Source organism: Lagenorhynchus albirostris, chromosome 2, assembly GCF_949774975.1.
Source record: "Lagenorhynchus albirostris chromosome 2, mLagAlb1.1, whole genome shotgun sequence".
Classification (NCBI taxonomy): Eukaryota; Metazoa; Chordata; class Mammalia; order Artiodactyla; family Delphinidae; genus Lagenorhynchus; species Lagenorhynchus albirostris.
Genome location: NC_083096.1, coordinates 118336213 through 118595969, shown reverse-complemented (window position 1 = coordinate 118595969; position 259757 = coordinate 118336213). Strand labels below are relative to the sequence as shown.

The window sequence follows — 259757 nt, the reverse complement described above, 5'->3', positions numbered from 1 at the left end:
GAAAGTCATTGCGTTTCTTCTTCCACATCTACAAAGTAGAAATTCAGCTCTCCCATTTTCCCTTAAGCCAAAATCAAGATCATATCAAATATTTATTGAAACTTTAGTATCTGCTTAGTGACTAGAGCATTTGAAGAGATCTGTCTTGTAATTTATGGATCTGTTAAAATCCGTTCAATTGATTGATATGCAAATAATAAAAATAGTTAAATTAATATTAATTAATTGTTCAAATTGCCAGTTTCAACATGTCTCTTTACCTCTATCTTTTTGGCCTCCCAAATGGGAGCTTGTACTCAAGCATTATGTAAGAGGCTCAATCTCCATCAGAAACAAATAGAGAATATGAGAGCTTTCAATTCTATTCGTATGGTAAAAATAGAAGAAATGAAGTTTTGCCAGCATCCTATATAGGGATTGACACCAAGGCCTCAGTTTGCACCACAACCTATCCTGGGTTCACTGATGGTCAGCATATTTCAAAATATTGCAGTTTACATGCTTCAGTATGTCAGCAATGTGGTTAATTTTTATTTTTAAAAAATCAAATATCTAAATGTTTTTAAATGTTTATATTCCTCTGTAAAGACATAAGAGAACGATCATGAAAATCATTTGTTCCCTGATGTCTTGTAGCGAAGTACTATCTGACTTAAAGGAGAGTTTTATAGGTTTATTTGAAAAAAGACAAGTGTTTTAAATTTTCTGACCTTTGCTGTGATGACAAGTAGCTGTCAACGATATGCTAATAAAAAAATTTTTTTAATATATACATTTATCCTATGGCCCCAAAGTAAAAGTTGTGTTTCAAAAATGAGTGAGAACTGCTTTTGGAAAGAAACTTGTACAATGAAGAGAGCATTTTGAAAAGGGAGGTTTGAAACTGTTTCCCTTATTTAGTAATATTCCTGCCAAAAATTGTGTCACCTATAAAAAACTCATCTCTGCATCAAAAGACACCATTAAGAGATGAAAAATCAAGCCAGCAAATAGAAGATATTTTAAATATGTATTGGGTTGACCAAAAAGTTCCTTCAGTTTTTATGTAAAAATAAAAAACACATTTTTCATTTTCACCGTGAACTTTATTGAACAACATATTCACCGTTTTATTCCACTACCTTCTGCCATTTTTCAGGCAACTTCATGATTCCAACTTCCCAAAACTTTTTATCTTTTTGAGCAAAGAACTGTTCCAGGTGTCTTTTACAGTCTTCCAGGGAACTGAAATTTTTTCCATTAAGAGAATTTTGTAAAGACCAAAATAAATGGAAATCCGAAGGTGCAATGTCTGGTGAATACGGTGGATGAATCAGAACTTGCCAGCCAAGCTGTAACAGCTTTTGCCTGGTCATCAAAGAAACATGCAGTCTTGTGTTATCCTGATGGAAGATTATGCGTTTTCTGTTGACTCTCTCCGGACGCTTTTCGTTGAGTGCTGCTTTCAATTGGTCTAATTGGGAGCAGTACTTGTCGGAATTAATCGTCTGGTTTTCAGGAAGGAGCTCATAATAAACTCCCTTCCAATCCCACCATATACACAGCATCACCTTCTTTGGATGAAGACCGGTCTTTGGTGTGGTTGGTGGTGTTTTACTTCTCTTGCCCCACGATCTCTTCCATTCCACGTTATCGTACAGTGTCCACTTTTCATCGCCCGTCACAATTTGTTTCAAAAATGGAACGTTTTCATTACGTTTAAGTAGAGAATCTCATGCGGAAATATGGTCAAGAAGGGTTTTTTTGCTTAACTTATGTGAAACCCAAACATCAAAGCAATTCACATAACCAAGCTGGTGCAAATGATTTTCAACGCTTGATCTGGATATTTTGAGTATGTCGGCTCTCTCCTGTGTGGTATAACATTTACTGTTCTCAATTAATGTCTCAATGTGATCGCTATCAACTTCAACTTGTCTACCCGACCGTGGAGCATCATCCAGCGAGAAATCTCCATCACAAAACTTCGCAAACCACTTCTGACACGTTCGATCAGCACCTTCTTCATACACTGCACAAATCTTTTTTTGCGTTTCAGTTGCGATTTTACCTTTCTTGAAATAATAAAGCATAATATGCCAAAAATGTTGCTTTTTTTCTTCCATCTTCCGTATTAAAATGGCTACACAAAAATTCACCAGTTTTGATAAGTTTGTTTTTTTTTTTTGCGGTACGCGGGCCTCTCACTGTTGTGGCCTCTCCCGTTGTGGAGCACAGGCTCCGGACGCGCAGGCTCAGCGGCCATAGCTCACGGGCCCAGCCGCTCCGCGGCACGTGGGATCTTCCCGGACCGGGGCACGAACCCATGTCCCCCCGCATCGGCAGGCGGACTCTCAACCACTGCGCCCAGGGAAGCCCAATTTTTTTTTTTTTTAATGCATGCTGATATGGCAGCTGTCACATACAATCTAACAAAATTGTCTCGAATGGAGTTAGACACCTAAGCACTACTAGAGCCATCTTACGGAGGAAAACCAAACAAACGTTTTGGCCAATCCAATATAACTAATAAAGAGCTCATATATAAATGTGTGTATATATGTGTGCATATGTGTGTGTGTGTGTGTGTGTGTGTGTTTCCATGAATCAATAAGACAATTAAATAGACAAAAGGCAAAAGTCATTGCTCCAGAAATTCCTGCATGGAAAATGTATCAGGCATGTTATGTTACCGCAGAGTGTGAGCAAATTTAGCTCAACCCCAAAGTCTCCCCACCAACCTGCTGGATAACCAACATCCTCTTTGGCTTACCTGTCCTTCAGGGGTCCTAAGGCAAAGGGAAGACAAATGATGTGACTGTTCAAGGCAGGTGTGGCTCATTGCCTAGATGACAGCAGGCAAGTGCCTCTCATGTGGACACCAGGTCAAATCCTTGCTGTGGATCTGTCCTTATAAACGAAGCAAATGCACTCTGACAATGCAATCTCTCTCCCACTTTTAGCGTTCATGGATTCCTACCCTCCCTGCGAACTCACGGTTTACATTTATCCTTTTATCCCTTTATCTAGAATCCTTAATCCCTTACTTTTCTTCAAATAATACCTCAACAGTAGGCTGTAAGGAAGGATGCTATCATTGGGAAATCTATCAACTCCCCTCTCAGAGAGGAGAGATTATAGATTCCACAGTGTGAACACCCAGCTGAATCACACTAATTCTGGTATAGAACTCTGGAGGTGCCATTCGTGTCCAATATGATGTGAACTCTATGCCCTGGAGCTGTGCATCAGGCCAGGTAGTGAAAGCTCTCCAAATGGGGCTGATGACCGGGATGGGGCAGGGCAGGAAAAGAATATCAAAGCAAATACTTTCTCCTTTTTTGCAACTAAGGGCAAGTAAAATAGCAAAGCACAAAACATACATTTCAATGCTCATGTAATTGAGACTGAATAAGCCTTCGCAAATGCTGTTCCCTCAGACACACTTTTGTCAGATATACTTTGACCTGATACCAAACTCCTATCCCTCATTTACCTAATTCCTACCTAGATATTCCCTGCTTAAAGTAGCACTCTTGGACTTCCCTGGCGGTGCAGTGGTTAAGAATCTGACTGCCGATGCATGGGACATGGGTTCGAGCCCTGGTCCGGGAAGACCCCACATGCCACAGAGCAACTAAGCCCATGTGCCACAACTACTGAGCCCGCGTGCCATGACTCCTAAAGCCCACATGCCTAGAGCCATGCTCCGCAACAAGAGAAGCCACTGCAATGAGAAGCCCGCTCACTGCAACGAAGAGTAGCCCCTGCTCACCACAACTAGAGAAATCCCATGCACAGCAACGAAGACCCAATGCAGCCAAAAATAAATAAATTTATTTTAAAAATAATAAAGTAGCACTCTTAAACAAATTAATTAATTAAAGTAGCACTCTTCACCCCATTATTTCTCATTTCAGTACCCTGTTTGTTTGTTTCAGAGAATTTATTATGAATTTGAATTATTTTAAGATTTTTGTGTGCACCTAATTTTTTGCCTATCTTCTCTGAACTGTAAGTATTTCTGTCTTGTTCACAATATTCTCAGAGATCAGCATTGCAGGCCTCAAATATTTGCTGTCTCTCAACTGGGGACAGTGGATATTAGCCCCCTGGTAGATATTTGGCAATATCCTTGAAGAGGACTGGAGGAAAAAAGAGTCACATTCCTTGGCATTAACATGACAGGAGAGTCCAAAACGTTGTTAGTGCCACTGTTGAGAAACCCTGATTTAAACTGAGGCTTTATGTTTTTGCTTTTAAGTGACAGAAACCTAATGAAACTGTGGTTCCTAATTTGATGAACAAACTGAATTTGGTAGGGGGTAAGCAGAAACCAATTTTATTCTCTCTTATTACTGTCCCTGAATATTTCTGAGGATCCCTCTCTATTCCTCAGACAAAATCTTAGGCAAAGGCTTTAGCTTTTTTCCCTGGTATTATGATCTCTTTTTCATTCATTTCTTAAATTTTCCATCTTACAACTCTAAGAGCAGAGTTCCTAGTTTAAAAAATCCCAAATAATGGGCATATTGTCTTCACCTGGGTTAAGTGCATGCCTAGGGGCATTCAACCAGAGGGTCAGGGGCATTCAACCAGAGGGTCAGGGGCATAAAAGAACAGAGCAGCTCCAAAGACAATTATGTGGATGAATGGAATGAAAGTTTCCAAGAGAGAAAAATAGGGGGTCAAGTCAACCCAATATCACACACACACAGACACACACACACACACACACACACACACACACACATGATATTGGTTTAAAGGCTGAGAAAGAAGATTTCTGATGAGCCAGACGGGGAAGGATTTTTTTAGGCAGAGAGAACAGCATAGGTGAAAGCACATGAGCAAGAGGCCATGTGCTAATTTGGGAACTTGTAAGGGGTCGATATTACTAGAGCAGAGACTGAGGGCAGGGAAACGGAACAGTCTAGACGCAGAAGGCAGATCATGAGTGATCATGTCTGCTAAGTAGACTTTTCCCTCTAAAGATCCATGAAGAACTTTGAGAAAGGGAGCGACATAATGAGATGTATATATTAGATTACTTGGATAGTAATGATTAGCATAGTTTGGAGACTATTGCAGAATCCAGACAAAGGAAGGTAAGGGCCTAGCAGTGGAGATGGCTGTGAGAACTACTTAGGAGATAAAAATCAATAGACTTTGAATCGACTACATGGGAGGTAGAACTTAGGAAGTTTCCTCTATGGATTCTCTTTATTTCTATTTTGAGAGTTCACTAACAAGTTTTTCTGACTCTAGTCTCAGTCTACTCTAGTACAGTGCCATACTTCTGAACACAACTCTTCCTAAAACACAAATCCAATCATGTAGCTCTTTAATGACTCCTTGTTGCCCCAGAGAATTTTTTCTCGCCAAGGGTCTAGGGTGAAAGGAGAAAATTTCCTAGGGGTTAATATCTAAGGATCTTGCACTGGTCTGAACCAGAGAATACCTTTCCAAATTGTGTGCCCTAGGCACCTGCTCCCCTAACCCTAGTCCCCTTTGGCTTTAGTATTAGCCAAATTTACTCCTCCTATCTCATTTTTTGTTATACCCAACAAAACACACTTTCCTCAAACTATTCTAATCTACATCCCATTCTCCTAAAAGGCAAAACACTTGCTTGTGCCTCTCCTATTTAGTGCTGCTTTCCCTAACCCTATCCCTTAGAATGACCTTTTGTCCTTTGCCCTTTATCTTAAAAGTGAACTCTACTCATCTCTCAAGAGTCACCTCCTAGGAGAAGCTTTCATCAACTTTCCCAGGTCATGTGGGTCCTTCCTTGTATTCTATGTCATGCTCTCTAGTGATATTATACTGCTGATTATAAATTATACAGTGTAATGTCATTATTATATATTGCAATAATTTTTTCACTTTTCAGTCTCCTGAACCAAACTATGCACAGGGATTTTTCTTACTCACCCTAGTATTTTCAGCATTGAGCACACTACAGGGCACAATGTAGGAAATGGACAAATTAATAAATTTGCTGCTTAAAGAGATGAATAAATGTGAAAATATTAAAGAAATATGATATAGTGTCTAACTTGAAGAGATAGTAATTTTCTTTTTCTTTTTCTTTTTTTTTTTTTTGCTCTGTTGTGTCTTCATTGCTGCACTCGGGCTTTCTTTAGTTGCAGCGAGCGAGGGCTACTCTTTGTTGTGGTGCGCAGGCTTCTCACTGCGGTGCCTTCTCTTGTGGAGCATGGGCTCTAGGCTCACGGGCTTCAGTAATTGTGGCTCACAGGCTCTAGAACGCAGGCTCAGTAGTTGTGGCGCACAGGCTTAGTTGCTCCATGGCATGTGGGATCTTTCTGGACCAGGGCTCGAACCCATGCCCCTGAGTTGGCAGGCGGATTCTTAACCACTGCGCAACCAGGGAAGTCCCAGTAATTTTCTTATACGTTTAAAAATGTTTATCATTTAAATGTATAGACAGCAGATACAGTTCTTTCCATTTTATTACTTTTAGAAATAGCACATGGTTTTCTAGACCTTTGTAATGTTATGAATTCTAAATGTACAAAATAAGAATTCTTGTTTCCTTGAGGTTTAATTTTACTATGATTGCTCTTTATTTTTTTTAATATTTATTTGTTTATTTGGCTGTGCCAGGTCTTAGTTGAGGCACGCAGGATATTCCCTGCCGCGTGTGGGATCTTTGCTGTGGCATGCAGTATCTAGCTCCTGCCTTGGGAGACCAGAGTCTTAGCCACTGGACCACCAGGGAAGTCCCTCTGGCTCTTTTTTTTTTTTACATTTTTTAATTTAATTTTATGTATTTGTTTATACAGTGGGTTTTTATTAGTTATCTATTTTATACATATTAGTGTATACATGTCAATCCTAATCTCCCAATTCATCACACCACCACCCCCTGAGCCACTTTCCCCCCTTGGTAGCCATACATTTATTCTCTACATCTGTGTCTCTATTTCTGCCTTGCAGACCAGTTCATCTGTACCATTTTTCTAGATTCCACATATATGCGTTAATATACGATATTTATTTTTCTCTTTCTGACTTACTTCACTCTGTATGACAGTCTCTAGATCTATCCACATCTCGACAAATAACCCAATTTCGTTCCTTTTTATGGCTGAGTAATATTCCATTGTATATATGTACCACAACTTCTTTATCCATTCGTCTGTCAATGGGCATTTAGGTTGCTTCCATGTCCTGGCTATTGTAAATAGTGCTGCAATGAACATTGAGGTGCATGTGTCTTTTTGAATTATGGCTTTCTCTGGGTATATGCCCAGTAGTGGGATTGCTGGGTCATATGGTAATTCTATTTTTAGTTTTTTAAGGAACCTCCATACTGTTCTCCATAGTGGCTTATCGATTTACATTCCCACCAGCAGGGCAGGAGGGTTCCCTTTTCTCCACACCCTCTCCAGCATTTGTTGTTTGTAGATTTTCTGATGATGTCCATTCTGACTGGTGTGAGATGATACCTCATTGTAGTTTTGATTTGCATTTCTCTAATAATTAGTGATATTGAGCAAATTTTCATGTGCTACTTGGCCATCTGTGTGTCTTTTTTGGAGAAATGTCTATGGAGGGTTTCTGCCCATTTTTGGATTGGGTTGTTTGTTTTTTTACTATTGAGCTGCATGAGCTGTTTATATATTTTGGAGATTAATCCTTTGTCCTTTGATTCATTTGCAAATATTTTCTCCCATTCTGAGGGTTGTCTTTTCATCCTGTTTGTAGTTTCCTTTGCTTTTCAAAACGTTTTAAGTTTCATTAGGTCCCATTTGTTTATTTTTGTTTATATTTCCATTACTCTAGGAGGTGGATCAAAACAGATCTTGCTGTGATTTATGTCAAAGAGTGTCCTTCCTATGTTTTCCTCTAAGAGATTTATAGTGTCCAGTCTTACATTTAGGTCTGTAATCCATTTTGAGTTTATTTTTGTGTATGGTGTTAGGGAGTGTTCTAATTACATTCTTGTACATGTAGCTGTCCAGTTTTCCCAGCACCACTTATTGAAGAGACGGTCTTTTCTCCATTGTATATCCTTGCCTCCTTTGTCATAGATTAGTTAACCATAGGTGTGTGGCTTTATCTCTGGGCTTTCTATCCTGTTCCATTGATCTATATTTCTGTTTTTGTGCCAGTACCATGTTGTCTTGATTATTGTAGCTTTGTAGTATAGTCTGAGGTCAGGGAGTCTGATTCCTCCAGCTCCATTTTTTTCCCTCAAGACTGCTTTAGCTATTCGGGGTCTTTTGTGTCTCCATACAAATCTTACGATTTTTTGTTTTAGTTCTGTAAAAAAAAAAAAAGCCACTGGTAATTTGAAAGGGATTACAATGAACTGCAGATTGCTTTGGGTAGTATAGTCATTTTCACAATATTGATTCTTCCAATCAAGAACATGGTATATCTCTCCATCTGTTTGTGTCATCTTTGATTTCTTTCATCAGTGTCTTATAGTTTTCTGAGTGCAGCTTTTTTACCTCCTTAGGTAGGTTTAGTCCTAGGTATTTTATACTTTTTGTTGCAATGGTGATTGGGATTGTGTCCTTAATTTCTCTTTCTGATCTTTCGTTGTTAGTGTAGAGGAATGCAAGAGATATCTGTGAATTAATTTTCTATTCTGCAACTTTACCAACTTAATTGATTAACTCTAGTAGCTTTCTGGTGGCATCTTTAGGATTCTCTATGTATGATGTCATGTCATCTGCAAACAGTGACAGTTTTACTTCTTCTTTTCCAATTTGTTTTCCTCTTATTTCTTTTACTTCTCTGATTGCCACGGCTAGGACTTCCAAAACAATGTTGAATAACAGTAGTGAGACAGGACATCCTTGTCTTGTTCCTGATCTTAGAGGAAATGCTTTCAGTTTGAGAATGATATTTGCTGTGGGTTTGTTATATATGGACTTTATTATGTTGAGGTAGGTTCCCTCTATGCCCACTTTCTGGAGAGTTTTTTTAATCATAAATGGGTGTTAAATTCTGTTAAAAGTTTTTTCTGCATCTATTGAGATGATCATATGGCTTTTATTCTTTAATTTGTTACTATGGTGTATCACATTGATTAATTTGCATATATTGAAGAATCCTTACATCCCTGAGATAAATCCCACTTGATCACAGTGTATGATACTTTTAATGTGTTGTTGGATTCTGTTTGCTAGTGTTTTGTTGAGGATTTTTGCATCTATATTCATCATTGGTATTGGTCTGTAATTTTCTTTCTTTGTAGTATCTTCGTCTGGTTTTGGTATCAGGGTGATGGTGGCCTCATAAAATGAGTTTGGGTGTGTTCCTTCCGCTGCAATTTTTTGGAAGAGTTTGAGAAGGATGGGTGTTAGCTCTTCCCTAAATGTTTGATAGAATTCACCTGTGAAGGCATCTGGTCCTGGACTTTTGTTTGTTGGAAGATTTTTAATCACAGTTTCATTTTCATTACTTGCGATTGATTTGTTCATATTTTCCATTTCTTCCTGGTTCAGTCTTGGAAGCTTATACCTTTCTAAGAAATTTGTCCATTTCTTCTAGGTTGTCCATTTTATTGGCATATAGTTGCTTGTTGTATTCTCTTCTGAAGCTTTGTATTTCTGCGGTGTCATAACTTCTCTGTTTTCGTTTCTAATTCTATTGATTTGAGTCCTCTCCCTCTTTTTCTTTTTTTTTTTTTGCGGTATGCGGGCCTCTCACTGGTGTGGTCTCTCCCGTTGCAGAGCACAAGCTCCGGACGCGCAGGCTCAGCGGCCATGGCTCACGGGCCCAGCCACTCCACAGCATGTGGGATCTTCCCGGACCGTGGCACGAACCCATGTCCCCTGCATCGGCAGGCGGACTCTCAACCACTGCTCCACCAGGGAAGTCCTCCCTCTTTTTCTTGATGAGCCTGGCTAAAGGTTTATCAATTTTGTTTATCTTCTCAAAGAACAAGCTTTTAGTTTTATTGATCTTTGCTACTCTTTTCTTTGTTTCTATTTCATTTTTTTCTGATCTGATCTTTATGATTTCTTTCCTTCTACTAACTTTGGGTTTCGTTTGTTCTTCTTTCTGTAGTTACTTTAGGTATAAGGTGATTGTTTACTTGAGATTTTTCTTGTTCCTTGAGGTAGGCTTGTATTGCTATAAACTTCTGTCTTAGAACTGCTTTTGCTGCATCCTATAGGTTTTGGATCATCCTGTTTTCGTTGTCATTTGTCTCTAGGTATTTTTTGATTTCCTCTTTGATTTCTTTAGTGATCTCTTGGCTATTTAGTTACATATTGTTTAGCCTCCATGTGTTTGTGTTTTTTACATTTTTTTCCCTGTAACTGATTTCTAATTTCATAGCGTTGTGGTTGGAAAAGATGCTTGGTATTATTTCTATTTTCTTAAATTTACCGAGGCTTGATTTGTGACCCAAGATGTGATCTATCCTGGAGAATGTTCCCTGTGCAATTGCAAAGAAAGTGTAATCTGCTGTTTTTGGATGGAATGTCCTATAAATATCAATTAAATCTATCAGGTCTATTGTGTCATTTAAAGTTTTTGTTTCCTTATTAATTTTCTGTCTGGATGATTTATCCATTGGTGTAAGTGAGGTGCTAAATTTCCCCAGTATTACTGTGTTACTGTCGATTTCCTCTTTTATAGTTGTTAACAGTTCCGTTATGCATTGAGGTGCTCCTATGTTGGGCGCATATATGTTTATAATTGCCATATCTTCTACTTAGATTTGTCCCTTGATCATTATGTAGTGTCCCTCCTTTTAACATTCTGTATTTTAAAGTCTATTTTATCTGAGTATTGCTACTCCAGCTTTCTTTTGATTTGCATTTGCATGGAATATCTTTTTTCATCCCTTCACCTTCAGTCTGTATATGTCCCTAGGTCTGAAGTGGGTCTCTTGTAGACAGCATATATATAGGTCTTATTTTTGTATCCATTTAGTGAGCCTGTGTCTTTTGGTTGGAGCATTTAATCCATTCAAGTTTAAGGTAATTTTTGATATGTATGTTCCTATTACAATTTTCTTAATGTAATGGGTTTGTCTTTGTCGGTCCTTTTCTGCTCTTGTGTTTCCCACTTAGAGAAGTTCCTTTAGCCTTTGTTGTAGAGCTGATTTGGTGGTGCTGAATTCTCTTAGCTTTTCCTGTTGTAAAACTTTTGATTTCAACATCGCATCTGAATGAGATCCTTGTCAGGTAGAGTAATCTTGGTTGCAGGTTCTTAACTTTCATCACTTTAAATATATTGTGCCACTCTCTTCTGGTTTGTAGAGTTTCTGCTGAGAAATCAGCTGTTAACCTTATGGGAGTTCCCTTGTATATTATTTGTCGTTTTTCCCTTGTTGCTTTCAATAATTTGTCTTTAATTTTTGTCAATTTGATTACTGTTTGTCTTGGCGTGTTTCTCCTTGGGTTTATCCTTCCTGGGGCTCTGCGCTTCCTGGACTTCGGTGGCTATTTCCTTTCCCATGTTAGGAAAGTTTTCGACTATAATCTCTTCAAATATTTTCTTTGATAGGTTCCTTTCCTTCTCTTCTCTCCTTCTGGGACCCCTATAATTCGAATGTTGGTGTGTTTAATGTTGTCCCATAGGTCTCTTAGGCTGTCTTCATTTCTTTTCATTCTTTTTTTCTTTATTCTGTTCTGTGGCAGTGAATTCCACCATTCTGTCTTCCAGGTCACTTATCCGTTCTTCTGCCTCAGTTATTCTGCTATTGATTCTTTCTAGTGTATTTTTCCTGTCAGTTATTGTATTGTTTATCTCTGTTTGTTTGTTCTTTAATTCTTCTAGGTGTTTGTCCTTTAATTCTTCTCGGTCTTTGTTAAACATTTCTTGCATCTTCTCGATCTTTGCCTCCATTCTTTTTCTGAGGTCCTGGATCATCTTCACTATCATTATTCCGAATTCTTTTTCTGGAAGTTTACCTATCTCTACTTCATTTAGTTGTTTTTTGGGGGTTTTATATTGTTCCTTCATTTGGTACAAAGTCCTCTGCCTTTTCACTTTGTCTGTCTTTCTGTGAATGGAGTTTTCCTTCCACAGGCTGCAGAATTTTAGTTCTTCTGCTTCTGCTGTCTGTACTCTGGTGAATGAGGCTATCTAAGAGGCTTGTGCACACTACCTGATGGGAGGGACTGGTGGTGGGTTGAGCTGACTGTTGCTCTGGTGGGCAGAGCTCAGTAAAACTTTAATCTGCTTGTCTGCTGATGGGTGGGGCTGGATTCCCTCCTTGTTGGGTGTTTGGCCTGAGGCGACCCAGCACTGGAGCCTACAGGCCCTTTGGTAGGGCTAATGGCCATCTCTGGGAGGGCTCACAGCAAGGAGTACTTCCCAGAACTTCTGCTGCCAGTGTCTTTGTCCCCACAGTGAGCCATCGCCACCCTGTCTCTGCAGGAGACCCTCCAACACTAGCAGGTAGGTCTGGTTCAGTCTCCTATGGGGTCACTGCTCCTTCCCCTGGGTCCTGATGCACACACTACTTTGTGTGTGCCCTCCAAGACTGGAGTCTCTGTTTCCCCCAGACCTGTCAATGTCCTGCATCAAATCCCACTAGCCTTCAAAGTCTGATCCTCTAGGAATTCCTCCTCCTGTTGCCGGACACCCAGGTTGGAAAGGCTGACGTGGGGCTCAGAACCATCACTCTACTGGGTGGACTTCTGTGGTATAAGTGTTCTCCAGTTTGTGAGTCGCCCAGCCAACAGTTGTGGGATTTGATTTTATTGTGATTGCACCTCTCCTACCATCTCATTGCAGGTTCTCCTCTGTCTTTGGATGTGGCGTATCTTTTTTGGTGAGTTCCAGTGTCTTCCTTTCGATGACTGTTCAGCAATTAGTTGTGATTCTGGTGCTCTCGCAATAGGGAGTGAGTGCATGTCCTTCTACTCCACCATCTTCATTTCTTTTCCCTATTGCTCTTTACTTTAAAGTAACTTTAGAATAAACTGGCTTACCTAAACTCTTAATAGAAAAACATCTGTGTTGTTTACACTTTATTTTACATTTTGATGTAAATACTTCCCAATGGAACGCATGCCTCTTATTGGAGCAGCTTAGCATTTTGATAACTACTGAGGCAATGCAGGGAGAGCATGCGCTACATCAGTCTCTGGCCTCAGATCTCTAGGTTTTATCATTTTCATAATCGCTTTAAGCCTCGATTTTTTGACCTAAGAAATGGCAATAATAATTCTGGGGGGTAACAGCTTTATTGAGATACAATTCACATGCTATATAATTCATGTATTTAAAGTACACAATTGAATAAGTTTTAGCATATTCACAGATTTGCACAACTAGTACCACAATCTAAGTTTAGAACAGCTCACTACCCCATACCCATTAGAAGTCCCATACCCTTTAAGGAGTCCCTTCCATTTCCTCTCAGCCCTTTGTGCCCTGGGCAGTCACTAACTTACTTTCTCAATAGATTTTCCTATTCTGGAAGATCATGTAAACAGAATCATACAGGAACATAATCTTTTATGACTGGCTTCTTAACATGTTTTCAAGGTTTACCCATGTTGTAGCATGTATCAGTACTTCATTCCTTTTTATGGCCAAATAATATTCCATTATATGAATATACTACATTTTATTCATCCATTCATCAGTTGATAGACATTTGGGTTGCTTTCATTTTTTAGCTATTATGCATAATGCTACTATGCACATTCATGTACAAATTTTTACTTCAATGTATGTTCTCATTTCCCTTGGTTATTGTCTAAGTGTAGAATTGCTGGGCCATGTGGTACTCTATGTTTAACATACTGAGGAACTGAATCTGCAATATTTGGATGTGTATGGAATAGATGTTCTAAATTAGCATCTAGAACAATACTCTGAGTTCTAGAAGCCTTGGTTGGCTTAGTTCTGAATTGTAGAGGAGTCTTGTCAAACACTCTTGGGTGGGTGATAAGAACAAAGATACAAGGGCCAGTATATGTCCTATGGCATTGTGTAGATTTAAAGGAGGTCTTGAGTTATTGCTGGGGACTCTGCAGATTTTAGCAGTTAATGGAAACGGTAATTGGGTATATGAATTACCTAAAAGAATTCATTTACTTAGGTAATGTCATTGGTTTTAATTGTCAAAGTGCTAGACTTTGGTCAGGTTTAATGTTGTCACTTGATAAGCACTGTTTCCATCAATAATTAGTGAAGTACACTGGTCATATATTGTCTCAGATGGACTGAGCAGTAATCCTAAATGTCTGAAATAAAATATCAGATATACCCAATCAGTGTAGTTAAATACGACTTCGGTGCTTTCTGCCTGTGCCCCACTCCTAAGAGCTGGCTCTTTTCTTATAGGTCCCTTTTATGTGTTCCTCAATGACTTCCCCTCCCCCTGCCTTGCTGGGCACTTTTCACTGTTTCATTTCCTAATACTTTTGTCAATAGATGGTCCGCTTAGCTCCTGATTTCAACATACGACCTTTTAAGATATCTGAAGCCTGCTACATTCTATGGTGTTCACATGGTCCACAGGAAAACTTTTCTTGCAAGATTGCTAGTATAGGGCATTTCTGCTGCAGCCCTCTCTCTCTGCTCAGTCATCAAAAGCCTCTTTGGGTAGTCTGTTGCCTTTAGATTTTTCAGGTGACATAAACTACAGGGCACAGAGGTCAAATTGTCTGAATTTCTTAAAATTCTTTCACTTGGCTCAAGGTGGTGATAGGACGGAATAAGCAAGTATCCTTCTGTCTCCACTCTTGGGGAAGAAGAATGAAAAAGGCACAGCACTCCAGAAAATTGTCTCCTGAGTATTTCCATTCTCCAATCTTTTTTGATCAATTCTGCCACATCATTCCCTGGAGGTACATGAGGGCTAAAAGTTGCTAAATGGGCTGCCCTTTCTCCTAGCATGCCCTGTGTGGATGATTTAGCATTCTTTTTTAGAATGTTCAGGGCACTTGGCATCTATTTTGCTCAGCTTTGGAGCTTCTGCTGAAAGACATGGAAAAGTCCCACTTGATATGCCATATATCTTAGAAATATGTGCCAGGGAATGTTCTAAGTTCTTAACCATTTTTTGATGTCATTGGATTTTGATGTCAATGGATTCCATTGACATTCTGGTAAATCCTATGGACCCCTTTCTCAAAGTAATGTTTCTATGCATATAAAATAAAATATGTAGGATTACCAAGGAAACCAATTATATGGAAATAAGAGTTTTATCCTTGGATTCCACAGAAGTACAAGTAACCCAAGTTAAAAACTTATATAAGAATCTTAGGTGGGGAGGGATAAATGGGAGATTGGGATCGACATACACACCACCATATAAAATAGATAACTATGGGACTTCCCTGGTGGCACCGTTGTTAAGAATCTGCCTGCCAATGCATGGGACATGGGTTCGAGCCCTGGTCCAGGAAGATCCCACATGCCATGGAGCAACTAAGCCTGTGCGCCACAACTACTGAGCCTGTGTGACACAACTACTGAAGCCTGCATGCCTAGAGCCCATGCTCCACAACAAGAGAAGTCACCGCAATAAGCCCGCACACCGCAACAAAGGGTAGCCCCCGCTCGCCGCAACTAGAGAAAGCCCACGCACAGCAAGGAAGACCCAACACAGCCATAAATAAACAAATTTATTTTAAAAAAGAGGATATATGTATATGTATAACTGACTCACTTTGCTGTACAGCAGAAAGTAACACAACATTGTACATCAACTATAATCTAATAAAAAAATTTTTAATCCTAAAAAAATACCTATATAAGATTCTTAGTGCTTTACAAGTATTATTACATTTCTCTTCTCAACATCCCAATGAGGAAACTGAGGCATAATGAGGGTTAGTACCTTGCCTAAGACCATGCACCTAGTAAGTGGCAGAGAAAGAATTCAAACCGTGGCAATCTGACTCCACAGTATTGTTCAATACTACGCAGACAGGATACCCAAATTCACTAATGGTTGATGTAGCAAGTACCTCAGTATTTGAACAATAGCAACAACTAATATTATTTCATGAATTCCACTTTCTGGTTTGGTGAGCACTACATGATGACTTTGGTTATCTGGGGGAGGATCAGACCTTTAGAATTAATCCAAGTGCCATTTTTTTTTTCCTGGGCCAGGATAGCAGAAGATATCAAAGATATCAATGTTCAAATATAAGACTGTGTTCATCTGTTGTTGGACCTGTGGATTGGTTTTGGGCATCTAACCTCATATATATATATACACACACACACACACACACACACACACACACACACACACACACACACACACATATACACACACACACACACACACACTATTTTTTCTTTTAATAGTATGTGAGTGTATTTTTTTAACACTGTATTTAAATGACATATGGGGAAAAGGCCCCATAGTTTTCACCAGATTCATAGTATGGTCCTAGAGCCCTCAAATGGTTACGAACTAGGATGCTAGCTCTTGACAGCACTGTAAGAGGATGCAATTCTTCCATTCTGTATTTTACATCTATCTGGCAGGGCGAGAGCCTCTACCCTAAACAAAAATGGCGGGAGCTGCTTCACACGTAGCCCCTCACGCAGAAAGGCTAGGAGGCCCCCGCGACTTTCTCTCCACCTTCCCACTCCTGACCCCGGAAGGACTCCGCCCCCGGGGTCGGCCTGCGGCTCGCTGCTGCGGGGAAGTAGGCGTGGGCAGGCTACACTTACCCTGGAGCGCCAGGTACGCGGATGGAGCAGGCGGGCGGAGGGTCGGGTGGGGTCGCAGCGGACACGGGGTAGAGGCTGCTGGGCGGGCAAGAGCGCCAGCCTGCGACCTCTGGACTCCCGAGTGCGGGTGGAAGAACAGAAAGCCGGAGGGAGGCCCGCCCGGGACCGCTGAATCAGGGTGGGCTGGCGACCGCTTGGAGCCGAAGCGAGGGTCGGTCGGGGCGGCTGAACCGAGAGGGAGCCCCTTTCCTGGTCCTCATGGTAAAGAAAAAGGAAGCCCTCAGAGGAGAGCGCGGTGGGGGTGAGGGAGGCCTGAGGGAGGGGCAGCTAGTGTGGTACAAGTTCCTGCAAGAATGTCAGTGGTTTGAGCAGGGAGTGGTTTTTGGATGTGGAAGATTACGCTTTCCTTGAAGATGCTTTCCGAGAATAATTTAGCATCGGGAGGTTTGTGGCGTTAGAGGCCTAATGTAAATAAAGTTTTTCAACTTTTATTTTCTGGAGGGAGGACTCCAAAAGGTCTTGCTCGTGCACAGACCTTTATTTTTTATCATTATTGCAAGTAAGCATTTTTTGCTGTATTTCAAGGATCTTCTCAGATTTCGGTTGTATAGATTATCAAAATTTTGTGGATATTTTAGACTTTCATTCTTGCTTGGATTATAAAGTTCAATTTTAGGGTGTTTAAGAAACAAATTCTATTTATGACACTTATTTTTAACTCTCTCGTGGTTAGAATGGAGAGAAGCGAGTAATATTACAGAGTATAATATTTTTAGTGATGTTTTAGACCCCCCTCTCGAAATTCGAATAATCATGAAACTGCTTTCATGTTTTTTAAAATTAATATTTATGAAAGCAACTGAAATGACCAGTTTTTAAAAGCTATTCAGTTATTAGTGATTAAGTTTGGAATCACTTCCTCAGTGATTTTAAATGAAAGGGAATGAGGTGGTTAGAATGCAAAAATAGAAATTTGTCAGAATTCTTTTAAGAAAACCCCTGCAGCAAATTGAAGTGATTGCTTTATTTTCTTTCTCCTCTGCTTAAAAATCTGGAACTTTGTTATGGAGAAAATCACTTTGGGTGAATTACTCTCGGTATCTTTTTTTTTTTTTAATTCAATAGCACAGATAGCTTTAATGATCCAGAATCTATTTCGTTACCAAAAATGTTTCTCTAAAAGAAATTGTCAGGTTTTGGGGGGGTTTTTTTGAGGGGGGGGATAAATGTGCTTCCCCTCCTTTTTTTTGTGTAGCATTTCAAAAAAGAAGTACATGTAGGCACTTAAACAATCAAATATTACAGAAGCACTTATAATGAAAAATAGTGGTTCCCTGCCCAGCCTCCCAACATCCCTAGTCTCATTCCTCAGAAGTCTATTTTTCACTTGTTTAACTGTTTCTTCATGATTTCCTTTGTATTTCTGAATAATATGTCTCTATCACAGTTTGGTTAGAATAAATGTACTTCAATTAGAACTAATTACACTGAGCTGAAATATTCTAATTAGAATATGAGTGAGGGGGAATTAAGTTTATACTCCTTTAGTGTCCCTAATAGGGAAAAGGTAAACGGTCAGTAGCAGTAACCCACCTTAAGAAGTATTACTGTGCTTGATGTGAAAGGAAACTACTACTTAATCAGTAGTTTTTGTTTGTTTGTTTGTTTGTTTGTTTGTCGGTACGCGGGTCTCTCACTGCTGTGGCCTCTCCCGTTGCGGAGCACAGGCTCTGGACGCGCAGGCCCAGCGGCCATGGCTCACGGGCCCAGCCGCTCCGCAGCACGTGGGATCTTCCCGGACCGGGGCACGAACCCGCGTCCCCTGCATCGGCAGGCGGACTCTCAACCACTGCGCCACCAGGGAAGCTCTTAATCAGTAGTTTTGATAGTTGTCCGAAAAAAAAAAAAAAACAAAAAACGGGGGTTATTAACGGAAGGGATTGGTCTACTAGAGTTTAGAAAAAGAGAGCAGAGATATATGCAGAAATAAAGGACTTAAAGTATAGCAAATAAGTTTTTATAGAGGGATTGTTGGTAGTTTCTGTTTTCTCTTTGGTAGTTTGTACAGCACTCTACAAGGGAAAGAAGTATTGAATTCGGTAGGCCTAAACATTCTGGCTAGTGGGGAAGCCTACTCTTGTACATCAGGCTCTTTCCCAGCTTGTATGAAATATTCCTTAGGGTCCATTAATTTTGTGCTCACCACACAGCCTTTTATACTTAATTCAACTCCCTGCAATGTCTTATTTCAGAAAGGGTATGTTTCGATAGCATATAAAGGTATTCTTTCACTAGATAGTGTATTTCCTTATTATAAATGAGCAAATTTGTAAACTAATTTATATTAATACTCTGTGAATTTGTTTAGTGTGTATCCAGCTGGGTACACTGATAAAATTGAGTTTCTGGCTCTACAAAGCATAGACCCAGACCCTGAACCATCATGTTTCTGTCAGCGTTGTGCTACTTTTAAGGGCCTCTCTCAGTGATGACTGCCTTCTCTGTGGACAACTGATGTTTCCTTCTTTGGTTTCAATAGAAATAGGCATTCAAACAATATTAAAATTTCATAGCATGTATGTCATTTCTTTCAAGAGCTTTAAAATGGGATAGTAGGATCAACTATATTCCAGTATAAAATAAAAATTTTTCTAAAACGGGACAGTAGGAGAATAAATGCATGAGTTGTGAAGTTCAGTGAGCCCTGAGGTTCATTTTTAGCCCCTAGAGTCAAGATTCCAATCAGATTTCTTTCAGTACCTGCCCTCACCCAGTGCTGTTATTGGAAGGAAATAAGTGGGAAGAAAAATATTTTAAATTACTATTTAACAGCTGAAACATTCATTTAACCAGAAAAGAGAGAATCTAGAACCTGCAGTTTTCTAAGGAAAATTTACTACTTGAACTCAAAATTGAAATCTAACTCATTTTCTTTTTGGTTACTTTGGTGATTAATAAACTTTTAGCTCAAGTAAATTTGGCTCAGAATGTTATTTTCTTCAGATTAGTGTGAAAAAAAGACAGCTGTTTAATTAAGTGCAAAAAAGAAAGCTGTTTAAAAAGAGTTAAATTTTCAATTTGTATCTTTCATTTATAGAATAACCAGAAATCTTTGTGGCTAATATATTTTTTGTTTCATTTATTGAAGATTAGAAGAGGAGTCATGTCAGAAGAAACAGTAAGTGAATCACAGTTTTCCCTGAGGACAGCAGCACTAAGAGTGTTTGATCTTCCTCTGTCTTGGTACTATTCTCTCTGCCAGGTAAAAAAAAAAAAAAAAAAATGAAATACGAAGTTGAATAATAAGTCTGTTGCTCAGAGCATATTGTGTTTACAGTATTTAAATTTCATTTGGGGTTTTAAATGCTTCAAAGTGTTTATTAAAGTAGTTTAAAACTTACTTGGTTTTTATTTATTTCACGTTTTTTTGTTGTTATCATATTCATAACTCTTAAAAGGAGAGTGTATTACTTTAAAAAAATCTTCCTACCTTAAGTGAATTTACAGTCTATTACAGTTATTTTCAGAGAATTATGTTATTCAGATAGGCTTGTTCTCACTATTACAGTCCTTTAATTTTAACTTTATTTTATTGTGGTAAAATATATGTAACATAAAATTTACCATTTTAGGGCTTCCCTGGTGGTGCAGTGGTTGAGAGTCTGCCTGCCGATGCAGGGGACACAGGTTCGTGCCCCGGTCCGGGAAGATCCCACATGCCGCAGAGCGGCTGGGCCCATGAGCCATGGCCGCTGAGCCTGCGCGTCCGGAGCCTGTGCTCCGCAACGAGAGAGACCACAACAGTGAGAGGCCCACGTACCGCAAAAAAAAAAAAAAAAATTTACCATTTTAACCATTTTTAAATGTGCAGTTCAGTAGCATTAGGTACATTGACACTATTGTGCAACCAATCTTGAGAACTCTTTTCATCTTGCAAAACTGGAACTCTGGAGCAATTCTTTATTCCCGCTCCCACCAGCTACTGGCAACCACCATTCTCTATTCTGTCTCTATGGATTTGATTTGACTACTCTAGGTACCTCATAAGTGGAGTTACATAGTATTTGCCTTTTTGTGACTGGCTTACTTCACTTAGCAAAATGTTTTCAAGGTTCATCCATGTTGTAGCATGTGTCAGAATTCCCTCTTTTTCCCTAAGTTGGATAACATTTGATTTTATGAATATACCACATTTTGTTTATTCATTCATTCATTGCTGGAACTTGGGTTGCTTCTACCTTTTGGCTTTTGTGACTAATGCTGCTGTGAACATGACTGTACAAGTATCTATTCAGATTCCTGCTTTCAGTTATTTTGGGTATATACCCAGAAGTGAAATTTCTGCATCATATGGTAATTCTATTTTTAATTTTTTGAGGAATTGCCATACTGTTTATAATAGTGGTTGTACCATTTTTTATTTCTACCAGCACTGCACAAGGGTTCCAGTTTCTTTACATCCTTGCCAACACTTGTTTTCTGTTTTTTTAATAGTAGCCACTCATGGTAGTGAGTTGGTATCTCACCATGGCTTTGATTTGCATTTCCCTAATTAGTCATGTTGAGCATCTTTTCACGTGCTTACTATCCATTCGTGTATCTTATATAGAAACATAGAGGCTGCACGGCCTGCAGGATCCTAGTTCCCCGACCAGGGATGGAATTCAGGCCCTAGCAGTGAAAGCACTGAGTCCTAAGCACTGGACCACCAGGGAATTCCCAATCCTTATATGTATGTGTGTATATATATATATATATATATCTGTATATATGTATATATACACGTATATATATGTGTGTGTGTGTGTGTGTGTGTGTGTGTTTTTTATTGCCGTACGCGGGCCTCTCACTACTGTGGCCTCTCCCGCCGCGGAGCACAGGCTCCAGATGCACAGGCTCAGCGGCCATGGCTTACGGGCCCAGCTGCTCCGCGGCATGTGGGATCTTCCCGGACTGGGGCACGAACCCATGTCCCCTGCATCGGCAGGCAGACTCTCAACCACTGTGCCACCCGGGAAGCCCATTTTTTAATATTTTTTTTAAAATAAAATTTATTTATTTATTTTTTTGGCTGCATTGGGTCTTTGTTGCTGCACACAGCCTTTCTCTGGTTGCTGCGAGCAGGGGTTACTCTTTGTTGTGGTGCGTGGGCTTCTCATTGCAGTGGCTTCTCTTGTTGCGGAGCACGGGCTGTAGGTGCACGGGATTTAGTAGTTGTGGCTCGCAGGCTCCGGAGTGCAGGCTCAGTAGTTGTGGCACATGGGCTTAGTTGCTCCGTGGCATGTGGGATCTTCCCGGATCAGGGCTCAAACTCGTGTCCTCTGCATTGGCAGGTGGATTCTTAACCACTGTGCCACCAGGGAAGTCCCTCCTGTTATCTTTAATATATGCTTCTAATGCAGTTTACACTCCATTGTAGTAAATAAAAAGATACATATGGAAAGTAGCATTTATTTCACTAAACTTAAACACTGAATTTCACCAAATCTAAGATGATCATTTTTCACATTTCAACATTTCTAAAACTTCCTTGCATCTTAAAAGGAATAGTACCTTAGATTGATAAAATATAGTATAATTTTATTTTATTTTTCTCTCTTTTTCTTTTTTTCACCATGCCACACAGCATGTGGGATCTTAGTTTCCCAACCAGTTCCCCCACCTTAGTTCCCCCATCTTAGATCCCTGCGGATTGGATCCACGCCTTGTTCTGTGGAAGTGTGGAGTCTTAACCACTGGACTGCTGGGGAAGTCCCCTAGTATAATTTTATATAGGCGAGGATGTTACACAGATAAGATGTATGAGAATAATACTGGTTAGTATTCACTATGTTTAAGACATTAGTTAGGTCATTTTTACATATAATGTCTCTAATCCTTAAAATAACCCTGGAATTTCTGTATCATCTCCATTTTACAAATCTGGCAACTTCTTAACAGCTTAATTAACTTGTCTAAAATTGCATATATGATATGGGATTTGAACTTGCATTTCTTTGATCCCGAAATCCATTTTCTCTCTCTTTCTTTCTTTTCCTTTTTAGGATTACATGATTAAAAGAAAATTTGAAAAATACAGAAAAGAATTAAAGAGAAAATAAAAATTGCCAACAACCCCTCTATAAAAGTTTACTGGCTGTACTTTACTTAGGTCTTTTATTTCTGCATATATCTCTCTGCTTCCCAATCCCTCACTCCCCACCCTCACCACTCTGTCCCCCTCATTTGAGATTATAAAGTTGTATATTTTGAGCATTTTCTCTGTCATTAAAAATGCTTTATAAGTATAGGTGTACTACAGTTTATTGAATATTTCTCTATTTTTGAGTTTTTGGGTTGTTTCAGCAGTTCATTATTTATATTTAAATCTTTGTCCAATTTTTAGATTTTTATTAAGGTAGATTCCTAGAGATGAAAGTATTGAGTCTAAGTGTTTGGTATTTATTCTTTTATTCGTTTATGTTATCACACCATTTGGATGACATTTAAAAAGACCAGCAACAGGACATAGCAGCACCCACTGTGTGTAAAACACTGTGTTAGAGATTTTATATTGTTTACATTTACAAACTCTTTAAACCTTACAATGATTCTAAAGTAATATTATTCTTTAAAATTTATTATTTGAATAGCTAATACATTTACATGGTACAAAAAACAAAACTACACACACACACACACACACACACACACACACGTGTACATACATGGAGATGTTTTCTCTCAATTCCTATCCACTTCTATAGGTAACCGTTTAGATTACTTGAATATCTTTCAAGGTTTCTTTATTCAGATATCAGCAAAAGCAATTATATTTTCCTTCCTTCCTTCCTTCCTCCCTCCCTTCCTTCCTTCCTTCCTTCCTCCCTCCCTTCCTTCCTTCCTCCCTCCCTTCCTTCTTTCCTTCTTTTCTTCGGCTGTGTTGGGTCTTAGTTGTGGTGTGTGGGCTTCTCTTTAGTTGTGGCGTGTGGGCTTCTCTCTAGTTGTGGTGTGTGGGCTCCAGAGCATGCGGGCTCAGCAGTTGTGGCACGCAGGCTTAGTTGCCCCACGGCACGTGGGATCTTAGGTCCCCAACCAGGGATCAAACCCGGGTCCCCTGCATTGGAAGGCGGATTCTTAACCACTGGACCACCAGGGAAGTCCTATATTCTGTTTTTTTAAAAATATTTATTTATTTATGGCTGTGTTGGGTCTTCATTGCTGTGCGCGGGCATTCTCCAGTTGCAGCAAGCAGGGGCTACTCTTCGTTGTGTATGGGCTTCTCATTGTGGTGGCTTCTCTTGTTGCAGAGCACAGGCCCTAGGAGTGCGGGCTCAGTAGTTGTGGCTCATGGGCTCTAGAGTGCAGGCTCTGTAGTTGTGGCACATGGGCTTAGTTGTTCCGCAGCATGTGGGATCTTCCCAGACCAGGGCTCGAACCCGTGTCCCCTGCATTGGCAGGTGGATTCTTAACCACTGCACCACCAGGGAAGTCCCAATTATATATTCTTATTTTCTCTTTCTTATAGAAGGTATCATACTACTTATGTTCTTGCTTTTTTTATACTTAAAACATTTCCTGGAGATTTTTCCATATTAATATATGTAGTTTTTTGTTCTTGTTTTTATTCCTACAGCTACATGATGTTTCTGTATATGGACATTTGGGTTGTTTCTGATCTTGTTCATTACAAACAATGCTATAATGAATAAGCTTGATATACTTCAATTCACGTAGGTACAGGTATAAGATAAACTTTTAGACTTTGGATTTCTGGGTCAAAGAGTAAATGTATTTAAATTTTGATGGATGTTGTTAAATTTCCTTCCATAAGGATAGTATTGTTTTGCACTCCCCAAAGCTTTGGGATTTTTGCCAATTATTTTTGTGTGTTTTGTCCACACTGATTCTACTATACAACCTGCTTTTCAATCCTAAGAATAATTTTCTGAGGCCAGGACTATCGTCCACATTGTTCCATGGAATATTTTTTTAAAAAATAATATAAGGAATCATTGCAAGTAAACTTAAGGATACATCCTCTACTCTCAGTCATGGTATTGCGTATCCAAAACTCATTCCATGTTATGAAATGCACTAAGGTGGGTCAGCAACCTACAGGCTATGGGCCAAATCCTGGCCGCTGCCTGTTTTTACAAGTAAAGTTTTATTGGAACACAGCCATGCTTATTTGTTAATGTATTATCTGTGACTGATTTAGTGCTACAACAGCAGTGTTCAGTGGTTGCAATAGAGACCGTATGTTCCACAAGCCTAAAATAATTTACCTGGCCTTTACCAAAAAAGTTTGTTGGCCCTGTACTAAGAGAGTAGGCTATAGTTGGAATAGCATCAAAGGACCAAGAAAAGACCAAGGAAAAGCTCAGAGTTCTTGTTCAGACAGTTCTGTAGCTTTAAATAGTTTTGTTGATTCTCCAAATTAAGAGTGTTATGTGGAAAAGGCTAAGAATTAACTAAGCACTTAAAAAGTAAAAATCTGTCTAAATGTAGTGTGGTATCCTGAGTTGGCCTTAGAATAGAAAAAGAACATTAGTGGGAAAACTGGTAAAATTAGAATATATAGTTTAGTTAATATTGTACTAATGTTAATTTCTCAGTTTTGACAAGAGTACTATGGTTATGTAGGATGTTACTATCAGAGAAAAACTGAGTGATATGGGAACTTTCTCTACTATCTTTGCAACTTTTATGTAAATTTAAAGTTATTTCAGAGACCCGTGAGATGCGAGTAGGAGCAGTGTACAGGGTAGTTATCTCTGAGGGGTGGCAAGGAAAAAGGATTAACCATGTCGTCTTTGATCAGAAAGGTGATCAGCACCGTGAAAGCCCCAGCGGCCATTGGTCCCTACAGTCAGGCTGTGTTAGTCGACAGGACCATTTACATTTCAGGACAGCTAGGCATGGATCCTGCAAGTGGACAGCTTGTGCCAGGAGGGGTGGCAGAAGAGGCTAAACAAGCTCTTCCAAACATGGGTGAAATTCTGAAAGCAGCAGGCTATGACTTCACGAATGTGGTAAAAGCAACTGTTTTGCTTGCTGACATAAATGACTTCAATACTGTCAGTGACATCTACAAACAATATTTCCAGAGTAGTTTTCCTGCAGGAGCTGCTTACCAGGTTGCTGCTTTGCCCAAAGGAGGCCATGTTGAGATTGAAGCAGTAGCTGTCCAAGGACCTTGTGACAGCATCACTCTAAGTGGGCCCAGCGTTACTTAGTCTGGAATTTTAATAATGTTTTTAAATTAATGTCTTAATTTTTACAGTCTTTGTTGGAAAGTGTAAGGTTGACTGAAATATCTGAAGTTATTATGGAAATACCATATAATAAGGGGAATTGAACATGAGTTGAAGATTAATGATGAATCTAGTTACTGAAGTTATAAATTACACTTCTATAACACTCATGTTACTGGATGTGGGAAAAGAGACACACATTACATAGTTACTCAGAAAAATAAAAGTAAAGGGAAATAACATGTAGGAAAGATGAGTTACTATTCCTGAGAAATAATAAAGAGCACACCTAATTCAGTTAAACTATTAATTTAATGATGTGAAATATTTAGTTTTCATGTCAGATACATGATTCTGCTTTTACTTGAGTAAAATTATTTAAGTTTGAATGTTAGAGGTAAAGGAGAAGAAACTGGACCAAATTTTATATAGATAATATTTTTCTAATGGAAATAAAATAGCATGCAGATTTTAAAAACTAAATAAAATAAAATAATATCAAAATAAGGTGTTTGTTTAAAAAGTTTTTTTTAATTAAAATAATAAGAGCACATATTTTTGGAATGTGTACTACGTGTCAGATATAACTTTACGTATGTTATCTCCTTTCACAACAACCCTGTGAGGAAGGTGGTATTATTCTCATTTGTCCAAAGGTCACAGTTAGCATATGACATGTGGTGTGTTCAAGTTACCAGAGAGATTCATTCAAACTATGTTTATTGAGTATCTACTCTGTTTCAGTTGATATAAAGTGGTGAACAAGATCTAGATATAATCCCTGGCATTATTGAGCTTAGAACTTCAGTAACACTCTTAAGAGTCCCCCTGCCAAAAAAAAAAAAAGGAGTGTTAAGTACTGTGTTAGAGGAATAGATCAACTTAGTTCTAGTTAGAACTTCATGCTGAATAAAGGGAAATAGGTTATTGGAGCAGGAGACTTGTGTGTGACTAAATAGCTATTCTGTCTCCAGAGAACATTAGATGACGGGGGAAACTTGACAAGAACATTAAACAATGGCATCGGGTTATGGAGTGGGGAGGATTGTGAAATCTGAGCACCAGGAACAGTGTCTTATTCCTTTCTTTGTATTCTCAGTGTTTGGCCCATAAGTTGGTACTCAGTTCATGTTGAATGAATAGGACACATGTCTGGTTTCCATTTTGTCTGGGGGTAAGGAACTGTATCACCTCGAAAAGCCCCTCAGAATTTGGGATTCAGAGATGCAGTATTTTCAGTGTTCCAGGCAATGATAATAGGAAGTAATTGACTTTCCTCTGGGGAAGAAAGAAGTAACAAAATGAGAAGTGATAGGCAGGAGTAATAGAGACTTTCAAACCTTGTGTCATCTAGATTACTTGTGATAAAAATCTTTTCCTGGGAAATTTACCTTATTTTTGTCATGGAAAGGTTTCTTTTTTCATGAGATTAGGACTGTAAATTGTAATGGGTCTTTTATGTAAAAATAATATTTAACGTATACACAGAACTTGGATCTTAATAAAAGTGAATTGATTTATATTGTATTTGAATTCATATTAATAAAGGCATGTTATATTTCTGACAGTAGTTTTAATTTTGTATTTATGTCTCCTAATAGTTCTCTAACTTCAGTGCACTAAGATATAGCAGAACTGACAATTTAAGAACATGTGATCACTTACTTATGGCTGGGCCTGTGTTAATAGATTATTTTCTTTCTTTCCTTTATTTTTTCTTTTTTTTGGCTGCACCACATGGCTTATGGGATCTCAGTTCCCTGAGGAGGGATTGAAACCAGGCCACAGCAGTGAAAGTGCCGCATCCTAACCACTAGTCCACCAGGGAACTCCCAATAGATTATTTTCTTTAGTTGAGGTCTTAATTTTGTTATCTTACATTTGCTTATTCAGTAAATACTAATTTTTATATTTGATCTAAGAAACATTTTTTGGGGGTAATGAAGTTAAGGCAGTTCATAAAATATAATGAAAAGTAAGGTGTTCTTAATAATAGTGCTATTTTTTAGAATTTATTTTATTATTGGTTGTTTAGCATCCAAATTCCAGGAACTGTTTTGTTTTGTTTTTTTTCCCTGAATCTCATTTGGTTGCAGTGAACACTGGAGCTATGGTTCCAGAGGGAAAAACATAGAAATGGAAAGAAACAAAGATTTGGCACTTCCTGTATGGATACATTACTGAAGAGAATAATTCTTACAGTTTGCAAAAGGAAAAAATCTGAGGCAACATTGGAATGTTCCAATTTTCCATGATAGTTTTGGAAGAAATTAAATGGATTTTAAAGAAAAGTAGAGTAAGAATAGTTTTAACTTTTTGTTAGATTACCGTCGCTGAGGCCAAATAATAATGGCAAGTGGAAGTAAATAATTTCTGGTATACCAAAAATGAGCAATTATTTTGGATTTATGTGTAGAACCAAGATGTTATTTTTTTTTATTTAGTTAGTTTAAAAATTTTATTTATTATTTATTTTTGGCTGCATTGGGTCTTTGTTGCTGTGCGTGGGCTTTCTCTAGTTGCGGTGAGCGAGGGCTACTCCTTGTTGCGACGCACGAGCTTCTCATTGCAGTGGCTCTTCTTGTTGCGGAGCACAGGCTCTAGGTGCATGGGCTTCAGTAGTTGTGGCACGCGGGCTTCAGTAGTTGTGGCTTGCGGGTTTTAGAGCGCAGGCTCAGTAGTTGTGGTGAACGGGCTTAGTTGCTCCATGGCATGTGGGATCTTCCCGGACCAGGGCTTGAACCCATGTCCCTTGCATTGGCAGGTGGGTTCTTAACCACTGCACCACCAGGGAAGTCCCGAAGATGTTATTTTTCAAAAACAGCTTTATTGAGGTAAATTTGACACACATTAAACTATACGTGTTTAAAGAATACAATTTAAGTTTTAACATATATGTGTATATGCCTGTGAAATCCTTGGCACAGTCAGGGTAATAAACATACCTATGATCTCTAAAAGTCTATCATTCCCTTTTGTAATCTCTGCCTTTGCATCTTCCTGTCCAACTCCCCTCCCCCACTTTTCCCCAGGCAAGCACTGATCTGCTTTTTGTCACTATAGATTAGTTTGCATTTTCTAGAATTTTGTATAAATGGAATCATACAGTATGTACTTCCTTTTGTCTGGCTTTTTTTGACTCAACCTAATTTTTTTTTTTTTTTTTTTTTTTTGTGGTACGCGGGCCTCTCACTGCTGTGGCCTCTCCCGTTGCGGGGCACAGGCTCTGGACGCGCAGGCTCAGCGACCATGGCTCACAGGCCCAGCCGCTCCGCGGCATGTGGGATCTTCCCGGACTGGGGCACAAACCCGTGTCCCCTGCATCGGCAGGCAGACTCTCAACCACTGCACCACCAGGGAAGCCCAACCTAATTATTTTGAAATATATGCATGTTGCATGTATCAGTAGTCAGTTCTTTTTTTATTACTGAACAATATTCCATTGTATGGATATACCACAGTTTGTTCAGCTATTCACCTGCGATGGACTTTTGGGTGTCCTGTTTTTTCTTTTTTTTAAAAAAACTTATACATAAAGCTGCTAAGAACATTTCTGTACTAGTCTTTGTATGAACATATGGTTTCACTTCCTTGGGTAAATACTTAGGAGAGGAATGACTGACTCATAAGTAGGTATATGTTTAATTTTTTAAGAAAATGCCAGACTTCTTCCAAAGTGGTTATACCATTGGTATGGACAGTCTTTTTAATTTTTGCCATTCTAAAATAGGTGTGTAGTGGAATCTCATTGTGGTTTTAATTTGCATTTCCCTAATGACCAGTAGTGTTGAATGTGCTTTCATGTGCTTATTTGCTATCTGTTTATTTTCTTTGTTGATGTGTCTGTTCAAAGCTTTTGCCCATTTTTTAAAATTTATTTATTTATTTTTAACATCTTTATTGGAGTATAATTGCTTTACAATGGTGTGTTCGTTTCTGCTTTATAACAAATTGAATCAGCTATACATATACATATGTCTCCATACTTTGCCCATTTTTAAATTGGGATTTTTGTTTTCTTACTATGTTTGGAGAATTCTTTATATACCCTAGATACAATTCCTTTGTTAGATAGATGATTGGCAGCAGTTTTCTCCTAATTCGTGGATTGTCTTTTCATTCTCTTAACAGTGCCTTTTATTTATTTTTTTGTTTTGTTTTGTTTTTTTCTGTTTTTTTTAACATCTTTATTGGAGTATAATTGCTTTACTATGGTGTGTTAGTTTCTGCTTTATAACAGAGTGAGTCAGTTATACATATACATATGTTCCCATATCTCTTCCCTCTTGCGTCTCCCTCCCTCCCACCCTTCCTATCCCACCTCTCTAGGTGGTCACAAAGGACCGAGCTGATCTCCCTGTGCCATGCAGCTGCTTCCCACTAGCTATCTATTTTATGTTTGTTAGTGTATATATGTCCATGCCAGTCTCACTTTATCACAGCTTACCCTTCCCCCTCCCCATATCCTCAAGTCCATTCTCTAGTAGGTCTGTGTCTTTATTCCCGTCTTACCCCTAGGTTCTTCATGACCTTTTTTTTTTTCCCTTAGATTCCATATATATGTGTTAGCATATGGTATTTGTTTTTCTCTTTCTGACTTACTTCACTCTGTATGACATCCACCTAGACTCTAGGTCCATCCACCTCACTACAAATAACTCAGTTTCATTTCTTTTTATGGCTGAATAATATTCCATTGTATATATGTGCCACATCTTCTTTATCCATTCATCCAATGATGGACATGTAGGTTGCTTCCATCTCATGGCTATAGTAAATAGAGCTGCAATGAACATTTTGGTACATGACTCTTTTTGAATTATTGTTTTCTCAGGATATATGCCCAGTAGTGGGATTGCTGGGTCGTATGGTAGTTCTATTTGTAGTTTTTTAAGGAACCTCCATACTGTTTTCCATAGTGGCTGTATCAATTTACATTCCCACCAACAGTGCAAGAGGGTTCCCTTTTCTCCACACCCTTTCCAGCATTTATTGTTTCTAGATTTTTTGATGATGGCCATTCGGACCGGTGTGAGATGATACCTCATTGTAGTTTTGATTTGCATTTCTCTAATGATTAATGATGTTGAGCATTCTTTCATGTGTTTGTTGGCAATCTGTATATCTTCTTTGGAGAAATGTCTATTTAGGTCTTCTGTCCATTTTTGGATTGGGTTGTTTGTTTTTTTGTTATTAAGCTGCATGAGCTGCTTGTAAATTTTGGAGATTAATCCTTTGTCAGTTGCTTCATTTGCAGATATTCTCTCCCATTCTGAAAGTTGTCTTATCGTGTTGTTTATGGTTTTCTTTGCTGTGGAAAAGCTTTTAAGTTTAATTAGGTCCCATTTGTTTATTTTTGTTTTTATTTCCATTTCTCTAGGAGGTGGGTCAAAAAGGATCTTGCTGTGATTTATGTCAGAGTGTTCTGCCTGTGTTTTCCTCTAAGAGTTTGATAGTTTCTGGCTTTACGTTTAGATCTTTAATCCATTTTGAGCTTATTTTTGTGTATGGTGTTAGGGAGTGGTCTAATCTCATACTTTTACATGTACCTGTCCAGTTTTCCCAGCACCACTTATTGAAGAGGCTGCCTTTTCTCCACTGTATATTCTTGCCTCCTTTATCAAAGATAAGGTGACCATATGTGCGTGGGTTTATCTCTGGGCTTTCTATCCTGTTCCATTGATCTATATTTGTTTTTGTGCCAGTACCATACTGTCTTGATTACTGTACCTTTGTAGTATAGTCTGAAGTCAGGGAGCCTGATTCCTCCAGCTTCATTTTTCATTCTCAGGATTGCTTTGGCTATTTGGGGTATTTTGTGTTTCCATACAGTTTGTGAAATTTTTGTTCTAGTTCTGTGAAAAATGCCAGTGGTAGTTTGATAGGGATTGCATTGAATCTGTAGATTGCTTTGGGTAGTAGAGTCGTTTTCACAATGTTGATTCTTCCAATGCAAGAACATGGTATATCTCTCCATCTGTTTCTACCATCTTTAATTTCTTTCAGCAATGTCTTTTAGTTTTCTGCATACAGGTCTTTTTTCTCCCTAGGTAGGTTTATTCCTAGGTATTATGTTCTTTTTCTTGCAATGGTAAATGGGAGTGTTTTCTTAATTTCATTTTCATATTTTTAATAATTAGTGTATAGGAATGCTAGAGATTTCTGTGCATTAATTTTGTATCCTGCTACTTTACCAAATTCATTGATTAGCTCTAGTAGTTTTCTGGTAGCATCTTTGGGATTCTCTATGTATAGTATCATGTCATCTGCAAACAGTGACAGCTTTACTTCTTCTTTTCTGATTTGGATTCCTTTTATTTCTTTTTCTTCTCTGATTGCTGTGGCTAAAACTTCCAAAACTATGTGGAACAAGAGTGGTGAGCGTGGGCAACCTTGGCTTGTTCCTGATCTTAGTGGAAATGGTTTCAGTTTTTCACCATTGAGGATGATGTTGACTGTGGGGTTGTCATATATGACCTTTATTATGTTGAGGAAAGTTCCCCCTATGCCTACTTTCTGCAGGGTTTTTATCATAAATGGGTATTGAATTTTGTCGAAAGCTTTCTCTGCATCTATTGAGATGACCATATGGTTTTTCTCCTTCAATTTGTTAATGTGGTATATCACGTTGATTGATTTGTGTATATTGAAGAATCCTTGCATTCCTGGAATAAGCCCCACTTGATCATGGTATATGATCCTTTTAATGTGCTGTTGGATTCTGTTTGCTAGTATTTTGTTGAGGATTTTTGCATCTGTGTTCATCAGTGATATTGGCCTGTAGTTTTCTTTCTTTGTGACATCTTTGTCTGGTTTTGGTATCAGGGTGATGGTGGCCTCATAGAATGAGTTTGGGAGTGTTTCTCCCTCTGCTATATTTTGGAAGAGTTTGAGAAGGATAGGTGTTAGCTCTTCTCTAAATGTTTGATAGAATTCACCTGTGAAGCCAAGCCTCGGTAAATTTTAGGAAATTGAAATTGTATCAAGTATCTTTTCCGACCACAATGCTATGAGACTAGATATCAATTACAGGAAAAGATCTGTAAAAAAATACAAACAGATGGAGGCTAAACAATACACTACCTAATAACGAAGTTATCACTGAAGAAATCAAAGAGGGAATCAAAAAATACCTAGAAACAAATGGCAGTGGAGACACGACGACCCAAAACCTATGGGATGCAGGAAAAGCAGTTCTACGAGGGAAGTTTATAGCAATACAATCCTACCTTAAGAAACAGGAAACATCTCAAATAAACAACCTAACCTTGCACCTAAAACAATTAGAGAAAGAAGAATAAAAACACCCCAAAGTTAGCAGAAGGAAAGAAATCATAAAGATCAGATCAGAAGTAAATGAAAAAGAAATGAAGGAAATGATAGCAAAGATCAATAAAACTAAAAGCTGGTTCTTTGAGAAGATAAACAAAATTGATAAACCATTAGCCAGACTCATCAAGAAAAAAAGGGAGAAGACTCAAATCAATAGAATTAGAAATGAAAAAGGAGAAGTAACCACTGACACTGCAGAAATACAAAAGATCATGAGAGATTACTACAAGGAACTCTATGTCAATAAAATGGACAACCTGGAAGAAATGGACAAATTCTTAGAAATGCACAACCTCCCAAGACTGAACCAGGAAGAAATAGAAAATATGAACAGACCAATCACAAGCACTGAAAGTGAGACTGTGATTAAAAATCTTCCAACAAATAACAGTGCCTTTTAAAGAGCAGAAGTTTTAAATTCTGAAGTCCAATTTGTCAACTTTTTTAAAAAAGTGAGTCAGGTTTTTGGTGTCATCTCAAAGAAATATTTGTCTAATCAGAGATCACAAAGATTTTCTCCTATGCTTTTTCTGGAACCTTTATAGTTTTAGGTTTTGTGTTTAAGTCTGTGATCCATTAGTTATTTGTTGTGTATGGTGTGAAACAGATTGAAATTCCATTTTATTGCATATGGATACTCAGTTTTTTCCAGCACTAGTTTTTATTTTTTTTAATATCTTTATTTGAGTATAATTGCTTTACATTGTTGTGTTAGTTTCTGCTGTATAACAAAGTGAATCATCTATACGTATACATACATCCCCACATCCCTTCCCTCTTGAGCCTCCCTCCCACCCTGGCACTAGTTGTTGAAAAGACTACTCTTTTTCCACTGGACTGCGTTTTTGTACCTTTGCCAAAAATCAATCTTCTGTATATGTATGGGTCTATTTCTGTACTCTCTCTCTTGTTGCATTGATCTGTTTGTCTCTTTGTGTCAACACGACTGTTTTGTTTATTGTAGCTTTATAGTAAGCCTCAAAATCAAGTAAGGTTAGTCTTCCAACTTTGTTTTTCTTTTACAAAATTGTTTGGACTATTCTTGATCCTTTTCATTTCCATATGAATTTTATTTTTTTGGCTGCACTGTGCGTCTTGTAGGATCTTAGTTCCCTGACCAGGGATTGTACCTGCGCCCTCAGCAGTGAAAGCACAGAATCCTAACCATTGGACAACCAGGGAATTCCCTCTATATGAAATTTAAAAATCAAGTATCAGTTTTTACCAAAAAAAAAAAAATCTTGCTAGGATTGTCACTGGGATTGTATTGAATCTATAGATCAATTTGGGGACAGTTGACATCTTTGAGTCTTTCAACCTGTAAATGTGTTACGTCTTTCCATATATTTAGGTTTTCTTTCTTGAACCTCAGCAGTGTTTGCTAGTTTTCAGGATAGATACATGCCTTTCACATCTTTTCTCGGATTTATCCTTAAGTATTTCATATTTTATGATGCTACTGTAAATGGTATTTTTAAAATTTCAATTTCCAGTTATTTATTACTAGTATATGGAAATAGGCTTTTGTATATTGATATTATATTTTATAGCTTTATTAAACTCAGTTATTAGTTCTGGTAGCTTTTTGTAAGTTTCATAGGGTTTTTCTACACAGATGATCATGTGGTTTTAAATGGTAATGAATAATTGTTTTTATTCTACTGTTACATTGTAGTTTAAAGTTTATGTTAATTCAATTTTTATTTTTACAAATAGTTTTATTATAGAAAATTTTAAGCATATACAAAATTGAATAGTTTAATGAACCCCCATATACCTGACACTCAGCCTCAACAGATAGCAATGCATGGGCAATCTTATTTTTCTTTTTTTCTTTTTTTTAATTTTTATTGGAGTATAGTTGAGTTACAATGTTGCATTAGTTTCAGGTATACAGCCAAGTGAATCAGTTATACCTATACATATATCCACTCTTCTTTAGATTCTTTTCTATACAAGTCATTACAGAGTATTGGGTAGAGTTTGCATGGGCTGTCTTGTTTCCTCTGTTTTCGTATCCGTTTCCTCCTCCATCCCTCACTGGATTCTTTTGAGGCAAATCGATACATCATATTATTTCATCTGTAACTGTTTCATTTTATATCTCACCTCTTAAAAGTAGAGCCACCACAATAACATTACATCCTTCCATACAATAGTAATTCCTTAATATTACTAGTATCCAGTCAGTGTTTAATTTCTCCTGTTGTCCTATGAGTATTTTTTGTTTGTTTTTGTTTTGTGTGATGGAATTGAGGTATCTGTCAACTCTTAGATCTCTTTTAATCTGTAGTTTCCCCCATACCGTTTTTTTTTGTTTGTTTTTTGCTTTGCTTTTATTTTCTCTGTGGAAGAAACCATGTTCTTTATTGTGACAGGATAATCCTGATTATATTCTCTCCACTGTATTTTTCTATGAATTGAGTTAGATTGGAGTATCAATTAGATTCAGTTTGTTGCTAAAGCTAAGTTATAGGAAGTACATAATATCTGGTTGAGTCTTTTTGTGATGTTGGCAGTCTTTAATAATTATTATTGGATCTGCTAATTAAAGAGGTTGTAAAATGGTGACATCATTCTATATTTCCTTCTTAATTTATTAGCTAAAATATATCAATGAAGAGAAACTTTCTGTCACTACTTGGGTACCTTGGTGCAGTTTGCATAGAAATGGCAGAATAATTGCTTCTTTCCTTTTTATTGACCAGATTGTAAAATAATGAGATGGTTCTTTAGTATTCGTCAGAGCTGATCAAGGAGGGTTTAAAAAAAGATCATTTTGATCTCACAGATTTAATTATATATGATATATTAAACCATTACTTTATTTATCCTTATTTATGCTCAAATGAACTCATTTTGGCCAGTGAGAGCCTATTCAAGTTGGCCTGTTTGCGCTTTAGATGCAACTCTGTTGACAGCCTCCTTGCTATCTGGTATGAGAAGATGTTACAGGCTCCTCTCATACTTTTCATGCCCCATATCTGGAATCAGCCACTTCTCCAAGAAACCCTTTAGTGTAAAATGATATTTAAAGACAACAAACTGTGCACCATAGGTCAATTCAGTTCTTTAAAGATTTTTATTTATTTATTATTTTTTGGCTGCACCGCACGGCCTGTGGGATCTTAGTTCCCCAACCAGGGATCGAACCCAGGCCCTCGGCAGTGAAATCACAGAGTCTTAACCACTGGACTGCCAGGGAATTCCCAGTTCAGTTTAATTGAATAGTTGTGCAAAGGAAAACAACCCAATCATAAAATTCTTCCAAAATTTCATTGATTTGAATTAACTGGGATTAGCAGCTGTGTTGATACAGCTTTATTTTCTAAAAACTTTAAGTACTTATAGATTCACAGGAGGTTGCAAAAATAGTACAGAGAGGTTCAATAATTTGTTCCTTTTTATTGTGGTATTCCGTAGTCTGTATATGGATGTACCAGTTTGTTAACATTCATTTATTGAGGGACATTTTGGCTGTTTCCAGTTTTGATTATTATAAATAAAGCTGCTGTGAACATTTGAATACAGGTTTGGTGTGGGCATAAGTTTTTATTTTTCTGGGATATATGCTCAGGAATGTGATTACTGGGTCATATGGTAAGTGGATGTTTAGTTTTTAAAGAAATTGCCAAATTATTTTCCAGAATGGTTGTCCCATTTTAAATTTCCAACAACTATATATGAGAAGTAGTCTTCATATCCTCACCAGCATTTGATATTGTCACTAAAATAATTTTTTTTAGCTGTTCTAATAGGTGTGTCATATGTCACAGTAGATTTAATTAACATTTCTCTATTGATTATGTTGAACATCGTTTTGTGTATGTGTGTGTGTGTGTGTGTGTGTGTCTATGCCATCCGTGTATCATCTTCTGTGAAATGAAATGTCTCTTCATGTCCTTCGCCTGTTTTCTAATTGGATTGTTTTCTTACTGTGGAATTTCAAGAGTTCTTTATGAATTCTGTAAACAAGTCCTTTGTCAGATAGGTGGTTTACAAATATCAATATTTTCTCCCAGTCTGTAGCATGTTTTTTCATCCTCTTGACAAGGTCTGTCAGAGCTTTATCTCTTTTATTTTAGAAAGAATTTTACTTATCAAAGTTGTAAAGATTGTACAGAGAATTTCCATATACTTTTCACCCAATTTTCCTTAATGTATACATCTATCATACCTCTAGTATAATTACTAAAACTAAGAAATTAACATTGGCATAATATTCTTAACTAAAAACTGTAGACTTTATTTATTGGGTTGGCCAAAAAGTTCCTTTGGTTTTTAAGTGAAAATAAAAGACACATTTTTCATTTTCACCACGAACTTTATTGAACAACATATTCACTGTTTTGTTCCACTACCTTCTGCCATTTTTCAGGCAACTTCATGATTCCATCTTGCCAAAAGTTTTTATCTTATTGAGCAAAGAACTGTTCCAGGTGCCTTTTACAGTCTTCCAGGGAAGTGAAATTTTTTCATTAGAGAATTTTGTAAAGACCAAAATAAATGGAAATCTGAAGGTGCAATGTCTGGTGATACAGTGGATGAATCAGAACTTCCCGCCAAGCTGTAACACCTTTTGCATGGTCATGAAAGAAACATGTGGTCTTGCGTTATCCTGATGGAAGATTTTGTGTTTTCTGTTGACTAATTCTGGATGCTTTTCGTTGAGTGCTGCTTTCAGTTGGTCTAACTGGGAGCAGTACTTGTTGGAATTAATCGTTTGGTTTTCCGGAAGGAGCTCATAATAGAGAACCCCCTTCCAATCCCACCATATACACAGCATCACTTTCTTGGATGAAGACCGGCCTTTGGTGTGGTTGGTGGTGTTTTACTTCTCTTGCCCCACGATCTCTTCCATTCCACGTTATTGTACAGTGTCCACTTTTCATCACCCATCACAATTTGTTTTAAAAACGGAACGTTTTTGTTATGTTTAAGTAGAGATTCGCATGCGGAAATATGGTCAAGAAGGTTTTTTTCCGCTTAACTTATGTGGAACCCAAACATCAAAGTGATTAACATAACCAAGCTGGTGCAAATGATTTTCAGCATTTGATTTGGATATTTTGAGTATGTCGGCTATTTCCTGTGTGGTATAACGTTGATTGGCAGCTGTCACAATTCAGTCTAACAAAATTGTTTCACATGAAGTTAAAGGGATAGGTGCTACTAGAGCAATCTTATGGGGAAACCGAACGAACTTTTTGGCCAACCCAATTTTTTTTCTTTTATGTAATTACTTAAATTTCATTGCTTTTTCCACATTGCTTTTAGTTGTTAAGTCTCCTTAGTCTTCTTCAACCTGTGACAGGTCCTTCAATCTTTCCTTGCCTTTTATGCTTGACACTTTTGAAGAGTACAAATTAGGCATTTTATAGACTGTCCCTCAATTGAATTTGTCTGATGTTTTCTCAGGATTGCATTGAGATTATTCATTTTTGACACAAAACCACAGTGCATTATATCAGGGGATACATGATGATGTGTATATGTCTTTTACAGGTGATGTTAACCTTGATCACTTGATTAAAGTTTTTCTGCTGTTTTTTCTCTTTGTAAATAAATTTGGAGGTGGGTGCTTTGAGACTATACAAATATATTGTTTCTCCTTAAACTTTTGTCCCCTAATTTTATTTATTTATAATAAATTTTATTTATTTATTTATTTATTTATTTATTTTTGGCTGCGTTGGGTCTTCGTTGGCTGTGTGTGGGCTTTCTCTAGTTGCGGCGAGCAGGGGCTACTCTTCACTGCGGTGCACAGACTTCTCATTGCGGTGGCTTCTCTTGTTTCAGAGCTCGGGCTCTAGGCCTGTGGGCTTCAGTAGTTGTGGCACGTGCACCTCAGTACTTGTTGCATGCAGGCTCAGTAGTTGTGGTGCACGGGCTTAGTCGCTCCGTGGCATGTCCAGGGATCTTTCTGGACTGGGGATTGAACCCTTGTCCCCTGCATTGGCAGACAGATTCTTAAATACTGCGCTACCAGGGAAGTCCCTGTCCCCTAATTTTAGCACTTAGTAGTGAATCTTGCCGTAAGCAGTTATTACCATAGCGTTTATTGGTGATTTTCTATTTCCTTCATTCCTTCTACACTCATTATTTAAAATTATTCTATAAGGGAGAGTTGTCCCTTCTTCCCCTTTTATTAATTTATTCAATTATTGATTTATATCAGTTTGGGTATTTATTTTGTTCTTTGGTTTGTAATCTAATACTATTATTTATTTTGTTGCTCAAATTGTTCCATATTTGGCTTTGGAAGCTCTTTCAGGTTGGCTCCTGTGTCTTTTTTTTTTTTTTTTTGCGGTACGTGGGCCTCTCACCATTGTGGCCTCTCCCATTGCGGAGCACAGGCTCTGGACGTGCAGGCTCGGCGGCCATGGCTCACTGGCGCAGCCGCTCTGCGGCATGTGGGGTCTTCCCGGACCGGGGCACGAACCCGTGTCCCCTGCATCAGCAGGCGGACTCTCAACCACTGCGCCACCAGAGAAGCCCTCCTGTGTCTTTTGACATGCCTGACATGCCCTCTTCTTTTTTTTTTTTTCCCCTCTCCAGGTTCATTTTGTATTTTCTCTGCCTCGGTCCTGGAATTACCCACTTTTCCGGGGAGCTTTGGTTCTCTTTAGTCTCCATATTTAGTTCTCTTTAGTCTCTGGCAATTAGAAACTAAGATTTGGATGCAAGGTGTGTGCGTTGCTACTGGGATGTTGCTATTTCTAGTCCCTCTTAGGAGACAGAACTAGGATGTGTGTGAATGCATACTGATCAGTGTATTTATACACAACTGTATTTCTGAATTTGTCTATCTGTATATATTAAAAAGAAAAAGCAAAACATGAGTTCATATTGATACTTCTTTTTTAATATATTGAGATTATATTATGGCTTTTCTTCCTTAGTTTGTTATTATGTTGAAGTATATTAATTAGTTTTTGAATGTTGAACCAGATTTGAATTCCTAGGATAGACACCATTTTGTCATATATATTATTCTTTTTATATATTGCTGGATTTGATTTGTTAATATTTTATGAAGGATTTCTGCATCTATCAATGTTGGTCTGTAGGTTTGTTTTTGTAATGTCTTTGGTTTTGATGTTAATAGTAATGCTGGGTTTGTAAAAAGATTGGGAAGTGTTCCCTCTGTAGGATTTGATATTTCTTCCTTGAATATTTCGTAGAATTTGGCTTATAATTTGCTTTGTTAGAAGATTTTAACTACATATTCAGCTTCTTTAGTAGGTATGTAAATATTCATGCTATCTATTTCTTCTTGAGTAAATTTTTTTTCCCAAATTTATTTATTTTTGGCTGCGTTGGGTCTTCGTTGCTGCGTGCAGGCTTTCTCTAGTTGTGGCGAGTGGGGGCTACTCTTCGTTGCGGTGCACGGGCTTCTCATTGCAGTGGCTTCCCTTGTTGCAGAGCACAGGCTCTAGGCGCATGGGCTTCAGTAGTTGTGGCACACGGGCTCAGTAGTTGTGGCTCGCGGGCTCTAGAGCACAGGCTCAGTAGTTGTGGCATGGGCTTAGTTGCTCCGCAGCATATGGGATCTTCCCGGAGCAGGGATTGAACCCTTGTCCCCTGCATTGGCAGGCAGATTCCTACCACTGTGCCACCAGGGAAGCGCCTTCCTGAGTAAATTTGATGGGTTCTCTCTTTTAAGGAATTAGTCCATTTTATCTAAGTTGTTGAATTTATGGGCATAGAGATGTTCATAGTAATCATTTTTTTTATGCTTTTCATATCTGTGAGGTCTGTAGTGGTGGCCCTTCTTTCATTTCTGATTTTGGTAATATGTATCTTTTCTTTCTCCCTTTCTTTTTGATCAGACTGAGTAGAGGTTTATCAGTTTTATTTATTTAAAAAAAAACCTAGGGGCTTTCCCTGTTGGCACAGTGGTTGAAAATCCGCCTGCCAATGCAGGGGACATGGGTTCAAGCCCTGGTCTGGGAAGGTCCCACATGCCACAGAGCAACTAAGCCCTTGCACCACAACTACTGAGCCTGCGCTCTAGAGCCCGTGAGCCACAACTATTGAGCCCACGTGCCACAACTGCTGAAGCCCGTGTGCCTAGAGCCCGTGCTCCACAACAAGAGAAGCCACTGCAATGAGAAGCTCGCGCACCGCAAGGCAGAGTAGCCCCTGCTCGCCACAACTAGAGAAAGCCCGTGCACAGCAACGAAGACCCAACACAGCCAAGAATAAACAAATAAAATAAATTAAACAAAACAAAACAAAACCAGGAATTCCCTGGTGGTCCCGTGGTTGGGACTCTGAACTTCCACTGTCCAGGGCCTGGGTTTGATCCCTGGTCAGGGAACTAAGATTCTGCAAGCTGCGCGGCGCAGCCAAAACAATAAAAAATTAAAAATTAAAAAACCCAAACAACTCTTGATTTTATTGAGTTGGTTTTCCATTTCATTGATTTCTGTGTCGTCTTCATTACTTCCTAATTTTCTGCTTGCTTTAGATTGGATTTGGTTTTCTTTTTCTAAGGTCAAAGCTCAGATTATGGATTCAACACCTTTCATTTTTTCTTAATATAAACATTTAATGGTATAAATTTCCCTTTAAAGTTAAAACTGCATCCCACAGTTTAAGGCTTTTGTTCCTTTTGGGGGACAAAAGAGAAGGGTACTGATGCAGTTCATGTCCCTCAACAAAAATTCCTGTTTCCCTTCCACAGTTCACCATTAGGAAAACTTTCTTAGGATTCTTGCCGTCTTTTCTGTGTGTGCTTGGTGGGATTCATGAAGATAAAAATGTCCAAAAAGTGTGAATTACCCTTATATTTGCACCACACCTACCCCCCTGGGAAGGGTGATTCACCGTCTTTCACCAGTACACTCTCAGTCTCCACCAATTTACCAACCATGCTAGCTGAACTCTTCTTACTGATATCCTGATATGCCTTCTTCCTGCATGTCAGTGTTCATGTCTTATCTCTCTGGGTGAAAACCTGTGTCTTCTTAGTTTTGGGGCCAGTTGATTACCCTCCAACTTCTGCATTCTGATGGGTTCAAAAAAATTGAGAATTTGTCATTTGACTTTTTTGTTTTTGGAAGGTTGGAAGTGACACTCTTTCTAGCTTTCTACATCCCCAAGCCTATAGCTTTATTTTAAAGTTCTTTTGCATTTTAGGTGATTAATAGTGTTTGTCCCTCAAGACAAAGTTAATTACCTCTTGCTCTTATGTTAGTACTTAGTACATACTTACATTACTGTATTTATCACACTATACTGTAATTATTTGTAATACATTATTTGTATATTTGTCTTTACTATTAGTACACTCTTTAGGGAAGCAAGATCTGTATCCTCTGTATACCTGGTGCTTCTTGATAAATGAAAGACATATGCTTATTGAATAGAATTATACTAAGATTTTAATTTTCATTTTCATAGCACAGTCCTGGTATATTGTAAGATGCTGAGTAAATATTTGTTGATTAATTCATGAATAAAAGGGCTTATTTAAATGATATTTATAAATTGAGTTAATTTATGTTTGCCCACATTTCCAGATAGTTTTAAAAAATTGGTTCATTTTAAAAGTCTGATTTAATCATTCCTGCAATTAAAAATCTTGCTGTGATTCAGATAGAAGATTGAGTTGCATGAATTAATCATTAGTTGTTCAACAGATATTAATGGGATTGAATTATTTTGTGCTCCTGGTAACTTTTTGGGCATTATCATTTATCTGAGAACTGCAGAGCAGTGGATAATAAATTACTACATTTTTTGGGTTTGTCTTTAAAATTCAAATTGGGCTAGTTGTCATTGAAAGAGTAAAATAATATTATCTTGGTAGTATTTAGAACTAGATTAGCTTAATAATAATTTTAGTCCTTATGTCGATTTTAAACAAACAAATAAGACTTTTTTTCAATCTAATTGCATCTTTTCCAGATCAGATTTTCGCCAGTAGCTAAAAAGTTATTTGTGGTAACTGCAGTGAGTGTTGTATCTGTAATTTTTCTGGCCCGTCACTTTAAAAGAAGACGTGGAAAGAAGAAAGGAAAAATATTACCATGGGAACCAGAGCATCTCATACTTGAATACACTAAAAGAGCAGCATCAGACAAAGGTCTGTAGAAATAGCTGAATTAAGTCTGCAAAGGAAATTTTATATGTAAATCATTACTGGAGTGCAGTGATTTCAGTGTTTTAATTTCCAGAATTTCCTTGCTTAATATTTAACTCACAAGTAATACGGATTAATTTTAGAAAGATTAGAAAATACAGACAAGCAAACAGAAAAAATTAAAATCACTTGAAATTCTGCTACCCAGAAATAAATACTGCTAATACTTTGGTATATATCTATCCATTTATGTTTGCACTTAAATGTCATATTGAGACATAAAATTTTATATTATATACAAGTAAATAATTTATGCATTTTAAGTAAAATTCATACCTTTTGTAACCTGCCTTTAAAATATTTAACATTATATAAGAATGTCTTTAAATGTCAATAAATATATCTCTGTGCTATCATTTTTAATATGTATTTAGTGTACAAATGTACTCTAATTATTTAACCAGTTCCCTGTTGTTCTCTTTAGGTTGTTTTTCTTGCTTTGCATATACTTGTCTGGTTTATTTCCTAAGTTTATAAAGTTCTAGAAGTAGAATTGCTGGCCTTTAAAGCATCTATAGTTTTTGTTAGCGATTTGATACATATTATCAAATTGTATCAATAGAAATAATTTCTTCAGCATGCTGGATTTATTTTTGAATTTTAAATTATTTTAAATTTATTATTTGATTTATCATATGATTTTGTGATTTGTTGGCCCAACAAATAATTAATGAATGACTATTTTGTGCCAAGTGTAGTGAACATTACAATAATGATGCCTCTCACTTACTGATGTTTTATTAGACCTCGGGTGCAGTGCTACATTCTATATATTCACTGTGTTAATTTAACCTTTATAACAATCCTATGAATTAGGACTATAATCCTATTTGTTGTTCCCATTTTATACCTAAAGAAAATTGAGATATGGAAAAGTTGAGTGACTTGCTCAAGTTCATATAACTAATAAGTGCAAGGATTTGAATTGAGGAGTGTCTTAACTGCTGCATTAAGATAAACTAAGGCACAGTGTCTGCCCTAGATGAATGGGTAGATGGTTAGGGGACACAGACGTATAAAAAGACTGATTACAATATAATGTGATAAAGATAAAGTTTAGAGGTAATTCAGGAAAGAAGTGCTTATATTTTGTTAAATTTATAATTTGAAGGTTCATAGTTGCCAGTATTTTTATGCTGATTACAGTAGACCATTCAAATACCACCTTGAGTAATTGATGAATGTTTTAATCTTCATTTCAGAAGCAGATTTTAGCAGTATTAAAAATATTATATAGAGATGTAGATTTTAAGAATGGTATACATTTAATAACTTACACAATTGAGGGAAATGTGTTTTAAAATGAGCCCTCTGAATGAATATATAAACTTTGAAATTTTACCTGAAATTTATCATTGGAGTTATTGATACTTTTAATATTAATATGTTTGTTTGGTAGGTTCAAGTTGTTCCAGTAGCAGACAGAATTTGACACTATCTTTAAGTTCTGCCAAAGACAAAGGATCTCAGTCTTATAATTATGCTAATGGAGGACTCTTCAGTAAATACTCAGGTTCTGCACAGAGTTTGGCCTCTGTAAGTAAAGAAAAAATTTTTATTAGTTTTTTCTTTTAACTATTTATATGTCTATTGTTATCTATTGGTTTAAATGTCATACAGTTATAGATAGCTCTTAGTATGGAAAGAAGCTTAAGAAATCTGGTTGATCCTGTTTTCTTCAGGCAAGTAAAGTTATCCTTTTGCTAAATATTCAGCCAGCTTGGTTCCAGGTTTTTTTGAGTTAAGTGATGTGGTCCCATGGGGTCCTCTGAGGATGATGTTGGTACGGAAGTGTTGCTTCAAAGCTAGATGGTCTGCAGAAAGCTAGAAAATGCAGCAAACATGGTACTAGGTCACAAAAATCACTTGATGAACCTGCCAAGTGTGGAGTTCTTCACCTCTTTCTTGACAGCATTAATATAGTATTGATTGACAGGTGAAAAATGAAGTTAATATTTGTTTAAATCTAATGTAGTTTTAAAAATTAGGTAGGATACGCACTTCCTACTAAGTAAAGAAGAGGCAAAAAGCAAACAGTGAAAATGTGCTCCTGATCCTCTCAATTCCCCTCCTTAGAGACGGACACTGACAATTTCTTATGTGTATACTTCCAGGGAGAATATGCCTCCTACCATCATGTATATTCATTAAAAAAATAGTTTAAAAAATAAAAAAATACTTTATAGAATACCATAATCTGTTCCATACCTTGCTTCTGTATTTCGTTGGAATATACAGCTGCCCGATTCTTAAATGCCTAAAAATATACCAAATTTTTAAAGGCTATTCTGTGGTAGGAACATCTAGATCAAAGGCATGCAGACTCTCAATTCGTTTGTGAAGCTGAGCTGGATGATGAAGTATATGCCCATTCTATAATCTGGGGTACCTCTGTGTTGAATTTTCTCAACTGAAAGTTGAAGCTGTTCTTGACTAGAGAAAAGGAGTTTTATGGTAATAGTATAAGTAAGAAGTCTTTAGAATCACTTTACTAGATGTGCCTTAGCTGACCTAGTCATTCCACTGCCAGGGCTGTGAACCCAGATTTCTGCCTCTTAATGAGTGCCTCAGTGAGGGTCATGACAACAGGAGTGGAAGAGGAGGGAACAGGGTCCACAAACTTGGTAACTGGATATGAGGGGTGTGGGAAGAGAAGTTGTTTGAGGAATTATGGAGATAAAAGTACTGTGAGTGAACTTGGGAGGAGGAAGAGTTTTTGTTGTGGGAAGATGCAGAGCTCTTTTTTGATATAGTCATTTTGAGATGCCAACAGAAGAGCCAAGTGGAGTCACCAAATAGGCAGGTGGAAGTGTGGGCTTAGATTTCTCAAAAGAGGACAGAATTGAAGTTCAAGATTTGGGAGTCATTTGCATAGAGGTGACTGAAATGATTGGCTCAGCGGACCTTGCTAGAGAAGGGAAGATGACAGAGGCTTTTCGATTTTCATTATTACATAGTAGAGAATCAGCATTGTAATAAGTTCTAAAAGGAAAATAAGCTAGCTACCTGAAATCAAAGTAGGTGTGGATAAAATTTATAAGTAAATACTTAATGACAGTAAACTATAAAAATAACTGCTTGATTTTTGATGGAAATATCTGATTTATGTTCAAAATATTGTTCTAGTTGTATATTTTTGAGCAAACAAGGGTTCAGAATACTTAGGGCCTTATGACTCTTAAGTTTGACTGAATATAATCAGATTTATTTCTTCAGGTAGAAATTCCATGGGTTGTTATACCAGGATCAAGATTTACATAAATAATTTATAAATATAAAAGATCGCAAAATACTATTACAAAAGAGATTTTGAAGTAACTTCTGTCCATTTTAATTTTAGGTCCAGAGTGTCAATTCTTGTCATAGCTGTGCTTGTGGCAATTCTAATTCCTGGGACAAAGCAGATGAAGATGATATTAAACTTGTTAATATTCCTGTGACCACTCCTGAGAACCTATACTTGATGGGTAGGAATAACATAATGAAGTTTTAAGATACTGTACTCACATTTAATGTGAAACAGAAGAATGATGAATTGTTCTAAGGGAAGCAACTATAATTCTAAAATGTTCTCATCTGTTGACTCTAGTCTATATAACATAACATGTTGTGTTAGCTTCCTGAGGCTACTGTTACAATTACCACAAACTTGGTGGTTTAAAACAATAGAAATATATTCTTTCAGAGTTCTGGAGGCCTGAAGTCTGAAATCATTAATTATCACTGGGCTGAAATCAAGGTGGCATTTGGGCCATGCTCCCTCTGGAGGCTTGGAAGAGAATTCATTCCGTGCCTCTTCCAGCTTCTGGTGGCTTCAGGCTTGTGGCCACATGACTCTAATATCTGCCTTCCTCTTCACTGTGTGTATCAAATCTCCCTCTGCCTCTCTTTTATAAGGATGGTTGTGATTGGATCTAGAGCCCACCAGATAATTTAGGATAATCTCCCCATGTTAAGATTCTTAATTTAATCACATCTGCAAAGACACTTTTTTCTTATATGGTAACGTTTACAAGTTCCAGAGACTAGGGCCTGATATCTTTGGGTGGTTATTATTCAATCTATTACACTTACCTAACCTAATCTGTTGACTTTTATCTAATGAATCTATCAAAATCCACTTTATGTAGTCTTTTATCTAGATATCATTTGTATTCTTCCTATATCTAGAAAGGATTTTAGATAGAAAGAGGCATGTGTTTACAGCTCAAACATGAGCATGTCTAGAACGTCTCACTGGAGCCCAGGAAGAGAACCAGAGACCTTAACACCAAATCAGATTCAAGTGCATTTTCAAATCCATTCCCCTGTTCTTCTGTACTCTATTTCAGGCTATATTCCTTTTAAGGGAAATGGATACTAACTAAAAAACAAAACCAAAAAAATCTTGATGTGGCCTTGGCCAGTGAGTAGTAAGGGGATGGTGAGTTGGCAGAAGGACTTTGTGCCTGCGTGCATTCCCACACTCTAGAATAGTTAAAGACTATATCATCTGTAAAGCAATTATACTCCAATAAAGATGTTAAAAAAAGCAAAAAGACTATATCATCCGCCGTGATGTCACAGTAGGTAATACTGCATGGGGGGAGAGATATAGGAGTAGTTCTTCTGCCACCTTTTCCAGGTCTTCTGAGAATTAAGCTCACTATGTTTCTAGATTAACTATGCCTAGTAAACCTACACTCAACACTTCTGTAGGAATATTGAGAGTTAGAATTGAAGAGAAATAGAGTAAAACTAGGGAAGCTGCAGGGAGTCTCAGTGTCATAGAATTAGGATCGGTAGGAGATATTGTTTCAATTCCCACCTATTGTTTCAGTTCCCTTCACAGTGTTGATGACATAAAAAATATATTGGTAACATGTTTGAGTTCCTGTTACAAAACTGCTGATGTGTGACAGTTTGGGCCACGTTCTGCAGTCAAGTGAGACATAGTACTTCCTGAGAGGTAACTTATATCTTTGGACAACTCTGCTGTTAGATAATTCTTCCTTATATTTAGCCAAAATAATCGGAAGGATAGAGAGTGGATGGAGTGAGAGGAGGATGAAGGAATTAGAATTGTATAGCTTGGAAAAAGGAAGTCTTTTAAGTGAGTAAATTTTTTAGAAGGAAGATCCAGACAATGAGTCTTTGCTACAGAAAATTAAACAATTTAAGGCCTACATTTCATTTAAAGAACATCTTATTTGTTTAGAGTTGTAGGTTCTCCAGATAACTGAAGAAATGATTTTCGAGGACAGGTATTCTCTAGCTACCATATCTTAAAAAACATCTTCAGAATGACTTGGTCAGATTCTTAAGCAGCTTTTAAAGATCTTTTACTTTTATATGTCTAGAAAAATTGAGGTTTTGAAATATTTTGGTTTTGTTTGAAGTGCATAATTATTATTATTATTTTTTTTTGCGGTACGCGGGCCTCTCACTGTTGTGGCCTGAAGTGCATGATTATTTTGGTAAGCCTTTTTTTTTTTAATTTGGAGAAAAAGAGGCACATATTCACCTATTTTCCTACGAAAGCTTTCTATAAGGAGGGATATGAAATTCCTACTCAGATTGTAACCCTTTATTGGTTCTTCTTGTATATTTTTAACTCTGGCCCAGCACTTTATCCATCCAAATCAGCAAGTTGGTGTCAAGGTGGTCTAAGACACCTTTTGGTGGAAAAAAGATAGAAAAGACTTTATTCTGGACCTCTGTTATCTTTATTCTGGACCTCTGTTATCTTTCTTCTTAGCTTTACTCTCTCCTTCTGAGAACCTCTTGTAAACCTGATAGTTTCTTATCAACTAGTTTCTTCTATTCGCCCATCAGTTTTCTGTTTCATTTAGGGGGATATTTTGAAAGATAGTTATGTGACTATAAAAATTAGCCATCATTGTTAGGACTTTTGATGAATTCATGATATTTTTTTAGAAAATTTCCAAACACCGTATACCTTTGAGTTACATATTTTAAAAAAGGAAAACATACTAGTCATTTCTCTCTTATTGTTGGTTGACTACATCTGTAGACCTGGAATGTATTGGGATATTAAGATTCTGCTAAGAAATGATGTGAGCATAAATTTTATTCTTTAGTGCCAAAATTACAGTCACACTGTGCCATTGGTGCTAACTGTGTGAAAAACACTTTAGACTGAAAATGATTTTGGTATTGATTTCACTTATTTAAAATTGTTCTGTTCTTGGGACTTCCCTGGTGGCGCAGTGGTTAAGAATCTGCCTGCCAATACAGGGGTCGTGGGTTCGATCCCTGGTCTGGGAAGATCCCACATGCTGCGGAGCAACTAAGCCCATGTACCACAACTACTGAGCCTGCGCTCGAGAGCCCACAAGCCACAACTACTGAAGCCAGCGTGCCTAAAGCCCGAGCTCTGCAGCAAGAGAAACCACCGCAGTGAGAAGCCTGTGCACCGCAACAAAGAGTAGTCCCCGCTTGATGCAACTAGAGAAAGCCTGCGTGCAGCAACAAAGACCCAATGCAACCAAATAAATTTAAAAACTTTTAAAAATTAATAAAATTGCTCTGTTCTTGGGAAATCGCAGGCAGTCCAGTGGTTAGGACTCAGCACTTTCACTGCGGGGGCCTGGGTTCAGTCCCTGGTTGGGGAACTAGGATCCTGCAAGCCATGTGGCACAGCCAGAAAAAAAATAAAATAAAATTGTTCTGTTCTCAATTTTTAGGTATGGAATTGTTTGAAGAGGCATTGCGTCGATGGGAACAAGCTCTAACCTTTCGAAATAGACAGGCTGAAGACGAAGCCTGTAGTTCCATTAAATTGGGTGCGGGAGATGCCATTGCAGAAGAAAATATAGATGTAAGGATGATTTATTTGGGAGTGGTCTTCATAATATTGGAACAGTTGAACTATTTTTAACATTGATTCAGTGTATTTGATTTCTGTGGCATTTAATAGAACTTTTTTTTTTTCTTCCTTGGGATTGTGTGGGGATATTTCTTACTGGGCTTTTCCTGTTCGGTTAGTTGTTAAACCCCAAATTTGCAATTTATCATTGTTTCCTGATTTTTCAAGAAAGTAAAGAATTAAGCAAATATGAGTTTTAAAAGTCTGTTTTGTGCTTTGGGTTTAATTAAGTGCCATTATATACACTATCTATCTATCTATATATATATATAATATATAATATATATATATTATATATATATATATATATATATATATAACTCACACAGAGTTAGAGCTAGACTCATCTAGGTTAGTGATTCTCAAATTTGAGCATGCATCAGAAGCCTCTGAAAGGCTTGCTGAAAAATAGATTTGGGGGTCCCACCTTCAGGGTTTCTAATTCATTTCTAATTTGCAATTCTAACAAGTTCCCAGGTAATACTGATGCTGCTGGTTCAGGGACCTTACTTTGAGAACCTTACTTTGAGATCTAGTCCAACTCCTTAATTTTACAGATTATGAAATGGAGATGATTTTATCTGAGGCACAGCTAGAACCCAAGCCTCCTGACTTCTGTCACAGTATTCTCACCACCCAACAGTATTTTTTTATATCCCTCACTTTTCTGCCTTTCATTTAAAAGTGGAAAGTGTTTAGAATTTTAGCATTAGAATCTAATATTTGCTGTGTGTACTTTTTCTCTCCTTATAGGATATTATTAGTACTGAATTTATCCATAAACTTGAAGCTCTGCTGCAAAGAGCATATCGTCTCCAAGAGGAGTTTGAAGCTACTCTAGGGGCATCTGATCCTAATTCCCTTGCTAATGATATGGGTAAGGTGGTTATTTTATATGGTTTTTATGAAATGTGTGATTTTATTCTTTTCTATTCTTGGAATCATTGGCATAAGTACATTAATATGGTTACATACTTTTTAGAAAATAGCCAAGAGAAAAAGAGTACCATCATATTTATTGGATATTTTTCTTTCAGTTTAACTTTTCAATTGAACTTATTGACATAAATTCAAGTACTTACCATAGATAGGATTGTAACATTATTTTAAAATTACATTCTAAGTGAAAGAATCCCAGTTAAAGTGTTAGAGGGAGGAAAAAAATAATAATATAAAAATGGGACAGAGACACATTACCTCAGAAACAGGCATGTAGCTCATGACTTACATTTAAAGTATTTTAAGTCACTCTATTTCTTGACGCAATTTCAGTTGCAGGCTACAGTTTGATGTAAGTAGTCAATACATACGTCAGTATATACCATTACCTTTGTTTCCTACTTTAAAGAAAAAAGAACTTTGAAAAGACTTCTTAAGTGAAGTCTTCCAAGGAAAGAATGATTAAAATTGCTTCCGGGAGTTCCCTGGTGGCTTAGTGGTTAGGATCCTGGGCTTTCACTGTGATGGCCTGGGCTGGTTGGTGAACTGAGATCCTGGAAGCTGCCCAGCGCGGCCAAAAAAAAGCTTCCTTGACTTCAGTACATCATCCAAAGAATGAAATAAAATAAAATTACATTATATATTTTTTTTGTTAAAAGTAATTTAAATTTTTTTATTTGAGGATTTTTGTTTTCTAATAAAGAAAAATTGTTAAGGCTTGTTAAGTTTTTCCACATTTATTTCTGAACATGAAGTACTGAAAGTGGCTGCATTTTGAGATGTTTACATATTTATATATTTTGAATTTAGGTAAAAGATTTCACTTGTATTAGAATTATGAATTTCTGTCTATATGTTACAGTGAGGGTTATGTGAAACCTCTGCATTAATTTTGGTCTTTGCTTTTTCATCCTGTTACTGTCACCAAAAATTATTCATTAGACTTGAATGAATAGTTTTTTAAAAGTTTCTCTGCTTTTGGCATAGGGGAGATTCAGGCCAGAAGAAAAGTAGACAGTATTCATGTCAACAAATAGAATTTGCCAAAGGTTTCTATTTATATATTTTTTTACACAATTTCTTTTATAACTTATTAGAATGGCATTTATGATAGTAAGTAGGAAAAACAACAGAGAGAAGCATTTTTGTAAATGAATTTTTACTGGAGTATAGTTGCTTTACAATGTTGTATTAGTTTCTACTGTACAGCAAAAATGAATCGGCTATACATATATCCCCTCTGTTTTGGATTTCCTTCCTCTTTATGTCACCCCAGTGCATTAAGTAGAGTTCCCTGTGCTATACAGTATGTTCTCATTACTTATCTATTTTATACATAGTATCAATAGTGTATATGTGTCAATCCCAATCTCCTAACTCCTCCCCACCACTGAAGCATTTTTAAAAGAAGTCAAATGTAAAAATGGGAATGGAACAACTAGAAGAGATAGCAAAGTGGTTAAGTAGCAAGGAAAGCCACAGAGAAAAAGAAGTAGGAAAAAATTATAAATATAAGGAAGGAAGAGGAAGAGGGCCTGAGACTTTTATTCTTTTATTCTAGGAATGGAGGCTTTGCCCTCACTGTTCTAATCTTCTGCTTGCAGTTTCTGTCTAGCCTCATGATAAGGATCATGTAGATGTGTAGTTCTTGTACTTGTTAGTCTTCTAATATGCATCTCAGATTTCGTTCTGTTTGGCATGCCCAAAGTTTCTTTTTTCTACTGTCCATAGAAGTTGGTGGAATCCATCTCTGATTTCTTCAGTTTATTAGGTAATAAAGGTTTTTTGGGTATTGCCCAGAGGGTCTGCTTTGGGTTTATATTGCATCTGGACAAGAAGACCCCTGGGAAAATGGCTTAATTTCTGGGGCCTTCAAGTTGTTTCTGAGGAAATTGTTGTTAATTTGGAACTCTAAATGGGTAGGATTTCTAGAGTGGGACTCATAATCAGTCTATCCATTTGGTTAGCTTAGGTTTGTAATAAGTTCCTGACCCCACCCATGTCTTAACCTGAGCTGTCAGTGGCTACTAGGCTGGCTGGCTTTTCCCTGCAGCCTAGCAGTACCTTGGCCTGTTATTGCCCTGGAGATTCCAGTTGACATGAAGCTGTTATATTTTGTTCCTTCTTGGGAATTATTTGGATGTTCTTCTATATCGCAAGTTTCCATTTTGGAACTTCTGGATTCAAAGAGCTGAATCTAAGGCCAGGACTCTAGTAGGGAAGTAGTTCTGTTATATCTGTTATTTGATATTAATCAAAATTGCTTAGAAGTCAGTTAACTCTCCTCATTCTCTAAATCCAAATTCATTTTACACATTTAATGTATATTAATGAGAGGCAACTTACAATTAGTAGTCATAAATAAAGAGAGGTTAACAAATGCCTTCAGAGGCTCAGGGGTGAATTTAAACCACCCCTTATTGATCTGACTTCAGTGAATACTTTATTGTTTTGAAATTTGCTTTGTCTTATTTGATAAAATCAAATTTTTTTTCTCCTAAGGATTTGATAGGTTTTCAAGGCTGGAAGATTTTTTAGCAGTCATCTAATTTATCACCTTTCCCCCTGGACTTAATATTTGACAGCTACCATTGTTTGCATGTCACCATGTTCCAGGGCCTTTGCTAAGTAAGGCCCATAGTTTCTTCTCTGAGTCAGGCACAATTCTAAGTAAAAATTATGTCACTTAATCCTTACAACTTTTATGAGGTAAGTATAGTTATCCTCATTTTTCAGACGGGGAGAGAGGTACAGAGATATTAAATCACTTCCCCAGAGTTACATAGCTATTAAGTGACAGAACTTAGATTTGGGCCCAGGTGGCTGGCTTTGGAGTCCATAAACCACCATGCTGTATTGCCTCACCACTTAGAAGCCAGACATGTTCTTTGAATGGGAGGATTGACTGTGAACTCTTTGTGGCAAAGTTCCCTGTAAGAAATGTCTTGGAGCAGGTAGTCTGGAATCCCCACAGCTGCTGAAGTAAGGAACCTTATTTCTGGTGGTGGTATCATTTATTTAGTGTGGATCTTCCTTTCCTTTAAATTTTTTCTTCCTCTGCATCTATCTGGGGATCTGCAATGAACTCATGAATCTTTCCTCCTCTCTCAGGCCCTCTATGCAGTCTAGACAGACTTCGCGCATTTTATTTTTTAAAAATATTTATTTATTTGGCTGCGTCGGGTCTTAGTTGCAGCATGCGGGATCTTCGTTGCAGCATGTGGGATCTTTCGTTGCGGCGCGTGGCCTTCAGAGCGCAGGATCAGTATCTGCGGCACATGGGCTCTCTAGTTGTGGCGTGCGGGCTCTAGAATGCACAGGCTTAGTTGCCCCATGGCATGTGTGATCTTAGTTCCCCAACCAGGGATCAAACCTGCGTCCCCTGCATTGGAAGGCAGATTCTTAACCACTGGACCACGAGGGAAGTCCCTCACGCGTTTTATAGAAGGGAGTTATCAAGGTTTAATCCAGGAACTGAAGACATGAACTGCTGTATTTACCTGAGGGAATGGGGGAGAGGGCCCAGCTGTGCCAGCTGACTTTAATGTAGCACTTTAATGAGTTATTCTAGTGGATTACCTTTTGGCCTATATCTGCATAATAGCTAAAACTACAAACTCAAGATTCAGACTAACTGGGTTCAAATTCTGTCTTCACCATTTATTAGCTGTATGATTATGTAACTTGTCTAAGCCTCAGCTTCTTCATCTGAAAAATGGGCATGTAGTACCTATTTAACAAAGTAATTATGAGAATTAAATTATATTAACAAATAAAAAGTCTAGGGAACAGGGTAACAATATTTATGAGGTTGGAGTTTGGAACTCTCTGAGGAAGACAATCATTTTTACCTCTAGGATGTTAGGCTGTGGTTTGATAGGACCTACCTGATCCTACCTTGGCCAATTTCAAGGTATTCTTTAAAATTTCTGGTCTGGAGCTTCCCTGGTGGCGCAGTGGTTGAGAGTCCGCCTGCCAATGCAGGGGACGTGGGTTCGTGTCCCGGTCCGAGAAGATCCCACATGCCGCGGAGCGGCTGGGCCCGTGAGCCATGGCCGCTGAGCCTGCGTGTCCGGAGCCTGTGCTCCGCAACAGGAGAGGCCACAACAGTGAGAGGCCCGCGTACCACACAAAAAAAAAAAAAGATAAAATTTCTGGTCTGGTGATACCTTTTCCATGTGTTCCAGTGAGGCAGTTATTTTCTTCCTGTCATTTTTTTTTTTTTGGGGGGGGCCACTCCACGTGGCTTGATTGAACCCATGCCCTCGGCAGTGAAAGTGCAGAGTCCTAACCACTGGACCGCCAGGGAATTCCCTCTTCCTGTCATTTTTAATGGGCCTTTAGGAAGGAGAAGTAGATGCTTTTTTTTTCTAATTTAATTAATTAATTTATTTATTTTGCCTGTGCTGGGTCTTCATTGCGGCACACAGGCTTCTCTAATTGCAGTGCGAGGATTTCTCTAGTTGCAGCGTGCGGGCTCAATAGTTGTGGTGCACGGGCTTAGTTGCGGTATGTGGGATCTTAGTTCCCCAAGCAGGGGTCGAACCTGGGCCCCCTGCATTGAGTTAAGAACGTGGAGTCTTAACCACTGGACCACCAGGGAAGTCTGGAGAAGTAGATGCTTGTGCTCTGTCATCTTGAACTAGAAATTTTGGACATTATAATTACAGAGCCTAAGGACTACATTAACTTGTAACATTGCTAATGTAGAGCTAATGGTTAACTAAAACTTTTAAGTTCTTTGTTGTTACTGTTAGATGTTATTATTAAGCCACATCTTCCTTCATTTGTTCCTGTGCAGTTGTGTTTTTGGACCCGAGGTTTAGATGTTATGTTTATTATTCCTACTAAATTGTCATTTCTCAGTCATCACTCTGAATTAAGATAGTTTTAGATTTTGATTTGACATCCCTTTTAGCTTTCTATCACTTTCTAGTTTGTTCAGTTTGGTCTATTTGTTCATCAATGCTCTCGTTGAAACCATTAACAAAAAATGCTTAAAGGAAAACTTATTTCCCTCTACTTACAATTTCTGACAACAAATGAGTGGATTTTCCACACCAAGCAATTCTCCGGTTCTCTTTGGATACCAACTGGGTATCCTGCAATTTAATTCAATTTGAGCACTAATTACCCAGAGTTAGCACAGATTCCACAGGTAAAGGGCTCATCTCACAAGGCTGCCCCCCTTCATATGCCAATCGCAAATCCAGGCCTCCCATGCTTCTGACCAACTGTCTGTAAATCAGAGGTTCCCACCACTCCCTCCTTGGGCTTCATAATTTACTAGAATGGCTCACAGAATTCCGGGAAACACTTTTCTTACTATTACTGGTTTATTATGAAAAATATAACTTAGCAACAGTCAAATGGAAGAGGTGCATAGGGCATGGTATGGGGAATGGGTGTAGAACTTTCATACCCCGTCCAGACACAACATTCTCCCGGCACCGGGATGTGTTCACCAACCTGGAGCTCTCTAAACCCTACAGTTTGGTGTTCTTATGGAGATTCCATTATGTAGGCATGATTGATTAAATCTTTGGCTATTGGTGATTAACTTAATCCCCAGCCTCTCTCCCTTCAGGGGTCAGGGTTGGAGTTGAAAGTTCCAACCTTCTAATCAGAGGGTTTGTTCCCTTGGCAACCATCCCCCATCCTCCAAGAGTCATCTCATCAACATAAACTCAGGTATAGTTGAAAGGGGCTTATTATGAATAGCAGAAGATACTCCTCTCACCCCCATCGCTCAGGAAATTTCAAGAGTTTCAGAAGCTCTGTGCCAGGAACCATGATAAATATATATTACTTATTTTATCACAATACCATATTTTAAAGTGGACAGGGCCAGAGTCAAAGATCTGAGGCATGACTTTCAAGTAGCCTTAGCAACTTGTGCAATAAGCTATAAATTCAACTGTTTCTACTTTCATATTTTTTTCATCTTGATCATAAAGAGATCATGGGATACTTTATTATGTATCATGCCAAAATATGTGTGTATTTATGTACTTAACTAGTTAATTTAAGAAAATATTATATGAAATTTTTTTGAAAAAGATTTAATATCAGTTCACATTATTTGGAAATATTGTCATTGCTGAGCTGTTTTGCAGATAGGTATTTGCCATCAAGTATTCATGGCTGGTTTTACACTCACTTGCAAATAAATAAATCATTTTAGTTTTGAAAGGCACATGTGTCAGGTTTTATTGACTATAAGAGCCTCAGCAAAACTTATTTCTCTAATTTTGGAATTCAAAATATAAACGGGGACTCTACTTAATTTTACATTCATTTGTACTGTTTATAGTAAGTAGTAAGTAGTTTGCCAAGTTAACATTGTGGACTATAGGAGGACAGTTTAAATCCTCCTAAGCATGATTCTTTTAGTATGTTTAAAATCGTCTTAGAGTTTTTCTTTTTTGATAACAGTGTATTTGTTGAAAGTAAATTATATCGATCCTCTTTAGCAGATCCAAAAATACTTTTGACTTGTCAGTATTGTGAGGTATTTGGTTAGTTTAGGTAGGTGAAGTTAATAACAGAGTTTTAAAAATGTATGATTCTAACACTGGATTGCGGTGATAGTTGCAGAACTCTATACATTTACTAAAATTCATTGAATTGTACACTTAAAATGGGGAAGTTTTATGGTTTGTAAATTATACTTCAATAAAGCTGTTAAAAATACAGTGTGATTCTGTTAAGCTAATTTTAAGTAAGTAATTTTTTGTGATTTGAAAAAGTGCAAAATAGCACTTAATACTAAAAATTTTAAATAATGCAAGTGTCAAGAAAATTTTTTTTAATTCATTAAGAATCTCTTAGTTTCAAAGCTCATGGACATGGTGAATTACAAATTTTGTTTACCCAAGGTGGTGCCACTTCAGCTGGTAACCAGAAATACTGAGTATCCTATGTCAATATCCAGTGAACTATACTATTGGTTACATGCATGGGAACTTATGCAAATGGTTTTGGTGATAATTGTGCTGTTAATTTTACTTTTATTGTTAACTTTAGAATGTTTTTTATATTCTATAATATAATCATCCAAGTGGTCATTAAATTAAATGTGATAAAGAAGCTCAAATAACTGCTGACACTCATGCTGTTAATTTAGTACAGAGCATCCTGGAAATATTGGAACTAATGCTAAGAAAAAAAAGCAGAATTGAAGCAGGAGCCCTTTTATTTAAAAAATGAAATAAACCTCTGGCAACATGGCTCTAAAATCACAACTCTAATTCACCCCTAAGCCAGTTATCATCTGTGTTGAAATAGGAAATATTTTTGATATCTGGGAAGGAAGTGATAGTGATACAAAAAACTTTACTACCAATACTTAGTGTTTTTAAAACATTCTTAAAAACGGACCATATTATAGTCATTTATTGTGCTTTGAAACTATGCTTGAGAAAAGAAATATAGTACAATAGTTGTATGTCAGCATTTCTTTACATTTATTCCTATAGCAAAGTAGCTTTGAATTAGGCAGGGTTTGAATTACGTTTTAAGGCATGAATTCCTTGTATAAAATGTAACCACCCTGTATTCTCTAATTCACCTTTGTCATGTTCTGTACCGATATTTCCTTAATCATTATGAATTAATGAATCAATATTAGGTATAGTTCTGTATTTGCTCTTACACACCAAAAAGTTTACTTCTGGCTTAAACAAAAGTTATTTGCTCTATTCTTCTGATTATTAAATAAAATAAAGATTTTAGTTCTCTAATTTAAAAAAAACAATCATTTCCCTTCACTTACAAGAGACCACTTACTGTTAAATGCAAGGTGTTGAAGTCACTAGAGGGCAGCACATTTTATCTGCATGTGGGACGCCTATGACTCATAACTGCCCTTCTGTGCTGTTCGTAGCACTGGGAGTTAAATTTAGGTCACCACTCTTTTTCTGGCGTGTTTCGTATACACCTGCTACTGTAACTCAGAGTGAGACAGAGTCAGGAGGGTATGCACAGAGACTTGAAATAATATTACTGTACAGTTCCATTTGTGTGCAATTTCTTCTAGCTAACAGCATGTAGAAGTGTTACATTTATTTGTAGTTTCTGTTTTTCAGATAGTTGTTAAATTATAATTGTTAAATGATAATTTTGTTATTGTACTGATAATTTTTGAAGATTCAACCAAAAGACTGCACTATGTTTTCAGTTGTAAACAGTATAGCTTAGTGGTTAAGAACATGGGCTTTGGAGTTAAACAAACATGGGTTCAAATACTGGCTCTACCACTTTTACTAGCTATGAAACCTAAGGAAGCCTTGACCTTTCTTAGACTCATATTCTTCATCTGTAAGCCGGAGGACTATATTAGGATCAGCTTCATAGAATTGTGAAGACGAAATGAGATAACATGTATATCGTATTTTAGCATAGGTACATGGTAAACACTTGTTATCCATTCATATATATTCTGGCATTTTTATGAGGCCTGTTCTAAGATTGTTTAAAAAATACATGGTTGGGCTTCCCTGGTGGCGCAGTGGTTGAGAGTCCGCCTGCCGATGCAGGGGACACGGGTTCGTGCCCCGGTCCAGGAAGATCACACATCCCGTGGAGCAGCTGGGCCCATGAGCCATGGCCGCTGAACCTGCGCGTCCAGAGCCTGTGCTCTGCAACAGGAGAGGCCACAACAGTGAGAGGCCCGCGTATCGAAACAAAAACAAAAACAAAAAACATGGTTTATCACCACAGAATCCACCTAACCGATCTCCCACTCATATCACTCTGTCCACTCAAGTGGCAGACACTCTCCTGAATTGTGTACTTATCATTTTCTTTGAAGTTCTTTTAGTTTGACTCCTATGAAATTTCCAGTATTTGATCATATTTGCCCTATGAAACAGGCAATAAGATTAAATGCCATTGACTTATCATCCCTGTATGTATTCCTGTCCAATTTATACATTTGACTCTTTCTTTTTTAAAATTTATTTATTTATTTTTGGCTCTAGGTGTGCAGGCTTCAGTAGCTGTGGCATACGGCCTCAGTAGTTGTGGCTCACGGGCTCTAGATTGCAGGCTCAGTAGTTGTGGCGCACGGGTTTGTTGCTCTGTGGCATGTGGGATCTTCCTGGACCAGGGCTCGAACCCGTGTCCCCGCATTGGCAGGTGGACTCCCAACCACTGCGCCACCAGGGAAGCCCACATTTGACTCTTTCTTAACCTGTTAGAGGATTAATCTTAAAATATGAATTTTGTGTCCTGGTTGTTCTTTTAATTATTGCACTTTCAGTTCAATCATGTTGGTTGTGGCAGAAATGAACTCATTTCCAGTATTCTGGACTTTATGTTACATGTGGTATCTTTTCAAAGTGTGTGTTCTTTCTGATACTGATGGAAATTTTATTTCTTTGTAATTAGTTCTCTGAATAAATGTTTTTGAATAGGCTCTTATTTTAAAAAAATACGTGATTACAGGTAGATGCTATCACATGTTCATAACTTGTTTTACAGTGATATTGTTCAGTTATGCTCCAGACAGCATTTATTTGTCTCTGGAAATTTATTTTTCTCATATTTTAGTAGTAACATAAGTTTGCATTTCCTTAAACAAGGTATTTAAGCCATGTTCAAAGTTATTTGGGAAAGTAAAAAAAAATGCTCTTTATAAATCTACTTTTTCTCTGCATTAGAAAAGAAAACTGCCATCTGAAGGACAAATACTTTGTGGAAGTATTTATTTCAGATATAGCTAAGATTTTTGACTTTACTTGATCCTTAGTCTTGCCATATGCGTAGGAGGAAAACAAAAAATGGTAGTGGATGTACTTCTTGCCAGCACATCCAGTAATTCTGCCTCCATAATATAGCTGTCGTTCGTTCCCATTTCTCTGCACCCTCATTGTATTTTGCTGGGATTTAATAATCTCCTAATAAGGTTCCTACCTCCAATCTCTCTCCCTACTGGTAAATCTGTACCTTGTTTCTGGAGTTATCTTCGTGATGCAGAGCTCTCATCTTGTCACTCCCAGGGTCTCAGACCACTTTTCTGACCTCTTTGTTTTACTGTTTCGCATATATTCTAGCCAGACTAGGTCTCTTCCAAAACTGAAATTCTTCTCTAAGATTTTAGTTTTATAATCAACTCCAGGTTTTTAGTAAATTTTCAGTGTTTTTCTTTTGCCATTTCTTTGCTGATGCTCTTCCTTTGTATAATTCAACATGCTTTGAATCATTTGTTTCTGCCTTTTGTGGAAGCAGTCAGGAGCTGATTTTTTAAATGTATATTATTACTCTTTTTTTTTAACAACAAAAAAAAACATTTGGATAACTAGTTGCCTCAATACCATTCACTGAATGATGTATCCTGTTCTTACTGATTTGAAATGCCCCGTCATATGTCAAGTTGTCTTATATGTGTGTCTTTTCTGGACTCTGTTTTGTTCTGTTTGTCTGTTTCTGTATTGATTTCTAATGTCTTAATTACTGTAGCTTTATAAAATTTTATAATGAGTCTTGACACCTGATGGGGTGAGTCCATTCACTGTGTTCTTTTTTTTTAAGTTCTTTAATTTTATTTAATTAATTAATTTATTTTTGGCTGCATTGGGTCTGTTGCAGTATGTGGGCTTCTCATTGAGGTGGCTTCTCTTGTTGCGGAGCATGGGCTTTAGGCGCACGAGCTTCAGTAGTTGCAGCACACGGGCTCAGTAGTTGTGGTTCGTGGGCTCTAGAGTGCAGGCTCTATAGTTGTGGTGCATGGGCTTAGTTGCTCTGCCGCATGTGGGCTCTTCCGGGACCAGGGATTGAACCCGTGTCTTCTGTATTGGCAGGCGGATTCTTAACCACTGCACCACCGGGGAAGTCCCCACTGTGATTCCTTTGGCTATTTTTAGCCCTTTGCTTTTCCATGCGAAGTTTAGGACAGCTTGTCAAGTTTCATGAAAGCCTCTCTTGGGATTTTGATTATTGCTTTGCATTTTCAGGTCAGCTTGTGGGAGAATGTATATCTTCATAATATTAATGTTTCCATCTACAAACATCATATGGCTCTTCATTTACTTAAGTCTTTTATGTCTTTCATAGTTTTTTATAGTTTTCTCCATAGAGGTCTTATATATCTTCATTCCTAAGTCCTGTATAGTTTTGTTGTCATTGTACATGGTATCTTTTCTAAATTTATTTTCTAATTTTTTATTGCTGGTATCTAAAATGTTGTTGATATTTGCATTTGAATATTATCAACAATGCTTATTAACTCTTAGTTCTGCCACCAGTAATTTGTCGTAGGTTCTTTTTTTAATAATATTGATTGATTGATTGACTGATTTGGTTGCACCGGGTCTTAGTTGTGGCACGTGGGATCTTCGTTGCCACACATGGGATCTTTAGTTGTGGCCTGCGGACTTCTTAATTGCAGCATGCAGACTCTTAGTTGTGGCATGTGGACTTATTAGTTGGAGCATGTGGACTTCTTCGTTGCAGCATGCGGACTCTCAGTTGCGGCATGCATACGGGATCTAGTCCCCAACTAGGGATTGAACCTGGGGTCCCTGCATTGGGAGCTTGGAGTCTTACCCACTGGACCACCAGAGAAGTCCCTGTCATAGGTTCTTTTTGGAATTTTTATCTAGACCACGTATCTATGAATGATAACCTGTTTATTTTTCTTTCTTTCTTTCCAACCCTTATGCTTTTTTCCAACCTTTATGCGTTCTTTTCTTTCCTTCTCTTTTTTCCCCCATCTTACTGCTCTGGATAGATTCTTAGAGTCTTTTTGCCTCTGAAGAGAGCTGTGTAGAAAGGAGGACCATGAGTTAGCTGGCCCACTACACAGAATCAAAGACTGTGCCCCTATTGCTGTAGGCTCCCAGTTAGGTACAAGAGTGTTGATGTAGGGACTTGTGAATACTGCTAAGGCGAATTAAAGCTTAAAAGTCACCTTGCAAATATTTATTTAACTGTTTATTGTATGCCTTATGTGTGATGACGTGCAGATGAAATAAGGACTACAATGCCTGTTTTCAGGTTACTTGTAGTCTGATTGGCCAATTAAGACTTTTAGGAAGCAGTTAGAATACCATATAGATTAGTATAAACCTCAATACTGAGCTATTTTGTAAAACTCAGACCTTAAGCTCCCTCTACAAAGCAGAAGATCCTTCTTTTAACTTTTCGTTCCCACCTCCATTCTTTCCCATACTTCCCAACTGAAGTGCCCTCAGTTTAAGAGCCTAAGATAAGGGTTTGGGACATGTGGTTATCTTTGGTTATCTGCTGCTGTTTTTGCTGAATATCTATGAAATTCATTTGGAGATTCATGAATATCGGGTAAGGAGATGATATTTACAGTAGTGTCTTCTACATGATTATATTATTTTTTCCTTAATAAGTAAATAATTTTGTAAATGTTGAAAAGTGGCTGTAGGGAATTCCCTGGCGGTCCAGTGATTAGGACTCTGTGCTTCCACTGCTGGGGCCTGGGTTTGATACCTGATCGGGAAGCAAGGCACATGGTGCAGCCAGAAAAAGAAAAGAAAAGTGGCTGTAAATGGGTAGTATATTCACAAATGTTTGTTTCAGTATTTTGATTCAAAATATGCACCTATACTATATATAGTTTTTTGGGTTTTTTTTGTGGTGCACGGGCCTCTCACTGTTGTGGCCTCTCCCGTAGCAGAGCACAGGCTCTGGACACACAGGCTCAGCGGCCATGGCTCACGGGCCCAGCCGCTCCGCGGCACGTGGGATCCTTCCAGACCGGGGCATGAACCTGTGTCCCCTGCATCGGCAGGCAGACTCAGCCACTGCACCACCAGGGAAGCCCCTATATATAGTTCTTGTACATATCAAATATTACACAATAAAAGTATATATATTTTTCATATTAAACAGAAATTTATGTTATTTGAATTACTTTGGAAAAAATTAGACTTTATTTGGTCACAACAACTAACACCAAGGAATGGTGTTATATTTTAGGAGACTTTTCTTATCATCATATCATGCAGAGTATACATCATTATGTAGTTTGGTAGTTTATTTCTGTAACAGTGCATTCAGGAATTAAGATTATTTTTTACTCACTTTGGTTAGATTATTAGGGCAGGACCAGATTGCTGAATTTAATACCAGTGTAAAAATAAACTTGATTAATGCCGAATGAAGCTTGCTTACAATTTCTTGGGCATATTATTTAGTTGATATGGTTTACAACAGATAAAGTTTAATCTATACTTTAGATTTCTTTTAAAATTAATTGGGCTTTGTAGTTTGTATGCTTATATTTTCTCTCTTTTTTAAAATTGAAGTATAGTTGAGTTACAATGTTGTGTTATTACTTCTGTACAGCAAAGTGACTCAGTTATACATATATATATAGAGAGAGATAGATAGATTCTTTTCCATATTCTTTTCCATTATGGTTTATCATAGGATATTGAATATAGTTCCCTGTGCTATACAGTAGGACCTGTTTATCCATTCTATATATACCAGTTTGCATCTGCTAATCCCAAACTCCCAATCCATCCCTCTCCCACCCCCTGCCCCCTTGGCAACCACCAGTCTGTTCTCTGTGTCTGTGATTCTGTTTCATAGATAGGTTCATTTGTGTCATATTTTAGATGCCACATATAAGTGATATCATATGATATTTGTCTTTCTCTTTCTGACTTGCTTCACTTAGTGTGATAACCTCTAGTTGCATCCATGTTGTTGTATGCTTACATATTCTGTAAAGAATAGTATGTGTTTGCAATAACCATGTTAGCAGGCAACTCTGAAGCCATAAGTTTGATAAATGTTGTTTTTTTGGCTGAAGCAAAGGACTTTGAAATTCTTTTATAATGATGTGTAGGGACAAATTTAGCGCTTAAAAACAAACCAGGAATTTTTGTAGCTTAACAGCATCGCTTTGCATATTTCAGATATGTGTTTAGGCCTCTTTATAATCTATTTTTTGAACAGAATGAACACAGAATCTTAGGTCTGGAATATTTATTTAGCAAACATTTGCTTTCCTGGTATATGTCAAACACGGTATAAGCCACTGGAAAGACAAGAATGAAGAAGATTTCACTCTTGCTTTTAGGCAATCCAGAATCTAGTTTTGGAGATAAGCATTAAAAAATTTTATAGCACAGTGAAGTAAGTGCTGTAATAATGTGTTTAGAAGGTGCTGTGGCGGTGTCACACAAAGAAAAGTGTGACACTTGAAGAAAGACAGTCCACCAGGAACGTGAGAAAAGAGCATTCCCAGTGGAGGGAATAACATGGATCAAGGTGTAGAGTGGAGCCTGTTCAGGGAACTATGAGTTGATTGATATGTTTGGGAACACAGTATATGTAGGAGAGTGGTGGGAAATGAATCTAAAAAGGTGGGCAGGAGATAAATCTTGAAGGTCTTTGTTTTATACCTTTAGGCAACAGGGAGCCACTGAGAATTATAAGAAGTCATAATCAAATTTACTTGTTTGCAGGAGATTGTGGAAACATTGACTGGTACAGTTTAAATATTTTATCCATCTTTCTGTCTGCTCACTTATGCATAGGATTTCAGGGGAAATTAGAGATTTTTCCAGCCTAGTACTGACTGCACAAATTCTCTGGCAGAGAACAGGAAAAGCCGTAAAGTGGGACCTCCCGACCGCTAGAGAGACGTTTTTCTTCTCTTTTGTTAAGCAGCCAGATAGAACATTTAGCGATATTGAAAGAGCTCAGCAGCAAGAGGAAATAACCTCAACCTATAATCTTATGTCAAACGTCAGACAGCCCAGAGTTGACACTCTACGACCTTGTCCTTTTCTTTCCTGCAGAATCACTGTGGTCAGAGGATAAACTCCCTGAGGGTTTATTTTTAGGGAGTGACGTGAATTACAGGCCTAACTTGTATACTCAGACCTCTAAATATACAGACTGCAAATTGCAGAACATATGAGAAATTTGCCCTGTAATTTTCTCTCACGCATTAAGGCTCATAATCTTAATTTCAAAGTGTTAAACAAAACTACAAAATGAAGTGTAAGTGGTGTTATATATGCAAGTCAAAATCGGTTCAGAGATGAAAGCAGTATAATGAAAATTGCTGGGGTGCCACGCACAAGGGAAATTCCTGCTTCTTGCCTTTGCCTTTTTTGTATTCAAGTTATATCTTATCCACTTGGATTTCTAAGTACAGGACCTGCACTAGCCCATCCAAGGCCTTTGTTTGATTTAGATAAAGGCCCATGTAACCTCTTGGGAAGGGCACGTTTGTGATAAGAAAAAGGTTCAACTTCTTCCAGGAAGATGTAGGCCTGAGATGTGGGCTGGAGTTCTGCCCCTACTTGTCCCATCAGCCAGGGACCTTTGTGTAATGTACAGAGTGACCGGTGGTTCTAGTGTCCCCATTAAAGTCTCCATAACTGCAGACCTACCCTTAATTACTTTTTGCCCTTTGGGTAATCCAGTTACTTCTTTCTTCTCCTAAAAAAGGTATAAAGTGCTGTTACTCCTTTCTCTTTCCTTCTATTACTTGTTTTGCATTGGCAGCTGTATTTCCCAGTTAGGAATCACAGTTGTTATGTTGGCCAATCACGGCATATAAGAAGTTTTGATACACAGGGAAAGCCACCGACAACTGTTGTGGAACTATTGTTTTGAGTAGGGACATAGTGTCAGGCTGTTTTGTGCATGTACTGTTTCACATAGGCAAAATTGTGTAAGTTATACCACATCAAGAATTGGTAAGATAGCCTTTTTTTTTGCTCCAGTGGATTTCATTGCTGCTCTTTTCAATATTAAGGTACATAGAGGGAAAAATCAAGAAAATACCATCTGTTAGCTCACTCAATTCTTTCACTTTCTGAAATTATGGGTTTCTTGATTCCAGTTCTATTTTAATTGACATGTAGCACTGTGTAAGTTTACGGTGTATAGCATAATGATTTGACTTACATGCGTCATGAAATGATTACCACAATAAGTTTAGTGAACATCCATCGTCTCATATAGATACACAATTAAAGAAATAGGGAAAGGAGATTGGTTCAAGATGGCAAGTAGAAGGATGTGCAGGGTCAAGATGGAAAGTAGAAGGACGTGCACTCACTCCCTCTTGCAAGAGCAATGGAATCACAGCTAACTGCTGAACGGTCATCAACAGGAGCACACTGGAACTCAGCAAAAAAGGCACCCCACATCCACAGACAAAGGAGAAACCACAATGAGATGGAAGGAGGGGCACAATCACAATAAAGTCAAATCCAATAACTGCTGGTTGGGTGACTCACAAACTGGAGAACACTTATACCACAGAAGTCCACCCACTGGAATGAAGGTTCTGAGCCCCATGTCGGGCTTCTGAACCTGGGGATCCAGCAACAGGAGGAGGGGTTCCAAGAGAATCAGACTTTGAAGGCTAGCGGAATTAGATTGCAGGGCTTCGACAGGTCTGGGGGAAACAGAGACTCCACTCTTGGAGGGCACACACAAAGTAGTGTGCAATCAGGACCCAGGGAAAGGAGGAGTGACCCCATAGGAGACTGACCCAGACCTACCTGCTAGTGTTGGAGGGTCTCCTGCAGAGACAGGGTGGTGGTGGCTCACTGTGGGGACAAGGACACTGACAGCAGAAGTTCTGGGAAGTACTTCTTGGTGTGAGCCCTCCCAGAGTGTGCCATAAGCCCCACCAAAGGGTCTGTAGGCTCCAGTGCTGGGTTGCCTCAGGCTGAACAACCAACAGGGAAGGAACTCAGCCCCACCCATCAGCAGACAAGCAGATTAAAGTTTTACTGAGCTCTGTCCATTAGAGCAACATCCAGCTCTACCCACCACCAGTCCCTCCCATCAGGAAGCTTGCACAAGCCTCTTAGCTTCATCAACCAGAGGGCAGACAGCAAAAGCAAGAAGAACTACAATTCTGCAGCCTGTGGAATTAAAACCCCATTCACAGAAAGACAGACAAAATGAAAAGGCAGAGGACTATGTACCAGATGAAGGAACAATATAAAACCCCAGAAAAACAACTAAATGAAGTGGAGATAGGCAACCTTCCAGAAAAAGAATTCAGAATAATGATAGTGAAGATGATCCAGGACCTCGGAAAAAGAATGGAGGCAAAGATCGAGAAGATGCAGTAAATGTTTAACAAAGACCTAGAAGAATTAAAGAACAAACAGAGATCAACAGTACAATAACTGAAATGAAAAATACACTAGAAGGAATCAATAGCAGAATAACTGAGGCAGAAGAATGGATAAATGACTTGGAAGACAGAATGGTGGAATTCACTGCCGTGGAACAGAATAAAGAAAAAAGAATGAAAAGAAGCACAGCCTAAGAGACCTCTGGGACGACATTCAACACACCAACATTCGCATTATAGGGGTCCCAGAGGGAGAAAAGAGAGAGAAAGGACCTGAGAAAATATTTGAAGAGATTATAGTTGAAAACTTCCCTAACATGGGAAAGGAAATAGCCACCCAAGTCCAGGAAGCACAGAGAGTCCCAGGCAGGATAAACTCAAGGAAAAACACACGGGACACATAGTAATCAAATTGACAAAAATTAAAGACAAGGAAGTTCCCTGGTGGCGCAGTGGTTAAGAATCCGTCTGTCAGTGCAGGGGACATGGGTTCGAGCCCTGGTCCAGGAAGATCCCACATGCCGCGGAGCAACTAAGCCTGTGCACCACAACTACTGAAGCCTGCACACCTACAGCCTGTGCTCTGCAACAAGAGAAGCCACCGCAGTGAGAAGGCTGCGCACTGCAAGGAAGAGAAGCCCCCACTCGCCGCAACTAGAGAAAGCCGGCATGCAGCAATGAAGACCCAGTGCAGCCAAAAATAAATAAATAAGTTTATTTTTAAAAAAGAAATTAAAGACAAAGAAAAAGTATTAAAAGCAACAAGGGAAAAATGCCAAATAACATACAAGGGAACTCCCATAAGATTAACAGCTGATATCAGGTGAAATGCTACAAGCCAGAAGGGAGTGGCATGATATATTTAAAGTGATGAAAGGGAAGAACCTACAACCAAGATTACACGGCAAAGATCTCATTGAGTTTTCGTGGAGAAATCAAAAGCTTTACAGACAAGCAAAAGCTAAGATAATTCAGCACCACCAAACCAGCTCTACCATAAATGCTAAAGGAACTTCTCTTAAGTGGGAAACACAAGAACAGAAAAGGACCTACAAAAAGAAACCCAAAACAATTAAGAAAATGGTAATAGGAACATACATATCAATAATTACCTTAAACGTGAATGGATTAAATGCTCCAACCAAAAGACACAGGCTCACTGAATGGATACAAAAACAAGACCCATATATATGCTGTCTACAAGAGACCCACTTCAGACCTAGAGGCACATACAGACTGAAAGTGAGGGGATGGAAAAAGTTGTTCCATGCAAATGGAAATCAAAAGAAAGCTGGAGTAGTAATTCTCATATCAGACAAAATAGACAGTAAAATAAAGACTATTACAAGAGACAGTGAGGGACACTACATAATGATCAAGGGATCAATCCAAGAAGAAGATATAACAATTGTAAATATTTATGCACCCAACATAAGAGCACCTCAATACATAAGGCTAATGCTAACAGCCATAAAAGGGGAAATCGACAGTAACACACTAACAGTAGTGGACTTCAACACCCCACTTTCACCAATGGACAGATCATCCAAAATGAAAATAAATAAGAAAACACAAGCTGTAAATGATACATTAAACAAGATGGACTTAATTGATATTTATAGGACATTCCATCCAAAAATAACAGAATACACTTTCTTCTCAAGTGCACATGGAACATTCTCCAGGATAGATCACATCTTGGGTCACAAATCAAGCCTCGGTAAAGTTAAGAAAATTGAAATCATATCAAGCATCTTTTCCAACCACAACGCTATGAGATTAGAAATAATTACAGGAAAATAAACATAAAAAATACAAACACATGGAGGCTAAACAATACATTACTAGATAACCAAGAGATCACTGAAGAAATCAAAGAGGAAATCAAAAGACACCTAGAGACAAATGACAATGAAAACACGACCATCCAAAACCTATGGGATGCAGCAAAAGCAGTTTTAACAGGGAAGTTTATAGCAATACAGTCCTACCTCAAGAAACAAGAAAAATAAACAATCTAAACTTACACCTAAAGGATCTAAAGAAAGAAGAACAAACAAAACCTAAAGTTAGTAGAAGGAAAGAAATGATAAAAATTAGAGCAGAAATAAATGAAATAGAAACAAAGAAAACAGTAGGAAAGATCAGTGAAACTAAAGGCTGGTTCTCTGAGAAGGTGAACAAAATTGATAATCGTTTAGCCATCCTCATGAAGAAAAAGAGGGAGAGGACTCAAATCAATAAAATTAGAAATGAAAAAGGAGAAGTTAAAACGGACACCACAGAAATACAAAGCATCATAAGAGACTACTAAAAGCAACTCTATGCCAATAAAATGGACAACCTGGAAGAAATGGACAAATTTTTAGAAAGGTATAACCTTCCAAGACTGAACTAGGAAGAAATAGAAAATATGAACAGACCAGTCACAAGTAATGAGATTGAAACTGTGATTAAAAATCTTCTAACAAACAAAAGTCCAGAACCACATGGCTTCACAGGTGAGCTCTATCATAGAGATGAGCTAACACCCATCCTTCTCAAACTCTTCCCAAAAACTGCAGAGGAAGAAACACTCCCAAACTCATTCTACGAGGCTACCATCACCCTGATACCAAAACCAGACAAAAATACTACAAAAAAAGAAAATTAAAGACCAATGCCACTGATGAATATAGATGCAAAAATCCTCAACAAAATACTAGCAAACGGAATGCAACAACACATTAAAAGGATCATATACCATGATCAAGTGGGATTTATCCCAGGGATGCAAGGATTCTTCAATATACACAAATCAATCAGTGTGATACACCATACTAACAAATTAAAGAATAAAAACCGTATGATCATCTCAACAGATGCAGAAAAAGCTTTTGACAAAATTCAACACCCATTTATGATAAAAACTCTCCAGAAAGTGGGCATAAAGGGAACCTACCTCAACATAATAAAGGCCATATATTACAAACCCACAACAAACATCATTCTCGATGGTGAAAAAGTGGAAGCATTTCCTCTAAGATCAGGAACAAGAGAAGAATGTCCACTCTCTCCACTGTTATTCAACATAGTTTTGGAAGTCCTAGCCATGGCAATCAGAGAAGAAAAAGAAATAAAAGGAATACAAATTGGAAAAGAAGAAGTAAAACTATCACTGTTTGGAGATGACATGATACTATATATGGATAATCCTAAGGATGCCACGAGAAAACTACTACAGCTAATCAATGAATTTGGTAAAGTTGCAGGATTCAAAATTAATGCACAGAAATCTTTTGCGTTCCTATACAGTAACAACAAAAGATCAGAAAGAGAAATTAAGGAAACAATCCCATTCACCGTTGCAAAGAAAAGAATAAAATACCTAGGAATAAACCTACCTAAGGAGGTAAAAGACCTGTACTCAGAAAAGTATAAGACACTGATGAAAGAAATCAAAGGTGACACAAACAGATGGAGAGATATACCATGTTCTTGGATTGGAAGAATCAATATTGTGAAAATGACTATTCTACCCAAAGCAATCTACAGATTCAATGCAATCCCTATCAAATTACCAGTGGCATTTTTTACAGAACTAGAACAAAGAAATCTTAAAATTTGTTTGGAGACAAAAAAGACCCTGAATAGCCAAAGCAATCTTGAGGAAAAAAAATGGAGCTGGAGGAATCAGACTCCCTGACTTAAGACTGTACTACAAAACTACAGTAATTAAGACAATATGGTACTGGCAGAAAAACAGAAATGTAGATCAGTGAAACAGGATAGAAAGCCTAGAGATAAACCCACGCACCTATGGTCAACTAATCTATGACAAAGGAGGCAAGGGTATACAATGGAGAAAAGACAACCTCTTCAATAAGTGGTGCTGGGAAAACTGGACAGTTACATGTAGAAGAATGAAACTAGAACACTTCCTAACACCATACACAAAAATAAACTCAAAAAGGATTAAAGACCCATATGTAAGAGCAGACACTATAAAACTCTTAGAGGAAAACATGGGAAGAACACTCTTTGACATAAATCACAGCAAGATCTTTTTTGACCCGCTTCCTTGAGTAATGGAAATAAAAACAAAAATAAACAAATGGGACCTAATGAAACTTAAAAGCTTTTGCACAGCAAAGGAAACCATAAACAAGACGAGAAGACAACCCTCAGAATGGGAGAAAATATTTGCAAATGAATCAACAAAGGATTAATCTTCAAAATATGTAAACAGCTCATGCAGCTCAATATTAAAAAAACAAACAAGCCAGTCAGAAAATGGGCAGAAGACCTAAATAGACATTTCTTCAAAGAAGACATACAGATGGCCGAGAGGCATGTGAAAAGCTCCTGAACATCACTAATTATTATGCAAATCAAAACTACAATGAGGCATCATCAGAAAATCTACAAACAAATGCTGGAGAGGGTGTGGAGAAAAGGGAACCCTCTTGCAGTGCTGGTGGGAATGTAAATTGGTACTCTGGAGAACAGTATGGAGTTTCATTAAAAAACTAAAATTAGAACTACTGTGTGCCCCAGCAATCCCACTACTGGGCATATACCAAGAGAAAACCATAATTCAAAAAGACACACGCACCCCAATGTTCATTGCAGCACTGTTTACGATAGCCAGATCATGGGAGCAACCTAAATTCCCATCGACAGACAAATGGATAAAGAAGATGTGGTACATATATATAATGGAATATTACTCAGCCATAAAAAGGAACAAAACTGGGTTGTTTGTAGAGACATGGATGGACCTACAGTCTGTCATACAGAGTGTAGTAAGTCAGAAAGAGAAAAACAAATATCATATGTTAACACATATATGTGGAATCTAAAAAAATGGTACAGATGAACCAGTTTGCAAGGCAGAAATAGAGACACAGATGTAGAGAACAAACATATGGACACCAACGGGGGGAGCGGGGATGGGGGTGGTGGTGGTGGGATGACTTGGGAGATTGGGATTGACATATATACACTAATATGTATAAAATAGATAACTAATAAGAACCTGATGTAAAAAAATACATACAAAAATAAATCGGTGAAATAGGCAATACAAAAAAAAGAAATAGGGAAAAAAATTTTATTGTGATGTGAACTCTTAGGATTTACTCTCTCTTTTTTAGATTTATTTATTTATTATTTGGCTGCGTCACGTCTCATTTGCAGCACGCAGGATCTTCGTTGAGGCATGCGGGATCTTTCGTTGCAGTGCACGGGCTTCTCTCTTGTCGTGGTGTGTGGGTTTTTCTGTGTCTAGTTGTGGTGCATGGGGTCCAGAGCACGTGGGGTCTGTAGTTGTGGCATGTGGAGTTGAGAATGCCTTAACTCTGTGGTGTGCAGCATGCAGGCTCTCTAGTTGAGGCACGCAAGCTCAGTAGTTGTGGCATGGGCTTAGTTGCCCCACGGTATGTGGGATCTTAGTTCCCTGACCAAGGGATCGAACCCGTGTGCCCTGCATTTTAAGACGGATTCTTTACCGCTGGTCCACCAGGGAAGTCCCAGGATTCACTCTCCTAACAACTTTCATATATAACATCAAATAGTGTAAATTATATTTATTATGTTTTACATTACATACCTGGAAGTTTGTACCTTTGACTACCTTCATCCAGTTCCCCCTCCCCTATGTTGTTTTTGGTTTTTGTATTCCAGTTTGTTTTTTTCTCTCAAACTTTTCTGTAGTATTAAAATAAATGAGAGTAAAAAATTATCCACAGTGTGGAAGGAGCACATAGTCATACAGGATAAACAAAGAACAGCAGTAATTTTCTAGATTTCTTAATTATTTTAACAGGTTATAGCAGATTCTGGAAAATAACTTGTCAGCAGCAGGACCTTTTCCATTTTTATTAAAACCATAAAAAAGATAAGGTTCCACGTCATATTTAAACTGCTAAAAATCATCTGGAGAATAGCTGCTGACATAGAAGTCAGATGACATTGAGACATTTGGCAGGCTCCCTCTTCTTGTTGGTGTTATAAAATCCACAGTGGACAGCCTGGATTTGAAAAGAAGAGTGGCATCTTTGGAATCTCCACTAGAACCTGCTGAAGTTAAAATAGACCTGATGCCTTCTAAGTGACAGAAAATAGAATATGCCTGGGCATGGCAAAAGTGAGACATGCATAAAACCCACTTGGTTTGGTTTAAAGAAATAGATCCAGGCTTGAGGTTCCAAATTCCAGAGCTGAAGTGTCCTCTCGTTTTTTCTTTTTCTTTGTATAACTTTCAAACAAATTCTGCTTTGGAAAAAACTTAAGTAATATGTGAATTATGAGATTGTTAAAGAAGGAGGAAGACTTGAATCCAGTCAGATTTTCAGCCTAAAATATATGACTATTTAGTTAAAAGTAAGCAGTATACTTTCAGTGTTCTTCCAAAGAACATAGTTTATGTCTATGCATGAATGTTTTAAAAGTTCTGGATGATTGAGACATGTAAAAAAATGTTCTTAAAAATGTTAGATTTACTATTTAAGAAGGTTAGAAAAAAAAAAGCTGCCCCACTGAGAGCCAATGAGGCAACACATGGAGCATTTTTTTTATATTTAATCATCCAATTATGTGGAAAGCTTTCTTTTAGGCACTTCTAAGGTTAATGATGAGTCCTTAAGGGGCTTAAGCTGCATATTTCATGTTTATAGTATCATAAGTTTAATTAATTTAGGGTTGGATTTTAGAAACATAAGAATTTTAAGAGTGCTCTTAAAACAAGTTAAAGTCATAGAACAAGCAAAATAACCCAGGGGAAATACATGAGAGGTTTTAAAATAGGGATTTTTCATGTGTTGAGAATGGTCAATCTATAATAAGAAGTTTTATTTAGTTTATGTGAACAAATAATTGTTTGCAATGTGTTCAATGCTGTACTGAGAACTGTAGGAACCATCAGAAAAAAGAAAAAAGGAAAGAAAAAGGAAAGAGAAAAAAAGAGAAAGTTCATCCACTCAAGTTGTTTCAGTCCAGCTGGACAGACAGGTTACATATTCAGGCAGTAATAAAGATTCAGAGAGTGTATTAAATGGTATGTCCTTATTTTTTGCATAATAATATGAATAGCTAACATTTATTCAGTGCTTACTTTACATATACAGTCATCCCTGCTCCCCGTGGATACCAAAATCCGTGGATGCTCAAGTCCCTTATATAAAATGTTGTAGTATTTGCATATAACCTATGCACATCCTTCCATATACTTTAAATCATCTCTAGATTATGTATAATACCTAGTACAATGTAAATATTATGTAAATAGTTGCAAATACAATGTAAGTGCTATGTAATAGTTCTTGGCACACAGCACATTCAAGCTTTGCTTTTTGGAATATTCTGGATTTTTTTTCCCCCCATCTGTGGTTGGTTGGCTCCTCTGATGTGGAACCTGTAGTTATGGAGGGCCGACTATATTAACTTGTTTAATCCTCACACAGCCCTGTGTGGTAGATTTTATTCCGATTTTACAGTTGAGAACACTGAGGAATGGAGAAGATAAGAAACTTACCCAAGGTTACACAGCTAAAAAGTAGCAGAGTCAGACTTTGAATCTAAGCTGTCTGGCTCCAGAACCCATGGTTTTAACATCTTTTCTGTACTGCGTTACATAAAAGCAACAAATTAGGTAGTTTTTGGAGGAGAATGCATGCAGGGGTTAGATAGTACTTGAGCTGCATATTATAAAACAGTATGTGTTCCTGGGTAGCATGGGGCAAGGGAACAGAAGGAGAGAAATTTATATGTTGGAGAAGTTTCAAGAGAAACCGAAAACTTGAGTAAAGAATATATTTGGCAGGGCTTCCCTGGTGGCACAGTAGTTAAGGATCCGCCTGCCAATGCAGGGGACACAGGTTCAAGCCCTGGTCCGGGAAGATCCCACATGCCTCGGAGCAGCTAAGCCCATTTGCCACAACTACTGAGCCTGCGCTCTAGAGTCCGCAAGGCACAACTACTGAGCCCGCGTGCCACAGCTACTAAAGCCCGTGTTCCTAGAACCTGTGCTCCGCAACAGGAGAAGCCACCACAATGAGAAGTTCACACACCGCAACAAAGAGTAGCCCCCCGCTCACTGCAACTAGGGAAAACCCTCACACAGCAACAAAGACCCAATGCAGCTAAAACTTAAAAAAAAAAAAAAAATTAAAAATTTAAGTATTGTAAATTTTAAAACTGCACAAAAGCAGTTATATATTGCCCAATATTCTTTCTTTATACTTCTTATTGGCTTATCTAAAAAACAGATGTATTATTTCTCTTCAAAATTATTAAGCTGTCATTCCAGGAATCATAACAATTACTGAAATGAGAGATATGGTCTGTGGTTTATGAAGTTGGGTTTAATGAGTAAGACTTTCCAGTTCCTCGGAGCCACTTTTCTTTGTTAGATTTAAAAAAAAATAAAATACAACCATGGTAACTGATCTGGATGACATTGAATGGCTGGTTACTGTTGAGTGAAGTAAAACAGACTTTTAACAGCTCCTGGGTAATGTCTGAAAGGTAAAGTGACATAAGATAAATGTCTGTGTTCTACTCTGAAAATAGCAAAAGTCATATGGAACCAAGATTTAACTTAGTTGGCTTGTAACTTAATCCCACTTTAAAAGTGCTTTGGCATAATGAAGGTTGTAGTGTGATTTTTTTTTTTGCAGAATTAATACCAATGATGGAAAATAATTAAGATAAAGGTTTGAAAGTTATGAATGCTGATTTAATTTTGTAAATAATTGATTCCTCAGAGTTTGTGTATGTATTTTCAAAGGTCATATATGCACTGAAAAGAGAATACTGAGAATTTTTCTGGATACCTGAGTGCCCCAAAATACCAGTTTTATAGCTGTTTATAAATGTAAAACGATTATGTTGTTTTGTTCTCAAGTTTGATGAAAAAATTTTAAATTCCTAAAAGAACTTTTATTTTTGAAAATAGAATAATTTAACCTCAGATTTTGTTCAGTTAATAGTCATTTAGTAGTAGGATTTTGAACTGACAAGTTAGGTATTTTAAAAGGATTGATGTAAGCTTCATTTGAAAACAATTATAACTTAAATTTGGAAGATAAATGGTTAAAATGTCAACTATGGTCCTATCAGATATAAAGTAGAAAAAAATATGCTATACGTATGGTTATTTTTGATACTTAATAGGAATAAACCTTGTCCCAATTCACCCTTCTGCTTGGCTTAGAGATTGGAATACAAATGGCAAAACTTGAGTTTCAACTAAATTGATGGTTTGAATTTTTTAAAACTTTACACTTCCTGTAGATCATCACAAAAGGTCTGTTTTCTGGTACTTGGGGGTTGTAAACAGGATTTGGAACATTTATGGTAAAGGTAATGAACTTTATTTTGGGAAAAAATGATGGAATAGAAACTTGGATTAATGAAAGCCAAAGAGATTTCGATTTCTTTTCAAACAAGATTAAGTATCTGACAAATTTAGCAGATTGAAAATCAAAATAAAAATCTATATATATTTTGTTCTTTGCTTTTTTCATACTTGTGATAGAATTTGAAGAGTATCAGTTGCTTGCTACAATGTAGTCACATCTATAAGTGAGTACTGAATTTGTTTGAAAATGTAATTTTTTTTAACTTTTTATTTTATATTGGAGTATAGTTGATTAACAATATTGTGATAGTTAAAAAACTATAAACAGAAAAGTGATTTGGTTATATATGTATATATATATGTATCTATTCTTTTTCAAATTCTTTTCCCATTTAGGTTGTTACATAATATTGAGCAGAGTTCCCTGTGCCAATCAGTAGGTCCTTGTTGGTTATCCATTTTAACTACAGCAGTGTGTACATGTCAATCCCAAACTCCCTAACTATCCCTTCCCCCCACCCTTCCTCCCTGGTAACCATAAGTTCCTTCTCTAAGTCTGTGAGTCTGTTTCTGTTTTGTAAATAAGTTCATTTGTATCATTTCATTTTAGATTCCACATATAAGCCATATCATTAAGATATTTCTCTTTCCCTGAGTTACTTCACTTAGTATGACAGTCTCTAGGTCCATCCATGTTGCTGCAAATGGCATTATTTCGTTCTTTTTTATGGCTGAATAAGATTCCGTTGTATATATGTACCACATCTTCTTTATCCATTCCTCTGTTGATGGACATTTAGGTTGCTTCCATGTCTTGGCTATTGTAAACAGTGTTACAATGAACATTGGGGTGCATGTATCCTTTCGGACCATGTTTTTCTCCATATATATGCCCAGGAATGGATTGCAAGATCATATGGTAGCTCTATTTTTAGTTTTTAAAGGAACCTCCATACTGTTCTCCATAGTAGCTGTACCAATGAAAATGTAATGTTAACAGTTAGATGATAGTATGTGAAGATATTGACATCGACGTTCAGAATGCTTTGTATTGGTAATAGGTAGCCTGTCTTGGTATGGTCATATTAGCCATTTACAAATGCCTTTAAAATTTTTCAACACTGCAAATCATTGGGGAGGAATTCCCTGGCAGTCCAGTGGTTAGGACTCTGTGCCCTCACTGCCAGGGGCCCAGTTGCAGTCCCTGGTTGGGGAACTAAGACCCACAAGCCGCCACAGTGTGGCCAAAAAATAAATAAAAATAAAATCATTGGGGCAGTTATATTTGATCCTCAAGTAAGCAGAATAAACATGAGGGACCTAAACCAGATCATTTTGGGCCTTTTAGTGTTTTAAAGTAGACCTTAGAGACTGAAGGTATCTTCCTGAATTATTTTAATTGGTCAGTTTATCACAAGTGACTGGCCAGACCACATTTTATGCGAATAATTCATTTAATTTGAATGAACCTACCAGTTATCCCGATTTGGGCAAGGCCACTTGCAACTTAAATTGCTCTGTTTCAGGCTATCTGTGGTATATGCTGATAGCTGGTAGATAATCCAACTCCAGTTATTATATACCAGTTTAAGTTGTTATTTACTCAGAAGCTTTTAAAATCTGAAATAGTTTAATATTTTTTAAAAATAAACATGTCTCCTTTATAGTACTTTCTCCTCTTCTTGGCAGTGTTCAGAATCAGTTTGAAGCACTTTGAGTCTTGTCAGATTATTTTCCATTGATTTGTATTGTTTTCCTTTTAGATTCCAGAATTCTAAATAAAGACTGATGTTCAAACGAAAAAAGAAAAAGAAAAACCAACCATAGAATATGAAATATGGCAATGACAAGGAATGTCAATTTCTGAACTTTTCACCTTTTCTTTTAAGATAAAGATACAGATATCACCATGAAGGGGAATATGGATGACTTTGGCCTGAGAGACACCTTGAGTGTCACATCAACCGATTCTTTTGCTTCAGCAGCAGAGGTAGGACATGTATGTTCCTAATGAGGATTTCTTATTCTTTTTAGGTGGAGAATACAGTTTTGCCATTGTGCTGTAATTCAGTTCAGTAGCCATTTATTGAGTATCAACTCTGTAGATAGATACAGAGATACAAAGATGATAAGATACCAGGATACAAAGATGAATATACCATGAATATAAGTTCCCACAGGAGCTTAGAGTCTCTTTAGAGAGGTGGACATGTAAACACAAACTTTAGATAAGCACTTTCATACACTGTGGATTATGGGTGAGGCATATAAGTGTCTCAACGGAAAGCAATTAACCTTATATCAAGTGTCTTAAACATATTCAGATTCTTTAGCTGAGAGATCATACCTCTAGATATTTTTTCCAAGGAAATGATCGGATTCAAAGATTTATATATAAAAATATTCACTGTAGCATTTTTAATAATAATGAAAAACTGAAAACAGTCTAATACCAAATTATGGAACATCCATAATTTGAAGTATTATATTGCCATAAACATGTTTCCAATAATTTTTAATGACATGGGAACACATGTTAAGCGAAAAGAGTGGTATGTAGGTTTTATACAGAGAGTATGCTTGTAATTTTGTAATAAAGAAAAACATGTATGTGGTATATTATGTAAGTATTTAGGCTGAGGAAAAGACGACTAGATATAAATACACTAATGTGTAGGGAGTGGTGATCACTGAATTACAGATTTATGGGTAATTTGTTTTCCACTGAGATTTAAATTTTTCATCCAAAGAGAAGATTGCAAAGTGGTCATCTTTTTCTACTTGAAACAGCTTTAAAAAATCACATATGGCCAGTTTTGTCTTAGAATTATTTCATTTTTATGGTAGATTTTGGATACTAATGCTGTCCTTTTTCATATCGATAGTATCACACATCTGTAATTGATGTGTGAATTCAAGCTCTAGTGTGGAAAGCTTTAGGTGTTCCAACACCCTGTACCCTAAACCTTGATTCTGCCTTTTTTAAAGCTGTACTGACCATAATCTTTCATTGTCTCAAGATTTTTCTGTATATGTATATTTTAGCTATTGCTCACAGTATCATCTCCTGAATTGTTCATCTTTTTCCTTATATTTTTATACTTGTAAGTTTGCAACACACAGAACATATCTACTTGTTTTATGAAGAACCTATTTCCTCTTCTTTTTACTATTCTATATAGACAGGGTTATCTTTCTGTTTTTTCTAGCTTTATTGAGATATAGTTGACATATAACTTTGTGTAAGTTTAAGCTGTACTAAGTGATGATTTGATACACATATATTGTGGAATAATGAACACAGTAAGGTTAGTTAACACATCCAGCACCTCACATGATTACCTTTTTTTCTTTGTGGTGGGAACGTTTAAGATCTACCCTCTTAGCAACTTTCAAGCATATAATGTAGTATTGTTAACTGGGGTCACTATGCTGTACATTAGATCCTCAGAACTTACTCATCTTCTGACTGGACATTTGTACACTTTGACCAGCATCTCCCCATTTTTCCCACCCCCAGTTCCTGGCACTCACCATTCTAAATCTCTGTTTTTATGGGTTTGGCTTTTTTAGATCCCACATGTACGTGATACCATACAGTACAGTTGACCCTGGAATTGCATAGGTTTGAACTGTGTAGTGCATTTATACGTGGATTTTTTTTCAATAAATACATACTACATTATCTGCAGTTGGTTGAATCCGAGGATGTGAAACTGCGAATACTAAGGGCCAACAATAGGACTTGAGCATCTGAGGATTTTGGTGTCCGAGGCAGGTCCTGGAACCAGTCCTTTGAGGAAACCATGGGATGACTATTTTCAACCACATGGGGGGTCAGCACCCCTAACCAGCACATTGTTGAAGGGTGAACTGTATTTGTCTTTCTCTGTCTGACTTCACGTAACATAATGCCTTCAAGGCCCTGCCCCATACATATTGTTAATGGCAGGATTTCTTTCTTTCTCATGGATGAATAATATTCCATTGAATATATATAAATATATGTATACCACATCTTCTCTATCCATTCATCCATTGATGGACATTTGACTTGTTTCCATTTCTTGGCTATTGTGAATAGTGCTGCAATGAACATCGGAATGCAGATATCTCAAGATAGTGATTTCATTTTTTTTTGATATATACCCGAAAAACAGTAGGATTGCTGAATTATATACATATATATTTTTTTAATTTTTTTATTTTATGCTGTTTAATTCTATTTTTGGCTGCGTTGGGTCTTCATTGCTGCATGCGGGCTTTTCTGTGGTTGCGGCAAGTGGGGGCTACTCTTTGTTGCGGTGCTTGGGCTTCTCGTTGCAGTGGCTTCTCTTTTTGCGGAGCACAGGCTCTAGGCGCACAGGCTTTAGTAGTTGTGGCATGCAGGCTCAGTAGTTGTGGCTCGTGGGCTCTAGAGCGCAGGCTCAGTAGTTGTGGCGCACAGGCTTAGTTGCTCTGTGGCATGTGGGGTCTTCCCGGACCAGGGCTCAAACCCAATGTCACCTGCATTGGCAGGCAGATTCTTGACCACTACGCCACCAGGGAAGCCCTGAATTATATTTTTTGGTATATACCTAGAAAAGAAGTAGAATTGCTGAATTATATTTTTAATTTTTTCAGGAACATCCATATTGTTTTCCATAGTAGCTGTACCAGTTTACATTTCTACCAACCATGCACCAGGGTTTCCTTTTCTCCACATCCTCGCCAGCATTTGTTATCTCTTGTCTTTTTGCTGATAGCTATTCTGTTTGAGGTGATGTTTCATTATAGTTTTGACTTGCATTTCCCTAATGATTAGTGATGTTTAACACCTTTTAATGTACCTGTTGGCCATTTGTGTCTTCTTCGGAAAAATGTCTATTCAGGCCCTCTGAATATTAACCCCTTATCAGATAGATGGTTTGCAAATATTTTTTCCCATTCTGTAGGTTGCCTTTTCATTTTGTCGATTGTTTCTTTTTCTGTACAGAAGCTTTTTAGTTTAATTCAGTCCCACTTGTTTATTTTTGCCTTGTTGCTTGTGCTTTGGGTGTCATATCCAAAATATTGTTGTCAAGACAAATGTCAAGGAGCTTTTTCTCCCTATTTTTTTTTTAGGAGTTTTATGGTTTCAGGTCTTATGTTTATGTCTTTAATTCATTTTGAGTTAATTTTTGTGAGTGGTGTAAAATAGGGTTCCAATGTCTTTCTGCATGTGGTTATCCAGTTTTCCCACTACCGTTTATTGAAGAGTCCTTTCCCCACTGAATATTCTTGGCCCTTTTGTCAAATATTGGTTGACTTTATATGCAAGGGTTATTTCTGGGCTCTTGGTTCTGTTCCATTGGTCTGTGTCTGTTTTTATACAAGTATGATACTGTGTGATTACTTCAGCTTTGTATTATTGTATGAACTCAGGAAGTAGAATACCTCCAGTTTTGTTCTTTCTTAGGATTGCTCTGGCTAGTTGGGGTCTTTTGTGTTTCCACACAAATTTTAGGATTTCTTTTTCTGTTTCTGTGGAAAATTCCATTGGAATTTGGTAGGGATTGCAATGAATCTCTAATGGCTCTAGGTAGTATGGACATTTTAACAATATTAATTCTTCTGATCCATGAACATGAGTGTCTTTTCATTTATTCGTGTCTTCTTCAGTTTCTTCATCAAAATATTATAGTTTTCACTCTACAGATTTTTCATTTCCTCGGTTAAATTCATTCCTAAGTGTTTTACTCTTTTTCATGCTACTGTAAATGGGACTTTTCTTAATTTCTCTTTTTGATAGTTTGTTTTAGGGCATAGAAATGGAACTGATTTTTGTATATTGATTTTTGTATCCTGCAACTTTACTGAATTTGTTTATTAGTTCTAATAGTTTTTTGGTGGAGTCTTTAGGATTTTTCTGTGTATAAGATCATATCATGTACAAACAGAGGCAGTTTTACTTCTTTCTGATTTGAATGTCTTTTCTTTGTGTCTCTTGCCTAATTGCTCTGGCTAGAACTTAACAGTGCTATGTTAAATAGGATTGGTGAGAGTGGGCACCCTTGTCTTGTTCCTGATCTTAGAGAAAGAGTTTTCGACCTTTCAATGTTGAATATGATGTTAGCTGTGGGCTTGTCATATGTGGCCTTTATTATGTTGAGGTGCATTCCTTCTATGCCAGTTTGTTGAGAATTTTTATCATAAAAGGATGTTTTATTTTGTCAAATGCTTTTTATCTTTCTTGCTGTAGACACTTATGTCCTAAATGGTTTGTAAAGAGAATTGCAAGTCACTTTGCATTTTTTCCACTGTGAAGAACAATATACCTTTAGAGCAAATTGCTCTAAAGTTTCTTTATAATATGCAACCTTAAAAAATATTTTGCCGGGCTTCCCTGGTGGCGCAGTGGTTGAGAGTCTGCCTGCCGATGCAGGAGACACGGGTTTGTGCCCCGGTCTGGGAAGATCCCACATGCCGCGGAGCGGCTGGGCCCGTGAGCCATGGCCGCTGAGCCTGTGCGTCCGGAGCCTGTGCTCCACAACGGGAGAGGCCACAACAGTGAGAGGCCCGTGTACTGCCAAAAAAAAAAAAAAAAAAAAAATTTGCCAAGTATTCATTGTACTCACTTTAAATTTGTGGTTTAAGTTACAAAGCTTTGATAAACTAAAAAAAAATCTTATGGAAAACAAAATGCATGAATACCACAAGAAGGGCTCACTATCTGAGAAACCTCCTAGGAATGCTTCTAGGGTATAAATGTATGATCTCAGAATGTGAATGTTCCAAGATAAATTGCGTACTAAGAAATGTTTGTTAAATTATTTTTAATAGCATTTACTATATGCCAAGCACTTAAGAAAAACTGCTTAATGAAGAAAGTTATTAAGAAAATAAGACCAGAACTGCTTATGAAGTTAAACAGTTTGTGATCATTTGAAAGCTTTATTCAGAATTATCAGAAAGAGTTTTCACCTATTTAGATTAAAACAAGTCCTGGCATAGGCTTTTCTCTAAGGTTGGTCAGTCATTTGTGAAAGTGATTAACAAAATTTTCCTGTATAAGCTTTGCCAAACATTGGTTTGGAACCAGAGCCTTTTTTCTCTGAAAAGTCTTTTTTTTAAATAATAGCTTTATTGAGATATAATTCACATACTATAAAATTCACTGTTTTGAAGTATACAATTCAGTGTTTTTTAGTATATTCAGAGGTGTGCAAACTTTCTAATTCTAGAAAATTTTTATCACCCCCAAAAGAAACTCCTCCCTATTGGTCATCGCTCCCTTTTCTCTCCCTTTTCTCTGCCTAATCGCCCTTGGCACTTACTCCTATACCTTCTGTTTCTATGAATTTGCCTATCCTGGGCATTTCATACAAATAGAATCACTCAATATATGATCTTTTGTGTTTGATGTTCTTTCACTTAGCTTAATTTTCAAGTTCTGAAAAGTCTTTTTAATGTTAGGGTACCACTGCATTGAGTACTCTCCTAACTCTCCCATCTGTTAAAGAGATTGTCATTTGATAGGTAGAAACTAATATTGCAGAGAGAGAGTTTTTAGCTGTAAATTTAGTTTTTCTTAGAATTACTACTCTGCACTGTGTGCATGTTTAATATATAAGTTTTAGGGTGCTCTTTAAAGAGAAAAAATTTTATTTCTTATAGTTCAGATACCTCTACTTATAGTCTAAAAGGAAGCTTGGAAAGCTTTTGATGTACCTCTCTGATTTGATAGCACTTGTTTATAGCGATCCAGAATTATCTTACTTCCTCTGGGGTCAATTTGTCTCTTTTATTTTGGGCTCTCATTCTTGTGCCAATGGTTTTCCTTTTAAATGTGAAAGCTTAGCTGGTGACTGGACTGATTTCCTTAGGTAGATTGTGGAGGTTGAGAGCATTGTTTTCTGTTTGTTTCTTCCTTGAATAGGTGAACAGGAAGGATAACTGGGCTCAGTTGACTTCTTTGAGGTTGCTGATTGACAGGCTTTTCTTTAGGATGAATGGTCTGTAAAGAGCATAATGTTCAGGGCACACCTGGATGCAGAATGAAGAGGGCCTTACTCTGGGGGACCCATCACTCACCCTAGCAGACTTACTTCCCCCAGGTAGTTCAAGTAATTTTTGTTTGTTTGTTTTTTGGCTGCACCATGCAGCTTGTGAGATCTTAGTTCCCTGACCAGGTATTGAACCCAGGCCCTTGGCAGTGAAAGCATGGAGTCCTAACCGCTGGACTGCCAGGGAATTTACGTTCAAGTAATTTTCTTTTTATTAAGTTTATATTATTTATTTATTTTTGGCTGCATTGGGTCTTCGTTGCTACGCGAGGGCTTTCTCTAGTTGGGGCGAGCGGGGGCTACTCTTCGTTGCGGTGCACAGGCTTCTCACTGCGGTGGCTTCTCTTGTTGCGAGCACGGGCTCTAGGCATGTGGGCTTCAGTAGTTGTGGCACTTGGGCTCAGTAGTTGTAGCTCACGGGCACTAGAGCACAGCCTCAGAAGTTGTGGCGCACGGGCTTAGTTGCTCCGCAGCATGTGGGATCTTCCCGGACCAGAGCTCGAACCCGTGTCCCCTGCGTTGGCAGGCAGGTTCTTAACCACTGCGCCACCAGGGAGGCCCCCGTTCAATTTTTAAAGAGAAATGTTCTCTGGTTGCAAATTCTTTTTTTCTGGGGCAGAGAGTAGAATAAGATATAGGACAACTACAGTTGTTTGGACAGACTTTCATTTAAACTACTATTTTCAATCCCTCTTCTTCAGTCCTGCCCTCATACCTGCTCACTGTGAGCCTGGTTCTCTTTGAGGCTCTGCTTAGCAAATGTCTCCTCTTTGACTGTATCCCCTCTTGAACTTATTCTGGACTATGGCTTCCTCATCTCTTTCATCTGTCCGCACACTTCCATTTGCTTTCCAGTGTTTGGAAATCTGTGTGTCTTCCTTTTGCTCTTAGTATTATTTCCACTGTTATATTAGTTATCCATTGCTATGTAATAAATTACCCACAACTTATTGTCCTAAAACCAATAGAATTCAGATGTGGGCTGGGGGCTGGTGCCAAGGCTGTAGTTCCTGTCCTGGGTCTCAGAAGTGTGTGCTAAAGAGTGGGACCACATGCCCCAGTTTGGGAGTTAATTGCCAGAGTCCTCAATTTCCTAGGGATTAAATCAAGTAGAGGGCATGTGTCTTTGTGTTAATCTAGATTAGAGCCTTCTAAGTCCTGGGGGTTCCACACTTGGAGTTTAATAGAGGCACAAGCATTTTAGGAGTCCTTCTTAAAATCCAAGTCTTATGGGGTGGTTTTCTGGAGCTCTTGGGCCTTAGGGGTTAGTCCTGTGAGAACTAAATCCTAGGGCTAATCCAAGGAGCCCATCGTTTTGGTATTTAATTGTGAAGCCACATATATTAGATAAGGAGTGACTCCTGGACTGAGCGTCCCTACCAAAGGCAGCAGATACCATCTTTCAAAATAAAAAGAGGGTCCTGCTTGGAGAAACTGTTAAGGAGAAGCTCCCCCAATACAAGAACATTGGCCTGGGCTTCAAGGCACCTGGAAGGCCATTGAGGGCACCTACATTGACAAGAAATGTCCCTTTACTGGTAATGTCTCCATCTGAGGGCAGATCCTATCTGGTGTGGTGACCAAGATGAAGATGCAGAGGACTATTGTTGTCCACTGAGACTACCTCCACTACATCCAAAAATACATAAGAATATGTCCATGGACCTGTCCCCCTGCTTCAGGGCCATCCAGATTTGTGACATTGTCACAGTGGGGGAGGCTGGGCCCTGATCAAAACTGCGAGTTCAGCATGCTCAAGGTCACCGAGGTTGCCAGCACGAAGAAGTGATTCCAGAAATTCTGAGACTGGACGCCTGCCCACTCCCCCAGTTATTTCCCATACAATAATAAGAACAATAGCAAATATTTGTTATCTCATTGTTCTGAGGGTCAAGAATTTGGAAATGGTTCTGGCTTGAGGTCTTTTGTGAAGTTGTAGTCAAGTATGTTGGCTGGGGCTACAGTCATCTGAAGGTTAACTGGAGCTGGAGAATCTGCCCCAAGATCACTTACATGAATGGCATGTTGGTGCTCCCTGTTGGTAGAAAACCTAAGTTTTTACGGTTTTATGGACTTTTCAATAAGACTGCTGGAGTCTGTTCACAACGTGGCACCTGGCTTCCCCAAGAGAGAGTGAGACAGAAGCAGTGACTGTTATAATCTAGCCTCAGAAATCACACTCCATTATTTCTATATGTTATTGGTTACACAGGTCAGCCCTCTTCAACATGGGACGAGGTATGAAGTACCAGGAAGAGAGAATCATCATGAGGGCTGTTTTAGAAGGTGGTTATTGTGGGTTTATTTCCTTTTTTATTTCTTTTCTATTAGTGACATAGGAGATACAATCAGCCCGCTTTCTTTAACTGTAAGTCTTATTTGTAATTTTACGTGATTATTTTGAAAGGAAAATGTAAATGTAAAAAATAGTCTGTATTAAAATTGAACTTAGCCTATTTTATGCCCCAGCTTATAATAGTTTTGGAACTTTGGACATTTCTTTCATGGTTGTTCAGAGGCTTTTAAAAATATTAAGGCTTTTAAAAATACTACTTCACATTCAGCAAAGTCATTGCTTGTCAAAGAAGATAAGACATCTCACGGAGGGCAAGGGGGAAGTAATTTGGGATGTTAAATAATTTAGAAAGAAAGCACATTTCACGTTTCAGCCAGCAAAGAAAAAGAACCCTTTTTCATGGTAAATTGCATGTTATGCAGAGATTAAACTGTGTTTCTGACTGCTTCTGAAGTAACGGCTCTAGTAAAATGTTAATCTTTTTCTGAAACCTTCTAAAAAGTTTTTGGGAATTTTGTCAAAAAAATTCTTCCTGTAAGATACATGCTAAAATGAGAATTTAAGCCATCATCTTAGTGATTTGCTTTTTGCTTTAAAAAATTTAAGACTTTTTTTTTTGTTAAAGATTTAATTTTATTTTTACTTTTTTGGCTGCGTTGGGTCTTGCTACTGTGCGTGGTCTTTCTTTAGTTGTGGCGAGTGGGGCTACTCTTCGTTGTGGCGTGCAGGCTTCTCATTGTGGTGGCTTCTCTTGTTGTGGAGCACGGGCTCTAGGCGCGTGGGCTTCAGTAGCTGCAGCACGTGGGCTCAGTGGTTGTGGCTTGCGGGCTCCAGAGCGCAGGCTCAGTAGTTGTGGCGCATGGACTTAGTTGCTCCGCAGCATGTGGGATCTTCCTGGAACAGGGATCGAACCCGTGCCTCCTGCATTGGCAGGCGGATTCTTACCCGCTGCGTCACCAGGGAAGTCCTTAAGACATTATTTAAGTTAATGTTTCTGAGTTGTCATTGTCTCTTATGAAGAATTGATGATAATGTTAGCCAGTGTCAAATCTTAAATATGATGTATTTTCACAGCTGCAGGCTTATTTTAAGAGACTTAAACGATCACCTCAGCCAAACCAACAAATAAACAAGATAGACTAAAAAATCAAGACTTGATCCTGGAATCCCTCATTGTTGGATTTGTTCACTTCTTATTAGTATAAATTATTTTATGTAGAGAGTTTAACTGGAGCCCCAGTTTCCTCCTTAGAATTTTTCTCTGCTGGTAGGTGTACATAGATCCTATTCGTTTTGACAGTGGTACAAAACTTTAAATTATTTAATATCTAAAGAATTTCCACTCTAATTTTTTAAACTGTTAGCTTTTTTTTAACCTCAAATACACTTTGCCTTTAGCGTAATATATCTTCCTTAAAACATGCAGGAAATATTACTTAAAGCAGATAGTATATATAATGGCAGGTATTGTCATTTTGTTTACTTTTTGTTTTTTTTGCCTCTGGACCAATAGACGTATATATACTGTCCTAAATAATGCTGATGTGTAAACTTATTCTCCTTTGGATTTTTGGATAAGGCTGATAGGAGAGTATGTATAGTTTGATATTTAAAAGTACATATAAGCTCTGGAATGAATGCCTGGTTTTAAGTTCTACCATTTAGTAGTGGGCCTTGGGGCAAGTTCCTGCTAATCTAAATCTCTGTTTCTTTGCCTATAAAAGGTGGATAGTAATAGTACCTACTTTGTGAGTGGTTGTAAAGAAATGAGATAATCAAGTTAAAGCATTTAGCCCAGCATGGGTGCATATGAAGTGCCAGAACTGCAGCATGGAGAAACACTTCTGGAATAGCAGAGTAAAAACTTCCAAAGATCTCCTCCACAAAAGCAATGAAAGCACTGGCAAACATTGTCAAAAATCAAAATGTTCAGAACTCTGAAAATTAAACATTTGTAAAAATTCAAGGAAAAGAGCTGAACCTCCATGAGAACAGTAAACTTTGTAAATTTTTAACTTGTTCTATTTCTAGCCCTTTCTCCACAGTAGTCTTGAAAACGAACAGCTTCATAACTATCTATGGTAACTGTGAAAATCAGGGGCTCAGCAGCCACTGGAAGAAACTTAATGGCTTTGGAGCTTCCCCAAAGTCCCATCACTAGAGAATCGTCACTATTTGGCTTGTATGGCAGCTCCTTGCAAAGCTCCATTCTCAGGACTTGTCTTTATTTGACCTGACTTAGAGCTTGCTCTGTGCAAAATTTCTATCCCTAGAGCCTTTGTTGAAAAATATCAGTGGTAATTGTTTAACACTGGAGCTGCCTCATTCCCCAGTTTTTAAAAGGAAAAACTGGGCAATGAGATGTTTATAGGGAGCTTTGAAAAGCTCCAGTGTATTTCTGAGAATCTAGAAGGCCATAAGCATGTGCAGGGCTATGCATGTGTCCAGGAAAGACCTTAGAAGTCCCTAACCTCTCACCTCTGGCCAACCTTGATGCTCTGCACAAAAGAAAAAGTTAAGGCAGACAAAAGAAAACAAACAATTAATTGGCATTTATCAAAAGTAGAAACTTTTGTGCTTTAAAGGACACCAAGAAAGTGAGAAGACAGTAGAATGGGAGAAAATATTTGAAAATCGTGTATCTGATAAAGGTCTTATATCCAGAATATATAAAGAACCGTTACAACACAACAATAAATAGACAAATAACCCAATTTAAAAATGGGCCAAGGATTTGAACAGACATTTTTCCAAAGAAGATATACAAGGGCCAATAAGGAGATAAAAGATGTTCCACATCATTAGTCATTAGAGAAATTTAAACCACTTCACGCCCACTAGGGTTGGCTATAATAAAAAAAGATGGCCAATAACAATTGTTGGCAGAGGTGTGAAAAGATTTAAATCATCATACATTGCTAGTGGGAATGGAAAACGGTGCAGCCACTTTGCAAAACAGTTTCCTCAAAAAGTTAAACATAGAGTTACCATCTGACACTTCCATTTTTAGATATATACTCAAGGGAATTGAAAATATAAAAGACTTGTACATAAATGTTCAAAGCAGTGTTTCTTATTCATGATTATCAAAAAGTGGGAACAACCCACAAGTCTATCAGTTGAGAAAAGGATAAACAAAATGTGGTATATCCCTACAATTCAGCCATAAAAAAGAATAAAGTACTGATATATGCTGCGTTACAGATGAACCTTGGAAACATTATGCTATGTGAAAAAAACCAAACACAAAATGCTGCGTATTACTTGATTCAATTAATGTGAAGTTTCCAGAGTGGGAAATTCCATAGACACTGAAAGATTATTGGTTTCCCAGGCCTAGAGAGAAAGGGACATAGGGAGCGACTGCTGATGGGCAGAGGGTTTCTTGTTGGCATAGTAAAAATATTCTGAAATTGGAAAGTGGTGCTGATTGTACCACCCAGTGAATATACTAAAAAGCCACTGAATTGTACACTTAAATGGGTGAATTTTATGGTATGTGAATTATCTCTCAGTAAAGCTGTTATTAAAAGCAAACAAAAAACCTCTACAGCGTCCCATTTAAATGGATCACCTGGTATTGAAAAATAAAATCACTCCAGAGTTTTCCTGTTAGCTGGCAACTCTATAGTGTTTGCAGTGTTTTTTCTTTTTTGTCATCATTTTCTTTTTTTCGCATCTTTATTGGAGTATAATTGCTTTACAGTGTTGTGTTAGTTTCTGCTGTACAACAAATTTGTTGTTTTTTAATGAACTATCAGAAGGCTGGAATTTCATTTGTAGAGTTTTTATGCTAGCCATAGGTACATGACTCTTCTTCAGTTATACAAAGGTTAGTCGAAGCTACATATAAAAAAAAAATTCCCTAGAATTAGCCAAATTGAGATTATTACAGTGTTTTTGTAGACAACTTTACTTCATTTACAATCATGAGTTATAATGCTTTTAAGCATTCTTTGGATGATAAAATTCTCTTCTTTTTTTTCAATGCTTCATCATCAGTTTTTCTTGTTGGTGAACTGTAGTTGTATTCAGAATTAACTATAAGCTTGTTATAAAGTTTTACTCTTTTTTTACAACTGAATTTTGAAATAAAATGAATTCAGATCTTACTAGCTATAAAATCTTACTGAATTATTTTCACATTTTAATAAAATTGAGTATATTTTAATATTAGCAAGATCCTATTTTCTATTTTTTATAGTTTTTCTTCTCGTATCAGTGTAGTCTGTTTTAACCCACTGTATTCTTAGCTTGCAGAACACAAAGAAGTACAGCATATCTACAGTCTGGAGTCTCTTTGCCACTGCCCTTTTTATGAAGAGGCCATGCATTTAGTTGAAGAAGGAAAAATTTACTCAAGAGTGCTTAGGTATCATGCTTATGTTTATAAAAAATATTAAGATGCTATTGCTATGTTTGTCTGATATTTGTTAAAAATATTTATTAGAATAGGGGAAAATATGTTCTAAGGCTCAAAAAAAATTATTTTTACATGTTTTGTCAGTACTGAAAAGACATGTGTTTTTTTATTAAGGTCCCGAGGTTAAGCCTTGTTCGAGTCCACATTTGTAGTAGGCTTGATCTTAAATGCACTTTAACAGTTGTCTCCCCTGTTTATTACTTAGAACTGAAATGTTGGAGTGCCTAGGAGACAGTGATTTTCTTGCCAAACTTCACTGTATTCGACAGGCTTTTCAGGTATTTTTTTTAACAGTAAGTGACTTCACCCAGCCACTCATCCCCACCCTCATGCCATAGAGTCCAGCTGCATATAAACAGGACAGCCCTGTGCTCTTTATTATCCTTATTCCTATTGGCAAATAAAAAGTCTGCTAAGTTTATTTTTCCTGCCTGCTGTTTCCCTTCATTTGTCTTCATTTGTCATCCTCTGCTATAACTTCCTGGGTCTACCACATTTTGTCAAAATAGAATATTTTGTTGCTAAAGATGTATGTGTATAAATTGCTGCTTAAAATATAGATCCTTTTTCTTACTGTCAATTAGCATGTGTTCTAGAATATTTTTATTTGAATCAGATGTGAAATCATCGATTTCCTAAAATGAAATAAGGTCATTTAACAACAAAATTATCTTTATTTTTCTGTGTTTTGGAGTTGTATAATATTTATTTTGGATTTTCTAATATGAAATTGAACAGAATTTAAATTCATATTTATCTCCCTTTAATCTTTTTTATTATATGTTCAAGATCTATTTTTTAAGTATTTTTCTTTTTAAAAAAAATTTTGTTTTATTTATTTATTTATTTTTGGCTGCATTGGGTCTTCGTTGCTGCGCGCGGGCTTTCTCTAGTTGCGGCGAGTAAGGGCTACTCTTCTTTGCGGTGCACAGGCTTCTCACTGCAGTGGCTTCTCTTGTTGCGGAGTATGGGCTGCTTCTGTAGTTGTGGCTCGCGGGCTCTAGAGCGCAGGCTCAGTAAGCTGTGGCGCTTGGGCCTAGTTGCTCTGTGGCACGTGGGATCTTCCCGGACCAGGGCTCAAACCCGTGTTCCCTGCATTGGCAGGCAGATTCTTAACCACTGCGCCACCACGGAAGCCCTCAAGAGCTATTTATATTTTAGTAACTTAGGACCTTTTCTGTGGTCTGCCTGCTGAAATAGAGTCACATGCCATGTATTGACTGTATTTGGGTTATTTATGCATAGATATGCTATAAAGTCAAATGTCCATTCAAATTAATTATAGGTCTCTTTTTTCTTTGTTTGGGGATGGATATTTTTCAGGTAATTCTTTCAGAAACAGCCAACAGGATATTCCTTGCTGAAAGTGGGAGGAAAATTTTATCAGCGTTAATTGTAAAAGCACGAAAGGTAAACTTGTTTTGTTGGCAGGTTTTTTTATTGTTGTTATTTCAGTTGAGCTGAAGATTAAGATGCATTAAATTTTTAATAGAAGAAAATGTTTTTGTAGATAGTTACAAAGGTTCACATATTGAAAATAAATAACCCAGGGACTTCCCTGGCAGTCCAGTGGTGAAGAATCCACACTTCCACTGCAGGGGGCATGGGTTTGATCCCTGGTTGGGGAACTAAGATCCCTCATGCCGCGTGGCATGGCCAAAAAAATAAATAAATAAGTAGCCCAAAAAGCATTGATTTCTACTTGGGTTAATTTGTTTTCTTTGTATAAAGTTCACACTGTTTTGATCAAGTTGATAAATTATTCTCAATTTGCCATAAAACTTGTGAATGTCACGGTAAGAATTATCATTAGATCTGCTACTACAGCCACCACTATTGTTATTTCTAATACCTCTTCTCTACGTCCCTCAATCCTGTTCAGTAAGAAGGTTCCAGGAAGTAGTATAGATCTCAGAAATCTAGAAATACAAATTGAGCTGCCTCTTACTCATCTTCATGGGACTGAGAGAGGCAGAAGCAATGGCAAGAACTTTATGAAGACTGTGAGGAACCACTTTCCTTTATGCAGGTTGTGTCCAGATGATGAGGGAAAAAACAAAAACCAGACTTTCTCTGAGCCCTTTGAACACCTGGTTTTCAGACCCAGTCCCTTTGAACCTCAGTTCCCTCATTTGTAGAATAGAATTTTATTTATGGTACCCTATTTCAGAGAGTTCTTACGATGATTAAATACAGGATAAATGGGAAAGCAAACTTTTTAAAAATACAACATAAATTTAGGGTGATATTAACTACTTGCAATTCCCAATGTAAATCTTTTTTTTAAAACAAGAAACAATGTTTAATGATTATATGAAAAAGTTCCATAGCATTATAGTCAAAGAAATTAAAATTAAAACAACACAGTAGCTTGTTCTGCCTATCAAATTGCTACCACTAGAAAGACAATAAACCCAGTGTAAATCTTACGTTGCTTTCTTGGCCTTCCCAAGGCAGATAAACCCACTGATTTGAACTAGAGTTCCTCCAAAAGGAATAGAACTGCATCGAAAGCATCGCGTAGTATCTGCTGTAACTGAGTTTTCATCTTAAGGACTGACCTAAATAAGCACACATATTTGAGTAGTAAGCAGTTTGCGTATGACATTTTACTTACATTCTTAGTCTTGGCTTCTGCAAAATGTTGGACTAACAAAATATTAAATCAAATGAATATGGCATCCCTTGAAAGTGCGTTTTAATTCAGTTACCTAACAGAATGAAGATCTAACAAACTTACTTGAAGAGTAACTTATTTACTTTGTAGGCTTGAGCCTTGTTATAAAGTCGGGCTTAGGATTAAAGTGTGTTTTCTTCTACAGAATCCGAAGAAGTTTGAAGATGTTTTTGATGAAATGATCTATTTTTTAGAGCAGACTGATCACTGGGATAGTACTGAAATGGAACTTGCTGCTAGAGGAGTAAGTTCAAATTTTTTATAATAGTTGTCCCCCTTAGTTATTTACTCAGAATATTTACATAATTTGAGGCCACTGTTTCCTTGTCCTTGTTAAATGACAGTAAAACCAATTGTGTGACGGTGGCTATGACCGAGTCAGAAACAAGAGCAACCACAGTCTTTATACGTTGAGGCAGCAGGTGGAAATACTATTTTTTTAGGAAGCCCTTCATTCCTTCTCTCCCTCTCTTCCATCCAGAAGTCAATGAGCAGGCCCCAGCAGGGTGGTAATGGTAGCCTGTGCAAGGATGGTTTCAGCTAGGACAGTGGCAGCTCAGTGGGGCCAGGGAATTGGCTGCATACACAGGATCAAACAAACAATTAAATACATTAAGAATGATCAGAGCCAGATAACTCACTGTCAGAGAAGGGAGGTATAAAAAAGCTAGGATTGGAATTGGAGCTATCAGTGTGAATTCATAGCTTACAATATAGATAGATAGATAGATAGGGAAATAAATAGAAAGGTTTGCATATACATAAACACACATAAACTTCCTAGCTCTATTCACTGAGAGGGTCTGGGAGCAGAAACACCTCAAAAGAAATTATTTCTAGCACACAGATTTTAACTTCTAAGTACCACTCTCCACTAAAAGGAACTAGGACTTCTTGGAAAAATGGCTGATTTCTGTGCTGGGTTAGAGAAAGCACATGATGAGCCTGGAATATTTTGTTGTTATGGAAGCTAAAAGAATGAGTTTGCGAGGGACTGAAAGGCTTTCTAGGCAGAGAAGACAGTAGGTGCAGAAACACGGAGGCACGATCTTTCCTTCTCTGGTGTTCCCTCACTCAGTGAAGGAATTGGCATCCGTTCAGTTGCGCAGGCCCGAAACCTGGGACTCATGCTTTTACACGTCACTGGTCCTCGCCTACTTTATCATATTCATCTCTAAGTTTTGTCAATTTAACTCCTATATACCTTTCAGTTTCTGCAACTTTTCTCTGTTGCTGCCCACCCCGTGGTAGTCTGAGTAACTGTTGTTTTCCCTTGGGCTACCCCAGCGTTTTGCATTCCCCAATTTCTTGCCTGCTTCTCCCCTCCTTGCATTCACTCCTCCTCCTCTCTGTTCTGCTCTCCACATTTCTGCCAAAACGGTCTTGAGCAATACAAATCTGAATATTACTCAGCCATAAAAAAAAAATGAAATCTTCTCATTTGTGACAACATGGTTGGACCTAGAGGGTATTATGCTGAGTGAAATAAGTCAGGCAGAGAAAGACAAATACTGTATGATTTCACTCACATGTGGAATCTAAAAAACAAAACAAATGAACAAACTTAACTAAACAGAAATAGAGTCATAGATACAGACAGGTAATTGCCAGATGGGAGGGGGATGGAGGGAGGAGAAGAAACAGGTGAGGGAGATTTAAGAGGTACAAACTTTCAGGTATAAAATAAGTGAGTCACAGGTATGAAATGTACTGTGTGGGGAATATAGTCAATAACTATGTAATATCTAGACTAGAATTATCATGTTGATGATTTTAAAATGTATGGAAACATTGAATCACTGTGTTGTATACCAGGAACTAACATAGTGTAGGTCAATTATACTTTAAAAACAAACAAACATAATAATAGAAAAGGAGATCAGATTTGTGGCTACCAGAGGCAGGGGGTCAGGGGAAGGGGAATTGGATGAAAGTGGTCAAAAAGTACAAACTTCCACTTATAAGATAAATAAGTACTACAGATGTAATGTACAACACATTAAAGATAATGAACACTGCTGTATAAATATGAAAGTCATTAAGAGAGTAAATCCTGAGTTCTCAAGGAAAATTTTTTTTTCTAGTTCTTTTGTGTTGTATCTGTATGAGATGATGGTGTTCACTAAACTTACTGTGGTAATCATTTCATGATGTATGTGAGTCAAATCATTATACTGTACACCTTAAACTTTTACAGTGCTGTATGTCAATTATGTCTCACTGAAACTGGAAAAAAAAAGAAATAGATTCATGAGTTACCGAAGATTAAAAAAGAAGATCTGATCATCCATCTCCCCTCCACCACTACCCCCCAAAATACTGTGAGGATAAAATCCAAAGTCATTAACCTGGGCCATAAACTGTGCAGGAGCTGGCCCTTCCTCCTGTCTCTAGGCACTCGCCCCCGTGCTGTAGAGAGCTGCGGCACACTTTCAGTGATACTCTTTGGCTCCACATCACTGTGTTCTTTCTTACCTTCAAGTATTGACAAGGTATTTCATGTACTTGGCTTGCCTCACTCCTTGAAAAAAGCCCTCACTGACATCCAGTCTAGATTAGAAGCTCCATCATAAGCTTTCATAGTACCGTGTACTTTTTCCTTTACTGTGTTTATCACAGTTTTAATTGTGTATTTGTGGAATTATTTATTGCTGTCTTTTCCCCACTAACCTCTAAGCATATAGTTTGCTTACTGTAGAAGTCTCAGCACCTGGTACAGCATGTAGTACAATACAATTTGCATGAATGAATGAAAGAGCGAGAGGTTCATGATGTGGTGGGGAAGACAGGCAGATATACCAGTAACTAAATGACGGAACAGAATGAGCATTGTGGATACCATAAGATTTGGTGGGCCAAAAAGTTCGTTCAGGTTTTTCCTTAACATCTTATGGAAAAACCCAAACAAACTTTCTGGCCAACCCAATAAAAGCATGAACAAAGAACTCCTAGAATAGAGTGGAGGGAGAGATTAATTTCACCTGATAGGATCTAGGAGGGAACAGCTGTCATGTGAATTATAATTTCTGGTGGTGAGTTCTCATAGTTGTCTCTCTTCTTCCTCTGCTTTTGTCAGAGATATAATCTGATTCAACTAAAAATGTACTGCTGTTGTAATGTATCAGTATGAAGCCCTGGCTCAGACTTCATTTCAGCTCTATGTAGTAATAATTTCTGTTTTAACTTATAATTTAATGCAGGTGAAAAATCTAAATTTTTATGATGTTGTTTTGGATTTTATATTAATGGATTCCTTTGAAGATTTAGAAAACCCACCCACATCCATACAGAATGTAGTAAATAATCGCTGGCTAAACTCCTCCTTCAAAGAAACCGTAAGTGGTGGTTTACCTTTCTCAACCATTTAAATTTGATGAAAATTAGTCAGAATTGGGAAGATGGGGACTTCCCTGGTGGTTCAGCAGTTAAGACAATGCACTCCCAATGCAGGGGGCCCAGGTTCAACCCCTGGTCAGGGAACTAGATCCTGCATGCTGCAACTAAGAGTTCGCAGGCCACAACTAAAAGATCCTGCGTGCTGCAACTAAGACCCAGTGCAGCCAAATAATAAATAAATAAATATATTTTTTTAAAAAATAGGAAGATGAATAAGATTTATATATATGTGTCTGCCTGTAGAACGACTGTTATGGAAACTGAGCTCATCCTTTGATATTGGGATCAGATGTGTATGATATATAACATCTGAAGATGAAATTTCCTTTTGGCTCTTCTGTCAGTCCCTGCCTTGACCTGGAGGACCCAGTATTTCTTCAGATCTCAAAAAACACTTGGGTTTCAAACTAGTTCAGGCCTAACAAAAAATTATCTGTAACTGAAATGGCTCTATGACTAAACAAATATAGCAATTTCAGTGAAAAGACGATATATATATTTTTGGAGGAAAAAATATATATATATTATAATACTTTTCCTTCAAAGTATGTTTTAACCATAAAAGATACATGTCTCCATTTCTGTAACTGATTTGGGACAGTGACGTTGATCGAAGTGGGGTCATGCCAGAGTAGGGTCAGATTCCTTCAGGATCCACTTGGGTGTTTTTGTCCCTGTCATTATGGTTATGTTTCTTAGTTCTTTATTTGAATAAGACTGTTGGTTCAACTCACAGCTATTTCCAGCACTACTATTCTTGAAGAAAAAAATATTACTTGAACTATAATTACCAAGTTCCTTGTCACCGGAGTCCACCCTTTTTCTTTTAGTGGCTTTGTATTTAATTTTAAAATTTATAAACATCTTTTCATTGATATTTACAAACAATAGAAGGAGCATGGACTATTTCTTTTTAGTTAATGTTTTAAACATTTTAGATCTTTAAACTTTGAATTTCTAATTAAAGTCACTCTTTTCTAAATGGAAAGTTTATATAGTTATAAATTTAAATCTTGCTTTTTCTCCTCTGTATGTGTTTAGGCTGTGGCTTCAAGTTGTTGGTCAGTGTTGAAACAGAAAAGGCAACAGATGAAGGTAAAATTCATTATGTCTTGGAGTTCTCTGTAAAGTAATTTGAAGCTCCTGTCAAAGAAAATTGTGAGTCAGTTCTCAGCGGGGGATGGCAGCTCGTAAGCACTGTCCCTCGAGCTAGATGAGTGATCTTTTGGCACTGCGTTGGCTTCTCTGTTTTTAAAGTTGCAAACAGTGCTAATAGACTTTTTTTTTCACTTAATGATATTTTAAGATTAAAAAAATTGTTTAGGGCTTCCCTGGTGGCGCAGTGGTTGAGTCCGCCTGCCGATGCAGGGGACACGGGTTTGTGCCCCGGTCTGGGAGGATCCCACATGCCGCAGAGCGGCTGGGCCCGTGAGCCGTGGCCGCTGAGCCTGCGTGTCCGGAGCCTGTGCTCCACAATGGGAGAGGCCACAACAGTGAGAGGCCCACGTACAGCAAAAAAAAAAAAAAAAAATTGTTTAGCATAGTGGATTCCACTTCATGTAATCCAGTTGAGAAATGATGATTGATTAGCTGGTTTATTCAACTGAGAGCGCCTACCAAAAAACATCTCAAAGTCATATCCTGCTCGCACGCTCTGCACCCTCCAGGCTATCTCACCCACCACACACTGCTCTCACATACACTCCTGTGGTAAAGGAGGATGGACTCTGGGGTGAGGCTGCCTGAATTCAGATGCCACCTACCAGCTATGACCTCAGGCAAGTCTTGACCTCTCTATGCCTTAGTTTTCTCATCTCTAAAGAAGAGCATAGTTTCCACCTCATGGGGTTTTTTTGAGGGTTAAATGTAGTGTCTTAGAACAGTGCTTGACACAGTGCATTATGCACCTATAGGTTATTATTATTTTATTATCATTTGCCCACTGACCTACAGTATTTTGTCATGTCCATATTTCTAAGTCTGAGTCTTATACCTTTGAGATAGTATTGCCAAGTGCAGTGTTTCTGGAGCATAGTTCTCACAGCATCTGCAGAAGGTGCTTGTTAAAAATAATTCTGGAAACCATATATTTGCATAATTCTTGTTTCAAAGATGTTATACAGGGTTGTATTGTACAACATGGGGAATATAGCCAATATTTTGTAATAACTGTAAATGGAATGTAACCTTTAAAAATTGTATAAAAAATGATTCTAAAGACCCTGTGTTTTTAGCAAGCTCCCCAAATGATTAGAAACTCTTAACGTCTGAGAACCACTGGTTTAGGGCTGGGGAACAGACTTGTAGACTTAGGTTTGATTTTCGCACTAGCCATTATGATCATAGGCAAGTTACTGTCAGCTGACCTTCAGTTTTCCTGTTTGCAAAATGAAGTTAATACCTACCTCATAGAGCTGCTGTAAAGATGAAATGAGATAAAACATAAAATTAAGAGTAAATATAAAAAAGTTTAATAAGTAGTAGTTTCCATAATAATAATGATAGTAATATTATTATCATTATACCTAACCTTATTTCTTACTTCTTAGTATAAATCTCATGCCTTGGACTAATATTCTTCCTGTATCCACAGATAGCTATATATCTTACGTCTTGGGGAACTATTTCCTATCCTGGAATGTCATACTCTATCCTGTCTACTTAAATAAATTTTACCTACTGTTTCAGTTCACGTTATTCCTTGATGAAGCATGACTCTTCTACTTCAGCCTATGCTAACTTCATACCTGTCTGAATTCCTATTATAGTTAATATATATAGTTAATATAAGTATGGGATTTAGAATTTTAATATATGCAGAACATCTCTTAGACTACAGTCCATGTATCCGTGATAACTTTTTGGCCTTTACTAACTAGCTGTATGTGAGTTAGGATAGGTTTTTTGTTTTGTTTTGTTTTGTTTTGTTTTGCGGTATGTGGGCCTCTCACTGTTGTGGACTCTCCCGTTATGGAGCACAGGCTCCGGACACGCAGGCCCAGTGGCCATGGCTGACGGGCCCAGCTGCTCCGCGGCATGTGGGATGCTCCCAGACCGGGGCACAAACCCATGTCCCCTGCATCGGCAGGCGGACTCTCAACCACTGCGCCACCAGGGAAGCCCAGGATAGGTTTTTTAACCCCTCTGAAGTCTCACTTTTTACATGTTAAAATGATACTAACATGACCTAATTTTTCAGGAACGTCTTATTAAATTAAATAGAACCTAGCATATTATCTGGTATATAGTGGGTACTCATTAAATGGTAACTGCTGTTATAATATATTTTTAATTTGAGATTTAAAAGATGTCTTGGAGCCTGTAAAATAGAAGATAACTCCTCCAAGAGACAGGATCTTAAGGCATACTTATCCCCAGTAGATGCTATGACAAAATCTCACAGGATGTTATTTAACAAAGGAGATTTAGAAAGTTATTAATAAACTTAGAGAGTTTCCTAAATCACAACTGTATGTATTACTATTTCACAAGAAGGTGCATTGCCTAATTAAATGCTTCAATAATATCTGGTTCCTTAACTAAAAGTTAGAATTCTAGTAAGCATATTTTTGTGCTTAATCAATTAAAAATTCATTTTAGTCTTTTTCAGATAATCTAATTAAGTGATTGAGTAGAATTTCTTAAATTCTACTGAACTAGCTAAAACCATGTTGGTCTCATTCATCCTAAAAATTATACTGCTAAGGAACATTGTAGCATTCTTGTTATTGCTTGGTTACAGCACTGTGATTGCTTTTTTATGAGGTAAAAGTGCCTTTAAGAAATAATGTTTTCAGCAAATTGAGACTGTTGGCTAGGATATGAAATCTACTTAAAGCATTCTGTGACTCTAACAGTTACTTGTTAAGTGTATTAACTGTCTTATTAGGCTAGCTTATCATTGACCCTTGGTCTATCCTTAAAAAGAGCTGGTCATATGATGGATAGCAAGCAAATGCAAGAAGGTAAAAATAACTTGATTCTCCTTTACTTCGTAACAGATCCCAGATGGATTTTTTGCCCATTTTTATGCCATTTGTGAGCACATCAGCCCTGTCCTAGCCTGGGGTTTTTTGGGTCCTAGAAATTCTCTCTATGACTTATGTTGCTTCTTTAAGGTATGTTCAGTCATTGAATCATTTCTTTTTTCTAAACTGAAAAACGGATAAAGTTTTATTCTGTTTGGTTTTGTAGAAGAATGTTATTTAAATTTAAGATTATAAAGGTCACCCATGCCAGTGAAACAGTATTATATAGATTTGGTGTTTTATCCTGGAGAAGATTCAACAAGTCCATTCACCTTATCAGTTCCTTCTGTAATGTGTACGTGTTCTTATGTGTGTTACAATGTTAAACAAATTGCTATAGACAGTTCTGCATGCCTGGACACTTCTGAAATTTGTAAAACAAATAATATGTCTTTATTGCACATGTGGCAATTTAGAAATAAGTTCTAGTTAAAGGTAATATGAATGATAAAATCCCAGCTGTGAGAAATAAGGTGGGAGTTTAAAATTGTATTCCAAAGTCAGCAGTTTAAATTTACCAAAACACAAATTGCAGCTTGTTGCAGAAATTTCTGCCTGGCACAGTGCCAAGAAAAGTCGCACTATTTAATAGTCCTGAATTTAGGCTGAGTTTCAAGGAGCAAATAAAAGTAAACATAAGTATGAATTTGGAAGTTTTTGATGTTTGAAACTTTGGATGTTACTCTATACCCTTCACTTAAAAAATTAAATTATTTTATGTGCCGTTAATGTAACATTTATGTAAATGGTTTAGGACATTTTTTTTTCCCTGTCATTGAAAACTCAATTTTTGATTAATTTACTTGACCTCTCAAATGTAAGGTATGTGTTTAGAGGGAAAAGTTTGGACTGGGAATTAAGTATGCCATTAACGAGCACTCTGATTGTGGGCAAATCATGCTTTGTCCTCCCTCTTCATAAAATGAGGGGACCATACAGGTTGATCGCCAGCGACCCTTCCAGATATAAAATCCAATGAAATCTATGAACTGTGCCTTTTTAGTACCTCTTAACAGTTGATTTCTGTAGGATAGAAATTAAATATTCCTGTTTTTTTGTTCTTTGGAATTACTTTGTTTTCCATCATGGCATAACAATCTGAGACTTACTTAGTAGCATACAAGTTGCTTAAAATGGGTTTCAGCGTAAGTATTAAGTTACTGAAGTGAAATATTCTTCATGGTCTTCCACTGATTTGAGACCTGAAATTATTTTTATTTTTCACATGTCAGGTCATTTTTGGTACATTTGAAATTTATAAGTTATAATTATTGGAAATAGTTTACTTTCCTGTCTTAAAGTAGTACCAGTGCCCATAGGTAACAATGAAAACTTCAATTATTGGGAAAGGACTAATAGTAGCCCCTTAGGTTTATACATGCTTTAGTATTTACCAGCATTTCCCAGAGATTTTTTTTTTAACATCTTTATTGGAGTATAATTGCTTTACAATGGTATGTTAGTTTCTGCTGTATAACAAAGTGCATCAGCTATACATAAACATGTGTCCCCATATCTCCTCCCTCTTGCATCTCCCTCCCACCCTCCTGAGATTTTTTTTTTTTAATCATTACATCAGCCCTGAGTAGTAAAAATGACAGGTAGTAATTATCCCTTATTTTACAGAAAAAGAAAATGAGACTCCCCAAAAAGGTTTAATCACTTGTTCAAGGTTCCTTTTCTATTGAGATTTGAAATTAGTAGTGGAACTGACCCCTAATTCATTGTTTGTTACAATATTAGTAACTATTTAGTTTTAATATAATTTTGGTCTAATAAGTGCCAATTTGTTTTGTGTTCATTTTCCAGAATCAAGTTCTTTTCTTTCTCAAAGACATTTTTGATTTTGAGAAGGTGCGCTACTCCAGTATAGAGACTTTGGCTGAAGACCTCATGCAGTTGCTCATTCGCCGCACTGAACTTTTAATGGCCTATCTTGGAGCCGATGCACTGAGGCATACAAGTAGCTGTATAAGTAGTCATAGTCATGTTATGCCCAGTGGCCTATTAGAAGCCAAAGTACAATAAGTATCATAAACATCAGACAATTTCAGTGTGCTATGAAATATTTTAAGGTAACTATTGATTTTGTAACATATATTACACAGAATTGGTGGATATGGACTCAGGGAGGGAAAAAAAACCTAGTAAAGAATGAGTGATTGTACTGTACTTACACAGAAGTTCTGTCATTGAATCCCCATGTAGTGTATCCAAAGTGCTTTTTTTTAATCTTTAGGTAATAATCTTTGTGAAATGTATATTTTACAGAAATACTGCTTGAATTGAAACCAGTACTTGGGAGTTAATTGATTTGTTGTCTTGAAGCTGTCTGAAATGTCCAGTTTCATTCTCAAAAGCTTTGTTTTTATGCTTTGCACCTGGAATATATATACTTTAGCCAAGACTTTTATGGCCCACACATGCAAGAATATATTACTCCTAGTGTCAACAAAGTTAACTTTGCCTGAAAATGTATTTTTAATTGTAAAGTTATTTGTTGTTTAATCAAATTTAGGCAGTAGTGGTGTTTAATACTTACTGCTTATGTTATTGCTTGTGCATTTGCTTAAGTATTTGAATCAAAGAAATTGTAATAGCCGGGTATCATTACAGAACATTTTAACGAATTGCCACTGAGAAGTTTACAAATTTATATTAGATTTACTGAAGTTTCCAAAATACATTACAGTTGGTCCTATGTTACAATAGAGAGACTGAAGAAATTTCTTTTATCTTGGTATAGATTAGAACATTTCCCTTGAATGAATATTGATTAAAAATATAACACTTATTAACTATGACAGGCAATTAAAATTTTTCCATGTAGTTTTGAGACCATCTCCCCACATCCTAGGGTATTAATCTTGATACAGTAAAATCATTTCTTCTTTCTCCTTGTGCAAAACTGGCTTTTAGTTGTTTCTATAGAGAACTTAGCACACTGAGAATTTGTCATATTATAACCATATTTTTAAGTTATTCATTGATACTTTGAATCTTAGGGAGGTCTTGAAGGTTTTTCCCCCGAATATAGAACAAAATATTTTTTAATGGTATGGAAGTATGTTTCCTGTCCTTTATGGTAGATGTATGAACAAGTGGGTTGTTCATATGAATAAGGTTCTTCAGAGTATATTAGATACTTTCAGAGTTGTATTAATTTTGTGTGTAAATCATATGCCACTTATTTAGAGTGGCTGTCTGAGTAAAACAATAGATTGGATTTGTTGATTTTGCTCCTAAAGTGGGCTTTATTGATTTTAGGAGTGAGTTATCCAGAAGGATCTAAAATATATTTTTTTTAAATGCATTTTTAAAGTGCCTAGTTTCTGATGAATGAATAGAAAATGAAAAGTGGGGAAAGAAGCATAATCTTTTAAGGTTTTAAGTTTATATATGTGCCAAATTTATGTAATATTAGTTACAAAATAGGACATTCAGAACCTTTATGCTGTTTGCATGTACTGTGTTCCATAATGTATAGGTTACAACATTAAACAATATGAAATATTGCTCTAATATTTTTTGGGTATATAGTTCCTTAACTTTTCTTACACATATTACATATATTCTTAATTTAACACTTGGCTGTTCATAATTCTTATTGTTGATGGAGGAATATCTTTAGAGGTATCAAAGCTAAAAATTGCATTATGTAATATTTTACTTTTTTAATTTGTATCCTGTATTTTGGTTTCTTGTTGAGGTACCACCGGCCTTGAATGATTCACACACGTACACACGTGTGCACACACCTATTCCCATCATTGTATAAGCAAGATAGTTATTGCTTATGTTAATTTTCCTGTTTGGGGGCTGAATGTTTTAAGCTGTGGTTTTATAAACAACGCTATAAGTAAACTTAATTACTTTATTATTTGAGGAGGATATTGTTTGAAATCTGTTTTGAAGAATTGCACTATTTAATAATGCTGCTAGTACATGAAACAACTCTGGGAAATTTATTTCATCAGGTAAGATGAATGGCTTTCCAGAAGGTGTTTTTTCTTTTACACTTCACCTTAAAAAAAAAAAAGAAATTGCCCATATTTAAGAGCATATCAACCTCAAATTCAGTGCTTGAGGTTGGTTAGTTTCTGATCATTTCAGAAGCTACTACCTTAGTAAGAGGCTTTCTATGTGGCCTTTGACTTAAGAGACAAGAATGACCAAATAGAATTTCAAGGTAATAGGTATAGAAAAAACCCTCTCTATTATAAGGGAAGAAACTTGACCTTTCTAAAGAAACAGCTCTTAAGAATGTTTCTGACCACTGAAGAGTACTTGAGGCGTATGTTCCAATTTCACTGTGCCTTGAAATTGGGTTAAAAGCAGTTTTAAAAAATAAAAAGTAAGTAAATTAGTCCAGAGCCTTTTAGGATAAAACTCTATTTAACACTTCTTCATGGTACTATTATCAGAATATTGCCTTTGCCACCGTGAGTTCTACCATCTACTTCCCTATGTGAATTATAAGAGGACCTTGAATTAATCATGAGAAAATGCATTTTTTTTCCTCCTGTTTTCTGGAAGAAAAAAGATAAGTGTTCAGGTGATTTATATTTGATGATTTTTTTTTTTCTATTTTGGTTTCTCTACATCTTTGTTCAACTAAAAGGCTAGTTATTTATTCTTGCAGGATTGTGATATGTTTATTAAATGTCAAAATGAGATTCTTTTTAAAAAGAAGGCAAGTTTTTCATAGTGTTATAGTCAGCTCCAAAGAACTTTTTCCTTCTCATAAAAAAATTTTTTATTTGTATATATTTATTGTGATTCTATTAATTTGTTGAATTAACTGACTTCATAAAAAATATTTACAAACTTTTTCTTGCCTTAAGATATAATATTTTCCACGTAAATGATTATCTAGGGAGTGATTATTTGCATTACAAAAGAATTCTTTAGTTTATCATTCCTTTAAATGTGAGATGTGGAATGCCAAAGTAACATTTAACATACTTCTCTGTGACATTTCATAATTAGAAATTTTAAATTATGTTCATAACATAATTTGCTTTTATTTTAATATGAACACATATTAGGAAATTATTTGGAATATATATTTCAAAGTGGTTGTAAGAAATAGGCTGAATTAAAAAATATATTTTTTTTGCTTGGATTAATCAAATTTAGAAATACCTCTGTATGTGAGACTTAAGAATTTGTATAGTCTGTGATTAATGGAAATAAGGGCATCCTTTCTTTGTTCCTAATGATTATATTATGTTATTGTTTTGCTTAGTTTGAGAACAACCGTGTATTAGCTTTACTTGGCTGATATCAGTAAATGTGTCTATTTCCTATATGTAAGGACTGCACTTATTAATTTATGTAAAAGTGAAACACTACAGTAGCAGAAAAAAATAGCACTGGCTCTTTAGCCAAAATAAGCACTGTAACATGGCTGTATTTCTACTTCTGCCAAATAAAAAAGTGATGGTACATCTTGCTGATGTATTGAATATTTTATACAATGCTTATATATATTTGCAAGGTCACACTTGTCTCAGCAAACCCTACCTACCTTATGGGAGCTTTCAGTCTCCATAAGACCACATATACAGGCATGGAGAATACAGAACGCTGCAGAAATACTGAAATCAAGTGTAAAAGTATGTTTTCTTTATGTACTAACTGGGAGAGAAAAGAGTTTTGTGATCAATAAAGGCAAAGTACTTGTGTTTTTTTATTAATAATTTAAAGTGTTTTGGTTAAAATTGCCATCAAACACAATATAAATTTATCTTATTGATGTACGTGCATCCTTCCCTATTCAGACATGCCCCTTGCCCACCACTTCTTGGTTCAGATACATTTAGTCAAGGAGAGGGATGCCGCCTGGACACCACTGAAGACACCGGATGGTGAGAAGGGTTTACCTCGTTATAAAAACAGTATTCTCGATTTGGGACTTTTTAATGAAGAGGTTTATTTTAGAATAAACCTGTACTGTATAGATAAATGTGTATAGTTATACTTTTAGACTGTTAAACTAAACATAAACTTAAGTATATTACTTAATAAACGAACCATACAAATATGGGTGAAATTTTTTCCTAGCAAGGATATAGGGTTGGAGATGGAATGGGAAACCTGATCCATGTCTCAGTCTCATCTTCTGTTTTCTTTGTCATCTGCCATCCTCCTGTTGTCTCATGCCGTCCTCGTTGACCCTGCTACATGAACTTAATATTTTGCCCTTTAAACATGTCGCTCCGAATTTTTATGTTTGTCTAAAATACTCCTCTACGAGAGTCTCAGTGTCCTATTGTTACACTCTTTGTAGGGCTTTGCTGGAAATCATTATAAACTCACTTGGTTTATCCAGCTGTCTTTCCTACTGTTCTTGCTTTTGACTTCTATTTTTTATGTAGTGTTTCTTCCTACACTCTGTATTCTGTAATACTTTAACCTGCCACTTCTCCTTTAATCTCTTTCTCTCCTCATGCTACTGACATCTTTGATCAGGCTGCTCAGCTCTTTTGTCTGATGAGGTTCTTTTTTTGTTTTTTTACTACCTTTGAACAGTGAAAAACCCCTAAGTAACCTTTATCGTTTGGGCAGGAAAGGACTGAATTCCAGTACAGGGGGAAAAAAAAAAAAAAGGAAACCTTCCTTCTATGATGCTTTTTATTCTGTACTTAAAAGCCTCAGCAAGGCAACTGGTATATCAGATACCACCTCAGCGTTTTGCTTTTAACTGTCTCTTATGTGTGTCACAAAAGGCTTTCACAAAGTATACTTATATATAGGAAATTACAGAACTTTTGTAATTTGCTATCTGAAATAATACCATAACACTTAAATATAGAGAAGAACTTCGACATTTGAAAGCACCTGAAATATGTGACTTCTGGAATTTTGCTAATTCTTTTATTTAATAAGACTGTGAGAGAATAGGCCCAGGGACTTTAAAAAGGACTGAGTGCTTAACGTGGTAGCAGATGGATAATTTTTTTTAAAGTAGGTTAAAGCGGGTGCATTTGTTATCTATTGCTGCGTAAAAAAATATCCCCAAATTTAGCAGCTTTAAACAACGAACATTATCTCCCATAGTTTCTGAGGGTTGGGAATTTAGGAACGGCTGGTTCTAGTTGTCCAGGGTTTTAGGGTCTGTCCTGAGACTGCAGTCATCTGAAGGTTTGACTAGGGCTGGAAGATTTGCTTCCAAGATTTGCTCACTCGCATGGCTGTTGTCAGGGGGCTTTAGGTCCTTGCCACGTGGGCCTCTTAACAGAGCTGCCTGAGTATCTTTAAAATACAGCAGCTGGCTTTCCCCAGAGTGAGTAATCCAAGAGATATCAAGGCAAAAGACACAGTATCTTTTATAACCTAGACTTGAACAGGACATACCATCACTTGTGCCATATTCTATTAGTCACACAGACCAACCCTGACACAGTGTGGGAGGAGATTACACAAGGGTGGAAAGACTAGGAGGTGGGATCATTTGGGGTTATCTTGGTGACTGGATATCACAACAGGGAATCATAATAAATTGTATATAGATAATGTAGACATTTTAATTTTAAATGAATATGTGCACATTCTTGGACCAATCTTTTGAGGGAGGGTGAAGGCCTTTACTGGGAGTATGGATCTACTGGGTATTCTGAGATGTCTTTGTTGTAGAAACTATACCTCAAAATCATCATCTGGGTTTTCCAGTTTCCCTTATTTAAAGGAGAAAAAGTTACATGAAAAGCAATGAGTCCCAAATCCCCCTAGGTTTTCATAATTTTCTACCCAATCTTACATTTGTCTTCCCCACACCTAGCTTGATGGTAATGTTTATAAGCTATTTGCTTTTATTACGTCTTCAAGCATTCGACTTAGCTTTTATAAAAACTATTAACTGTTTATTTTTGCTTTGGTATTTCTTCCTTTTTGTAATGTTTGTGTAATTTCAGTAACATGCAACTGATGTAATCAAGAGTGAGAACAAATCTAATCGACTCATGATAAATATACAAGGAATGTTTACACAGATAGACAAATCTTGGATTTCTAATAGTCTTCTCAAACTTAGCATGTCCAAAACGGATCTCCTGACCACACCAGCCTAAACCTCCTCCCCATCTTTCTCATCCCAGTAAATGAAAACATTTTTCCAGTTCCTCAGGCCCAAAACTTCTTTTCCTCACATCTCACACTGAATCTGTTACCAAAATCCTACCAGTTCCACTTTTTTTTTAACATCTTTATTGGAGTATAATTGCTTTACAATGGTGTGTTAGTTTCTGCTTTATAACAAAGTGAATCAGTTATACATATACATATGTTCCCATATCTCTTCTCTCTTCGTCTCCCTCCCTTCCACCCTGCCTATCCCACCCCTCTAGGTGGTCACAAAGCACCAAGCTGATCTCCCCGTGCTATGTGGCTGCTTCCCACTAGCTATCTGTTTTACGTTTGGTAGTGTATATATGTCCATGCCACTCTCTCACTTTGTCACAGCTTACCCTTCCCCCTCCCCATATCCTCAAGTCCATTCTCTAGTAGGTCTGTGTCTTTATTCCTGTCTTACCCCTAGGTTCTTAATGACTTTTTTTTTTTCTTAGATTCCGTGTATATGTGTTAGCATACGGTATTTGTTTTGCTCTTTCTTACTTCACTCTGTATGACAGACTCTAGGTCCATCCACCTCACTACAAATAACTCAATTTCGTTTCTTTTTATGGCTGAGTAATACTCCATTGTATATATGTGCCACATCTTCTTTATCCATTCATCTGTTGGTGGACACTTAGGTTGCTTCCATGTCCTGGCTGTTGTAAATAGAGCTGCAATGAACATTTTGGTACATGACTCTTTTAGAATTATGGTTTTCTCAGGGTATATGCCCAGTAGTGGGATTGCTGGGTCATATGGTAGTTCTATTTGTAGTTTTTTAAGGAACCTCCATACTGTTTTCCATAGTGGCTGTATCAATTTACATTCCCACCAGCAGTGCAAGAGGGTTCCCTTTTCTCCATACCCTCTCCAGCATTTATTGTTTGTAGATTTTTGGTGACAGCCATTCGGACCAGTGTGAGATGATATCTCATTGTAGTTTTGATTTGCATTTCTCTAATGATTAATGATGTTGAGCATTCTTTCATGTGTTTGTTGGCAATCTGTATATCATCTTTGGAGAAATGTCTATTTAGGTCTACCCATTTTTGGATTGGGTTGTTTGTTTTTTTGTTATTGAGCTGCATGAGCTGCTTGTATATTTTGGAGATTAATCCTTTGTCAGTTGCTTCATTTGCAAATATTTTCTCCCATTCTGAGGGTTGTCTTTTGGTGTTGTTTATGGTTTCCTTTGCTGTGCAAAAGCTTTGAAGTTTCATTAGGTCCCATTTGTTTATTTTTGTTTTTATTTCCATTTCTCTAGGAGGTGGGTCAAAAAGGATCTTGCTATGATTTTGCTGTGATTTATGTCATAGAGTGTTCTGCCTATGTTTTCCTCTAAGAGTTTGATAGTGTCTGGCCTTACATTGAGGTCTTTAATCCATTTTGAGCTTATTTTTGTGTATGGTGTTAGGGAGTGTTCTAATTTCATACTTTTACATGTACCTGTCCAGTTTTCCCAGCACCACTTATTGAAGAGGCTGTCTTTTCTCCACTGTATATTCTTGCCTCCTTTATCAAAGATAAGGTGACCATATGTGCGTGGGTTTATCTCTGGGCTTTCTATCCTGTTCCATTGATCTATATTTCTGTTTTTGTGCCAGTACCATAATGTCTTGATTACTGTAGCTTTGTAGTATAGTCTGAAGTCCAGAAGCCTGATTCCTCCAGCTCCATTTTTCTTGCTCAAGATTGCTTTGGCTATTCGGGGTCTTTTGTGTTTCCATACAAATTGTGAAATTTTTTGTTCTAGTTCTGTGAAAAATGCCAGTGGTAGTTTGATAGGGATTGCATTGAATCTGTAGATTGCTTTGGGTAGTAGAGTCATTTTCACAATGTTGATTCTTCCAATCCAAGAACATGGTATATCTCTCCATCTATTTGTATCATCTTTATAATTTCTTTCATCAGTGTCATACAATTTTCTGCATACCGGTCTTTTGTCTCCTTAGATAGGTTTATTCCCAGATATTTTATTCTTTTTGTTGCAATGGTAAATGGGAGTGTTTTTTTAATTTCACTTTCAGATTTTTCATCACTAGTGTATAAGAATGCCATGAGAGATTACTAGAAGCAGCTCTATGGCAATAAAATGGACAACCTGGAAGAAATGGACAATTCTTAGAAATGCACAACTTGCCGAGACTGAACCAGGAAGAAATAGAAAATATGAACAGACCAATCACAAGCACTGAAATTGAAACTGTGATTAAAACTCTTCCAGCAAACAAAACCAGATGGCTTCACAGGCGAATTCTATCAAACATTTAGAGAAGAGCTAACACCTATCCTTCTCAAACTCTTCCAAAATATAGCAGAGGGAGGAACACTCCCAAACTCATTCTACAAGGCCACCATCACCCTGATACCAAAACCAGACAAAGATGTCACAAAGAAAGAAAACTACAGGCCAATGTCACTGATGAACATAGATGCAAAACTCCTCAACAAAATACTAGCAAACAGAATCCAACAGCACATTAAAGGGATCATACACCATGATCAAATGGGGTTTATTCCAGGAATGCAAAGATTCTTCAGTATACGCAAATCAATCAATGTGATACACCATATTAACAAATTGAAGGAGAAAAACGATATGATCATCTCAATAGATGCAGAGAAAGCTTTTGACAAAATTCAACACCCATTTATGATAAAAACCCTGCAGAGGGCTTCCCTGGTGGTTTAGGGTCCGCCTGCCGATGCAGGGGACACAGGTTCATGCCCCGGTCCGGGAGGATCCTGCATGCCGCAGAGCGGCTGGGCCCGTGAGCCATGGCCGCTGAGCCTGCCGTCCGGAACCTGTGTTCCACAGTGGGAGAGGTTATGGCAGTGAGAGGCCCGTGTACCGAAAAATAAATAAATAAAACCTGCAGAAAGTAGGCATAGAGGGAACTTTCCTCAACATAATAAAGGCCATATATGACAAACCCACAGCCAACATCGTCCTCAATGGTGAAAAACTGAAACCATTTCCACTAAGATCAGGAACAAGACAAGGTTGCCCACTCTCACCACTCTTATTGAACATAGTTTTGGAAGTTTTAGCCACAGCAATCAGAGAAGAAAAAGAAATAAAAGGAATCCAAATCGGAAAAGAAGAAGTAAAGCTTTCACTGTTTGCAGATGACATGATGCTATACATAGAGAATCCTAAAGATGCTACCAGAAAACTACTAGAGCTAATCAATGAATTTGGTAAAGTAGCAGGATACAAAATTAATGCACAGAAATCTCTGGCATTCTTATACACCAGTTCCACTTTTTAAAAAGTACCAAGAAAAAAAATACGCCAAGCATTTCTCACTGCCTACAGAACTATCATCTTGGTCCAAACTCCCATTACCTTTCATCCTGATTATTTTGGAAGCCTCCTAATTGGTCTCCCTGCTTCATTTAGTGTGTTTGCAGCACATTGGCCAGAGTGAACATGTTAAAAATATGTCAGATTATGTCACTGCTTTGTTCACAATCCACCAGTGGCCACCCATCTTACTCGAGTAAAAGCCAAAGTCCTTACAATGTAAAAAAGGTTTCTCACAGTCTGTCTCCTGCCCCACTCCACTCAGTATTATTTCACCCTTTGCCTACTCAGCTTCACCCACAGAAGCCTTCTTGCTCTTCCTAGAACATGTCAGATAGGATCCTTCCTGGGGCTTTTGCACCTTCTGGACCATTTTTCTCCCACTCCGTTCCCATCATTCCCTACTTTTCTGCTCTGGTTTATCTCTAATGCATATCACTTAGTTGTTTATTTGCTTACCGGCTGCCCTCTTCCACTAAAATATATGTCCCATGATGGCAGGGCTTTTTATTTGTTTTGTGACTGTTGTATCCTAAGTATCTAGAACTGAATATTTGTTGAATGAATGAATGATGAATTGAGGGGAGAAGAGGTAGGCCTTGCATGCTGTGGGTAGCTAGCAGAGTTTATAGGAAGAATGAAGAGCTTTATTGTATCTGGTGAATCTGAGTGGATCAGTTAAGACAGTTTCTACTCCTTTAAGTCATAAATATAAATGTGTTAATTATAAATTGGTAAGTGTAAGAAAGAAAAGGGTGGAGTGAGAATTTATAATGGGGGGACTGATAAAGATTGGGGTAAAAGGAAGGCTTCTCTGAGAGAGCAACATATAAGCAGACAGCAAAAGCATATGTTGAAGTTAGGTAGGTGAAGAGTCCAGGGAAAGAATTTCATGCAGAGGGAACAGCTTATGCAAAGGCCCTGCAGCCAGAATGACCACGGAAAATTCCATGAACTGAAGAAGGTTAGGGTGATGGTATTGACGGGTGCAAGGGAACAAGCTAGATCATCCAGGCCACGCTAACCTGTATTAGAGTAAGTTTAAATAGCTGTCTTAATTACCCATCTAGAACTTTTCTCTAATTGAAGAATGAATGGTTTATACCTCTTAAAAGAATTTCCATCCCGAGTAAATAGTGTACGGGGATGGGATGGAGAAGGAAAGTTTTAGTTAAGACGAGAAGGCCTTTTCAGAATCCCTGAAAATATAACCTGAGCACCACTGTGCCCAGGGCTGGAAATTGGAGGTAGTTGTCCCTGGCTTATCTGTGTGGATGCTAGTTCGAGTTTGTTAATTCATTCACTCATTCATTAAATTTATATTCATTTTATGCACGCAGTGCAGAACTGAAGGTCTCCCCACCAGGAAAATGTCACCGCTGGATTAGTATTTCAGGTTTTACTGTAGGTTGTCTGATGGATTTAATTGGCAGTCTGGTGGTCCAGATTGAAAAGTTCTGTGGTGCTAATATTCGCAAGATGCATTAATGTAGGTTTAGAAAGACCAGAGATGATTTGCCTTCAATTAAGGAAAATTGGAAGATTATATAAATATTATTTATTTTTATGCCTCCTCCTCCCCGCCCCCTCCCCCCTCTTTCTTCCACTTTTCTCTATCAGCCATTCTCTTTGGAGTTTGAAGACCAGAACCAAGAAAAGGAGAGCAACAGACAAATGAAGTGGTCCCCGGTCTGCTGCCCTGTGCTCTCAACAGTAAAAGGAAGGTTGGCCAAGAGTCGACGCTCTGGATGAAGAAGATAAGGCAGTGCTTCGGCTTCTTAGACACCAGGACCGGTAGGGCAGCTGAGAAGCGGGCCCAGCGCAAAGCGGCTGCGGGTCGCGGCGAGGCAGCCGCCGCCTGTTTCTGAACCCCATTCCGGTAGCACCCGTTTCCCACAAGGGAGGCAGCCTGCCTTCCCCGGACCCCGCCGCGAGGTGGAGGGGGACCCGCGGGGAGGGGGTCAGCGCAGGGACCCAGAGCCGGGCGACCCGCAGGTCCCGGCGGAAAGTTGGCAGCCACCGCCCCCCTCGCCCGCCTTCCTCCTGGACTCTCCACCCCTCTCCGGGCCACACGGCGGAGGCGGGGGGTTGGGGGAACTGGCCTCGTGTTTTGGAACAGCTGCAGCCGGCGTTGGGCCCGCCTGGAATGCGGGAACAGGCTGCACACCAGGACTTTTATGGAAACTTGCTGCTGGAGCCGGCGGCGGCCAGAGGGCTCGTAGCGGCTGGAGCGGCGGCGGCCGGAGCGCCAGGACCCCTGACCACACCCCGGCACCCAGAGCCTGCCAGCGCGCACCCCGGACCTTCGCGTGTCGCCGGCTCGAGGCGGGTGAGAGGAGTCGGGGGGACGAGGGGAGGGGGCGGCCGAGACGGAGCCGTTGGCTCCCCCGGGGCGGCGGGGACGCGCGCCCCGGCTCCTGGCCCGGCTCCATCCAGCTGTGGCGACGCGCTGGTCTGCCGGCGCGAGCGAAACGGCCCTCGGAGGCGCTTCCGCGGGCTTGGCGGAGGGCGGACCGGGATCGGCCTGGCTGTCCCTCCATGGTCACCGGCCTCGGGCTCCCGGCCACGATTTCCTTGCCCGGCTCCGCAGCTTCAGCTCGGCTTGCGCCCTGTCTGTGCAGTTTCGGGAGCTTTCTCGGTCCTGCAGGTAGTGAGCCCTACGGCGGTGGAGCGGGTGCCGGTCCCCTTGCTCTGTCCCAGGGGTCCCGGCAGGTAAAGTGCCGTGTCGTCCCCCACCACGTGCCCCCGGCGCGGTCTCCGTCTCCGCCGGCAGTGCCTGTTGTTTTTAAGAGCAGTCATTCCTGATCGGTCCCTGTGGAGGCTGGGGACTGAAATGTGATTTAACAGCCCATCATCTGCCCCCTCCCTCCAGACTAGTTTTTAGTGATTCTAACCTATGTCGGATGTTGGGAGTTGTGCAACTAGAGCTGGAAGTTGGAGTGAATGATGTAGTCACCTCTCGAGACCTCCCTTCTCTGTATGCTTTTTGAAAACGCCGAGCCATTCCAACTGTTTGTAAACTCTGCAAAGCTCTACAAATGCTAAAAAATTATTGTTAATGGCGTTTATAAAGAAAATAACCTAGTTGATAGGTTAGTTGATTATCGCAATGACTTCAAGATCTTCATTTCATATTTATTTAATTTAAGGTCCATAATGCGAACGAAGAGGTTGGAAGGGGGGGTGGGGTGAAGAGAGAGTGGGAGAGAGAGACAGAGAGGGAGGATAGAATGAGAACAAGATAAAAATAGCATAAGGATATGCCCTAACAAAATGTCTGTCCTTGGGCTGGAGGCAGGTAAAGAAAAGAAGTTAAGCCATAATAAGAAAGAAATTAGTTCCATGAGCAAAGCAACAGGAGCATCATTCACCAGCTTAATTTTGTTAATGAATTCATGTATGGGCCCATTGGCCTTCGAGTCACAACATAACTATGTGTTGGGTAGCATGATTATATAAACTTAGGTATTTATACCATCTTAGTCACCCGTCATTGAGTGAACCACATTATTCTCCGCCAATCCTTTTACAGGTTAAATTGTTGCCATAAGAAAACTCAGAATACACATAAGTCTCTGAAATTCTTTTGAGTTTTGAAGCCCGGTAGGGTGGAAAAGTGCATTATCAACCAAATTGAGGGACAGGGTTTTTTTTGAGGAGGTATATTTAGTATAAATGAACTTTGATTACTTAATGTAGTTAAGTCAGATTCTTTCTCACAGCTATTAGCCCCCTATTTTTGAAGATATTTTATATTCTGGATGGGAATACTTGAAAGAAAAATGTGGGCAATTCTGTATTTTGTCTGCCACGACTCCCTTAAAGAGCCCTAAGCAAAAACCACAACAAAATTCTTTTAAATCCAATTTACGTTGATACAGTATTGATGTAATTTCCATTTTCATGAAAGAGTCACACTTTTAAATCCATTTGAAGCTGAAATGTAGTGAATAGCAATTTTTCCTACTCATTGAAAATGGAATCTGTGCTATTTTTGAAAATTTGATATGTAAGACTGATCATTGTCAAAATGTATGTCATCTTGAGATGACTATATTTAGCATCAGCGAAGGAATGCATTATCTAGGTTTTTGAACGGTATTTCTCCCCTGAAATTACATTTGAGGTATTTGGGTTAGGGTTTCATTTGTGAACAGAATGAAAACTGGATATGTATATTTGGAAGAGATTAATTGGGAATTTAGATTGCTTAGAACCCAAGTGGCCTGAAATGAGATACTACTTCATTTAGGAAAAAAAAAAGAAAACCTACTGTTACCTTTGAAACACCCTAAAGGCAAATAAAAGTATTGTTTAAATAAAAATACATGCCTAAAAGAAAGAAAACAATGTAGTAAATGTAAAAAAGTATGTAACAGATGGGCAGATGTCTGAAAGATTTTATAGAAGAGAGGACTTAGTACATTGTATGTTTGTAGGCCACACACACAAAACATCTTAGTAGTCAACTTTATAATTAAGAAGGAGAATGACCTACAGCATTCTTAACAATTTCACATATCTCTGTTCTTATTTAATCTGTCTGTGGTCGAGATCACCTGTATAGTTTCTTTCATGTTCTCTTTCTTCTGGTTTTATAATTGCAAGATTACATATCTATATACACTTAGAGTTGTTATATTTTCTTTTTCTATTTACATGCTCAGTGCATAGTTTGGCTTGACTTAATTAATGGTAGTATACTTTCCACACTCTAGGATGGGTGGATTTTTACCCAGAAATCCAACTTATTTATTTAACTTTCAATCAAATTTGTTTTTTATTATAAAGTTAATATAACCATATTATATTTATGGTTAAAAATTGTGGGGAACTGGAAAGGGGGCTCTCATCATCTGACACATAAATGGTTAGTATTTTGATATAGTTCCCTCTTTTCCCCATGCATAGGATGTTTTTTCTCTCATTGCCATATCTCAGTGAAAGTGCATATGTGAAAGCATCTGATACAGCATCTGCCATCTAGTAAGTGTTCAAGAGTTGGTTCTTTTTCTCCCTTCCCCTCTTTTTTTTTTCTTTCTTCATCTCCTCCTTTTTGTTCTCAGATTAGAAGACAGATAGTTTGGGGTCCCTAGGCCAGGTTTTGAGGTTGGTGAAATTTGACTTCCACCTTCCTTTCTGTGCCTCTTTCCTGCCCTTTTCTCCCCTTTGATTCTGCCTCCCTCTTTCTGGCCAAAATAGGCCTCCCCTTTGTCTCTTTGCATTTTCTCAATGATGCTTGTTCATTTAGATCAAGGGCCACAAACTGGGAGCCAAAAAGCCACTTTCAGCCATAGACATGCTTAAAAATAGTATATTTTATATTAAAATATGGATTTTCAGCCTCTCTTGAAAAATTGGAAAATCTTGGCAAAACTGGGTCCACATTTCTGCATAGCAAGAATATGCTGGAACTAAGTAGTGGCTCCCTCCTCAGATAGGGTACACACTCTTCTTTTGACATAGTCTCCACCATCCCTTACTGTTTGACAGTTAGTCATCTCTCATTTATATTACCTGTCAATTATACTACATAACATGAACTTACATTACCTGACTATAGTCACTTGAATATGCAGGCCCCTGATCTAAGTATCAATATTAGGGCAAGTCTGAAGCCATGATATGATGGGCAGTCTGCTGGACTTGGCATTAGGAACCTGGACGTTAAATGTTGAAGATATATTTTGGTTAGCAATCCTTCTCTTAAATAATCTGATCATGGGAATGGGAAGGAGAGGTTAACTTTCATTGACACTAATTGCTAGTGTCCATTGAGCTGAAAGGAACCATGTATTGAGAACTAAAAATATTTTAACTGGTGGGACTTTAGAAAGCATAGGGGAGATATCTCTGGGAAAGAAATCTTTCCTAGGAACTCTTAAATAATCCTACTCCTTCCCCATCTTAAGTGTTTAGGAGAGTTTTTGCGACCCTTAGACATTGGTCATCAAGTGGAGTTAACTACTATTCTTCCACCTCACTGTCCCACCCACTTGTTTGGGGCCAGCGGCCTGGGTCTTCCCATTCCCAGCTGTGTCCTTCATTGAAAGGCCATCTTCCACTTGAAGAGGGGATGAGGAGGCCCAGTCTCCTCCAGAAATTGCTTGGGAAGCCAACATCCTGAAAGTCCAATTTCTGGTTTTTCATGATATCTAGGTTAATAAGTAAACTCACTCCATTTTATTTTACTTTCTATAATTTTATTTATTTGTTTGTTCATTTGTTCATTCATTCCTGAATCCTCATCATCAGCCCTCCTTTTAGAGATATCATTCGTAAGTTTCATTTGGGCTGATTTTGGATCAGACAGTTTTCCTCCTCTTTGTTATTTGTTCACTAGCTCAAATATGAATCGAGTTTGTACTGTGTCCTAGTTGTTATATGAGACGCAAAAGATAAAGAACCAACTAGAGCACAGTTCTTACCTTTCAGGGACTCATAGTATGGTGAATGCTCTTTTGAAAACGTTACACACAGTCATATGAGTGCAAAGTATTATATATTAATACAGAAGCATGTCAAGACAGGTTGAAAATAAGATTCTTGGTTATAAGTGAGGAATTATATATTGGTAGGAGAAAAAACTCACTATTTTAAATAGGTAAAATAGGATCTAGTTTCATATTTTTGAGCTGTGATGAGGTTCATGATGTTTTGTAATATAATTTTTAGAGTATAAGGTTACAACCTTCATTAAATGTAATAAGGTTACATAATATTTAAGTTTATATTTCTTGTACAAGTGCAAAATGATAAAAATTTAGGGGCTTCCCTGCTTGTGCAGTGGTTAAGAATCCGCCTGCCAATGCAGGGGACACGGGTTCGAGCCCTGGTCCGGGAAGATCCCACATGCCGTGGAGCAACTAAGCCTATGTGCCACAACTACTGAGCCTGCACTCTAGAGCACATGAGCCACAACTACTGAGCCCAAGCGCCACATCTACTGAAGCCCACCCACGCGCTCTAGAGCCCGTGCTCCGCAGCAAGAGAAGCCACTGCAATGAGAAGCCTGCGCACTGCAACCAAGAGTAGCCCCCACTCGCCGCAACTAGAGAAAGCGCATACGTGCAGCAATGAAGACCCAACACAGGCAAAAATAATAAATAAATTAAAATAAATCAAAAAATATTTAGGCTCACATTTTATGAAGCTCAAAATAATTTTGTTTGTTCCAAAGACTGTAAAGAGGTAGGTTTTAACATTTACTTCTAGTGTATAGGTAAGCGTTCTGTCTAAAACCTTCTTAAAAGCTGAGACAAAGAATTTACTTGAGTTTAATGAAATGCAGATTTAAAGCTGTCACTTTCTTGACAATTCTGTTCTCCTTGAGAAAAGAGATAATACATTAACACAATGAAATAGTTATTGTAAATGATAGCCAGCTATGATTTAAAATTCTTTTCTTGATTCCTGCATTATTTGCTATCTTGAAATACTTTAATTGCATATCAAAAAAAGTCAAGTAAAGTAATTAAATTTAGAAAATTTAGAGGTCAAACATAGGTCCGATGAAATTCTAGAACAGGAACATTAGCATGCGTATTTTAAGACCGTCTGTTACACTTACTATTATATTCCTCTGTGAGACTTAACGTATTGTTTCACAGCTTGAGCTTTATACCTTACTATTCAACCTGGAAACTGTAACAGCTCAAAAGTATACACTATTTTTGAAACATATTTTATCAGGTCATTAAGTCATTTTCAAAGACTTTCTGAAGGTTATCTCATTTATTGCTATGCCAGCTGATACCAATATTAGTATATTGTGTATGTATACATATATACAATTCATATATATATATTTCGTGTACTTTTAGGTAAAAATGGAGAATGACGGAGTGAAAGAGTAGTTGACTAGAAGTCAAGAAACTTGGAGTCTAGTTCCTTCTTCTGCTGCTGAATAGTTTGCAGCCTTGGATTGGTCACTGAATCTTTTTGAGCCTCCCATTTTTTCATATGGTAAATGAACGGGTTGGACTAAGTGATCTTTAAGGTCTTTAGCGAATGAGCTCTAAAAGTCCATAGTTCTTAGTACATGTATAACCAGACCCCAAATGTAATTCTGACGGGTAGTAAAACCTGTTCAAAACTGAACTCAATTTTTTATCCCTTAAACATGCTTTTAATGGTAACCCTGTCCACCCGTTCACTCAAACTAAGAAACTTGAACTAATTCTTTTTTTTTTTTAAGATTTATTATTTATTTATTTTGCTGCATCGGGTCCCAGCTGTGGCACGCAGATCTTCCTTGCGGCTCACGGGCTTCTCTCTAGTTGTGGTGTGTGGGTTTTCTCTCTCTGGTTGCAGTGTGGGCTCCAGAGCACATGGGCTCTGTAGTTTGTGGCACTCAGGCTCTAGTTGAGGCACACGAGCTCAGGAGTTGTGGCGCGCAGGCTTAGTTGCTCCACAGCATGTGGGATCTCGATTCCCTGACCAGGGATCAGATCCATGTCCCCTGCACTGTAAGGCGGACTCCTTAACACCAGACCACAAGGGAAGTGCCTGAACTAATTCTTGACAGTATTCCTCTCCTCACCTCTACCCTCCAAATCTAATTGGTTAAAATTTTTGCAGTAATGCCCCCAGTACAACCCCCTTCCCTGGAGGAAGGGACTTTTTGTCTTTTTGTTCACTTTCATCTCTCCACAGCCTAGGATAGTCCCTGGTATGTAGTAGGAGCTTAATAAACACTTGTTAAATAAATGAATGAATGGGTCACCATGTCATGTCAATTATACTTCTAAAATGTCTTTTCCAACGTTTCATTCCTAATGCTGCTATCTTAATTCAGGCCCTTATCTTCTGTTGCCAAGATCATTCTACTTGTCCTCCCTGTAGTCTTTCCCCATTTTATTCCAGTTTTCTACACTGCGTCTTTCTTTTTTCTTTCTAGAATACGTATCTTATTAAGTCACATTTCTACTTTAAAAAAATCCTTTGCTGGCTCCCCATTGACTATAGGATCAAGTCTAAACTGTTTCTAAATATGGCATTTAGGAATCTTCCTATTCTGTGCCCAGTCTGTCTCTCCAGTTTTACCATAGATTCTCTGGACAACTTATAGCTCCCCCAATTTGTACTGGGCTATCAGGCCTTGGTGTTTTTGTTCGTGTTGCTTCTTTTGCCTGGATGCCCTTACTTTTCTACATTGTGAAATCCTACTTGTCCTTCAGGGTCTAAATCAAATGTCACCATCTCTCTCTGTGTCATCTGCCCTCACCCCAGCCCCCTCCTTAACCCACCATAGTCTTTCCATGACTTTTCCATATTTCTGTAGCCCAGTATATCCTGCTGTTATAGCACTTATTACTCTGTTTTATAATTAGTTGTGGTCCCATCTCTTTTTCCTAACAAAGCTAATTGATTTCAAAGGCTGTCACCTACATTTTGTATACCATCACCAGGCATAATGTCTGGTACACAGTAGATTCTCCTCACAAAAATACTGTGTTTGTAAATACAGACCTAATCTGTCCAGTTTGAAAAAAAATGCATTCTTGATAAATCATGGACAGGCTATAGTAATATTGCAGTATTCCCTCTGAAACCTATGATGGGTACTTGTCTTCATTTAAGAAGACATTGAATGCTTAATATGCTGGAATGGCATTATTAAATCCCTTCATCATACTTTTATTATGACCAAGCTTTTGTTGATGAACCACATGTTCAACCTTATCCTTTGGTCAGTGTTTTGTCTTATTCTTGATAACAATTCAACTGGCTTGCTTGACATCTTAGACACTTAGAAAAGTACAGTGAGGCCTAATTGTTGTGTTGCTGCTGCCCCTTTAAGGTGGCTAAAGACATTACATCTGCCTGCCCAAACAGAAGAAAAGTTACTTAATACTAGATTAAGAAAAGTGTGTGAGATTCCAGATATAAATCCTTTGGCATTTATGTTACTGAGTATAGGAATTAAGTTGTTAAACTAAGCCTCATTTGGTGTTCTAAAATACAGTAAGGGAGTGCTCAGTCTACTACTTTATTTTTAGAATTAGAACTGACATGATTTGATAGAATGTTCTTTCCTATAATTCAGGAAATCTCAAAATGTGGTTTTAGAATCATTGGGAGTCCCCAAGACCCTTCAAGGACCCATGAGGTCCTTCCTTTTCTAACAACATATCTGTATGAGGCCATGTTTTCTTTATATACTTCAGTCAAAACAACGTATCATGATAGTTTGAATGCAGAAACAGATATGAGAATATACCTGTCTTTTATTAAGCCAGATATTAAAGAGATATGCAAAAATGTAAAACAATGTCACTTTTCTAATTACTTTTATTTTGGAAAGTAGTTTTTTTCATAAAATGTGTTTATGTATAATGGGCTTGTTATTTCAAATGACTTAATAAGTATATATTTGGAAATTCTGTTTTATGTTCAATACATTATATATCTATAGATATAATCTATATAAACAAAAGCTTTCTGGGCTCCTCAGTAATAGGCTCAGGGGGCTTCCCTGGTGGCGCGGTGGTTGAGGGTCCGCCTGCCGATGCGGGGGGCGCAGGTTCGTGACCCGGTCCGGGAGGACCTGCGTGCCGCGGAGCGGCTGGACCCGTGAGCTGTGGCCGCTGGGCCTGCGCGTCCGGAGCCTGTGCTCCACGACGGGAGAGGCCGCGGCAGTGAGAGGCCCGCGTACCGCAAAAAAAAAAAATAATAATAATAATAAATAACAGGCTCAGATATTATGCCTTTTTATACTTTCTTGGTAATTATCTTTCATCCCATGTGGTCTATGAGCTCCATGAAAAGACATTTTATTCTATATTCATCTTTGTATATGTAGTGCCTTATACTGTCTAGCACGTTGTAGAAAGATGTTTAATAAATGTTTCTTGAATTAATAAATACATATTTATTCATTTTAGCAAATTTCTTCATTTCCCATTTATTCTTAGTTCTATCATACTCATCACCTCTGACTTTAAGAAATAACATTCAAACCAACTAGTATATGGTACATAATAGGGATTCAGTTGTTATTTTCCACCCTTCTCCTTAATTAGTATAGAGACACCAGGTCTTTCCTCTAATGTACTGTAACTTTAAAAAAATTCTTACTTTTTTTTTAACATCTTTATTGGAGTATAATTGCTTTACAATGGTGTGTTAGTTTCTGCTGTATAACAAAGTGAATCAGCTGTACGTATACATATATCCCCACATCCCCTCCCTCTTGCGTCTCCCTCCCTCCAACCCTCCCTATCCCACCCCTCTAGGTGGTCACAGAGCACCAAGCTGATCTCCCTGTGCTATGCGGCTGCTTCCCACTAGCTATCTGTTTTACATTTGGTAGTGTATATATGTCCATGCCACTCTCTCACTTCGTCCCAGCTTACCCTTCCCCCTCCCCATGTCCTCAAGTCCATTCTCTACATCTGCGTCTTTATTCCTGTCCTGCCCCTAGAAAAAAATTCTTACATTTTATTGATATATGTAACTTCATTTCATTAATGACTTCACCAAATGAGAACTTGCCAATTTTCTTTGAGTGGTTACTTTAAAGTCTTCCCAAGAGAGAATAAAAGGCGAGAGTTACGGGGTTTGATCCTGGGCATAATTCTGAGGGCTAGGAGGAGGTCCTGCGCAGTGCCTAGAATGTGGTGGGTGCCATTGCAGTAGGGCTTAAAGCGTCTGTAAAGTGCTGTGCACTGTGCTGAAATAGGCATTGGGCAGGCTGTAAGAAAGAGACTTTGCATTGTTGAAGACAATGGAAAAAGCCGATAATTGTTGAAGCTTTGTGGTGGGTGTATGGGGGTCTATGATATGAGTTGCTCTAATTTTATATATGTGTGAGATAATAAAAAATTAAAGAAGATAGATTAGACTGATACATCTAAGATGTTTAGTATAAAATATTTAAATTTATGCCAGATACATCTAGCAACTAGAAAATCTAATATATCTAGAAAATCTAAACACATTTTGAGATGTCAGAGACTGAAGGGAAAAAAATCCATGCTTAGGTTGAAGTGCAGAAAATCACCATTTCTATTTATTGTTAGTTTGGGAAAATACTTCATTGGGAAAGAAGTGGCTTAAGAATTGTCTTGGAGATGGAAACAGGCATTGAATGTATTTGTAGAGGTGGGAGGTTGAAGGAATGGAAGAAGACAAGGTAAATCAGAGAGGCTAAGGGAACCTGCAAAAGGGCCTAACAAGCCCAGGTAAGAATTTCGGCTCTGGTGCATGATGCACTGTGCAGTTTATATCCTCAGAGCTGAGTGATAGACCAGAGTTAAGGAGCACAGAGCAGTAGAGAAGGCAGTAGCCGAGTTGATGAAGGTAGAAAGAATGGCAAGCTATTACCTTATTAGAAATCAAAAGAATCATGGCTAGAAGTTACTCTGGAACTTTTAAAACCTCATTTTAGGGACTTCCCTGGCAGTCCAGTGGTTAAGACTCCACACTTCCACTGCAGAGTTGCAGCTTCGATCCCTGGTGTTGGGGAGCTAAGATCCCCCATGCCACGTGGTGAGGCAAAAAAAAAGAAAAAAAAAAAGAAAGAAAAAGAAAACCTCATTTTACTAATATGTAATGTGTACTTAAAATCATTATTCTGATTTGCACATGAAGCAACGAACAAAGGATTAATCTCCAAAATATACATGCAGCTCAATATCAAAAAAACAATCAACCCAATCCAAAAATGGGCAGAAGACCTAATAGACATTTCTCCAAAGAGGATATACAGATCGCCAACAAACACATGAAAGGATGCTCAACATCACTAATCATTAGAGAAATGCAAATCAAAACTACAATGAGGTATCACCTCACACCAGTCAGAATGGCCATCATCAAAAAATCTACAAACAATAAATGCTGGAGAGGGTGTGGAGAAAAGGGAATCCTCCTGCATTGCTGGTAGGAATGTAAATTGATACAGTCACTATGGAGAACAGTATGGAGGTTCCTTAAAAAACTAAAAAAAGAATTACCATATGACCCAGCAATTCTACTACTGGGCATATACCCTGAGAAAACCATAATTCAAAAATATACAAGTACCACAGTGTTCATTGCAGCACTATTTACAATAGCCAGGACGTGGAAGCAACCTAAATGTCCATCGACAGATGAATGGATAAAGAAGATGTGGCACATATATACAATGGAATATTAGCCATAAAAAGGAAGGAAATTGAGTCATCTGTAGAGAGTTGGATGGACCCAGAGTCTGTCATACAGAGTGAAGTAAGTCAAAAAAACAAATACTGTATGCTAACACATATACATGGTATCTAGAAAAATGGTACTGATGGACCTAGTGTCAGGGCAGGAATAAAGACACAGACATAGAGAACGGACTTGAGGACACAGTGGGGAAAGGGGAGGCTGGGACGAAGTGAAAGAGTAGCACTGACATATATACACTACCAAATGTAAAATAGATAGCTAGTGGGAAGCAGCCACATAGCACAGGGACATCAGCTGGTGCTTTGTGATGACCTAGAGGGGTGGGGTAGGGAGGGTGGGAGGGAAGTCCAAGAGGGAGGGGATATATGTATATGTATAGCTGATTCACTCTTGTACAGCAGAAGCTAACACAACATTGTAAAGTAATTATGCTCCAATAAAGAAGTATAAAAAAAATCATTATTCTGATAATATGTACCAGTTAAGAACTTTGAAGAGACTGCATTAAAAAAGCTTTCCTATAGCAACTGAGGTAACTTTATGTACTCACCACATTGGATTCTGGTACCTATTGAAAAGTTTTAATAATTCAGATGTTTATCAGCATTCTGAAAGAGAGAAAACTATTAAAGTGAATACTTTGAATTTTATACTTCTCATTTTGTAAGTTTATTAATCAAAATAATGATCCATATGAATAATAAATATATATGAGTATTTCTAGTAAGGATTATTATGTGAAATTGAAGGAGGGCCTGGGACCTCTGTGCTAAATAAAGCAGCAAATTCCACATGAGTTTATAGACTAGTAGGTGAAATGTTGACTAATAATATATGTAAAAAGCATGAAAGTGGGAGGAGTTGATAAAATAATCAAAGATTGAATGGGTATTTGGAATTTGAGAATCTGTTTCCAAAACATTAATTTGAAAATCTTTTGTTAAGTGTTCGATAGCGTATTTTAAAATGTAGTATTGACAGTTTATTAAGGGAATAAAAGTTGAGTCAGAGGAATGGAATCTTTTAGAGTTCCTGGTTTTGATGATTACTACATGGATATTGAAAACCTTTCCATGATGGCTTTTGGGATTTATTTTAAATTATAATTTATTATTTAACAAGCATGGAGCTAGGCACTAGAAAGGAACCAATCCTCTGTATTGTGGGAAAGGAGCATAAAGTCTACCAGATGTACAGATGAAAGTCTGGGTGGAATTAAGAGTATTGCAGAATGTAGACTGAGAATGGAAGTCATTGACCTTAGGCATCTAATGGGAAGTTTGGGGTATGGTGTGTGCTGGTTTTCAATTCTGTGTCAAGTACGGTTGATGTTAGAACCATACCGGTGTCTACAGATAGCAAGGCAGACTGAACCATTAAAAATCCTGTTCCAAGGCTTTTGTTCAGAGTTTTGGCCAAGAGACTGTTAATAACGTGAGAATAGGGAGAGCACCTGTCTATTCAGTGCTGCATTTCTCAATGTCTGGCAGAATGCCTGGCACATAATAGATGCTTAATAAATATTTTTGTAATGAACGGTGTGGTCTATTTATATTATAGTCCGGCATAATGATAATCAGAGAGTCATACATTATATCCCAACGATCCTTAACTGTTTATAAAGTGCTTCCTCTTGAAGTTGGCAGGATTTACTTATTCAGTCAACAATTATTATATATGTCTTCGATGTACCAGGCACATGCTAAATACTATGGATACAGTGGTGTATAAAATACAGTCTCTACTCTCAGAAAGCTTACTTTCTGATAGAGGAGGTGGTCAAGAAAGTCCTTTATTACCATACATTGTGGTAAATGCCACAGTTAGGGTAAGCATGGGGGTGCTACAGAAACACACACAGGAAAAGCACCTAACCCAGTCTCGTGGAGGCAAGGAAGGCTTCCTGGAGAAAAGTGACAGTTTATCTAAGAACTAAAGGATGAGTAGGAGTTAGCTAAGAGAATAAGAGAATGAGTAGAACATCAAGCTGGGGGAGCTGGCTGTGTGAAGGCTCAGGTGTGCCAGTATTTCAGTATGGGTGATGGAGGGAGGTATGGAGAGAGATGAGACCAGAGAGGTAATTTAAACGACCAAAGTGTATTAACTCACTGAAGAAAAAGTGTAGAGTCAGAAGAAAAGGGCAAAGACTGAAACGAGGGGGCAGACAACACTGACGAAGTGTAGAGAGGCAAAGAAGCCCTCAGAGGAGCAGAGAAGGAATGGTCAGAGACATGACCAGGGAGAGAAATGGTGTCATGAGCCAAGTGAAGGCTCATGAGAAGGATTTCAAGAATGAAGGAGTGGGACTTCCCTGGTGGTCCAGTGGTAAAGAATCCGCCTTCCAATGCAGGGGGACGTGGGTTCGATCCCTGACCCCTGGTCGGGGAACTAAGATCCCACATGCCACGGGGCAACTAAGCCCGCATGCCACAACTACTGAGCTTGCACACCTCAGTGAGAGAGCCCACGTGCCACAAACTACAGAGCCCATGCGCTCCGGAGCCCACGCACCACAACTAGAGAGAGAAAAACCTGTTCACCACAACAAAGAGCCTGCATCGCAACGAAAGATCCCGCACGCTGCAACGAAGACCCCGCATACCGCAACTAAGACCTGACGCAGCCAAAAGAAGATAAATAAATATTTAAAAAATAGAATGGGGCTTCCCTGGTGGTGCAATGCTTAAGAATCCGCCTGCCAATGCAGGGGACGTGGGTTTGAGCCCTGGTCCGGGAAGATCCCACATGCCACGGAGCAACTCATGTGCGCCACAACTACTGAGCCTGCGGTGTGGAGCCCGCGAGCCATAACTGCTGAGCCCGCCAGCCACAACTGCTGAGCCCACCAGCCACAACTACTGAAGCCTGCTCACCTGGAACCCGTGCTCCGCAACAAGAGAAGCCACTGCAGTGAGAAGCCCGCGCACCACAACGAAGAGTAGCCCCCGCTCGCCACAACTAGGGAAAGCCTGTGCGCAGCAATGAAGACCCAACACAGACATAAATAAATAAATAAATAAATAAATAAATAAATAAATAAATAAATTTGGTTTAAAAAAAAGAATGAAGGAGTGACTGAGAGTGTCAGATGTAGCAAAGAGGTTCAGAAGGCAGGAACTGTCCATTTTATTTGACAATATGAGAAAAGTATTATTATGCCTAATTTACATGTAAAACTGAAGTTCACAGAAGTTAACTGGCTTGCCCAGGACCATACATCTAATAAATGACCTCATCCAAGTTTTCTGGCTCTAACTCCAGTACTTCTTCCATAGTCATTGTCTTTTGTTTTTGTTTTTGTTTTGGCCATGCTGCACGGCTTACGGGATCTTAGTTCCCTGACCAGGGATCGAACCCGGGCTCAGGTCAGTGAAAGCGCCGAGTTCTAACCACTGGACAGCCAGGGAATTCCTACCATCATTGTCTTATTGTGTTAGAAACGTCAACAATTAACTGAGAAAGTATCAGGATATATTTATAATTCTAAATTCTACAAAGGTCCTTAAGCAGCAAAAGTTCTAGGAGAATATTTTGGAAGATTTCAAATTATATTTGTATGAATCTTTTATCAAATTTAAAAATACACAGGTTTGTACATTTTTGTATGAGAGGAGTTACGAAAAGTTATGACAAGATCAAACCTGTATATGTCATTTGTTCTGAAATTTTACTTTCATAATACACATTCCACCACCTGTAATTATGATCATTTATTGATACATATTGAGCAGCTTAGTCCACGGCATGGTCCCTAGTTGGCTGATAGAAGAGAAGGAGGTAGTTTGGGCAGAGTTGAAGGTGACGGTGCCCTTCTGGCAGGAAGGGCATGAGTATTTAGGACATTGTGGAGTTAGGATGGAGAGAGGGTACTAGGAGGCAGAAAGGAGAGGATGTAAGGAAACTGAAACATTTTCAGCTGCAGTTTAGAGTGCATTATGGCTCCATTCCTTGACTAAAGTTCACCGTCTATGACTCCCTTTCACAGGAATTTCTTCTATGGGTTTATGGTTTAGTGTTGAGATTCACTAAAATGTGTGACATTCAACTAATTTTTAAACGTTTCACAGAGTCTTTGTCATGACTTTGTTGAAGTCAATTAATACTTTAAAAAGCCTTCATAAAACCAAAATTCTCACAGTCACTAAACAAATAAAAGTGAATTTGGTTACCCTAGGAGTACATTGTTAAATAATGTTCTGTTATATTAGCGATTCAGAAGCCTTTTGTACTCTCGGCAATTTATCAGAATGATGAGATATATCATTGTGTTTCTTAATCAAGAGAATAACATACATGTGAATATTGTTACTGGATTCTTCACTGTCATTAGTTACAGCAATAGGAGGGCTGCTTGCATGTTGCTGACTTAGGCACTTTAAAAATCAGAGACCAAACAGTCCCTAACTTTATCATACATGAATGAGTTTACTAAATGAATTCTAAACCACAACCAGCTGAGAGAGCAGCATTTCATTCAATACCTGGGAATCCTTTAATAACCTCACTGTGTGTTTTGCTTAACTCCAAGTAATTCTAAGAGAATAACTGCTAGCATGTATCACTTTAAAAGGAAATAAACTACTTAAATAAAAACTCTGTGCTGCTCACATAAGGCAAAATACCTGCTTCTCACTTACCCAGCACCATGTTCTGCTGCCAGTTGCCAGCTAAATATTACAAATTCACTAAATGTAGAGAATACTGTTAGTAATGTCTTTTTAGCTTCCAACATGTTTCTACTGCTCAGAATTGTGGTTCTCAGATAATTGGATTAAAGGCTATGTTGATTACATAAGAAGGTAAAAGCTTATAAGCTGGCTGGTATTCCCATACAAAACAATTGTGCTGCTTTCTTGGCATCAGCATAATACAGTGGGGAAGAATGCAGACTCAGTAGTCACACTGCCTGTTTCTATCCTATGTCCACCACTCATTAGTTGTGTGGTCTTTGACAAGTTACTTGACTTTTCAGAGACTCAGTTTTCAGAGACTCAATTTCCATAAGACTTCAAATCCTATTACATAAACTCCGAGACATTGTTCTCATATTAATATTTTAAGAAATTTTAAATTACTGAGCTTGGAAAGGTTTTTGAGAGAGGGTTTTATGATAGTATTTACTTTAAAGGGTTATTGTGGGAAATAAATGAAATAATGCTTATTAACCAGTTGGCACATTACCTAGCACATAGTAAAGGCTCAATAAATACTAGCTATCATCATAAATTATTCATATTGTGATCAAAGGAATTATTAGTGAGATAGTGGGTTTAGATAAGGCAATCCATCAATGACTGTGGCACAGAGTTCTTTCCTGTGAAGTTAATAAACCAAATGTAGTCAAATTTATACCTTTAACCTGGTTTAGCACAGAAGGACAACTGAGTTAGCAATGGAAACATGCTGTTGTTCTACCAGGCAGAGTCATGCCTTTTAAAAATTATCTATAAATCCTACAAATATTTATCTGTTGATTTTGAATTTTCTTCTTCAACATAAAACTATGCAAGAGATATGGGTCCTATGGGTTTTCAATCTACACCTTAAAAGACAGTCCTACGATGCAAAAAGCTAATAAACTTATTTTGCTACAATTTTTTTATCCTCAAAATGCAGAACAGAGCGAACTCTGGGCAAAGAATAACTTGCTTGTACTTTAACCAAAAACGTTAAAGTTAGTACTATTCAAATTTTCACAGACTTTCAAAAAGAGATCTCAGAATACTGAAATGACATTTTAAAATTTTTTTTCAAAAATATTTATTTACTTGGCTGTGCCAGGTCTTAGTTGCGGCACATGGGATATTCGTTGCCACGTGCAGGATCTTCCTTGCGGTATGCGGGATCTTTTTAGTTGTGGGTTGCGAGATCTTTAGTTGCGGCATGCAAACTCTTAGTTGCGGCATGTGGGATCTAGTTCCCTGACCAGGGATCAAACCCAGGCCCCCTGCATTGGGAGTGCAGAGTCTTAGCCTCTGGAACACCAGGGAAGTCCCTGAAATAACATTTAAAAAACCATTTTAAGTGGTTTTGCTCATACTAAATTTTAAAAAATCAATCTCATTTTATTCTGAATCTATAAATAAGTCAAGATATAATTTGAAGATTTTTAAAAAATTAGATGACGAGGGCTAGCTGATCCATGTATTCTCCAGGATTACTCTTGACAGGCTAATTCTTCACTGTCACCAAGCCACACAATTTTCTTTTATTTCACCAGGAAAAAAAGGCTTCCTGAAATTCCCTCTGGCCAATTAATTCAGCTAAAATTATCAGTCTCTATAATCCCATGTGAGATGATCAAATTTTCATCATACCCTGTGGTATTACTCTTTTAAATTGCACAAATAATATGTTAATGTGTTCACTAGCAGGGGAAATGTTGGTTTTTACTGAAAAGGGTAAATTGTGGTGAGGGAGACTAAGTAATGAAATTAATCAAACTTATTGATACCCACTAATGGTAGGTATGATTCTTGAGATATCTAATCCTAACTAGGAAGCAGCAGAGTTGGAATTTAGATTTAGGTCTGATTATCAAATTGTAGTAATCAAAGTGTGAGGTGATGAAGGCTTGTATTAGTATGGGGGCAGTGAAAATAGTCAAGTAATATATAACAGCAAATTTGAAAATAACATTCACAAATCATGACAATCTATTAAAATTTAGGAGATATAGAAGAAGAATGAAAGCTTGAGAAGCTATGAGAATGAAGACTAGGTTTTATTATACAAGAAGAAATATCTTATAGGTAACTCTAGATATGATACAGTGGCTCAGGTAAGACAGCAGAACTAGAGCTGCTTGTTATTTTTATCTCAGGCACATAGATTACTCAAACCTTGGTTAATGATACTCTCATTCATGCATGACCTCCTTTTATTAGGTAATTATTGTTAATAATGTAATAAGCACCCACAGACCCACTAAACAACCAAAGTTAGGATTTGTTAATAATTACATGGAATCTTGTCCAACCCACTCCTATCATATTGTCTCCTCCTACAAAGAAAACTTTGGCCCTAGATGGCTTCACTGGGAAGTTCTTGCAAACATTTAAGGAAAAAATAATACCAAGTCTGCATGAACTCTTACAGAAAACTAAAGAAGAGGAAATACTTCCCAACTCATTCTATGAGAACAGTATTACTCTGTTAACAAAAGCAGACATTACAAGAAAATAAAACTGCAGACTAATATGCCTTATAAACATGGGTGCACAAGTGCTTAACAAAATTTTATCAAATTGAATTATCAGTATGTTGAAAGAATAATACATCATGACTAAATGAAATTTATCCTAGGAATATAAAGTCTATTTAAGGGACTTCCCTGGTGGTGCAGTGGTTAAGACTCTGCACTCCCAATGCAAGGGACCCAGGTTCGATCCTTGGTTGGGGAACTAGATCCCACATGCCTGCTGCAACTAAGAGTTCACGTGCCACAGTTAAGGAGCTGGCAAGCCGCAACTGAGGAGCCTGCAAGCTGCAACTAAGTAGCCTACTGGCCGCAAGTAAGGAACCTGAGAGCCTCAACTAAGGAGCACGCCTGCTGCAATAAGATAAATTAATTAATATATAATTAATTAATTAAATTAATATATATAATCGGGTGCAACCAAATTAATAAATTAATAAATAAAATAACAATAAATAAACTTACATTAAAAAATGAAGTCTATTTAACATTTGAAAATTAAGTAATTCACCATAATGAAAATTAAAATCATATGATTACTTCATAGACATAGCAAAGGCATTAAATTAAATACAACATCCGTTCCTGAAATTACTCCACCACAATAGGAATAGAAAAGAACTTCATCTGAAATAGGGCATCTAAGAAAAATCTATAGTTAAAAATCAGGGCTTCCCTGGTGGCGCAGGGGTTGAGAGTCCGCCTGCCGATGCAGGGGACACGGGTTTGTGCCCCGGTCCGGGAAGATCCCACATGCCGCGGAGCAGCTGGGCCCGTGAGCCATGGCCGCTGAGCCTGCGCGTCCGGAGCCTGTGCTCTGCAACGGGAGAGACCACAACAGTGAGAGGCCCGTGTACCGCAAAAAAAAAATACTTAATGGTAAAAGACAGAACATTTTCCCCCTAAGATCAGGAACAAGGCAAAAATGTCTGTCCTCACTACTTCTTCTTTTTCTTCTTCTTCTTCTTTTAAAATATTGGACTATAGTTGATTTACAATTTTGTGTTAGTTTCAGGTGTACAGCAAAGTGATTCAGTTGTACGTATACATACCTCTAATCTTTTTCAAATTCTTTTCCCATTTAGGTTATTACAGAATATTGAGCAGAGTTCCCTGTGCTATACAGTAGGTCCTTGTCGGTTCCTTTCACTGCTTCTATTTCACATTGTACTGGAGAGTCTAGCTAGTACAATCAGGCCAGAAAAAGAAATAAAAGACATCCAGAGTGGAAAGTAAAAGTTAGAACTGTGTTCACAGATGATATAATCGTCTATGTGGAAAATCTGATGGAATCTACAATAAAGTAATAAATTACATCAGCAGGGTAACAGGATATAGGATCAGAATACAAAAATAAGTTCTGGACTTCCCTGGTGGCACAGTTGTTAAGAATCCGCCTGCCAATACAGGGGACACAGGTTCGATCCCTGGTCTGGGAAGATCCCACATACCGCGGAGCAACTAAGCCCGTGCACCACAACTGCTGAAGCCCACGCACCTAGAGCCCATGCTCCGCAACAAGAGAAGCCACTGCAGTGAGAAGCCTGCGCACCACAACAAAGAGTAGCCTCTGCTTGCCGCGAATAGAGAAATTCTTCTGTGCGCAGCAATGAAAACCCAACACAGCCCCCCCCCAAAAAAAGTTGTATTTCTATATACTAGTATCAAACAATCATCAACTGAAATGTAAAAAACAGCATTTACAATAGCATCAATAAACATGAAATTATTTAGAGATAAATCTCACAGAAGATGTGGAAGACCTGCACAGTGAAAACTATAAAACATGTCTGAGAAAAAATTGTAGAAGATGTAACTAACTGAATCAAGAGATATACTGTGTTCATAGATCAAAAGACTCAACATTATTAAGATGTGAATTCTCCTCAAATCCATCTACAGTTTTCAACACAATCCCAATGAATATCACAGCAGGCGTTTTTACAGAAATTGACAATCTGATCCTAAAATTTGTATGTGAATACAAAGGACTTAGAATAGCCAAAACGAGTTTGAAAAAGAAGGGTCAGAGTTACACTACCCTTTTCTTTTTCTTTTATTTTTACTTTTTTATTTTTTTTGGCCGTGCCGCACGGCTTGCAGTATCTTAGTTCCCTGACCAGGGATCGAACCCAAGCCCCAGCAGTGGAAGCATGGAGCCCTAACCACTGGACCACCAGGGAATTCTCTACAGCACCTTTTTCATATCTCATTATATAGTACACTAATCCGGGACTTCCCTGGTGGTCCAGTGGTTAGGACTCCACGCTCCCAATGCAGAGGCCACAGGTTCGATCCCTGGTCGGGAAATAAGATCCTACATGCCCCGTGGCATGACCAAGAAAAAAAAAAAAGATTGTGGCATGGTGACTATAGTTAAAAACAAACAAACAAACGTAATATTGGCATCAAGAGAGACAGATAAATTGATGGAACAGAATGGAGGGTCCAAAAATAGACCGACATATGTAAATGGTCAATTGATTTTTTTCTTTTTCTTTTTCTTTTTTTTTTGCTGTACGCGGGCCTCTCACTGTTGTGGCCTCTCCCGTTGCGGAGCACAGGCTCCGGACACGCAGGCTCAGCAGCCATGGCTCACGGGCCTAGTCGCTCCGTGGCATGTGGGATCTTCGCGGACCGGGGCACGAACCCGTGTCCCCTTCATCGGCAGGCAGACTCTCAACAACTGCGCCACCAGGGAAGCCCTGGTCAATTGATTTTTGACAAAGGTACAAAAGTATTTCAGTGGAGAAAGGGTAAGTTTTTTTTTTTTTCTTTTATAAATTTATTTTATTTATTTTTGGCTGCGTTGGGTCTTTTTTGCTGCAAGAGGGCTTTCTCTAGTTGTGGCGAGCGGGGGCTGCTCTTCGTTGCGGTGCGCATGCTGGTCAGTGCAGTGGCTTCTCTTCTTGCAGAGCGCCGGCTCTAGGCATGTGGGCTTCAGTAGTTGCGGCTCACGAGCTCAGTAGTTGTGGCTCACGGGCTCTAGAATGCGGGCTTAGTAGTTGTGGCGCACGGGCTTAGTTGCTCCGTGGCATGTGGGATCTTCCTGGTCCGGGGCTCGAACCCCTGTCCCCTGCATTGGCAGGTGGATTCTTAAGCACTAAGCCACCAGCGAAGCCCGGATAAGTTTTTTCAATAAATGGCCCTAGAAAGATTGTTTTCCCATATACAAAAAAAAAAAAAAAAAAAAAGAACTTGCACCATATACAAAAATTAACTAAAAATGGATCAAAGACCTAAATGCAAAACCTAAAACTATAAAACTTGTAGAAGAAAATGTAGGATAAATTATCTTTGGGTTCTTTGTGCCAGTACAACCCCAAAAGCACATTCCATAAAAGAAAAGAATTGATAAAATGGACTTTATAAAAATGAAGGACTTCTCTTCAAGAGACACTGTTAGGGCTTCCCTCGTGGCACAGTGGTTGGGAGTCCGCCTGCCAATGCAGGGGACACGGGTTCGTGCCCCCGGGAGGATCCCACATGCCACGGAGCGGCTGGGCCCGTGAGCCACAGCCGCTGGGCCTGCACGTCCGGAGCCTGTGCGCCGCAGCGGGAGAGGCCACAGCAGTGAGAGGTCCGCGTACCGCAAAAAAAAACAAAACAAACAAAAAAAAAAAAATTGGCTTGTCTTTTGACAAGCCAAAGAGTGGGAGAAAAATTTTTCCTATTCATACATCTGATATATGTCTTGTACCTAGAATATACAAAGTACTCTCAAAACTTAATAATGGGAAAATAAACAACCAAGTAATAAAATGGGCAAAAGATTTAAACAGATACCTTCACCAAGGAATATTTATAGATAGAAAAGAAACGTATGAAAAGATGTTCAATATCATTAGGTATTAGGGAAATGTTAAAACCATAATATGATGTCACTACACACATTTAGAATGTCTAAAATTAAGAAGCCGATACCAAGTGTTGATCAAGATGTAGAGAAAGTATAGCTCTTGTACACTATTGGTGGGAAGATAAAATGGTACAACCACTTGGAAAACAGCTTGGCAGTTTCTTAAAAAATTAAACATACATTTACAATAAGGCCTAGCCATTATACTTTATTTATTTACCCAGGAGAAATAAAAAAGCATATGTCCACACAAAGACTTGTATGTGAATATTCATACCAGCTTTATTTTTTTTAAGAAGGCGACTATTTTTTAATTAATTTTTAAAATTTATTTATTTATTTTTGGCTGCACTGGGTCTTCGTTGCTGTGCGTGGGCTTTCTTTAGTTGCCGCGAGTGGGGGCTATTCTTCACTGCGGTGTGCGGGCTTCTCTTGTTGCGGCTCATAGGCTCTAGAGCGCAGGCTCAGTAGTTGCAGCACATGGGCTTAGTTGCTCCATGGCATGTGGGATCTTCCCAGACCAGGGCTTGAACCCATGTCCCCTGAATTGGCAGGCAGATTCTCAACCACTGCACCACCAGGGAAGCCCAATACCAGCTATATTTGTAATAGTAAGTGGAAACAACCTAAATGTCCATCCACAGATGAATGATTAACAGTGGTTAACTCTGGTATATTCATACAACGGAATAAAATTCAGTAATAAAAAGAAATGAACTATTGATATATGCAACAACATGGATGAATCTCAAAATAATTATGCATGGTGAAAGAAGCCAAACAATAGAGTATACACTTGGATGATTCCATTTACAGAAAATTTAAACTAATCTGCAGTGACAGAAAGCATATCTGCCTAGGGATGGAGGTGGGAAAGGCTAGAAGAAAAGGGAGGTTAAAGGGGGTCTGAGAAAACTTTTGGGTGTAATGTGTATATTCATATCTTTTTTTTTTTTGGCCACGCTGCATGGCTTGAGGGATCTTAGTTCCCCAACCAGGGATTGAAGCCAGGCTACAGCAGTGAAAGCACCAAGTTCTAACCACTGGACCACCAGGGAATCCCTACATATATATATTTTTTTAATATTTCATTTATTTATTTAATTTTTATGGCTGCATCTAGTCTCAGCTGTGGCGCACGGGATCTTCTTGCGGTGAGTGGGCTTCTCTCTAGTTGTGGCGTGCGGGTTTTCTCTTCTCTAGCTGTGGCGCTTGGGCTCCAGAGCACGTGGGCTCTGTAGTTTGCAGCACGTGGGCTCTAGTTGAGGCACGCAGGATTAGTTGCCCCACAGCATGTGAGATCTTAGTTCCCAACCAGGGATCGAACCCACATCCCCTGCATTGGAAGGCAGATTCTTTACCACTGGACCACCAGGGAAGTCCCTCTCTCTCTATATATATATATTTATATCATGATTGTGGTGATGGTGTCATGGGTATATACATATGTCAGAACTTATCAAATTGTGCACTTTCAAAAAGTATAACTAAAAAAAAAAAAGTATAACTTATTGTATGTCTATTATACCTTAAAATTTTTTTAATTAAAAGTTTAAAGCCAATAGATAAAATTCTAAAAATTATTCAATTAATACAGAAGTAGGCAGAAAAAGAATAATAGAGGAGCAAAAAAAGAGGGGCAAACAATAAACAAATAGTAAAATGGTAGGCTTGAGTCCATTCATATACATAGTTACCTTAAATGTTAATGGGCTAAACACTGCAATTAAAAGATATTATCAGAATTTAATTTTTAAAAATGCAAGATCCAATTATATGCTGTGTCCAAGAGATGTGCTTTACATATAAAGGGATAAATAGGTTGAAAGTAAATGGCTAGAAAATTATACACCATGCAAACTAAAGAAAGTTGGCGTGGCTATTTTAATAACAGATAAATTCAAGACAATGAGATAAGAAGAGGGAAATTTCATACTGATGAAAGAGCCAATTCAAGAAGAAGATATTATAGTCATAACATATGCATTTTTAAAAGTTTGAAATTGCATAAAACAAAAATGACAGAATTAAAGGAATAGACAGGGACTTCCCTGGTGGTCCAGTGGTAAAGAATCCGCCTTACAATGCAGGGGACATGGGTTCGATCCCTGGTCAGGGAACTAAGATCCCACATGCCGCGGGGCAACTAAGTCTGTGCGCTACAACTGCTAAGCTCGCTTGCCTCAACTAGAGCCCACGTGCTGCAAACTGCAGAGCCCACGTGCTCTGTAACCCACGCGCCACAACTACAGAGCCCATGTGCCCTCGAGCCTGCGTGCCACAACTAGAGAAGAGAAAACCCACACACCACAATGACGAGCCCGCGCTGCCACAAAAAGATCCCTCATGCCTCAACGAAGATCCCACGTGCCTCAACTAAGATCGGACACAGCCAAAACTAAATAAAATAATAAAGGAGTAGAAAATTCCATATAGTTTAAGACTGATAGAACTAGGCCAAAAAAATTTTTTTTTAGTAAAGACATAGAAGACCTAAATAACACAATCAACCACCTTGGCCCCATTGATAATTATAGAATAATACATCCAATAACTGCAGAATACAAATTTTTTGCAAGGGTACTTGATACGTTCACTAAGTTATTCTGGGCTGTAAACTTACAAGAATCTTTTAACACCTTGCACCTTGTACCTTCTATACCCTGAATCTTGGGAAAAGCTGAGGGTTATTATAATTTATTACTTGCTTGGATGATGTCATTATTCTTTGAAGGGCAATTAACGTGCTATTTCTCTTAAAAAATACACAGCATATTAAAAAATTAAGGCATTAAAATTATTCAATACTAATATATTTTTTTCAGGTGCAAAAAATTACAAAGCTTCATAATCACCCCAAGACTGCATAGAGCAAACATGAATGATATTTCTCAAAAGGCTGAGGTAAGTCTTAAAAGTTAAAAAATGGGGGAATCATAGGGTTGACTGTAGAATTGCTGAAAAGGGCAACTGGTGGAAAGGTCATTCACAGAAGTTCATAGTGACATAGTGTCAAGATGTAAAACATAAGAAGAGGTAAAATTCACAGGCTGGTCTTGGGCCCAGTATTTTCGTTTGGATTCTTATCTAGGAAGCATGATTATTAAGTTTTGTGAGTGATAGTGAAGTAGATGTGATGGCTAGCATCTTGAGTAGATTTTAATATCTTGATAAATTTTAGAAGTTATTTTTTCAGTATTAAAAAAACAGAATTGATGTATATACTTTAAGGAGAAAGAGATAATTCACTCTCAGGTGAGGATCCTTCTTAGCTACTTCTTCTAGCATCTGCAATTAAACTTATCTTAGGCCTTTTTCTGGTTCTTGGCTGTTGTTACTGAGAATTGTAATAAGAAGAAATCAGTTGCTGACACCTCAAAATTATAAACTTTAAAAAACCTTAAAATGGCCAATGGTACCATAAGTAGAAAATAAAATAGGGGCTGGGTATGGCACAGATTAATTATGCAATTTGCCATTATCACTAGAAGAAAGGGTTTGGTGTTCTGAGGCAATGAAGTTTTGTTTTCTGAAACTTCTTTTACAGATCAGTTTAATTTTCTAAAAGATGAAAATAATTTGCTTTCCTGGTTTCAGATGGAGGAAAATCATTTCTCTAGTCTTTTAACAGATTCCTCCTTCTTTGGAAAGCTCTTTTGTCATTTAGGAATTTTCCTCTTAGGGCACCTCCTACTTGGAATGATGCAGCATTTTTACATATTTTCAACTTGGGTTTAAAGAAGTTCTAGATGGGCAGTATAGCAGTAGTAACAACAAAAATCACTGCTTGTGCACAAAGACCTTGGCTCACCTCAGCCACAAATGAGAAGTAAAGGCCTTCAGTTTTGCTGATATTAGATATGGAAACAAGCAAGAATTAGGCTTATGTGAATTAGTCTTAAACTTTTTGCTTTGTTTTCAACTTCATCTAACTTATTAAAATTAGTCTTGGTATCTTTTAAGCAAGAGATATAAAATCTGAATCTTTAATGTAATGAAATAGGACAATAAAATACAGGTTGTTTTAAATTGGAATCCAGTCTTCAGTTTTTATATTTTGCTAGCCTTCAGCTTCAGTGGAACACACCTACAAAATGGGACTTCTTTGCTTTATATTAATAACATTTTTACTCTCATATTTTCTGTAATTTCATTTTTCATACTTAGACTTTAGAAAGTATCTAATCAGATTCCGATTATACAAATAAAGGTTTCAAACTCATTTCTATCTATAGTCTGTTTCAATAAGTATTTCTTATATTGCTTATTCTGATCTATCTTTACCTAATTTCTTCCTTTCTTATTTTTTTAACTTTCTTCTCTTTATTTTCTTCTAATGAAGCTTCTGCTTTCTTCATCTAAACCTGTACCAAAAACCTATGTGCCAAAACTTGGCAAGGGTGATGTAAAGGATAAGTTTGAAGCCATGCAGAGAGCCAGGGAAGAAAGAAATCAAAGGAGATCTAGAACCGAAAAGCAAAGAAGAAAAGAACAATATATTAGAGAGAGAGAATGGAACAGGAGAAAGCAGGAGGTTATTTTATTTTATTTTATTCTCATGCAAATATTCATTTTCATCTTTTACATTTTATTTGTTATTCACATTAACCACATTTCATATTAACTATAATTAATATTTTCTGTGTTTATAAACTAATTGCAAACTCTGCATATAATATGATCTAGTCTAAAGTTTGGATATGTTCATATTAATTTATTTAACCATCTAGATTAAAGAAATGCTTGCTTCTGATGATGAGGAAGAGGTATCTTCTAAAGTAGAAAAGGCTTACGTCCCAAAGCTAACAGGTAAGACACTTGAGGGGCAAATTGTAAATAAAATGGCAAAAAAGGAAGCATAGCAAAATATCAAACATGTTTCATATATTCTTAGGAACTGTTAAAGGTAAATTTGCTGAAATGGAGAAACAAAGACAAGAGGAACAAAGGAAGAGGACAGAAGAGGAACGAAAACGCAGAATTGAGCAGGATATGTTAGAAAAGAGGAAGATACAACGTGAATTAGCAAAAAGGGCTGAGCAGGTATACACTAGATATTAATTTGGTATTTGCTTCAGAAACTAATTGTACAGAGTAAAACTAATCAGTATGCTGCCTAATCAAAATATTTTAATATAACATAAACCTATTAAATAGTAGCTAACATGGAAATAAGATCTTAAGCACAAATATTTAATATCAAATGCCTAGAAGGATAAGGGCAGAATGTGCCTATTTCAAGGTTGAATACTGAGATGACTTTTGTTATATACCATCTTATCATTCTCTCTGCATTCCTTACACTGTCCACATTCCTTATTTTTCTTGACACATTAGAGAATTTTACAAAGATATAAGGCAAGTTCACACATAAACTTTCCACAAGCATATAACAAAATGCTGGTCTTTTAATAGCAATCAAAAAATACTTGCTGGTTATTATCAAACACAGGCTTAATTAGGATATCTTCCTACTCAATTATTTGAAACAAATTCAAGTCACATTTTATTCAATAATGGTATTATTAGCTAGCTTAGCTTTGTTTTTTAAGTTGGGGATGGTAGAAGGGAGAAATGTGTGACAGTCATTTCCTTCATATAGCCATTACTGTTGCCTATAGCCACAGAGGACAAATTAGAGGGAGAAAAACATTATTACTATGATTTTATATAGTCTCTTAATGAACTTAGAATTCCCATATATTTTCTTCTCAGAGCATGAGAACTAAGAAGCTGGTAAGTATTTTAAAATACTCAAGAATCTGATCTAATTTCCAGAAAAAGCTAATCTCTCCAAATGATTCATGTGTGTAATGACATAGAAACTTGAAATTCTAATAGTCATAATTACATTTTATTAAGTAAAGAACTGGTCAATTCACAAAAATTTCTTTAATATATTGATATCTGTTTTATATTATAAACGATCTGTTGTCATAGAGACATAGAAAAAAGACACAGAAGACAGTTATATTGCTTATGTACTTTAACCTTGTCTACACTGTAGGATCAAAAGAGATGATCAATGTATTGAGCTTAACAAGACAATAATGGTATATCTCCTAGTGTTTTTAATAAGATTATATGAGTTAATAAATGCAAAGCACTTAGTACAGTGCCTGGTACAAAGTAAGTGGGCTATAAATAAATGTCTCACCTAAATAATGGTACATATAGATAAAATGTCATGAAATCATTTTAGTTTCTCCTCCTTCTGTCATCAGTATTTTAACAACTATCCTAACATCGTCTTCACAGTATATTGTCTTTCATAACCGTTTTCATTGTGAGATTGTACTTGGCTCTTTTTTGCCTACTCTTTAAGTGCCTTAAATCTATTTGCTATGCTTCTTTCAGTTTCTACTACTTTTCTTTAAAAAACGTGACAGGGAATTCCCTGGCGGTCCAGTGGTTAGGACTTGGCGCTTTTACTGCCGGGGCCAGGATTGGATCCTTGGTCAGAGAAGTAAGATCCTGCAAGCCACACAGTGCAGCCAAAAAAAAAACCAAACAAACAAAAAATTTTTTTTAAAGTGACAAAGAAGGCAAAGCATATGCTGTATTTGCATGTCAAAGAAATTTATTTACCCTGACTTTGCAAATAATCACTTTTATGGCACAAACAGCCATTTTTATGGTGACAAATAATGTCATATGCCGGATGAATTACAGAAAAGAATTGGAATTTCCTATATTTTATTACTTTGCATCTCTTTGTCTGAAGAAAGGTTGGTGTACTTTACCTCTGCCACCTCCAGTCATCAAAGATTAGTATTCATTTTGAAATGAAGTTTCGGACTTCCCTGGTGGTGCAGTGGTTAAGGATCTGCCTGCCAGTGCAGGTGACACAGGTTCGAGCCTGGTCCAGGAAGATCCCACATGCCACAGAGCAACTAAGCCCATGCCCACAACTACTGAGCCTGCGCTCTAGAGCCCACAAGCCACAACTACTGAAACCTGCGTGCCCTCACACCACGATGAAGAGTAGCCCCCGCGCGCCACAACTAGAGAAAGCCTGCACACAGCAATGAAGACCCAATGCAGCCAAAAATTAATTAATTAATTATTTTTAAAAAGAAATGAAATTTCACAAGGGAATACAGTTATAAGGAGGGAGTTCCCTTATTATAATAAGGGGATACAATATATAATAAATGAATATTTTAGGTTATATATAAAATATATCACTATATGTAATTATATTTATAATACAAATCGTAAAATAAGGTAATAAAATATATAATTAAAATATATGGTGTTTGGCAGGAAATGGTGAGTATGCACATGGGGTTAGTCTATCTCTTTTAAGTCTGTGCCCTTTTCCAAAAAGCACTGATTACACTACCACCCCGAGAACTGAATATGGCAGTGGTTTCAAAAAGAAGAAATATGTGTGTTGAGGTGAATTTGAATATGATGAAGACATAGGATACTCAGAGAGAGATGGAAGAAAACTAATCATGAAAAAGAACCGCTTTCTTTAGTAACTCTGGATACTACATGGCAGGGTGCGAGAGAATCTTGGTTAATAAAATTTTTAGCCTATTAAATTATTTGAGAATATGTCAGTAGAGCAATATAAACTATTAATAGTAATTTCATCTTGCAAATATGGGAAGTCTAATTTTAAAACCTAATTAAATACATTTTCCACTCAAATCTAATAAAATTTAATCTATCTTTGAATATAAGAAGTAAGGCACGACATAGTCAAGAAGAGTCTTAATGTTTGTTTGAAAAATCCTCTTGTATACGTCCATGTTCAAGAACACTATAGAAAGGATTCCTGAGTCAGACAGGTAGCTGAGTAACATTTAAGATAATTACCAGTTCTGAGATTCTAGGATATTATGATAAATTAAAAATAGGCATACTTCGTATACTGGATGTTGGAATCAAAGACCAATAAAATTTGGGGGAGAATCTTAATTTGGTATAATCTGGTTATCTTTGAGGATATTTTGATGGACAAGGTTAATGTCTAACAACTTGGAAAAAGAAAAGTTATTGGTGGGAGATTGAGATGTTGAAAAGAAAGGGGAGAAAGGAAGTTGATTTGGGAACGAGCAAAAGGAGTTTTCTTTCCATAAATCAAAAGAAATAATTGGGAAGCAGATCTTCAATGGTAGTTTCTGAAAGCTAGTACTATAAGTGAACTGAATATCTTAGTTCTCTATGAATATACTGAGACCATGGCCACTTAGGCAAATTCATCTTTTTCTTTGTTTATTGAAACCCAACGGAAAAAAAATTCTATCTTTTGTTGTTTTGATAATGGTTTAAAATGAGCAAAGAATAAAGCAAAAATAACAAAAAAACACCCAACCAAACGAAGAAAAACTATTCTAAATATAGTTTATTATCTACTGTAAGCTAATAAAAATCTGAGAAGGTTGTAGCAGCAAGAAAAAGAAATTTGGGGTTAAAAAATTTAGAATTTTTCTTCCCTATGCTCTCAATGTCTCGCTTCTCACCATATCTCCTAGAACTTTTTATTGAGATTAACATGATTTGTAGAGGAATTGTTAGCACTCTTTTGAAGGGAAATAATTTTGTAATTATTTTATTACAGATTCATTAAAATTTTTCATAGTATCATTTATCATTCAATAAAACCTTCATCATTTATACAACTCAGTGTAATAAATAATTCTGTAACAAAGCAACTTATTCTGAACAAAGCTATTTAAAATAAACTATTAAGATACAAAATAGACTTATTTTTAATAAATGATTTGTTCAGAATAATTTCTTTTTCAAGAAATTTGGTATCTTAATAATATGTATTATTTCTTCTTGACAGAGAATATAGAAAAGTGGGATGATGAGAGAACAGGGAGTTAGCCAGCCCAGTTCCTAGTATGAGACAAGGTACAGCAGAATTCCCTTAGACTGAGTAAGGAACAAACTACTTCCAGCTGTTTCACTGGTGTTAAAAATCAAATTAAAACAGTAAACAATCTGAATTTTTACTTTCTAACTTTTTCCATTTTCCTGTTGCTTATGTTTCCTTTTCCTGAGATCTCAAACATTGTGTTATTTAAATCACTTTTCTGTCATTTCTCACTCTGTTATGTATTGTACATTAGCCTGCCCCTCAAGCTAATCTTAATGGCCAAATTGAGCTCCCTCTTTTTGAATGAGGGCCTTTCCTACCTAGATCTGTCAAAATATAGAGTAAACAATTATGATTTCCAGAATTATTTTCCCTTCTAAGCTAGCCATGTGAAAGCCTACACCTTTTACTGTGCTTTATTATTGTGTCAGTTATATTTTTGCCATCTATTTATATTATAAAATATAGTCATGATGATTATTTGATTGCTAATGATAGGTTTTCCTTTCGCTGTGGCAGAGAGAGAATGAGGAAATGTTTCTGTAGCTCCATTTAAATTGCTTAATTAATAACTGCTGGTTGTAAGCTCACAGCCAGATTATAAGAGTTTGGTCCATTATTCAAATTCCAGAATTACAAAGGTAGACTTTATTTTAATTTTTTAATATGTTGTTCCCTAGATAGTGATATCAAAATGCAAAAATTAATATAAAGTTTAATCTCTATTTAAAAGGACATAATTGGTTAATTTGGAGCAACATAAAAATACTTCAGAATGCTAAATTTTGAAATTTACCATAAATCACAACTAATACTTTTCAGTTGTATGTTTAAAACAAAAAGCAGACATCTGATGTAATGTAATGATATAAAATTCTTATTCAATAGATTGAGGACATAAACAATACGGGAACTGAATCAGCATCAGAGGTAAATGGACATTTCCTTTAATGAAACATTCACCTAAAATTATCTGATTCACAAATAATCTTTCAATTAAAAAAATTAAGAGTTCTTTTATTATAAATATAGCAACAAGAACAAGGACAAAAATATTTTGCAAAGCAAGATCATACTTTTGCACTTTCAAACGCTATAGCTTAGTGTTTTTAAAGAAAAGTATGTTTTTGCTTTCATGGTTAGAGACACAAGTCTCAATTTGAGATACTCTGCCAAGGCTGTATATTTCTTGAACTGTTACTAATAGTTGAGATTGTTGAAAGCTAACATTTGAAAAAGGCAGTTTTCTTTTCATCATCTGTCTTCTTTCCTCAGAGTTCCTGATAGTTTGTTTTGCTTATCACATACTAGCAGAGAGTACAGAATCTATTACCATGAAGGAATGTTCAAACCACAAAAATTTTAGTTATCTCTTTTTATCTAACAGAGAAAGTTAAAGATCAATCAATTTGATGGTGTGCCTAAAACTACAGCCACATAAATTGGAAGCAGTTTTATTTTAGGGGGCATGTGTTACATATTACAATTCTTTGTTTTTGAAAAAAGTTCAAAGGCAATAACAGATGAGGTAATAGAACTAATTAAAATGGATTTTAAAAACAAGTTTAAGAATATTTGAATAGGACCAAAGGCCAAAGAGTTTTGTCCATAATATAAATGTTTTCTAAATCACTTGGAAATACTGGGGTTTTTTTCCTTGCTAAAATGTTAGTTTTATTAAGTATTTAAAAACTTGCATGGAGAGAAAAATCAAACACAGAAATCTTTCTTGTGTGTTTAAACTGAAGCCATCCACCATCAAATTGATTTAGAGTATGCTCACATGCACATTACCTTTTGTGGGATGAGTGCACGGATAGTGAAATTCAGATAATTTCACGCAATTTTATCCAAACAGCTGTATTAACACCATCTTCTAGGAAAAAAGATGCTTCTTGAACCCTGTCAGCAGTGGATTTCAATAAGATTGACTCATCATGTACAATGAATTCAGAGAAAGAGCTATTTAATAGAAATCTGTTAAAAATATTAATTTTTGTTCTTCATAACATTGATGGCAATGTAATGAAATTCACCAATGATGGAAGTCCCATGAAACCTAAATTTTGATTAGGAAGAAATATGCTAATTATCTATTTTATAAATTAGGAAGGAGATGATTCACTGCTTGTAACAGTGGTACCTGTCAAATCACACAAAACATCTGGAAAAATGAAAAAGAATTTCGAAGATCTAGAAAAAGAACAAGAAGAAAAGGAAAGGGTCAAGTATGAAGAAGATATAAGATATGAAGAACAACGTCGGTCTCTCAAGGAAGCAAAGTGTCTTTCATTGGTCATGGTAATTTTTTTTAATAAAGAACAAATAAAAGCAGTTAAGTTGGTTAGCAGCATATCCCTTTATGATTAACAGGTTTTCATTATGTTTTCTTAGGATGATGAACTGGAAAGTGAGGCAAAGAAAGAGTCACTTTCTCCTGGAAAATTGAAACTGACTTTTGAAGAATTGGAAAGACAAAGACAAGAAAACCGAAGGAAGCAAGCTGAGGAGGAAGCAAGAAAACGTTTAGAAGAAGAGAGGCGTGCTTTTGAAGAAGCAAGGCGGCAAATGGTAAAACAAACTGATATATATGTAACATTTATATATGATATTATAATACATAATTATATTATGATACATAACATTTATATATTATATTATACAAATTATATATTATATGTATAATATGTTATACAAATGTTATATATAAAACATTTAATATTAAGGGAGGTAGCTGGCTTTAGATAAGGTTCATTGCTATAAATTTAAGGAGATTTTCTATATACAAGGGTCTGATTTTGAAACTGTATACATATTCCATATATAACATGCATTTATATTATTTTCTAGCTTTCATTTTGGGATATTTTACCTAATATGCCTTAAATTTTTATTTTTATAAGTTGTTGTAAACATACAAAATAATTATTCAACAAATCTAATTTCTCTTCATCTGTTAGCTCAGCCTGCAATGTGTTTAATAGCATGGTGCAGCGCACTTTCAAGTCTAATCATAAGTGTACACTTAGTGTCAGTATATATATATATATATATATATACTGAATATATAGAGAGAGATATATATATGTGTAATGTATATAATCTAAGTGCTTAAGAGCATGGATTTTGGAGCCAGACTGCCTGGATTCAGATATCTAACCTTTATTGTGTACCCATGGACAAGTTATTGAACCTCTCTACATCTTAGTTTCCTCATTTGTAAAATGGTGAAAATAATTGTGCCTACTTCTTAAATCATTAAATGAGTTAATATAGAAAGCAGTTAGAGTAGTGTTTGGCATATAATAAGTGTTTCATTTATTTATTTATTATGTATTTTTATCTTTTTATTATTATTTTTTTTGACCTCGCAGCACAGCTTTTGGGATCTTAGTTCCCTGACCAGGGATTGAACCCATGCCTCCTGCAATGGAAGCGTGGAGTCCCAACCACTAAACCGCCAGGGAATTCCCAATATGTGCTTTAAAAATGTTAACTGCTATTATTATAGTAACAGATTTAACAACAAAAAATAAAATTGAAATAAGAAAACACTGATTCCAAATCTCATTGCAAGAATTTAAGAATAGAACATATGTAATTTTTTAAACTTTCAGACTTTCTTGATCAGTTTTCATTAATGATGTTCTGAGGTCTATATCTCCAAAATTTTAATTTTCTAGATGTTTGTTTGAAAATGTTGTTATTGGGTTGGCCAAATTTCGTTTGGGTTTTTCTGTAAAATGTTATGGAAAAACCCAAACAAACTTTTTGGCCAACCCAATATTTTGGGTAGTTACAGTTGGATAATACCTACACATTTTAGATATCACTGGTGGTCAATTTAGTGAAAAGACATAGAAATATCATTAATTAATCAAATCATAAATTTCAATGAGTATTTAATTAATTTAATTAGCATTACATTAGAATTTTAATTATAAAATCATAAAATTTGAATTGTATGTAAAATAGTTCCAGATAATGTTTTATCCATTTAATAACCATAGTTCATAGTAAAAAAAAAATCCATGAAAATTACAGAATGAGAACTTTATTATGTAAGAGACTCAGTGTGTGTATACTTGAACCTCAGTTTAAGTACACACACACACTTTTATTTTTTTTGGAAGATAAATTGTAGAATTTTTAATCAATGAAATACTATACAGCAATAGAAAATAATTAACTACAGGTAGCCCCATCAACACAGATAAATCTCAAAAAAAACTACAAGATTCAGCAAAACTGTAAGTCAATAGGACCACATACAGTATAATTTCTTATATGTAAAATTCAAAAGCTGCAACACTGAACAAATTTTTACATATTCAAACAAAGCAAAAGAATAACAAACACAAAATTAAGCATATTAGTTTCCTCTGAAAAGCCAGCAAAAGGTGGATGGGCTCTTGAAGGATACACGAAGACCTTCAAGAGTACTGGAAACATTCCATATCTTAAACTGAGTAGGATCCACATCTGTGTTGGTGTTACTTTTATTTATTTATTTATTTTAACATCTTTATTGGAGTATAATTGCTTTACAATGGTGTGTTAGTTTCTGCTTTATAACAAAGTGAACCAGTTATACATATATGTTCCCATATCTCTTCCCTCTTGCGTCTCCCTCCCTCCCACCCTCCCTATCCCACCCCTCCAGGTGGTCACAAAGCACTGAGCTGATCTTCCTGTGCTATGCGGCTGCTTCCCACTAGCTATCTATTTTACGTTTGGTAGTGTGTATATGTCCATGCTACTCTCTCACTTTGTCCCAGCTTACCCTTCCCCCTCCCTGTGTCCTCAAGTCCTTTCTCTAGTAGGTCCACACACGTGTTTTATGTTTGTTCTGGGAGAGTTAATGTTTAGTAAAACTTTTAAATGATTCCTTAAGAATTTTAAACAATTAATCTTATCCATTTAAACATTTGACTTGCTTGAGAAGTTTTATTTAACTTGAGTACATCTTTATTTGGAATTTTTCCAAATTTGATTTTTTAAATCATATGAGACGTTATAAAGGAAGGGGATTTTGGTCAAGAATACTAGAACAAAGAAACATTTCTGTGTAACGTGGCTGAGTCTGTGCTTTTGATTTATAATTCATTCCTGTCTTTGATTAATCCCAGTTTTTAGTAGTGAGTTGTTTCTTCGTTAGGTAAATGAAGAGGAGGAAAACCAAGACACAGAAAACATTTTTAAAGGGTACCGCCCTGGTAAACTGAAACTCAGTTTTGAAGAAATAGAAAGACAAAGGAGAGAAGATGAAAAAAGGAAAGCAGAAGAAGAAGCCAGAAGAAGAATAGAGGAAGAAAAGAAGGCATTTGCTGAAGCAAGGAGAAGCATGGTAAGATAGAATGTGACTGAAGGAGGCCACTGGGATTCAGTATGTTATGAGAAGTCATTCAACTTTGGGGATACCCTATTATTTCTGAACTTATATGCCAAAAGTAGGGATGGCATATAAGTTATTAAAGTCTCCTATGGCATAACACTGTCAGTTAAAGGCGTTTGCTTCATTATAGTGTTGAGAAGTTTCTGATTAAATTGCTATGCGTAGCATAGAGGAGTGTATGTTATCTTCCTTCTCTGGGAAGGCATGTTTTCCAGAACTAAGTATCTCAGCGAGGAGGGAGCGGGGTTCCTACCCCCACCTTTCCTTCCCTCCTCTCCATTCTCTTCTCCTTCCCTCCCTCACTCCTTCCTTCCTTTCCTCCTTTCTTTCCAGTATCCATCCCATCTGGGATATATTAAATGATCAAAGCCATTTAATCACAATTAGTTAACTCTCCAAAATGCTTACCATCACTCTGGATATTGCTACTAAACTTAACTCTGTTACAAAGTTATACTTCTTATACCATTTTTTAAATATTTATTTATTTTGGCTGCGTTGGGTCTTCATTGCTGTGCACGAGCTTTCTCTAGTTGCGGAGATCAGGGGCTACTCTACACGGGCTTCTCACTGCGGTGGCTTTTCTTGTTGTGGAGCACGGGCTCTAGGCGCATGGGCTTCAGTAGTTCTCGCTCGCAGGCTCTAGAGCACAGGCTCAGTAGTTGTGGAGCATGGGCTTAGTTGCTCTGGGACATGTGGGATCTTCCCGGACCAGGGGTCAAACCCGTGTCCCCTGCATTGGCAGGCGGATTCTTAACCACAGAATCCAGGGAAGCCCCTATACCATTTTAATGTTTGTTAAATGTACAGTTACCTGACAAACTTTTTTTTAAGTAAGTTGACACGTGAACGCTGCATCCCCTTCCTGAAACATTTTAATTGGCTTCAATGATATCATGACCTGGTTTTCTTCCTGTGTCTGGGTGAGCTTCAGACAGATATATCCAAGTGTTTATTTGGCTTCATCACCCACCCAGATGCTCAAATCAGAAACCTGTGGGCCTTAAGCACTTCCACCTCTCATTCATGCCTCACATCCAGTCATTCACTGTCTCATTTCCTATATCACTCTAAAAATTGATCAGTTTTCCCCCATTTCCCACTACCACTACTATAATGCAGGTCACTGTTATCCCTTGCCTGAGGCCAACTCCTAATTAATTTGCTTTCTTGCCTATAATCCATTCTTTCCTATAAAGCCAGAAGTGGTCTTTCTTAAAAAAAAAAAAAAAAGTAAATTTGATTATGTTACTATTTTGCTTAAAAATTTTCCACGTCCCTTAAAACAAAAATCCAAACACTAAAATTTTTAAATAAATTTCTTTATAATCTTGCCCTAGTATTTTCTCCAGTTTCATTTCTTGATTCTTCCTTTTTTTTTTTAAATAAATATATTTATTTATTTTTGGCTGCATTGGGTCTTTGTTGCTGCACGCAGGCTTTTTCTAGTTGCGGCGAGTGGGGGCTACTCTTTGTTGCGGTGAGCGGGCTTCTCATTGCGGTGGCTTCTCTTGTTGCAGAGCACGGGTTCTAGGCACACGGGCTTCAGTAGTTGTGGCTCGCAGGCTCTAGAGCGCAGGCTCAGTAGTTGTGGTGCACAGGCTTAGTTGCTCCATGGCATGTGGGATCTTCCCGGACCAGGGCTTGAACCTATGTCCCCTGCATTGGCAGGCAGATTCTTAACCACTGCGCCACCAGGGAAGTCCCTCTTGAGTCTTCCTTAATCTGCCATGTTTGTTCCAGACATACTAAATTTCTTTCCATTTCTTCAAAACGCTATGCTCTCATCTCTGGAACTTCATAAATGCTATATGAAATGTGTCTCTCTCTCTTTTCCCTGTGCTGAGCTATCTCCTATTCATATATTCCATTTCCTCTGGAAGCCTTTCCTGCTAATACAAGTTCCAGAAAGGTGTTCCTTTCATGTATTCTTAGAGCATTTAGTGCTCCCCTAGCATAGCACTAGCGCTGTATTGTGGCTTATGGCCATCTTCCTCACTCAGTGAGGCTGAGACCACATCAAGCACATGACACGGGACTTCACTGAAGCCCGCACACTCTAGGGCCCGCGTACAGCAACTACTGAGCCCATGTGCTGCAACTAAGGAAGCCCACGTGCCTAGAGCCCATGCTCCGCAACAAGAGGAGCCACTGCAATGAGTAGCCCGCTCACTGCAACGAAGACTAGCCCCTGCTCACCACAACTAGAGGATGCCCACGCACAGCAACTAAGACCCAATGCAGCCAAAAAAAAAGAAAAAGATGGTGCTTGGACTTAGGGGAAAAAAAGCACATGGCACAATGCATTTTATTGTAACAAACTTCCTGTAAATGCTTGTGGAATAAGTGATTTATTTTATTTTATTATTATTTTTTATTGAAGTAGAATTGATTTACAATGCTGTGCCAATCTCTGCTCTACAGCATAGTGACTCAGTTATACACATTTATACATTCTTCTTTTTAATATTCCTTTCCATTATGGCTTATCACAGGATATTGAATATAGTTCCCTGTGCTATACAGTAGGACCTTGTTGTTTATCCATCCTATATATAATAGTTCACATCTGCTAATTCCACACTCCCAGTCCTTCCCTCCCCCACCCACCTCCCCCTTGGCAACCACGAGTCTGTTCTCTATGTCTGTGAGTCTGTTTCTGTTTTGTAGATAGGTTCATTTGAGCCATATCTTAGATTCCACAAATATGGTATTTGTCTTTCTCTTTCTGACTTCACTTAGTATGATAATCTGTAGTTACATCCATGTTGCTGCAAATGGCATTATTTTGTTCTTTTTTATGGCTAGGTTGGAATAAGTGATATTAATACTATCTTATTAGGTAATCCTTGATTCACAAATGGTTTCTACACAGAAACCCTACAAACATTCTGAGAGCACTTAATTTCTGGAGAATCAGCTGGTTCAGAAGTGGTAGATAAGAAGTAGCTGTGAAGATCAGGAAATCTAGTCCTGGGAGCAGATTTTTAGGCCAAATCTGCCATTTTATCATGACTCACTAGTGGAAAAAGTGCAGGAAAGGAAAATGGCATTAAACCAAAACTCTGGCTTCCTAAAGACATTTCTGTATCAGGAAAGGAAAGAGAAACTTTTTCCTTCATTTATGTTGTTTTCTTCTCTAGGGCCAAGTATTGTCATTTCATATTATTGCTCAGTTAACTCATATATTAATAAAAATTTTTTTGGCAATCTGTGGATTTTGAGACCATATAAACATTATTTCTGAGTTGAACTGGTTCTGTGGTAAAAGCCTGTCATATATAAAAATTGGAACAAATAATAATTACCCTTTACCTCTCTTATTCCTATGTCTAGTTCAGCCACAGGGACACAATTCAAGTGAGAGGTTTATGTATATACTTTCAGGGGCTAGAATTAGGTCACTGCTTTTCATGGCAAAATGTATTCCAAGTCAATGATTTAAAAGCAGAGTTTCTATTTGCAATTTAGAGATTGCCTATATACAGGGAATGATATTGTAATAATAAAACTGCTATTTGGGAGCTTACCATAGTGTCAGACACACTGCAAAGTGTTTCCAAACTTTATGTAATTCTCATGACAACTCTATGAAAGTTGTCACAGATAAGGAAACTCAGATTTAGAGAGGCTATGTAACTTGCCCAAGGTCATAACTAAATGGCAGTTAGACATGTAATTCATGAAATTACAAAAAGGTAGTCTAAATAGTTATTTATAGTTTTATTAGAAAGACTTTTAAGGTTTGGAATTTCACCTTTTCCACATAGTATTTGTGTTGACTTTGGACAAGTTACTTTTTAGTGCCTCAGTTTCCTCATCTATAAAATGGGGATATTAATAACACCTACTTCACAGGGTTACAGAAAAATAAGTCAATACACGTAAAGTGCTTAGAATTGTACCTGGCAGCTATAAGTATTAACTATTATTATTTATTTTTAATTAGCCTGACAGTAAATAAATCAGTAAAATCACAGCATTAACTGATTTTTGCCTGATTATGAAGGGGTCATGATATCTAATTCATTCAGGTAAAAACCATGATTTAACTGAAATGCTCTATTTTAATTACCAGAATGGAGGTTCATTTTAATCCAATTAAAACGTTTTCCCAATATTAGAACATCTTTTTAATTTTTTTAATTAAAAAAAATTTGTTGTTAGAATATCTTAATGTCTAATTCAAATTACTCATAGTATAAAGTCAAAGTATTTATTTGTGTTCACTGGAATGGAGACTTTATGGTCACCATCTTCTCTGTTACTACAAAATACTTTAGTCTTACAGTTTCTAATAATTCCTTCTTGTTTATTGTTTTATACTTTTAAAGAGAATTTTTGGGTTTTAGTTCAATGTGAAACCTTTCTATTCAAGAAATAGTCCCTTTGTAGTATGTATAATTCTGGCAAGAGTGATAAAAGAATTTTTTTAAATAGGTAGTAGATGATGACTCCCCAGAGATGTATAAAACAACCTCTCAAGAATCTCTTACACCTGGAAAACTAGAAATTAATTTTGAAGAATTATTAAAACAAAAAATGGAAGAAGAAAGACGACGAACAGAGGAGGAACGGAAGCATAAGCTAGAGATGGAAAAACAGGAATTTGAACAACTGAGACAAGAAATGGGAGAGGTAAGACTTTAAGAAGTGTCCATTTTTATTCCACAAATATTTAGTAATCTCAGTATTTCACATGCATTACCTTACAATAACTTTCTAAGTATTATTATTTTTACATAAAGGACACTCCTATGAGGCACTTGGTACAAGTTTCAGCATAGTTGAGTGTACCTTTCCAGCCTGCTATAACTCTACTCCTTCTTGCTAGTTTGAAAAATATATAAGATTCCAAGTGACTGAGATATTACTGTAGTATGTAAGTAAATATTTCTTCCTATATACCTCACAATTGTGTGAGATTACACCATGATTGAGAACTGTCACTCTAGCATACTTAATATACCCAGTTATACTTATTTTCCTTGAAACAGAATTAAACTGGTAATCAAAATAAGAAAAAACTATAAGAGTACCATGGATGCTAATAGGAACATCAGTTTGGCAACTCTTTGAATAATTTTACAGGCATACTGCATTTTATTGTGCTTCACTTTATTGCACTTTGCAGGTACTGCACTTTTTACAAATTGAAGGTCTGTGGCAACCCTGCATGGAGCAAGTCTGTTGCCACCATTTTTCCAACTGCATTTGCTCACTTTGTGTCTCTGTATCACATCTTGGTAATGCTCTCAATATTTCAAACTTTTTCATTATTATTATATTTGTTATGGTGATCTGTGATCAGTGATCTTCATTGTTACTATTGTAGCTGTTTGGGGGCACCACAAACTGCTCCCATATAAGATGGTAAACTTAATCGATAAGTGTGTATATTCTGACTGCTTCACTGACCGGCTGTTTGCCCATCTCTTTCCCTCTCTTTGGGCCTACCTGTTCCCTTACACAACAGTATTGAAATTAGGCCAATTAGTGGTCTCTGAGTGTTTAAGTGAAGGTAAGAGTCGCACATCTCTCACTTTACACTTGGCCAAGAAGCGATTTGTCTCACTTTAAATAAAGCTAGCAAGATTAAGCTTAGTGAGGAAGGAACATCGAAAGCTGAGATAGATAGGCCAAAATCTAGGCCTCTTGGGCCAAACCATTAGCCAAGATGTGAATGCAAAGGAAAAGTTCTTGAAGGAAATTAAAAGTGCTACTCCAGTGAACACACAAATGATAAGAAAGTGGAACAGCCTTACTGTCGATGTGGAAAAAGTTTTAGTGGTCTGGATAGAAGGTCACATAAGCCACAACATTCTCTTAAGCCAAAGCCTACTCCAGAGCAAGGCCCTAACTCTCTTCAATTCTATGAAGACTGAGAGATGAGGAAGCTGCAGAAGAAAAGTCTGAAGCTACCAGAGGTTGCTTCTTGAAGTTTAAGGAAAGAAGCCATCTCTGTAACAAAAAAGTGCAAGATGAAACAGCAAGTGCTGTTGTAGAGGCTGCAGAAGTTATTCAGAAGATCTAAGATAATCAAAATGAAGGTGGCTACACTAAACAATAGATTTTCAATGTAGACAAACAGGCTTGTATTGGAAGAAGATGCCATCTAGGACTTTTTTAGCTAGAGAGGAGAAGTCAATGTTTGGCTTCAAAGCTTCAAAAGACAGGCTGACTCTCTTGTTATAGGATAAAACATAGCTGGTGACTTTAAGTTGAAGCCAATGCTTATTTACCATTCTGAAAATCCTAGGGTCCTTGAGAATTCTGCTAAATCTACTTTGCCAGTGCTCTATAAATGGAACAGAGAACCTAGATATAGCAATCTATTCACAACCTGGTTTACTGAATATTTAAAGCCCACTGTTAAGACCTACTGCTCAGAAAAAATGATTCCTTTAAAATATTACTGCTCATTAATAGTGCACCTCAAAGAAACTTCAGGTGCACTGAAGGCAGGAAACACAAGAGAAGGAAAAGATATACAATAACAAACCCCAAACAATTAAGAAAATGGTAATAGGAACATACATATCGATAATTACCTTAAATGTAAATGGATTAAGTGTGCCAACCAAAAGACTCAGACTGGCTAAATGGATACAAAAACAAGACCCGTATATATGCTGTCAACAAGAGACCCACTTCAGACCTAAGGACACATACAGACTGAAAGTTAGGGGATGGAAAAAGATATTCCATGCAAATGTAAATCAAAAGGAAGCTGGAGTAGCAATTCTCATATCAGACAAAATAAACTTTAAAATAAAGACTATCACAAGAGACAGTGAAGGACACTACATAATGATCAAGGGATCAATCCAAGAAGAAGATATAACAATTGTAAATATTTATGCACCCAACATAGGAGCACCTCACTACATAAGGCAAAGGCTAACAGCCATAAAAGGGGAAATCGACAGTAACACAATCATAGTAGGGGACTTTAACACCCCACTTTCACCAATGGACAGATCATCCAAAAAGAAAATAAATAAGAAAACACAAGCTTTAAATGATACATTAAACAAGATGGACTTAATTGATATTTATTGGACATTCCATCCAAAAACAACAGAATACACTTTCTTCTCAAGTGCTCATGGAACATTCTCCAGGATAGGTCATATCTTGGGTCACAAATCAAGCCTTAAGAAAACTGAAATCGTATAAAGTATCTTTTCCGACTACACGCTATGAGACTAGATATCAATTAGAGGAAAAACTCTGTAAAAAATACAAACACATGAAGGCTAAACAATACAGTACTTAATAACCAAGAGATCACTGAAAAAATCAAAGAGGATATCAAAGAATACCTGGAAACAAATGACAATGAAAGCCAATGACCCAAAACCTATGGGATGCAGCAAAAGCAGTTCTAAGAGGGAAGTTTATAGCAATACAATCCTACCTTAAGAAACAAGAAACATCTCAAATAAACAACCTAACCTTACACCTAATGCAATTAGAGAAAGAAGAAAAAAACCCCAAAGTTAGCAGAAGGAAAGAAATCATGAAGATCAGATCAGAAATAAATGAAGGAAACAATAGCAAAGATCAATAAAACTAAAAGCTGGTTCTTTGAGAAGATAAACAAAATTAATAAACCATTAGCCAGATTCATCAAGAAAAAAAAGAAGACTCAAATCAATAGAATCAGAAATGAAAAATGAGGGCTTCCGTGGTGGCGCAGTGGTTGAGAGTCCATCTGCCGATGCAGGGGACGTGGGTTCGTGCCCCAGTCTGGGAGGATTCCGCGTGCCGTGGAGCAGCTGGGCCCATGATCCATGGCCACTGAGCCTGCGCATCCAGAGCCTGTGCTCTGCAGCGGGAAGGGCCACAGTGGTGAGAGGCCTGCGTACGGAAAAAAAAAAAAAAAGATATGTAACAAAGGACACTGCAGAAATACAAAGGATCATGAGAGATTACTATACGCAACTATATGCTAATAAAATGGACAACTTGGAATAAATGGACAAATTCTTAGAAAAGCACAACCTTCTGAGACTGAACCAGGAAGAAATAGAAAATATGAACAGACCAGTCACAAGCACTGAAATTGAGACTGTGATTAAAAGTCTTCAAACAAACAAAAGCCCAGGACCAAATGGCTTCACAGGCGAATTCTATCAAGCATTTAGAGAAGAGCCAACACCTATCCTTCTCAAACTCTTCCAAAATATAGCAGAGGGAGGAACACTCCCAAACTCTACAAGGCCACTATCACCCTGATACCAAAACCAGACAAAGATGTCACAAAGAAAGAAAACTACAAGCCAATATCACTGATGAACATAGAGGCAAAACTCCTCAACAAAATACTAGCAAACAGAATCCAACAGCACATTGAAAGGATCATACACCATGATCAAGTGGGGTTTATCCTAGGAATGCAAGGATTCTTCAATATACGCAAATCAATCAATGTGATACACCATACCAACAAACTGAAGAATGAAAACCATATGATCATCTCAATAGATGTAGAAAAAGCTTTTAACAAAATCAAACACCAATTAATGATAAAAACCCTCTAGAAAGTAGGCATAGAGGGAACTTATCTCAACATAATAAAGGCCACATATGACAAACCCACAGCCAACATGGTTCTCAATGGTGAAAAACTGAAACCATTTCCACTAAGATCAGGAACAAGACAAGGTTACCCACTCTCACCACTGTTACTCAACATAGTTTTGGAAGTTTTACCCACAGCAATCAGAGAAGAAAAATAAATAAAATGAATCCAAATCGGAAAAGAAGAAGTAAACCTGTTTGCAGATGACACGATGCTAAACATAGAGAATCCTAGAGATGCTACCAGAAAACTACTAGAGCTAATCAATGAATTTGGTAAAGTAGCAGGATACAAAATTAATGCACAGAAATCTCTGGCATTCCTATACACTAATGATGAAAAATCTGAAAGAGAAATTAAGGAAACACTCCCATTTACCATTGCAAAAAGAATAAAATACCTAGGAATAAACCCACCCAAGGAGACAAAAGACCTGTATGCAGAAAACTATAAGACACTGATGAAAGAAATTAAAGATGATACAAACAGATGGAGAGATATACCATGTTTTCGGATTGGAAGAATCAACATTGTGAAAATGACTATACTACCCAAAGCAATCTACAGATTCAATGCAGTCCCTATGAAACTACCACTGGCATTTTTCACAGAACTAGAACAAAAAATTTCACAATTTGTATTTTAACACAAGAGACCCCGAATAGACAAAGCAATCTTGAGAAAGAAAAACGGAGCTGGAGGAATCAGGCTCCCTGACATCAGACTATACTACAAAGCTACTGTAATCAAGACAGTATGGTACTGGCACAAAAACAGGAATATAGATCAATGGAACAGGATAGAAAGCCCAGAGATAAACCCACGCACATATGGTCACCTTATTTGTGATAAAGGAGTCAAGAATACACAATGGAGAAAAGACAGCCTCTTCAATAAGTGGTGCTGGGAAAACTGGACAGCTACATGTTAAAGAATGAAATTAGAACACTCCCTAACACCATACACAAAAATAAACTTAAAATGGATTAAAGACCTAAATGTAAGGCCAGAAACTATCAAACTCTTAGAGGAGAACATAGGCAGAACACTCTATGACATAAATCACAGCAAGATCCTTTTTGACCCACCTCCTAGAGAAATGGAAATAAAAATAAACAAATGGGACCTAATGAAACTTAAAATCTTTTGCACAGCAAAGGAAACCATAAACAAGACCAAAAGACAACCCTCAGAATGGGAGAAAATATTTGCAAACGAAGCAACTGACAAAGGATTAATCTCCAAAATTTACAAGCAGCTCATCCAGCTCAATATCAAAAAAACAATCAACCCAATCCAAAAATGGGCAGAAGAGGTAAATAGACATTTCTCCAAAGAGGATATACAGATTGCCAACAAACACATGAAAGAATGCTCAACATCAGTAATCATTAGAGAAATGCAAATCAAACCTACAATGAGGTATCATCTCACACTGGTTAGAATGGCCATCATCAAAAAATCTAGAAACAATAAATGCTGGAGAGGGTGTGGAGAAAAGGGAACCCTCTTGCACTGTTGGTGGGAATGTAAATTGTTACAGCCACTATGGAAACAGTATGGAGGTTCCTTAAAAAACTACAAATAGAACTAACATACGACCCAGCAATCTCACTACTGGGCATATACCCCAAGAAAACCATAATTCAAAAAGAGTCATGTACCATAATGTTCATTGCAGCTCTATTTACAATAGCCAGGACATGGAAGCAACCTAAGTGTCCATCAATTGATGAATGGATAAAGATGTGGCACATATATACAATGGAATATTACTCAGCCATAAAAAGAAACAAAATTGAGTTATTTGTAGTGAGGTGGATGGACCTACAGTCTGTCATACAGAGTGAAGTAAGTCAGAAAGAGAAAAACAAATACCATCTGTTAACACATATATATGGAATGTAAAAAAAAAATGGTTATGAAGAACTTACGGGCAGGACAGGAATAAAGACGCTGACGTAGAGAATGGACTTGAGGACACGCGGAGGGGGAAGGGTAAGCTGGGACGAAGTGAGAGAGTGGCATGGACTTATATATACTGCCTAATGTAAAGTAGATAGCTAGTGGGAAGGAACCGCATAGCACAGGGAGATCAGCTCAGTGCTTTGTGACCACCTAGAAGGGTGGGATAGGGATGGTGGGAGGGAGACGCAGGAGGGAGGAGATATGGGGATGTATGTATATGTATAGCTAATTCACTTTGTTATAAAGCAGAAACTAACTCACCATTGTAAAGCAGTTATACTCCAATAAAGATGTTAACAAAAAAATTAGTGCACCTGATCACCCAAGAGCTCTGATGGAGATTTGTGACGATATTAATGTTGTTTTCATGCCTGCTAGCACAGAATCCATTCTGCAGCCCATGGATCAAGAAGTAATTTCTACTTTCAAGTCTTATTATTGAAGACATACGTTTTGTAAGGCTATAGCTGCCATAGATCGTGATTCCTCTGTCCGGATATGGACAAAATCAATTAAAAACCTTCTGGAAAGGATTCAACATTCCAGGTACCATTAAGAATATTTGTGATTCATGGGAAGAGGTCAAAATATCAAATTCACAGGAGTTTAGCAAAAGTTGATTTCAACCCTCATGGATGACTTTGAGGAGTTCAAGCCTTCAGTGGAGGAAGTAAATGCAGATGTGGAAATAGCAAGAAAAGTAGAATTAGAAGTGGAGTCTGAAGATGTGAATGAATTGCTGCAATCTCATGATAAAACTAATGAATGAGGAGTTGCTTCTTATGGATGAAAAAAGAAAGTGATTTTAACACTTCACAGCAAGGCCCTAACTCTCTTCAGTTCTATGAAGGCTGGGAGATGAGGAAGCTACTCCTGGTGAAGGTGCTGTGAAGATTGTTAAAATGACAGCAAAGGATTTAGAATATTACATAAACTTAGTTGATAAAGCACCAGCAGAGTTTTAGAAGACTGACTCCAATTTTGGAAGAAATTCTACAGCGGGTACAATGCTATCAAAGAGCATTGCAAGCTACAGAGACATCGTTCACAAAAGAAAGAGTCAATTGATGCAGCAAACTTCATTGTTGTCTTATTTTAAGAAACTGCCCCAGCTGCCCCAGCCTCAGCAATTAACACCCTGATCAGTCAGCAGCCATCAACACTGAGGAAAGACTGTCCAACAGCAAAAAGATTACAACTCACTGAAGGCTCAGGTGATGGTTAGCAATTTTTAGCAATATTTTAAAGTTAAGGTATGTACATTATTTTTTTAGACATAATGTTATTGCACACTTAATAGACTACAGTATAGTGTAAACATAACTTTTATATGCACTGGGAAACCAAAAAATTCATGTGACTCACTTTATTAAGATATTCGCTTTATTACAGTGGTCTGGAATTGAATTCCCAATATCTCCAAGTTATGCCTGTATTTTATTAAATTATTCTAAGATAGAATTTTGATACTATTAAATACCTTAGTATGGTTTCACCAGCATTGAAATGAATTTTAAAAATACATATATAGGGACTTCCCTGGTGGTGTAGTGGTTAAGAATCAGCCTGCCAATGCAGGGGACCACGGGTTCGAGCCCTGGTCCGGGAAGATCCCACATGCTGCGGAGCAACAAAGCCTGTGCGCCACAACTACTGAGCCTGCGCCTTAGAGCCCGCGAGCCACAACTACTGAAGCCTGTGTGCCGCAACTACTGAAGCCCGCGCGTCTAGATCCTGTGCTCCACAACAAGAGAAGCCACCGCAATGAGAAGCCCGCGCACCGCAACGAAGAGCAGCCCCCGCTCGCTGCAACTAGAGAAAGCCCTCACACAGCAACAAAGACCCAACACAGCCAAAATAAATAAATAATTTTAAAAATACATGTATACACATACATACCTATAGACTGTACAGGGCCAGCTTCATGAACATGCAACTTGTGCCCTCACAGGACCCCATGCTCAGAAGGGACACAGGATTTAGTGCTCTGAGGTTGCCTTTGAAATTTTAAATAAGTTTATCTTTGAACTTGTGTGTGTTGTCATTGAAAGTTGGTTGGACAGTGGAACCTGCACTAGTCTCGGAGCCTTGGCTCACCCACTCCATGTGACGTCTCCGTGCTTCCTCATGGTGGGCTCTCAGCAGCCCTCTTCCTACCTCCTGATGTCCTAGGTCCCTGTCTAACCTTCGCCTTCCTAACCCTGAACACTGCTTCCTTCCATCTGGATGGCCAACCAGTTGCATAGGCAGAAGTGGGGAGGGTGAGGGAGGAGGCCAGCATTCCACCATCACCCTTGGCCTCCGGCTGGGCAGGGGGGCCCTAGCAGCTACACGAACAACAGTGTTGGGGATGAATGCACAACCCCATTACTTGGGGTGAGGCGAGCAGTGGCTTTCCCAGCCTAAGTAGGATTGGCAGTGATATGGCATGTTTAGTAGGTGACTTGGTGGGGGCCCCTTGCCAACTCCTGATCTAGGAACCGAGTGGGTTCCTTCACAGAGGTCGCAATCTCTTAGAAGTTGCCTCTTTGTCATGGGTTGGAGCAATGGGACTGTGGGGATATTTACTTCCTTGCCCAGGTCAACCAAGAGACTATAAATGCTGCATAAATATATAGTTAATAAGAAAATATAATGAATATGCTGTAGGAAAATACTTCAAGGTGTACCCTCAGAATTTTTAAAAAATGTAATAGCATTTATTTTATAAAGGAAGCTGAAAATGAATTGTCTGTCTAGAAAAACAAAGTAAATTAGAATATATTTTAGTAATACTATTGGGAAGTAATCTAATTCATATATGGCAGGGTGTAATTGTCTGACATTCTGGTGCTACTAAGCGACTTACTCCACTATGTCTGGGAGTTTTCAAACAAGTAGAATGCCAGTTCCAAGATTACATAGATCATAACTGATTAGTTCAACCATTAATTTTGATCAGAGTGATGTGGGAACCATTGTGATATGATGTGATGTCATAACTTTGTTAATTTCTGGTATTTTAGGAGTTGCCCATTTTCACCCACATAGACCAAAAAGTGGAGGTAGTATAAAGGAATAAACTTTCTTTTTTCCCTTTGTTGAACCAAGAAATTAAGCCTCATGTCAACATCATCCACTGTGACTCTTCCCGCACCCCACCCTGCCCAGTCCCACCTTTTTTTTTTCTCTCTGCCTAGAACTCTAGGTCTTCCCCAGGAGAAGTGTACCAGGAATAACTGCAATATTCTACCAGTCCATTAGGGTTTAGTGTACGAAGTATACAAAAAGGGAAAGACAAGGTAAAAGACAAGGGAAAGGAACCTGAATAAGGTATTCAAGATAAAATGGTATAAAGAATTCGAACCCAATTTTTGTTGACTCATCTTTCTTGGCAGAATATAAAATTGAGAATACAAGTGATATGTAGCAAAATGTAGGGATTTTACCAGACTGTATCTGTAGAAATGCTTAATTCAGTTGAATTATTAAGAGTAATATTTAACTTTGACTATCATAAAATGAAAGGCAGGAGGAATTTTAGAGATACTGTGGCTCTATATAGAGATGAAAAAATCATGTCCAGTGGACTAAGTGACCAGGCAAAAGGCCACACAGTATCAGAGTCAGAACATATTGACTCCTAGCCCAGTAGTTTTTGAATTTTCTTTACCTTCCCCTAAACAAAGGTCTTCCTACAATTCCTAGTAAAAGCTAATCGTGTACATATTTTACTTTTAGCAGGTTAAAATGGAATGTTAATGAGGTTTTGAGCCATAGTCCCTAATTAAATAGCATTTTAAATGAAATGTTATCTACAGTCTTAAATTTGTAGCACTACTTTTAATTAGTAAATTTAGGCACTGTGTTTAGGGAGGAAGTTATTTAACATTTAGTTTTGGCTTCAAATAAGAAATAGTGAACTTTCTGGATGGTTTATTGTACAAACTAATTTTCTGGTATTTAATATATAAAAATCAATTTTTTTGAAGGAAGAAGAAGAAAATGAAACCTTTGAACTGAGCAGGGAATATGAAGAATTAATCAAATTGAAAAGGAGTGGCTCTATTCAAGCTAAAAATCTAAAAAGCAAGTTTGAAAAAATTGGACAATTGTCTGAAAAACAAATACAGAAAAAGATAGAAGAAGAACGAGCAAGAAGAAGAGCAATTGATCTTGAAATTAAAGAGCGAGAAGCAGAAAACTTTCATGAGGTAATACTGTTTTATATTTAACAGTTATAGTTCAGTAATGATGATGAACTTAACAGAAATAACATTGACTTTGAAATAAGTGTTGGAATTTACAGTTAACCATCAGTGTATAAAATAATCTTGGAACTAAATAGCAAAAGCACATTAAGATCTTAAGAGACTTTAAAAAGATTTCCCTACTCTAGCATTGTTCCAAAATGACTTTTATAAGAATTAAAGCCTACAGTGAACATCAAATGGTTCACTTTAGCAAAAATAGCTCAGAAATATTTATTGGCACAAGTTTTACTTTGAATCAGTAGAACCAGTGTATATTAAACTCCAGAGATGATTCATACCTACTTTCTTAAAGATGAGGCCAACAAAGCCTATATGATATGTTCAAAGTCATGCCAATCATTCAGTGGCAGAGCCTAAATCAGAATTCAGGTGACATGAATTTGAAGTACCTCCATATGTAAAATAAGGAGGCACTCACTAGATGACCTATAATGGCCATTCCAGCTTAAGGACTAGTTCCATGATTATGAATATTGGTTTAAATAAGATCTGGAAAACTTATTCTGTCAAAATTGCCATTTTATGTTATATTTAACATATATTCTTCTAAAAATTGATTTTCATCATACATTTAACTATAAAACAGGTATGGGAATTTGGGAGGGTCTTCAGAGGAGATTGGTGAATAAAAAGAATGATGAAACTATGGGCAAATTCCAGGACTATAAGCAATTCATTATTACTGAGACAAGTAGAGTGCAAGCACAGCAAAAGTTGATGAAGACGCAAGCACAGGCAAGATGACCCATCTTAGATGCCATATTAAGGAACTTTGTTTTATTGGGGTGCAATGAAGGGATTTTTAAAACATGGAATGATATTATCAAATAGGCATCTTTATCGCAAGATCATGCTGAAGCTAAAGATGGCTTTAGACTTATGCATTAAAAATTATTTGAAAGCCTACTATGTTCCGGAGACTGTTCTGGACACTGGGACTACATTGGTGAATAAACCTGCAGTCCTCGCTCATATGGTGTTTAGAATCTAACAGGTGTGGGGCAGGAGACAGGGAATGGAAACAATGATTGGGTAATAAATAAAAGCTATGGCGATTAACAAAGCAGGGTAAAAGACTATAGATTATGTGGTACAATTTTGTACAGGGTGGTCAGAGAAAACATGAGGATTTGAACTAGAACTGGAATGGAGAGGACTGATAAGTATGTAGGATACAAAACTGGCAAGACTTAGCTTGGAAATGGTGGTGGAGAGGAATCAAAGTGACTGGGTATACTAGGTAATAGGGGAACATAGGAGTTTGGTAGGAAGGGAGGTCACAAGCTAGACAAATGGAGATGCTGTAGAACATCCAGATATCAATTAAATTGATATGCATCTGAACTTAGTGCAACATACACAAAAACATAAGGACTTAGGGACTGGGTTATAAACCATTTTGTCACAGCTAAAAACTAATGCCATTGCTATTTTTAACATCTTCTATGTTGGGCCCTATGTTAAGTTTTGGGTACATAAAAGTGAATATAATATGCCTTCAAGAAATCCAGCCTAATGAGATGTATGAAAACAATTAAAATTGTCATTAAGTGCTAAGATAGTTATGTATTTAGTGTTATGGGATCAAGTAGTATGGAATCAGTATTCCTAGATGTTTAACAGGGCTGAGAAAATGACATTTTAGCTGAATGTGAAGGTTGAATAGAAGTTTCAGTTAAAGAGGGAAAGCATTCCAGATTGGAAGGACAATGTGAGTCAACAGGAAGGTTGTAAAACTTTATCTGGCAGAGTGGAAAATAGGTTCAAAGGAAAGGTTCATATAATAGGTGATAGGATAAAATGTTGTAAAACTAGGTTGCAGCTAGCTGAAGGGCCTTTTTAACCTTGTGGGCACTATAATCCGGGAACAATGTTAATAATCAGGGTTTTTTTTTGGCTGCATTGGGTCTTTGTTGTTGCGCGCGGGCTTTCTCTAGTTGCGGCAAGTGGGAGCTACTCTTCGTTGCAGTGCGTGGGCTTCTTATTGCGGTGGCTTCTCTTGTTGCAGAGCACGGTCTTCGTGGCTCGCGGGCCCTAGAGCGCAGGCTCAGTAGTGGTGCACGGGCTTAGTTGCTCCGCGGCATGTGGGTCTTCCCGGACCAGGGCTCAAACCCGTGTCCCCTGCATTGGCAGGTGGATTCTTAACCACTGCGCCACCAGGGAAGCCCAAATAATCAGTTTTAGAGTGATAAAAGGCTTATGTTTACAGAATCCTGGGATCATGGAGGATAAACTGGAAGATGGTCATGAAGTTGGGGGCAAGGGAGAAAAATTGACCCAACTTTAACAAAACTGAGTTACAGGCAGGTGGTTGCTGAGAAGCCTAACATTGCTTCAAGATTACCAGGGAAACTAGATGATGCTACAGAGAATTCAGGAGGTCAGGAGAGGAGGGAGGGGTGAATAAACTGTTTTGGACCTGTGAAGTTTGAGCTATATTTGGAAAGATAATGGCAGTCTGAAACACAGGTACTGGGCTCAGGGAAGAGGCAGGAGCTACAGATTGTTTCAAAGTATAGATGTAGATAAAACCATCTTGAGAGTTAATAGTTGGAAGGTGAATGATAAAACCCTGGAGAACACCAACATTAAATGGACGGATGGGCCATAAGATCAGTTGATCCTTTAGAGACAAATCACAGAAGGTAAAGAATTTAAATAAGCATGCATGTGCTTCCTTTTTTTTTAAAAAAAGATAGTGAAACCTCAGTGATACCTAGTCCTATAAAATTTGTAGGTAAAATAAATGAGGTACGTAGCTTCTGGTTTTAATGCTATTACTGACTCTTGTATAAAAGGATATGAGATTAGGACCTGGCTGATCTTCTGTAATCCATGAAGATGTCCTAAATTGAGTTTCCTGTGTAGAACCTGACATTCCTCCTATCATATCCCTCCAGATTAAGGGTCACCGAGATCCTGTCAGCATAGTTTTGGCGGAGTATAATCAACTTCCAGAGTAGGATCTTCCCCTCCCATCTGATATTTGTTTTCCTCCTTTAGAAAATACCTTCTCTTTATGTTCCAGACACCTTTCAAGGCCTAACTCATTCATGTAACCTAATCTAAGAATTCCGTCCCAGCTCCTGTAACCCTTAACCTGTACTAACATTTGGTAGGTAAACCACTTAATTTCCTTAGTTTGACATTCTATCTAGATCTTACAAGGTGCACTCCAAAACCATTCCTTGCATTTTTATCCCAAATTCATTGCCTATTTCGGTTGCCTGTAATATCCACATGCTGGGAGTATCAATGTCCTGCTAAGAATGCACCTAGACTCTAGAACAAAGATCATTCCATTTATAACGTGACTCTCTTAGTAGATTCATTTCCTGGAAACACTTTTAACCTGGCTTTTCAGGGATTCAACAAAAGGCAACTGTACTCAATAACTGAAAGACTGTTCATGAACTTTCTCCCAGTTAACTTATGAATCCTTTTTTTTTTTGCGGTACGCGGGCCTCTCACTGTTGTGGCCTCTCCCGTTGCGGAGCACAGGCTCCGGACGCGCAGGCTCAGCGGCCATGGCTCACGGGCCCAGCCGCTCCGCGGCATGTGGGATCCTCCCGGATCAGGACACGAACCCGTGGTCCCCTGCATCGGCAGGCGGACTCCCAACCACTGCGCCACCAGGGAAGCCCGACACAAAATTTTATGCAAAAATTCAGAAGGCAAGTTATTAACCAGGAGGGATTCAGTCAGAATAGCAGTTATTGTGCCTGCTGAAACATCCTATCTTGAGGATTTATTTTGTAAGCAAAGAATAACATGAACTGTTTTAAGTCTGAAAAAGGAGGTCCATTTTTCTTTCCATGTAAGTCTCAGAAAAGCCTGCTGAGATTAAAACTGCAGTTTAATACTTTGCTTGTTAAGCAAGCAAACCATTGTTTAACATGTACTTTTTACTTTATCTTTTAAATATAATAAACAATCATATCAACACTGTTCATTAACAATAATGGTAGTCAGGCTTTATGTTTATCCACTGAAGGTTAAATAATGGCGTTAACAATAGAATTTACCCATTAGGTCTCTGGTTGTGTCTGATGTTCTAGCACTTTCCAGTATCAAATAAAAATTTGATTCAGGAGAACCAGAAAAACTATCCAACTTACTTTTAACTCCTCCTTCTACATTCATTGGAGCTGCGGTGCAACACCTCAAACTAATGTAAAACATTGATGAACCAAGATTTTTCTTACACAGGCAGTTATTTTACAGCTTGTTTCAAAATTTCCTTTATTGGTTGCACGTGGTACCTGGAAGCAATTTCCTCATAGTACAGTGAAATATGAAGTGGTGGCATTTCCAGATAGACCCACAAGAGTCTAAGTAGTTTAGAAACCAAGAGTCGACTACAACTAAAGTACTTTTGAAACCATGGATTAACTGTACCCATAAGACCCCACTCTACTAAAACTGCTATCAAAAGGCCAGTGAGTGATCTCATCATCACCAAACTGGTTTTACAGACTCACGCTGACAGTTTAAATTCTGCTCTTAAATTACCCCCTTATTTTCATGGCTTCCAGCTCTCACCCCTAAACAGACTGACTCAGAACCATACTTCACCTCAATGATTTCCCCAAGTTCCACCATTGCCTCTTTCAATAGTTGTCTTCCTGTTTATTCTCCCTGAAAACATTCTTTGCCATTGCCCATCAATAAATTATTTGTTGAATGGAATTCATCTCAGTTATTAACAAAGAGCGAGGAAAGAAATCATGAAGTGGGAAATAACAAATTACATTTCTGTATTATGTAGTAGGGTGAAGAGTGATATGGAGACTCTAACGAGAAGGAAGTATTTTAATAATTGTTAACAATGTATCATATCCTCACCCTTTTCTGTTACTCATTATCAACAAGCACTGAGATTTGGTTGGGCAAATAAATACACCAGGACTCCAGAGATAATGTATGATCTTTACACTGGGAGAAAAGGATTCCAATAGTTAAGAAAATAGTTCACAAATGAAACTTTCATCTTTCCCAAATTGGGGGATAGTGAAAATGTCCATGTCTGCAGTGTGGCAAATAGGCATAACCAAACATGTTAATTATTTTGTGCCTAGACATCTTCAGAACTATTAACATCTCAGTTCTTGTTGGTTTTTAGACAACAATTCTTATTCTTGGCCCATTTTTGTAAAGGAAGAAGATGTTGATATCAAGCCTGCAAAAAGAAGTGAGGCTCCATTTACTCATAAAGTGAATATGAAAGCTAGATTTGAACGAATGGCTAAGGCAAGAGAAGAAGAAGAACAAAGAAGAATTGAAGAGCAAAAGTTATTACGCATGCAGTTTGAACAAAAGGAAATTGATGCAGCACTACAAAAGGTACCAGGCTTATATTTCCTTTATTTTCCAAAGATGACCTTTTAAAGACAATGAAGTTTTATGAAGAGGTATTAAAAAAAATTTTAATAGTTTTCAAGTAATTGAAATGTTTTATAAAATACTTTGTAGTAAGCATACTTACACGTTCTTTACTTTGGGGGGAAAAATATATTTACCTCCAAATTCTATTACTAAACCACTGTCCTGAAAATAGTACTACAGTATAAATGCCAACTTGAATGCACTTATTTTATTATAGAAAAGAGAAGAGGAGGAGGAAGAAGAGGGTAGCAACATGAATGGCTCCACCATTGAAGATGAAGCGGAAACCAGATCAGGAGCTCCGTGGTTTAAGAAGCCTCTAAAAAACACATCGGTTGTAGACAGTGAGCCAGTTAGATTTACTGTTAAAGTAACAGGAGAACCCAAACCAGAAATTACATGGTGGTTTGAAGGAGAAATATTGCAGGATGGAGAAGACTATCAATATATTGAAAGAGGAGAAACTTACTGTCTTTATTTACCAGAAACTTTCCCAGAAGATGAAGGAGAGTATATGTGTAAAGCAGTGAACAATAAAGGCTCTGCAGCTAGTACCTGCATTCTTACCATTGAAAGTAAGAATTAATCACTCTTTGAATCTAGAACTTTTATTCTATTTAAAAATGTTTTCCTTTAAAAAAAAATCACTTTTCTTCTCTCTTTTTTAGCTGACGACTACTAGGTCCCCTTCCCTCTCCCTGGAACACACACCCTCTCTCTCCGACTTTCTTACTGCATCCATCCTTTCTGTGGCGGGGCCAGAAAAGGAAACTGGAAGTGCCACTATGCTGACTCCTCATTCCTTTCCCCAACAGTCTTCACAACACAAGCTCGTCTGAAAAGTACCTCCTTCCTTTTCAAATGAGCACCAGATTCACATTACGCAGTATACGTTGGTGTGTAATTTAATAAGGCCAAGTGGGAAATTTACTCAATTATTTCTATCAGAACCCATACAAAGGCTGCGTATTTCCCATGTTTACAGCAATGATGTTTAAAAAAACCATAAATCGGACATATTTTGCATGAAAGAATAACACTTATGAGCTATGCACACCTAAAATTAGTCTGAAATAGCTGAGTTAAGGAATTTGGAACCTATCAATTTGAGTGGGCTTTTTTCCTCAGTAGTTTATCATTTTGGTTGTTGTAGTTTCAGAGTCTTTCTGAAGCAGAGATATGAGGGGGTAGGGGTGTCATTTCTCCCTGTGTGTGGAGAAAACAAAAAAACTAAAGACTTTTAAGAAACAACTGCCAGAGCAAATGTGATGGAAACCACTGCCTAATACAGAGTTCTGAGTGTTGAGAATATCAAACGTACTTTTCAAATGTGTGTGATATATATTCAAGCTTATAAAAGCAAATTTATGTTGTGACCTTGCCTGAACAAATTATATTTTAATGAGAAAACTTTGTATTAATAGTTCATGCAGGAGAAAACAATTTCAACATAATCAAAGATTTCAAGATCTAGAATTAGATTTAGGGAAAAATGGCACAATCTTCAATTTTGAGTTTTTAAAGTGAGTTTGTAAATAATTAGCAACCATGTACTAATCAAGTTGTTTTATATTTTAATTGTCTGGAAGACAATTTTATTTTACAATGTAAACCCATAATAAAGTCACTTCTGTATTTAAAAAAAAGTCTTTCAGTATTTTAGAAAAGAGACAAACATTCCCTTATAATATTCACCAATGTACATTTATTTTTTTATTGAGGAAACCATGATCAATACAAAATTACAGCAATCATGTACCCTTTTACATACAATGGTATTAAAGCAAACTCTAAACCACAGTTTGTAAAGTATTCAATTTACCTCAAGTCCAAGCTGCATCTCCCTAAGACACTGTTCCCATCACAGTAGCCATTTTAAGCCAATCTTCTTTTTACACGGGTAGTTTCTGTAGAGAACACTTTTCTCAGGACGAAAATGCATTGAGCATGCATAAGAAAAAATATATATATATGTGCAAATACATTTAAGAGTTTCTATAGGGGTATCACTGAAGAAAATAAAATCCTGGGACTTATTTGCTTTCTTAAAAGCACCAATTTAAAAAAAAAGTTTACTGTGGCAAGAAAACTCAAGTGACTAAACAAAAACTAAGGTTATTTTCAGAGTCAAAATTATCTTTAACTAGGTATTGTTAAAATACATTTTAAAGTGAGGCAGAATTTTCAGAAAATAAAGACATCTTCATTAATTAGTAATTTCTACAACCTTATTCTAGACAACATAACTTTGCAGGCAGAAGTGGTTCTCCTGGCAGAGTATTCAAACAAATGTTATCACTTTGAATACATTTCTATTTCCCTCTTAAGGTACTCTGTTCACTCCTATCCAAACCCACTCCTGTAATTAACTACTAAGGTATCTGTCTAAGGATGTATTTTACAATGCTCATAAACAACTAGTATTAAACCACTAGTTTTAGTATTAAAACCATTTTCATTAATTAAAAATGAAAGTATACTTCCCATTTCTAAAAGAAACATCAAACCATAAGAATTCTAAGTACTACCACACTAAGAAATCTTAAAAACAAAAACACATTGTCAAGTTTAAGTGCTAAATAAAATAAATCAATTTCAAGCTAAACATTCTTTCTACCACTCCTAACATCCATTGCATTCAAATCAACTGGCTCACCTTTTCTGCTTTCCATTTATTTCAAGGTTAAGATTAGCGCCATTTAAAAAATGCTTGCAGTATCAGTGAAGGCTTATGATAATGAATAAAAAAAAATTCTCATGAGATAGAAACAATGCCCCAATATCTATTAGCATTCATATGTATTTTGTTTTATAAAAATGCAAACTACAACTAACCAAAACTTGACAGGCTCTTAAGGTTCAAAGAGCTCCTTAATATCAATCTTAACATACCTATCATTGACTATTAAAACACACATACACACACATAAATGTGGTGCAATAACTACATGACTTTCAAAATTTAACAGTTCATGGAACATTTAAGATCAAGTGAATAGCACTTTAAAATGAAAAGTGATCAAAGCAGGTACATTACACCCTATACCATATATTATGTATGGGAAAACATTTCATTTTTCTCAATTATGATTTGCCAATTTTACCTTCTACATTGAGCCCTTCTATGGTCCATGCTCATCGGCTCACCAATGGCATACACTCAAAGGATTCCTCTTATGGGTAACTATCTCAGGACCTGATTTTATGAGCTATGATTTGGTGCTTGCAGCATCTTCAGCACTGTGTGTGAAAATGAAGGCAGTATTTTTGAATATTTTTCTTTGTTGCAAAGATAAGCAGGAGTTTTAAAAGGATCAGCACATTTTAGAAATCGAATAAACAAAACTGATATGATGCTGCTTTAATACATTCATCTTAACTCAAAATATGTACCAGTTAAAATCATCTATAAGAACACACAAACATTTTAAACTGGCAAAAAATAAAATGCAGCGTCAGTTATTAAAGTATTATAAACCAGAAAAATATTGGTTGCTATACAGATTATGAAAGGTTATTTGCTATACAGTTAACATTTCACTGATGCACATGCCTTTACCAAAACTTACTGCCAGTATTTCTTATAATTTTTTCCTTTTTCAGTGTATATAAAAAAGTTATGAAAACTGAATTGTCTAAAAAAAAAAAGTCATAATGAAATTCTTGACCCATAATGTCCTTACTGAATTACTACAGTTCAAGAATAAGAAAAAAAATAAAGACTCCATAGCTTTGGAGGGCAAAGAAAATGTCTTGTCAATCAAACAGATTGTGAAGGCTGTTGAAGTGTCTGACCAAATGATTTCCTAAATCCTGAAAACTATGTAACTGTCCTTTTTAAAATTTTAACAATTCTTCTATATTTGGGAAAAGTTCGGATGTAGTTTAATTACAGCAGCAATCTACTCATCATTTTTTCCCATTTTAATTTAAAAAATTAAAATAAAAAACATTACCCAGAAATGTAAACAGTTGTTTGAACAACTTAAAGACTTTCCACTGAAATGGTAGCATAAATAACAAAATACACTTTGGGGAAGCAGTAGCAGATTGCTTTTGAATACACAACCACAAAAACCTCACAGGGACAACATTAATGTACTGAAATATTTATTTATATATGTCCTTAGGTTGTGCTTACCTGTTGCTTTTTGCAGCAGAACCTAAGGTGGAAGGTCTGGGAAGGCACTGTGAAGTATAAATAATTGCACTGTTTGCAATTAATAAAGATTTTAAACCTTAAATGAATCAAAATCAACAGCCTCCAATTTGTGAGTTATGATATTGAATCCAACTGAACTATCTCTTCAGTTTAATTAATATATGTACCACTTTCCTAAAAGTTCATCTATAAAACAGTATCATGCAAAATACTGAAACTGTTCACATCAATACCCTACTCTTAAAGATAACAGATAACTCCTTAACTATTAAACTTGACGCTAGAACTACATATCCATATCTAAATAAGGGTAAGGGAAGTCACTCTAGGTTCTATAAAACAGTCAAACAACATTTCAAAACATCTACAATGAACTGTACTGCTATTTTCTACCCTATAAGTAATCTCAACATTTATGTCCTTGCACATCTTTCTTTATAGTATATTCAGAACAGCAAATGGTGCTCCCCCACCAATGAAAGAACTAGTTTATATATATATAGGAAATGGTGTTAAAACCACTACATTGCTTAATATTTGCAAACTGAAAACCACTCTGTCTGATACATTTCAAGTCTTTCATATTAATATATAAGATATGCATGTTTTACACTGAAAAACAATATATTTTAGGAGCACCAATGAGTAATACTATTCAACTTTGTTAATGATCAGTTTTCTTTAGCTATAGCTAAAGCATATCAAAAATACTTACCCATTAAGCTCACTTTAAAAAAAAATACAGACCTATGAATTATTCTACGTTAAATTAAGAAGCAGTTATGGTTTTCCAAGATATAAGCACTGTATTCCAACATAATATTCACACAAAGTATGGCATTTGCATTATGTGGAACATTGACAAAAAGATACTGTTGCAGTTCATCAATTTGTCATTCTGATGTACTTACAGTGCAATGCTCCTTGAAGGAACACAATCAAGGATGATACACAGCACAGTCCTCCTCACCCCTACAGAGCTAGTTCTATACTGGCTGGATCAAACCTGCACTTCAACAGACAATGGCAAGACAGACTGTATTTGCATGTAGTCTAATATATTAATATGCAAAGAGCCAACAAATATGCAAAGAGTAAAACAATGGATTTCAACAAAATATCAGAACTTCAGCATGAGTGTTATAGAGTAATAAAATGATTTTAAGTACATAAAAAAATTAAGTTGATTCAATGATTGATTGGACTTGTGCATTTACAAAACAAAGCTTATCTATACTGCAAAAAGAAAAAAAAGAAAAAAAAAACTTGAACATTTTCATACCCCAATAATGTTTCAATGGCAGATGCACTGTAGCTATACTTTTTGCACACTACTACTTTTTCTACCCTAAATTTAGAAAGAAACACTCTAATATTGTATACATTTGCAAGAGCTGCTTTACATGAAAAAACTGTTCTTATTATAGACTACTCATATTCACTATCCGAAAACTGAAACAGTCTTGGAAATCAAGTAATTATCAAATTAAAAACAGAAAGGTTAACTGTTATAGCAGCAGTACAGGTCTGAAACAGTGGTCATGTATAAAAGGAAATTTCACTGTTAATGCAATGGAAGTATGCCAAAAGATCACTGTACACACATGCAGTTTTTAATCAAACAGAAGGGGAAAAAAATGAAGATATCAGGATTACTTGTGCTGAAACAGCCAAATACAATAAATGGAAAAGATCCTCCAATCTACTACTATACTGCAAGGGGGAAAAAAACATGCCAGTGTTTAAAAACTCAAATTAATATTTCATGGGGAAAGCTTATATATTTGTGTATATGTATCTTAATTTATCATTGCTAAGAAATTATGAATCCTTTAAATACCCACATATCCAACTTACCGACACAGGAGGTTTCATATCATTTATTGTAAAGCACAAAACAGGCATTTTAAAAGTGAAAGTATACATTGAAAAAAGTACATTTATATCACAAAGCATTGACCACATAATAGTTGCAAATACAGTTGCTGGAATGTGTACATCTACACTAAATACTAAAAACAAACCAATTTTCATTTCTACACAGAAATATTAACCTCCTATCAGTAGTGATAGATATTTTGTACATTTTCAAAAAAAAAAAAAGAAAAAAAAGAAAGAAAGAAAGAAAGAAAAAACACTATTTTAAACCAAAAACAAAATTAAGATCTTCATCAAGCCGTCTGCATCCATATATTTAACAAAGGTTTTTTTCCCCCACACAATGAAGCAAATACTGTATTGTCCACTTCTTATTATTGGCCCTGTGCAGAAGAGATACATAAGAAATACACAAAAAGTTAAAGAAAATCCTTTAAATGGAGCTAACTCAGGAGTGAATCCTTTAAGAAAGAAAAACTGGTTAATATAAATGGTGGTGGCTTCTTGCATGATTTGCAAATCCCTGGGGGAAAAAAATTTATTTTTAAAATCAAAGGCATTATAGAGATATCTAGCACTCAGATGCCAGAAAGCATTGTAAAAAACAAACAAACAAACAAAAAAACCCAAACAATATACCACAGTACTTCATTTAGTTATACTTTGCCTGATAAAAATTTAAAAGGCAAACATAATCCCAGACAACAGTAAACATGCAGAAAACAGGACTGGAGTTGAAATCAACACATTAGCAAATTTATTATACCTGAGGTGCTGGAGGATGCTGTGGCATTCCCTGGGGACTTGTCTGGGCGTAGTAGGCTGCTTGTTGTCTATAGTACTCAGCCCAGGCTGCACTATAATCTGGCTGACCACCTGGTGGAGCACCAGTAGGGGCAGGAACTGCTTGACCTTTGAGAAAACAAAACAACTTTGTTGCTGTAACCACAACTAAAAGCCCCAAAGAATCTCAGTTCTAATAAAAACAATACCTTGCTTCTTGTAATATTCCTCCCAAGCCTTTGAATAATCTTGTGTCTGCCCTTGTTGACCTAAAAAAAACCCCCTAAATTTTAATACAAAATTATATCCACTGTAAGTACAGGTTATAAAAACAAAAGCACAGAGGGTCAGAATTGCTCCTGTTTTATTTTAAATATTCATCAGTGTCAGAAAACTACTCTGTAATTAAAAAAAAAAAATCTAAATGCTCTTTTATTTTCTTTTTGCCTTATACTAATCGTAACTTTTAGTTCTAGAGCATCACTATTAATAAAAAACAAAGCCATCCACATAGTTTTAACTAAGATAGGTAAACATTTAGGCATAATCTCGATTCAATTACAGAATTAATGCTCTAAATTCAGTCTGGAACAGCGGTCCACGGTTCCCCAGTGGTGATGCTGGGAGGAATGGATGGCCCACTATTTTTTTTCTTTTGTTTTCTTATCCATTTGGATTTGTTACACTACAAATTTTAAATAAAATGTAAATCTTCAATGGAGAAAAAAACATTTTGGGGGGAAAAAAACCCACTTAAAAGCTATTATTTAAAGACTTCATTATTTTAAGATCTGGCCAACATTTTTGTTTCCTGATAAGTAACCTATAAACTACATGTATAGACACTAATCTTCAAGATATCTTTTAATATGACATTTAAAGTTTTAATATGCTGTGTCCAAATTACAACACAATTTTATTAAAAATATCTTGATGAAGGACATAAAGAATAATCACTACTGAAGAGGTTCTAAGAAGCAAAATCAATGAAACACAAAGCTCAACAGCTTGCGCAAGTACGTTCTTCTAGGTGACTTTCTGGAATTAAGAGACTAAAGAGACATACTCAAATGCGATGCATGAACCTTGAATGGTCTCTGGATTTAAAAAACAAAAACAAGCTCCCCCCCCAACACACAAATAGCTACAAAAGACACTTTTTCTGACAACCAGGGAAACTTAAATATGTTGATATTATTGAAAATTTATTTAGAGCAACAGTTGGCAACTTACTTTGAAATGGCTCAGGCACCAAAAAAAGTATACAAAGTACATGTTGCAAACTTTTTGAAAATGGTCAATCTGGATAGGAAATATAAACATGGGTGTTCGCTGTACTATTTTTCCAATTTTCTGAAGGTATAAAAAAATTTGAAACAAAAAGTTGGAGAGAAAGAGAACCTGAGTTTCCCTATTTAACTCCTTTATTTGAAAAAAAAATTTATTTAGTTTGTAATTTATCTTTTATAAAATTATTACAGCTAGACAAAAAATACTGGCAGAAAGCTGTTTTTGTCTGTTAGATGTTGCCAAAAAGGCAACTTTATAGTTTTAGAAAGTGGTCTATTCACCATCACAAAATTGGCCAAAGAATAAAAGCAACTGAGTAAATAAAAATTTAAGATTTGTGACTAACAAAAAATGCAAGAAACTCCCCCCTACTTATATGGGCAACAGCACAGAGAAATCCCATATACTGTAAACAAAATTCTCACACTTTGTTTTCCATACTCTTTTCAAAGAGGAAGTGAGTCTAACATTTTGATCTTATGAGACACAATTCAAGTAAATCTAAAACCAGTTTCAGTATTTAAACAACTGCCAAATATCTTGGTACCAATAGTAATAAAACCATACAACATTTTCTTACAAACTGCACACTTGAAAACTTGCTGACTTGAAGCCAAACTTATTTAAGACAGCAACGCTTTCCACTTCAGGTTTACAAATGGAACTGAACCTCATGTTAAGAGATACTCATATTTTAGAGGCAAAAAAATAACAATATCAGGGAGACATATCAAGAAAATTCATCAAACTCAAATGTTCCCTGAAAAACACCCCCCATCCCAAACTCAAATATCCCTGTGGAAAGCTAAAAGTAAACATGTTAGACTCTAAGAAAAATAAACAGTTGGTTAAGTAAGTCATCAGCATTTGACATTCCAATCTTGAAAGCGTCCACAGAAAAACTCATTCCACTCCTATGTGAAGGGCAAATGTCATTCTTTTTGCCCAGGTGAAAGCAGGAAAAGAACTGTTCCTACCTAATCTATTTATGTTTTGGCTCTTCCCCTAGTCTCTTGCCCTTTGGAAAGCCATGTCCTTAACTTGTTCCCTTTATTCTTCTCCTCAGTTTCAAAAATTGTTTTGATATGAGATAATTTAGAAGAACAATACTTAACAATTACATGTAACTTTACAATGTATAAAGTCTTAATTTCATTTCATTCAAGAGATAAGACTTGTCCTAGAGTTCATATGTAACATTCTATTACAGCCCAAGCGACAGTCTTGCTTGATTTCACCCTCAGTTATTTCTCCACACACCTGCATCTTTCCCACAACCACTCTCGCCTGGCTCTTTTAGGCTAGGTACCATATGCTAAGGGTTCAGAGTCCACCATATCAGTGCTTAACATTAAAAGGGACTCTGCCTCAAGTCAAACTTATCCCAAAATGCCTTCATTTACTTTCCTCCAAATAGAAACTGCCTGTCTCTATTCTGAAACCCTATTTCTCTTTAGGGTGTTTACTTTTTTACAAAAGTTCCCTTCATTCTAGCTTCAAAAGCACCCACATCTAGACTGCTGTCATTCCGTATAGGACAGCGATATGAATTCCTTAAAGTTTCCATCTTTAATCCTCCAGAATCTCATCTTTAAGAATTTCTCTCTTAAGTTCTCTTCATGCTAATCTAGGGAATTTACAATTGTTTCAGAAAACAAAACTAATTTAAAAAACTCATGTTTCAACAGACTTTTTTTTTGCGGTAAGCGGGCCTCTCACTGTTGTGGCCTCTCCCGTTGTTGAGCACAGGCTCCAGACACGCAGGCTCAGCGGCCATGGCTCACGGGCCCAGTCGCTCCGCAGCATGTGGGATTTTCCCGGACCGGGGCACGAACCCGTGTCCCCTGCATCGGCAGGCGGACTCTCAACCACTGCGTCACCAGGGAAGCCCTCAACAGACTTTTATTAATAAGCAAGCTGACAAATCTACAGTGTTAGTGGGGATTTTCTGTTCTTAACAGAAAAAGCTGAAATGGCTTCAAAAGCTGAGACAGTCTCCCTCGTTTGGTGACGAGGGCACTGGATTAGAAATCAGGACATCCTTACTGGACTGAATGTCAGTATTATGACATAGTATGAGTGTGTTTCGTGTTTGATAATTGTAATCATTGTTGCTTTTGTTGTGGTCATCCATTTACAATGCCTGGTGTCAATTTATCTCTTGTAAAAATAAAATACAGTGCGTGTGTGTGGGGAAAAAAAAAACAACAAACCTCATGGGAACAGCAAACCCAAAAACTGCAATAGATACACAAAAAAGAAAAAAAAAAAAAAAAAGAAATCAGGACATCCAGAGTCCTAGGAAATCCTACCTATGCCACTTGGAAGAGTAAAACTCCATCTTCCCAAATAAGGGAGTTTGACTTAGAGATAAAGATCTTTCTCTCTCCCTGATATTTTATTACCCCTTTCTTTCCCTACCATTTAAAAACATCAAAAGATTGAACTGATTAGTCTGATGCTTTAAGGTTTCTTATTTGTAGTTATCCTAAAAAGATCTTAAGGACAAGCAATGCACCTAGAAGAAATCAAAGTAGTTAAGCAATCAATCCTTTACAAAACAAAAAACAAAAAAACTTATATACAGGAAAAATATATGGACCTTGTAGCTATCATTAAAGACCTGACAACCTAACATTATTTAAGATTTACATGTAAGGGGGAAATCACTCAACCAGTTCACTTAGCTCATAAAATTAATAGCTTATCATTGTGCTGCTACAGAAAAACATTCAAGTGAAAAGAAGGTGGGGGTTAGGAGGATCTTCAAACATGGTGTTATGGCAAAGAACACTGAAATTTACGTTGAGAATCACAAGTAGACTGTACCTTATGACAAAACTATCACCTATAGATACTTTCTGTATCAGTAAAGAATGAGCAAGTTTATCTTATTAGCTTCTGTTTGTGACAACTGGCTATGGTGTAAGTGGTTTATTTTGAATGACTGAGAATAAGCATCTGAAAAAAACCCGGTCTGTCCTGAAGTATAACATCAGGTTTGAAATGGTTCCTGAAAAATGCAAATTCAGGAGACAGGCTTGGGACTTAGACTCTCTTAAGAGTTCAAAGTCTGGTTCCACCACTTTGTAGTCGTGTGACCTGTTTTCCAATGTGCACATCTAAGTGTCAGTGAACAGAAAGAATCCCATCCACGGTTTTGCTTTCTGCAGTGAAGTGACCTGTGGTCAACCGTAGCCTGAAAATATTAAATGAACAATTCGTAAGTTTTAGATTGCGCACTATCCTGAGGAGCATGATGAAATCTCATACTGTCCCTTTGTCTAGCATATCCCACCAGTTAGTCACTAAGCAGCCATCTTGCTTAAAAGATTGACTGTCCTGGTACTGCAGTGCTTATGTGTCCAAGTAACCCTTATTTTACTTAATAATGGCCCTGAAGTCCAAGAATAGTGATGTTGGCAATTTGGATAGGACAAAGAGACGCCTTTTCCTTTAAGTGAAAAAGTTAGAAGTTCTCCATTTAATAAGGAAAGAAAAAAATCGTATGCTGACTGAGGTCGCTAAGATCTATGTAAGAACAAATCTTCTGTGAAATTGTGGTAGAGGGAAAAGAAATTCATCCAAGTTTTGCTGTCCCACCTCAATATGCAGGTTACAGCAACGGTACGTGATTAGCTGCTTAGTTAAGATGGAAAAGGCATTAAATTTGTACAAGGTATTTTGAGAGAGAGATCACATTCATGTAACTTTCATTCAATATACTGTTGTAACTGTTCTATTAATGTTGTTACTCTCTTACTGTACCTAACTCATAAACTTTATCATAGTTACGTACATATAGGTAAAAAGCACAGTACAAAGAAGGTTCAGTACTATCCGCACTTTCAGGCATCCATGGTGGGGAGGGGACTTGGAACATATCCCCCATGTAAAAGTGGGGGACCACTGTACAGTTTTCATTCACAGCAGTTTGCAATAATATATTTGCAAAGTACTTGACTGATAACTGTACTCTCCATTAGAATATAATAACCAGAAGGGCAGGGCTCCTAAGTGTTATGCCCAGTCACATTCTCAGTATCTATTCCTATGCTTGGCATATAGTATATGCTCTACATTTATTGAATGAAAACAGCCCTTCTAGGTGACTGTTTTTCCTTTTTTCATAATGCAAATGTTATTTAAGTAATTAACTTCCTCTGTCACTGTAGGTTACATCTTTTTTTTTTTTTGCGGTACGCGGGCCTCTCACTGTTGTGGCCTCTACTGTCGCGGAGCACAGGCTCTGGACACGCAGGCTCAGCGGCCATGGCTTACGTGCCCAGCAGCTCCGCGGCATGTGGGATCTTCCCGGACCGGGGCACAAACCCGTGTCCCCTGCATCGGCAGGCGGACTCTCAACCACTGCGCCACCAGGGAAGCCCTGTAGGTTATTTCTTATCTGTTATTTTGCAGCACAAATAATATCACATGCAACCAATTTTTGCTTGGTGCTCTATAATTTAACCAGTGCCATTTAGGTTACTGACATGTAACTTATCTTTGACAAAAGTATAGGTAATATTCAATGTCCTATGTGCCAGTGGGGAAACCTTTAGCTTCAATTAGTAAATGGCTGACAAATACACTTAGAAATAAAAAGATTTCTTTAACCACAAATTTAACAATTATTATTTGTAATGACCATGATACGTCTGAAAGTTCAGTGATTTTGGAATGCATTCTTGTTCAATAGTTCTATACCTCAAGATTTTAAAAGTTATTGGATGAAAGAAGTCCAAGGTAATAAAAACATGGAACAAACATGCTTTTTAACAAAATCTTCAACATTTTAGTGTGATATTTACTAAACGTTTCAGTTAAATAAAATGTATTAAAAAAGAAATGTAGAACATACCCATTTTCTTGTAGTACTCTTCCCAAGCCTTGGTATAATCAACCTGTCCAGCTGGAGCTGGATTCTGTTGATCTCCTTATTTAAGAAAAACATAAAAAATTATGATTAAGGTTTTTAAAAAGCAATTTTGGCCCTTTCCTTCTGTTTTTTGTGTAGAGGAGTTGGGAGTAGCCTGTCATGGAAAATGAGGGTAGGAGAGAAGTGCTGTGTGATAGTGGCATCCTTGCTGGTGCCAAAGACACAGGACTCTGGGAGTACAGAGATAGTGTACAGAGAAGATGGTCTATTTATTTAGAAGAGTAGTTACACTGAGCATATAAGTAAATTCAATGGTCAAGTAAAACACACTGACGATACCAGGTCTTTCACCATTTATAAGCATGGAAAGTGGGAAAAGCTAGAAAGAACTTTGAAACCCTGGAATGGAACTGCAGGTAATATGAATGTACAGTTTTAAAAATACATACACATATGGATATTTATGTATTTTTATATATATGTAGATATGCATATACATAAATCCATTTCCTAGCTCTGTACACTGAAAGGAGCTAGTAGCAGTAACACCTCAGCAGAAATGAACACAACTGTTTTCTAAATATCATCATCTACTAAAAGAAATCAGGGATCATTGGAAAAATGGCTGATTCAAGGGCTGGAGCTCAAAAAGCACAATATAAGCATCTTATTGTGCAAGAAAGTAGGGAAGTGCTTAAAGAATGACAGGCATGTCAAAAGGATACAGGAGCCATCTTAAAGCTACTCCTGACTGACCAAATCTAGGACAATCTGGTTAAGTTAAAAACATAACTTACTGAATAAAACAGGAATCCATACTGACATCAGAAATAAACAGAAAGAAAAACGAAACCTCTTCTATAGTAAAATACCACCTAATAAATGCAGAATGAATGACGAAAGGAGAAATTATCATATTTGTAATTCAATCAGGCAGCTATTATCAATGAAGGCTAAGGCCTTCAATGAGGAACAGAATCCTCAGAAAGTTTAGCTTAGAAATCTTCGGAAGTTTTCTAAGGAACTTTAGCTGTGGTACATGTTTTGATCAGAAAGGTAGTTTTCTCTTTGCTCTAGTAGTTTTATAATTTGTACTATTTCTTTGTTTTTGCTATCATTTGTTTTTAAAAAAAATTTAAGATTATAAATCACATCTCATCAAATTGAACTGTAAAACTTCTACTGTATCTTTATTTTAAGGAAAAATGAGAATAAAATTATCCTGTTTGTCCTGCCCCCCTCCAAAAAAAGAACAGAATAGTGGTATAATCTCAGTATAACTCTATAGACAGTATTAATTTCAAAGAGAAAAATGGTGATTTTATGGTATAGAATCTTGGCAGACATCAACATGACTGAGTGACCACGGTCACCACCTCTGGAGATAAAACAGGTCCACATTATACGACCCCTATTGTAATGCACTAAGAGAACAGCATTCATTTCTGACGTATTCTTGCCACAATGTAAGCAGGAACCCTGACTGTGACCTCATCTTAATAAGGAAAGGTTGAAGGGACCTAGGTTGATCCATAAACATCTCACAAAAGGTCTGCACTCTTTTGAAAGAAAAAGACAGGAATTATTCTTGATTGATGAGAAGCTGTTGGAACAACTGGTGAAATCTCAGTAACGGCTGTGCCTTGGGGATAGTAAGATGTATCAACGTTGATTAAAGAGTGCCGTGTGATGGTTAATTTTGGAGAAATACAGAAAGAAGTATTTAAGGGTAATGGGGAATTAAGTCTATAGCCTGGTCTTAATGGTCCTGAAAAAGACTAATAATAATGGATATGGACACGTGTGACAGAGTAATGGATCAAATGGGGGAAGATAAACATCAACAGCTAGATTATCTGGATGTTCTTGGTAATGTATCTTACAACTTTTATGAAAGTTTGCAGTTATTTCAAAGTAACTTGTTTTTAAAAAGCAAAGGCTGCTTACTGAAGCTGCTAACTAAATAATATTATAAATTTGGGGGTAATACACCGATATACTTTATATATAATTCCAAACACAGGTTTTCACTTCCACATAGAAAATAAATTCTTTAATTACCATAGTTACCTTGTCCATTGGTTTGGGTTGTAGTTGGTGCACCGGCAGGAGCTGCAGGCGGTGGCTGTGCTTGTTGTTGATAATAGTGAGCATAATAAGCAGCCCAAGCTGCTGAATTTGGATCTGTTCCTGTTTTAGCTAGAATAAACACAAGTTCTATATTTGTATCTAAAGTCCATAATCAATCACACACACACCTCTCTAGTAAATATATAGACCCCCAAATTAACTGGACATTAAAAAACAGTAAGTGGACACTTTCAAATTCTTCTATTATTTTTACTGTCATCATTAGCTTTTATTATAGAAAACTTAGGCTCAGAGATTAAGTAACTTTCCTAGTTCCTAGAAAACTAGTGACTGGCAGAGTTGGAATACGAATAAAGATCTTTTGGTTCCAAATCCAATGCTTTGTCTCAAACCATCCTGTGCCCTTCTTTTTCTAAAACAGTTTTGCCTCAAGCACAACAGTTTTATGTGGCAGATGACTAAAGGAAAGGAATTCTAGGGACTAACCTGTACAAGAAAGAATTATTTTACAACTATGAACTCTGTCCTATCTTGTTTTCAATGAAGAGACAACTTAAAAACCTTGGAAAAAGAAAAAGATTCGCCATATTTCATCTCATCATATTTCGGTGATTATCCTAAAAGATAAACTTGATGTCACTGCCCTATTTGAAATTCATTTATTTCCTGGAGCCTTTAGGGACTATTAAAGCTTTTAAGTAAAGAATATCATTCAACATATTTAACAAGATATCTGGACACCCTCGCTTATACTTTCCCTTCCAGCCTCCTCTCCCTGCTGTCAATATTTTTCCAACACTCAAGTTCTGGCCACAGTAAATTTGTTGTACTTTTCAAAAGTCATCATGCTCATATTTGGGCGTTTCACCATGTTATGCTTCCTCTGCACTTGACTGTCCCTCACTCATCCTTCATAAAAATCAACTGATGTATTAAAAGTTTGAGACTTCTCAGTCTGAAACAGAAATCCTCTTACTGATTCTGTCTTTTATACTGGGTGTATCATATGATACTATAGGTATATCTTTATTAGTTTATATCCTGAAGAAAGATGTAATTTCCTTAACCAGATTCTATATCTATATGTAATCTATTTAGCCTTCATCCCAAATGGGCAGCAATTCTCAGCTGCCTAATAAAACAAAGGTTAGTGATGTTTGAGAAAAAATGGGTAAGGATTCCCAGAGTGATCCAATGTCTAAGGTGATACAATTATAAGGCATTATGCCACTCTCCATTAAGTTTCTAAATTAATACATGTGTCCCAATACATAGTATCATTACCTGTATAGTAATTAATACAAATATGACACAGCACGTCTAGATAGAGAAACTGAGATAAAACAGACTTTTAGGAATTGATACTTACACTCTTAAAATGTGTAGACCATATATGAAAACCAGTCTCATAATTACATATAACTAATACATACTGAGAACTTACTAAATTCATTATTATATTCATTCATTTACTTATCATTTTATAGATAAGAAAACAGATACAGAGAGGTTCAAAACTTGCTTACTATCCCGTAATTAGTTAAGTTATGACTAGGACTTATTCAAGTCTGTTTCACTCTAAGTATGTGACTACTACATAAATCTTTAACCACCCAGTAATTTTTTTATAGAAACAGATTTTAATTCAGAGAATACAGACTTTACTGTCAATATAGGGCCACATTTAAATACCAGGATGTTTAATACAAAGTAATGAAAATTTCACTTTGGTTTCTACATATAAGCAATATCTAACCCTAGCTGTTATCTTTTAGCAAAATGGGTTATTTCTTTCCCAAAGGCATTGCTAAAAGCCACATTCATTAACCAATTCTTTCACTGATGACTTCACCACTACCCCAAGTGGGAAAATGAGACTGTGAAACAGAGACCACTTCTTATTCCCATCATTTCTCTCAATCATACTACCTACCCAAACAGAGCATCCAAATAGGTGCAATCCTGCAGATCCAAGTTACCCAATATAAATCTGCCCCTTAATTTTCTCAATCTCTTCAGTGGTGGGATTCTTCTGCTTAATAACACCATACCAATTAGCTTACAAGAGGGAAAGAAAAATCCTTCCATTCTTTAAACACTATTATACAATAAATCATATTTGACCCTTCTTAAGTCCTTCTAGCACAGTACTGCTAACATTTTAAGTACGCATTTCTACAGAATGTAAATTCGTTGCTGCATACTCAGACCTTAGCACACACAGTTTAGTTTCTTTAACGTGTGGGAGTTGTGGTTATTTGGTAACTGTCATGTTGTATCATCATGTTCCAAAGAGCATATACCTCCTATGAAATTAAGGTATGTTATAATACAGGGCCACCCTTAACTCCAGAAATGTTTAATAAAATTCACTAAAACAATTTCATTTATATTATTTTAGTTTTTTAAAAAGTAAGTATAGGGCTTCCCTGGTGGCACAGTGGTTGAGAGTCCGCCTGCTGATGCAGGGGACGCGGGTTTGTGCCCCAGTCCGGGAAGATCGCGCGTGCCGCAGAGCGGCTAGGCCCGTGAGCCATGGCCGCTGAGCCTGTGTGGCCGGAGCCTGTGCTCCGCAACGGGAGAGGCCACAACAGTGAGAGGCCCGCGTACCACACACACACACAAAAAACTGAACTAAAAAGTAAGTATACTAGTGTGAAAAGGAATCCTTAATTCAGTACCTTCCTTGAAACTACTCCAGTGAAAGAGGCCTAAGAGGTATGTAGTAGGTGAGGAAAAAAAAAGGGATCATAAATAAAAGTTACTGGTTTCAATTAATGCTCTTTGACTGTGATGGAAAGAAAACCACAGGGTGGGAAAAGATTCAAGGATAGAATAAAATGTAACAGATAAAAATCACATCTGAACAGAGAAAATATTTAACTAAATTAATCTGAGAGTTCCAACATGCAGATATTTAATACAGGCCTGCTTTTTACTAATGTGAAGTTATATCAGAAATACTAAAATAGGCAACTTACATGTCTTATTTGAGAATTTGGAAGTTTAATGCCCAAGGATTAAACACTCCAACTGACTCTCACACAATTTTATAAATAAATATACACTATTCTTTCACGGATGTCACAATTAACATACATTTGATGGCACTAGCATCTAAAACCTAAGACACTGTACTTCTTCCTATACTCTTGGCTTTTAGCATTCTGCTATATCACTTCTAAAGTAGAGAAAGCCAAATGCAGGTAGAAAAAGACCTACGAAAATAGACCATACTCACAACACTCTTATACACTGTAGTAGAACCAGAACCTAACACTTCTGCTGAAGGAGTGAAACAAGTGCAGAAAATGCACACAATGTAGAATCAACACTAGAAAATTTATAACTATAACAGGAGTGGCAAACAAAAACACAGATTACACCCAAATGATAAGCATCTTTTACCTGGATCTGGAGGGGCCTGTTGCTGCCAATGTGGATACGCATTTCCCCACCCCTGGGGAGCATAAGGGGCTGGAGGACCACTGAAAAGACAGAAATCAATTTTAAAATAGTTTCCCAAAATCTAGAATCTTTGAGGAAAAGCCTAGAACCAAACTCAAAACTTACTGAGGAGCAGGGCCAGGTGGTCCCGGATTATAAGGTGCAGGGTTATATGGTCCCATTGGAGTTCCAGGCCCAGGGGGCCCAGGAGGCCCATGGGGGCCTGGGACACCATGGGGCCCATGGGGTACAGGTGGCCCTAAAGGATTTACTGGGCCCTGCAAAAAAGCAAAAGACAAACAAAAATCAGAAAGACAGTAATGGTTAAACATTTCAAAGGCCAAATAACCTTCCATTTCTACCCTTTTACCTAACCACAAGCAATCTAAAATTTATGATTTTCTTCATTTCCTCACTCATGTTGCAAAACTTCCAAAAGGCATGTAAAATTAATTAAAATCAACAGCATTAGCAAAGAACTGAAACATTAACTTTACCTTCTATTCTTTTCAGGCGATTCCCTTTTCCATTATTTCCCTTTCCTTGTACAATTTTTACTTTTACTAGCCCTTTATCATCTTAATCATGGAAGCTTATCAAATATCAAGTTCTTACCTCTAGCTCTTCTCTCTCTGCATCTACTCTACATCTATTCACTTAACATTGTAATCAGAGAACCATGCTGACAATACAGTCCTCAAATTGCTTAGGTCTCATATCGTGAACTGGCTATTGAATACTTCCCCAATAATGTAACAAGTTCTCACTCAACAAACCAGTCCTTCTCACAGCCTTCCTGTCACTAAGCCCCATTTCAATCAATAATTTATTTCATTTCCTCCCTTACCCTTTTTATCATAATTTTCTGAATACCATGAAGATTCCCTTTTTAATTGATTTAACAAATCAGGATATTTCGTATCCATTTCATGCCACATCATAATTAATAATGCTTAGTTGATTCTTCTTTGATAATCCAACTTGTAAGGACCACTAGATTTAACTGTTCTAAAATAAAATATTCCTTTCATGCAGTTAATACTCACCATGTGACAATTTGGACAAAAATGCTTAATCTATATATGGTTGTCAATTTTCTCACTACAATAAAGCCAAACTTCAAGACTTTCATAATAACCTGTCTCTTTAAGTCTCTAACTGCTATCATTATCCCTCACTTCAATTATACATAACCTTTCCTTTCCAAATAGTAAAAAAAAGGATTACTGAAAAAAGGTAGCAGCATTTTTACAGGGCTTTGTGCTAGGCACTCTTTTAAGGGATAAACACACATACTTCAAACATTTAATCCCTATAACCCTAAAAGGTAGGTATGATTATCCTCACTTTCAGATGAAAAAGAGGCAAAGAAGAGTGTAATTATCTTCCCCCAAGGTCACACAGTCAGTAAATGATTCAGAGTATTTTGAACCCAAATAGCCTGACTCAAGAGTCCAAGAACTTCTTAAGAGCTTCTCTTGAACAACCTATCTAGTCTGTCCATCAATCCAGAAGCAATGCTGATGATAGCAAAATCCAAAACCAAGATGCACTATTCATTTTTCTGCCATCAATTCCTGCCATTACTGAGTCCAACAATTATTTTCTTCATTTTTTTGAACAATTATACTTATTCTCCATACCACAGAACTTATGTTTGTGTATATTTTTATAAGGTATTCTTTTTTTTTTTAAATAAATCTGTCTATCTATCCTACCTACCTACCTATCTATCTATCTATCTTGGTCGTGTTGGGTCTTCGTTGCTACACGAGGGCTTTCTCTAGCTGCTGTGAGCGGGAGCTACTCTTCGTTGTGGTGCGCAGGCTCCTCATTGCGGTGGTTTCTCTTGTTGCAGAGCATGGGCTCTAGGCATACAGGCTTCAGTAGTTGTGGCACGTGGGCTCAGTAGTTATGGCTCACGGGCTCTAGAGAGCAGACTCAGTAGTTGTGGCACACGGGCTTAGTTGCTCCGCGGCATGTGGGATCCTCCCGGACCAGGGATCAAACCCAGGTCCCCTGCATTGGCAGGTGGATTCTTAACCACTGCGCCACCAGGGAAGTCCCCATAAGGTATTCTGAAGTGTCTTTTGTACATCTATTTTTGTTTTCCCAAGCAGAGAGAAACACCTCATTCACAGCATGGCAAACATCAAGAAGAACTTTCCTAAGATACTCTAATTATTATTAATAATTTAAGATGCTCGTTCACGTTAATTCTTCATACTAAGATAAACACAGTAAAGCACTATTTCCTCACTATTTCCAAATTTGATCATGCATCAGAATCACCTGGAACATCCTTCTAAAATTAGATGCTGGGTCCTACTGCAGACATTCTGAATCAGAACTGTGTACGTTATATGTGTCAAGGTGTAAAGCACCCAAGCGCTCGACATTTTAAAACTCCCCAGACGACTGTCAGCCAGTCTAAGAATTAGGATTTATAGATTTCTACTTTACTGAGGGGGCAGGCATCTGATTCACCTTTGCTTCACCAAAGTTGGGTAAGCAAGCCCTTAATAAATAGTGACTTCCTGTTAACTGTCTCCTTCAGGTATATTCCACAATCTTCCACCAACCCTAATACCGTAACTCAAGTAATGCTATCCTCTTATTTACCCACCCTCAAGTACAAGGTTCTGAACACCTGTAACTGTGTATTAACTGGGTTATTTTCATCGCTGGAAAATCTCTTCTATATTGTATGTTTCTATTATGTGACCAGACCTATAATTTTAGAGTAGAAATTAACATTTTTCTGTACAGCACTTATAGGAACACATGAATTACTGTCTTATTTAACTAACAGGATCTGTGCTATCAATTGGACGTTTAAAGCATACTCACACCAATCTTTTCTTCTATGAGTTGCCGAGCATAGTCTATTTGCTGTGGAGTGCCACGAATTGTAAATAACTTCATATTAGGATCTGCATTAGGTGGAGGATTTCTCTGAAGTTCTATTCTTGCACCAGACTGTTGGCTTATGCTTTTTATGGTTTCACCTCCTAAAATCAAAGCACAGTAATTTCTCTAAAGATTCAAAGGATACAGAGAAGCTATTCAAAAACTGGTCACAATTAAGAAGGAAGGTATGAACAGTAACCCATTTGCCTATATTCTACTAGGAGTTTCCATTTATTCTACACTTTAAATCAAATTATATGAAGCATTTCACACATTTAAGTTTTAAGACATAACTTAGTATGTCTGCACCCAACCTTAAAATGAATTATAACATCAAAATATTTGCTTCAAAGAAATTGCTTTTCTAAGCAATGTAAATATAAACTAACACAATGATTTAAAAATTCAAAAATTTAAAAACATGTCAGGAAACAGCAAAATAAACAAAAACACTAACCACTTTCTAGGTCAGAAGAAAAATTTCTTACACTAATAATTATACTGTTGGTTCCCTTCTCTAGAAGCCAATGTGATTCAAATCCCACTCTTGACTTAAGTACATATAAAGCCCTTCATTTAGGCTTTAGGTGTTACTATCAGCGTAAGAACACTTTTCTACTAAAACACAGCCAAAAAAAAATTATTGCTACTCATTTACAACAGCAACAGAAATAGCATCCAGAACCGTTAAATTATTAACCACACAGTAATAGTTTTAAATACATTGCCTTTTCCTATTATTAATCCAGTTTTTCCAGTTGGTACAATGAAATTAAATTCCTGTAGTCCACCAGGTGGTCCCATGTTCCAGTTGCCTTGACCTCTACCTCTTCCTCGACCACCAGGTCCAGGTCCACCAGGATTACCAGCCTAAAAGAGGAGAAAGACAAAGTCAGAAATATGCTGTTCTTTCCACAGTAAAATTATTACACATCTATTTCCCTTAACTTTCATTTTCCTAAATGAGAAGTTTAGAGAAGTTGGGACACACCTTGGCCCAAATAATCAAGAAATGACCACCACCATTTATTCCTTTTATGCCGTGGTGAATAAAGCAGTGCACTTATGTAGCTGCCGTCCTGCTCCAAAATGTTCATCTTAAAGCAATTTAAACTTTCTAGCTATTCATGAAGTATCACCAAACAGATTCTGATAAAAATAATATGGAGGGGGACTTTCATATTTAATGAAGCAAAGTATTTTTAAAATGGAAACAAAACAATGCAAATTTAACATTCTATCAAACCTGAACACTTCGGAGAAGGTCTGTAATAATTTCTGCAGCATGTTGACATCGGTCTGGAGGTCCTGTTATTTGTGCTATTCTATCTGGTGTCGTTCCGTCATCTTTAAACAAAGGAAACAAATTGGATTAATTTAGCATTAAATTAATTAGTGTCAAAAGTAACTGCCTCCAACGCTTAGAAAATAAATGTATGTACTCACCTGGCTTAAACTGAATTCGAACACCAGCATCATTTTGTATTTTTTTAATCATCTCTCCATTTCTTCCTATTACGATGCCAACAGCAAATCTTGGAATGGGGACCTTATGCAGAGAAGACCAAGCATTAGGAAAGCCATTTCCTGAAAAATTAATCTGCCCCAAACCATAGAAGTACTATATTTATATCAAAGAGGTTGGCAAGATACAAAGTACACATTCTGTATTGTAAGGTAGAAAGTGAGGGGGAAGACAGTACAATGTTAGAGAAGGCTATGTAAAACAAAACAGGAAAAGCCTTATTTTATTTATGGACTAGCATTCAACCACTTCTAAATTGGTATTTTTACTTACATCTATTCCTTCATTTCCTCCTATTCTTGACCCATACTCATTTCGAACTTCTCTGAAACCACCTTGATCACGAATTAATTCTAACACCATTTCCTTGGCTTGCTGAAGTAGAAAAAATTACCCAATTTAGGAATCGTGTCTCAAAACGCTGTAATTATTCATGCATGTGTTCCCCCTCTGCCATCCACCCCAAATCCCTCTTTGTAAAATATAAACTTAAGTTTACTTGAACTTTGTATGGGTCCCCTGTAATCCTAAGAGGTTTGTCAGCACCAGTGTTCTGAGGTCCATCTTGGATCATAACCATTTTAACTCCAGCCCGTTCCTGTTAATCACAGAAATCAGATGTATTAACAAGAGGGGAGAGGAAGGAAACGGGCTTCAAAACAGACAAAAAGTAATCATTTTACAAATACCTGAAGTTGTTTAATAGTCTCTCCCCCCTTTCCAATGACTAATCCTGCTTTGCTAGCTGGAATCATGATTTCTTGAACCGCATTTCCTGGCCCATCACCATGATGGAAGCCAGGGGCTGGTCTTCCTTTTTCAACAATCTGGTCCAGTAACCGTTTTGCTGATCTGTTAACAAATTAATAGCCAATACAAAATAATATAATCAGGTACTCCTCCCATCCCAATTCAGGATAAGGTGGCCTAAAACTAAATTTTAACAATTAAAAGAAAATGCCGTGAGTGTCAAAGACTGAAACCACACAATAAATTTTCTAGGTATCAATATATAATCAATATTTTTGAGAATAGTCCAAAATTTCCAAGACACACCCTATTTCTAAAGTTATCTCAGAATAAAGCTCATTCTTCCAAAAATAAACCATGTGTTTACTTTTTAAAACCTTTACTTTGGTTACTCACATGTTAAAATTTATTTGTTCATTCAACAAATACTTAAGAAATGTCAACTATATGCCAGGTACTATTCTAAGTAATGGGGTTACAGCAATGAAATAAAAAGACAAGGTCCTTGCTGGCATGCCTTAACTTCATTAAATAAGTAAAAATAGCAGGTTAAAGAAAAAACATGTCATTTGTGAAGTGCTATAAAGAAAACCAAAACAAGATAAGGAGGACAGGTTGTGTGTATGTATGTGAAGGGATGCTATTTTATGCAAAATAGATGAATGAACAATTCCCTGGCGGTCCAGTGGTTAAGACTCTGCGCTTCCACTGAAGCAGGCTCAAGTTCGATCCCTGGTCGGGGAACTAAGATCCCAGAAGCCGCATAGCAGGGCAAAAAAAAAAAAAAAAGAATAATGAATGACCTTACTGATAAGGAGACATTTGAACCAAGACCTGAAGGAAGTAGAGGAGTGACTATGAAAATATCTGGGGAAAAATGTTCCAGGGAGAAGAAACAGAAAGCGCAAAGGACTCTAAAGAGAAGCACGCTTGGTGTGCTGAAAAAATAGAAAAGAGGCTAAATGGGGCTAGAACAGAGTGAGTTGGGAGAAGAATGGTAAAATATGAAGTGAGAAAGGTGGCAGGTAAGCCAAGACATAATAAAGACACTGACTTCTACTCTAAATGGGAAAGCATTAGAGGATCTTTGAGCAAAGTAGTGATATGAATTGATTCATATTTTAAAAGGATCGGTATGGCTATACTATAATTAGACAAGGCTAAAAAGAATGGAGACACATTGTGGTAATATAGGCAAACGGTGTCATAGATAAGGTGACAGTACAGAAGGTGGCAAGAAGAGGCTGAATTCCAAATAACTGGGAAGGAAAAAATGCTTATGGATAAATGAGACTTTAGAGAAAGATAAAGTATTAAAACAGAGTTTTCATACACTGAAATGAGATGAACTAGATTGAGTAAAAGAAAAAGCATGGGCTGGAAAACAATGATTCTGTTTTAAACAATTTGAAGTTTAACATTTAAAGATGTCTAGTAGACATTCAAGTGGACAGCATACTAAGGAAGCAGCTGGATATGAATCTGGAATTTAGGGAAAGAAATCAAGGCTGAAGATTCAAGCAGAGCTACCACCTTTTAAGGAGTTTTTTTGTAAAAGAGAGCAGAGAATTAGAAATGTGGGGTTTAGGGATGGTTTTCTGTTTAGAGGGATTTTCAAGCATGTTTATATGCTGTTAGAAATTTTCTAAAAAAAGGGAAAAGGAATAGCGCAGGAGAAAGTCAGTTCAATTGCAGGGACAATATCCTTCAGTAGGAAGGAAGGGCTGGAACATGATTTTCGTACTTACTGGACAGACTCAGGGGTTCCAGTTAACATACAAGACCTTTCTGGAAGGCCACCACTGTCTACAATTAAAAACAAACAAAAATCTTAGGCCAAGAAAATGTTAACAGAATCATTTTCACTAGCAACTTTAAAAATGCTAGTTTTCTTGTCACTTTGAAAAATAACAGCAAGAGAATAACATTACCAGGAGCTATCTGTATTTTGCATCCAGATTCCTGTTGTATGCGTGAGATCTGTTCACCTCCTCTGCCAATTACTAGTTAAGAAAAAAGAAAATTATTTGCTGAAAGATTTTAAAGTATGTTTTGATTATGTTTTTTCATAGCTTTAAAAAAATCAGATTACTTACTAAATCCAACCATCCCATCTGGAACTTTGTATTCTTCTGTCATTACAGACCTGCTAAGAAATAACAGAAACCAACATTTTCCTTCAAAGAAAGATAGATAATTTGTTTATAAATAAAAGGTAAACATAAAAATGGAAATCTAATGGCTCCTAATAACTTAAACTACATTTCTAGGCACATACTTAAAATACTCAAAGTCAAAATATGGGGCCTGAGTAGTTAAACTCAGTATCTTAATTAAGGTCATACACATCAAGTGAGGAAGGTATGGTGGATGGAACAGTCTGAAGGCACGAACAAAAAGGAGTTGGGGTGCAGTTCAGGAGATACCATTTTAACAGTTATTTTAATTCAGCTTAGTTCTTCTAAAGTGTGGCTAATTCCACCCATCCTTTCAAATTACAAATGTATCTCACTCAAGAAAACAGATCATTTGCTATCACCTATTTGAGTCAAGGGAAATGAACCATATATACCAAAAAAAAAAAAAAAAAAGCAGACACATATTCACTATATACTAACTTGGCTGTGTTTCATATACAGTTCAACTAAAACTTGCAAAGTGCTCTTTGAAAAGCTTTTATTTGACTATACCTTTGCTGCTGATGCATCGGTGGTAACTGTGTTCCGAAAGCTACCAAAAAATTAAATAAAGTGAGAATTTAATTTAATTGACATATATTTAACAATATAATCATTTTAAGCAATTCTAAAATCTTTCCCTGACACACAGACAACACGCTGAAGAGCACAAAAATTTTATGCAGAATACTTAACACTGAGAGTGGGCAAGAAACTCAGTGAAATGGCAGACATTATTGGCAATAGCATAAAAGAAAAACTGTCCTTTTTCAAGCAGCATAAGCAAAGATTAAGAAATGGAGCTATAACCCCTATGTTCATAGCAGCACTATTCACAATAGCCAAGACATGGAAATAACCTAAATGTCCATTGACAGATGAATGGATAAAGAAGATGTGGTACGTATATACAATGGAATACTACTCAGCCATAAAAAAGAATGAAATAATGCCATTTGCAACAACATGGATGCAACTAGATATCCATACTAAGTCAGAAAGAGAAAGACAAATATATGATATCACTTATATGCGGAATCTAAAATTTGACACAAATGATTCTACCTAAGAAACAGAAACAGACTAGTGGACAGAGAACAGACTTAAGGTGGTGGGGGGTGGTGTTGGGCTGGGGGAGGGATGGAGTGGGAAGTTGGGGTTAGCAGATATAAGCTAATATGTACAGAATGGATAAACAATGAGTTCTTACTACATAGCACAAAGAACTACATTCAATATCCAATGATAAACCATAATGAAATATATAACAACTGTACTTCAAAAACAGAGCTATAAAATAAATTGAACATGTAAAATGACTTAGCAATTAAATCTTAAATTATATTGATACATGGCCATAATTGAACTAGGAGATAGGAGGTATATTTTTAGAAATAAATTCATACAAAAAGATAATTTATGGCCTTCAACTAACTTCAAAGATACCCAACAAAACATAGGAACAAAGCCCTAATATTAAAATCCACAGTTACTTTAACTTTTAACCCAATTTAAAATAAATACTTACAGTCATTTTGAGGAGCAACTTTCTTAGCATCTGGCTGATCTGTAAAATTAAGAGTCTTTTAATTTTTTGCCAGTAAGTACAAACATAAGACTTAGCTCCCCCATGCCCAATCAAGAATACCAATATAAACATTTACTGAAATAGCTGAGGGTATTGTTTATCATTTGAACCAAAACTGCCAAAACTCAACCCAAACACTTAGTGATCGAAAGAAAACGGCATTTCTTTCATTCTCTTCATGTTTAAAAGATGCACAGACATTAAAAAAAGTTTTTTTACGGAATCAAATCACTGACCTTAATGTATGTTAAGCACTTTAGAATGATACAAGACAAAGTATTTAGTCCGTTACTTAGCAAAACATCACATGCTAAAGTCTAATGATGCTTCCCACTGTAGGAACTGAAGATTGGAAGGAAAAAAACCTATCAAAATGTGAAAATTTGACATATCAAAAGTTGAGTGTATCTGACAGTGAACACAAAGCTATGAAAAATAAGTAAAAAATCACATTGCAAGGCAATCTCAATCTAAACTGTTCTACTGTTCCTAACCAAACATTTCACAGCATAAACTTCAAAAGAAACTCAAACAACTACATGACTTCATCTTTATCTACACCCTTTACACACATGAATACAATGCGTACCTTAGAATAGACAACCTACAGCTCAAAGTACTACGTTCTCCTCCCCCCTTCAAACTTAAATGATTAAACATCAGAATGTTGTGCAACAAAAATTCAGACACATAATCCAAGAAATATTTGTGTCCATTTAAGAATCCACTGGTTTATTTCACGTTTACATACTGAACACAGGTAATAAATAAAAATTCCTGCCTTTAAAAGGAGAGGGCATTCCCTCCCAGTGTGTTGTACTGCTCGGACTTGTCCAAGAGCCATCTACACATAAAATAAAAAGAATACATTACATACAACATCTGAAGCATCATTAGCTCATTTTTTTTGTATATTAAAACCTCACTATAAATGTGAAAGACACTTAAATAAAAGGAAACCAAGCACTCCTGGTCAAAAGCTACAAATACATTCTATACGCTCATTCAGAATCCTCCTTTAAAAAAAAAAGGGCAAAAAGAAAATGTATCAAAATTCATACATCAAATCTAAAACAAAAAAATATGTGCAGACTTCTAAGTTCAGAAGGTTCAACAATTATGTTTTTAAAAAATACAAGGCACTGTTTATCTACTGTTTTAAGCCACATTTTGAATTAAACCTGAAACACAAAACAAGGTACTAAAACAAACAAAAAATGGTATAACCTGCAACACACTAAAGTAGCAAACTATAACAACTTCAACCTTTAAAGTGAAATCTGAAATAACAAAGTAATGAGAATACAGCATCTCAGATTAATTCATGTATGATGACAAAAACCCATGAAATGTTTCCTAAACATTTTGTATTTTTGTTTTCTTCAGTATATTAACAAGTCGTCTGTGCAAACTATCAATCTGGCACAATCCTAAAAGAGGGAAAATGATGTTCTCTAGTAAGACAAAACTGGCTGGTTAACTCAAATTTTACCTACCTTGTCTAGGTCTCTTTTCCCCCCTCTCCTTTTGAGTCCAATATAACCCTTACAATTTTAGGAACCTTATGATAAAAGCAATGTTTCAAAAAAAGAACATCTGAAAAATACTGAAAATCACTTCAACTAAACTCTGTGTAAAACAATTTAAAATATTTATGGCTATAACTTACCTCCATCTTCCAAAGGTCTTTTCTGTCCCCCATAACCATAGTCATTTGAATTCAGTGATGTACCAGCATCACCTCCAATTTTTGCTGCAATCTTAAAAAACAAAAAACACACCGTCATTAAGGATAGCACCATAACTACATTATTTCCTAATATATGCTAAATATCTATCACATAAGAAAATTAATTTGATAGACAAATTAAAATTACAGTTCAATTTATTACTATCATTAATAACTTCAGAGCTAACAAATAATCATCATCTGGAATTGCTTCTGATATATCTCTATAAAAACAAAGAAGTAATCAATTAAGAATCTTTAGAAGACTGACCAAATAACTTTGAGGAAAATATGGATCCTAATCCTATCTTCTCCATGTCTCTCTCCCATGACTCTCTATATGTTGGTATAGGGAGAACGTGAACATGCTAAGGCTGTGCTGTCTAATAAGGTAAAATGCTAGCCACATTTGGTTACTGAGTATTTCATATGTCTAGTCCAAATTGAGATGTACCTCAAGTGTAAAATGCACACCAGATAGCGAAACCTTGGAATATAAAGAATGTAAAGCGTCTCAAAAATTTTTATATTGAACACGTTAAAATGGTAATATTTTAGATATGTTGGGTTAAACAAAACATGTAACTTGCATTATACTTCTATTGGACAATCTTTTTCTAAGGGAATGAGGCGGTGTGGAGGAAGCCTGGGAAGTTGTATGTCTAAGGAAGTCTCTTATAGAACCACAACTCATTTCACTGTTAGAGACTTTTAACTTTTAGAGTGGGGCAAACATAGTATAAGAAACACCAGCCTCGGGCTTCTCTGGTGGCGCAGTGGTTGAGAGTCCGCCTGCCGATGCAGGGGACACGGGTTCATGCCCCGGTCCGGGAAGATCCCACATGCCGCGGAGCGGCTAGGCCCGAGAGCCATGGCCGCTGGGCCTGCGCGTCCGGAGCCTGTGCTCCGCAACAGGAGAGGCCACAACAGTAAGAGGCCCGCGTACCGCAAAAAAAAAAAAAAAGAAAGAAAAAAGAAACACCAGCCTCAAGTCTTAAGTGGGGCACAATCAGGGGTTATTTACTGCATTTTTCTATGAAAAGGGAAATGGAACTAAAATTGCTGAGTGCCAGCAAAAGGCCAAACTCTGTATTATGATAAATGTTTTATACTCATTTTGTCACTGAATCATCACAATTCTATGAGGTACAGTATTTAGTGAGATAGATATCCATTTTACAATTGAAAACAATCTCAAGAGGTAACTTAACCAATGTTACATAGTAAGTCAATGGTGGAGAAGTCCCAATTTCTACACACCTCCTTGGCAGTTACAAGTGGTAATCACCAAAGATGGGTGATGGGCTCATTAGAGTTCACCACGTTATTCTTTCAATTCTGAGTATGCTTGAAATTATCCATGATAAAAATTAAACAGAAAATGAAACTTTTGGTGACTGGAATTCTTCTAAAAAGGTGTTGATGTGGAACTAAACCAAGTGCCTCAAGCTTCATTATAATTAGAAAACTGGAAAGGATAAGCGTATTCAACGACTTGAATCCAATATGTATCACGTAAGTCCTAAACATATATCAGTTCCCATATACCAAATGTATTTCCTAGGATTCCTAGGTTTCCCTTTTTCTCATCTGTAAATGCAAACACCCACCACAAAGCATATTAGGATTAAATATAAAAATGCTCAACAAGAAAGGTATACAATTATATATTTCCTGACTTTATAGCTTTGGTCACTCTAACCTATCTTAATCATCTTTCACTTTCTCAAAAGCTTATTCGAATCTTTGATCTAATTAAAATCTTATTTCTTCCCTGAAAGTCTTCCTCATCACATCTGAGAACTGCTTTTCCACCATTCAGTTTTAAAGCAATCAGCATTTGAATTGTTCCTCAGGAAATTTAACATACTGCTAGGCATTGATGTTATGAGGAAAATATTTCTGGTCCAAGGAAAGAGTTAATACTAATGAAAGAAAATGGTTTAGGCTGGTAGTACCTTCTGCAGTTAGCTTTTATAAACACTGAGTTTGCAAAGCAGCACTCCTTGAACTCCAAGGAACTTCTGCACAGAAAAAGGATATTTATTTATACCTCCCTATCCACTGAATAGTTCTAAAAATATCCAACTGAAAATAAAATTGATCTTTAGTTCACTCAGAAGAACCAGTTAACACCATCTCAAAAATTCAGAACCAATACAAAAACATTAGAGAAGAACTTTTAGAAAAAATACTAACACAGATTTAATCAATTCTCCAAGATCAACAGAAAACATACACTTCCTAGGTCACTGCACAGAATTTAAGAGAAACAGTAATTCCTACAATCCAGTCTCTATATAAAATTCTTATGAGACTAGTAGAATTAAGTGTAGGTAACTTCTTTGATTTTCAATTTACAGTAAAAATTCAAGCTTTCCATTTGGACCCTGCCTACTTCTCAAATGAATAAATATTTTTTGTGCTTTCAATGTTTTAGCATTTTCCACCTTTCTTCATCAATTATTCCTAGAATCCAAGAATTTTGGAGTTGAAAGGCAAGTTGGGATTATTCAGTCATACCACCTGATTTTAGAGATTAAAACGACAAGAACAAAACCACAAACAACAACACACAAAAAGCTGATTTTCAGAAGTAATTACCTAAATGCCCAAAATGACTATCTCCTAATTTTCAGTCTACATGCTTCCTTAGGCTTTGGGGTCCAACCGTGATTTGGGGTCAGTGGTAATTCTGGTTTTTACTGCTTTGTGTCCTTGCCAAATTTTCTTAAGCATTTTGTGCCTCATTCATCTTCTGTGTACAAAAGAGATAAATAGTTTCTACACTTACCCTGTAGAATAGTTGTGAGAATTAAATGAATTAATATAAATATGCTTAGCACAGAGCCTAATATGTAGCATATAAATTGCCAGTTACTATGAACAAATCAGCACACTTTAATTCAACTATAAAGCAGGTTCACAAGACTTCAAATATTCAATTTAAAAAATTTAACAGGTTTTTATTTGTACTGGCCAAAGATATACACTTTGAAAGAACATAATTATTTTCAGAACAAAATTTCATTACTGCTTTAATTCATTAAAGATATCTGTTGATTCAATCAATAAATAATGAGTACCTACTATGGGCAAGGTCCTAATGGATTCAATTCCTATGCACCAGAAATGTGAAGAGGCTAGAAATATTACTAGCCCACCACTTTATTAGTATTGTCCCCTCTTTACAGCCCAGAAATCTGTGCTTATTATCATAATCAAGCTTTGCTATCCCATCTCAAAATGTGTTAGAAAAACAAAAACAACCAAACAACCCCACCCCCCACACAAATACTAGTTTTCACTGGAGATTAATGCTAAGTAAAAAGTCAACAGTCCTATTTTATAAATTCTTCATTGCATTCAAACATAATACAGTCTGAATTACTTTCACAATTATCAAGAAAGAGATTTCAAGAATTGAGTACTTAATGATTAATTTAATAGTTGTTTAGAGGGGAAGTGATGAGGATTGATATTCTTGCATAACCTGTGATCTACCACTATACTTAGTCTCAGTCTCTGATTCACTTCTATCTTCATATAACCTTAAGGGGAAAAAAGTAGATAGATGTATCTCAATTTTCCAGTGTTTCAAAGACAGAACTTATTATCAGTGTGATCACTAAAGATCTAATCAAAGAATTTCAACATCACCCTCTGCAGTTACAGTTTGAAATACCCAAATATAAATTTCTAAAGTAGACAGGTTGGAAACCTAAACTAGAGAAGCAGTCTGGTGCCCCTGTGCTAGATTTAGCTCACAGAATATTATAAAAATCTGGAAATTTCACATTAAGAAAATAAGCTATTAGAATTCTCTGGAAAAAAGACTGAGCAACTCGGCCTCAATTGCCTCATGGCAACAATCAGCTAGAGTAAATGCTACTAGCATTTACTAGATAGGGACCAGGGATCCCTATCATTTGTTCTGCTTTCCTGCATAACAAAGAACTATCCAGCTGAAATGCCAATAGCTTCCCAAGCAGTATGCAGCTCTTTGAAGGCAAGAAGCTGTTCTTATACCTCTTCCTTCCAAAGAACACAGCACAATACTCTAGACAAAGAAAAGAAACTTAAGGTTAGATGGAGATTTTGGAAATATAATTCAGTATCCATTTAATATAGATAAGGAAAAACGTATTTCAGGGATTAACCTAATTTGTCCCTTCAGCCCAAGCACTTTTCCCTATACTCGACTTACATAATCAGACAAGCAGCTCTACAACCAATATAGAGGCACTCTCAAATGTAACCAGAAGGGGCAATTCAACTCAAATGCTAAATATGAGAATCTCAGATTTAAGATTAATTCTGTAGAAACAATCAAATTACAGCAAAGACACTTGTAAATTTTATTACAGAAAGGGCACTGGGGCAGCTACTGGCATACAAACAGAGGACAAGAAATTCATAGTTTGAGGACAATTTCTATATTTAAAAAGGCAGTCTAAATAAGAAAATTGTCTTCAGAAGTTGTATCCACCTGTACCTTTTCTCACCTCATTTTCCACCCTCCTTCCCCCACGCAACCCTATCCTCCAATGACTTCACTCTTAGGTCCTTGTCATCCCCAAAACCCCCATACCTTTGCACATGCTGCTTCTTTCTCCACTGGTCAAACTCTCACTCATTCTTTAATGCCTTGCTTAAAATATCAGTCCTTTACTTTGGCAGTTAGGTACCCCAACCCCTGGTGTTATGTACAGTACCTGATTCACAGAACTCTAAAATGTTTATAGAACAAATGGATGAATTAACAGTGCCCATATTTTGTCTACTGTTTGAAAGCATTAATCAGATACTTCTATTCTTTTGTCTTTGGTTCCCTGATCATCATAGCTTCCTAGAAGGCAGAAACCCAATTAACACATTTAAAAAGTCTCCAGTATTTATGTACAGTGTCACAAATTAATTCAATATGCTGGTTGAATAAAATAATTCAGGTGAGTCTTCCAATCCAATCTAATAAAACCCTTCTAACAGAGTTCCTGACATTATATAAATGTTTCAGTCACTATTCTAAACATGTTCATAAGTAGTAAATAAGAATTAGGTAAATAAATCGCAGAATTAGGGTTAATGATGACCTTCTGTTGACTCCTTGGAAAATTTCTGATTAAAAACAAGTACAGGTACATTTTTATTTATAATGTGTTCACATTATAAAAATATGAGCGCTTTGCTACATCACTACAGATTTTATGGATTTTGACTCAAATGATACTTTAATCCAACCGGGGGGTGAAAAGTAAGTTAACGAAATGAACTAATGTAATCAAAACATACCACAAAATTGGATTCTGATTACCATGAGCTTAACACTGTACCCTAAAAATGTCTAGCATCTAACACGCATCATGTCATAACGAGAATATAAGATTCTTACTTTTACTTAGACACAAGTCCATACCAACATCACACGTTTTAAAATTACATTAAGGGACTATCTAATAAAGTTCAAATAAAATCCTAGAATATAACTTTTTTTTTTTTTACAGCTTTTGTTTGGGAAAGTGGTGCCTTCAGGGCAAATGTACGCACCTACGTAATACAAAGAGGTCTGGTCAGTTTACGACTCTGAACTGAGAGGCAGATTCAAATTGAAACTTAGGGTATAATGGCCCTGAAGCCATTTTGAGAAGTAAGAGGGAAGGAACCGTAGAACACGCGTAAATCCCGCCCTGAAGAGGGATTCCAACGCGGAATACGAGTGCTCGCCTCTAATTTTCTTCCTTGAAGGTGTGAAAGTGTATGGTACCGAAAGATTAACTGCGGGAGAACTCGAACGGGTTGGAAGCTCTAAAGACTGCTTTAATGACAGATCCCTTCCCTTACCATGGCTCCGGCGGACAGACCCTAGTCCTTTCCCAAACTCATTACCAGAAGCTTCCATACTATTGTGTAAAACTACGCGCGCTTTACCCCATGGAAGAGGATGTTCACTCCGAGGAAAAGGAAACGCTAACACCTTGGAGAAAAAAGCGCGAGTACCGCAGAAACGGGAGAAAAAAATCTAAAGCCATCTTCGCGTAGCACGCGTTGGGGTTCAAAGTGGCTTAGACACCAAGAACACAAAACCGAGTTCCAGCCTCTATTCGGTATTACCAACGTGGGGAAACGTGAGTCTCGTCACATTTCAGAGGGCGGAAGGGCACTTCTTTCCTCTTCCTCATGCGCGAAGAAGTAGCGGCCTACTCAGCCAACGGCCAATTACCGTGAGCTGTCGGGGTCTCGCCGCGCGGTCCAGACTTACCTGTCGGGCTCTCTGCAGCGCATCTTTGAAAGCATCGTTAACTCCTCCACCACCACCGCCGCCGCCTCCACCACCAGCTGAGCCAGAGGAGGGTGGAGGCACTGTTGAATAATCTGCCATGCCTACTCTACAGTGGCCGCTACCGCTTCTTCGCAGGGACCTCTCAGCCAACTGCTAAGAAAGGAAGAAAATGGCGGCCGCCGAGGCTGTATCACATTCTTGTGCGACCATCGTGCCGTAGAGGGGCGGAGACTGAAAGAAGAAAATCTCGCGATGTTTTGAAGCAACGCGCTGTTGTGGGGGTGAGGCTGGAAAAAGCCAGGCAGCGAGATATCGCGAGAATTGTCTTTAGATTTCGCGAGAATGGGGTTTCTATTGGCGCCTCCTCTATGGGCGTTCTCGGGTTGAGGCGGTGCGGTTATCCCTCTGGGTTAGTGGAAAGACTGGTGAGCTGGCCGCCGTCTGCTTGAATTTTTGAAAGGCTGGAGGAAAGGAGTAGTTTCTTATCGGTCGCCGCCTCAAGGAGGTAGAATGGGTGGATTTTCCGCCCAGGGTCATTCTGTGTACTAATGGGGAAGTGGGGGACGTCGATAGGCGTAACGGCGGCGCAGCAGTGTCTAGAGCGTGCCGCCGGGAGGGCTCGTGGGAGACGCGCGCTTTGGCCGCCGCGCGGTGATGCTCCCGAAAACGTCCGCCCGGCATAGCGGGAACGCGGCATGATTTTAAGGGTAGTGAAGTGTCCCAGCATTTTACTTCTAGATTGTCAGTTTTGAGTTTTGTCACAAGTGGGGATGAATTTAGGCCGGAGGCCTTCGTTCTCGAACTGATTTCTAAGTTATTGTGTAAATTCTTTGGATGAGGCTGTGACGATATGACTGCCCTTTTCTTTACCTTTTAAAAATGTAATTGTTCCTAAAATTCAGTTTTAGCCAGACTCAGTAACCTAGTATCGTATGTATCCATGGCCAGTTTTATTGAGGTCCTTATAGATAAGAAACGGCGTCCATTTCTTGACCAAAATTGGCTTTGTAGCTTCTTCGAAATAGTTTCCCTCAGCCGCAACCTGTGAGAACTCTGATGTTTTGTATTGTCATCCCGGGACTAGATGATGATGATATTATTTTGTTTTTTGTTATCTACTTCAGTTACCAGGTAATTTCTTTCTGGAGCATATCGCGGCGCGTAGTTTACTGCATTAGTGGTAGTAGTTTCAGGCCCATTAGAATGCTTCAGGAGTCGATCACAGTGATTTTATTTTTCCCCCTAATTCTTTCCCTTTAGATAACAAAAAATGAGGTAAAATGAACTTTACCAAATTTGCTATTTTGTGTTTAGTGAGTTAGGTCTCAAAGAGTACTTTGCCCATTGCTAGTTTTAAAGTAATAAAGAGAAACGTGTGCTGCAGTCTTACTTATACCTGAAATTAATGTATCCACTTGCTCAAGGCCCAAAGTAAGTCTGATAACAGTTACATGCACACAGGTACAAGTGGGCCATCATTTTCCTATAATTAGCTTTTCCTACCATTTTATCCATTTACAGCTCTGATTATGTCCTTCAGTGTGCATAGACATCTATTTCGATTTGGGGGGGAATTTGTATTTGGAAAAGCAGTGAATGTGTTGGACTACAGATTTAAGCATAACTGGTAAAAAGAAAAACTGTATAAGCAGTGTTGGGTGGTATTGCTAAATAGGATTTCTTCAGCTGTGCTTTGAGAAAGTCTGTCCAATAAATGGCATTTATTAATCAGTAACTGATTTTTTCATATGTTATTAATTAGACATATACCAGTTAGTCCTGATCAACATAGTGTTAGTCACAGAGTGATATAATTTACCTCCAAAGAAATAAACTTTGTTTCATGTATACCACAATTTTAGTTATCTCTAAACATTGAAAATAAGTAAAGAGCTCCATTTCTAGTTTTTTTTGGTAGAGTCTCCTGGAAGTACGGGTATTCTAGGATGGGAACCATTTGGAATCAGTCAAGATCAGGATTTCTCAACCTTAGCACTATTGACACTTTATGGCCAAGTAATTTTTTATTTTATAGCACTACTGTGCATTGTAGTATGTTTACCAGCATCCTTGGCCTCTACCCATAGATGCCAGTAGAACCTGTACCAATATGAGAACCCCCATACCAATTATGACAACCAAAAATGTCTCCAGAGATTGCAGATGTCCCCCGGGAGGCAAAATCACTCCACAGTGAGAACCACTGGTCAGCCTTGATTGCTGCCCCTGATTTTTCCATCAAGAAGACCTATTTACCTTACTTCAGAGGTATATTCCACATTCCACTACTCTTCATCTCCACTACTCCTGAGTTACCGTCACCTCAGTCTTGGGCTGTTACAGTAGCATTCTAGTTGTTTTTTCTGCTTCCACCCTTAACATCTTTACAATTTACTTCTAAAAATTATGAAATTTTGTACAGCGAAGTATATAATGTATGTAATGTCTCAATTGTAACAAGCACCCATGTATCTGCTTTCCAGGAATGTTCTCCAAAAAGTAAACCATTACCAGTACTCTTGAAGCTCAAGGGTGCCTCTACTTGAATGTATTACAATTGTTTCTTCATATAGCAGCTTAAAAGCTTTCTTTAAAACATAAATCACATCATCTCACCTAGTCTTCTCTCCTGTTGCACTTTATTATTTTTTTTTTTAATTTTTTTTTTTCCTGTTGCACTTTAAATCCCATCTCCTGGAATGGCCTAAGGGTGCCATGTAATCAGGCTACTATCTAAACACTCCTGCTCCTCATTCTATTTGAGCCACCTTGCTGTCCAAGAACATTCCTGCCTCTAGGGCTTTATGCTTGCATCTTCCTCTGCCTGATTCAGATGTTCTTATAGACCTTCACATGGATGATTTGTCCTAATCATTTGGGTCTCAGTTCAGATGTCATCTCCCTAGACCATCTCTGACCTCTGTTGTGCCATTCTGCAATCACTCTCCAATTACCATGTTCTCTTTATAGAATTTATCGGAAATTATGTCGTATGTGTTTACTTGTTTATTGTCTGTCTTCCATTAGATTGTAAACTGCTGGAGAGCAAGGATCTTGTCTGTCTCTACCACTGACTAGTTCCTAACACATAGTCTTAGCTTTCTAGATATTTGTTGAATGAATGAATGTCGAAAAAAATCCATCTCTACATTTTAGTTGATTTTGTGACCTTGGTCAAGTGAACTTAGACTTTGTGTCTCAGATTTTCTCATCTACATAATGATCGTAACCTGCATTGGTATCCTCAAATGAGGTATCTCTGTGAGCTCTTCAGAAACTGGAAAGTGCTATCAAATGGAAATTGGCTTATTAAACATAGAATTTGGCTTCTGGTATTTCATAATTAGGAAAGAATAATCCGTGGTACTCCACTTCTATAAATTTTTTGGATTAAACATCTATGTTCAAATCTTAGTTTTGGTAAAACCCAGGATCTTGTAACAGCAACTGAATTGTAGGAAAACTATAACCAGTGACTTGATTTGGTTATATGTGAATTAGTTCTGATTCCACTCAGTCTTCTCAAAGCCATTTGTAGTTTGCTGGTTACTCTAGATAATTTCATTATAACTGATGAAATCAGACTTTTCTTGACTAAATGCATTTCCCTTTGCAATGTAAATCCTCTTAAAAGTGGATGTATCATAGCTAATCTAAAACTGGTTTATTGTGCTTTGAGAGATTGGCTAAATTTAAAGCTGAATTCTATTTTATAGTCACTGTCTTATCATAGAAATTAGTATTCCATATTTCATTCTCAGGATGAAGCAAAAGTCAATGTTTTTAAGCTTATAAAAGTCTAGCTGGGGCATTCAGTTTTATCAAATAACAGAGTAAAAAGATTAGTAAAGGTAGTACAAGTTGGGTTATTAAATGTACTGGCAACATTCTTCATTTTACCTTCTGATTTATTGTTTACCAAATGACTGATTCTTTCTCAGCATAACTTTCCACTGTTGGATTAGTTAAATCTGTGTGAAATATTAACAGATTCTTATTTTATAGCTATTGGAGAAAAAGTCCATTATAGCTTTTTGGATAGGCATTTTAGAGTGGCAAAATTGTACAGACTTCCTGCCTCATCTTTATATCTATCACCCACCTCCTAACAACTCTTAGCCAAAAGGAGCTGATAACTTTATGCTGTATTCTGTGTGTCGTTTGAACCAGGCCTGTATTTTCTCAGTGCACAGTCACAACAGATTCAGGTTAAATGTGAGGAGGAAAGTGGCCAGTTAGTTCAAAGTAAAGTAAGTGGTCCGGGATGTTGTTTTAGGGTATTTGATCATTAATGTTGGTCATTGGTCTTAATGACTTTTGTATCCTTTCTGATTGAGTTTGTAGGATTCTGTTTCAGACTGTGTGAATGGAAGCAAGAACTATCAGTACTTGCATTATAAAGGACAAAGTTGTTAACACAAATGTAACTTGGGAACTTTGTGGAGAACAACAGTTTGACTAGTGTCTGAAACTGGAGGCAGCCCCATGTAGTGAAAAGAACTCTGGACTTGGTCCCAGAGGATCTAGATTCAAGTCTGACCCATGTGCCCTTTGGTAAGTCACATAACTTCCTTTTACCAGCATACCAGAGACGGCAGTTTAATCTGTTTTTGAAAAGTAAACGGTAATAAAAATGTCTTATGTTTTTACACCATGATTTCTGTCTTTTCTCTTTCAGAAGTCACCATAGTATCATCTCACCCTCAGTTATTAGAAATTTCTTCTCTGATTTGGATGTCAGATTTAATAGTATGTCCTGATTGAAAGGCTGTTAGAGCATTGACAAATCCTCTAGGATATTGCTCATGACCATTGATTTGCCATAAATCCAGCCTTTTGCCATCCTTGTCATTCCCACTTATTTATAACTGTAGGGCCCTTGGGCCTTTGCACATATCTTTCTCTTTGTCAGGAACACTCGTCACCTCTTCCATTTCACCGTTGCCTGTTGAAAATTTTCCATTTTTCCAGAAAACCTGTCCAGAACTATCAAATTTAGGAATTCCTATTTGTATTCATGTACCATATCATGGTAATAATACCATAATATCATTTATTGTTTAGAATTCCCACTAGATTATAAGGTTCATGACAGTAAGGGCTATGTCTTTTTCTGTGTCTTTACTGCATAGCACACTCTAAAGTGCTATATGCTGGGCACTGTAAGTGCTTCACATGTATTTTATTCATTTATCCTCACATTGGCTTTATGAGATAGGCGCTATTAAAATCTCCATTTTGCTGGGGTACAGATGAGCTAACGAATTTGCCCAGGCTCACATGTTAGTAAATGTTAGAGCTGAGATTTGAACCTAGGCAGCCTGACTTGAAAGAATGGAAGAATCTATTAAAAATCTATGAAATGTATCTCTTTGTAATTTCTAGGGTATAAGTCACAATTTGGTATTTCTTACTTGGATGTTTAAAATATTTGCATTAGTTTTTATCAAGACTTAGGCTAAAATTCTTCATGGGAAGGCAGCTCTTAATGTAAGGTAATAAAAGTAGATTACTTACAAAATTTTAAAAACCCGTGTGTTGTGTAACATTATAGAAGCTTGTTTCTCTGTATTGCTAATTGCACTGGGTGGATTAGTAATATGCCTTACTAAAGTATATAGTGCTTTATGGTGTGTGTGTATATATACATATATACCTGTATATTTGATGATGATTAGTGTTATTTTTCAAATACATTGTTCAGGGGGTTTATGTGTTTGTAGTACACATCACTAACTAGATTGTAAGACTTCTCAAGACAAGGATAGGATTGATTAATTTTAATTTTTCCCCTATATTACCACACAGCCCCTGTGATAATGTTTGCAAAATTCATATATTTACTGTTCTTAGTCTCCCTTTATTTTGTGGTCAAAGCATCTTTATTTGTTCCTCCCCTACTTAGATCATTTATTTTATACATTGGTTCCTTTCACTTGTTCTGTTACATTTATCTTTTTCATTAAATTTTTAGCCAAGTAAAGAGTCTGATAAAAAATCATCTTTTTTCATGAAACTTAACCTGACTAACCAATTCCAGTGATCTTGCCCTTAATTTAATGGTTGTCTGCATTTGTTACAAGGAGATTTTTTTAAATGTAAAAGCTGAGCCACAACTACCACTCCCAGAAACTCTGATTTAACTGGTTTATATCTGTATCTGTAAAAACTTCCTATGTTGATTTTATTTGTTTATTTATTTAATTTAGCTGTGCCGGATCTTAGTTGCGGCATGTGGGATCTTCATTGCGGCATGCATGCGGGATCTAGTTCCCTGACCAGGGATTGATACCTGGGCCCCCTGCATTGGGAGCGCAGAGTCTTAACCACTGGACCTCCAGGGAAGTCCCCCTACGTTGATTTTTTTAAGTACAGCCCACACTTGAAAACCACTGAAATAAAAAGTCTATATGCTCCATCAGATTTTTGCTTATTTTTAATGCCTTGCAGTTTGTTCTCTAGTTGTTATGGGCATATAGTCTTGAGAACTCAAGCTCTAGAAACATTTTCTGTTTTTGAACCTATCTACTTTTTGTTGATATAGGCTAATGGCAATGTTAATTGAACAGGACCGCCAGCATCATCTGGGGGTGCTTTTAAAAATGTGGATACCTGGGCCCCACCTGGATGTAGTGAATCATTTTTATGGGAAATTACATTTTTTTAAATGTGTCTTAGGGGAATTCCCTGGAGGTCCAGTGGTTAGGACTAGGTGCTCTCACTGCCAGGGGCCTGGGTTCCATCCCTGGTTGGGGAACTAAGATCCCGCAAGCCATGGGGCATGGCCAAAAAAAAAAGCATCTTAGATTCTTATGCTCATCAAAGTTTGAAAACTGACACATTATGCAAAAAGTATTTAATAAGTATTTACATAATTAAGCTGAATTAAAATTTGTCTCCCCAGCTAGACTGTAGCAAATGTTCTGAATACAAAGATCTTGTCCTTTCCCGTTTCCCCTCTGTGTAAGAGAGGTCTGTGGTCAAGGACTGGCTTTTACTCTTCGGCTTGCCCAGTATGGCTTAGTGCTTTTCTTTTGGTAGAAGGCTGATAAATATTGAATTGAGTTTTATATGTAATCATACTTATTTTGCTGCAAAGCTAGAGCTAAAAACAAATAGTTGAATATGTGGTTACGAATGTTGGGGGCCTTCGAGGCTAGGTGGCACAGAAGAGTAGCTTCACTCGAACTTTTCCTAAGAACTTGGAAAGACTTTGAGGATCGTCTGGTCCATTTCTTTCATTTTATGGAGGAAACTGTGACCCAAATTGCTTGAGTGCTATGTACAAAGTGACAAGATTAATTGCAAAACTAGAGCCAAGACTAGATTCCTAGTCCAGTGCTCTTTATTTCATGAAATAAGTTCTCCTTGAAGCAGCAGTGATTAGGTTAAGTTTCAGATGGAGGTTTTCTGCTTCTTAGGTACAAGGGGAAGAAAACTCTGTGCACAACCAGAAACAGCTGATTTTTAAAATCAGGACATCTGCCTTTACTCACATTTATTTTTTGAGATAGATCACTAGAAGATGGAGGATCTTTGCCGATGAAATCCTTAACTGAAGATGGGTGGGTGTGAGATATAGAACTCACTTGGCATACAATTTTGTTGCTGTTTTTAGTGGAACTTTGCTTCTCTGTCCTGACATTTCCATATCTATAGCAGTGATCTCTTTGGAATTTGCCTTCTGATTGTTTGTTCTTTTATGTTGCTTCATATTAACAGATATTCTCAGTTCATTTTTAAAAGAGTGTATTTGAAAGGACTTGAGAAGGAAAAGAAGGAATAAAAAATTTTAAAGTATCTGAAATTACTATTTTCCTGTGACTTAACCATAATATTCTTCATAACAGATTATCTAATTATAGTACCTAATGATACAAATACTAAATTTTCAAGATAGCATGGTAGTTTATTTTCTAAATTTAAAAGCATATCGGGACTTCCCTGGTGGCACAGTGGTTAAGAATCCGCCTGCCAATGCAGGGGACACGGGTTCGATCCCAGGTCCGGAAGATCCCACATGCTGTGGAGCAGCTAAACCTGTGAGCCACAACTACTGAGCCTGCGTTATAGAGCCCGAGAGCCACAACTACTGAGCCCACGCATCTAGAGCCCATGCTCCGCAACAAGAGAAGCCACCGCAATGAGAAGCCCGCACACCACAATGAAGAGTAGCCCCCCACTTGTCTCAACTAGAGAAAGCCCACGTGTAGCAACTAAGACCCAATGCTGCCAAAAAAAAAAAATTAAAAAAAAAACTGTATAAAAGCATATGAAGTCTACAATAAATTCCTTTTATCCAGGAGAGGTATTACTTTTAGATTCTTAACAACCTTGCTTTTTTAACTGTACTTTGATATAAGTGAAGATCAAGAGATTTTATTTTAGTTAGAGTCTTTAAATGGTACACTCTTTAAGTGCAGGAGCTGCCTTATTTACTTTTTTTTTTTACTTTTTTTTTAAACTTTTGAATTTTTTTTTTTTTTTTTTTCGGTACGCGGGCCTCTCACTGCTGTGGCCTCTCCCGCCGCAGAGCACAGGCTCCGGACGCGCAGGCCCAGCGGCCACGGCTCACGGGCCCAGCCGCTCCGCGGCACGTGGGATCCTCCTGGACCGGGGCACGAACCCGTGTCCCCTGCATCGGCAGGCGGACTCTCAACCACCGCGCCACCAGGGAAGCCCTAAACTTTTGACTTTTATTTGTTTATACAGCAGGCTCTTATCAGTTATCCATTTTATACATATTAGTGTATATATGTCAATCCCAATCTCCCAATTCATCCCACCGCCACCATCCCCTCCGCCACTTTCCCCCCTTGGTGTCTATATGTTTGTTCTCTACATCTGTGTCTCTATTTCTGCCCTGCAGACCAGTCAGGAACTGCCTTATTTACTTTTGAGATGAATATACTACCTGGCATCTAGTGGATGCTTATTAATCTATTCATTTATTCAGTTCAGTGAAAATGCTGGGCATTGTTCTAGGTGTTAGATATACAGTAGTGAACAAAATAGACAAATACCCTTATCCTCATGGACCTTATTCTAGTGAGTGAATGTTGAATGAAACCATGAATCACTTTGGAAAGACTATATTTTCAGATCGTAATTTGCATCACTCTAAAAAGGGTTAGCAAATTCCCTGGCGGTCCAGTGGTTAGGACTCAGCGCTTTCACTGCCAAGGGCCTGGGTTCGATCCCTGGTCAGGGAACTAGGATCCCACAAGCTGCCTGGTGTGGCCCAAAAAAAAATTCTTTGAAGAATTAAAAAGCTTAATCAGACCACTCATTCATTTAAACATTTATTTCCTTGTGTGAGTATGTAAAATTATTTGAAATAATTACATAACTGCCAGTCATTGTCATCCTAATTGTCATTCAGTTCTTGTGTTCTGTTTGTAACCCTGAGTAAAATGTTCTATTTGTAACTCTATGAGTAAAGGCCTCAGTTGCTAGCCCGGCTACAACCAGGGAACTTCATCAAAAATCAAATACCACTGAGTGCCTCTGATTATGCTGGCCCAAAACTCCGTACACACCAAAGTTCTAGTTGTTTACTTGTTTGTTGTCAGTTTTTCACACCGTAGTGTGAGCTCCACAGGGTGTATTTTAGTCACCACTGTATCTTAAGTGCATAAAATAATGTGTCACATAGTAGATGCTAGTAAATATTAATAACTCAATCCTTGACCACTGAAAATGCAATTTCTTCCCTACTCATAGCTACAGCCTACATCTAATCTTCATCCAGACTACTCAAACAATAAAAATCTTCAATTCCAATATTCTCTCAAGAAGACCTCTTATTATTTTAATAGCCTGTTTACTGATGTATTCCTTCTGTTCTTCTAGTCTTTTGACACTTTTCTTTTTTTTCAATCTCTGTTACTTCCTGGCCTTATTTGCCAGTCACTTTAAGAATTCTCAACTCCCATTCCCCTTTGTCTTTCAGTTACGTCCACTCTTTAAATCTACTCTAAACCACTTAAAATAGACTTTGGAGTTAGTTAAGCTTCAGTTCACCATTTGCTACCTATGTGCCAAGTTATTTAACCTGGCCATGTTTAATCTTTTTTGAGTCTCATTTTGTTCTTTGTGCTCTAAGCATTGTTATGAAAATTAAATGAGATTATGGTAACCAGATACAATTGCCTATAAGTAATGAAAACCCTTATTAAATAATAATAAAAAGTCCAGGTGCAGAGTCACTCTAGGTCTGGTTGATTTAGCAGCTCAACAATACATGAGGTATCCATATTTTTTTCATCTTTGCCCTCTGCCATCCTCATCATGTGGCGTAGTGCCCCTAATGATTGCATAATGGTTGCCACAGTTCCCAGTGTTATGCAGGCATGATTGTAAAGTGGAAAAAGAAAGTTTCTTCCCTTTAAAAACAAGGAAACACTACTACCTCCTTCCTCTCGTTGCTCATTGGATTAACGTTGTGCTGCTCAGAGCTGAATCACTGGCTTACTCCAGCAAGTATCATACTTGGTTTTGAATAATTAAGATTCAACTCCTGAGGCTGAGAGGCCTTACCTTATTAGTAATAGTTATCATTACTACTATATTTGTAAATCTTAGGACTCTCTCCTTGGACCCTTTTTTTTTCTATCTACATTCAATCTAGTATACTCTCCTTTAGTCTTGTGGTTTTAAAGTTCACCTCTACTGATATTTTGTCTTCCCTCTGTACTGCCTCTATTAATACCAAACTCATCCAAATGCCTATTGGACATTACCATTTATAAGCTTAACTGGCGTCTTAAACTTAATATGTCCAATATTGAACTCTCCAATTTCCTCCTGTAGCTCTTCTGTCTTCCTATTTTAGTAAATAGCAATTCTGTTCTTTTAGCTTGCTGAAGCTGAAAAACATTGAGGTCATTACTGATTTCTCTCACATTCCACATCTGATTCATCAGAAAATCTTATTGACTCTACCTTTAAAATAAAGTAGGACCTTCACTGCTACATCATGGTCCAAATCACCTGAACTATTATTGCAATACATTCTTAGTCTTCCATCCTTGCCCGCCATGCTTCTCTACTCCAGATGCCAAAGTAATCCCATCATTTTTCTGCATAAAACTCTCCAGTGGCTTCTCACCTTCCCTCAACTCAAGTCAAAGTCTTTAGTGGCCTGCAAGGCTGTACACGATCTAGACATCTATTATTTCTCTGACCATTTCCCAATCCCTTCCCCACCCCTACCCCATCATTCTTAAATAACCAAACCTCAAAGATACCTGGCATTCTCTCACCTCTAAGCTTTTGAATGACCCCCACATATGTATATAGCTTTTCCCTTTTCCTCTTTCAGGTCGTGGTACAAATGTTTATTTTCTCTGTGAAGCCATTTCTGGCCACCCCATCTAAAATTTTAATTCTCTTATTTCCCTTTCCTACTTTATTTTCCTTAGTACCTACTACCATCTAACATTACATATAGTATTTTTTTAATATTTTTAATTATTAAAAAATCTTTAAAATTATATCTTCTTCATTATAATATAAAGTATATGAGGCAGGAATTTTTGTTCATCTTTTATCCCCAGTACCTAGGAAGGTGCCTTGGCATATGGAAAATCCTTAATAAAATGTTTATGAAGAAATGAATAAAATGAATATTGATTCATCTTATCATAGTTTCTGGTTTTGGCTAGGTCCTCAGTGAGATTTAGTAATCCTTTACTTGTTTCTGATTAGTTTCCTTCCTAGTTCACTTAACTGCTATGTCAAACCATTACAATTCTGTGTCAAATGCCCTACTTTTATTCTCAACTCCTTAGTTGCAGATGTCCTTTTTAAAAAATTTTAAGAGGATTGATAGCATCTATAAACTTTTTAGTCTACCTAGTCCTCTTGCCTTCAAATTTATAGTTTTTTCCTTATTTATTTTCTCTTAATCTCAGAGCCCTACTTCTTATTTTGTTCAAATTTCATCTATTTCCAATCTTGGCACCAAACCCTCCTCCCTCCTATTTCCTCTGAGACCTTAATTAAACAATTATTTCATTTCTTATGTATTTATATATATATATATATATATCTCATTTTCCTCTCGACCATCTTTTTTTTTTTTTTTTTTTTTGGCTGCATTGGGTCTTTGTTGCTGCACGTGGGCTTTCTCTATCTGCAGCGAGCGGGGGGATACTCTTCATTGTGGTGTGTGGGCTTCTCATTGTGGTGGCTTCTCTTGTTACAGAGCATGGGCTTCAGTAGTTGCGGTGCGTGGGCTCAGCAGTTGTGGCTCGCAGGCTCTAGAGCGAAGGCTGAGTAGTTGTGGCGCACGGGCTTAGTTGCTCTGTGGCATGTGGGATCTTCCCAGACCAGGGATCGAACCCATGTCCCCTGCATCGGCAAGCGGATTTTTAACCACTGCGCCACCAGGGATGTCCCTCACTTGACCATCTTAAAACTTTCTTTATCCCTACTTTATTACAACTCTCTCCTTCCCTCAGATGACTTTCTTTAAAAGCTTAAATTTACTATTCTATTTTCATATCTCTCTTATTGTTCAATTCACTGGATTCTGGCTTTTGCTTTCATTGCCCACAATTCCATCTACATCATAGGATTGTTGTGAAAGATTAAATGAGGTTATATGTATTAAGTTTTAGAATAATGCTTGCACATAGTTAATGTTTGAGTGCTTACTATGATTAGCTATAACTACTGAAACAAAAATCATTCTCACTCTAGTGGGTACTTTTCTATCACCCTTCTTGACTTTCCTATATCCTTCATGAAACACTGTCCTCCTTTTGGTTTCGGGACACCAGTGATATCAAGATGTTTTCAGCTCCAAGTAACAGAATTTCTTTAACAATAAGACCAATGATAGATGGTTCTAATATTGATTAAGGGATGCAACAACACTATCAAGGACCCAGGCTCTTGCTTTCTTTGTACTCTAGCATTCTCACTGTGTCACAGATGTTTACCTTCAGGATTGTAAGATAGCAAGCACCGTAGTTTAATCATCCCAAAGCAGAAAGGCAGTCGGTGCTGGGGTTTCTCTGGGGTAGGTATCTCTTTATGGGGAAGACAGTCTCCCCCAGAGTTCCCCAAAGCATTTCACTTACATCTCATTGGCCACCCCTACCCCAGTCACTGGCAAAAGGAAATGTGATTACTATGATTGACTTAAACTAACCATGAGTCATTCCCCAGGGGCTGGCGGAGGCACTGACCTTCCTTGAGTTCATTACTCTATTCTGGAAGAAACTAGATATCTGTTATCCAGAAAGAAGATAGGAATGGCTTTGTGGTTCATAATCAATAGTGTCTGCCATACCATTCTCACCTGGTTGATCTCTGATTGTTCCTTCTTAGTGTTTTTCATTTTTTCCTCTTGATTGATGTGTCCCCTAAATGCTGGTATCCCAAAGTTCTGGCTTTGATTCTTTCAAAAATTATTCTTCTACCCTTTAAAATAACACCTGTGTTATGATCTTTTCTAAATCTTTATCTCCAGCTAAAACTTCTTTCCTAAGCCCCAGTTTAGAATATCCAACTGTCTCCTGGACATCTTCATCCACATTCAATTCAATTGAATATTGTTGTGCTAGGTTTTTAGGAGTCAAAAAGTAAATAAACCTTGCCCTGTATGATCTTACATTATAGTTGGAACAAGTTATTCCAACACAGGTAGTAATTAGGAAGGCAGTTTTATCAAGCAATAAAATTTTCCAAGTATAGAAGTAGCATAGGGACTTCCCTGGTGGCACAGTGGTTAAGACTCTGCACTCCCAGTGCAAGGGGCCTGGGTTTGATCCCTGGTCAAGGAACTAGATCCCACATGCATGCCACAGTTAAGAGTTCGCATGCCACAGCTAAGACCCGGCACAACCAAATAAATTAAAAAAAAAAAAAAAAAGTAGCATAGGTGAAGAGTTTATAGGAAACTAAATGGAACTCATCTTTTCTTCAAATGTACTCTTCCTATATTCTATACTTTAATTAATAGCACAACTCTGCATACCTTTGGCCTAATGATTAGGATTCCGGGCTTTCACTGATGTGGCCTGGGTTCACTCCCTGGTCAGGGAAGATCTTGCAAGCCGCATGGCCAAAAAAAAAAACAACAACAACAAAGGGGCTTCCCTGGTGGTGCAGTGGTTGAGAGTCCGCCTGCCGATGCAGGGGACGCGGGTTCGTGCCCCGGTCCGGGAAGATCTCACGTGCCACGGGGCGTCTGGGCCAGTGGGCCATGGCTGCTGAGCCTGCGCATCCGGAGCCTGTGCTGCGCAACGGGAGAGGCCACAACAGTGAGAGGCCCGCGTACCGCAAACAAACAAACAAACAAAAAGAAAACGAAGAAGAAACCAGGGCAATCTAAAATCCTTCCAAATCCCCCACATAAAGTTGGTTGGCAAATTGTATGTATTCTACCTCTATTAAATTTGCCCATTTGTCTTTTTATATCATAGTCATCATACTTTAGGTCCTTGTAATTTCTCATTTCATTGAATTATTCGCTCAGTAAAAGTTAATTGAACAGCAATGTATAACAAGGCTTTATACTAGGAAAATGTTCTAAAAAAAAAGAAAAAAACCCCAAAAAACAAAAAACTGGGTTGTAGGGAGGCTACAACCCAGTGAGTAGGGCATAAGCAAGCAGATGGTTATGTAGTTGTGATAAGTGGTAGAGATACTGAGAAAAATGTGGGAACTTGTGTTCAGCGGAACCTAACCCAAGTTGGGATCAGATTTGCCCAGTTAGAGACTGAGTCTCCAAGTAGTACTAAGCTGAGTATGGAGTGGGGAAGAGGGAAATACACACATACATACACACCCCACTCAATTTATACATACCAAAGAAATATTACTTTAAAGACATTATTTTGGGTGACTGTGTAGTTTTCATTTTGCTGTTGCTTAAAAATAATTTTTTAAATGATCATAATTAATTTAGATTATCAGTAGTAGTACATACAGTTGATCCTTCATATTCACCAGTTCTTTACTTTCAAATTTGCCCAATCACTAAAATTTATTTGTAACCCTGAAATCCAGGGTGCTTTATTGGCCATTTGCACATGCATGTGCATGAGCTGAGCAGCAAAAAAAATTTGTCTTATGTTCCCAGCTGATATCCAACAAGGCAGTGCTTAGCCTTCTTATTTCAGCTCTCTTTAACAAGTCTTTGTAGTCTATTTAGTGCAGTTTTGCATTTTTTGCATTTTCGTGCCTTGTTTTTTGGTGATTTTACTGTTTAAAGAGATGTTTGAATGTGGTGCTGAAGTGCTGTCTGACGTTCCTAAGCGCAAGAAGTCTGTGATGTGCCTTATGGAGGGAATACATGTGTTAGATAAGCTTCATTCAGGTAGGAGTTACACTGCTATTTGACCATGAGTTCAGTGTTATAATAAATAAAGTGTCTTCATTACAGAAATAAATGGGAAACAAGGTTATGTGTTCATGAGTTGACTTAACCCAGCATTTCCCTTAGGGGCAATGATTCAGTATTTGCTAAAATTCAGCATTCACGCAACTTTATAGAATATAAATATGTTAAATAATGAGACAGGATAAATTTGACTTTGGGAACCAGCCAAAGTCATTTATGGCCAGGAGTGATGAGTTAGATGGTCAAGCTGAACAATATAGAGGTATGATTAGAGGTATGATTAGTTCTGTTAGATTCCAGTGAGAAATTGGGGATAGGCAAATATAATTTAAAAACTGCATGACTCAGCTCAATGGCATTAATATTAATCACTATATTGATATGGAGACTTTTATTCTATAAACATATATGGGGTGCCAATGTTCCAGCTACAATCTGAGCACTGTGTTTTTCTATCTTTGCAATGGGAATAAAAAAGCAAGCCTAATTTTAATTGGAATGACCATCTAGATTCCTACAAGGTACTAAGATCCGTTCTTTATATTCTTTACATTTGCAGTATGCGGTTTTCTAAAATTGTAGTTAAAATAAAAATTGAAACCATTTTACCCCTCATTTACAAAATTTATCCTTTTGATTTAAGAGAAAAGCAAATTGTTTTTTCGCAAGCTAATAAAACTCTGAGTTGTGTCTAAATCAGTAGTTTCCAAACTTGAGTGTCCATTAGTGTCACACTAAGGGGTGGGGGTGGGGTTTAGGTCTCATCAAAAATGGAGATGCTGAGACAGCGTGCCCCTCTTGATAAACATCTCACTTCACTACCCTAAGTTTTCTAATATATTCCCCTTAGCGAACATGCCCAGGTTGAGAATTTTAGTTTACAAGTTTTATTTTACCATCAGCCAGGCTGATGTTTTATAAGCTTAAGTGTTTACAGTGAAAACTTCTTTTTTTTAATTTGCTAGATATAACAAAATTTTATTGTGTTCACTGCTGCTTTAGCCTGCCCTCTCCCTCCAGTTAAAGGATAATTTGTATAAAGCAGGGGTTGGCAAACATTTTCTCTTAAGGGCCAAACAGTAAATTTTTAGGCTTTGTGGGCCACACAGTCTCTGCTACAACTACTCAACTCTGCCACTGTATGGGGAAAGCAGCAATAGACAATAGGTACTATTTTATGTTTATATTGTATGGGAAGGGATCATGACTTAGACTGTTTTGATCTCAGTAACTGTTGCCTTTACTTGCTGATTTAGCCTAATAATAAAAGGCTATATTTTAAAATATTAAAAACTCAAACATTAAAACCCATCCACTTAAATTATTCTTGAAATCCTACTTTTTCTTTTGCCTATAAATGTCCTCCTTTAAGCAATTACAGTACTTTGGGCTCATTGTATTTGGAGTTAGGCAGTCGATGGCCTAATTTTATAGCAGTTGGTGGATACTATACAACAAGTGGGCTTATTTTATACATGTGCTAATACTTAATATTTGGTACGTAGCAATAAAGTCTTTGAATCATATTTTAGTCTCCACAGTAGCAGAGGTTTAATTATGCCTTCACAGGTGCAACGTATTATAAAGATATTTCATACTTAAGGTTAGGTACTGATTTAAATTTAAAATAAATCATTTTAGGGACTTCCCTGGTGGTCCAGTGGTTAAGACTTCCAGGGGGCATGGTTCAATCCCTGGTTGGGGAAGTTCCGCATGCCATGCAGCACGGCCAAAAAAATAAATCATATTATTGAGTTGTAAACAGTTGGAGAGCTAAACAAACTTGCGAGATAATCAGTTTATTGCAATCTTGCCTAAGAGCCTAACAGTTTGGCGAAACAGCAGCTTATCCTCTCCTTTCCTGCTTTACCTCTGGGCTACAATCATTTTTTTTTCCCTCTACTACTTGTCTTACCCTGAGGAGCTGTTGGTTTCACTTTGGCCACAGAGTGCTCTCCTCTCTGGCCAGCCAGTTAAGTTTTCCAGGTGATTCTGATGCCTTCCCTAGCTACTTGTGAGAGGAGAAACTTTAGAAAAGAATAAAGTGAAAATCGCATAAATTCCTCATTTCCCAGTGTTGCTTTTACTTTCAACACTGTGAAAGCATATACTGAGTGAGCATGTGTAAATAGAACCATCCCCACTACTTTACCCTAAAAGTAAAGTATTACTTTGCAAAAGTCCTCACAAAAAGTCCTTTTTTTGCAGATGAAAAATGGGATGTTTTGTTTTTCAACTTTACTGAGATATAATTGACAATATTGTAAGATATTTAAAGTGTGCATTGTGAAAATTTGATATATGTATACACTGTGAAAGGACTTCTCCCCTCTAATTGAAACATCCATCACCTCACATATTTATCTTTTTTTTTTTTAGCCGTGCCCCGCAACTTGTGGGATCCTACTTCCCCAACCAGGGATTGAACCTGGGCCCTCAGCAGTGAGAACTTGGAGTCCTAACCACTGGACTGCCAGGGAATTCCCTCTATCTTTTTTAAAATATATAATGCTTCACGAATTTGCGTGTTATCCTTGGGCAGGGGCCATACTAATCTTCTCTGTATTATGCCAATTATATGTACAGCTGAAGTCAGCACTGGAATACTATTTTATGAGTAAAAATGAACTTTTTAAATATTTTATTTTATTTTATTATTTTATTTTTTTGCGGTACGTGGGCCTCTCACTGCTGTGGCCTCTCCCATTGCGGAGCACAGGCTCCGGACGCGCAGGCTCAGCGGCCATGGCTCACGGGCCCAGCCGCTCCATGGCATGTGGGATCCTCCCGGACCGGGGCACAAACCCGCGTTCCCTGCATCGGCAGGTGGACTCTCAACCACTGCGCCACCAGGGAAGCCCAAATTTTATTTTATTTTTGGCCATGCAGCATGGCTTGTGGGATCTTAGTTACCTAAGCGTGGAGTCCGAACTACTGGACCACCAGGGAATTCCCAGAAATGAACTTTTCTTTATTATTCAACTGTTAAGATTTGGTTTTCCCTAAATATGCATGTCAGAGATGTGTATGTATGATATACTTAAGTTTATAGGTTAAGGTTTCTGAAAAGTTGGATCATAGCACTGGGAATTGGAAGGAACCTCTAGATCTACACTGTCTAATACAATAGTCACTAGCCACATGAAGGCAAGTGCCTGAAATGTGGCTGTCTGAACTGAGATGTTGTGTAAGTGTAAAATTCACACTGGATTCTGAAGACTTAGTACAAAAAAAAGAATTGTAAAATATATCTTACTGATAATTTTTTATTGACTACATGTTGTAGTATATGATATCTTAGATTTATTGAGTTAAATATATACATTATTAAAATTTCACATTTCTTTTATTAAAATGTGGATTATAAAAATGTTTCAGTAACACATGTGGCTTGCATTTGCAGCTCACTTTATTTGTAGCTCGCTGCTGGACAGCACTACTCTAAGTTATGTGATCTTTCAACATAATCAAATACCAATTTACAACACCTATTTAAAGTGACCTAGAAACTCTATAGTTTCTTTTGGCTTTCTGATTCAATATTGAAAAATATTGTACAGACACTTTCTTTTTTTTCATTAATTAAAAAAAATGTGGGGGGGGCCACACTACGCGGCATGCAGGATCCCAGTTCCCCCACCAGGGATTGAACCCACACCCCCTGCAGTAGAAGTGTGGAGTCCCAACCACTGGACCACCAGGGAAGTCCCAGAACACTTTAATTCTAAGATGTTAGGAAAGTATGAGATTAGCTCACTGTATATTCATTAGTCCTGTGGTAAGCTTTTCAGTAACTTCTTATAAAAGAGGGTTAGAAAGAAGGGCAAGTTATTATTGGGCTATTTTATTAGGAAACTTTTTAATATCACCACAGAATAAAATCAGCTCTACACTCCCCAAAAAGGAAATGCTTTTTTAAAAAGCAGAAAATATTTCTTATGCCTGGGTATCTCCAGATAACTCTAGTATTTTTTATAAAATGATTAAAGCAGTTTTATTTATTTTAAAGGCATGTACTTTAAAAATTTGTTTTAATATTATTTTAAATCTTTTTTTGGGTAAATACTGTTAAATTGGTCAAATTGAATGTGTAAATTCTATTATAGTGCTTTGTGCCAGGAAAAGTATTGTAAAATCAAGCAATGAAGGACTTCCCTGGTGGCGCAGTGGTTAAGAATCCACCTACCAATGCAGGGGACACAGGTTCAAGCCCTGGTCTGGGAAGATCCTACATGCCGTGGAGCAACTAAGCCCGTGCGCCACAACAACTGAGCCCACACCCCACAACTACTGAGCCTGTGTGCCAAGAGCCCATGCTCCACAACAAGAGAAGCCACCAGAATGAGAAATGAGAAGCCCATGCACTGCAATGAAGAGCAGTCCCCACAATGCAGGGGACATGGGTTCGATCCCTGGTCCGGGAAGATCCCACGTGCCGTGGAGCAACTAAGCCTGTGTGCCACAACTACTGAGCCTGCATGCCACAACTACTGAGCCTGCGTGCCACAACTACTGAAGCCTGCGTGCCTAGAGCTCATGCTCCGCAACAAGAGAAGCCACCTCAGTGAAAAGCCTGTGCACCGCAACAAAGAGTAGCCGCCGCTCACCACAACTAGAGAAAGCCCGTGTGCAGCAACGAAGACCCAACAAAGCCATAAATTAATAAATTTGAAGTACACATATAGTACACCAAAAATTTTAAATAATTAAATAAATAAAATACACAGAGAAGACTGGCACAAGAAAAAAAAAGCAATGACACAGAATCAAAACTTGGGAATTACTAATATAACTATAGTGATTAAAGTACTGGGAAATTTAGGCGGTATAGACAGTATTCCAAGGCGAATTATGATTGATAAAGCTCTTCTTCCTATCAACTTTTTAGGTTAGTTCGACATCTTTTACTGGTGCTCTTGGAAGCTTACAAATATTAATGAAATTTTTTACCTTAATAGAATTAATTTCACTAGCTTACTAAGACAACTGAAAAAGTAATTTCACTAGCTTCAAAGTAAATTGGCACTTAAGAAATGAAGCAAGCTTTTGAATAAAGTTTATTTCAAAGACCTAACAAGTTAGCACTTTTTTTTTAGCACTTTTTGAAGAACATGAACGAGCAGTCATTAAGTAAAAAAGTGACATTCAAAACTTTCAGCAATCTGACCGTAACTTTTATCTGTCAGCTTCCTAAATCATACGATTTAATCTGACCACTCTTTTTGCTGTATCAAATGATTTTATGCTTTTTGCTTCTGGGCTTTGAGTTCTTGGTCCAAATCACAAACCCTCCCCCTTCCTCTCTTTCTTTCTAAATTGTATCAATCTTTCAAGATCCTCACTTTTTTTTTTTTTCTGAAACCTTTCCCATCCCCACCACTCTGCCCAAAATGAGCACATAATTAACATTTGTATAGTATTTTACTTTTCGTAAAGCCCTTTCCATATTGTCTCATTCTATATGTCAGTCTAATGAGGTGGATGATGTTATTCATTTTGGAGAATAAGGGAATAATACCTGATTTTTCCAGAACTTTGTATAAACGCTGAGTAGCAAAACTAAGAATACTGGAACCAAATCCTCTCATTCCAAGTTTGATGCTCTTTCCTCTCTGCCTCAATGGTCCCTTTACTCCTATAATAGTTACATAACACCTATTTGGCCTTTAATTGTTTACTGTCTTTGTATCAAACTAATTTGATTGTCAGCTATAGATTTGAAGGGATATGTACAGATTTGTACATGGGGAATGGGAATAAATGGAAAAGATGATGAGAGCTGAATACATCGCGATAATAGAATCAAAGAGGTCATTAAGAACTCCTTACCAGGCCATTTGCTTTTCTGAAAGCATTATATTTTTTAAAGTATGATACCCAGACTTTCTTCTTTTCCTCTAGCCAAAATAACTACCTACCCTAGTGCCAAAATTTTAGTATAATTTTTAAAAGGGAGCTAAAAAGAGAGGGCTTCCCTGACCACCCTGGCTAAAGTAGCCACTTTCCATCTCTGTCTTAGCAACATTTAAAATTTTTCTTTAAGGTACTTCAAATTATCTGAAATTTTATTATTTATTTTTTAACTTGTTTATTGATTGTCTTCTCCCACCAGAATATGAGTTGAATGAGAGCAAGGATATTGTCTGTCTAGTTTATAGCACATAGTATGCACTCAGTAAACATTTGCTGAATGATTGAGATACTTTATTAATGGAGAATGTTCCCTATGGTCATAGCCATCAGATACTATAAAATGGGCACTCACATGCTATTATTGACTGCCTAATTCCAAATTCAAGTCCAAATTACTGTAGTTACCCAAAGAAGGACATTTATCGTTAAGAAAAAAGACAGGGTTTCCAGAACAGTTTAATTTTAAGTAGATGGCATTTAATGACTTAAAGACACTTGCCTTAAGTTTGCTTTTTCTGTTTTGTAAACGTGGATGGAGTAAGAAATGAATCTTTTCAAAAATTTTTAATTTTTTTCCCTAAAGTTAAAGTTGCATTTGTAACCATGACAAAATTTTTAGGTTTTATAACTTATGCTCAAAATTTGAAGCCTTTCCACAGGAATGAGAATATAGAATCTAAGTTCCAAACTAGCAGTCAAGCAATTTGCTATAAGAAATCTATGATAATGATTCCTCAGTGCTGGAAGGAGTTTTAGGAAAGTATAAAATGTAGAGGTAAAATATATTCTATTATTAGATGGCCATAGTTTGATTATATGTAATTATTTAGGTATTATCTAAAACACAGGCCAAATATTAGGACACCAGCCTGGTAGTACTCCTTATGTTAATATTGGAACAATGTCTATTTAAGTATTGTTTAAAATATCTTAAATCAGGCTTCCCTGGTGGTGCAATGGTTAAGAATCTGCCTGCCAGTGCAGGGGACACAGGTTCAAGCCCTGGTCCAGGAAGATCCCACATGCTGCGGAGCAACTAAGCCTGTGTGCCGCAGCTACTGAGCCTGAGCTCTAGAGCCCATGAGCCATAACTACTGAACTCACGTGCCACAACTACTGAAGTACGTGCGCCTAGAGCCTGTGCTCCACAACAAGAGAAGCCACCACAAGGAGAAGCCCGCACACCGCAACGAAGAGTAGCCCCCGCTCACCGCAACTAGAGAAAGCCTGCACGCAGTAACAAAGACCCAACACAGCCAAAAATAAATAAATAAGTAAATTTTTAAAAAAAATAAAAAATATCTTAACTCACTATTAAATTGCTAGCCATTGAAAAGCTCTTTGAAATCTTATCACTACTTTCAATATCAGATGTGTGTGCATATATATAGATTACATATGGGAAAGCATACGGAAGTGTTTGATAAACTGTAAACTAATATATAACTGTTATTATTACAGAGAAGGCATAGCACAGTTTTGTTGTTGTTGTTGTTTTTTGCGGTACGCGGGCCTCTCACTGTTGTGGCCTCTCCCGTTGCAGAGCACAGGCTCAGGACGTGCAGGCTCAGCGGCCATGGCTCACGGGCCCAGCCGCTCCGCGGCATGTGGGATCCTCCCAGACCGGAGCACAAACCCGTGTCCCCTGCATCGGCAGGCAGACTCTCAACCACTGCGCCACCAGGGAAGCCCCACAGTTATTTTTTTAATACTAAGAGACTAAAATTCAGTGATGAAGGTCTGAAAAGGGAACATGGCAAGGGGCATGATCTTAGAGGATGCCTGCCTGAGTCCTTTGGGGGTGATTCTGGTAGTTACTCTAATGCATTATACCAAGTAAAATTTCCTCAGTAAAGAGAGATGATTGGTCAATAGACCTTCAAGTGGTAGCAGAATAGTTTGTATAGCTTAAAATAATGAAAACAACTTATATGTATACGTCATTATATAAATTTTAGTGCTTTCATGTGTATTATTTGATTCTCACAATAACATGTGTGAGATAGGAATTCAAAGAAATTAAATGATTTGCCTAAATTACCTACTAAATGGCAGAGCTGAGATTAGGAACCAAGCATTGAAATGCTTAAGTCTTTATTTATTATTTAACTTATACTTTAGACATTTGTAGCCCCTTTATGCTAGTCCACTAGTAGGAATTGAAGATTCAGTGATAAATAATAGTTTTCCCTAGGCATCTTTCAAGTAATATAGTACGATTGAGGTATATGAGGCAGCAACAGAAATCAAGGCTGGAGGGATTTTCTGACTCTCAAATCAAAGATATATATTTTAAAAATATAAACACAACTTTTTATCCATTTATTTTTAAATTGACAAATAGGCTTTATTTTTTCGATCAGTTTTATGATCACAGCACGATTGAGTGGAAGGTACAAAGATTTCCCATAAATCTCCTGCTTCTAAACATGCATAGCCCCCCCCCATTATCAACATCTCCCACTAGATGGAACTTATATTCATACATTATTATCACCCAGAGTCCGTAATTTACATTAGGTTTCACTCTTGGAGTTGTATATTCTATGGGTTTGGACAAATATATAATGACATTTGCCTACCATTCAGTATTATACTGAGTAGTTTCACTACCTTAAAATCCTCTGTACTCCACCTATTGATCCTTCCCTTTCCACTAACCCCTGGCAACCACTGATCTTTTTATTGTTTCCATAGTTTTGCCTTTGCAAAATGTTACATAGTATGTAGCCTTTTCAGACTGGCTTCTTTCACTTAGTAATATGCACTTATTTAAGTTTCCTCCATGTTTTTATATGGCTTGATAGCTCATTTCTTTTTATTTTCTTGTTTTTAAATTTATTATTTTTTTCTGCCTGCCAATGCAGGGGACACGGGTTCGAGCCCTGGTCTGGGAAGATCCCACGTGCCGCGGAGCAACTGGGCCCGTGAGCCACAATTACTGAGCCTGCGCGTGCGATGAAGAGTGGCCCCTTCTTGCCACAACTAGAGAAAGCCCTTGCACAGAAACGAAGACCCAACACAGCCATTAATTAATTAATTATTTTAAAAAATTATTATTTTTTAAACTCATTTCTGTTTAGTGCTGAATAGTGTTCCATTGCCTGAATGGGATTTTACCACAGTTTATCTATTCACCTACTGAAGGACATCTTGGTTGCTTCCAAGTTTTGGCAGTTATGAATAAAGCTGCTATAAACATTCATGTGCAGGTTTTTGTGTGGATATTGGTTTTCAACTCCTTTGTGTAAATACCAAGAAGCACGATTACCAGACCACATGATGGATGTATTTTTTGTAAGAAATCACCAAACTTTCTTCCAAAGTGGAAGACATTCCTGTCATCAATGAAAGAGAGTTCCTGTTGCTCTACGCCAGCATTTGGTATTGCCAGTGTTCTGGATTTTTGCCATTCTAGTAGGTGTGTTATGGTATCTTATTGTTTTAATATGCATTTCCCTGATGACATACATTGTGGAGCATCTTTTCCTATGTTTATTTGCCGTCTGTATATCTTCTTTGGTGAGGTGTCTGTTAAGGTCTAAAAAATGTTAACCCATTTTTTAACTGAGTTGTTTGTTTTCTTATTGTTGAGTTTTGGAGTTCTTTATGTATTTTGGATAACAGTCCTTTACCAGATATGTCTTTTGAAATATTTTCTTCCAGTCTGTGGCTTGCCTTTTCATTCTTTTGACAGTGTCTTTGTCAACAGAAAATTGTAATTTTAACGAAATCCAGCTTATGAATTCTTTCTTTCATGAATTGTTCCTTTGGTATCATATTTAAAAAACATTGCCAAACCCAAGGTCATCTAGATTTTTTCCTATGTTCTAGGAGTTTTATCATTTGCATTTTACGTTTACGTCTGTGATCCATTTTGAGTTAATTTTTGTGAAGGGTATAAAGTCTGTATCTAGAGTCATTTCTTTGCAAGTGGATGTCCAGTTGTTCAAACACTATTTTTTCTCTATTATATTGCCTTCAATCCTTTGTCAAAGATCAGTTAACTATACTTACATGAGTCTATTTCTGGGCTCCCTATTCTGTTTTATTGACCTTTTTGCCTTTCCTGATCTATTGTTCTTTCACCAATACCACACTGTCTTGGTATGGTATTTGAAATACACTGCATTTGAATACAATGGATGCTACCTATATGATGTCTTAATGATTCTAAATTTAACAGAGAGTCAAGATGAGTAAGTAGAAAATAACTGGAATATTTGGAAAAAGCCAATTCTTCTTAGTTGGATAGCTTTTCTGTGAGTGGATGTATATGCTTGTAAATAAGAGCATTTTGTTATACATATGGTATAGTAATCATTTTTCCAGGAAAAAATTCTTCTAGTTCATATGATGAAATCATTTTTATCATTACAGTAGCTAACACTTGCATGGACTGCACTATCCACATTTAAGTGCATCACACATTTATCTCATTTAATCCTCATAACAGCCCTGCAAAGTAGGTGTTAATGTTAATCCCATTGGACAGATAAGGAAACTGAGGCACAGAACGGTTAAGTCCAAGGCCACACAACTAGTAAGTGGTGTTGCCAGGATTCTAATACAGGCAGTCTGTCTCCAAAGTCTGTGCTTTTACCTACTACACTGTCAATATTCCCTGATAAACCTTAGCAGATTTTATAACCACTATTCAAATATCTCAAGCACTGTTAACAAGGTATAATAGAACCTCAGTTTGCTTATTCTTGGATAAGAAGTATCAGGGAATGGAAGTCATAATTTACTAATATTAATACTAAATGAGAAATTTCAGTTCTGAATGTACCGAGTTAACTAAATATTGACAGAAAAAGTTTTCAGCAGGAACAATGGTAAACTATTAGAAATCATTTGTATTCAAGTATTGCTGTGATGATCTAAATTTTAATAGTAATTTCTTCTGAGACTCTAGAAGGCTTACTGTCTTTCTCTGTACTAATTTTCTTGTAAACTGAGAAATGATTTGTGAATTGAAGAAATAAAACTTACTTTTTTATTGTCTGTGAATAAAGCCAAAGTAGAAGGTGAAGATTGTATCAGTTGAATGACTAGTTTTATACTTTAAGGGTTTTTTTTTTTTTTTTTTTTTTTTTTTTTTTTGCGGTACGCGGGCCTCTCCCGTTGCGGAGCACAGGCTCCGGACGTGCAGGCTCAGCAGCCATGGCTCACGGGCCCAGCCGCTCCGCGGCATGTGGGATCCTCCTGGACCGGGGCACGAACCCGCGTTCCCTACATCGGCAGGCAGACTCTCAACCACTGCGCCACCAAGGAAGCCCCAGGGGTTTTTTTTGTAGTTAAAATACTATTATCTTTAGCTCTCATTCTCTAAACATGTTTAATATTTAAACTGTGGTGATAAAATCAGAAAGGACACATACTTCTGTAAAAATAATTTCTCTGTACTTATTAAAGCATAATATCCCAAATAAGGACGTTTTATTAAAGTTATTAAAAATAAAATGTAATGTCATTAGAATATTTACTTAATTCTGGCCCTCGACTCCCTAAAAGAGAGTGATACACTTCCCTCAAATATATTATTAAGCACAAAAGTTTTGTTGCTATTAACTTTTATAAACAAAATAATAAACATACTTAAGTTTTATGATTTTATTGAAAAAATTAAAATCATTTCTTTAAAATACATTGTAACTTGTCTTTCAGTTAGAGATGAACCACGTCTACCCCAGCATGAGAACTTGACCTTGTAAACTATAAACATTAAAAAGAAGAATCTCACTCTTTGTAATTTTCTTTTAATAAAGGGAAGAGAATTGTGTTTTCATGGAATAATCTCATCAATGTTTGAGTAATAAAAATAAAAAAATACAAACACTAATTTCATATCCTTGTTAAAAATATAGCAGCCTTAAAGAAATTAAAGAAAAAAAAAAGGGTGTTCCTAACTCGTTAGTTTTTGTTCTCTTCAAATTTTCTGCCACACATACACATACCTATAAAATTAAATAAGCACTGATTTATGTGATTTTTAAACAGTGTTTCAAATAGACTTATGTAATTTTTTTGTTTCTATTTTTACTTTTAAAAGCACACTTATTAGATGAGCTTTGCTTACATCTCTGCTCCATTTTCCCTACAGGCTGCCATTACTCTTTGCTTTACACACTCTATTTTTGTCATGATAATTATTTACAGGGATGACAATTGCTCTTGCGCCCCCCCATCCCCCCCAAAACAACAACCCACATTCATCTCATCTCAAACAAACTTGGATGAAGAAGATTGAATGTAAAGTGATTGTGTAATGGATTTTCAACTTTTAAGTGTATGTAAGAGTAAAATATCTCTCAAGTACTATGTAGTATAATAATGACCACATTGATCCATTACCCTATTGCGTGTAATTGCAATGGGTATATTTGTATATATAATTTTTTCTTTGAATTATTTCCTAAGAAATTTCCAGGTATGATATTTACAGTGCTTCTAAAGTCATTTTAAATAACCATTCCCAAATGTTTGAAAGAATTATTTACACTGCTCATTTTACCAAAACCTAGCTAGATTATTTTACCAAAACCTAGCTAGATTATTTTACTATTTAAAGTCTTAAAATTATAATTTCTTCCTTATTAACTTGGAATTTCCAAGTTGAGGGGAATTCTTGCATTTCAACACTACTACTATAATCCTTTTGTGTGCTTATGATATTTGAAAAAAAAATATGAAAATCCTTTATCACTGTCCTCTATGTGTGAAGAGCCAGATTTCTTTCCATTTGTTAACATGTAATGCATTTTTCAGAAATGTGAAAGATCTAGCCTTTGGGTTCTGAAATCAGTTAATATGTCAAGTCCTGATAATATTTCTGGCTCTCTGAAAATGATTGAATCAGATAAGAATCTGTTTTTTTTTTAGTTCCCAGCATTACCCACCAGAACAATTCAGAATTTTCATATTACTATACCAGTGTTCTTTGGTAATAAATATTTAAAGGAACTCTCTTGGAAATTAATTCTAGAATAGATGATTTTTATTATATTTTTACTCTACTCTCAATGCTGATCATTGCGCTGGATTCCAACTTGCAATATGCTTTTTTAAAAAGCAGGAGTCTTAAGGTGACTTTGGATATTAGCATTTTTCCTTAAGTTTTCTGGATTTGAAAGTTTATCTTTTGACATTGACTATTCCTTGGTGGGACTAAAAAAAATTGCTGAATAGCTGACAAACCTCTGTAACCTGTAAGTAGGCTAGATAAATACTATACCTTTCTATACCAAGGTGTTTCTAGAGTTTTGAGAAATAGTAAATCCTAGCTGTCAAAATGCACAAAGAGGAACATTATGAAAGAATTGCTGAATCATTAATGTAAGGCTGATTGGTGTATAGAGTAGGTGTTCCCATATTTTTAAAGGTTAATATGTGATCACCACCCTTTCTTTATACTCTAAACATACAGGTACATTTACTTTTTCTCATAACTGTTCTGTTTTCTTTTAATTTTACAGACTTAAGATATTCAGTACAGTGCTCTGTACAATTCTTTTGACATTTTCTTATGTCACACTAACATTTAGCAGGGATTACCTAAAGTGGTATGATAGGAAGGTTTTGTTTTGTTTTGTTATTTATTTATTTATTTTTGGCTGTGCTGGGTCTTCGTTGCTGCGCTCAGGCTTTCTCTAGTTGTGGCAAGTGGGGCTACTCCTCATTGCGATGCACGGGTTTCTCACTGCGGTGGCTTCTCTTGTTGCAGAACACGGGCTCTAGGCACGCGGGCTTCAGTAGTTGTGGCATACGGGCTCAGTAGCTGTGGCTCGCGGGCTCTAGAGCGCAGGCTCAGTAGTTGTGGCACACAGGCTTAGCTGCTCTGCTGCATGTGGGGTTTTCCTGGACCAGGGCTCAAACCTGTGTCCCCTGCATTGGTAGGCAGGTTCTTAACCACTGCGCTGCGCCACCAGGGAAGCCCAGGAGGGTTTTTATTTTATTCTTTTTTCTTTCTGTGTTTTCCAAAATCTTCAGTTAGCATTTATATTTATAATTAGGGAAACTGTGGGGGTTTTTTTGTTTTGTTTTGTTTTGTTTTTTTGCGGTACGCGGGCCTCTCACTGTTGTGGCCTCTCCCGTTGCGGAGCACAGGCTCCGGACGCGCAGGCTCAGCGGCCATGGCTCACGGGTCCAGCCGCTCCGCGGCATGTGGGATCTTCCCGGACCGGGGCACGAACCCGTGTCCCCTGCATCGGCAGGCGGACTCTCAACCACTGCACCACCAGGGAAAACCGGGAAAGTGTGTTTTTAAAAGAAAAAATATCTCTCATATTATGCCTCATAAATAGCATATCCAGATTTTAAGCTGATCCAGTTAAAGTCTTAAAAGAAACATGAGTTTTTACTGTCTGTAACCTGATACTCTCTCCTATCATTCCTGAAGCAGGACAAAAATTCTTTAAATAGTGACCCTAGGAGTGGGGAGGACAGATCTCATTCTGTTTTAGTTGAAGTAACTAAAATCAGATATGAAGCTTTCAGAAGTTATTAGTTTGCCTGAACTATTAACTCTTGTATACTACAAAAAAAAAAAGAGTTAAAATCATCAGCTAAAGTCATATTTAAGTCCTTTACTGACTTTAAAACCTTGCTTTTGATATTTATGATATGTAGACTTTTACAATGCCAAATTCCTGGCATTTCTGATTGATAGACCCTAGGAATTTTGAAAATGCCACAAATTATTTGACAATTTTAATTTAAACAAACCATATTTTAGTATTGTATACCTTACATTTGAATAACTTGAAGTTGAAATTAATATACCTAAAATAAGTATTTTTATTTGTATAATAACTTTAACTTATTTTAATGGTAAGATACTTAATGGCTATAATGATTTTTTTGTTGCTTTTTTACCTAGAATGGAGTAAATAAATGTGTAGTTAGGACATTCTGTGCTGAAATATTGGTTTCTTAATCCACTTGGCCTCTTAAAAAGGACATAAAAATGGTAGAGCCAGAAGGAAAATGAATAGTTAATCGTGGAGGAGGAGAAAACCTAGCTCAATACTTTGACTAGAGGCAGCTGGGGAAGTGACGTCCTGTAGCATTTGCTGTTCTAGAAAGTACAGAGACACGTAGTGAAAATGGGAGGATCTAGAAGGAGGCCGTCTCCTGTGTAGTGTATATTTATCTGTAAGTGAGCTGTTGGGGAAGGAATTAAATACAGAGACACTGTCTGCGTGCTGCCTTAAGACAGCAAAGCTGAATTGCTGATTTGCTTTAACTTTTAAAATACCCAGCTTGGTTTATTTTTCTTAGAATCATTGTATTGCTAAGACTGGGGACGCTGTTTTCTTTCACAAAGGGAATCTAAGTTCATTTCAAGGCATTCGAAATGGGGAAAGACTATTATTGCATTTTGGGAATTGAAAAAGGAGCTTCAGATGAAGATATTAAAAAGGCTTACCGAAAACAAGCCCTCAGATTTCATCCGGACAAGAACAAATCTCCTCAGGCAGAGGAAAAATTTAAAGAGGTCGCAGAAGCTTATGAAGTATTGAGTGATCCTAAAAAGAGAGAAATATATGATCAGTTTGGGGAGGAAGGTAAGTATTCAGTGTACATCTTTCTGGTTCTCCAGCTCTGTCTCTCTTTTTTCTCTCTCAGCCTTCTGGTTATTAAATTAAATTCTCTGACATTTCAAAAGTAGAAAGACAAATAATGGATGAAAACAAGATTTCATCTCTGATCATATGAATGAATGTTATATAGCTATGAATGAAATGTATTTGTTTGCCTTTTTTTGGATTTTGACATTTTGTAATATGCATATTCTACCATTAGATTTATAATGTTAACATTATATTTGAAAAGAAACCTTAAATTCCCATACTCATTAAGAAATTGTGTCAAAAGTCTTATGCAACCTGTTTTGTTTTCTAAAGAATTTTCTGTCAGAACCAGTAAAGATTCTTTAGTCATTTAAAATCTTAAGATTGGCAGTTCAAATTCTGGGTAGTTTATATTTTATTCAAAAAACGAAAGAAGTTTTTATATTTTATTCAAAAAACAAAAGAAGTTTTTTGCCTTTCTTATGGCAAAGCTAGTTTAAATTAAACAGGACAGAATCGTCTCTCTGAGAAGCCGAAGGCCCAGGCATTTAGCTGTAGTTGTTTTTGGCATTCTGCCTGGAGAGGAAAGAATTTTCCTGATGTCATAAAATACCAGAACAAGTTTTTAGCTTAATTGTAAACAGTAATTGTGTGCCAAGAAAATGAGATCTCAGAAATATAATTTTTTGACCTAAAATGGCCACCTAGTTAGAACAATTATTGATTTACTTTAAGGTAACATTATTTCTTTTAAAATTTTACTATCTAGGTATAGAGGAAGGCATGATAACTTCCCTTTCCTCTCCCTGCCACACTTTTGTTTCTTGGATTGTGAGATCAGAAACTAGTTGAATACAGTAAATGGGAATAATTGAAGATTATCCTTTTATCATTCTGGATTTTAAAGTGTTTATCCATCATCTCCATATAATTGTAGCTATAAAGTAAGACTATTTTAAATCGCTAATTTAACAACAACACTTCAATTTCTACAGGTTCTGGGATTTTCAACGTTTTATATCAGGACTAAGTTGTTTTATTACTAATTTTTCTCCCCAGATGTTTTTTTTTAAATCATTGTAGTTATGAAAACTTTTTTCGGGTTTTTTGCTTCCTTTATTGCATTTAATGTTAAATTTTCCTAATTAGAAATATAGCCTAAAGTATAGTGAAGTAGCGACTGCTTATTTTGAGTTAAAACATTAAATTTAGATAAGCAGGGTGATTGTATAGAGGGTTTTTTGTTGTTTTTTGTTTTTGATCTGAGTTGCCCCAAATTGCAGTTTCTGCTGCCAGTTTTGGTGTGATGAGGACCTGCAGTGTCAGGTTCTTACAAAGTAAATATTGAAAAAAGCAAATAGTGGGCAGTTCAATCCTGTTGGTTCCTTATGGCCATACTACTCAAAATACTATGATTTGGTTCTTCTCAAAACCTAAGCAGGATTCTGAGATACTACTAACCATATACTACTCTTTCTGAAGAAGTTATTTTGTAATTTTGTAAAGAAATCTACAAACATGGAGTAACACAATAAATTCCCATGAAAAAGCAAATATCCACTGATTTAATCCCCATCTCACAAATAGCTCAAATCTCTCTATAACTAAACCATAAGATTCAGTGTTTACTAAGGATATTTGCAGAATTTTCAAGTCACCAAATGATACATTTTTCTTGGCTTAATATTACCTCTTAATAGTGTTTTTCTTGGGTGATATTTCTCCAGTTTGATTTTTACTGAGCATCACCAGTGAGTGAATTTAAAAAAGACTAAAACAGGATCATGTGTGTACCCCAAATCTTTTTTTGTTCTTGACTCAGGTAATTGATGTAAGCAATAGAGGTAATAGGGAAGAATAAGTTTTTTAAAGCATTGAAATATATTATTCAGAAATATCATTCTCTAGTTATGTTACTTTAAAATACAGTTAAATGAAAGTTATTCGATTATGTTTTAGAAATTATCTTCCTTTACAGAAAAGCATTATATTTACTTATCCTTTATTTAAAATACCTCGTTACGTATACTGTTAAAATGTGGGAAAATACTTTTTGTCTTTGCCTGTCATTGATCTGTTTGTGCCTGCAGGCCTGGTTCCATAGCCCTATGTGTTTCTCTAGAAGTAACATAACAATAATTTTAGGACTGTGGGGCCATTACTAATTTACCTGATATACTTTTTTCCCCCAATTATTGCATTCTTTTGCAAGGCCTGAGACTGTGGAAATAAGGAACCGTGAACTGAGAATTGTATGAGTTGAACATGCTAATTTATATATTTAGGACCTACCAGAACCAGTGATCCCAGTATATTTGTGTTTTGAAAATCTCTAATATCCACAATTTTATTTTTTTTATATCTACTTGGTTGTGTTTTTTTTTTTTTTAATTCATTTATTTGGTTGCGTTGGATCTTTGTTGCTGCTCGCGGGCTTTCTCTAGTTGCAGAGAGCAGGGGCTCCTCTTTGTTGCGGTGCTCAGGCTTCTCACTGCGGTGCCTTCTCTTGTTGCGGAGCACCAGCTCTAGGCGTGCGGGCTTCAGTAGTTGCGGCGCACAGGCTCAGTGGTTGTGGCTCTTGGGCTCCAGAGCTCAGGCTCAGTATTTGTGGCGCACGGGCTTAGTTGCTCTGCAGCATGTGGGATATTCCCGGACCAGGGATTGAACACGTGTCCCCTGCATTGGCAGGCGGACTCCTAACCAGTGAGCCACCAGGGAAGCCCCTCTAATATCCACAATTTTAAATTCTGAGTTTTTTAAAGGTTGAATAAAAATAGAGATGTTTTGAAAGTATCATATGACCCAGCATCTCCACTCCTAGGAATCTGTAAAAGAGAAATGAAAATATAGGTCCATAGAAAGACATGTACGTGAGTGTTCACAGCAGCACCATTTGTGATGGCCCCAAATGAAAAAATCCGAAAGTATCATCTTTTAGTGAATGGATAAAGTGTGTTGTATATGTATACACACACACACACACAAATACTACTTAGCAATTAAAAGAACTGATTTAATAAAACATGTTACTAAATGGAATAACCTCATGAACTATGCTAAAAAAGTCAGATGTAAATGACTACATATTCTGTTACTCCATTTATATGAAATGCATGGATAAGGCAGATTTATAGAGAAAGATAGCAGATCAGTGGTTGCCTAGGGCTAGAGGTGGGAGCAGGGATTAACTACAAATAGAAATGAAAGAACTCTTTAGGTTGATGGAAATGTTTTATAACTGGATTGTAGTGATGGTTGCACAATTCTACAACTTCATTAAAACTGTATATTTACAATGGGTTAATTTTATTGTATGTAATAAATAAAACTATTTTTCCATATAGAGACGTTTCTCCATAGTTGAATCATTTGAAACAAAAAACAGAACTACAGAAATTGAAAATTGGATTTTGATCCAGTCTCTCCCCTAAAGTTTTAGGTTTAGTTCTGAATTGTTCCGTGATGTCAACAGAAGTTTATATTAAAAGACTTAAAAAAAAAAAAAAGATTTTCAATAACACATTTTCATAGTAGTCTAGTTTTCTAACATTTCTTTTTCCTTATGCCTTCTTTTTTTATTGTTTATGTTTTACTCAATAACTTAAATACTGAAAGTTAGTATTTATATGATCAAATTTGTGTTTAGTATATTAATCTTTATACTAGCTTGCAGCTTCTGTTCTTCATATAATCAACTGAATTTATTTACTATATATTTTTTTAAATGAGTATTTACTCATTTTTTGTATTTTTATGAATCAAAGCTGTCTAAAGAATTTCATTATGCTAGTTAACTCTGTATTTTTTATAAATCTGGGTTCTTACATATTAGATCTCCTTAAAGAAAGTTTTTAAAGTCCTATAATTTTTTTTCTTTGAAATCCTAATTCTTCTCCAATGCTGCTGCTTTTGATAAACTTTTAATCAACTAACTAACGGATATCATTGTTATGGATAGTATCCCAGACACATAATTGTTTCTGGATTGCAAATTGGTTGATTGGTTGTTTTTTAAATAATAGCTGTCGGTACAGCATACGTAAATGTTGACTCTGGGGTGCATTTCTTGCTCACACGAGTGATGATGATGTCTAGAAAAAATTTTGGATAGCAGAGGGAATCTAGCTGAATATTAAAATTTTCCATGAGCAGTCAGAATGTATGTAGTGAAGAGTTGACTCTGTAGTTGATGACAGGCTTGTTCCAATTCAAGTGCCGGGCAATGCAAGTGATACTTGCATAATAATTCATGTTGTATTGGTGTGAATTTTGGTAGGATTTTTCTCAGTCATAGAGGATACGTAGTTGACTGTTTAGTGTCAAAGCTGCATTGTTAGCTGTTAGCTTTGATAAACGTCACTTCAGACAGTGTGTGAATCTTCTCAGGGACTCTGTAATCCTGATTGAGTTACCATTTTTGGCAGAGGAAGGAAGGGCTTTTAGAGAAAAGCCAAACCCATGATGTAATAACTTAAAATGTTGTTCTTTCTCTTCATGAATCCATTATAGGTCCAAAACATTTAGATTTTGTCTTGTAGAGGGTTAGACTGGGCAGGCTAATTCACTCAATTTACTTTATTAACTCTGTTAAATTATTATACTCTATTTGTGGGATGAAAGATGAAGTGATTGAAATAATTTAGCATTGGTTTAATCACATTGGTAATGACCTTGAGTTATATGATATATATATATATATATATATATCATTAAAAAAATCTGCCACTAGCTTTTTTTAACATTTGGAGTTATAACTATACCACTAAAATTTATAAAAAGAAGTTTTGGATGAGCTGTGTGTTAAAAGTTCTTGTCCTGCTTGTACTTGTCATTCTGATTCTACAAGGCATATCCCTGAGTGCTATTTGGATATATCATCCAATACATATATTGACAATTTTCAAATTGTTAGATTTCTTTTTGTGTCTCCAGATTTCTGTTCACGGATGAAGGTAAAAATTTAAACATCATCTGACACTGTTGGATGAAGTAGAGTACATGTATACCTTTTAGTGGAAGTTGCCAAATAGAATAAGACACGTAAAACTCTGTGAAATCATGCTGAGTGACTTCAGTAGAATTTTTTATTATTAAATTTCTCATATATGTGTATGTGTGATTATACTTTATATTGTTTTTGCTTCTGCCTTTTCTCAAATATCTTGACACTCAAAATACATTTTAAAGTTTATTTTTGGAGGCTTTAAGAATTAGTTCATTCCCTTTATTCAATAAACATGAGCGGGGCTTCCCTGGTGGCGCAGTGGTTGAGAGTCTGCCTGCCAATGTGGGGGGCACGGGTTCGAGCCCTGGTCTGCGAGGATCCCACATGCCGTGGAGCAACTGGGCCCGTGAGCCACAACTACTGAGCCTGCGCATCTGGAGCCTGTGCTCCACAACAAGAGAGGCCGCGATAGTGAGAGGCCCGCGCACCCGATGAAGAGTGGCCCCCATTTGCTGCAACTAGAGAAAGCCCTCACACAGAAACAAAGACCCAACACAGCCAAATATAAATAAATAAATTTAAATAAATAAATAAACATGAGCGCCTGTCATTTTCAGGCCTGTATGCATGAGCAATGCAAAAATGAATAAAATGTATTTCTTGCCCTCAAATTGGTCACTGCTTAAATATATTGGAATCACTTAAATTCTCTTGAATTTTTCTTTACAGTTTCATAATTTTTATATTCTTTTCCTGCTTGTTTCCTTGGTCAGGAATGCCCATAAGGCTCATTCAGAAACTTTGCTGATACTGTAATGATATAAATCCTTGTCAGTATTGATCCCTTAAAAGATCACTATACTGTTGTTCTGTGGGTTTCAGTAGAATCTTCCTTCAGTATGTAGTAGAAAATGCTACTTCAAATATGTAATCTCTTGTGAGCTACTTATTACTTAGTTGAGCTTAAAAAAGAGGATCAAAGGGTCACTATCTTGGGGTCTGAAGCAGGTTGTCCATAATAGACAGAAATAACCAGCCCAAAGGCCTTACATGTCAAAAGAGTTCACAGCTCATGATTTCAGTCTTTTCACATGCTGTTGAAATTAATGCTATCACATGGTATGCCTAGATAAAGAATTTCGTTATCTAGGATAGGATAACAATTTTAGTGTCTAAAATTTTTTTTCATAGGGTTTTCTGTTATTAGAATTTTTTCCCTTTCTGCCACAAATGAGTTCTATTTAATTCTTAAACAGTGAAAGGTGATCTGAAATACAGATAGTTAGTATAAATATGGTATTTTATATTATTGATTTGTGCTGACTGATTATAATGGTACTCAAAGATTTAGGTTACGTATTTTTGCATTGATTACTGAAGACCTTTCAATTGACATCTTTTATTTTTTATTATTATTATTTTTCTATTTTATTGAAGTATAGTTGATTTACAATGTTGTGTTAATTTCTGCTATACAGCAAAGTAATTCAGTTATATATATATATATATATATTCTTTTTTATATTCTTTTCCATTATGGCTTATCACAGGATATTGAATACAGTTCCCTGTGCTATACAGTAGGACCTGGTTGTTTATCCATCCTATATATACTAGTTTGCATCTGCTAATCCCGAATTCCCAATTCTTCCCTCCCCCACCCCTTGAATGACATCTTTTAAAAACTTACATTTATATACTTTAGGTTATCAAACCAGTAGCTTATGAGATAAGAGGTTCCCGATTTTTATTTATTTTCTTTTTACCTGTGGAACAAAGACTCAGGAATAATTTATCATTAAAGATGGGGTTTGGGGCTTCCCTGGTGGCGCAGCGGTTAAGAATCCGCCTGCCAGTGCAGGGGACACGGCTTCGAGCCCTGGTTCGGGAGGGTCCCACATGCTGCGGAGCAACTAAGCCCGTGCGCCAGAACTACTGAGTCTGCGCTCTGGAGTCCATGCTCCGCAACAAGAGGAGCCACCGCAATGAAAAATAGCCCCTGCTCTCCGCAACTAGAGAGGGCCCACCTTCAGCAACAAAGACCCAACGCAGCCAAAAATAAATAAAATGAAGTTTTTTAAAAAAACAAACAAACCAGTTTAAAAAAAAAAAGATGGGGTTTGGAAGAAGAATTTGAAAGATAAAAATTTAACTTAGGGTGGAATGATTGGAAGTTATGTAGCTGTTCTGTATTCAGTTATAATGGCATTTCTGGTCAATATTAATAAATAGCAACCTAAGTTAGCCAAAGTTTATTAGTAATACAGTTGTTGAAAGTTTAACTTTCAAGAGTTGTAAGCATTTTTCTAATCATGCTTATCTCTTCATTTAGGGTTGAAAGGAGGGGCAGGAGGTACTGATGGACAAGGAGGTACCTTCCGGTACACCTTTCATGGCGATCCTCATGCCACATTTGCAGCATTTTTCGGAGGTTCCAACCCCTTTGAAATTTTCTTTGGAAGACGGATGGGTGGTGGTAGAGATTCTGATGAAATGGAAGTAGATGGAGATCCTTTTAGCGCCTTTGGATTCAGCATGAATGGATATCCAAGAGACAGGAATTCTGTGGGACCATCCCGCCTCAAACAAGATCCTCCAGTTATTCATGAACTTAGAGTATCACTTGAAGAAATATATAGTGGTTGTACCAAACGGATGAAGATTTCTCGAAAAAGGTTAAACCCTGATGGAAGGAGTTATCGAACTGAGGACAAAATTCTTACCATCGAGATAAAAAAAGGGTGGAAAGAAGGTACCAAAATTACTTTTCCAAGGGAAGGAGATGAAACACCAACTAGTATTCCAGCAGACATTGTTTTTGTCATTAAAGATAAAGATCACCCCAAATTCAAAAGGGATGGATCAAATATAATTTATACTGCTAGAATTAGTTTACGAGAGGTAAGTTGGTAGGACATAGGATTCTGAAACCAAACAGAATTATGCATGTGATCTTAGGGCATTTATCTAAATAATAGCTAACATTAATTTTATGTTTACTACACAATATTTTTAAAATTATCATAAGAACCTTCTGAGGTAGTACCACTATTATACCTCATTTATGGATAAGATTATACTTTCTAAGTTTAGTTATTTATACTAACAATTTAAATCACAATTTTAAGTGAATTATATACTATGAGGCCTAGTCTGGATTAACTCTACTCTGTTTTTTACAAGTATGGTTTATGAGATCTGTACTGTAATCTCATCACCTTAGTCCATGTATAGAATTTTTCCAAAATTGTTAACTTGGGTTAATAATTATATAACAAAAAAAGTATTAAAAGACAAAATATTTTATGAGGGTACTGCTTTAATACATTAGTTCGTATTTGTTCTATTTTTAGGCACTCTTTCTCAAATTGGATTGTAATCCTGCAAATAAGGCCATATCAGTTCCCTGCTTAAAATTCTTAAATGACTCCACATAGCATCTACCATAATGTCTAAACTCTTTATCTTAAAATAAAAGGTTGTTTTTAATCTGATTTCTAACCCTCAATGTATATGCATTTCCCTAAGTTTGATGTATTATTATCTCATATACCTCTGTGTCATTGTCTGAGCTGTACTCTGTGGAACACTGCTGTTCCTCACTCTACCTCAACACCTGCTACTGGTCCAATGCTTACCCCAAACTTACCCCCTGAAGCTAAGGGGGTAGGTTGGGTGCCCTTTCTCTCACAAAAGACTTCTGCACATACTTCTGTGCCAACTTTGTACTGTATTATAATTACTAGTTTGCTTCTGAATTCTTTGTGCGTTCCTTGAGGTGGGGTCTGTGTGCATGGTCCCTATGTGCTCAGGCTCTAACAGGAATATATGGCATATAGTAGGTACTCAGTAAATATTTATTGACTAAAACATTAAGTATGTTTCTTGTGCTAACATTTTCCCTCTAGAGAAGTTTGTAGTTGCTCCTATCTTATTCTTTCTAGTCCTGAATTTCTCCCTCTTCTCTTCTCCCATTCCATCCCTGCATCTTGAATGTTGTAATAGCAGCCTCAGACAATCCATTTCATTCCAGGGCAATGTGAAAGACATTCTTTCCTCTGTTTTTCCTTTTCTTTTCCTTCCCCTTTTCCTTTCCTTCTTTTGTAAAATGTCTGATTATATGTGTCCTGAAGGGACTTTCTAATGTGGAAAAAGTCTTATAATTATTGATATTCTTTTGGAGGTTAAAAATTTGCTTAGAGGTATCGTCCTTTACAGCTGGTAATATTTTTGATTAGACTTTTACGTTTTGAAATTTGTTAATTTTATTTGGTCCATTTTAGGCATTGTGTGGCTGCTCATTTAATGTGCCAACAATGGATGGAAGAACCATACCTATGACAATAAATGATATTGTGAAACCTGGAATGAGGCGAAGAATTATCGGATATGGGCTACCGTTTCCAAAAAATCCTGAGCAACGTGGTGACCTTCTAATAGAATTTGAGGTGTCCTTCCCAGATACTATATCCTCATCATCCAAAGAAGTACTTAGGAAACATCTTCCTGCCTCATAGAATGAAAAACTTTGTTACCCATATTTTGATAAGGCACTGAAAATATAAAAGAACTGGCCATTTACTGATGTAGATGTGAATTCTGTATAAAGACATGTAAATTATTTCGAGGGTTCATTAAATTGCATGAATAGACGGGTCAAATAAAAAGGCAAAAGGGATTTTTACAGTTAGAGAAGAAGAGAAAACCATTCACTGTATTTTATTTCATTTCTCCCAAATCAGAAAATTTTAGTATTTTGCTTACATATAAAACTTGTTTCTGTGGAGTTAGTAGATATATTTCTAATAAAGTACTAGGATATCCAAGTACTTTATTTCTTATATCTTTACATTATCAGTATGATAGGTTCTCATTTATGATGGAAATTTAAATTCTTAACAAAACTATACATGTGATAGGTATTTCTAGAAAGTAAAAACCCAAGTCACTTGGAAATCTAGTCTAGTTAACTAGATTAAAGTCACCATATGAAATGCTGCTATAGGGCTGGTACCCATAAAAGAATATCCTAATACATATGTTTCACCATTTTGATTTTTAAAGTATGTTGTAGCATTTCTTAATAACATAGTTGTAATGTTCTTAAGGCAGACATTTTCTTCATAAAAAGGATATTAATGGCAATTTATCTCCTGTGGAAATCCCAATTGGCCTGAATTACTGATATTTTAGAAATAGGTTGTTTTTAAAATGCCATATATAATTTTATGCAAGTTGACTATATATCTTGGACTTAATAAATTATAGGTACATTTTATTGTCCACTAGTTAAAAATAATTTGTTTGATAATAAATGTGTTTTTAGAGGAAATATTGCTACTTGGAATTAATTTTCCAATTACACAGCCTTCTATAACTTACTCATAATATGCTATATGTACCATATGCAATTTCCCTAAAAAGAATAAACTACCACTATGGTGTTAAACCAAAATATGGGGAAAATAAACACTAACTGCTGCTTATGAATGATGTTGCTACTACTTGTTATGCATATAAATATTTTACTTTTTCATATGTATAGATTGCATTCTTAGGTGTTTTAATTTTTTAAATATATTTACGTTTAAAAACTTATTCTGGGGCTTCCCTGGTAGCACAGTGGTTGAGAGTCCGCCTGCCAATGCAGGGGACATGGGTTCTTGCCCTGGTCCGGGAAGATCCCACATGCCGCGGAGCGGCTGGGCCCGTGAGCCATGGCCGCTGAGCCTGCGCTCCGCAGCGGGAGAGGCCACAACAGTGAGAGGCCCATGTACCGCAAAAAAAAAAAAAAAAAAAGTTACTCTGTTTTCTGTTTTATAGCTATAGTGAGAATGATATTTTGAACCAATGTTTTTGGTTCAAAAGTGATTTTCAGGATGATTGGTATACAAGGTATATTGAGCCCTGTCACCTTTCAGCAGAATATTGTCTTCTTTTAGAAATTCAACACATAGGTTTTAATCACCACATGCTTTACCACTTTATTGAGATATAATTTCACCTGCTAAAAAGTTTACCCTTTTAAAGTGTACAATCCAGTGGTTTTAGTATATTCACAGAGTTGTGCAACCACTTTCTAATTCCAGAACATTTTTATCACCCCAGAAAGAAACTGAATAACCATTAGCACTCACTTCGCATTCCTCCAGCCCCTGGCAAACACTAATCTACTTTCTGTCCCTATGGATTTATCTATTCTGGACATTTCCTATAAATGGCATCAAACAATGTTTGGCTCTTTTTTTTTTTTTTGGCTTCTTTCACTTAGCATAATGTTTTCAGGGTACATCCATGTTGCATCATGTATCAGTACTTTGTTCTTTCTTTATGGCAGAATAATATTCCATTGTATGATATACCACCTTCTGTTTATCCATTCATTAGTTGATGGGCATTTAGGTTATTTCCACTTTTTGGCTATTATGAATAATGCCACTATGAACATTTTTGTACAAGTTTTTGTGTACATCATTTTTCAATTCTCTTGGGTATATATATACCTAAGAGTAAAATTGTTGGGAATAACCATATACTTTAGTTGCAAGTGGAAAATGCTTGAAAATACCAGAGAATTCAGCTAATCATGCATATTATTCCATCTAATTCGTAAATGATTCCTTTATAACTTTTCACTGAGTGACATTTAAAACTCCTTAGGGAAGTAAGAACATCATGGAAATTTTCTCACAGGTCTAAAGAGATAAGAGTTGAAAAGCATCAATCAGAGTGGTAGGTGTGGTTTCTATTTTAAACCCACTGTTATTTATTGTAATTTTCTTGATTAAGCATTTTCTCCCAAGTTAAATAAATGATTTGTAGATTAGATAGATGGATAATCTTTGGATTAAAAAGTATTTTTTTAAAGTACAGAATTATTCTTCTAGTAGTAAAATTAATTTGCATTGCTATAGAAAAACAGTATATCAATATTTTTCATGTCTTTCAGTATATCAATATCAAATAATGCCTTAGTTTGTAGTAAGTGCCCAATTTTTATTTATTGAATTTGACTTAATGTAAGAGTTTTACAGTTTTCTTATTTACTTAAATTATGAAGGTACTTTTGATTTTAAAATGTTCTCTTTAAATTCAACCAAGTTCTTGAATACCTGGATAGTTTTGAAGTACTGTGGATCTCAGTAAGCTAATTGATAAACATGTTTACCTACCTTTCCTACAACTAAAATTTGATTGGTACATCATCTCTGTAGCTGTTAGAATTTTGGTTTATGTGAATGTAGTTCTTAAGCCATTCTTATAAAGAGGAAACTGGAGATTTGGGAGAGTAAAGTGAATGACAAAGGAAAATGAGAAGTTTTGGATGCAACCTTAAGCATGAGAAAACCAGAGGCAAAGAACTCCACTCCTGTTTCTGTTAGAGGGGTGGCACTGAGATGAAGACAAAAAATCTGGACCAGAAGTACTACTGTGACACTAAATTATAACAGGAGATCTGTATCAGAGAAGAGCTTGGGAAATATTTAGTTACGTTCAATAGGTTAAAGGTTGCACAATATTTTTAATCAGTATTTATTTTGCATCTCTGGGACTGGGAATGAAGGGGTTCAAGAGATGGGATTAAGTGAGAATTCTAAAACCTGAAAAATATGAAACATTTGGAATGAGGCTAGGCTTCTTTTTTTCTTAATTGCCTTTCTTCATATACATGTTATGTCTAACAAAGGAAAAATAAATTTGCAAGCATCTTACTGAAGCTGTGAGAATGAGCGATCCTGAAGAGTTTCTAGGAAGCAGGGACTGACAAGCCATATTTATTCCTAGCTAAAGACTATCACTCTTTTGACTTCGTGCAGCCTTCATTTTAGTGAGCATAAACGCTGAGTTCCGGGCGCAGCCCACCCGAGGGCTGTGCGGCCCCCAGCCCCGACAGGGGGTCCCCGCTCTCCCCAGCTCTGCGCGGCCCCCCTCCCCAGCCTCCTGTAGGACTGGGTGCCAGCTCCGGGCCCACCCACCTCCCGCGCCCCCCGCCCCGACCCTCCGGTTGAGTTCCCCACCCCACGCCCAGGAACACACGCGCCGACCACCTCCCTCCACCGCAACCTCCGGCGACCCCATCGCCCAGACCTCTCCTCTCGCATCCCCGGGTTCTTCGTGCCCTTCGGTGCGTGGGATCCCCACTTCCTCACCCACCCCATCCCGCGCACTCACGGGCTCTCCCGGGGCAGCGCCCAGGCCCGCGCTCCCCAGCGCCTCAGCCGGGCTCAGGCCGGCCGGGCCGACACACCGGCCGGAAGGGAGGGCGGGGCTCTGGGCCTTCTCAGAGGGCCTGGCCGCTGCTGCTGGGCTACCAACCCCGGCGTCCCCAGGTCAGAGTCCCGGAAAAGCGTTAATCTAAAAACCGCTTGACTAGATGACAATTGAGTTGGAAACGCGTATGCTCCAGGCAGGGGTTTCTGAGAGTCTATTCTTCCGCCGGCTAGCTTCAGTTGGGCGGGGGCTTTGATTATTTTTGTCCGTTTCTTCAGAAACTTTCTTTGAGTTGGATTGCTTCTGAACAAGCTTCTAACGTCCAGCAAGTTGTTCCCGTTCTGTGGTGTTTATGGCGGGGCGGGGTGGAGGAGTGGGGTTTGAAACCATCCAGAGATTTCCTGTTTGCGGGCTGTTAAGGACAGAAGGTCAGTTACAAACCGCAGGGTGGCCAGCAGGTGCCCAGGTGTGACCCACACAGCCCGGATCAGTCTCTGCCCCTGCATCTGTATTGGGAGGGTGTGTGTGTTTGTGTGTGTGTGTGTGTGTGTGTGTGTGTGTGTGTGTGTGTGTGAGAGAGAGAGAGAGAGAGAGAGAGATTCCTGTTTGCCTTACTTGGGTTTTCTGACTTTTCTGTAATAACCTTGCTTTGCCTTTTGGCGAGGGTGGGGCAGAGCTGGGGGAGGAAGCATAAACTAGAAAAGAAAGGAACCCCGGTATTTTCAAGTTTGGATTTTAAAGTCTCAAATCCAAAAAAGAAAAAGAAAAATCTGACTTCTTAGGGTTCTGCCTAAAACATTTTTTTTTTCCTATAACAACTGAAATTCCTCAGCTAATTGTGTTCCTACCGAATGCTTTCAGAAACATACCTCTCTCAACTGGGGAAATTATATTTTACTCTGGCTTTTATAAATTACACTCCCTTACTTATTAAAACAACCTGGAAAATTGGCACAGCCCACTTCAGAGTAGTAATTATACAATAGGACTAGTTAAACATTTTATGCCTCTTTTTCCAAAATATATATATATTTTTTGCGGTACGCGGGCCTCTCAGTGTTGTGGCCTCTCCCATTGCAGAGCACAGGCTCCGGACGCCCAGCCTCAGTGACCATGGCTCACGGGCCCAGCCGCTCCGCGGCATGTGGGATTTTCCCGGACCGGGGCACAAACCCGCGTCCCCTGCATCGGCAGGCGGACTCTCAACCACTGCGCCACCAGGGAAGCCCCTTTTTCCAAAATATTTGACTCATCAATCTTGAAGGAAATTTTTCAGAAGTTAAAACTGGAACACTTAACTGATAATGGGGCCTTAGTATTATTTAAAAATTAGTTGCTGGCTTATATACGTTTATTCTCATTAAGTTTGTAGAAGGTATACATGATGACCAAGTGGGATTTTTTCTAGGAGTGCAAGACTGGTTTAGTATTTGTAATTTCTCCAATACAGCATTGTTCTCACTCATCTCCTTTGTGTTGTCGTTGGCAAATATACTACATTTCTATATATTATGGTCATTACGTTATATGTATGTTGTTTTATACAATTGCTTTCTAAATCAGTTAAGAGAAAGAAAGGAGAGGAAATAGGATTTGCATTGTGTTTTATAATTACATAATTACCTCTACCAGGGCTCTTTGTTCATGTGGATTTGAGTTACTGTCTGCGGCCACTTGCTTTCAGCCTGAAGATCTTCTGTTAGTATTTCTTGTAATGTGGGTCTGCTATCAACAAATTCTCTCAGTTTTTGTTTATCTGAGAATGTCTTTATTTTGCCTTTATTTTTTGAAAGATAGCTTTGCTGGATATAGGATTCTTGGTTGACAGATTTTTTTCTTGGAGCACTTTTAACATCTTATCCCACTGTCTCTGGTCTCCCTTATTTCCAGTTATAAGTAAGCTGATTTTATTGGGGTTCTTTTGTAAGTGATGAGTAGTTTATCTCTTGCTGCATTCAAGAGTTTCTCCTTGTCATTGGCCATCAGCATTTTTACTATGATGTCTATGGATCTCCATGCTTATCTTGTGTGGAGTTTGTTGACCTTAGTGGATATATAGACTAATGTTTTTCAATAAATTTGGGAAGTTTCCAGCCTTCCTTCCTTCCTTCCTTCCTTCCTTTCATTCTTTCTTTTTTTAAGATTTTTTTTTTTGATGTGGACCATTTTTAAAGTCTTTATTGAATTTGTTACAATATTGCTTCTGTTTTATGTTTTGGTTTTTTGGCCACGAGGCATGTAGGATCTTAGCTCCCCAACCAGGGATCAAACCCGCACTCCCTGCATTGGAAGGCAAAGTCTTAACCACTGGACCACCAGGGAAGTCCCCAGCCATTATTTCTTTAAATATTTTTTCTTCTCCTTTCTTTCTCTCCTCTCCTTTTGGTACTCCAGTTTTGCATATATTGATGCATTTAATGGTGTTCCACATGTCTCCAAGGCTCTGTTCATTTTCCTTCATTCTTTTTTCTCTCTATTCATTCCTCATTCTCTCTATTCCACTGAATTGCATAAACTTCGTCAGTCTGTCTTCAAGTTTGCTAATTTTCTTCTCCTGCCAGTTGACATCTACTGTTGAGCCCCTCTAGTGAGTTGATTATTTCAGTTATTGTTGTTTCAGCTCTAGAATTTCCACTTGGTTCTTTTTCATAATTTCTCTGTATTGACATTCTGTATTTGATGAGACATGGTCATCATATCTTCTGTAATTAATCATGGATTCCTTTTGTTCTTTGAACATATTTATATTGTCTACTTTGAAGTTTTAAAATCCGACATCTGGCTGCTTCACATGCAGTTCTTGTGCCTTCTTACTTTCAAGTGTAGGGGTCATATTTTGTTTCTTTGTATGTCTTATTATTTATTTATTTTTATATTAAGCATTTTCAACAATATATTAGAGCAACTCTAGGTACTGGTCTCCACCTTCTTTTAGGACTTGTTATTTACATTTTTAGCGACTGGCTGAAAAATTTAGTAAAGTCTATTTTCCCCCTGTGATAGGAAGCCTCTGGTGTTGCTCTTCAGAGGTTGCAGCCTTCAGTATGCTCAGTCACCCTGGGATGACAGTGATTTTAATAAGGCTTTCTTTGTTTCTTTCCCTGACCACACCCTGCTGTTAAGCTACACTAACTGCTGAGTGATACTCTATTGTTTTCAACAACAGCCTTTGGGCCATAAATTGCTCCACAAACTGATCAAATTAGATTCCTTTGAAAGGATAGTTCTACAATTTTGTTTGAGATTTGTTCTGACCCCAGGAGGGCCCCTCCCACTTTTCTCTTTCCTCTCTCAGGCAAACTAGTGCTGGCAGGTAGGAACAATGTTGCCGATTTTTCTGAGTGACACCCCTGCTTTAGGAGCTTAGTGCAGGGTGGGGGGCAATTTGAGAGTGACACCAGGTTTCCTCAGTTTGTCTCTCCAAGCATGGAAACTCTGCCCCATGAACCAGTATAAGGGCCCTGAGGGCTCCAGTGTCCTCAGCTGTGCTGCTCCCAAGGTAGATCCTCCATCCTAATGTGGGAGTAGAAGAAGGGATCCCCAACTCTCCCTCACACTCACCCAGAACTTAGCCTCAGCCACAGGTAATGGGACAGGATGAGAAATACTGATGTCCTGCCTTCCCAGGAAGATAGCCCTCTAATTGGGTTATAATTCCTCCCACTGGAGGAACAGGATACGCCTGGCTGTGCCCGTCTGGAGTGGAGTTTCCATCTCACTGAGTTGGAAGGGGGAGGAATAGTGTGGGTCTTTGTTCAAATACCACAGGTTCTCACTATTCTTACAAAATTTTAGTAGCTTTTCTTTCTTTCTTTCTTTGTTTCTTTCTTTCTTTGTTTCTTTCTTTTTTTAAAATTATTTATTTGGCTGAGCCAGGTCTTAGCTGCAGCACGCAGGATCTTTAGTTGCAGCATGCGGGATCTGGTTCCCTGGCCAGGGATCAAACCTGAGCCCTTGGCAGTGAAAGTGCAGAGTCCTAACCACTGGAGTGCAGGGGAATTCCCTCTAGAGATTTTATTTATTTTTTAAAATATTTATTTATTTATTTATTTATTTTTGCTGCGCCGGGACTTAGTTGTGACATTTGGACTCTTAGTTGCATGCATGCAGGATCTAGTTCCCCAACCAGGGATTGAACCCAGGTCCCCTGCATTGCGAGCTTGGAGTCTTACCCACTGGACCGCCAGGAAAGTCCCTCCCTCTAGAGATTTGAAATAGTTGTTTTAAAAAGTAATTTTCACCAGTTTCACTAGGAAGTAGGACTGTGGAGCGGCACATTACTGTCTCATACCGGAGCCTCATAAGGTTTAAATCCTAACAGATTAAAAAAACCTTCTTGAAAGGGTGATCGGTAAGTTGCTTGTAATATGTTTTTTATTATTGATTAATTAATTAATTTATTTATTTTTGGCTGTGTTGGGTCTTGGATGCTGCGCACGGGCTTTCTCTAGTTGCAGCAAGCAGAGGCTTTTTCTCGGTGTGCAGGCTTCTCATTGCGGTGGCTTCCCTCATTGTGGAGCACAGGCTCTAGGCACATGGGTTAGTAGTTGTGGCTCACAGGCTCTAGAGCGCAGGCTCAGTAGTTGTGGCACACGGGCTTAGTTGCTCTGCGGCATGTGGAATCTTCCTGGACCTGGGCTCGAACCTGTGTCCGCTGTATTGGCAGGCAGATTCTTGACCACTGCGCCACCAGGGAAGGCCTGTAATATGCATTAGTTGTTCATATTAGTGCAATTATTAAAATGCCTAATCTAGTAATGATGTGTTTTAACAAATGTCTTTAGAGAAGGAAAATGGATATGCCTTTATTTTTTTATGAGTAATTTTTTTGCTTACTTTTGAAAGCTGAAATAAAGTACATAATAATATAATACTAGAGGGTGGTCTGTTTAAAATATGATCCACTAATGAAGGAAAGCAAAATATTGGTGGGAAGAATACTATTAGGCATCAGGTTTTATCAACTAACGTTTGTAACCTTGGGCATGTAATTTTTTTTTTTTTTTTGTGGTACGCGGGCCTCTCACTGTTGTGGCCTCTCCCGTTGCGGAGCACAGGCTCCGGACGCGCAGGCTCAGCGGCCATGGCTCACGGGCCTAGTCGCTCCACGGCATGTGGGATCTTTCCGGATCGGGGCACGAACCCGTATCCCCTGCATCGGCAGGCGGACTCTCAACCACTGTGCCACCAGGGAAGCCCTTGGGCAAGTAATTTAACCTCTCTGCTTTAGGTGTTCTTCACTGATAAAAAGTTTAGTAAGATGATCTCTAAGTCCTAGGACACTTGAAAATATTGTATTTCTAACAAGGAGAGTTATGGAGTGATGACTTCCAAATTTTATTTTGTTTTCAAATTATTTATTTTTCAACAGGTCAAATTTTTAAAATTAGGGTACAATGCTATTTATAGTGTATCTATAGAAAAAAGATTGGAGAAAAGAAACCAAAATGTTTAACAGTGATGATCTTGAGACCATGAGATTAAGGATAACTGTTGCTTTCATTTTAATTTTTAAATTAAAAATATTTTTTCTTCAAGGAGCACATGCTACATTTATAGACATAAAGTTGTTTTATAATGACCCCTGTTTAAAGTCACATTGTATTAAACAAGAGAGGGAACAAATGTCTTCAGAGGTTGATTTGCTTGTCCAAAGTCTCACAGCCAGTATTCATTCAACACATTTTGACTGGTACCTACTCAGATGCCAGGTGCTGTTCTGGGCCTGGGAAAGGCAGCAGTGGACACAGACAGCTGGACTACACTTTCCAACCTCCCTTGCAATTAGGTGTGGCCATGTGAGTAAGTCTCCTCCAGGGAATGTGAGCAGTGTGCTACCTTCTAGGGCACATAGAACCTGGCTTGTTTTTCCTACCAAGTCTAGAATTCTAACATTGCTAGGACACCAAAACACCGTGTGTGCCCTTTCCAATTTTAACCTCTTCCTTCCCTCCCTTACAGGTAACCAGTGACCTGATTTTACAATAATCTTTTTCTGGCTTTTTGTATACTTTCCTCTTCATTCTAACAATATAGTTGGTTTGTCAGTTTTTCAGCGTTACATGGTGGGATTCATACTTCCTTTTGTGTTTTGCCTATTGCTTAATATGTCTATGAGATTTATCCATATTGTTTCCTGGAACTGGAGTTCGTTTTTATTGCAGGATACTATTCCATTGTATGAGCACACACCACCTACCAAAGATGAATATTTGGGTTGTCTTCGGGCCTGGCTTACCATGAATAATGCTGCTGAGAAAATTGTTGTCCATTGCCCTTGGCACACATGTGCACAGATTTCTCTAGGGCAAAGACCCACATGTCTTAGGACGTGTCCAAGCTCACATGATAATTTCTGTTCTCCAAAGTAGTTAAAATTGTATTGTCAGATCTCTTATATACTGAATATAAAACCAGCATCTCATTGTGCTCTTGTTTTGCATTTCCTTGATTACCAGCAAGTGAGCAGCTTTTTACATGCTTATTGCTCATTTGTATTTTCTCTTTAGTGAAATCACTATCCCTGTCTTTTACATTTTCTATTGGGTTATTTATTACTGTAGTTCTTTATATTCTGGATATTAATTACTTGTTGCCTAAATGTGTTGCAAATATATCCTTCAAGTTTGTGGCTTGTCCTCTGTTTTCTTCATGGCATTTTTTGGTGAATAGAAACTCTTAATTTTTAATGTAATCTGGTTTCTCAATCTTTTCTTTTATGATTTGGAATTTTTGTGTCTTCAGAAATCTTTACCTACCTTGAAGTCCAAAAGATATTCTTTTATATTTTCTAAGAGTTTTCAAGGTTTTAAAAAATCTCATTTTAAACATTTTAATCCACTTAGATATACTTTTTCTGTATGGTGTGAGGCAGGCCTCCAGTTTCATTATTTCCATCCAGATAACCAATTGTCTCAGTGTCAGTTATTCAAGAGATCATCCTTGCCTCAGTTGATCAGGAATGCCACCTTGGGTATTTCATCTTCTGGAAAACCAGAAGTCTAAGAGTGAACATGGTGGTGGTTCCATCAGATTTCAGCTCTGGGTTCAGGCAACAGGGAACTTGAAGAGCTGGAGGGAGGGAGGGAAGGAGGGGTGGGACAAAGGGAGCAGCAGGAAAGAGGGTGTAGGGTGGGGGCAACCAGTAAGCATTCGTGTCTGGAGCCCCAGCCCAGCCTGAGCTGGAGCCTATGATTACCTTTTCTAAAAAAAAAAATTTGACCTCATGGGTTCTAACAAAAGATTTAATTTTCACACATTGTTTTTATTTTAAAAATGTCAAGGTATCAAAATAAAATTTATAATTTTATTTAAAAAACCTTCCTTTAGTCATTAAACAAGTATTTACTGAGCATACTGAGTGTATATCACTGTTGTAGGTGTTGGGATACAGTACTATCACTAAAAACCTTATGTTCTAATCGCAGAACATTTTTAAAAAGTTAAAGAATAATGTATTTTTTTGGATGATGATAAGCATTAAGAAAAAAAGTGATAATGGGTAGGGAAAGAAGAGTGCTACTTTTTAGGTAGAGCACTCAAAGAACGTCTCTTTGGGAAGAGTGACATTTGCACTTAGACCTCAATGATGCAAAGGGGGCAGCTGTCCATGACCTGGTAGGAGAGCATTTAAGGAAAAAGAATAGCAATTACAAAAGTCCTGAGATGGGAACCTTTATTGAAAACAAGAAAAATACATTTAATTAAGATTTACTTCCTAATTTTCAAATAGTGTTAATATTATGTTTCCTATTTCACACCAAAAATGCAGAAGA

At 37.2% G+C, this 259757-nt stretch overlaps 5 protein-coding genes and 2 pseudogenes across 38 annotated transcripts; 5 read left to right on the top strand and 2 right to left on the bottom strand.

Moving 5' to 3' along the window:
• The first annotated feature begins 16582 nt into the window (after positions 1-16582).
• MIGA1 (mitoguardin 1) lies at positions 16583-107880 on the top strand. Of its 4 annotated transcripts, XM_060139709.1 has the most exons (17): positions 16782-16887; positions 19775-19888; positions 43110-43287; positions 44744-44880; positions 46685-46811; positions 50031-50164; positions 50966-51089; positions 79476-79576; positions 92160-92278; positions 92535-92607; positions 93653-93739; positions 95152-95250; positions 98207-98341; positions 99444-99497; positions 102404-102520; positions 104240-104505; positions 104702-107880. In XM_060139709.1, exons 1-16 carry the CDS (start codon positions 16885-16887, stop codon positions 104456-104458), a joined length of 1821 nt encoding a protein of 606 aa, XP_059995692.1. In that variant the 5' UTR covers positions 16782-16884; the 3' UTR covers positions 104459-104505; positions 104702-107880. The 4 variants fall into 4 exon arrangements, with proteins under 4 accessions (XP_059995694.1, XP_059995693.1, XP_059995695.1 ...); XM_060139711.1 differs by lacking the exon at positions 16782-16887 and adding an exon at positions 16583-16639 and having other exon boundaries at positions 19780-19888; positions 104240-107880; XM_060139710.1 differs by lacking the exon at positions 16782-16887 and adding an exon at positions 16585-16639 and having other exon boundaries at positions 104240-107880.
• Positions 25382-25844, top strand: LOC132516113 (2-iminobutanoate/2-iminopropanoate deaminase-like). The gene has a single exon (XM_060142520.1). It carries the CDS (start codon positions 25413-25415, stop codon positions 25842-25844), a length of 432 nt encoding a protein of 143 aa, XP_059998503.1. The 5' UTR covers positions 25382-25412.
• Positions 84247-87414, top strand: LOC132516454 (small ribosomal subunit protein uS17-like; annotated as a pseudogene).
• Positions 107881-115974: 8094 nt separating the features above from the next.
• Positions 115975-174140, top strand: NEXN (nexilin F-actin binding protein). 8 transcript variants are annotated; one of them, XM_060139673.1, is made up of 14 exons: positions 115980-116180; positions 140896-140974; positions 142413-142604; positions 142801-142879; positions 142965-143113; positions 147795-147836; positions 149016-149207; positions 149301-149477; positions 152065-152253; positions 156742-156939; positions 166828-167049; positions 172267-172452; positions 172712-173069; positions 173163-174140. In XM_060139673.1, the coding sequence occupies exons 1-14, from the start codon at positions 116002-116004 to the stop codon at positions 173174-173176; spliced, it is 2256 nt and encodes a 751-aa protein (XP_059995656.1). In that variant the 5' UTR covers positions 115980-116001; the 3' UTR covers positions 173177-174140. The 8 variants fall into 8 exon arrangements, with proteins under 8 accessions (XP_059995657.1, XP_059995660.1, XP_059995656.1 ...); XM_060139678.1 differs by having other exon boundaries at positions 116049-116184; XM_060139679.1 differs by lacking the exon at positions 115980-116180 and adding an exon at positions 116485-116502.
• FUBP1 (far upstream element binding protein 1) lies at positions 159848-208196 on the bottom strand. Of its 22 annotated transcripts, XM_060139688.1 has the most exons (25): positions 207963-208196; positions 201644-201734; positions 200756-200818; positions 199915-199953; positions 198900-198939; positions 198306-198358; positions 198141-198212; positions 197958-198015; positions 196149-196311; positions 195959-196057; positions 195733-195834; positions 195381-195483; positions 195181-195281; positions 194663-194804; positions 193875-194035; positions 191151-191302; positions 190986-191065; positions 187548-187685; positions 185469-185543; positions 179527-179586; positions 179301-179446; positions 176636-176682; positions 175599-175734; positions 174317-174401; positions 171680-172288 (listed from the first exon to the last, which is right to left on the bottom strand). In XM_060139688.1, the coding sequence occupies exons 1-23, from the start codon at positions 208080-208082 to the stop codon at positions 175704-175706; spliced, it is 2136 nt and encodes a 711-aa protein (XP_059995671.1). In that variant the 5' UTR covers positions 208083-208196; the 3' UTR covers positions 171680-172288; positions 174317-174401; positions 175599-175703. The 22 variants fall into 22 exon arrangements, with proteins under 22 accessions (XP_059995666.1, XP_059995671.1, XP_059995665.1 ...); XM_060139683.1 differs by lacking the exons at positions 171680-172288; positions 175599-175734 and adding an exon at positions 159848-160164; XM_060139682.1 differs by lacking the exon at positions 175599-175734 and having other exon boundaries at positions 171681-172288.
• A 50-nt stretch (positions 208197-208246) lies between these two features.
• Positions 208247-250002, top strand: DNAJB4 (DnaJ heat shock protein family (Hsp40) member B4). 3 transcript variants are annotated; one of them, XM_060139705.1, is made up of 4 exons: positions 208247-208264; positions 238580-238820; positions 246104-246672; positions 248055-250002. In XM_060139705.1, exons 2-4 carry the CDS (start codon positions 238610-238612, stop codon positions 248286-248288), a joined length of 1014 nt encoding a protein of 337 aa, XP_059995688.1. In that variant the 5' UTR covers positions 208247-208264; positions 238580-238609; the 3' UTR covers positions 248289-250002. The 3 variants fall into 3 exon arrangements, with proteins under 3 accessions (XP_059995688.1, XP_059995690.1, XP_059995689.1); XM_060139707.1 differs by lacking the exons at positions 208247-208264; positions 238580-238820 and adding exons at positions 208379-208488; positions 232119-232672; XM_060139706.1 differs by lacking the exon at positions 208247-208264 and adding an exon at positions 208471-208488.
• LOC132516524 (U6 spliceosomal RNA) lies at positions 225836-225935 on the bottom strand (annotated as a pseudogene).
• Positions 250003-259757: the final 9755 nt, after the last annotated feature.

Bases quoted from the DNA above. Each gene is read 5' to 3' on its own strand.
- MIGA1 (XM_060139709.1), top strand. The intron at 46,812-50,030 runs GTAGGAATAACA...CTCAATTTTTAG, and splicing joins TGAGAACCTATACTTGATGG to GTATGGAATTGTTTGAAGAG. The intron at 79,577-92,159 runs GTAGGACATGTA...CTGTATTCTTAG, and splicing joins CTTTTGCTTCAGCAGCAGAG to CTTGCAGAACACAAAGAAGT.
- LOC132516113 (XM_060142520.1), top strand. From the start codon at position 25,413: ATGTCGTCTTTGATCAGAAAGGTGATCAGCACCGTGAAAGCCCCAGCG.
- NEXN (XM_060139673.1), top strand. From the start codon at position 116,002: ATGCGGGAACAGGCTGCACACCAGGACTTTTATGGAAACTTGCTGCTG. The intron at 140,975-142,412 runs GTAAGTCTTAAA...CTTCTAATGAAG, and splicing joins ATATTTCTCAAAAGGCTGAG to CTTCTGCTTTCTTCATCTAA. The intron at 172,453-172,711 runs GTACCAGGCTTA...ATTTTATTATAG, and splicing joins TTGATGCAGCACTACAAAAG to AAAAGAGAAGAGGAGGAGGA.
- FUBP1 (XM_060139683.1), bottom strand. From the start codon at position 208,082: ATGGCAGATTATTCAACAGTGCCTCCACCCTCCTCTGGCTCAGCTGGT. The intron at 198,359-198,899 runs GTATAGTCAAAT...GTTATTTCTTAG, and splicing joins CCGATGCATCAGCAGCAAAG to CAGGTCTGTAATGACAGAAG. The intron at 179,447-179,526 runs GTATTGTTTTTA...GTTTTCTCAAAG, and splicing joins GGAATATTACAAGAAGCAAG to GTCAAGCAGTTCCTGCCCCT.
- DNAJB4 (XM_060139705.1), top strand. From the start codon at position 238,610: ATGGGGAAAGACTATTATTGCATTTTGGGAATTGAAAAAGGAGCTTCA. The intron at 238,821-246,103 runs GTAAGTATTCAG...CTCTTCATTTAG, and splicing joins TGATCAGTTTGGGGAGGAAG to GGTTGAAAGGAGGGGCAGGA. The intron at 246,673-248,054 runs GTAAGTTGGTAG...GGTCCATTTTAG, and splicing joins CTAGAATTAGTTTACGAGAG to GCATTGTGTGGCTGCTCATT.